Source organism: Urocitellus parryii, chromosome 6, assembly GCF_045843805.1.
Source record: "Urocitellus parryii isolate mUroPar1 chromosome 6, mUroPar1.hap1, whole genome shotgun sequence".
NCBI lineage: Eukaryota > Metazoa > Chordata > Mammalia > Rodentia > Sciuridae > Urocitellus > Urocitellus parryii.
This window is the reverse complement of record NC_135536.1, coordinates 101,899,575-102,187,932: the sequence shown is the minus strand read 5'-3', so window position 1 is coordinate 102,187,932 and position 288,358 is coordinate 101,899,575. Positions and strand designations below refer to the sequence as shown.

Below are 288,358 nucleotides of genomic sequence, written 5' to 3'. Positions count from 1 at the left end.
CTCAGGAAGCTGAGGCAGATGGATCACAAGTTTGAGGCTAGCCTCCGCAATTTAGTGAGACCCTGTCTCAAAATAAAAATTAAGATAGATTGAGGATGTAACAAAATGGTAAAGCAACTGTGTTTTCAAACTCCAGTAACCACCCCCCCCGCCCAACACACACACACAAAAAGAGGTTAAGATGGTAGCATTCTGCGGCTGGGGCTGGGGCTCAGTGGTAAAGTGCTAACCTAGCACATGTAGGGCACTGGGTTCGATCCTCAGCACCACATAACAATAAAATAAAGGTATTGTATCCAACTACAACTAAAACAAAATATTAAAAAAAGATAGTAACATTCTATGTTGCATATATTTACTACAATTAAATTTTTTTAAATTAAATATTATGAAAGGAAAGTAAGACCCAGACCCAAAATGATAAAACTCTTTCCAAGTAGCTTAACTAGATCCTAAAACAAGATCCTTGAACAATTTAAATTTTTATAATATTTTTTTAAAAATTCATGTGGACTGTATCTCCTAATGAGCTTTACAGTGACTTCCTTTCAAAGAGTACAGTATGCAAAGAGGGAAGGGCAGACAGTAACTTTACAGCCGAAAGAGCTGACTGCAGACAACTTTTACCGGCTGATCAAGGTTAGTTGACATCAGCAACATTGAGTCATATTGATAGTATATGCCCTGGAAACAATATCACAAAAATGTCACTCTATCTCCATGGTCTTGCTCTCTAAAACACTCAGTCTAATCATGGCAAAAACATTGGATAAATCCCAGTTGAAGGACATTCTATAAAATACCAGACCTGTACTTCTAAAAACTGCCAAAGTCATCAAAAAACAAGGAAGGTCTGAGAAACTATGAGAGCCAAGAAAAATCTTGGAAACATAACAGCTAGATGTCATATGGTCTCCTTGATAAGACCCTGGAATAGAAAAATTACATTATGTAAAAACTAAGAAAATCTGTATAAATGATGGATTTTAGTTAATAATAACATTATTAATTATCAGTGATGACACTGTATTACACCAGTGAAAGAGGTTAATAATGAACTGGGTATACAGTATAGGGAAACCCTTTGTACCATCCCCTCAGTTTTTCAGTAATTCTAAAACTGTTATAAAAATAAAATCTATTCAACTACAGACAAACAAACCATACCCAGGTCCCAGTCTAAGTCAACTTAATCAGAATTTCTTGGAATAGAATTCCTGCCATGGTATATTTTTGAAGCTCCCTATATGATTCTAACGTGCAGCCAGGATTAAGAGCCACTGTGGTAGATCCTTTCATTGATTCTGGAGAAGTACTGGCAATCTGCTGCTTTTGGAAGTTTATTAGGTACAGCTGGAAGTAACATAGACTAATGAAGTGATGAAAAAGCCTCATGAGGAAGTTCTTGCTTCAGAACTATAATTTCCCCTGTAAAGATTTCCTGGTACATTGTAGAGACACCGAAGATGTTTGTGATTGAATAATATCTAAAAGAAAAAGATAATTACCAAAAAGAATTTTGGATATAAACATTTTGTCATGGGAGAAGAGATGCTCTGAAGAAGGGTCCCAGGAATTCCTGGAGAGAAGGGGAACCTTGACTTAAGACTGGCAGGGTTCTTGGCATGTGCAGGAGAAAAGAATTTCAGTACTTACCAGTTAAAGACATAGACAGATTTATTTGGAAAAATAGACACCAATTCAAGAGAGAATGGGGCTTTCTCAAGAGAAAGATGACTTCGAGTAAGGCAAGGAATACCCATTCATGGGAGAATGCAGGCCTTCTCCAGAAGGAGAGAGAGCAACCCTTTGGTGTGGGTTTTAATAGTTGTAAAGGGAATATTGCTAAGGGCTAGACTAGAGGTGGAGCCAGGGTGGAGTAACACAATTTTGTGCCAGTTTTCTCTGAACTTGCTCATCACCCTCATGTTATTTTGCAGATAAGGTCATGAGTCAAAAGCATAGGTCAAGGGCATGAACTGAGTCACTCAGGAGTTGCAACTGTTCGTGAGCACTTTCTGCATTTGAATGGTTCGTGGGTGTTTCCTGAAGTTTAATAGTTCATGGGCACTTCCTTTGAGACTCAGTGTCTCTCCCTTTATTCCCAAATTCCAATCTCAATTTGTCAGGTACAGTTTCCTGTTAAGAATACTTAGATTGGGCTGGGGTTGTGGCTCAGAGGTAGAGCGCTTGTCTACCATGCATGGAGGACTGGGTTTGATCCTCAGTACCACATAAAAATAAAAAATGAAGATAGTGTGTCTACCTATAACTAAAAAGTAAATATATATTTTTTAAAAAGAATACTTAGATTTATTTGGGGTCAGTGAATATATGTATCTTATAAGGTACTCAAGTAGCAATAATAAGAAACTAGGAGGAAAGATTGATTACCAATGGCTGAGGTATACTCAGAGTGTAAATTTTTTTTTTTTTTTAGCTCTTTGGAGAAATGAAACATTTGCCTAAAAGGTGAAGAAAGAAAAAGACTCAGAGGGGAGTAAAGGAGGGAATTGCACCTTTTACATTTTGGGAATCTTAGCTTGAAGAATGGAAGGCTACTTGGAGGACTTCTAAAAGAAACAGTTGGAAATAAGGTTGATGACAAGGCTACAAGAAAATTACATTTTAGGCTTTAGAGAATAGAGGTGGAAAGGGATGATACCTTTCTTTACCTACCATAAAAGTCAAGGCTGACAGCCTCTAGCAAAAGACAGATTAACAAGAGAAAGCATAGCATATTTATAATTAAAATTTCACATAGCACAGGAGACCTCAGAAATGAAGGTCCAAAGACTAAGGAAAAAATGTCTATTTTCATATTTACATTCAACAAAGAATAGACACCTGTGTTAGAAATGTGGTTGAACAGAAGAGGTATGATCTCATGGTAAAACACTGAAAGTGGGGGCAAGGGGAGGGACTCAGGAAAGCGTATCTGTTCAGATTCTTCTTGGCCTCTCTGTGTAGCATTCCTTTTTCCAGATGTGGGGCAGGACCCCTCTGCAGTGAGAGTCTTCTAGAGAAAGAAGAGGGGGAGAGAGTGACCTTTTCTAGGTTTTATGGCTTGCTTTTTGGGGAAGAGGCATTCCAGTTTAAATGATCTGCCTTGAGGAAGAGGAATACTATGACTCAGTTTGGGGAGAAAAAGGGGTGAGAGATGGGAAGCCAGGAGAAGGTCAGGAGACCATGCTTCAGAGGCCTTTCCAGTCTCTGCAGAACTCAGCATGCCAGGGTGCCAGATTTTGGAGCAGTGTGTTCTGTGCTCCAACAACAGCTTAATTTTATTCTGAAATCAGGGGCCAGCCATTAAAAAATAGGAAAGGGACGATTGGTGGGGGGTGTAAACAATGGCATTTTAGAAAGATTTGTCAATATTGTTGTGAAGAACGGACCGGAAGGTGGAGGGACCCATATGGTGGTAAGAGATATTAAAGGACTAGAGCAACTGTATAGTCATAAGTAGGGGCCTTGACTGGTGGGCTATGGTAATACAAAGACATAAAAACAGTTTTAGACACGTGAGACATCTGGGTATGGTGATGGGTGCACACTGGTTAAAAGGAAAATATAACTTATGCCATCCTTAAGGAAAGATCAAAGCAGGGAAATATCTCTATAAACTTTATCCTCTTCCTAAATGCAGCAGTTTTTCATTTTTATAATGTAGCATATTCTTTTTAAAGGCTATTTAAGAGCAGATCTGTTTAAAGCATACTAAATCAGGAAATGATGCTGGTAAAATTGGCTCTCCTTTCCTCCATTTGTGTTCTTTTCCTGGATGATAGTGGGCAAGTCATTAATTTTTGTAAACATCAGGGTTGTATTTTTTTGTTTGTTTGTTTTGTTTTGGTATGGGGATTTATCCCAGGGGCACTTAACCACAGAGCCACATTCCCAGCCCTTTTAATTTTTTATTTTGAGACAGGGTCTTGCTGAATTTCTCAGGGCCTTGCTAAGTTGCTAAGGCTGGCTTTGAACTTGTGATCCTTCTGCCTTAGCCACCCCAGCCACTGGATTATAGGCATGCACTACCTCACCCAGCTAAGCTTCAGTTTCTTGATGAATAAAATGAGGACAAGAATACCAGTTCTTCTTGCCTTGTGGGGATATTATGAGAATCCATGTATTCTAGTTTAATACTTTTAAAATATTATTAATCATCTATGGTATGAAAACTCTATGCCTAGAACAATATTAAATATAAAGATGAATGAGAAAGTCCTCTGAAATTATAGAACAAGATGATCAAACAAAAATAAAAAACAGAATAAGCATATTAGAGACGAAGTCCTTAAGGGTTCAAGTGAATGAACTCAAGAATAGCTGCATGAAAGAGTGAACATTTGAGGTAAGGCATCAAAAATTAGAGAAAGGAGATAAGAGAAGAGTAATTCATCTATCCATCCACTCATCTACCTATTCATCTTTTTAACATTCTAGAGAGACCCTCCTCTGTGACAGATCATGGAAGTAAATACTTTGTCCTTGTGTAGCACATAGTCTAGGTAGGAATTTAGTTCAGAACTCAAGGAGGTTGAATGGAAAATGATTTAGTACTGAACAAATTAAGGCAATGAGTATAAACTACACAAATCTAAAGTGGAAGAATCCTAAAATGATTACAAGAGCAAAGTACAGAGTGTTAAAATGTAGGGGTTGCCTGTATAACTAAAAGGTTTCTTTCTATTCAGAGGGTAGGAGGACCTTGGTTACATTTGAGCAGCAGAAACCAGGTCTGAGAAAGAGAAAATATTTAAATAAACAACCTGAACTAAAGGATAACTTCTTACACATATATTCTATTTACTTTGGTTCCTTCCTTTTGGTCATGCTTCATACATCCTTTGCAGGGTTCTGAGCACCACTGGAAATCCAGCTAAGGCTGAAGACTCTAATTGCACAGTTCAGCATTTCTGGTTTTTATGGTTTTACTCTTTTTGGGGGTAGATCTTGAAAGCCCTTCTTTCTCTCCTTCCTCTCATGTCCTTGATGGCTAATATTCCTTAGAGTTTATGAGGAAAACTGTGGGGCCAACACATATTTGAGAGCATGCTTTAAGGGATAGGGAGAAAGGAGAAAGGTAAAAGGGAGAGGTGGGCTGGTGGAATTGGTTGACTGGCTCTCAGGTATAAGAAAGCTGTGTAATCTGAAGTGAGAACTATTGCTGTTTCTGTCCATAAAATGGAATAAACACATGATTTTTGTAGAAAGTGGATATTTGGGATACGAACATGAAAATTAAGCATGTTAAAACTTAAATTTAAGTCAGGAAGGATGTGTTTTTCACTTCTATGATCAAGGAATTAAGGAAAAAATAAAAGACCTCTTCCTTACTGATTCTCAGTCCTACTTAAGCTTTCTCTTCTCTACTCTTCTCCAAAATAGAAATCTACAGAAGTGATTACCAGTTGTACCTCATAATTAGACCAATTACATATGTTCTCTTAGATCCAAAGGGGAATATTCTCCCATCCCAAATACCATCATGTACCTGGAGGAAGTAGTCATTTGCTTCTCTCACAGCCCTCCCACCGCATCCCTTTTCCCAATTGTTCTCTCTTCTTTGAGTGACTCTACATGATATCCATGACAAGAATCTGAAAGCCTTAAAACCTTGAATTCTAACATGCCTGCACCCTGCTGGTTCATTTCCCTTAATAATTCCCTTCTAAACTACAGCCCAAGCTGTGTGTACCATAAAAATGCGTGCAGCAGCCAGGTGCAGTGGTACATGCCTGTAATCCTAGTGACTCAGAAGGCTGAGGCAGGAGTATAGCAAGTGAGAGGACAGCCTCTGCAATTTAGTGATATCTATCAAAAAGTGAAAAAGGGCTAAAAGGGCTAGGGATGTGGCTCAGTAGAAGAGCATCTGTGGGTTCAAGTCACAGAGGATGGGGGGAAGCCCGCAGCACAGTTGTGAAGATGTTGGAATTCTTCTATTCCCTCCTATTCTTAGCCTTAAACTTTTTTCCCCAGACAGAGTCTCACTAAGTTGCTGAAGCTGGCCTCAAACTCATGATCTTCCTGTCTCAGCCTCCAGAGCAGCTGGGATTATAGGCATGTGCCACTGACCTGGGTTTAGACCTTCTTATTCTGGTCTGGTATATTTTATCATTAGCCTTATTGTAGATGATTTATACTGAATTTTGTATTTGTCCACTAATATCTTCAGAATGATAAATCAGTTGGACCATATGGATTTCTATTTCATTTTTGCTTGAGGCTATGTCTAATGAATAACCCTGAACTCTAGAGTATGAGCTTCAATTTTCCCCCACACTGACACCCAACTCTAGTGTAACCATCCTTTGTGTATCCCTTTTATATCCTTCATCCAAACTCTTCCCTTTTCTTAGGGTAAACAGGATGGAGTAGCAAAAGGAATAATGGACTTGGAATTGGAAGAAATAGATTCATATGCTGCATAATGACATTTCAGTCAATGACAAATTGCATTTATGATGGTGGTCCAGTGAGATTATACTATAGCCAGCTGTACAGTAGGCTATACCTTCTAGATTTGTGTAAGTACTCTCTGGTGTTTGCACAACAATCAAATTGCCTAATTTTATTGAATTTCTCAGAAATGTGTCCTTGCCTTTATGCAACACATGACTGTAGTTTCCACTCTTCGCTCAGCTGTTTTCTAATCATGTAAACCCTGAAATTCACTCTTTGAACATGAGTTTTCTCATCTGTGATGCAGATGATGCTAATGCTTACTAATTAATAAGGTAGACGTGAGGATCAAGTGAAATAATGTGTGTTAAAGAAAATTTATCCTAGAAGGTGTTGTTTTCATTTTGAAGAGCTAGAGGGACTATGGGGGAGGGACAGAGAAGATGCTGGAAACTGGCCTACTTCTCTCGATGTGCACTCTATTTCATTCCGTTTTGTCTCTTCAAGCACGTTGTTCCTGGAATTATGGTCTGTGTCTCCTGCATCGGTAGTTTCTCCTTCTTTATCAGATAAATCTGATCAATATACAAATACGAATGCAACTACCAATATACAACATACAACTAGCCACGGACCTAGATATCATATTGCCCCATGTTTGTTCCTCTTTATAATATGTATCTCCTCTTATTCTTAATCTACTCTGTATTAGTTTGGATACTCTGAAAATCAGGCACAAAGATGAAATTAGATGAGTAAGAGATTTATTGGGGGGAAATGCCTGTGGAAGATAAAGGGAGGGAACAGGGATAGTTGGGGAAAGCCTGCACTTTGCAGGTCTGATGACTGTGAGAGGTGGGGGAGCAGGAAAGAGGACTGGGGAGAGAGGGTCTGAGACTGCAGCAGAGTACTAAAAAAATTTGGTGAGGTTGATAGTGAGTCCTGTGGGAGGGCTCCTGTGCTAACTGTAGCCAGGTTCAATCTATCCTGGTGTAAACTTGGTCTAGTGGTGGATCTACAGGAGCTTCAGCTGGGGCTGTCATTCAGCTGTGCTCCCTGCAGCAGATCTGAATGACACATTTCCCTAGCTGCCACACTCTTGGATGAGGCAGCACAACTTCACTACAACTTCTTTTATGGAGAGCACTATTTCCACTTTGCCAAATTCATTGGCAGTCCAATTTAGCCTTCCTATTGTTTAATTACTCAGTGGCATTTGAGATTGTTGATACTTTGTTCTTCCCCAAATACGTTCTCCACTTAACTTCAAGGAAGCCATGCGCTCTTGGTTTTCCTCCATTTTCACAGTCAGACACCTTTGCTGACTCCTTCCTTGTTGAAATCTCTAAATGTTGAAATGTCCCGTGACTCAGTTCTCAGTCTACACTCACTCCTTTGGTTATCTCTGTTAAATGCCATCTATATGGCAGTATTTCCTAAATTTATATTTCCAGTTGAAACCACTCCTTGAGCTCCAGAATTAAAGTCTATGTACTAGACAACTATTTGAAATCCTCAATTGTCTAACACATCTTACACTTAAAATGTTCAAAACAACACTTTTGATTTTTTTTGTGAGGAAATTATGGATAGTGGATGAAAATAGAACTATGGAGCTTAGATAGAAGGCTATTGCTGAAATCCAGGTAAGACAGAGGTAAGAGATGATGCTAATTTGGATGAGTGCTATAGCAATTTTGCAGAGGTGATTAGTTTACACACCTTGAGATGGGGAGTTTTCCTCAGTTATCAAGGTGGGTCCAATCTAATCACACGAGTCCTGGAAATTAAATAGCTTCATTCAAGTTGTGGCAACATACAGAGCTGTGACAATGGAAGAAGGATCAGAGAGATGTGATGGTCTGGGCTTTGAAGATGGAGGACGGATTTCTAAACCAAGGACTAAAGGCTCCCTATATCAGATACAAAAGTCAAGGAAACAGTCTTCTGTTGCATTTCTGACCTAAATAATTGTGAGATAATAAATTTGTATTGTTTTAAGAAGTGAAGTTGTGGTGATTTGTTGCAGCAGTAATAAGAGACTAATACAACTTGTGTAGTGCAGTCCCAGTATCAAAAGCAGATGTGGACAATAACATGAAGTATGGAATTGTGGTTATTTATGAAATTTGTGTTCTGATTTCTGAACTGAGACTGGATTTATGGTAAAATGACACAGGTCTTTCTAGTACCTTGGAGTCACCAGAAAGGTGATTAGGCTTTCCTAGGTGTGCATCCAGGTATGAGAGGAACACCACTTACTCCATCTCACCTTCACTAAGTACAATTTTAAGGACAATAGTTACATTTTCTATAAACAAAATGTAGACGTGTATATGGAGGGACAAAGGTACTAAATCAAGGTGGACAACAGTATGACTCGAAGAACAGATCACTTAGAGAATATATGCAGACTTAAAATAATTTAATCACAAAACTTTAGATGGCTACAACCAAGTGAAAAAGAGGGAGTTTAATTCTGTCACACAGAGAACAACATAGATTCTATTACTTATCTACAGTGTTTAAGCTTTTATAAAATTAAAAATTTAAATTTACCAGTTATATTTGACCTGCAAGTTACTCTTTTAGCCAGAAGCTGAGAGGGAAAAGTGCCAAACAGCAAAGCAGAGACATGGAATACACAACGCAGAACTTGCCACACAGAGGTAAGAATCCACTTAACAAAGCCCCAAGTGACATTTCAGAGAAAGGATATAGGAGGGTGTTAGGAAGGAATTACTGTGAAAATCCCCAAGTGGAGCCTGAAATTCCTCTGGCTGCAGTCATGGAAAGAAGGATACTGTATTCACATTATAACCATTGTTTTTAAGCATGGTAGGCCAAAGTTCATGGAGCAATATCTGCATGTTTGCATGAAGAAAAGATGAATAATATATGTAAATTCCATGCTTAAAGTTCCCTTATTTAGAAATTTGGCTTACTTGATTTATGTCTCCCGAATCTACTTAGGTAGAGACCTTTTCCTGTGTTTTAATATCAAACAGGCCTTAACTTTGTCAGGTCTAAGGGGACCTTGCCATTGGTGGAAGCTTCATAAGGCATCAGGAGATTATAGGTAAATTTCATTAAGAAGCTATAAACCTCTACCTCAGGAAAAAGTGTGTGTGTGTGTGTGTGTGTGTGTGTGTGTGTGTGTGTGTGTGTTTAAAAGTAGGAAGCCAGATACCCCTGCAATTTGCTAGAGCAATATCCTAGAAACACCCTGTAGGATTACCTATAGATCTCTGATATCCCCTCAACTGCCCATGTCCAGTCATGAGCAAGCCACATAAACTCAGGACCCAGGACTACCTGGACAATTTAAGTTTTTCCACTTTGAAACAAACAGTTGAAAAGAGTATGGTTAAGTATAATTATTTTTTGGACATTGACTTTGATTGACTTTGTTAGAATATGCAAGGGTACTGTAATCATCTCTTGCCCAGTCTCCTCTCTCTCTCCCTTCTCTCTCTCTCTCTCTCTCTCTCTCTCTCTCTCTCTCTCTCTCTCTCTCGTCCTGAATTTCCATCTTATTATTAAAAAATAATTAAAATATGTTTTATCCCAGAGAAGGGAAATATTCCTAATATGGCAGATCCTAAAACAAATAGAAGCAAATTTTCTTAAGTTCAATGCAATTAAAAATCAGGGTCAGTGCATTGGAGCATCTCTGTAATTCCAGTGACATAGGAAGAGAAAACAACATAACAACAACAACAATAGGAAAAACAGATAAAGTTAGAGCTTTATTAAGACTTCTGTTTCAAGGAAGAAGTTTTGAGTCTTTGCATGTGAATACATACAATAATTACATGAAATTAGTCTTAAAAGCCTTGTGGCAAGGAAGCATCATTCTTATGCAGGATATCATAGTAATATGAAAGGATAAGACTCAGAAGATGGTGGTAGATGTCCCAGAACTTGTTGGCTAAAAGAAGCAGTAGCCAGGACAGGGACATTGCCATTAGCCCTTCTTAGCTAAGAGGATTCACAGATTCTCCACAAGAGAGATCACTCTACCAGTGAACTCTACCTCCAAGCTCCTTTATCTGTTATTTTAAAGATACTTTCATGTCTGGAGGTCTGCCACCTCATGTCTCATTCCTTTCATGGCTCTCCATCTTTCTGAGTCTTGTATCTCTGCTTTGTGGTCTTGTTTGATTGTGGGAAGCCATCTATGAGCTGTGTGTGAACTGATCGATGTTGGAGCCATTATGCAGGGAAGCCTGGTCTTGGGAACCCCCAGGTGGAATCCACTGGTTCGAGAATGCCCAATTCACATTGGTGCCCTGTTCTAGCTCACAGCTCAGGTTCAAACACAGCTCTGGAGAGGAGTAGCCTGCTAGAGCCAGCCTCCTGGAGAAGGGTGTAGCTTTCCAAACTCCAATCAACCTGTTAATCGCAAGACCCCTGCCACACTGAGAAGCAAGCACCAAAACAACACTCCTCCCACTGAAACCTTATTCCTTCCTCTGAGATGCACTCCCCCTTAAATAAAGAATTGGGGCTTTTTTTCAGTTATTCAGTTCCAGTTCCCATTAGGATTGGAAGACCCATCAAGTGCCCGCTTTTTAAATTTAATCTTTGGCTTTGTATTATTTTTTACTGATTATTTCAGACTTGTTATTTTGCCATGTGGTTCACATCTCCTGAGCAAAACCTGCTCTGTCAGGGTGCTGGTCACCCCATCATTTGACTTTTTAAAAATTATGGTAAAGTATATGTAACACAATACTATTTACTATTTTAATCATTTTAAGCCTACAATTTTGTGGCACTTAGATTGTTGTCCAGTCATCACCTCTATCCACCTCCAGAACTTTTAATCTTCCCCAGTTGAAACTCTGTACCCATTAAATAGATAACTTGCATTCTCCCCTCCCTCCATGGCACCTTGCAATCAGCATTCTACTTTCTATTTCTATGAATTTGACTATTCTAGGTATTTATTAAGTGGAATCATACAGTATTTATCTTTTTATGACTAGCTTATTTCATTCAGCATAGTGTCTTCAAGGTTTATTCATGTAGTCTCATGTGTCAGAAGTCCTTCCCTTTTAAGGATAAATAATATTTTCTATATGTATATGTATATATATATATATATATATATATATATATATATATATATATATAGTCTTATTTAATGGATAGGTTGCTTTATGTTTCCATGGCAAAACAGAAATACTTCTTTGATCAGTGCTCACCTGCATTTGTTTTCCTGTTCCTTTTCTTCTTTGTCCTTATAACAATTCATAGACGTGTGCATGTGTATACAAATGTGGGCGCGTGTGTGTGCGCGCGTGCGCACACACACACACACACACACACATTGGTTTATTTTATTTTAAATATTTTTTAGTTATAGATGGACATGATACCTTTATTTTATTTATTTATTTTTATGTCGTGCTGAGGATTGAACCCAGTGCCTCACACATGCTAGGCAAGTGCTCTATCACTGAGCTACCCCACCAGCCCCACCTGGGTTTATTTTTGATTCTTGTTTTGCACTGTGGGCTTTTCTTGACCAGTTATTTGCAACTGGTTCATATATTGGAGATGCTAGAGCTGTGTCCAAGGCTAGCAGCAGGCTTCTTAGTGCCTTCACTTAAGTGTGAAAGTCCATTGATCTGTTACCTCTCCCCAACTGCCAGAGGTAAGCAGATATCAGACTGTCATCAGGCACACTCTATTTTTAATCCTCTGTCTCACCAACAGACTATTTCTTAAAATACTATTTGTCAAGGGAGTCCTTCTTTAATCTGCTACCTCTGCTTTTCAGAATCAAACTAGTACATGGTTTCTTCTGTCACTACCTCCCATGCCCTCTCCTTGTAAGGACACTGAGGATGACAGCTCTGATTCTTGGGTGTGTTCCTCATTTGGAGGAGGTGCCAACTCTCTCAGGGATTTGCATTCACAAGCATCTCCTACTCTTCCTCCCACATCCTGTTTGTTCTTTGCTGCTTTTGGCAGTCCTTCTACCTATTTGTGGCTGGAAGTTTAATATGTATCTTAGCTTGCATTTCTGTTTCTTGCATTTCTTCTTTTGGGTGATCTCCTAGAGGAGAAGGAGGAAATGCCAATTGTACTCTGCTACTTTCAAAAGGGAAATCTGTATCTAATTCTTCTTCAATAGTTTAGGTTATGTCATTCTCAAACTAATGTTTTATTTGTTTTTAAACCTCCAATATAGAGAATGCTTCGGGTAATATGGATGTTTGAACCAAGAAGATCCAGCTGACAACTGCAATCAAGGGCATTGTAAGAGGGCAGAGCAGGAAACAGCACCTCTCACAAACTGTGGTCTGAAATGGTTTATTCCTAGTTGTGGATGTAACATCTTCTTGTCTTTTGATTCTGTGATCAGAATCATCAAGTCTTTACTGTCACCCAAGTGACAGTTTCAGACTTGAAGGAAACAGCTATTCTTGGCCAACTTTGGGATTGTGATCTAACAACTCCCCTTCCTTCAGTTAAGAATACCTAATCTGTAGTTCTGCCAGGCAAGTGTTTATATATATGGGTTATAGCAAAGCTTGCTCACTGCAGAAAAGATAGTGTGGATTCAGGTGAAATACATCACTGATCTACGTGCAAAGTGAAATTCCATCATTAATAATTTACTACTTTGTGTTACTATGTCCTCTTTCAAAATACCTACATTTCTTTGATAATAAGCAAGTTTTCATTAACATATTTGTGTAAATAACTTTAATAATGTTTCTAGAAGAAAGAACATCAAGAAAGGAAACAGAGGAAATGGATATGAAGGAATCCCAAGATAAACACTGCGCATCTAACAATTTGATCTAACTAGACTTATGTAAAAATAATCCTAGTTAAGTTGCTACTCACATTATTTTACTAATAGTTAAAATTATAAAGATATATCTTCAGGCAAAACAAACCTTAAGTTTGATATTTGAGTCCTTCCTGGTAAGAAGGCAAAAACTTAAAATGCCCATAACTAAGTTTCTGATTTCTTTCACTATTTTATGGAATTTTTAAGCCTTTCATTCCACATTAAGTCTAGTTGACTTTACTGTTCTTTCTAGAGCATACTCTGCTCTATGGAAGCTTAGCTACTGTTCTGTTTATACTCTGTAAAGCAATACTGGCTGTACAGTTAGTTTAAGGGAAATTAAAAGGAGATCCACCTTGGGATTTTGCAATAACAACAGCACTTATTTTGTATGAAGAGTGATGTTAGGATTAGATTTAAGCTTTCCTGTACCAGGCTGGCATGAATACTTGTTGCTCAAAGTTAGAATTATCCAGTCTTTTCATTTTTAGAAATAGATTTTTAAAAATAAACTGACAGGGAAATATGGACATTGAATAGGATCTAAACCCAGCAAGGATTTTAATGTAAAATATAAGTTTTCTGAATTGGAAAGTATCTCCTGACAGAAATGTTGTTTTGATTGACAGTCTCATAAGGACATAATATAATCATCCATACATCATGTGTAAATTTACCATTATTTCCAAAGCCAAGCAGAACACATTGTTACTCCTTCTCAAAAGTACTCTTAATCCCTTGGCTTATACAACTGGGGTGATACTGCCAAGACAGTCATTTCAATTTCTTATCCCATAAACAGAAGCACTTAGGCACAAATACTTGGAATAAGAAGATATTTTGAAAGGCATTTTATTAATAGTTATAGCTTTGGAAATGATTAGTTAATAGGAATTGTGCCTATAATGAATATTATGTTCTGAATATTCATTTATTTAGTGATCATTCACCTAATTGAGACCTTTTCAAAGTTCAATACTTTTTTCTTCTTTCCTACCTTTTAGTCATCTCACATTTTAATACTAAGGCCAAGAAAAATGATAATAGCCCAAAGTGGCAATATTCTAAATGTCCATCGAGTGCTAGAATGAATAAATAAAATGATATGTCCATACAGTGGAATATTATTTGTCAATAAAAAGAAATAAGATACTGATATATGCTACAACATGGATAAACCTTGAAAACATTATGCCAAGTAAAAGAAGCCAGTAACAAAAGACACACATAGTATGCTCTCATTTACATAAAATATTGCAATAGCAAATCTATAGAGATAGAAAGTAGATTAGTGGTTACCTAGGACTAGGCAGAGGGGAGCAGGGTCAGAGTGATTACTAAGACATGAAGTGTCTTTTCAGGGCAACAAAAATATTCTAAAATTGTTATAATGGCTGCAAACTGTGAATACACTAAAAATCATTGATTTATATACTTAAATAGGTGACTTCTATAGTGTATTACCTATATCTAAATTAAGCCATTAAAATGAAAAGGGATTGAGATTTTTACATCGGTCAAATTTTCTGAGATAACTGTCGTTATAGGAAAATATCTGGTAGCAGTTTGTATAGAGTATCAATGAATAATTAATGATACCACAGAAATTGTTACATGTTCTAAAAATTTTTTTATCTGAAAAAATGTTTTTACTACTTCAATGCTTAATTTAGTGCTTCCTCACTGGATTATTAGCCAAGAGTGCTTTATTTAAGCAACTGGCTCACTGGCTCATAGGATGGTTGGGGCTGGTAAGTTCTGAAATCTGCAAAGCCAGCCACTAGACTGGAAACTCAAGGAAGGAATGATATTGCAGCTTGAGTTTGAAGACAGTCTGAAAGCAGAATTCCCTCTTCCTCAGGAACCTTTTCTCTAAAAGCCTTCCTGAAAGGATGAGGTCCACCCACATTATAAAGAGTAATGTGCTTTACTCAAAGTCTTTTGATTTGTTAATCTCATCATAAAATATCTTTGGAGTGACATGTTGATCAAATCTTTGGAGAATGTGTCCAAGCCAGGATGACATAAAATTAATCACTCTACGCACTTACGTGAGAAAATAACTAATTTTAATCCCATTTTGGCTATGAGCAGAAAGAGCAGGCCAACTCTCTAACAAAGAGAATCCAGTAATCATACAAGCACCACGTCTGGCTTTTGGAACTTAATTTCTTTGCATGGATGGTGGAAGGAGACCCTCATTGTTATACAAAATATATGAAGATGTGAGAAAAAAAAAGAATAGCGTTACCCTAGATTAGGTAGATAGAAGTGATTCGAGGGGACAGGTGGGACTGGGGATATAGGGAGGATAGTAGAATGAAACAGACATTATTATTACTGTGTGTATATATATGAATGCATGACCAATGTGATTCTGCAACCTGTATACTCAGAAAAATGAGATATTGTATCCCATGTGATTCAAATGTATGATATGTCAAGGTCATTGTACTGTCATGTGTAACGAGTTAAAACAAATTAAAAAAAAGAAATTGGGATTTTACTAGAAAAAAAAAGAAAAATTAATGCATACTTATGAGAAATTTTTTAAATGTCAAAAAATATAATAAAAAAATCAATCTTTCCCCATAAATTTTAGTTATCATTTTCAGTTAGGCTTTAGTCTAGAATGACTTCATAAATTGGGAATTAAGGTTTTTATATACATATATTTTTAATTTTTATTTTTTAGTTGTAGGTGGACACAATACCTTTATTTTATTTTTATGTGGTGCTGAGGATCGAACCCAGTACCTCATGCATGCTAGGCAAGCACTCTACCACTGAGCCACAACCCCCAGCCCAGGTTTTTATATAAAAAATTTTATATGAGTTTTATGTACAACTGATTTAAAAATCAGTTATAAAGTTTATTAAGAAAACTTATTTTATTATGAAGTAAATAAATATTATGAGTTATCCACAGTACATAGTAGATCATTGCTGCTTTTTTATACAGTGAAGTAAATCAGGAGACTTAAACAATGGTGTTCGTGAGTGAGGAGCTTTTTATGAGGCCATGGCCCTTACATTTACAACTGGCAGTTTTGCATTTAACACAAATAACAAAGTTTTGCCTTTCATCTCAAAACATTTGCACCCTACTTCATTACCCATAAATATTTTCTCCTCAAATTCAAACAAGTTGGCAATGAGTTTCTGTGATGAGAACATTTTTATCTTAATGGTTAAGCATTTGATCTGGTGACCACATGTGAAGATTATATTTATTCACTGAGAGTACACTAAGTCACAGATAGTTACTCTACTCTACAATGTTACCCGCCTGAGAGAAGAAGAAGGGAATAAACATGAATGCATACTACATCTCATGTCCTAAGGCCTATAACATGATTTTATCTTCCCAACAATCCTGTGAGGTAGATAACGTGTTCCCAGTTACTCATGGAGTGGCAGATTAAAGCTCAAAGAAGTTAACAACATTGTCCTAGACGATGCAGTTAAGAAGCTGGGAAGGCTTTCTCCTTCTAGAGATTATTTTTATCCTCAGTAGTCTCAAATAAGAAGAAAGTTGACATTTTCTGAGCCTTAGCCATTGTCCCTGGCAATTACTTTCCACTTCTTTTAGGATCTCCCAAGCATACTTGAGCTCCTGTGTTTCACCCTTCTTAAATATGTTCTGGTTTCCCAACAGATGTGAAAAACCTTGGTACTTATATTCCCTATATACTCTGAAATTGTCTTGGCAATGGTCCAGGGACCAATCTATCTAGTGAGAATACAGAATTTGTTTTAAGAGAGAGAGAGAGAGAGAGAGAGAGAGAGAGAGAGAGAGAGAGAGAGAATTTTAATATTTATTTTTAATTATTGGTGGACACAACATCTTTGTTTGTATGTAATGCTGAGTATTGAACCTGGGCCGCACGCATGCCAGGCGAGCGTGCTACCGCTTGAGCCACATCCCCAGCCCCAGAATTTGTTTTTTCTCTTAAACTACAGTCTTTATAACATTTGCTGGAATTTCTGAAATTGGCAGTAATGTCTGAATTTGATTGTATTTTCAGAGTGAGGTCTTTGTTCAGGGATGATGAGATGTACATGGATTCTTATATTTCCCAAGAAGTCCTCATGTGTCATAAATTCTGGGATGAAACCTTATAAAGGACTAGATTAAGAATCCAGTGAACAGAGGATGGTCCTTAGGTTTTTGTCTTTGGCTATTAGGTAAATCATGATGCAATTTTCTGACACTGGGAAGACTGGAAGCATTTTAGCAGGGAAGTTGCAAAGAAATATGCTATTTTGAACTTCAAGATTTTCCCTCATTTTTCATATTCAATCCATAATGGTGTATAGGTTAAAAACCACATGAAATGGATAGATTGTGTGATGTATGAATTATATCTCAGTAAGGATATTACCAAAAAGAGGACCAGAAATAAATATAATTGTCTACTCTTGGCCCTTGAAATATTTTTAGATGACTTATACCCAAACTATTAAAGGTTGCATTAGTAAACTTTTTGTTGCTGTGACAAAACACCTGAAAAATCAACTGAAAGGAGGAAAGGTTTATTTTGGCTCACAGGTTCAGAGGTTTCAGTCCATGGTCACTTGGCCCTGTCACTTTGGGCCTTTGATGAGGCAGAAATCTTGGCAGGCAGTGCATGGTGGAGTGGAGGTACTCTCCTCATGATGACCAGGAAGTGGAGAGAGAGAGAGAGAGAGAGAGAGAGAGAGAGAGAGAGAGAGAGAGAGAGAGGGAGGAAGGCGCCCTGGACAAAATATACCCTTCCAAGGCACAACCCCAGGTACTTCTTCCAACTGGGCCTCACCTGCTAAAGTTTCCACCATCAGCTGAGGACCATGTCTTCAACATATTCCTGAACTATAACATAGGTACATGTTGAATTTCAGGTTAAAGGGTTGACAGATAGGAATATATAGTCTCCAAAGGTCTTATATAATTGAGGTTTTTTCTTTTATTCTTCTCTTTCTTTCTTCCTTCCTTTCTTTCTTTTTTTGTATTTCTTTTCCAGTCATTTCTCAATGCTGGCTAGGAGATAAATTTAACTTTGATATTAATTATATAATTTATCAATACATCCAGAGTGTATTTCCTTTTCTGTGACAAGTGCCAGGCACTGTTTTTAATACTGAAGATGCAGAAGTGAACAGGACAAATTGCTGTCAGCTTACATTCTACTGAGGGAAACAGGGTTAAGTTGGCACGGGGGAAGGGCCTCTCTGAGGAAGTGATATTTGCACAGGGACCCGGATTACAGAAAGGAAGGAAGAAAGAAAGAGAAGAATAAAAGAAAAAACCTCAATTATATAAGACCTTTGGAGACTGTATATTCCTATCTGTCAACCCTTTAACCTGAAATTCAACATGTACCTATGTTATAGTTCAGGAATATGTTGAAGACATGGTCCTCAGCTGATGGTGGAAACTTTAGCAGGTGAGGCCCAGTTGGAAGAAGTACCTGGGGTTGTGCCTTGGAAGGGTATATTTTGTCCAGGGCGCCTTCCTCCCTCCTCTCTCTCTCTCTCTCTCTCTCTCTCTCTCTCTCTCTCTCTCTCTCTCTCTCTCTCCACTTCCTGGTCATCATGAGGAGAGTACCTCCACTCCACCATGCACTGCCTGCCAAGATTTCTGCCTCATCAAAGGCCCAAAGTGACAGGGCCAAGTGACCATGGACTGAAACCTCTGAACCTGTGAGCCAAAATAAACCTTTCCTCCTTTCAGTTGATTTTTCAGGTGTTTTGTCACAGCAACAAAAAGTTTACCATCTAAAAATATTTCAAGGATCAAGAGTAGACAATTATATTTATTTCTGGTCCTCTTTTTGGTAATGTCCTCACTTAGATATGATTCATATACCACACAATCTAACCATTTAATGTGATTTTGGTATATTCACCATTATGAATCTATCAACATAACCAATTTTAAAATATTTTCATCCTCTCCAAAAGAAATCCTGTCTTTTAGCAGTTAACCCTCTCCTATTCTCTCTATTCTCCCAACCCGTGGCAAATGCTAATCTATTTTCTGTCTCTCTGGGCTTGCCCACTCTAGACATTTCATATAAATGGAATAATAAGACATACGGTGTTCTGTGACTTGCTCCTTTCAATTAGTATAATATTTTCAAGGCTAATCCATACTGCAGCGTGAGTCAGTACTTCATTTCTTACAAACAATATTCTATTGTAAGAACACAGCACATTTTATCTGTTCATCAGCTGATAGTCATCTGGGTATTACTGCATTGCACCATAAAGAATAATACTGCTATGGACATTATATTTTCATTTCTCTTGAATATATACCCAGTGGTAGAATTGATTGATCACACGGTAACTCTGTATTTAAACTTTGAGGAATAACCATATTGCTTTCTAAAGAAGCTGCATCATTTTGCATTTCCAAAAGCAGTATACGGATGTTCCAATGTATCCACATCCTTGCCAATATTTGTTATTTTCTGTGTTTTTTATTAGAGCCATTCTAGTTGTATTGAGATGTTATTCCTCATTATGCTTTTTATTTGAACTTCTTTGATGACTAATGACATCAAATACTTTTTTGTGTGCCTATTGGCCATTTGCATATCTTCTTCAGAGATATGTTTATTCAGATCCTTCACTCACTTTTAAACTGGGCTATTTGTTTGTTTATTATTGATTTGCAATAATTCTTTGTTAGTTTAGATAGAAGTCCTTATCAGCAATATGATTTCCAAAGTTTTCTCACATTCTGTGAGTTGTCTTTTCACTTTCTGATGATGTATTGTGAAGCAGAGTTTTCAATATTGATGAATTCACTTGTTATTTGTACTTTTTGATGTCACAGCTAAGAAACCATTGTTACATCTAAGATCATTCAAGTTTATGCCTATGTTTTCTTCTAAGAACTTCATAGTTTATCTTTGATTCATTTGTGTTGGTCTTTGATCTTTTTTGAGTTAAATTTTGTAAGGGCATATGGTAGGGGTCTAACTTTATTCTTTTGCATATATAGAAATTCAGTTATGCCAAGACCATTTTTTTAAAACACGATTCTTTCCCCATTAAACTGTTCTGGCACACTTGTTGAAAATCACTTGACTATAATTGTGAGGGCTTACTTCTAGACTCTCAATTGTATTCCATTGATCTATATGTCTATTCTTCTGCCAATGCTTCTGGTCCTTTAATCAACATCTATTTAGTCATATCTTAAGGTCCATTTCATTGCACAAACATATGTCTTATTCTAAAGCAATTTTATCTGCATATTTTTCATTCTAAAAATAACCAAATGCAGTCAGTTTCACCGTCTTAGGGGAGAGGGAGACTGCAAATTATAAAAGGCAATGTCTACTACTTCCAATGAGTGGAAATTCTTCTGAATACCAAAAAAAGAACTAGATGGCTTTAACCAGATGAATAGTAATATTAAAATTAGGATTTCTTCATCTGGCCCCCAGATGTCATAGCTAAGTCTTCCTAAGAAGAGAGAGAGTGAGGGAGGAAGTCATAAGCACAATGAACTAAAATATTTGGAGACGCTTATATGACTTGGCAATGTTAGTGCAAGGCTTTAGTATCTTGAGGAAAAATTAGCTGGTTAGCTCTTCTGACAAAATAAGTGATTCTTTTTGGGAAGTTGTGGTGCCAGCTTTTGCCAATTCCTCTCCACCACTTCTACCTACTATTCTCATATCTGAGGTCCTAGAGTTGCTGCTATATGAACAATTTATGCTGATAAAAACAGTTGCTTTTTCTTTTGTCAAATACGATTGATTTGATCTCTCTGAAAATGAAAATACCAAAAGTCTCATCAGATGTAGCTTTGGACACCATCCTAAAGTAGTTTTATCTCAGCAAAATCAAACACATAATATATGCTATGGTTGGTCAGAAAGAACTTCAACAGAGAGTGCTCTATGATCTCAATGGTGCTTGCCTCATTTTGGGAAGCACTATTTTTTGGATTTTAATTCAACAGTACACAACAGACATTTTTTTCTGAGTACATTTTCAGTTTTTGTAGCCATGTGTTATTTACAGAAAATAGAATTCATGTGTTTTTGATTCATTTACACTTAACTCATTAAAAAATTCCTGTTAAACCACTTGGTATTCAAGGACTTTTCAGTTTTCTAAATAAGTTTCCAAAAGCCTTCTTAAAGATATGAAATGGTGTTAAATAAATATGTACATGAGTTTCCAAACCATGTTCATAATTTTTTCTTTAGAATTTTGTGCCTTTAATTAGTAAAATGTGCTTTTTCTCTTAGCCAGAAAGAGATTAATGTGTGAAAATTTATCATTTGTCAATGCAAGAAACCCTTAAATTTACAAATAAGAAGTTTTAAATATCATCAATCAGCAAATAATTTGATTCACATACAAGCTACAAAATAAATGTCAGATAAAAATTACAAATTTAGGAGGAAGAAAGAGAATTAACAATTACTGAGCATATCTTGAGTAATATGTACTGGGCTTAGCTCTTAGAATTTAATCTTTAGGAGACGGGTATTTTCATAGATGAGAAAATTGAGGCTCAGATAAGCTAAATAATCTTCCCAAAGTCTCATAGATAGTAAGAAAGAGCCAGGATTCATGTGTAATAAGAATTGTAATGCATTCTGTTGTCATATATAAATAAAAAAATAACTAAAAAAAGAGCCAGGATTCAAAGTGTTGTATGATTATTAAATCCCTGTTATTTCTACTACTCATGAATCCCACTGGATTTCCAATAAAAAGACCTAATTTAAAATTACCATACTTTTACCAAATGCTGGGAAGATAAATGTGAATTAGCCTTAGCTTCTTTAAGTATAGAAACAGACAGTAAAGCTCACCTTATGAAATGTGTTAATGTATGCGTGTATGCAGCTAGACTGAATTGAGTTGCTTCTCTTACCTCTAACCTTGTCTTACTTCAATAAGTTTTTATACACAGAAGGTAATACTTTGAAATCTCAAATTTCACTGGCACGGTGGTGCATGCTTATACTCCCAGTCACTTGGGAGGCTGAGGCAGGAGGATTGCAAGTTCGAAGCCAGCCTCAACAATTTAGTGAGCCCCTTAGTGACTTAGCAAAATCCTGTCTCAAAATAAAAAATAAAAAGGGCTGTGCGTGTAGCTCACTCGTAAAGCATACCTGGGTTCAATTCTCAGTACAAAGAAAAGAAATTTCAGATTTCATTTTTTTTACCTTGTAAAATTTCAATGATTCTCCAAGATCTTTACAAATTCCAACTCCTTCTCTCTCTATTCCCCCAATAAAACTTTAATTTCAGTTGGATTAATTTATTACCACACCCATGGATCAACATGCACATTATACTTAAAAAAAAAAAACAAGAACTATGGTACCTGGGGTTATAGCTCAGTGGCAGAGCACTTGCTTAGCACTTGTGAGGTACTGGGTTTGATCCTTAGTACCATACAAAAATAAATAAGCAAATAAATAAAATAATGGTATTGTGCATCTACAACTAAAAAAAAAAGAAAGAAAGACAGAAAGATGTTCCTTAAAAAAAACAACTATGGTAAAATACGCATAACATAAAAGTTTCCATTTTAACTATTTTTAAGTTTATAATTCAGTAGTATCACTTAGTAATACATTCACATTTTTGTGTAACCATCACCACTATTTCACCTTTCTAAGCAGCATTTCACATACCCCACAATGAAACTTTCTCCCCATTTCTATATGTCCAACTCTCTGTCTTCTAGCCAGATCTAATTCAAACTACACGTCCTTACTGAGTTTGTCTTATATATATCACTTATTGAGAGGCAGTTTTGCATAGTGGTTAAGTGTATAGACTCTGGGTCAGATTGAGTTCAATTCTATCAGTTACACCCTGATTGCATGAACTTAGGCAGGTAAATCAAGCTGTTAGTGTTCTACGTATTTACTCAAATGATTTAAAAACTTGTGCCCACACAAAAACATGCACATGAATGTTTATAGTAGCTTTCTTCATAATTGCCTCAAAATGTGAGCAACCAATATGTCCTTTAGTAGGTAAATAAACAAACAAACAAACTGTTGTACATCCACACAATGAAATAGCATTCTGAGATAAAATGAAATGATCTTTCAAGCTATGAAAAGGCATGGAGGAAACTCAAATACGTATTGCTAAATAAACAAGTCAGTCTGAAAAGACTACATATCATATGATTCTAAATATATGACATTCTGAAAAAGGTAAAACTATCCAGACAATAAAAAGATCAGGGTTTCCAGGGGTTCAGTTGGTGGGTAGGAGGGATGAATAAGTGAAACAGGAATTTTTAAGGCAGTGAGTAAAACTATTTTTCATGATGTAATAATGGTAGATACATGACATGCATTTGTCAAAACCCATTGAACTGTAAAACAGAGTGAATTCTAAGATCAACTATGGATGATTGTAACACATGTATTACACTAACACAAGATGCTAACAATAAAGGAAACAAGGGAGGTATGTGGGGACTGTGTACTTTCTGCTCAACTTTTAGTAAACCTAAGACTGCTCCAAAAATGAAGTGAGTTTATTAAAACAAAAGCAAGCAAACAAACAAAAAACAAGCAAAATTAGCAAACAATAACAAAAAAGATATCTGGGAAATCTTTAAATATCAGAAATTAAATATTACATTTCTAAAGAACCTATGTGATAAAGAAGAAATTATAGAAAATTATTTACTGAGTTAAAGTCTTTTTAACAAAGCAAAAGTGACAACACAACAAATATAACCTGTGAGATGTGGCTAAAGTTGAACTTAGAAATTAATAGCATTCAATGTCTGTTAGAACATAAGAAATAACTTCAGCTTTCACTTAAAGAAACTATTAAGAAAGAAGGGAAAAATCAAACCCAAAATAAGCAGAAGAAAGAAAAAAAATGCAGACAAGGGTAGAAATCAATGAAACAGAAAACAGATAAACATTAAAGGAAATAAATTAAAAGCTGGTTTTGGGGGGAGATTTAAAACAAAATTAATAAACTTTAATCCAGAGTGATCAGGAAAAAAATGATAATACATAAATTAACAATATTTGGAGTGAGAGAGGTGATATCAATATAGATTATCCAGATGTTAAAAGGATAAAGAGAAGATATTATTAACAACTTTGTGTCACTAAATATGACAACTTGGATGAAATGAGCAAATTTCTTGAAAGACAAATAGCTAAAGTTCATCCAAGAAGAAATTGAAAACTCAAATATGAGTATTATTAAGAAAATGAATGCATGATTAAAAACTTACCCACAAACCATGTATGTATAATATGTCAAAATATACTCTACTGTCATATATGTCTAAAAAGAATAAAAAATTTTTAAAAACATACCTACAAATGAAAATACAGACTCCTATGTCTTCACTGGTGAGTACTACCAAACATTTAAGGAAGAAAAGAATACCAATTATACATAAACACTTCTTAAAAAATTGAAGAGGAGCAAGGCCAGCATTACTCATATACCCAAACAAAAGACATTAGAAGAAAACTAATATGGACAAATATCCCTCATGGACTTTGATGCAAACGTATTTTAAAATTTTAGGAATTTGAATTCAACAATATACAAAAAGAATCTAGAGAGATTTATCTGAGAAATACAAGCTTGGGCTAACATTTGAAAATCAGTTCATGTAATTCACTATATTGAAAGATTAATGAAGGAAAAAACCAATCATCTCAACAGATGCAGCAAAAGCATTCAGTAAAACTTAGCATCATGACAAAAACTCCCAGCAAATGAGGAATTAAAGGGAATTTACCCACCTTTATAAGAGGCATTTTAAAAATAAACAACCCTCTATTAATGAAACACTAAATGTTTTTTTTTCACCCTGAGATCAGGAGCAATGGAAGGATATACACTGTCACTGCATTCAACATTGTACTGAAGTTTGATCCAGTACATTAATATAAGAAAAGGAAAGAAAGGCTCTAGACTGGAAAGGAAAAAGTATAACTTTATTTGCAGACCACATGATCATGTGTGCAGAATATATGGTGGAATCTATTTTTTAAAAAAAATTCTGGTAGGCCTACATAGATGTGTATCTCTGAAAAATATAAATAACTAGTGGAACTAGGAAGTGACTTTGACAAGGTTACAGGTTATAATTCCTAGGTCTCATCTAATTCCTAAGCTTTTGATTCACTTTGAGTTGACTTTTATGCAGGGTAAGAGATATGGGTCAAATTTCATTCTTCTACATATAGCTTTCCAGTTTTTCCAGCACAGTTTGTTAAAAAGGCTATCTTTTCCAGGTGGGCATGGCAGCACATGCCTGTAATCCCAGCTGCTGAGGCAGGAAGATTGCAAGTTCAAAGTTATCCTTAGCAATGTAGCTAGGCCCTGAGCAATTCAGTGAGACCCTGTTTTTTAAATAAAATATAAAAAGAGCTAAGGATGTGGCTCAGTGGTAAGTGCCCCTAAGTTTAATCCCTGGTACAAAAAAAAAAAAAAAAAGGCTGTCTTTTCTCTAACATATGTTTTTGGCTTCTTTATCTAATATGAGATAACTGAATTTCTATGGATCTGTTTCTCTGTCTTCTATTCTATTCCATTGGTCGTCCTGTCTGTTTTGGTGCCAGTTCCATGCTGGTTTTGTTACTATAGCTCTGTAGTATAATTTGAGGCTCAGTACTATGATGCTTCCAGTACTGCTCTTTTTGCTCAGAATTACTTTGGTTTCTCTGCATCTTATTTTTCCAAATGAATTTTAGAACTGTTTTTTCTAGTTCTGTTAGGGATGTCATTAGTATTTTGATGGGCATTGCATTGAATTTGTATATTGTTTTTGGTAGCATGGCCACTTTGATAATATTAATTCTGCCTATCTAAGAACATGGAAACTGTTTCTATTTTCTAAGGTCTTCTTCAATTTCTTTCTTTAGTAGTCTGTAGTTTTCATCGTATAGGTCTTTCACATCCTTTGTTAGATTAATTCCCCAATTTTTTGAGGTTATTTTGAATGTGATAGTTTTCCTAAACTTCAGATTGATATCCTTGATGAACATAGTTACAAAAATTCTGAATAAAATAATGGCAAATTGCATATAAAACATATTAAAAATATAGTGCACCATAATCAGATGGATTTAATCCTAGGGATGCAAGGTTGGTTCAACATATGCAAATCAATAAATGTAATTCACCACATAGAGTTAAGGACAAGAAACACATGATTATTCCATTACATGCAGAAAAAGCATTTGACAAAGTCCAGTACCCACTCATGTTTAAAACACTAGAGAAACTGGGAATAGAAAGAACTTACCTCAACATTGTAAAGGCAATATATGACAAACCCAAGGCCAATATAACACTGAACAGAGAAAAACTAAAAGCATTTTCTCTAAAAGCAGGAATAAGAAAAGGATGCCCACTTTCACCACTCCTATTCAACGTACATCTTGAAACTCTAGCCAGAGCAATTGGGCAAGATAAGGAAATTAAAGAGATACAAATAGGAAAAGAGCTCTAATTATCTCTGTTTGTTGATGACATGCCCCTATGTTTAAAAGCCAAAAAACTCCACCAGAAGAATTATACAGCTGATAAACAAATTTAGTAAAGTATCAGGATACAAGATTAACATACATAATAAATCAATGGATTTCCTATACACCAATAATGAATCTGTTGAAAAAGAAATTAGTAAAACTATTCCATTCACAATAATATAATAGGTTTTTACTGAATAAATTAACAGTCTGATTCTATAATTCATATAAAAATGTTTAGGACCTAGAATAGTCAAAACAAGTTTACAGGAAGAAAAAAATTGGAAGGCTAACACCATCTGATTTTAAGATTTACTATAAAGCTACTCTAATAAGACAGCATAATGTGGGTATAAATATAGAAAAATAGATCAACCAAACAGAATAGTCTACAGATAGACCTACACATATACGATTGATTAATTTTTGAGAAAGGTGCGAAGACAGTGCAGTGGAGAAATGAACAAGCAAATGATCTTAGATTAATTTGACAGATATAGTCTATAAGTATGAAGGCATATAAATAAGTAAATGTCCTTAATCCATAATTTGTACCATATGTAACCAAAATTCACTCAAAATGGATCATATCCCTAAATCTAAAACTTAAAACTCTAATGCTTCTAGGAAAAAACAGAAGAAAATCTTTGTGACTTTGGGTCAGTCTAAAATACAACACCAAAAGCATAGGCCATAAAAGAGGCTGATGAACTCCTCTATAGTAAAATTAAGATTTTTTGCTCTTTGAAAGACACTGTAATGGGCTGGGAATGTGGCTCAAGTGGTAGCGAGCTCGCCTGGCATGCATGCGGCCCGGGTTTGATCCTCAGCACCACATACAAACAAAGGTGTTGTGTCCGCCAAAAACTAAAAAATAAATATTAAAAAAATTCTCTCTCTCTCTCTCTCTCTCTCTCTCTTCTCTCTTAAAAAAAAAAGACACTGTGATAAGCCACAGACTAGGAAAAACATTTTCAAGTCACATATCAGATAGAGTATTTTTATCCAGAATACATAAATATTTCTCAAAATCTATTTTTAAAAAATGTGCAAAACACATATTTTATCAAGGAGGTTAGATGGGTTACAAAAAAACACTTGAAAAGATGCTATCTTGGGTCAGTATTCAATTTTAAAATCAGGCAGGTTTCAGGAGGGCCATTTCATAATGAGAAAATAACATCTTCATGTTCTATGAATATTTTAATATAAAGATTTTAATGGCAAAGGGTCACAATGGTATTTAAAATATTCCAGACTAAAATTATTGCTGCCTATGTTTTATGGTGTGGAATTCTACAAGATCAGTTACCCATTTGTTTGTAGTTTAGAGGGGACACAAATTACTTTCTCAAGACAATCTCATCCTTATTTCTATACTTAATTTCTTTGGCACCACTCCAAGTACCAGGTGGAATGACTCTCTATTCAGCTGGCTTTTTGCATGTTTTAATATTCACCAGAAAATGTCAATTCTACCCCCCAGCTCTGCTGGTTTATTAAAACATAAGGCTCTGTACTTAATTAGTCACAATGAATCATTGTATTCTAGGTATTTCTCAGGGGGGTTAATCTCAAATTCAGAGATGTTCACTAATTTTTAAAAGCTCAGTTGAATATAGTAACACTAAAGAAAATTTCCTGAAGGATTTATAACATACCCATTCCTCTGGATACACTGAAATCTACCCTGGATAAAGGTAGACCATACATAAAATCTTGCCTAGGATGACTCAAAGAAGTTATTTTGTTGTGTTGTTGCTTTAATTCAAGCATAGTTTTGCTTTCCTAAAGAAATCTATCAGCTTTTTGCATTATAGACAATATAACTGTCCACTTATGAGAAGGGCATGATGGTGCACAACTGTAATCCCAGCAATTGAGGATGAGGCAGGAGGATTGAAAGTTTGAGGCCATCCTCAGCAATTTAGCAAGACTCTTGGCAAGTTAGTGAGACACTGTCTCAAATTTAAAAAATTAAATTAAATTAAAAAATAGCTCAGTGTTAAAGCACCTCTGGGTTCAATCTCCAGTACTAAAACAAAATAAAACAAAGCAAAACTGTTTACTTCTGATCTAGTACTTTATTTCTGCTTTAGGGCTGTAACTTAGGGAAACAAGACATATGCATAACTTTGAATTCTGTCTTCTAACAGGCCACTTTGATGCAGTTGTTATAGACTCATCAAAATGGTCATGGTCATGACAAAACATAAACTCTTGTTGTTTACCTTATTCTTTTATACTCATTTTTATCTCTGAACCTCAACACAACACTGATTTTTCACCCCAGCAGGGGACATTAGTAATTATACGGATCTCAAGAAAGGTTTGAGACAAGTCACTTTGCATATTTTGTCAAAATAAAATAAAAATGTATAAGAGTTTCAATTTTAGTCAGTACTAAAATGTTCCCTTGTTAAAAAAATTGTATCAAAATTTTACACAGAAAATTTAATACTCAGAAAACTCTTAATCTAATAAATGACAAATTTATCTAATAAACTTATTAAGCTTCAGCTGTAAGTTAGGTATTTGGTACATAGGAGTGACAGAGTGATGCTACCAAATAAGCCAAATTTGAAAACAAAAAAATTAATTTAATATTTGAAAGTAATTTTGCAGAATCCACACAGACTAGAGATAATTAAATAATATAAAATAGCAGAAGAATGTATATAAAGCAGTAACTAAGTTTTGAAAAGAAAATGGAAATGAAATTTATTGAGTGTATTTATTATCAGCTGGTTCTCTATTTTCATCTCATTGAGGAGCACCCAAAACTCCAAACAAGATAAATAGGAAGTAATCTCAGGCACAGATTATTGTACAAAACTATAATTTAATCTAGCTCGATCTAATCAATTTTACTATATTTTGACAGGAGAAACATTTTAATCAAGAGATAATATTCTGAAAGGCTTCTCTCATGGTGCAATGAACCAAAAATATATAAATGCTTCCCATTCATTTGTTTATGTGTTTTTTCATTCATCAAACATTCACTGAAGTTTGATAAAGATTTTAAGATAAGCACTGAAAATGTAAAGACCAATAAGAAACAATCTTCACCCTCAACAATCTTATAATCCAGTAGAGAGCAAGAGTTATACCAGTAAGTATAATATAGGTTAACTATTGCTAGATCTATTAATGATAATTCCAAATATATTAGTTATGGATATGATACTCACAATAGTGCATTAACTTAAATAGCAAATGTATTCTCTTGCTTTTAGGTTTGTGGGATGTCTCTGGGCTATGAATTCTAGAATACAGGCCGCATACAGGCTGGGTTCAAGTCAACAACATGTGTCCCTTGTCTTTGGATCTGCAGCTGCCTGGGGTGTGTGGTTGGTTCCATGGGCTTTAACTCTGCAATCAAAACTGAATAATTAGCAACAACTTGGAACTCACTCTTCTCATCATTGCAGCAAGAGGGCTAGCTCAAACACACAAAAATATTTCAAGTCTCTGCTTGAAATATAAATGCTGACATTCTATTGGCCAAAGAAAAACACCTGACCAAGTGCAATGCCCACAGGGCAGGAAACTGTATTTGGAGTACACAGAAGTAAATATTTGCTGAACAATGACCTAAACTCACACATACCAAGTGCAGTAGGAGAGATCATGGAGGAATTATACAAGTCAAAGTCCTTGGTCATAGCAATAGAAACAGATTCTGACTTATTTAAGCAGTAAAGGAATTTATTAAGGAGCATTGATTAGTATATAGTCTCTTGGCAAGTTTAAAAACCAGAGTCTACACAAACACAAATAATTTCCAAAATCATACTGAACTAGGCTAGAGAGAATACCATTGTTACGGCCAGTAACAGAGACACTCTAGCTTGAATTGCCCACACCACTGATATAAGTTGCTCATGAAGCCTCTAAAAACTGGTTTTAGGTTCTTTCTCTGCTGCTATGCAGTGTGAGTTCTGCAAAGAAAACATGCCTTTTTCACATCAATAGCTCCTAACCCCAAATATGGGATAGATGTGTCTAACTCGCAGATCCTAGATCATGTGCAGATACCCTAACCAAGGAAGGTGGGAACACAAGTTGCTAGCACTTTCTATATAGGTGGAAGCCTATGCCCAATGAAAATGGGGACATCTCAAATGTAGGTAGGGAACTCAGACACTCTGGAGAAAAATGAAAAATTTCTATTATAAGCACACAGATGGAGGCAGACATATCAGGGAATGCTTCCCAGAGTAGGTAAGGTTCATTTGAATCTTAAAGAACAAATAGGAGTTGGAGAGTTGAAGAAGGGCAAAATGGCTTTTCAAGCAGAGGGAGTCATGAGAAAACATGGTGCGTTTGAGGATGTGCAAGTAATTCAGCATGGTGCCAGTATAATTTGTGGGGATGGATGTATATAGAGTGGTGATGGAGCACCATATTAGGTTGGTGAGAGAAAAAGGAGATAGATTATGAAAGTCCTTTTACATCATGTTAATTAGTCAGAATGCAGTATAGATAATAGAAAATGTTTTAAGTATTTCAGATAGGAAGTTATTTAATACAAGGAAATATAATTTTGGTGGAAGGTTTGGAGGAATAGATGCCAAGGGGCTGCTAAGATTTATGGCTGAGATTTACGGTTCGGGAAGCTTCTGCCACCACCATTGATGCTGTCTCAGGTGCCTCTCAAATCCATGAGAGACACTATAACTCTAAGCTCAACTCCTGGAGTTACCACTTAAGACATATCTTTATAACTTACCTTGCTAATAGCAACAAAAACAATAAAAATAACAACAATAATAACAATAACAGAGATGGTTTCTACCTGATTTTTGTCTTTCAAATCTAGTGCAAGTGTATCAGTTTGATAAAAACCTACTATATCTAGAACTTTAGTAGCAAAACTGTAGGGGTAATATAGTACCCCCCCCCACACACACTTTCCATCATCTCTGATTAGAAGAGTAAAAGGGATAATGAAGTAGTCAATCCATAGATTCTACCACACAATATAAAGAATATAAGTTTTATATCAAGGACTATGTAAATAACTGATGTGTTTTTTAAACACACATACTTGGATCTGTTTTTTGAAAATGTGCTTTTGTGGCACTGGAAGGAGTTAATTACAGGAGTGTACAATAGAAGATTTTGCAGTAACTCAAGCAAGATATGGTACAGAAACTGAAAAATTAGAGTAGTGCAAGGTTGGAAAGATAAAGTTAGAACCTTTGGAACTTGGTGCAGAGTTGAATGGCTATGGTGGGCACTAGAGAAAGACAAAGTAGGGGTTAGTCTCAGGTTTCAGGTTGGATAACTGGAGGAATGGGGACATGACCTGACAAAATTAAATAGAGAAAAGAAAAAAAGAAAGGAGCACAATATATTCAGCTTTAGAAATGTTTACTGTCTTGGGCCTGTGGAACATTCAAATGGGGTTGTCAAGTATGTGATAACACAAAAATAGATTCTGATGTTTTGGAGAAGGTATACTCTAAAAATAAAAATCCAGCAATCATGAGAATATAGATGAAAGTTAATGTTACAGGAAGATTTTAAAATAATATATTTGAATAACTAACACTACTAAAATAAATTTTCTCAAATTTTTAGTAGTTTAACATAAAAATTATTTCTATTTTACTGGTTCTTTTTAGTTATACACAATGGTAGAATCCATTTTCTACTGTACAAGCATGGAATATATCTTATTCTAATTCAGACTTCAGTACTTCTCTTTCCTTTTCCCTCTCCCCACCCCCTGCTCCCTTCTCTCTACTGATCTTTCACATTTACCCATAGTAATTTACTTTTTAAAAAATTGATTTTTATGGATGTACATGATGGTGAGATTCACTGCAGTATTTTTGTATATGTCCATAGGAAAGTTATGTCAGATTCATTCCATTGTCTTTTAAAGTTTATTTCTTACCTTATACTCTAGTACATCTGTATGTGTTTGGTGGAAGAGGGGTTTCTGTTCCATTAGTGATTCAGAAAACCTGGCTTACTTCTATCTAGTAGTTTCACTTTTTTTTTAGAGCTCAAAATACTCTGGTGGATTTTCTGCAGCTGGCTGAACAAAGAACAAAGAGTTTTAAGAGATTTTGTATCAAGAAGGGGCTGGGATTGTGACTCAGTGGTAGGTCACTTGCCTGGTGCATGTGAGGCTCTTGGTTCGACCCTTAGCACCACATAAAAAATAAACTAGAATTTTTTTCTTAAAAAAAGAGTATCATGAGATTTTGGGGGCTAGAATACTGGTTCTCAAACTATCTGTACTAAAGGGTCACTTAAAAAAATTCCAACTGTTCCAGACTATTACTTTTATAAAAGATGATGAAAATGTTGCAATATGTTGCCAAGTTCTGGGCTTGGGATATATAGCTCAGTAGTAGAGTGCTTGCCTTACTTTTATGAGGCCCCGTGAAAAATTTTAAAAGTACTGAAAAAAATTTTAAAAAGTCAAGTTCCTTTAAACATTCTCACTTTGTATACTTACCTAGTTGCAGACCATAACCAACTCATGGAACAACACTGGTCTGTGAACCACATTTTTAGTGGTGATGGTATAGTCTATCTACATGTGGCCCAAAGTAGTCACATGCTTCAACTTCAATGTAAAAGACCTGTAAAAATTCAAAGGAAGAAATCAAATGACTTGGTGAACACATAATATTTTTGTGTATGTGCTTCAACCTACCCCTTCATTTTTTAAATACCTCCCTCACATTAACTCATCTCTAAGATATAGATGTCATTGTTTTGGCTTAAGATCTCAGGTGGTTCACAGGCTTTCCCAGCAGGTCTAGATGTGACATCTCCTTGTGTGGTAACCATGATCCCAGAAGACAAACAAACCCCCACCCCAGCCCAGCCCAGCACTACTAAAAAAAATAAACAGTGGTAGATGTGAAGAAGGATAATTACACACACATACAAAAAAAAAAAAAAGGAAAAGAGAAAAGTCTTGTTAGAAAAGGAGAATAAAAGACAGTAGTCACTGCTCCTTAGAAATGCTGAAATCCTGTTTATAAGACTTTTTTTTTTTTTGGAGGTAGGGGGTACCAGGGATTGAACTCAGGGGCACTCAAACCACTGAGCCACATCCCCAGCCCTATTTTATATTTTATTTAGAGACAAGGTCTCACTGAATTGCTTAGTGCCTCACATTTTCTGAGGCTGGCTTTGAACTCATAATCCTCCTGACTCAGCCTCCCAAGCCATTGGGATTACAGGCGTTCTGTTTATAATACTTTTTTTGTAGACTTCCCATACCAGGAATGAAGAAATTTCCTTGATGAGATGATTAGGTCCTAACTCTTCTTTTGAGAGAGAATCTCTTTTCTTTTGATTTCCATGTTTTCTGGCTCTGCCCTCTGGGAGGTTTTCCTTGTCCATGATCTCCTATAGACACATCTGAGTGGGAGTTTGCTCTTTTTGGGGACTGGAAGGGGCTGGGGATCAACCAAAGATGGTTTGTAGTTTGAATAAATAAAACTGATTTTAAATTGGGTGTACAATTTCTTTGGCAAATACAATTTCCTCAAAAATGTAGTTGACTTCTAATACATTTGTTCCCAGTCAGTTCAATATAATTAACAACATCTAAAGTTCTTTTTGAGATTGTCTTTCTGATATTGTGGTGGGAAAAGTAGAGCAAGGAAGAAGAGGAAGGATCCAATTAGGAGAGAGAGAAAACACACCAGTTTCTTTAACAGAAAATTTAAAATAAAGAATTGTTAAAGTAAAAAATAAAACACTAAATATTAGGAAGGTAGCAATTTCAGGATGTAGCTACCACACCTAGGGACAAGGGAATGAAGAGAACAGTTTAAAATCACTAACACTTAGAAGCTTGGGGAAGTGACTCCGTGGAGTTGAAACTCAGACCTCTAAGAAGGTGGCATTGCTCAGTTCAGTCCTTGTATCTCTGATTTTCAAACAGTGACCCATAGTGCTGGGATCTAGACCACAAAGAAGGGAGGTGATGGTGGCTAAGGTGGTCATCTTTGTAGGGAGTATAATAAACTAGTTCTGCAAGTGCTGGGAAAACTATAAATTTGATTAGGCTCTGTTACAAGAAATGAATGGTCACTGCTGGAGTGATGAAAAGTTGCTGGATTCATGATGATAGGAACACAGAGTAAATAGAAGCAAACAGGAAGTGGAAAGTCCCTCTTCCTCCTTCAGCTTTGCAGTGTTTTTTTTCTAGCGCCCTCTATTGGCAGAGCCTAAAGGGGAACAGCAGACAGTGCCCAAAGGTTGGTTGTAGTTTCCAAGTCCTTAGTTTCACAAGCCTAGTGAAGAAGGGTGAAGATAATAGTTGAATTTGTGCTCAAGCAAGGATACAATTTTAGGAAGAACCTTAGGGAGTGTGGTTTCAGCCTGGTTTCACTGGGAAATTTTGGATTGTAAATTATGTTTCAAAGTTGATCCCACAGAAACCTGGAAGATAAAGCTTTCATACTCCTACATTTTTCACTGGTCTAGAGCTACCTCTGAAGGAATATAAATTCATAGATACTTTCAGTCTTTGTAGAGGCAGGCAAAGGGGCTTCAATAGTGAAGGGTATTGAAATCAGCAGATGCTCAAGACCCTTATATAAAATGGAGCAGTATTTGCCTATAATTTGTACACATCCTCCTTATATATTCATTCACTCCATCTTTACTTAAAATATCTAATATAATGTAGATATCGCACTGTTGTTATACTGTATTGTTTAGGGAATAATGACAAGAAAAATGTGTGTATATAATTATACATGTATAATTAATTTTTTTTCCTGTGAAGTATTTGTTCAGTTCCTTAGCCCATTGGTTGATTTGGGATATTTGTTTTTTGGGTGTTAAGTTTTTTGAGTTCTTTATATATCTCAGAGATTAATACTCTATCTGAGGTACATGTGGTAAAGATTTTTTCCATCCTGTAGGATATCTCTTCATTGTTATTGATTGTTTCCAGTGCGGTGAAGAAGCTTTTTAGTTTGATTTCATCCCATTTATTGATCCTTCATTTTACATCTTGCACTTTAGGAATCTTGTTAACAAAGTCAATTCCTAAGCCAACATGGTAAAGATTTGGGCCTACTTTTTCTTCTATAGTACAGGGTCTTTGCTTCAAAGCCTTGGTTCTAGATCCACTTTGAGTTGCATTTTGTGCAGGATGAGAGATATGGGTTCAATTTCATTTTGCTGCATATGGATTTCCAGTTTCCCCAACACCATCTGTTGAAGAGACTATCTTTTCTCTAGTGTATGTTTTAGGTGCCTTTGTCTAGTATGAGATAAATGTATTTATGTGAGTTGTCTCTGAGTTTTCTATTCCATATCATTGGTTTATGTGTCTGGTGCCAATACCAGGCCGTTTTTGTTACTATGGCTCTGTAGTATAATTTAAGGTCTGGTATTGTGCCTCCTGCTACACTTTTCTTGCTGAGGATTGCTTTTGGCTATTATAGGTCCTTTATTTTTCCAAATGAATTTCATGATTACTTTTTCTATTTCTTTTTTTTTTAATATTTTTATTTTTTAGTTCTCGGCGGACACAACATCTTTGTCTGTATGTGGTGCTGAGGATCGAACCCGGGCCGCACGCATGCCAGGCGAGCGCACTACCGCTTGAGCCACCTCCCCAGCCCCGTACTTTTTCTATTTCTATGAAGAATGTTATTGGGATTTTAACAGGAATTGCATGGGCTAAGGAGCTGAACAAACCCTTCACAGAAGAAGAAATACTATCCATCAACAAAGTACCTTGGATTATACAGAGGGGAGGGGAGAGAATATGGGGGTAGGAAGGACAGTAGAATGAATCAGGCATTATTACCCTATGTGTGTATATGATTACATGACTGGTGTAATGCTCCATCATGTACAACCAGAAGAATGAGAAGTTGTACTCTATTTATGTATAATGTGTCAAAATACATTCAACTCTCATGTATAACTAATAAGAATAAATTAAAAAATAATTTTCTTTGATATGCACAAGTAGAACCCACAGATGTGGAAGGCCAACTATAAATATCAAAGGTTATGTGCAATAAACATAGGACACAGATGTCTTTGACATGCTGATTCACTTTGGATATATACCCAGTAGTCAGATAGTCAGGTATTTCTACTTTTAGTTTAGTTTTATTTATTTATTTATTTTGTACTGGGTATTGAAGCTAGAGGTGCTTGACCACTGAGTTATATCCCTAATTCTTTTTATTTTTTTCAGGGTCTTGCTAAGTTGCCCAAGTTGTCCTCAGACTTGAGATCCACCCTCCCAAGGTACTAGGATTACAGGCGGGCACCACTGTACTAGACTCTACTTTTAGTTTCTTGAGGGACTTTTACAATGTTTCCTATAGTGACTGTACTAATTTACATCCCATCAATAGTGTATAAGAATTCCCCTTTCTCTGTGTCTTCACCAGCATTTTTTGATCATAGCCACTCTAACTGGAGTGAGATAATATCTTCTTGTTGTTGTTTTGATTTATATTTCCCTGATTAATGATGTTGAGTATTTTTTTCCATAAACTTGGCTACCTGTATATCTTCTTTTGAGAAATGTATATTCAGTTTATTTGTCCATTTATTTAATCAAATTATCCTGTTGTTTAATTCCTTGTATATTCTGAATATTAAAATCCTTTGACAGATTAATAGTTTCCAAATATATTCCCCCATTTTCCAGAGTGTCTCTTCAATTTGTTGATTATTTCCTTGTTTGTGCAGAAGTTTCTTAGTGTGATACAATTTCATTTATCTATTTTTGCTTTTGTTACCTGTACTTTGCAAGGGGGCGGGGTTCTTATCCAAGAAGTCATCAAAAATATCAATACCTTAAAGTATTCCTCCTAAGCTTTCTTCTGGTAGTTTCATAGTTTGGGGTCTGACATTTATGTCTTTGGCCCATTGTCAGTTGATTTTTTTTAATGTATGTTTTCAGTGCCTTTGTCAAAGATCAGTTGGTAGCATGTATGGATTTATTTTTGTATTCTTATTGTGTTCCCTTGGTTACGTATCATCAATACCCTAAACGTTACGATTACTGTACTTTTAGAGTATGTATCATGATTACTATACTTTTAGAGGTCAAGTATCATGATGCCTCCAGGTTTGTTGTTTTTGCCCAAGATTGCTTTGGCTATTCATGGTGTTTTACACTTTCATATGAATTCAAGGATTGATTTTTTTAATTCTGTGAAGAATGCCTTTTTTTTTTTTTTTGGTACTGAGAATTGAACTCAGAGGCACTTTACTACTAAGCTACACCCCAAGCAATTTTAATCTTTATTTTGATACAGGGTCTCCTTTAGTTGCTGAGGCTGGCCTGCAAATTGTGATCCTCCTGCCTCAGCCTCCAGTTGCTGAGATTATAGGCATGCATCATTGGTATTTTATTGGAGATTGCACTGAATCTACATTTGATTTGAGTACTATGTGCTAAGGCACTATTCCCAAATTTCGAAATAATTCTCTGGGTTCCTTGAAAGTAAAGACAAAAGCTTTATTTCTGGCTGGGGCCATAAATGCAGAGAACCAAGCAGTTCTATAACACTCAACTCAGACCGGGGCAGGAACATGCTGATAAGGCCTAAAGTCCACAAATCAGGGAGCAGGAGAAGCAATCTTAATCACAAGATACATTTGATAAAAATGGAAAGTTACAAAAGAAGAATCAGATAGTCATATTTCAGAAGTTACATTTTCAGAAAACCAATCTTGCATTAGTCCCAGAGAGCAAGGATATTGTGGTCAGGGTACAAGGTGGGGGTGGAGGCATTAGCTTCTATGTGAGTGGGCTTATGAGGAAGAGGGGCCAGTTTCACACAGGGTGAGATATCTGAACAAAATGGGGTAAGTCTGGGCTAATTTTCTAATCAGTTCATAACATTCCTCCCCTTTCTTGAAACAATCAAATCCTTGATTTCAACTCTTAAAAGGGCCACCAGGGGAAAGTTAAGGCAATTTTCTGTCCAAACTGAAAGCCAAGTTGTATCGTTAGGTCCACCTCTATCTTGACACAAGACCATGAGGGACAATAAAAATTAAAGAGATTCCTATATTTATGTGAGGAGGAGTCATCAGGATACACACACACATATATGTATATCATGGCACCTCAGGGTATAAGGATTGCCATTAAATTGGGGAATAGCATCATCTAAATGTACAGTTAACAAAGGTTTATCTAGGTCTGTGTGACCTGGTCTAGGAATCCATCCATCTACTTGAGGTAGAATTCCATAGGAAGAAGACTTGGTAAAATTGTACCTGGAGAGTTCAGCACCCTGGGCCTTAAGACATAGTCCAAGAAAAAACAAACCAACCAACAGTAATTAGCATTTTTTTTTCAGTTTTATATTTAGAGGATAGAAGGTGTCTTCGTGGGAGGTTCATTCCTTTGCAGGAAATGTCTTGGAGAGCTTCACTCGGGTATGATGAGTCCATGTAGTGAGCCCATCACCCTTGTGGCTGGGGGAATAGTAAAATGATGGAGTAAGGTCCTCTTCATCTGGGTGTCAGTTCTTCCTTTTGGAACCATTTGATGTAGCTGTTGTCTCCTGGCTGGAACAGGTATTGGAAACTAGTTGTCTCTTGGGCTTGGTTCTCAAGAAGGTCTCTAGAAGCCTTTTCTTACTTTAAGTATCTGCTGGAGAGACTTAAAGTAGTTAAAAAAGAGACTGGGAGCTGACTTCAGCCAAATGAATATCAGATACCAGGGGGAGCAAAAGAGGATGGTCTCCTCTACATGATCTTGTAGGGAGAAAGATTTCCTTTGTAAGGGGTGCATCAGGCCTGCAAAAGAGCAACAGGCAAAAGCACTGGCCACCTAGCACTGGTTTCTAATGAAAATTTACTGAGGGTACTCTTTAGGGTCTGGTTCATGTGTTCAACTTGCCCAGAACTTAGAGGTCCATAAGTGCAATGAAGCTTCCAGTTTATATTTAAAGACTTTGATATTCCTTGTCCTATGGCTGCAGTGAGTGCTGGCCTGTTATCTGATCTTATGGTGTCAGGCAGTCCATAGCATGGTTTGACTTCATTAAGAAGAAATTTTGTTACAATCTAGACAGTCTCATATTTGGTAGGATATGCTTCTGTGCCGCAGTCTGGCTGGGCACAATTCAGGAGCCACTTGTCAAAAGAAACTAACTTTATTTTTAGAACTATAAACGCCAAGCAAAACAGCTCCTCAGGAAAAAAAAAAAAAACCCTCAGAGCCCAACTGCCACCACCGGCTTCCACAACCCTCTCACCCACACCAACCTCACCACCTCCCACAATCCTCCTGCTCTTGAGGCCGATTGGCTGGGTCGCGTGGGCGGAGCCAAAGAAGTCCCCCAATGAGCAGCTCCGTGGTCTGAAAGGGCAGGGAAACAGCCCAATGAGCAGCTCCGTGGAGGAGCTAATCAGCTAGATGTTGCTGGGGCCGCTGTGAGCCAATCATCAGCTGGCAGTCTGAAGGGCAGGGAAACAGCCCAATGAACATCACCGCAGAGGAGCCAATCAGCTAGATGTTGCTGGGGCCGCTGTGAGCCAATCATCAGCTGGCAGCTGGAAGTTTGCTGGGGCCCTTTTGGCTGTGGCTCTCAACACTTCTGGCCAACTTGAGAAGTATCCACAAAAACAAGGAGATGTTAATAACCACTGGAAGGAGGTCTTAACTCAGTGAAGTCAACCTCCCAGTGGTCTCTAGGCAGCTCACCTGGTTTGTGGACCTCAGGGGGGTCTGCCTTCCTTGTTTGGCATTTACCTGTTGGCAGGCTAGACATCACTCAGAGATGTCCTGGGGTATTTACTTTAGTCCTGGGATGTAGTATGTTCTAGATCGAAAGTCAGTTAACTTGTTCTTTCCTAGTGGCAGTTGCATGTAAACCCAGTATTATTTTTCTTCCCAAGGCTTGGGGAATCCGTCTAGAGTCAGGCAGAGTCCACCAGCCTTCTGACTTTGTTCCCTGCTTTTCTTTATAGCCTTCTATTCTTATTATGGTAGATAGTGTGGGAGGCAAAGTAAGCTGGTTTTGGGATATAAAGACAGAGGAATCATGGTGAATGGTTCTGGTTTGGAGTCCAGGGCCATTTGTTGAGCTCATTGGCAAAATTATTGCCTCTGACGACCGAAGAGTCTCCTTTTTGGTGACCCCAGCAGTGTATGACAGTCACTTGCTTAGGTAACCAAATTGCCTCAAGTAGGGATAATATTTCCTCTTTATTTTTTATGGACTTTTCCTCAGTGGTTAGTAATCCCCACTCCCTGTAAATGGCTCCTGCTGTCTGTATAATTTTTTTCTTTTTTACCTTTGGCCCACCTTAAAGCCTGTATAAGGACAAGCAGTTCTGCTTGCTGTGCTGAAGTCCTCCTTGGGAGTGCTTGAGCCCGAATGACTTCTGTTTCTGTTGTGATTGAAGCTCTGGCCTTCTGAGTCCCATCTATGACTTGGCTGCTGCTCTCTGTGAACAGGACAGCTTCAGCCCCAGTCAAAGGAACATTGGTCAAGTCAGGCCTTCCTGAGCTCACCTGATCAAGCATATCCTCACAGTTGTGGAGGCACTCATGTGGATCATCTTATGGCATCAGTGAGGTGGGGTTAAAGGACCTTGCAGGGGCAAAGGTGTGTTGAGAGTGGTCAAGCAACAGACTCTGATGTTGAATAATATGACTATTAGTCCTCCATCTATCTAGTGCATTTAGGAGGTCTCTACAAAATGTGGGGTTGTCACTGTGAGGGATTGTCCCAAAGTTAACTTATTGGCCTCCTTGACAATAAGAGCAGTGGCCATTATGATATGTAAGCAAGGAGGCCACCTGGATGCTATCAGGTTCAATCTCTTAGGTAGACAAGCTATTGACCTCTTTTGGATCCAAGATCCTGGGTGAGGACTCCTTTGGCAACCCTTTGACTTTCTGCTACAAACAGGTTGAAGGGCTTAGTAGAATGGGGCAGAGCCAGAGCAGGGGCTTTGATCAGGGATGCCTTGATGGCTTTAAAGCCCTGTTGTTCCTTCTTAGTCCATTTTAAAGGGCCAGTTGCTGCAGCGGCTTCAAACAAAGGCCTTGCTAATTCTGCAAAGGAGTCAATCCAAAGCCTGCAGTAACCTGCCATTCCCAGAAATTCAGACTTGTCTCTTTGTGGTGGGGCTGGGTATCTGAATGATGGCTTGTTTATGAGCCTGTGATAATTGTCCTGAAAGGATCTTTCAAGAAACAAGTTTGGAGCCTCCTTGGGGCCCTGGAGTACCTCAGTATCTTTAGACACATTAATGGGCTTCTTAGCAGCCCCTTTTAGTCCTACAAATAAATTCCAGTGATAGGCATCCAAATGAGCCTGGCCTGCCCCAGGGTTAGGGTCCCAATCAGGACAGATGTCAGGAAGGGCCTCCTCAAACAACTGTCGACCTTCGGCTTCAGTGTGACCGGCCACTGTAAGAATAGCCCTCCTGTCCTCTGTCTTGATGTGATCCTGCTCATCAGAAGTAAAAAGTGCCAATAAAAGCTAATGGCAATCATCCCAAGTGGGCCAGTGTGTGTGAAAAACAGACTCAAGGAGAGAAATGAGGGCCTGTGGGCACTCAGAGAAAGGAGGATTTCGACTCTTCCAATTATATATATATATATATATATATATATATATATATATATATATATATGAAGTTGTAAAAGGGACATCAAAAAAGGGAGCGGTTCCATCCCTTCCTGAGGGAACTACTCGAGAGGCAACATGGGAACAATTGGGGCTGGGGGAGGAGTTGTACCTGGGAAGGTATCAGCAAGGGAGCGACCAAAGGGATATTCATGGGACCTAAAGAGGGAAGAGAAGTGGGGTGGGGACATCATCACTTCCATCAGGGGTTTATCTCTCTCTCTGTGGATGAGGCAGGCAGAAGGTAAATCCCTTTGGTGATGAAAGAACAGTCTCAGAGGATCTTGGGGAGGACACAGATAAACAAGGAGGGGTTTGGGGTTCACAAGAATTATAGGGAGGTGGGAAAACTTTATCCTCATCTGAAAAGGGTAGAACAGGGGAAGAAGGATGCCAAGATGAGTTTTTAATATCCCATCTGTTGCGACTCTGGGAACCTCTGATATCCTGAAGAGCCAGAACTTTGGCCAATTTAGTTATGCTCTTGAGACATTTTTTTATTCATTTTGGAGGATTTAGAACCAAATGTAGCCATTGGTCTATATATGGGAACTGGTCAGGATGGCCAGGCCTGCCAGTTACCATATTTCAGAGCTTCTAGACAGTAAGGGGATCCAGAGATCCCTCAGATGGCCATCCCACATGGAATGTGGGCCATTCCACCTCACACAGGATTCAGAAGTGTCCCGGTGTCCCAGGTACCCTATAATCAACTTGGAACCCAGATGAGAAGTTGTTAATATACAGTACAGAGGGATCAGATGATGATACTGTTAGATCCCATAGTAAGGCTAAGGGTTAGAACAACAGGCAGAAATAGAAGGAAACTGAGAGACAAAAATCTAATGAGATAATGAGTTTGTGGATCCAGGGGCAATGAGCCGTGAGATGCTGATGGGTCTGAGCTGGCAGGGAGAGAAGGTTTTCTTGTTGGGGCATCAATGAAAGAGTAACTTTAGAGACCACTAGACAAGCACACATGATCAACAAAAGACAATTGTCCATAAAAAAACAGACACTCCCTCCTCCCTTCCCAGTCTCCAGACCATCGTTACAGCCTATTTATCAAAGGGTGTGAGCCAAGCCTGGTGCCTCATCAGACACCTTGCTAATTGAAATACCTACAAGTTATTACAATCAAACTAGTTGAAATATCTCTAAGGATTTCCAATCAACCTAATTGACACACCTCTGGGATTTACATTCATTCTAGATGAAACACCGCAGGGGATTACCGTCAATCTAGTCTATATTCCTTAAGGCTTTATAATCAATCTAGTTGATATACCTTTAGGCTTTACATTTAAAACATACAGAAAGAACAAATAAGGTAACTTTAAGCACATGTATCTCCTTTTGTCCTCCCTCATGGCTGGGCTTGAATTGGTTACCATGTAGGATCCAATCCCTGGCAAAACAGAGAGCTCCCCCAGCCAGAGGGGAGCTCTGTGTTTGTGGGGTGGGAGTCCTGGGTGGCTGAGAGTCACAGCCTGGACTCCAGAAGGTATCTCACTGGGTCCTCCAAAATGTTGAGGTGCTATTCCCAAATTTCTGAATAATTCTGTCTCAAGAGCCATCCATGGGCTGTGTGTGGACTACATCAACATCACGGCCTAGTGAATAGAAACAGCTGGTGTGTGGGAACTTCCATGGCAGTCCCATAGGGTAAGATCGCCCAAATACATGTGAATTTCTATTTCACTCTGCCTGGTCTCACACAGCCCCGGAGGTGAGGTGACCTGCTGTAGCAACACAGCCTCTCTGAGATGGGTGTGACCTGCCAAAATGCCAATCAACATGCTGATTGCAAGACACCATGAAGCAGGACTCCACCCCTGAAACCTTATCCCTGCCCTTGATATACCTCCTTAAATAAACCACGGGAGCCATTTTCTAATTGTCCAGCTCCAGCTCTCATGTGGGCTGAACCTATGAATACTCCATCCTAATTTAAAACTAATTTCGACTCTGTCTTTTGTTCTTCACTAGTTAACTTCTGACTTTAAATTCTTAGGAGGCTTATCCCTCTGAGCAGGCAAGAGTTCCCTGGCAAGATGCTGGCCCCCAGCGATATCTTCTGGTCCTTTGAAGGTAAAGACAAAAGCTTTATTTCTGCCTGGGGCCAAGAATGCAGAGAACCAAGCAGTTTTGCAAGACCCAGATTTGGGGCAGGAACATGCTTATAAGGCCTAAAACCACAGGGGAAAGGCAGGAGGAGCAATCATAATTATAAGCTACATTTTTTACAAATAGAAAATTACAAAACAAGAGTCTTATAGACATATTTCATAAGTTACATTTTCAGAAAAACAATCTTGCATTAGTCCCATAGAGCAAGGATATTGTGGTCAGGGTGCAAGTGGCGGGTGGGGTGGAGGTGTTAACTTCTATGCAAGAGGGCTCACAAGGTAGGGGGATATGGAGAGGTGACCAGCACCCTAACAGGGCAGATTCCTGCTCAGGAGGTGTGAGCCCCCTGGGAAATAAAAAGTCTGAAATAATCAGTAAGAAATAAAGACAGAGCCAGAAATTAGATTCATAGAGGAGTGTCTGATGGGTCTTCCAGTCCTGATGGGAGCTGAAATTGAACAACTGAAAAAAAGCCTCCAATTCTTTATTTAAGGGGGAGTACATCAAAGGCAGGGATAAGCTTTCAGCAGGAGGAGTCTTGTTTGCTTCTCCCTGTGGCAGGGTCTTGCAATAAACAGGTTGATTGGCATTTTGGCAAACCACACCCATCTCTGGGAGGCTGTGTGGCTCCAGCAGGTCATTCCCATCTCTGTAACTATGCTAGAACTTGAGCAGGAGCTAAGCAGGACACCATTTGAACTAGGAATTCTCAAAACTAGTGAGGTTCCTGCTGGGAGTTCCTGATACCAGGCTTTCCTGCCTAATGGTTTCAACATCGCTTTAGTACATGCACAGTTCACGGATGGCTCCCAGCAGGAGAGCCAATTTCACACAATGTGGATATCTGAATAAAATGGGGGTAAGTCTGGGCTAATTTTCAAATCAGCCTATAACATGGACATTTCAACAATATTAATTCTTCCAAAAATATGAAATGCTTCAAGAATTTATGTGTTATCTTTGCACAGGGGCCATGCTAATCTGTGTATCATTCTGATTTTAATATATGTTTTGCTGAAGCAATCACCACTGTCTACTATTGTTTACAGAACTCTTCCCTTACAGCTATTATGTAGATAGTGATCTGACTTCTGAGATACTGTAAGCAACAGTATAGTCACTGCCTAAAATGAATCTTTAGTTGTTCAGTCTGCTATATCTGTTTCCTCATTTCCCACATAACTGCTGTGCCAAGCTAATGTCACATTTTGATGTTGTCTGGTTTTTATTATGGTAGGCTACCACTTCCATTATTAATCGGGGTTTGTAATTGTAGCTACTGTAACAAACTTAAATTCTCAGTGTCATAACCGAAAAAGGTTTATTTTTTTGTCCTAATCAGTCAAATGAAGATCAGTATGGTGATGTACTCCATGCAGTCATTAAGAGACTACAGATCCTTCCTTTGATGTGGCTGCCATTCCTTAGAATTTTAGAGTTCTTGATCTAGCTGACGTGTGAAAGACAAACAGGAGCTATACATCACTAGTGGTGTTAAGAGTCACCATTATGTTTGGCATTCAGAGCTTCTGTCTACATTGCACTGGTCAGAAACAGTAATACAGCTTACTTGGAGGTAAGAAAGTCAGAAAATAGGGGTTTGCTAGATGAAAAGATGGTAAATATGTATCATTGTCTCTCTCAATAGTGAGGATACTTTTCAGTTACAGGTAACAGGAAACTCAACTCAAATTGACTTTATGGGCTCAATGATTGAGTGCCTATGTAATAAACAGAAAAGACAGCAGATTCTGATGTTTGTGAGTTCACAAAGAAATGTGACTGCAGGGGGTGGTTAGGTTTGGGGCCTTATATATTCCCATGAAAGTGTGGGAGAGAAGAGCACTCATAAGAAAACAAATGAAATTTTAGAAGGTGGGTGTTGGAAGAAGAAGCAGAAATTCATTTATAGGAAAACAAATAATATTTAGAAAAGACAAAATGGCCCTTCAGAGAATACATGGGCAATATGATAGTTTTTTGACAATGTCTATTTAAGGGTGGTAACAATTCTCATAGTCACTGATGTTAAGAGTCAAGCTTCTATGATTGCTCCCTGGAGGGGATTTCTAACAATTGAGTTTTCTTTTTCTTTTTTTCTCCTTCTTTTGGAAAGCTCTGTTATTAGATACATAAATGCATTCAGCTCAGAATAGTTGTCAGGGCATCATAGCTTCTCAGCCTAAATACCAAAGGGATTTATTCATTTATTTTAGAGAAGTCTAGAAGTAGCATGGGGTTCAGGCTGAATTTGATTTGGAAGGTTATGATGCTGTCAGGAATTGGCTTCCTTTTCCTGCCACAGATTGTCCCAACTCTCCCTGCCCCATGTGTTAGCTTTATTCTCAGTTGGTTTTCCTTAATAGCAAAGAAAAAAAAAGATGATTGTAGCGCTTCTGGTATTCACATTCCAACACCACACTATACAGAGGAAGAGTTTCTCTTTTCCCTGTAATATAACAGCAATGATAGCTTCACTCTGATTGGCCTCTGAAACAAAAATTGGTTCAGGGTAACTCTGATTGAGGGTAATTCCGAGAGTTATAGGTCATTTGGACCATTTGTGGACCTGTTGTGGGAGATAGGAATTAATTCCATCCAAATCACATAAATAAACAATGAAGGAATTGTGGGACGGAAGCTGGAAAAATATCCTGTATCACTTACATCAGTCAGGGAAGAGTATGGAGTGAGTACTGAGGACACCCAGAGTAAATGGACAACATGTAAAAGGGTCTGACAATACTATTCATTAGAGGAAGAGAAGCCCTTGAAAAACAGTGGGAATGTGGACAGTAAATAAGAGAACCAAAAAAGGGGTGTTCTAGAAGCCAATGGAAGAGTTTTAAGGATGGTATAGTTAAAATCATCTAAATGACTTTCTATGTACTGATCCAATTTTCATCAGATATCCTTTGTAATTCAGCTTCTCATGTAAATACTCCTTTTGAATAGAAATATTTTAAAAAGAAAAAATTAGAATCTTGGTTTCTATCAGTCTCTAGTTAAAATTTAGTTGGCATGAATCACTCCCTCAAATTTAACTCAGTTTGGGGGAAGGATGCTGGTAACATTTAAGTTTTTGTTTCTACAAACCGAGGACCCCTCTCTAGAATACAGAGTGAAATCTTTGTTATTGTTGTTGTTCTGGGGATTGAACCCATGACCTTGTGCATGCAAGGCAAGCACTCTACCAACCGAAATATATCCTCATCCCCAGAATGGAATCTTAACTTCATTTTCATACAGTAAAATGCTTTGCTAACCTGTATGAACTACATTTGAAAAAATTATGAGCTAAAAATACTTAAAGATTTGGGGAAACCAAATGCCAAATATTTTCTCTGATATGTAGATGCTAACACACAATAAGGGGGTGGTGGTGGGTGAGAATAGAAGTTCAGTGGATTAGACAAAGGGGACTGAAAGGAAGGGAGGGGAGATGGGAATAGAAAAGATGGTAGAAGGAACAGTACCTAACTTTCCTGTATTCATATATGATGTACCTCCAGTAAAATGCCACATTATGTACAACCACAAGAATTGGATCCTAATTAGAATAAGTTATACTCCATGTATGTATGTTGGAATACACTCTACTCTCATGTATCTAAAATGAACAAATTAAAATAAATAAAGATTTGGGAATTTTACTTTCCATGTTTATTTTTTTGATTATGTTTTGGTCTCTCCCTGGAAGGCTTATTTTCAGGACCAGCAGGAAAGGGAAAGCTGGGAAGAGTATGTGGGGCCAAGAGTAGGTCACAGCTACCTATGGGGGGGGGGCGGCCCAGAAGGTGTCAATCCAAAATATGCCCCTTTGACATATATTTGAGCTAAAGGTAATTAACAAGCAGCAGATAGAAGAAGACCTTTTTCTATCCTTCTCTTTTCCTACCTAAAGATGGGATATAAATTCTCCTTTACAGGGGACAGCTCTGAATGAATTAGAGGAATCTACAAATAAAATTTAATCCATTAGTCTCACCTATATATTTACCTTCCCAGTTCCCACATTTGGAAACTTGAAACTGTTACCCACTGTCCTGTCATTTTCCTATAAATTTTTGTCCTTTGTTAAAGATGTTATAAGAGCTAGAGTTCTAAGCCATTGCCTTGAATTAACTTTCATCAAGGTTTCTCCTACGGGAGGTGCACTGCAGGCATTAATAAACTTGTTTTTCTGCTGTTAATCTGTCTTGTTACAGGGGTCTATCACAACAACAAACTTGATGAAAGTTGAGGAGAAATTATTTTTCTCTTGGACATCTGCATCTATGCCAGGTCCCTAAGAATGATCCATGTGGCCTTTGGGAAAGATTAATCTGGAAAGGTAATCAATATGGAGGCTATAGGAAAGATAAACACCTGAGTAAAGCTGGACCATTTGGATGAGAAATAAGAAACCATTCATACAGGAGGCCAGAATTAGAAAGGCCTATGTGTTAAAGATTTGGGATGTTTTGGCAAAATCCTGTAATCCTTGCTATTCAGGAAGCTGAGACAGGAAGATCACCAAGTTCTTGTCTCAGTGGGACCCTGTCTCAAAATAAAAAGGACTTGGGATGTAGCTCTGTGTTAAAATGGCCCTGGGTTCAAGCCCCAGTTTAAAAAAAAATTCTTAGAGGCTGAAAGAAAAGTGAGGAACCAGGAGACGAGCGCACGAGAAATGAAAAGAAGGAGACCAGGCAGAAATACACACAGGAATTTATTTTTCAGGACTAACAACTAAAGGTGATCTATCCATAGATGGAGAGAAGCAATACAGGATTGTGTTCCATGACTTTTATGGGGCAGCCTCAGGGAATAGAGCCAGGCAGGTCCTACTTTGGGTAGTGAAGATTTGGGTTGGTATGAGGGAGTGGTAAGCCTTTCTCAGAAAGGCCCTTGAGTGGGAAAGCGAAATTTTTCTTAAAATGGTGGCTGTCACTTAAGATGGCTGTCCATATGCCAAGCAAGGACCTTACATTCCACCCCACCACCTTTTTTTGTTTGTTTGTTTTTGGGCCCCTTAAGGGCCAGGGGCATAGATCAATCTTCTGTAGCTTCTTCCTGCTGGGAAGAGGCAGTGTCTGGACCCTTGTTAGGGATGTGATGTGTCATTGAGGCAATGGTGATGGTCAGGAGGTGCTAGGCAATGCTGACTCCAGACGACCCACTTTGGTGAGGGGTTGGAAGTCCTGTAACAGAAGCTGGTTCATGATTTGGTTAGAGACCCTTTGAATCTGGTCTTGAATAAATCTAATGATGCAGGGGGCAAGCATTAGCAAAAGACCTATGACAAGGACAGAGGTCAGGAAAGGAAGTGCCCACTGGTGAGGGTGTTACTTAGCTGCCATCTTTCAGTTCCAATGGCAGTGGGAAACTTTGAGGCTTGAAAGAGATCGGAGATAGAGAGGGCATTAGTAATTGAAGTTCCCTTGGTGGTAAGGAATCCACGCTCCTTCCTGTTGGGAAAACATATAACAGCAGCAGCACCCCAGAGAAAAACCCCAACATGGCGCCTAATGACCCTCTTTCTCCTCTTTTTTTCTTTCACTGGTGTGAAACGTTCCCTCCGGTGCCAATGTTCAAATCCTGCGGGGTGGGAAGCCTCAGTCCCAATAAGAATTAACTTCTTGGGCTCTGGAACTGACATATGGAAGAGCTTGCCAATAAACAGGTGACCCGTTATCTACCTCAGCTCTGCTACCTCTCCTTAGATCTATATAAACACACAGCCTTTTGTAATAAAGTGGAACCTCTCTGGTGATCTGTGTCATGTGGTGTCTCCCATTCGTAGTGCAGCGCGGCATCTTACAGTGGTGCCAAAAACGCAGGAGACAGTGTGCTTGACAAACCGAGCCCCGTCTCCGCCACCGCCGTCACCAAGGACACATTTCGCCCTTGTCTGTTTTTTGGGCGCTGGCTCCCTGCACTCACCACTGATCAGGTTTAGGTAAGTTCGCCCTCCCCAGCTCGCCAACTCCCTTTGGGCTGCCAGCAGAGGACGCGACCATGATCATCTGGCACGCTCCTGACGCCCAGTATGGAGGAGGGAATGCACCCCACTAAGACCTTCACTGGTCGCAATGGACCCTCTGGCGACCCGCTTCCCTTTGGGGCGTGAGGCTTCTGGGTTTACACGAGAGAGTCTCCCTGGTTTCTTCCTCCTCCGTGGAAGCTGCATCCCACCAGAGCTGTGTCCTGCGGGAGCTGCGCCCTGCCAGAGCTGTGTTCAGCCCGGAGCTGAACTTCCTGTCCGGAGCTGCGTTCTGCTGGGGTTCTGTCCCTTCCTTCCTTGACTCGCTCTCATTCTGGTGGAAAAATTTTCCTGACCTCAGGTTGCCCACGGCCTCGACCTTACAGGGTCACACAGACTGCACTTGGTCGGTGACGACCACGCTGTGCCCTCTGTGCCTGCTCACAGTGGACTGGTCACTCTATGCTTCCAGGAAGCCCCTACGGCCGGGTTAATTCTTTTTCTCCCTTTGCTGTCCCTTCCTCCACTCTTTAACTATGGGTGCCTCCTCGTCTATACCCGAAACCTCACCGACTCAAGTGTCTCCTTAAGAATTTGGCTACTCTCTCTCTTTCCTCGGATCTCAAGCCCAAAATTCTTATCAGATTCTGTACCCAAGATTGGCCCGCATATCCGTTAGATAATGACAATCATTGGCCTCCAGAAGGCTCATTAGATCCAAACCTTCTTCGGGATCTTCTTAACTACTGCCTGCACCTAAAAATTGGAGAGAGGTCCCATTACTTTGAAGGTTTTAGCCTTCTCGCCCAATACCCCACCCTCTGTACTTCCTGCTCTCCCTCTCAGGTCCTCCTTGCTTGTAAAACCCTACCTTCCCCTACTTCTTCCCCTGACTCCGCAGATTCTCCTCATTTGACCCAGCAGATGAACCTCCACCTTATCCCCCAGCCTCATCTGCCCCTTCTCTCCTGCTACACCCTCCGCTTCTTCCTCCTGATTCCACCGATCCTCAGCCTTCCATTTCATCCCCTTTCCCCCACCCCTCTTCCGCGGGTCCCACCTCCTCCTCCTCCGCTGAGACATCCCCTTCCCCTCCCTCTCCTTCCTGTCCGCTGCCGACTGCCTCTTTCAGTCCTCCTGTCACCAGGTCTAAGGGATCCCCTCCTACTCCCATGACGACTGCAACCCTTCGTGAGGTAGCTGGTCCTGAGGGTGTTATTAGAGTACTTGTGCCTTTCTCCATGTTGGACATTACTCAGAGAGGAAGTTAGACTCATTCACCACTGGTCCCACCACTTACATTCGGGAGTTCCAGTGGGTCCTGAAGGCATACAGCCTTACCCATCACGACATCTACATGCTCCTGGCCAATACACTTCTGCCTGAGGAAAGGTGACAGGTCTGGGAACTAGCCCAAGCCCATGCTGATGAAAATCATAGGACCAATCCCAACCACCCCACGGGCCCTCATGCTGTCCCAGAGCAGGATCCTCTATGGGATTACAATACCCCTGGAGGCTTACAGTCTCATGACCTTTTTGCATCCTGCCTCTTGGCAGGCCTAAAAAAGGCCACCCACAAGGCAGTTAATTTTCAAAAGGTGCAGGAGGTCATTCAAAAGAAGGAAGAAACACCTTCAGAATTCCTGGATAGACTAACCAAGGCCCTCCAGCAGCACACAAACCTTGACCCAGAAAGCCCTGATGGCTGTCATGTCTTAATGACATATTTCCTGGCCCAAAGCTACCCTGACATTAAGAAGCTTGAACAGGCCCCTGCTACTCCTCAGACCGAAATCCTTGCAGTCAAGGTGTTCCATAGTAGAGAGGATGAAAGAGAACGTCGTAGGCAGAGGGCTAAAAATGCCAAATCCCAAATATTGGCCCAGGTCATTCAGAGAAGGTCATCACCACGCTGTCCCAATAAGACACCCCCTGGAGCTTGCTTCAAATGTGGTAAGGAGGGACATTGGGCCAGGGATTGTCCTTCGCCGAGGATACCCTCCACCCCCTGCCCAAAATGCCACCAAAGGGGACACTGGGGGGTAGACTGCCCAACAACCCGGAGGGGAGGTTGGTCAGCCACCCCACAACTCCAGCCTCTCCTGGGCTTGGCAGAGGAGGATCGACAGAGCCCTGGGCCTTCCCTCCTGACTATTACCATCAAGAAGCAAGAGTCTAGGGTCACATTTCTAGTGGATGGACATTTCATTACCTTCCTCTTAGACACTGGTGCCACATTTTCGGTCTTGAGGGAGTATTAGGGTCCTACCACACCCTCAAAAACTCCTATTGTCGGGGAAGGAGGTAAACAGATTTTCCCTCAAAAAACACCCCCCTTATCATGTTATATGTAGGGATCCCTTTTGTCCTTCACACACTCCTTTCTCGTTATGAGCCATTGCCCCATTCCCCTTCTGGGAACAGACATACTCTCATTATTGAAGGTCACCATTCACATATCACCCCCCCACCTCCCCCGCCTCTCATTTCCTCATGATGGTCCTAGAGACAGATACACCTCCATCATGCACTCTCCCACGACTATCTAAACCAGTTAATCCTGAGGTTGGGACACAACTACACCCTCTATGGCTAAATGCAGTCCTATTCATATTGTCTTACGGGACCCTTCAAGATATATTAGTCAACCATAATATCCACTCACAACCACAGCCCTCCTCGGATTAGAACCCATCACCCAGGATTTATTATGGAAGGGGTATCTTAGGCCTATACACTCTCCTTTCAACCCCCCGATTCTGGCAGTTAAGAAACCTAACGGGTCCTACAGGCTGGTTCAAGACCTTCGCCTTGTCAACTCCTCTGTGGTCCCCATCCACCCGCTAGTGCCCAACCCCTACACCCTCCTCTCTCAAATCCCCGCTACTACCACCTACTTCTCAGTCCTAGATTTAAAAGATGCCTTCTTTTATATTCCCTTGTCCTCAGAATCTCAGGATATCTTTGCTTTTATGTGGACTGATCCTCACACCCGCCATTCTTGTCAGCTTACCTGGACCGTCCTCCCGCAGGGATTCAGGGACAGTACCCATCTCTTTGGCCAGGTTCTTGCCCAGGATCTCACATCCTTTCACCCCACCTGCCCTGACTCTACTCTCCTTCAATATGTCGATGACCTTCTTCTATGTAGTCCCTCTTGGGAACACTCTCAATCCCACACCGCCCAGCTTCTCAATTTCCTAGTGGATAAGGGATATAGGGTGTCTCCCCACAAAGCCCAGGTTTCCCAGTCTTCTGTCACCTACCTTGGTTTTCGCCTTGCACTGGGAAAAAAGGAAATAAAACTGGATAGGAGGCAACTCCTCTCTAATCTTCCGGTGCCTCATACGAAAGCCAAAATACTATCATTCCTAGGACTAGCAGGTTATTTTAGGGTCTGGATCCCAAATTACTCTCTTCTAGCCAAACCCCTGTATGACCTAGCAAAGGGACCCCCTAGTGAATCTCTTGCCTCCTCCCCCCGCTACCACTTTTGCAGACTTCAGCAGCTCCTCTTAAAGGCACCTGCCCTTCACCTTCCCGATCTTTCAAGACCGTTTCATTTATATGTCCATGAAAAAGGGGGGCAAGCACTTGGGGTCTTGGGTCAAAATTATGGGCCTACATTTGTACCTGTGGCGTATTTGTCCAAACAATTAGACCCTACCATCCGTGGGTGGGCCCCTTGCTTAAGATCTCTGGCTGCTGGACAAATTTTACACAAAGAAGCCTCTAAGCTGACTTTCAGGGCCCCTTTACCTATCCACTTCCCACATCACTTGAAGGATCTTTTAGCTTATAAGGGCCTTCAAACCCTTCCTCCATCCAGAATCCTGTCGCTCCTCACTTCCTTTCTGGAAAACCCTAATATTACATTCTTCCCCTGCTCTGCACTGAACCCTGCCTCACTGCTCCCAACGACCCCCACATCTGACACACCAGCTCATAATTGCTTGGAAACCTTGGATGATTTCCTCCCCTGTCATTCTTCCATTTCTGAGAGACCACTCACCAAGTCTGACCTTATCTGGTTCACTGACGACAGTTCCTTTAGGCAGAACCGCACTCATTACTCTGGATACGCCGTAGTTTCGGCCACTGAGATCATAGAGGCCAAAGCTCTGCCTTCAGGAAAAACCAACCAGCAGGCCGAACTTGTAGCAGCCACTCCTGCCTGCCTTCTTGCACAGGGCAAATCCCTCACCCTTTATACTGACTCAAAATATGTCTTCCATATTCTATTATCCCATGCTGCAATATGGAAGGAGCGAGGCCTACTTACCACTAAAGGTAATGCGATCACTAATTTGGCTCTTATAACCAATTTGATAGAGGCCTCCCACTTACCCACCCAGTTGGGAGTTGTCCATTGTAGGTCCCATCAGAAGGACGGCTCTCTTATCACTGAGGGCAATGCCAAAGCTGACCAGGTGGCACGAATGGCTGCTACCACTTCCAATTATGACCCCCCTGGGGGACATATAATGGCCACTTTAGACTGTCCATCTGAAGCCCCTACTTCTTCCAGTAAGAACAAGGATCTTTTTGAGTTCCTCCATACTCTATTCCATTTCAATTCTCAGTCTTTGACCTTCTTTTTACAGAGCTTCTTCTCCCTCACCCCCTCTGACAAAGCCATGCTACAGAATATAGCCTCTAATTGTCAGATCTGTCAGTGGACCAACACTCATACTCCTTTAAGGCCTAAACCTTTCCCCTCCCACCAAGCTCGGGGACACACTCCTGTTGCTGACTCGCAGGTAGACTTCACCAACATGCCTGCAGTACGGCGCACTAAATACCTCCTTGTCTTTGTGGACACTTTCTCTGGTTGGGTTGAGGCATTTCCCACTTCCAATAAAAAGGCTTCCACTGTAGCTTCAATCTTACTGACAGACATCATCCCCAGGTTTGGTATGCCCACTTCCTTACAATCTGACAATGGCCCTGAGTTTATTTCTAGGATCACACAAAAGGTCTTTCAAGCCCTCTCTTCAAGTGGCATTTCCACTGTCCATATAGCCCCCAGGCTTCAGGGAAAGTGGAAAGGGTAAATCGGACTCTAAAAGAAGTCCTTACCTAATTGACAATGGAATTAAACTTAGACTGGGTCAAACTCCTTCCCTTGGCTTTGCTTCGAATCAGAGCTCTCCCTAAGAAACCATCTTTACTGTCTCCCTTTGAGATAATGTATGGAAGATCTCTTATACCCCCGGGGTTGGTCATTTCACAAGGACCTCTCACATGAGATTTGTCTTTACCTCTCTTGTTTCATCTCCGCTCGGAACTCTGGAAATATCAAGACTGGCTTCTTCCAGACCCAGACTCTTCTCTAAACACTCCTCCCTTAACACCTGGGCATTTAGCCTATTATAACACCCCAGAGGAGAAAGGGCCTCTTGCCCCCAAATAGGAAGGCCCCTATCCTGTCATTCTCTGTACCCCCACCGCTGCCAAACTTTCCTTACCAGGCAACCATCTCACCCCCTGGATTCACATTTCTAGGTTGAAGCCATATTACCAGGAGGCCCCATCTGCTGATGACAAGACTACCACAGAGGAGCCTCAAGAGTCACCTCCTAGATCTCCCATTTACTCCTGCTCTCCGCATCCTATCTATCCTCTAAAGCTTCGCCTGTCTTGCGTAACCGCCCATACTCCACCATGACTCCCACTCTTCTAAGTGGTATTTTCACAGTCATCACCCTTCTCCTGGGGACATCATCGTCCTCCTCTTATACTTGGAGATTCAAAGTCAGAGAGACATATGTCCAAGGCAGCACTCGTTACACTCGCCTAGTTTCTTCGGTTGATTGCGCCCCTACGGGATGTAATGCATCTATCTTCCTTCCCCTCTCCCCCCAGAATTCTGAACTTTTAAGAACAGCCACTAGGCCTTACCTTTGCTTCTTATATGATCAGACAGAGGATTACTGCAAATGGTGGCCCGAAACCTATGGGGGGTGCCCCTACTGGTCATGCAAAGTTCATAACCCATGTGCATGCATCAGGGATTCCTGCGTTGGAAATTTCAGATTGATCTCGGGGGGCTATCAATTGGCTATCACTGACCCTAACCATCCATGATGTACCTCTAGGGTAAATGCTTCCTTCTACTATGACATATCCTCTCCCACCCCCTGTGGCTCCATCTCCATCTCCTGAGAGCTTCAACCCTCCCAGCCCTCAGTAGCTATAATCTCTACTGACATAAAGCATTCCGAACAGCAGTTGTTAGACTCCATAAAGGATCCATATGAGCCTAATGTCGGGAGTTCACCACAGTATTCATGGCTATGACTACTTACTGAAACTGTAACCTTCTTAAATCTAACCCTCCCCGCCATCACACCAACTGATTGCTACTTATGCGCCTCTCTGACTTGACGTTTGCTTGCAGCGGTTCCCTTGAACTTCTCGGCTTCTGACCTCTCAAATTTCTCCACTCCATCTGCCCGCCGTTCTCTCCGAACCCTTTCACCTGACGCTCTATTATGGGAGCCTGAGGAGTCTAAGCATACTGTGATTCCCTGGCACTGCCTCCTGGGCTTGGGTGTCTCCCAGTCAAAGTTTTGCCACTCTAACATCACCTTTAACTTCATCCTCTATGCACCACCTGGCTCATTCTTCTGGTGTAATGGTTCTCTCATCACTATCTTATTCACCAACACCTCTACCCCTTGTATACTGGTGATGCTTGTCCCGCAATTGACTCTCTATACCCCAGCTGAAGTGTAGGCCCTCTTGTCTCCCCCAATGCGGAATAAGCAGGCTGCTTTCCTTCCAATACTGGTGGGTCTCTCACTGGCTGCATCTGCGGTGGGAGAAGGAATTTCTGGTGGAGCTCTAGGACACTCCTTATGGGCTTTATAGGACTTAAGTTCTAAACTTGAACAAGCACTCACTTCTACGGCAGAATCTCTAGTATCTTTACAAAGGCAGGTCACATCCTTGGCTCAAGTTACTCTTCAAAATTGACGAGCTATAGACTTACTCACAGCCGAAAAAAGGTGGAACCTGTCTTTTCTTGAGGGACGAATGCTGTTACTACATCAGTGAATTAGGCCTTGTGGAAACTAATGTAGTCAAGCTCACTGACTTGGCTACCTCTTTGAAAAATTCACCAAACCAAAATGCATTTGCCACCTTCTTTTTAGCCCACTTTTAATCGTGGCTGTTGCCTCTTTTAGGGCCCATATGTCTCCTTTTCCTGATGTGTATGTTCCTGCCCTGTCTGCTTCGCTTCCTACAGAGCCAATTATGGAAGATCTCTAACCAAACTTTCAACCAGCTTCTGCTTAGGTACTACCAGCTTCTGATGACCGATGAACCCCCAACATCTTCAAGAGAATAGCTCACTCATTGCTGAAGCTCACTACCAGGCGTGATGGAATGCAAAGGACATCGGACAGTGGGAGACAACGAGCCCAGAGAACCTCTTAATCTGCCATCCTGGATTCTTGAGCCTTTATGTCGTTTTAAGCCTCCTCATGGCCCTTGGCCTCTTCTCTGTCAGTCACCCGACATGGAACTTCTGCCAAAAACTGACATTTGCTTTAATTTTTATCTTCATCCTGTTTTTGTTCACTCTGATCTTCTTCAGGTGCTGGTGACGCCATGTCAAGGCAATGCTTCCAATATTTCCTAGAGTCTCTGCTACAGGATCAGTGGCTGATACCAACTATCTCCTCCATCCAGGATTGGTTCGATGCCATCAATGACTTGTGGTTTCAGGGAACTTTCATAGACTTCACCCCTATGGAAGTAGCTGTCTATAGCCACTGGGTTTTATTTCTGGTTGGTATGATATCCCCAGACCTGCTCCCCTGAACATTCCTCCACATCCCCTTCTAGACCTACGCCACCCCCGCACAGCTGGAAGCAGCCAGATCTGACCAACGATGCCCCAATTCCTAAGAAAACAAAAAGGGAGGAATGTTGGGAAAACATATAATGGCAGCAGCACCCCAGAGAAAAACTCCAACATGGTGCCTAACCACCCTCTTTCTCCTCTTTTTCTTTCACTGGCGTGAAACATTCCCACTGGCACCAATGTTCAAAAACTGCGGGTGGGAAGCCTTAGCCCCAATAAGAATTAACTTCTTGGGCTCCGGAACTGACATATGGAAGAGCTTGCCAATAAATGGGTGACCCGTTATCTACCTCAGCTCTGCTACCTCTCCTTAGATCTATATAAACACACAGCCTTTTGTAATAAAGTGGAACCTCTCCAGTGACCTGTGTTGTGTGGTGTCTTCCATTCATAGTGCGGTGCAGCGTCTTACACTTCCAAATAGCAGAATGGGAGAGAAGTATGTGGAAACTATAGTTACAATCAGTGTAGACATTGAGGGAGGCTCTCTTTGCCAAAGTGAAGGTTCTGACAAGGGGCAACAAGTTCAGCCTGCTGACTGGATGTATTATTGGGGAGGGAAGCAGCTTCCATAACCGATGTTAGAGAGACTATAGCATACCCTGCTTGAGGAACTCCCTCCTGAAGGAAGGAGGAGCCATCTGAGAACCAAGTGTATGTTTCCTGGAGCAAGAGGCTTTCCTGTAAGTGAAAGGGAGGTTTAAGAAACTCCTCCAGAGTTTCAAAGCATGAATGGGTAAGAGGAGAAGAGGTGGAAGAGTCTTGATGAATGGGGAGGAGAGTAGCAGGCTTTAAAGGTGAGCATGTGTGGAAAGTAAGACTGGGATCTTCCACAAGGGAAACCTGTACAGATAAAAGGTGAGGGGTTTCTTTAACTAATGGGGAGGAGTTTAAGTAGGTGAGGAGTTTCTTTAAGTAATGGGGAACCAGGATGGTGAGTTGGGCCCAAAGGTGAGTTTCTTTGACTCGTTAATGAGTAGAGAGGCTACGGCCAATGTTGTAGGCAAGGAACCCATCCCTGAAAAGTAGGGTCAAGACTCTTTGATGGATAAGCCACAGGGGCAAAGGTTGGCCCCAGCATGTGTTTGAGGACCGCTAGAGCAAATCCCTGCTTTTCAGGCACATTAAAGGTGAAATGTGCATGGGAGATAAAGTTTTGAAGTCATTCTTCTGTGTTGTAGCCAAGGGAAAAATTAAATTGACACTTTTTTCTTTTTCTTTTTTTTTCTTTAGGCCTCTTATCAAACTTGCTGAGTCTGTCCTTTTTCTTTCTTTCTTTCTTTTTTGAGAGAGAGAGAGAGAGGGAATTTTTTAATATTTACTTTTTAGTTTCTGGTGGACACAACATCTTTTTTTTAAATATATATATATTTAGTTTTAGGTGGACACAATATGTTTATTTTATTTTATGTGGTGTTGAGGATCCGACCCAGAGCCCCACACATGCCAGGAGAGTGTGCTACTGCTTGAGCTACATCCCCAGCCCTGTCCTTTGTATTTCAATGTTAGCTTCAGTGTGGCCTTGGCCAGGGAGATTGCTGCCTAGGGCTTTACAATGTAGGAGAGTTCTGGGTCCCTTGTTTGTCTAGAAGCCCACCTCAGAAGGCAGTAATGGGAAGGCACCTGCAGACAGAACAGGGGATGGTCCTAATGTAAGGGTGAGGATCGGGAAGTAGCAGGTGATTCTGGATGGAAGCATATATGAAAGGAGAAGGAAAGCATAGCTCCCCAACTTTGCAAGGATGTTCATTCCCATAAGGGGAACAGGGCACTGTGGAATGACCAAAAAGGAGTGGGGGAAAACTAGAGAGCCAAAGGTGCAAACAAAGCTAGATGTTTGCAAGGGCTGGTAAGGTTTGCCCTCCACTCCGACAATAGAGGTCATAGAACAAGTGGTAGGCCCCCAGAACTCCTTGAGGACCGAATATGTAGCTCCGGTGTCTAGGGGGAAGGAGACAGATCTACCTGAAATCCACAGTTACCTTGTGCTAGGAGCCACAGCAAAGTATTATGATGCATGGCACATTTGGTTAAGGTGACTGCCAGCTAGCCATTGAGATGATATGATTATGTTAAGATTTACATTCATATGGAAATTGGACTCCTGCTGTTCACCTTGGCCTGCTACGGAATGGGACCCCTGGAGAGTTCCCATTGGTTGGGGAAGGGTAGTAGGAGGGTTTTCCGGGGAAGGTCCTGGGCCCTGGTCCGGGAGACGCAACCTGCTTGAGTGGCTCAAGCCTGCTTGAGTGGCTCGTGATTCTGTGCCCAGCAGGGTTGTGGCACCTTGGGTTCCCATGGAGTGATGGGAGTGATCAGGTGATGGGGACCTGTGCCTAGTGAGTCTTCTGCAGCCAGTCCTAAGAGTTGGAAAGGGGAACCAGAAGGGCTGGATGCCTGGGAGCTGCTATGGGCTCAGGGACAGTCAACAGCCCAGTTTCCCTCCTGATGGCATTTAGGACAAGGGCCCAGAGGCTTGTGAGGGCTTAGGATATGTATGAGCCCAGTGACTGGTCTGACCACATTTAATACAGGGTCGGGACAGTCCTGAAGGACCCTTCCATGGGCCAATGGAACCAGGGACAGATGCTGAGGCCGGATGGATGGCTTGAGCGAGCATCTGATATTTCTGCTTCCAGGCCTTCTTGTCTCTCCTGTTATACACCCAGAACCTTAGCTCGGAGAGTTATGTTGGGGCACCTTAGTTTGGCCTTAATATCAGGGAAACTCTGGGAGAAAAAGTTGGTCATTAGTAGTTGTCTCCCCATCTGGAGTCTCAAGGTCCAGATTAGTATATTGTAATAAAGCCTTGATCAGGTGGTCAAAAAATGCTGAAGGGTTTTCATTTTTATCTTGGATGACTTGCAGCTTTTCATAACTGATAGCCTTATGGGCTGTCTTTCTTTCTACTAATTATTCCTCTGGGCAAATTATAATCCCAGTTGGGGTTCTGATCAGGGATTACTTCAATGCCAATCGGATAGGCAGGGGAGGTCTGATGTACCTCATCAGCATAATTTCTAGCTTGCTCCCAAACTCGCCTGCGCTCCTCAGGCAGGAGGGTCTTAGACAAGATCATATGGACATCATGGAAGGTCAAATCATGATTGGAACAGATATTAAAACTCTATGATATATGTGGTGGGGCTTGAAGTATAGGACCCAATCTGCTTTTCTACCTGTGAAAGATCTGACAAAGAGAAAAGCACGTGAACCCAGCTACCTCGAATAGAGGACAGAGTTGCTGGTTGGGCAGTGGCAGCCTGTGAGTGTCTAGCAGGAGGAGAAAAGGGTGGAGGGACAGTTGCTGGAGCAGCTTCATCAGAAAGAGAATTATGGTTTGGCAGGGGCTCATCTGCTGGGTCAAAGGAGGAGGAGTCCTGGGTAGGATCTTCTGTCCCTTTGGAAACAGGCTTAGGGGAGGTAAGAGCTAAGAGAACTTGTACAGAAGAGCAAGATTTGCAGACAGAGGGCTTAGAACATGGAGAGGAGAAAGCTTGAATGTATGATTTCTCTTTCCATTTTCCTAAATGCTCACATGATTGCCTCAGATATTGAAACTCTTTGATATATGTGGTGGGGCTTTAAGTATAGGACCCAATCTGCTTTTCTATCTATGAAAGATCTGACAAAGAGAAAGGCACATGAACCTGGATTACACCATCTACCCCAGCCACCTCGCATAGAGGATCCAGAGGTGCGGGTTGGGCAGCTACAGCCCAACCTGATAATATTGGGATCTAGAGTGCCATTAAGCAGCCATTTAGACTCCAAAGGATTTTGAGGCCAGATCTGATTGCACAAATGGTTTTAGGTCCATGGTTAGAGAGAGCCAGGAGGCAGAATGGATTAGGATTTGCCCATGGTGACATGTAGGAGGTGAGTTTAGAGGTAGGGTGTCCCCCAGTCTCTAGTATCACTCAGTGAAGAGGACAGTTACGCTCAGGGAGTCATCACCACCTCTAGATAAGCATTGGGGGCAGGGCCTGTAGAGGCACGTGGGTGCCTGGCCAAGACTACATAATAAAGACAGAAGCCATAGAGACTAACCAAAGGCCAGGAGGTCTCACCAAGAACAACTCCCAATCACCCCTGGAGGTTCTTCTCAAAACCCAGGACCCAAATAAAAGACCACCTATAGACCCAGTCAATAGTAAGGATCAGCTGTATCTGTGAAAGCTGTGGCTGTGGGTGCCCCTGACTACACAGTAACCCTGGGAGTGTTGGACTATTGATGGTCACTTCTCAAGAACCATAGATTGTTTAGATCAACTGCAGACAAGGGTCTTACCTGAAATGTCTGGTGGTGGGTGCAGAGAGGGTGTTGGGCAGAATGGAGGACCTGGTCCCATGATGAGGGACTAGGGCCCAGGGACACTCAGTGACCCTTGAAGAGGGAGCAGGCACACTGGGGAACCTGATCCTGGGTTTCCGCACCAATGAAAGGAAAGTGAGGAACTGGGAGACAGGCGAATGAGACATGAAAGAAGGAGACTAGGCACAGGAGCTTATTTGTCAGGGCTGACAAATACAGGCCATCTTTCCACAGATGGAGAGAGATAATACAGGCTTGGGTTGCATAACTTTTATGGGGCAGGCTCAGGGATTAGAGTAAGGTGAGTCCTAATTTGGGCGGTTAAGGGTTGGCTTGGTATGAGGGAGTGGCAAGCCTTTCTCAGAAAGGCCTTTGGGAGAGAAAGAGAAATTTTTCTTAAAATGGCGGCTGTCGCTTAAGATGGCCATCCAGATACTAAGCAAGGACCTTACAGAGGCAAGATTTCAAGTTCTGGTCTGTCTTGAGAGCTGGACCCCTACTGCAATTGACCTTGTGAGGACTATGGGTAGAGAAAGCTTTTCTTACAGATCAGACTACAGTATTTACCAAGCGTTAATGAGAGCATGATTTTGCTTTCGTATATTTATACATGCATTGCCCTAACTTTTTTCTTTTGAAGTTAATACGTGTTAATATGCATATGGCAGGTAGAATTAAAGGATATTCAAGCAAAACCATATGTATTTTTGTAAATTTGGTAAAGTCAGCCAGTAAAAGAACCTGACTTCATTCCTGTTTCTCAACTGGTGTTCCTCTTCGTCCCTCTTGCGTGGCCTTTTTACTTTTCAAGTCTGCGGAGAGGTACCTGGTGCACCTAGCAGGACCCAGAAGGCATGGTTGCAAGCTTGCAAATTCAGCGCAGCCGGTAGTGGGGATAGCTGCCCGGGCTGGCCCCAGCGCACGCCAGCACCCACTGCAGTGCCAGGCCCTGCCCTCGCTCGCGGCCGGCGCGTGGCGAGTCCCCGTGGCCCGAGGGCCTGCGATGTGGCGCACATGCCGGCGCCCGCCTCCCGCGTTGGCGAGAAGACAAGGATCCCGGACGCACGGAGGCTGACCCGGAGCCTACCCATAAGGCAGCGCGTCGGCTGCTCGCGAACACCCCCCTTCCCACGGCTCGGCAGCCTGCTCCGCAATGGGAGCCGCGGCCGCTGCCGTGTAGTTTTTCGTGCTCCTCCTTTTCCTCCTCCTCTTTCTCCTCCTCCTCAGGGCTCCAGTCAGGCCGATCCGCTCCGCTCTCGGTAAGCGCCCCCCGCCCCCGCCCGCCCTGCACTGCAGCAGGCAGAGGCCCTCCCGCGCGGCCTGCGCCGCCTCACTCCGGGGGCGCAGAGCTGGGGGTCTCCAGGCCGGCGTGGGTCGTCGGGAGCGCCTTGGGCGCGGGGGAGGGGACCGGCTGCGCGGCGGCGGCCCGACCGCCATCTTGCGCCGGCCCCGAGCGGGGAGGGATCCCCGCGCGACGCGGTGGCCGCTCAGGGCTGCGGCTGGTCGGCGCTGCGCAGGCCGTCGCCTCGCCTCTGCGTTCGCGGGCTCGCCGCCCAGGCCTGTGCGCCTGCCGGTCCCCAGCCAGGCTTTGGGTTTTCTCTCTGAAGACCATTTCCTTTAGGCCATTGGGACCTTTGTGCGGATGTTTTGCGGAGACCCATGCTCCCACTCCACAGCCTACTCCGAGGCTCTTCAGTCGTAGGAAAGGAAACCGAAGGGCATTCGGAATTTCCAGGCACAGGGCCCCTGTCTTGCCCAGGTGACCAGTCGTTCCTTGGGCACACCCTCATTTCATGTCAAACGGACTTCCCTGCCCTGCTGTAGAGGTCCCGTTATTGTCTACACGAGAAGGGCCCCATTGAGCAGTGAGTTGGATACACGATTTTGTAAATTGAGCTTTGCAGGTTTCACTTTATGAGCCGGAAAGAGTGATCACACTGAGGTTTTAACCTGCTCAGGAGATGGAAGGAATGCCTCCCAACTCATCTCAAGTTTTAACGCTTATAAGAAGAAATACACTAGAAGGGAAAACCCAACAACGTGAACCTGCTACTGCAAGCACGGGAGACCTTCGGCCAAGGGATTCTCTTTGTTTGCGAACATTTGTTCCTTTTTTAGAAATTCTGCCAACTTAAAATTTTGGCTTTATTGTTTTCAGGTTTGTACTGTGCATCTTCAGAATTTGACGTCTTTTAAAGTGCAGTTAAACATAAAATTAGAAGCGAGAAAGAGAGTTTGAAAGTGCAAGTCTCCTTTTAGCATTTGTAAGGTGTCCTGCTTTAGGGGTTTAGTGTGTCAACAACCCACTCTTTCTGGATGCAGAAACTTAATGGGCCTGGGAGGACATTGGTTTTAGGTTTGTGTATTCTCATGGTCTGCCTTCACTACAGATATCATTGTATTTGTATCTTGAATTTCTGTCTGTCATTGATATCCGTTTGTTCCATCTAGTGCGTTTTGAGGTGGTCTGAGTTGATAGAACTGTTTTGAAGGTGAGGAAACTGCCTCACAGAGATGACTAATGAGATCACCTGGCCAGTAAGGCCAGGGCCAATTATAGAACTGAGGCCTTCTGACTCCTTTTCAGTGCACAACTCATAGTATGTCTGTCCCTTCATTTTGAAATGAAGTGGTGGCAATAGACAAGGAGGGTTACCTGAAAAAATGGAAGAAATACTATTCACTTGCCCTTTATCTCACTTAAAAAAAAATAATTCCCTCAACTTTGCAAAGTTTAAGTGCTGTAATTTTTTCAAATATTTTGAAAACTTGCGGAATAAGACATTTGAACACTTATGTTCCATTTAGTTTTTTTTTTTTTAACTCAATACCTTTCTTTTATTCATTTATTTTTTTTATGTGATGCTGAGGATCCAGCCCAGGACCTTGCACATGCCAGGCAAATGCTCTACCACTGAGCCCCAGCCCCAGCCCTTCCGCTTAGTTTTACAATTCTTTTTTTGCCACATTTGTTTTTTCTACCTATCTCACACTCAACATTTCAAAGAAGGTTTCAGATAGGACTGTTCACCCCTAGTTACTGTACATATATCAGCATGTATCTCATAAGAAAAGCCCATTTTTCTGAATACTGTAATAAAATATTGTAATCACACTCTAGAAAGTTGGTAATTCCTAAAAATCAATTATATGTACTTAGTGTATATTTGCAATTCCTCATTAGTCCTCCAAATGTCATTTTTAATCACTTTTTGAATCTAGGACCCAACCCTTTATTATATTTGTCTTAGTCTTTTTAAATTTAGAGTTGTTTCCTCTTTTTCTGTATTTTTTAAATTTTTAAAAATGACATTGATCTTTTGAAAAGAACAAGTCTTGTAGAAAAGCCAATGTTCTGTGTTCTGAGTAGTTCCTCATGATATTTAAATTCTTCCTTCTATACCTTTGTAAACCTCAAGTTAAGGTTGAAGGCTTGAGTAGATACAGGCTTAATGTTTTTGACAAGAATATTTTATGAGTTATGCAGTATATTTATATAACATAAGAAGACTCTTTAAGTAGGTTTGTCCTATTAATAATCCTAAATTTGATCTTTTATGTAAGATGTTGACAAACTTGTCTTTTCATTGAAGCATTTCCTTTTGCAATTAGCAAGTGATGTGTGGGGTGCTATTTTGGCCTTACTACTTGGTATGAAATTACTGCAGAAGGAATGGATATTTAAGTAAGAAGGAGAGGGCCAATTTTTGGAGGATAGAACTAATCTATTTAGTCTAGGGAACATGAAATTACTGCTACCTGTTGGCATCAAAGCCTAGACAGGCTGGGAGTGGTGGCCTACTCTTGTAATCCCAGTGGTTCAGGAAGCTGAGGCAGGAGGATTTCGAGTTCAAAGCCAGCCTCAGCAACTTAACAAGGCACTAACCAACTCACTTCAACCCTGTCTATAAATAAAATACAAAAAAGGGTTGGTGATATGGGTCAGTGGTTAAGTGCCCTGAGTTCAATCCCTGGTACCAAAAAAAAAAAAAAAAAAAAAAAGCCTCCACAGGTGAGAGAGGAGGCAGAAAGTCACAAAGATTTTTGCCTTTGAAAGCTTGTTGAGGTGGTAAATTGGGAAGTTCTGAGTTAGTTCCTTGTTGGAAGACCATAAATCTCAGCATCATAACACTTCAGTCCACTCTTTCCAGTTTGGATTAATGTTCCATGTTTTAACACTCAACATTAGCTTTTTGTAGTAGGGGAGAAGAGGGCAAAGAAAAGAATTAAATAATTTTGTATTGTCTCACAAATTGTTTATTTATTAAAGAGAAAATTTAGAACTATATCAAGAGTTTATTTTCTATATAAATTTTTTTCTATACAAATTGGAATCGTTTTTTTGTAAATAAAAATTTGATAGTAATTTTAGGTGATAGGATATTGGGAATTTATATTGACTTTTTTTGTTATTTCAGAAATAACATTTTAAAGGTGAGAAATGCAAAATATTTGGCATATTTACTAATTAAATATATAATCCTAGATAGCTTTTTTCTTTTTATTGTGTTTTTTTTTGAGAAGAAGGATTAAAAAATATTTGATTTTTTTCCATCAAATTGTTTTAAATGATGGTATAAACACAAAATTACATAGTAACTTGTATCAAAACATTGTGTATTTAGAATTTTGGTTCATTTCTGCAAAGCAATTTTCTTCTAAGGATTTTATTAGCCCTCAATATACCAGGAGAAATAGTTATCACTATTTACCATCTAGATCAAAAAGGATCTTTTAAACATTTTAAGTTATTTTATATAATTAACAGAAGACTAAAAGCATAATGTCAAATATAAGAATTAAGACACAATGTAAGAAAACTTATTGGAGTTTTGGCAAGGATTTAAACACAGCAAACCTCTTTGTATATGCTGGGAACAATGACAAACAAATTTGTTTCATGTGTTTAATTATATACCACTCCTACAATGAATATGCATGAATACTTAGAGAAGCATTCTTATTAAAATTGTAGCACACTTTTTTTTCTTTCAGTTTTTATATCTGTACAAAGAATATCTTCCTTTCTTCTTCCTACATCTGTTGGAAAGAATGTTATGTTTAGAGGGTAAGAAAAAATTATCTTTCTGGTTTTGGAAAGTTTTTTTCGTATTACATAAGGAATTTCTTGGTAAAATTTATTTAGTTTTTGGTTTGAACCAAGGGGTGCATTACTACTAAGTCACATCCCCAGCCCTATTTATTTATTTATTTATTTATTTATTTATTTATTTATTTATGGTATCTGGAATTGGTAGTTAGTTAATTAACCACTGAGCCACATCCCTGCCTTTTAAAAAAATATATTTAGAGACAGGGTCTTGCTAAGTTGCTTAGGGCCTCACTAAACTGCTGAGGCTGACTTTGAACTCTCTGTCCTCCTGCTTCAGCCTCAAAAGCTGTTGGGATTATATGTGTGTGCCACTGCACCCATTCCCTAGCCCTTTTCTATTTTTTATTTTGAGACAAGGTCTCCCTAAGTTGCTAAGGATGACCTTGTTTTATAATCCTCCTGCGTTAGCCATCTGAGTTGCTGGGTTTATAGGCTAGACAATGCTTTGACCCTCTTTCTGAGTATATCTATTCATCCTGTAATTTTTTTTTCTCTTTCTTGTGGTACTAAGGATAGAACCCTGAGGTACTCTACCACTGAGGTCTATCTTCTGCCTGTTTTTTCTTTTCATTTTGAAACAGGGCCTCCAAAAGTTGCTGAGGCTAGCCTCTGAGTTGGAATTCTCCTGCCTTAGTGTCCCTAGTAGCTGGGATTACAGGCTTGTGCCACCACACTGGGCTCTGTGACTTTTTTAATAATACAGACGACTTAGGTTAATTTTTTGTAGGTTTTCTTTTTTGTTGTTTAATTCATTGATGTTTTAGAATGTATTGAGCTAGGAAAACTCCAGTTTTCTTAGGATGTTAAGAACCTTGGGCTTGTTTGGAACCCAAATTGTATGTGATTAACTTCCCTTGCTTTTCTCTTTGTACAAATTCACAGAAGTTCAACCCTACTTTGCCCAAAGAGCCATCTAAGTTTTTTTTTTTTTTGCTAGAAATACTCAGCCAGATGAGAGCCATTGTAGCAGTAGTAAGGTGTGATAAATAGAAAAGTTCTGAGATAGTTTGATGTTGGACAAATGTAAATCTCATCATGTGCATCTCAACCCATTCTCTCCACTGATGCCTTACAGTATCCCAGTCCTTCTCCAATGTTTTTGCAAATGTTTTGTAAAAATTTGTTAAGTTTATATTTCTGACAAAAGTTTGATTTTGATTTTTTTTTTTTTTTTTTGGCTATTTTGCAGTATTGGGGATTGCAATCTAGGCCTTATACAAGCTAGACAAGTGCTTTACCATGGTGCTAAACTGCCAGCTCTTTTTGATTTTATTTTGAGACAGTATCTTGCTAAGTTGCCCGGGTGGTCTCAGACTTGAGACCTGCCTGCCTCAGCCTCCCAAGTAGTTGGGATGACAGATGTTCCCCATTTTACCCAGCTTGAAATTAATTTGAAATTATTCTTTTGATTCTTGTAATACTTCTACTTGGTTATGTTCCTATCTCTTTTTTTTTTCTTTTTCTTTTTTTTTTTTTAAAGAGAGAATGAGAGAGGAGAGAGAGAGAGAGAGAGAGAGAGAGAATTTTTAATATTTATTTTTTAGTTCTCGGCAGACACAACATCTTTGTTGGTATGTGGTGCTGAGGATCGAACCCGGGCTGCACACATGCCAGGCGAGCGCGCTACCGCTGAGCCACATCTCCAGCCCTGTTCCTATCTCTCTTCTGAATTTCTCTATAGATCTATATTTTTTAAGCTTATGATGTTTCACTGTCAAAAGTTGCTCAGATTTTTATTTCATATCTTCCAGATTTTAAAAGTAGGCAACATTGTCTGAATGCAACTAACTACAGATTAAATATCATGTATTACCCTGGATCAGTTCATCTTGTTAATACTGACTTGAGGTTTCAAATGCTTCTGTCCTCCTTCTGAGTCTTTTTTTTTTTTTTTTTGCATATGCAACAACAAAATTCAGTACTTGAAGAATTTTTGAAACTCTTGATGATCCATAGTTATCTTTTGTGCTCTACAGTTGTAATTTTTTATTTCATATTTATAGTTAGCCAATTAGAATGATAATCCAGTGGATTTTAAAAATTTCTATATCTTCTGTTTCCTTCCATTCACTTGCACTTATGAATTATATCAAGTAAAATTTCAGCACTCAGATGTAAGGGATGAAAGAATACTGTCATGTGTCCTTTTTAGCAAAACATCAGTGGCCCGCATTTTTATCACAACATACTGCATTTTTTGTTTTTTTTTTATTTCAAGGCAGGATCTTGCTAAGTTGCTGAAGATGGCCCTGAACTTGTGATCCTCCTACCTCAGCCTCCCCAGTAGGTGGGATTACAGGTGTGTGCCACAGTGCCCAGTTGGTGTAAGAATATTTTGAGTTGAAGGAAATTGAAACCTGCCTGATAGATGCAGGAAGAATTTTCTGTTCTCCCTTTATTTGCCTAAAAGCAGGCAAATAAATTTCCTTTTATGAGGTTGTTTTAGTCAGTGTTTTTGCTGCTGTGACTAAAAGGGCTTGTGTAGCCTAAGTAGCCTAAGTAGCCTCTTTGTTGGCTTGTCTCTTTAATTCATGCAGCTTTCTTAGGATGACATTACACATTACTGGCATTTCTTAATTGGGCACGGGGGTGGGGGGATGTATCTCCACTGTAGCTTCGGCTTCCTCCTCAGATCTCCACACCTTGCCTTCTCTGGGAGTACCCACAAGGACTCTGACCTTGCTGCACTTTTTCTGGCCTCCAAGGCCTTCCTTTGAAATCTTGATGGAAGCCTCCATGACCCTCTAACTCTAGTATCCTGCCTTCCTACAGAACCAGCACCATGGAGTTGATGCCAAAGTCTGCTGCCATCTTGAGCAGTAGCCGAGAGACTCTGGCTACGTCAGCTTCTGAATACCTGGGTGACTGAGCACATTGAAAAAAACTTCCTAGACCCCCTTGTGGAAGAAGGATTTCCCACTGCTCTCAGCTCAAGAGAATTTTCACTTTTACTCCCTTGAGCCTGAGGTGGTTGTGGTCTTGCCAGATCCTGAGATCCCTTCAAGTCATCTTTCTTATTGTCTCTTGCAAAGTCTTTAATATTTCTTTAATGGTGATAATGTCTTCAACAACTGCAACTTTTGTTAGTCCTGGTTTTACTCTGGCCTTTCAAGTCCAAGTTTTTCAAATATTTTTGCTCTGCTTTCTGCTCCTGAATATCACAATGAACTTGGCTAAAAGCCTAGACATTTCCTCCATCAGTTAAAAGAAGTCCCTCACTTTTAAAATAGGCCTCACAGAAAGTCTCAAGACATGGGCAAAATGCAGATAACTTCTCAGCCAGAATATAACACAAATTGCCTCTACTCCAAATTCCAGAAGCATTCTCCTTCTCTGAATCCTCTTGAGCCCTGTCTTCTTTGTTCATGGCCCTGTTGGCATTCTGGTCTTCTGACCAGAATTGGCCATTAAGCTCCACTTACAAAAATCTAAAGCATTCCAGCTTGCATTGGTAAGCATTTCAAAATTCCTCCCACCAATTCCAAAATGCTCCAAAGACTTATGAACCACATGGTCAGATTACTCACAACAGTAGCCACACTCCTGGTAGCAATTTCTGTTTTAGTCAGCTTTTTTGCTGCTTTGACTAAAAGATCTGACCAGAACAATTTTAGGGAGGAAAAGTTTATTTGAGGGCTCACAGTTTCAGAGATCTTAGTCCATAGAAGGCTGGCTGTATTCCTCGGGGCTCGAGGTGAGGCAGAACATCATGGCAGAAGAGTGTGGCAGAGGGAGGCAGCCAACCTGGTAGTCAGAAAGCAGAGAGAGAGGTCTCTACTTGCCCAATACAAAGATATACCCCAAAGCCACACCCTAATTACCACCTTCTTCAGCCACACCTACCACTTCAGTTACCACTCACTTAATCACTATCAGGGGATTAATTCATAGGTAATGATTGGGTTAAGACTCTTAACAACCTAATCATTTCCCCTCTGAACCTTTCTTTGTCTTACACATGAGCTTTTGTGGGATACCTCATATCCAAACCATAACAGAGGTTTCCCCCTTATATATCAGGAGGGGAAGAATACTTTTTTTCCTTTGAGATGGATTATCAATCCAGAGATGATGAATAAACATATTTTGTAACATAACCCTACTTCCATTAAGCTATTTCTTACATTTCCTAGTTCCTTCCCCATGATATATTATTATTCAAACCTAATCTCTCTTTTTCTTTGTTAAAATGCTATATAAACCTCTAATTCTAGTAATTTCTTTGGATTTAATTTCTTTTTTTTGTGTGTGAACTGTAGTGCATGTAAATGTTAATGAAGATTTTATGTCTTTTCTCCTGCCATCCTTTCTTAATTCACAAGTCCCTAGGTACTGAACATAGGTGGGTAGAGGGAAAGTTTTTCTTCACTGACATAGGTAATGAAGATTATGTTTCAGTCTTCTGTATCTTTTTGAAAGTTGATGAAGTTTTTGTGCAAACCAATCTGAAAACTGAAAAACGTGATGAAGAATAATGCATTTGTCACATGGGTTTGTGTTGTATCATCTTTCTAGGCAACTGAATCATTCTTCTATCCCCCCCCCCTTTTTTAGCATTGTTTGGATTAATTATTGTGCTTCGATAAACTAATTATGAAAATACTTCAAGATGCAGAAAAAAGTAAGATCCCATAATATATCTTAGATGTATAAAAGGACACTTAGTGATTATAAAATAGAATGAGATTTATTCTATTTAAAAGTAATAAGTACCTGTTACCTTCTTGTTTGAAGACCTCTAAAAATTGATATAAGGCACACAGTGTCAGTCTTTACCAATAGAACTGACCCCCCCCCCCCAATCTCCCTCCAAGATAGTGCAGCCACTCTCTCTCTCCAGTCTCCATCATGATAATCTTCCAGGACCTCATCAGCCACAGTGATCTTCCATATCTGGAAGATTGTGGACAGGCTGTGCCTGGAGGTAGAGGGCAGGATGGTCTCTAGGACAGAGGGTTACATTGATGACAGGCTCATGGATACCTCTGCAGAAAGACCCAAGGGCAAAGATGCCAAAAGCACAGTGATCACTGGTATTGATATTATCATGAGCCATCCCTTGCAGGAAACCAGTTTTACAAAAGAAGCATACAAAAAGTATATAAAAAAATATATAAAATCAAAGGCAAACTTGAAGAACAGAGACCAGAGGGAATAAAATCTTTTATGACAGAGGCTGCAAAACAAATCAAGCACATCTTTGCTAATTTCAAAAACTACCAGTTCTTTTTGGTTAAAACATAAATCCAGATGGCATGGTTGTACTCTTGGACTACCATGGGGATGATATGACCCCATATATGATTTTCTTTAAGGATGGCTTAGAAATGAAAAAAAATGTTAAAACAAAATATTGGCAGTTACTTTGGATCTAATATCTGTCATCATAGCCAACTGCTCCTTGTCATCCACACAACATGGAACTGATGTCGTCTCAAACACATTTATTTGGACCGTGGTTTATTTGTACTGGAGGCATTGTGTTTTTTTTGTGAGAAAACATGTCATGTAGGTTGTCTAAAAATAAAGTGTATTTAAATTCACTTGAGAGAAGTCCTTAGTTTAATATGTGTTTAAATTAAATCCAATCTGCAGTATTCCTGGAGAAACTAGAGCCTGGTCGTAGACCACCATTAAAAAGCTATCTTCAGATAACTCTCACAGTGAAAACTACTTCTGTAACTGGAATATAAAAAACAAGAACCAAAGTTTTTATTCTGACTTGAATGAAGCGAAAGACCATTTTCATGGCAGTGCCAACATTTGAAGTATGGAGCCTTATACATTTCATCACCTACAAACAGAAGTACTTAACCCTGGAAGAGATTACCAAAGGAATAAAAGGAAAACTGACTAAGCTGGAAAAAACAAAAGCAACAACAAAGATAATTACTCAAGAAAGACATTTTTAAAAACTAAAATGGCTTTCTTTGGATTCTGATAGCATACCAAAGGTTAATAGTTAATTTGGACAGTTTGAGCCCTACCCCTCTCTAACACACATATTAAACCTACCTGCCTCTCCTTATCCTGCAATGATTTTTTTTTTTTAATCTATCGTATTACATCTCTAATGAATGTAGGAAGTAAATAGAAAGTTGTCCCTTGAGATATCTGTTCTAAAATATTCTTGTTACCAGTTTTTCCTTCTGGGCTTTACAAACTTCAGAGATCCTATAGCAAAAAATAAATAAATAAATAAAATAAAATAAAAAGAAGTAAATGTAAACCTGGAGGATTTATGGGTTGTATTTAGGCTTTTTGGTTAACTGGATTAAACCAAAATATTTTTTATTTCAGTCACTTTTATTGTAAATGTTCCTGTTTTTCTGGTTTAGTATGCCAGATGAACACAAAATGATTTGGGGATGATACGTTTTCTCCTTTGTGTTTTTAAACACAATGCTGTATACATGGTTAATGCTTAAAAAGTCTTAGTGTTGTACTATTCACTTGAATATTCATGTTTAATTGAGAATCACTTGAGTTTACCTATTCTAATATTTTAACAGTTTAAAATTGTTGCTTTACTCCTTGAATTTTTGACCATCAATATAGTAATTTAATTATCTTATTTAAACAAAGGCTCTGACCTATGTTTATTCAGCACAGCAATTTTCCAAGCATTCTGGGGCTTGAGTCATTTTGAAGGTTCTGTGTCTTCCCTTTAGTAGATCTGCCTTGTAAGGTTGGATTTTCTGCACTTTAGCAGGACAGTGTGGTGCAACATATTGAAATGCAGAAGCTGATAAGAGAATATAAGCTGTCTTTTTTTTTTAAAAAATGTATATTTTTGGTTGTAGGTGGACATAATGCCTTTATTTTTATTTATTATTTTTATGTGGTGCTGAGGATCAAACCCAGTGCCTCACCTGCCTTCAGTGAGCACTCTACCACGGAGCCACAATCCCAGCCCCAAGAATATAAGCTGTCTTTAAAAATATGTATTAGTGAGATTTGCAGCAGTGTTGAAAGTTATTTTCCATAAGAACATATTAACATATAATATTTTATTATTGTCTTTTTGATTTGTTTTGTTTTGTTACAAGGGATTGAAGTTAGTGGCGTTCAACCAATGAACCACATCCCTAGCCCTTTTTAATTTTTTTAATTGGAGATAGGATTTTACTAAGTTGCTGAGACTGGCTTTGAAATTCCTATCCTCCACTGGAATTACTGGGGCGTGCCACTGCACCTGGCATTATTATTGTCATTTTAATTAATTCATATTTTAAAAAATTGCTCAGGTTTGGAATTGTGCTCTCCAGGTGAAGTTTTCCTCCTCAGATGTTACTCAACACCACACACCTTATTTGCCCCACCACAAAGTTGTATTACTTTGGGCAAGGTACTCACCCTCCTGAATAGCTCACTAAAATTTTAACAGCTACAAACAACCCTCATAGGGTTGTTTGAAGAGTAGATTAAATAATTATGCATTTAATGTTAGCAAAGGTAATAATAATTGTTATATGATAATTATAATTGCTTTATAACTATATAGTGATAACATAGTAATGAATGAATTAGTTGTGTTGAAGCTCCATATTAGGTATGAAATGCTGTAGTTTTTTCAAAACAAGTAAAAGATGATTATCACTTGAGCCATAAAGAACAAGTACCCTCATTCCTTCTTTTTCATGACAGACTTTAAAATACAGTTATGTGTCTCTTGAATATGGGAGCACATATTCTGAGAAATGTATCATTAGGTAATTTTGTCATTGGGTGCGTCACTTACTTCAAGTGGGCCTGTTGATGCAGTCAAGAGACTCAAAATTCAAGATGCCTGAGGCACAACGTAGTATATGGTTTTGTGGTAAAGTTTTTTTTTTTTTTTTAAATAATTAGAAGGAGTATGCTTTAAACACAGATAAAAAAGTATGGTATAGTGAATATGTAAACCAGTAACATGGTTGTTTATTATCATTATCAAGTATTATATGATGTATATAATTACAGGTATATTGTATTATTTCAGGACTGATTCCAACCTTTCCCCTTTTCTATTTGCCATTAACATTCTCAAGTATATAACCATTTTTGAAATAATGTTTAATATATCTGGTTTATTTAAAAAATAAAAACAATTTATATTCCTCTTTTCCCATATAAAGAGTTTATTCTTTTCTTGAAGTGCTCATAATCATGAGGCAGTTTTTTGTTTGTTTTCATTTTTGGTATTGGGGATTGAACCCAGAGGCACTTTATTTTATTTTTTATTTGTTCTTTTAAAATATTCATGATAGTAGATTGTGTTTTGACATACATTATATGGATATAACTTCCCATTCTTGTGATTGTACATGATGTGGAGTTACACTGGTCATGTATTCATATATGAACATAAAGTTATATTTGATTCGTTCTACTGTCTTTCCTTTTCTCTTTTCCCTCCTTTCCCTTCATTCCCCTTTATCTAATCCAATGAACATTTATTCTCCACCACACTTATTGTGTGTGAGCATCCACATATCAGGATATGTGGCTGATACAGAAATGCATAAAGAAAAGATATACACACACAATGGAATATTACTCATTCATAAAGAAGAATGAAATTATGGCATTTGTTTTGAACAAACTACAACATTTCATACCTAATATGGAGCTTCAACACAACTAATTCATTCATTACTATGTTATCACTATATAGTTATAAAGCAATTATAATTATCATATAACAATTATTATTACCTTTGCTAACATTAAATACATAATTATTTCATCTAATAATTATTTATTTTTACTTGTATTCTTGATAATTGCTATTTAGATTGGAGTGAGCTGGAATCTCAATGTAGTTTTGATTTGCATTTCTCTAATTATAGTTTTTGGGGATTGGCTTATTTCACTTAGCATAATAGTCTTCAGTTACATCCATTTATCAACAAATGCCATAATTTCATTCTTCTTTATGAATGAGTACTATTCCATTGTGTGTGTGGGTGTATATAGCTTTTTCTTTATCCATTCATTTGTTAAAGGACACCTAGGTTGGTTCCATAGTTTAGCTATTGTGAATAGAACTGCTATAAACAGTGATGTGACTGTGTCACTGTTGTATGTGGATTTTAAATCCTTTGGGTATAAACTGAGGAGTGGGATAACTGGGTCAAATGGTAGTTCCATTCCCGGTTTTTTGAGGAATCTCCATACTGCTTTCCAGAGTGATTGCAACAATTTGCAGTCTCACCAGCAATATTTGAGCGTACCATTTTCCCCATATCCTCGCCAACATTTATTTTTACTTGTATTCTTGATAACTGCTATTTAGATTGGAGTGAGCTGGAATCTCAGTGTAGTTTTGATTTGCATTTCTCTAATTATTAAAGATGATGAACATTTTTTCATATATTGATGAATTGTATTTTTTCTGTGAAGTGTGTGGTCAGTTCTTTTGCCCATTTATTGGTTTAGGGTTTTTTTTTTCTTTTTTCTTTTTTTTTTTTTTTTGGTATTAAGTTTTTTGGGTTCTTTATATATCCTGGTGATTAATGCTCTATCTCAGGTGCAGGTGGCAAAGATTTTCTCTTATCTGTAGGCTCTTTCTTTATGTTCTTGATTGTTTCCTTTGCTGTGAAGTTTTTTAGTTTGATACCAGCTGATTTATTGATTCTTGATTTTGCTTCTTGCACTTTAGGAGTCTTGTTGAGGAATTTGGTTCCTAAGTTGACATGATGGAGATTTGGGCCTACATTTTCATCTAGTAGGTGTAGGGTTTCTGTTCTAATGTCAAGGTCCTTGATCCACTTTGAGTTTTGTGCAGGGCGAGAGAGAGAGTTTTGATTTCATTTTGCTGCAAATGGATTTCCAGTTTGCCTAGCACCATGTGTTGAAGAGGCTATGTTTTCTCCAAAGTATGTTTATGGTGTCTTTGTCTAGTAGGAGGTAATTCTATTTATGTGGGTTTGTATATGTGTCTTCTATTCTGTACCATTGGTCTTTGTGTCTGTTTTGAAGCCAATACTATGCTGTTTTTGTTGCTATAACTCTGTAGTATAATTTAAGGTCTGATATTGTGATGCTTCCTGCTTAACTTTTCTCGCTAAGGACTGTTTTGTTCTGATTTTTTTAAAATTTTATTTTCCAAATGATTTTCATGACTGCTTTTTCTATTTCTATGAAGTATGTCATTGGAATTTTTATAGGAATACATTAAATCTGTATAGTGCTTTTGGTATTACAGCTATTTTGACAATATTAATTCTGCCTATCCATTAACATGGAAGTTCATTTTATCTTCAATTTCTTTAGTGTCCTGTAGTTTTCATTGTAGTGAAATAAGTTCTCTTTGTGTCTCTGGTTCTCTTTCTATGTGTGTATACCTATATCTGTGTCCTTTCTATCAATTTTTTTCTTTAGCTAGCTAAAGCATGGCACAAGAGATTAGCTAACTTGTCCAAGGTGATAGGGCTAGTAAATGGTTGACCCAGGATTTAAATCTGGCATTTATTCTTCACATTTCATTGTTTGTGGTCAAGAACAGTTTAAAGTGTACATCCTTAGATTTTTAGAAGTGAATTAAATCAGGGTCCTTCAGTTGATAAGTCTAAAATGGAAGGTGACTTGGCTGAAATAGGAAAACTAGCAATTGTAATGCAGTGTTACAAGCCTTAAGGATATTAAAGTTCCAGAAAATGGCTACAAAAAATTATAATGTTAGGAAGCATTTTCCTATGACATCGTTAATTTTTAAAACTTCACACCAGGTGCAGTGGCATACTCCTGTAATCCCTGCAGCGCAGGGGGCCTGTAATTCCAGAGTTTCTGGAGGCTGAGGCAGGAGGATCTCGAGTTCAAAGCCAGCCTTACCAATTTAGAGAGGATTTAAGCAACCATCAAGACTCTGTCTCTAATTAAAATACAAAAATGGGCTGGGGATGTGGCTCAGTAGTTAAGCACCCCTGGGTTCTCCCCAGTAACAAAACAAAACTTTACTATAAATGATGCTAAGAAGTAGTGAAACTTCTAAATGTTAATAAGAAATTACATATTTAAAAAAACTTGGACCAGAATTTTCATTGATTCCTAAAAATTTTGTAGAAAAAAATATTCTTTAAGTATAGTTTAATTTTAGATACATAAAAGCTGAAAAATTAATAAAATAAGAATTAAAATTATTTATATGGGCAGTCTCCAAAAAAGAGCAGATTATATTCTAAAGGATCTTTTATAATCAGTTACTTGGAATTAATTCCCTCTCCTGTATATTAAACATGGGCATGAAATCTGTTACCTGACTCAGTAGCCGAAGCAGAGAGTTGTTATTTTATTTTTTGTAGCTGTAAATGGATAGAATGCCTTTATTTGTTTATTTTTATGTGGTGCTGAGGATTGAGCCTAGTGCCTTGCACATGCTAGGCAAGCACTCTGCCCCTGAGCTTCAGCCCTAACCCTGAAGCAGAGAGTTCTTTTGTTCTTTTTTTTTCTGTTTTAGAGCCAACTCTGAGCTGCAAAAGCGAGAGATCTTTTAGAGCTGCAAAATCCCCACTTCATATTTTTGCTGGATATTCCATTTCTCAAGCAGTTGATAGAATTCATAGAATTGTGTGCCTTACCACCAAAATTCTAAAGCATTTGCCATAGATAATCATATGATTGCTTAATAGAAATATACAAGAGTCTCATAGGCTGTGTAATTCTGATTCTTACCATTTTTTCTTTAAACTTGGTACTGATAGTCCTTAATACTGAACCAGAATTATCATGTACTTACACTTGACACAAGCATTACACTGATTGTAGTTTAGAGACAAGCTACAAATATTACCGATGAGTTCGGGATAGAATAATGAAAAAGTAAAACAATATAATCTGCACAAGGCTTTACTGGGGCTTATGCTTGAACACAAAGGAGTCAGTACATAGAACAGAATTCTTAGACTGGTTCTCTGAGAACTGAGAAGAGTGAAGGATTTTTAGGCAAGGAATAGGCTCCTGCAGAGTCAACTGCTGACCCAGAATTTCTGCACTATCATGCTGGTTCTTTGTGCTCTGCACTGGGGTTTGTGTGTGACATGGTAATCCACACAGGCTCATTGGGTTCATTTGCACTTGGCTCTTGCTGAGATGATGGAGGTGCTCACTCACACAACCCTAGAAAGCTGCAGAAAAGTTCCTTGGCAGGCTTCAAGGGCCATTGCCCACCAGGTCCTGGCAGTAGTGGTTGGTGGTGGTGATGGTTGTTGCATAGTGGCAGGGAAAGAGTGGCATCTGCTGCCACCTTCTAAACTGTCCTGGTGGCACGTTAGCACTGGTTTTTATCTCCACATCATCTCCACCCAGGCTGAGTGCTATTGCCCCCTGCATCCTGTTCCAACAAACCCCAAGAGGTTCTGGTCAGCTACAGAGACAACCTGTATTTAACAAAAACACAGAAAAGTACAGAAGACAAAAACAAAAAACCTATCTTTTGGGTAAGATTAGGCTTCTCCTGTTCTGTCTCACCACTCTTTAAATAATTGCGTTAAAGAGGTTTAAATAGCCAGACCTCAGAACTAGGAGAATTTAAAGACAAAACTCATGAAGAGCCTTCTGTAATAGTAATTAAAATATTTGTAGTAATTTATAGTAATAACTCCTGAAGTACTTTTAAATAATTCTTTTTTCTTTTAGAAAAAAAATATGCAGTCCAAATAATTTAGAAATGGGAAAACTTGCTGTGTTCTCCGGTTGAGAGTAAAGAGGAATATGAAGGTTGAATTAGTTATGTATTCAAATATTTTAGGTTTCCAGTGTCTTAATTTTTTACTCTTTTTACTTTATAACTAAATGGATTTTTAAAAAGCTTATTATATAAAATTTATGTTGTTCTGTATACATGAAAATACAGATAACAAATTCTTTTTTGTGTGTGTTAGGATATTTAACCCAGAGCATTGTACTTGTTTGGCAAACACTGCCACTGAACTCTATCTCCAGCCCCCCACAGATAACAAATTCTTGGTTCAAATAAAGCAGTTTAATTGTGGTTTTTATGATAATGTTTTTTTTTTTTTTTTGTAACAGAATTTTTTAAGTCCAATGAATAACAGACATTCAGTCATAAACTTCTGGTCAGAAGGGGTGGTCCTGCACCAGAGGCTAGGCTATGGCGAGTGTCTGCCCCACTGGGAAAGGCTGTGCGCCTGGGCCCTGCGCAGCAGAGGCCGGTGTGGGTGGATCTCAGTAGTTATATTTTGAATGTATCAGTCTATGATGAAATATATCCAAACAAGTTTTTGTTCCTTTTCAGTTTCTAATAAAATAGAATAATAAACTAGAATTTATTTTAACTTTTGTTTTCTTACAGAAATTATTACATTTCTGAAACGTGAAAAGTAGGTAATAAAGATGAATGCCAATTGGCATTTGAAAAGTCAGATTTACTAAAACAGTACATCATGAGGTGATTAATTACTAGTTTTTATGAGAGAATATTGTTTAAAAATTGTTTTTATTTAGTAATTCATTGTATTTGTTCAATTATTAAGTGCTACAACCACCATTTTATTTATTTAATTGGGTTTATTTAGGGATGAATCAGTTATATGAGTTATGTATATATCAAACATATCCAACTTAAAAATTGAGCTTTTTATAGGAAAAAAGAGTTTATTGTAGTTTAATTACCCTACCCTAATGATAAGATATCTTTATTTTACAGGAAGGAAAACAGATATAACTTGCTGCCTTGTTTGGAGTCACATGGTGAGTTTTAAGATCAAAATTCTGCCCAATAATTTCTTAATCCCAAGTTCCATGTTTTAATATTTAGTCTTCCTTAAAGTGATTCATAAAATTGACTGATCTCATGTATCAGTACTTAGGTGACAATTTACAGAAAATCAGCTCTGCAACTTGATGGGCGACAACCCTTTTCAACCAAAAGGTAAGTGTTGTGGCCAGAACAGATGACAGTGTGTATGGCTTTTGTTTAACTGCTTCAAGAGAAGGTGGAGGACTTTTTCTTAAAAACTTAAAATTGTTGGAGTAGCAAATGTTCATATAAAAAAGTAAAGTAGAAGTGAACTTTAGTTATCTCTGTTAACAAAATGAGTATATTCATGTGTTTCTTCTATGCATAGACAAAAAATATTTCTAGAAAACATTAAAAAGGTGCTATGTGACCTTAACGTTTCTCTCTGCAGTGTATTCTGGATATTTTAACAATGGCAGAGTCCTGTGAGAAAGAACAAGGAAGATCTTTGCATACTCTTATCAGTTCTCTAGGGCTGCCATAACAAAGTACCACAGAGTAGGTGGTTTATAGGATGGAAGTTTGTTTTCTCATAATTTTTGAGGCTAAAAAGCCAAGATTAATTTGTTGGTAGGGTTGGTTTCTTCAGAGGGCCACAAGGGGAGGGCCAGGCTTCTCTCTTGGGCTTGTAGATAGCCATGTGCTCATTAGGTTTTCACATGGTCCTCTCTGTGCATGTGCCTGCATCCCAATTTTCACTTCTGTTAAAAGACACCAGTTATATGGATTTTATTGCCACCCAAGTGACCTTTTTAAAAAATATTATTTATTTATTTATTTATTTATTTATTTATTTATTTATTTATTTATATGTGGTGCTCAGAATCAAACCTAGTGCCTCATGCATGCAAGGCATGTGCTTTACCACTGAGCTATCACCCAGCCCCTAGTGACCTTATTTTAACATAATTATTTCTAAATGTCTATCTATAAATATAGCTATAGTCTGAGGTAGTAAGGGTTAGGAATTTAGCATATGGATTTTGAGAAAACACAATTTAACCGATTACATATATCAGCTGGAAATAAATAGTACTTTTATTATCAGTACACAGTGGATCTTCCTAATTTTTCAAAATTAGGTACTATCTTACTTCACCTTGTCTATACGTTATCTCATGCTGTGGGTATGCTGATTATCTAATGTTCTGGGGGAAATGTATTCCCAGTGAATTAAATTTGGCTGTGGCTATGTAAAATTAAGACATGTGAAGAAAGAGAGTAGTTTGAGATCATGTATTTTAACATTTGAATTGAATGATATTGACTGTCAATGTAGTTCAAAATTCAAAGGAAAATAAAAATACAATGGTTTATTGAGGAAGTTTTAATTGAACCAAGGATTAGTGCAAACAGGCAATTAATTGGTTGAGTATCTAGTTGAAAATGGATGTTTTACATGGTGTTTTCCATTTTCTTCAATGTATATAAAACTTAGGTAGATATCATAAATAGCTTCAAGTAATTTCTTCAGTCATACAATTACAAGGCAGTGAAGATTTGAACCATTCAATTTGATTTCAAGTCCATGTCCTTTTTATGTTGTAGACTGGAATGATATAGACTCTAAAGGTAAGGTACTCTGTGCAGAAGTGATATAGATTTTAGTAGTTTTAATGATCTGAGTTAAAAAACTCTTATCTAACTAGTAAAATAGTACAATTATAAAAGAAAGAGGTCAGTTTGTGATGTTGATGACATTTGAAAAAATAGGAAGGCCTTTGATAGGTAGATTACTAAACATTTAAATATTAGACCAGGGAATGGTTTGTGATATACTTTTCTATATATTTATAAAAGAATGGCATCTAATTTGTTGAAATATTTGTTTTGTATGTCGTCTCCAGAGCATAATTTCAGTTGGTATCTTTCAGTTTTATGGTAGAATATTGCTTGAATTTTGAGTTAAAAGTAGAAATGATATTACTTTAGTATAATAAAAAATTATCTTTTAAAAATGATATATTAAAGATATTGCCAGAACCCTGGAAATTTTTATTTCTTTTGTGGATAGGAGGTTTTCCTAAAATCCTGGTGCTATTGGTGTTCCATCTATATCTAAGTGCTTCTTAGGAGCTCAGTGTACTTGGTCATAATTTCTGAGAAGTGGTATTTACTGTATGTATTGCTTTGATGGGTTTCTTCAGGTGAGAAAATGTAATATAATCTGGCTGGTATAAGCCTCCCTCATTTCCTGTATTTTAATTTAGCACCTATCCCTACTTTGCTCTGTGCCTAACATTCCTGAATTTGGTAGTAATTCTAGTTTGTTTCCTCCTGTTATTTCTTAGTTTTAGTCTACCCGTGGTTAATATCTCTTTAGAAAGATAATGATTAGATAGAATATGTTTATCTAGGTGTACTACTGAAGCTCACTTTGGATTTTATTATTTCTAAGTTTTCTATCTATGGTAAATAACTAATATCTTTCATTTTCTGTCTTCCTATCTACCTCTTAATCTATCTTAATTGTACTAGTTTTTATCCTAGTGAGGTCTGAATTTCTTACTGTTATTACAGGGTGCTGACTACGAATATCAATTCAGAAATTGCTATTAGAATTGTTAAAGTAGATCTTCAATATTAGGTATTACAAAAATGTTTTTACTGCCATGCACTGTGGTGCGTGCCTGTAATCCCTGCAATCTCAGCAGCTTGGGAGGCCGAGACAGGAGGATCACAAGTTCAAAGCCAATCTCAGCAAAAGCGAGGTGTTAAGCAACTCAGTGAGACCCTGTCTCTAAATAAAATACAAAATAAGGTTGGGGTATGGCTCAGTGGTCTAGTGCCCGCTAGTTCAATCCCTGGTACCCACCCCGCAAAATGTTTTAATTTTTCTTTTTGAAAATAAGGTTACTTCTCTCCTTTTGAAAATTAGATAATTTAAAAATGGCAGAACTCTTTATGGAATGTGAAGAAGAAGAACTGGAACCATGGCAGAAGAAAGTAAAAGAAGTTGAGGATGATGATGATGATGAGCCCATCTTTGTTGGAGAGATATCGAGTTCAAAACCAGCAATTTCCAGTAAGCATTTACTTTTACTAAAGCCAAATTTTATAAGATATTATTTTTAATGGAAAACTTGTGAATGTCTTATGGGACTCAGTGTACTTATTCTACTGTAAGGAGTTAGGGATGAGAGATTAGGGGGAGGCCAGTAAGAACTTGAGAATCAAAATGGGATGTGATTGGAGACTAGAGGGAAGCCAAAGTTTAAATATCAGATGTGTGAGAGAGAAGTAGGCTTAGATTGGCTTGTCGCATTGGAGGTCTTCTGAGATTGGAAATAATTTCTAGTGAAACTGTTTATCCGAGTGAACTGTTTATCTGTTTATTTCTGTCTTTTCTCATTTAGCAGTTACATAAGGAAGGATTTGGAATGCTTAGATTAAAATTTTGGAATATACTAAGTGTATATTAGTCTCAGATGGAAGTTCTCACATCTAGGCCTCATTGCATTGTCATTCATACATGGCTAAAACTGTATATAGGCAGTGAATGATTCAGAGTCTCTGGCTTAAGTCCTCAATGGGTTGTAGATTCTGACCATATCCATTTTTCAGCAACTTATATTCATGAAAAAGAGGGACATCACCTATAGCCACTGTACTTTGATGATGTAGCAGTTAGTACACTTAAATCCTTTTAACTTTTTGGCAGAATAGCCTCTGTGGATTACTAGCTTTCATATACAGTAATTGGGCTGGACATTGTTATATTGTTAGAGTAAAGATACCAATACTTGTTAAGATATCCACTCTGAGATGTCTGAAGTATAGAGAAATAACATAGATTTCAAGTAGAAGGAGAAAATAGATCCTTTCTGATTTTATTTATACATTTGTTTTAAACCAGGAGAATTTATCAAAGAATGTAATGTGCCCTGCATATTACTGTTTTCTTAACTTACTATGGCAATGCTTAAAAGTGTGAATGAGTCTCAAGTTTCTGTACAATCTTGTCACCATTCAAAGAAAGATGTAGATTGTATATAAATACATTTTAGAACACTTCAAATATGTAGACTCTTTTTTGTGTGTTGGACTGCTGTTGAATGTGTGTACTATTTCTTTGTCTTGCAGAAAGTTTTGATTTGTGTATAATCAGATTTGTCATCCTTTTTCTTCTGGCTTTTGGATCTTGAGTTTTAATGAGAACAGTTGTGCTTACTCTTTAAAATAGTTAAGGCTAATAATCTTGTTTCTTTGGAAGCTAAAGATGTATGTGTTTAAAATTAACTGTGTTCTTAAATTAGTGATAATTTATGTATTCTTTCTAGTAACCTGTTTGTTTTCAATTTATGATTTCTATTTTCTTAGTACATATTTTAAAATTAATATAATTTTTTATAGATATTTTGAACAGAGTTAACCCCAGCTCATATTCAAGGGGAATAAAGAATGGCATACTCAGTCGAGGTACAGTATTATTATACTATTTTAATTTTAAAATAAAGTATTTTGACAAAATTAATAGAAACATATTCAATATATTGTGTAATTTTAAAATACAGGTATTACTGCTGCATTCAAGCCTACAAGTCAACATTATACGAACCCAACATCAAATCCAGTGGCTGCCTCGCCAGTAAATTTTCATCCTGAATCTAGATCTTCAGATAGCTCTGTTATTGTTCAGCCTTTTTCTAAACCTGTAAGTGTTTTTGAAACTACATAGTCAGCCCAGGGATACGTTTGATATTATTTATCAGTATCAGCAGTACTCAGTTAAAATTCTGGACTGTCACAGGTAGTTATCCAGTAGGAGCAAAATCATAAGAAAATGTCACCATTTTTATAATAGCTTAAATAGTACCCAAAGTAATAATTGCAGGCACTAAGTCCCCAGCCTATTAATAAGTCAGGTAATATGCTTAAGTTGAATAGATATAATGTTGAAAACTATGTATCAAAATATGAGTTAAAATATTAATAATTAATATTGCATAATGGCAAAATATTTAAGATCACAAACTGGGTCAGGTGTTCTTAATAGGGAAAATTATTGAGAGACCATTATAGCTTTTTATTCTAAAAACATACCTTCTTGGTTTAGTTTTAAAACCTTAATAAAAAGTAATAGTTAATATTAATAATTATCATTTATTGAGCTATTAATATACATAAGGATTTATGCTAAGTGCTATGCATAAATTAATCTTATTTAATTCTTAAACATCCCTAGGAAGTATGTGCTGTTATTATCCCCATTTTATAGTTGAGGAAACTTAGGCTTATAGAGGTTAAATGATTCACTCAAGATCACACAGCTGGCGAGGATCTGAGATTTCATTGTAGGCTAAACCATTCTTTATGTGTGGGTACACACACATAACTATACATTTGTATATGAATGTATACTTTCTAAAAATTGGAAGCATTGCCTAGTTCTAACAATTCTCAATGGATAGTCTGTGAAGTCTTCTGGGGTTCCCTAAAACTCTCTCTGGGTTTGGAAATCAATGATATTGTCATCATAGTTGAAGATACTAATTTTGCCTTTTCTACTATGTTGACATTTGCATTGATGATGTTGAAGCAATGGTGTGAGTAAGCTGTTGGTGCCTTAAGTGGGAATCAAAGCAGTGGACCAAACTGTACCAGTAGTATTCATATTAGTCACCTACCATATATTCACAATGAAAAATATTCCAGTTATACTCATTTCCTTGATGAAACTATTAAGATCTATTAACACCAGTTTAATGTTATTAATTTTTAAACTCTACCCATTAATATTTGTCTTTTAAAATATTTTGCGTGATGAAATAGTATACATAAAGTACTTCTGTGTCTGAAGTTTGGAGCTTGTGTGATTGAATTATGAGCTACACTATCTGTTTTTTAAAAATAGAACACTGTATCTAAATAGACATTTCCCAAATTTATTCTTGAACTAAATATTTAATAATAGCTTTATAATGGAAGTGATCCCTATGTAGGGCATATAGGTTTTTTTCTTGTCTCATTAAACCTGAAAAAGGTGACCGTTATGAGCCTCCCCTGTGTTTTCCCATAAGGCGGAGACTATGTGTAAGACATCTGCTTAATCCATCATACTGGAATGCTTTTTCCCTAGATATTACTAATCCCAAATTATATATAATCCTTTTGTTAAAAGACTGTAGATTCTTACAGAAGAATTAGCTCTTTTCTAAGCCTAACAATTCGAGCGGTGTGCCAAGTCCTTTTCAGAGCACTTCATTGAAAGTTTCATGAAATCGGTAGATGGCACCAGATGGTCTAAGGGGTAGGGATCCAGGTGAGTTTCCAGGTCATGACCTTTTGGATTTAGAAACTAACAGTTATTTTTCTGCTTCATTTTAATTACCTTTCAATATTGGTCATGCCTTACCTAGACTATAAATGGAATTGGGATATGAAAATTTGAAAGTTTGAGTTTGTTTTACTTATATCTTAGGAAATTCTCATTCCTTAAGCCCAGAATCAAAAGAGTTATCTTTTTCTTATTTTCTTATATTCTTTTTAGTTTAAATTTTCTTTCCTTGTTTATGGCATGGTATATGAAACCCTTACCTGGTAATTTAATGCTACAGGCATAGAGTTTTACTGGATAACACATGGATAGAAGAAGGCTGTTTTTTTTTGGTTTTTGGTTGTCTTCCCTGTGTACCAGGAAGTTTCTTTGACATTTCACTCTATTTCCTGTGTATCCAGTTTTATGCATAATAGATGGTATTGTGCTCCTATGTATCTGTTGATCTTGCTGGTCCCTTACCATATCTTTACCCAAGTCCTCCATTTCAAGTGATATGGAGATAGAGCATCCTATACTTATGAATAGTACTCCAGAAATGCAGAAAGGGAATCATTACACCAAACATAGATAATCAGACCCTTTCTGTGTATAGATACACAAACCTGGGCTCAAATTTTTCCTACAATATGCCTAATCAAGTTTAAGTGGTTCCTACCCTATCCTCAAGCAGCTGTTGATGGTTTTACTGGTAAAGGATAACTTTTGGTAGAGGAAACTATAGGTCCTTTGCACGAGATTCCAGTCCTCTGTTCAGGGACTGTAATCTTGTACTTATATAACTAAGTATTGTATCTTTCACACTTCAGAAATTCTCCCCATCTGATCTTTTCTTTCCTTTTGACCAGGACTACATTTTTCAGGTAATCCCTAAGAACTAATAAATAATTCTTTATAAGAAATATAGTAATGGATTTAATTTGAAAAATATATGCGCATTTGTGTACATTGTATGACTCGAGACTTCCTTATTGTGCTGTTTTTATTTTTTATTTTTATTTTTTGGTAATTGTTAAGGAATAAAATCCTAAGATTAATTACAACATTTTTACTTGAAACAATGACTGACAAACCATGGTGTATTATTTATTTATTTTTTTGTATCAACATTATCACACATGTATGTGACTTAAAACAACACATGCATTATTATCTCACAGTCTTATGTAATATTACTGTGGGTCAGATCATGGTTTAGCTGGCTCCTCTGCTTTAGAGTCTCACAAGGCCGCTTTCAATATGTGGTTCCTGAAGTTGCAGTCTTATCTGAAGCTCTGTGGGGGAAGTATCTGCTTCCAAGTTCACATGGTTGTTGGTAGCATTCATTTCCTTACAGGTTATCAAACTGAGTCTCAGTATCTGACTGTTTTTTGGTTCACTCTTTGCCAGATGGGTCTTCCCAGGTTGGCTGCTTGCTTTCTCAAAGGTATTAAGGGAGAATCCTTAGCAAAATATCATTAGAGTCTGAAGTAATGTAATCACGAATAGAAAATCATGTTTATCCTATTACTTTTGCTGTATTCCACTGGTTAGAAGCAAGTCAGAGGTCCTACACAAAGGGAAGGAATCACACAGGATATGATTAACAGGAGGTGGGATTTGTGGCGGCCACTTTAGTATATATCTGCAGGCATGGTTCTTCAATTTTGGTTAGTTGGCAATCACTTCCTCAAAATTGAACACAGTGTACCTGCCATCTCAAGGAAAATGACTGATAGTAGTATTTCTTGATTATGGTAAAATTTGAGCTTTCAAGCAAAGATTAGAATTTTGGAAAACTTAACATCTGCCACTCTGATCTTGACAGCATCCTACTATTTCTTCAAGTGAGGTGGAAGGCTATCCAGAATATAAATTATTTGCTGTTAGTTAGAATCAAATTAACTTAATGGTGTTCTCATGATTGTTATAAGCTGTTTGGCATTTAGGGGGAAAAGGAGAAAGCGAAAACTCAATTATTTAACGAAGTTTATAAATAAAAATATTTCAAACATAACTTGGGGGGGAAAAATAACAAAGCCAGGTGGTATCTTTGATGTTACAAACTTAAAAACTAGAGACTTTTTTGACTTGAAATGTTGTTTTTGTAGGCCTAGTTTTAAAATCAAAGTACTTCAATTGGTGGATCCCAATCCTTGGGTTCTTTAAAAAAACAAAACAAAACAAAACAAAACAAAACAAAAACAGTTTTGCCAGTTGGTCTGGGTGGGGCCTGGAAATAATAGATTTTTTTTTTTTTTTTAAAGTTATAAAAAATTTTTTTATTTTTTTATTTTTTTTTCTTGTTGGTCATTCAAAACATTACATAGTTTTTAATACATCATATTTCACAATTTGATTCAAGTGGGTTATGAACTCCCAATTATACCCCATATACAGATTGCTGAATCACATCAGTTACCCTTCCATTGATTGACAAATTGCCTTTCTAGTGTCTGATGTATTCTGCTGTCTGTCCTATTCTCTACTATCCCCCCTCCCCTCCCCTCCCCTCTTCTCTCTCTACCCCTTCTACTGTAAATCATTTCTTCGATTTGTATTATCTTGTCTTACCCCTCCTTTCCTCTTATATGTCATTTTGTATAACCCTGAGGATCGCCTTCCATTTCCATGCGATTTCCCTTCTCACTCCCTTTCCCTCCCACCTCTCATCCCTGTTTAATGTACATCTTCTTCTCAAGCTCTTCGTCCCTACCCTGTCCTTGTTTACTCCCCTTATATCAAAGGGGTCATTTGGTATTTGTTTTTTAAAGATTGACTAGCTTCACTTAGCATAATCTGCTCTAATGCCATCCATTTCCCTCCAAATTCTATGATTTTGTCATTTTTTAATGCAGAGTAATACTCCATTGTGTATAAATGCCACATTTTTTTTATCCATTCATCTATTGAAGGGCATCTAGGCTGATTCCACAATCTTGCTATCGTGAATTGTGCTGCTATGAACATCGATGTAGCAGTGTCCCTGTAGCATGCTCTTATTAGGTCTTTAGGGAATAGACCGAGAAGGGGAATAGCTGGGTCAAATGGTGGTTCCATTCCCAGCTTTCCAAGAAATCTCCATACTGCTTTCCAAATTGGCTGCACCAATTTGCAGTCCCACCAGCAATGAACAAGAGTGCCCTTTTCCCCGCATCCTCTCCAGCACTTATTGTTGTTTGACTTCCTAATGGCTGCCAATCTTACTGGAGTGAGATGGTATCTTAGGGTAGTTTTGATTTGCATTTCTCTGACTGCTAGAGATGGTGAGCATTTTTTCATGTACTTATTGATTGATTGCATGTCCTCCTCTGAGAAGTGTCTGTTCAGGTCCTTGGCCCATTTATTGATTGGGTTATTTGTAATCTTATTGTCTAATTTTTTGAGTTCTTTGTATATTCTGGTTATTAGGGCTCTATATGAAGTGTGTGGAGTAAAGATTTGTTCCCAGGATGTAGGCTCCCTGTTTATCTCTCTTATTGTTTCTTTTGCTGAGAAAAAACTTTTTAGTTTGAGTAAGTCCCATTTGTTGATTCTAGTTGTTAACTCTTGTGCTATGGGTGTCCTATTGAGGAATTTGGGGCCCGATCCCACAGTATGTAGATCATAACCAACTTTTTTTTCTATCAGATGCCGTGTCTCTGATTTAATATCAAGCTCCTTGATCCATTTTGAGTTAACTTTTGTGCATGGCGAGAGATAGGGATTCAGCTTCTTTTTGATGCAAATGGATTTCCAGTTTTCCCAGCACCATTTGTTGAAGATGCTATCCTTCCTCCATTGCATGCTTTTAGCCCCTTTATCAAATATAAGATAGTTGTAGTTTTGTGGATTGGTTACTGTGTCCTCTATTCTTTACCATTGGTCCACCCGCCTGTTTTGGTACCAGTACCATGCTGTTTTTGTAACTATTGCTCTGTAGTATAGTTTGAAGTCTGGTATCGCTATACCGCCTGATTCACACTTCCTGCTTAGCATTGTTTTTGCTATTCTGGGTCTTTTATTATTCCACATGAATTTCATGATTCTTTTATCTATTTCTACAAGAAATGCTGTTGGGATTTTGATTGGCATTGCATTGAACTTATAGAGAACTTTTGGTAATATCGCCATTTTGATGATGTTGGTTCTGCCTATCCATGAGCAGGGTATATTTTTCCATCTTCTAAGGTCTTCTTCTATATCTTTCTTTAGTGTTCTGTAATTTTCATTGTATAAATCTTTCACCTCTTTTGTTAGGTTGATTCCCAAGTATTTTATTTTTTGGGGGGATATTGTGAACGGAGTAGTTTTCCTCATTTCCGTTTCAGAGGATTTGTCGCTGATATACAGGAATGCCTTTGATTTATGCGTGTTGATCTTATATCCTGCCACTTTGCTGAATTCATTTATTAGCTCTAATAGCTTCTTTGTAGACCCTTTTGGGTCTGCTAGGTATAGAATCATATCATCTGCAAATAGTGATAATTTAAGTTCTTCTTTTCCTATTTTTATGCCTTTAATTTCTTTTGTCTGTCTAATTGCTCTGGCCAGTGTTTCGAGGACTATGTTGAACAGAAGTGGTGAGAGAGGGCATCCCTGTCTTGTACCAGATCTTAGAGGGAATGCCTTCAATTTTTCTCCATTCAGAATGATGCTGGCCTGTGGCTTATCATAGATTGCTTTTACAATGTTGAGGTATGATCCTGTTATCCCTAATTTTTCTAGAGTTTTGAACATAAAGGGATGCTGTACTTTGTCGAATGCTTTTTCTGCATCTATTGAGATGATCATATGGTTTTTATTTTTAAGTCTATTGATGTGGTGAATAACATTTATTGATTTCCGTACATTGAACCAGCCTTGCATCCCAGGGATGAATCCTACTTGATCATGGTGTATAATTTTTTTGATATGTATTTGAATCCGATTCGCCAGAATTTTGTTGAGGATCTTTGCGTCAAGGTTCATTAGAGATATTGGTCTGTAGTTTTCTTTCTTTGAAGTGTCTTTGTCTGGTTTCGGAATCAGGGTGATGTTGGCCTCTTAGAATGAATTTGGAAGTTCTCCCTCTTTTTCTATTTCCTGAAATAGCTTGAAAAGTATTGGTGTTAGTTCCTCTTTAAAGGTTTTGTAAAACTCTGCTGTATACCCATCCGGTCCTGGGCTTTTCTTAGTTGGTAGTCTTTTGATGGTTTCTTCTATTTCCTCTATTGTTATTGGTCTGTTTAGGTTGTCAATATCCTCCTGACTCAATCTGCGCAGATCATAAGACTTAAGGAATTTATCTATGCCTTCACTATCTTCTATTTTATTGGAGTATAAGGATTCAAAATAATTTCTGATTATCTTCTGTATTTCTGAAGTGTCTGTTGTGATATTGCCTTTTTCATCCCGTATGCTAGTAATTTGGGTTCTCTCTCTTCTTCTCTTCGTTAGCATGGCTAAGGGTCTGTCAATTTTATTTATTTTTTCAAAGAACCAGCTTTTAGTTTTGTCAATTTTTTCAATTGTTTCTTTTGTTTCAATTTCATTAATTTCAGCTCTGATTTTAATTATTTCTTGCCTTCTACTTCTTTTGCTGTTGTTTTGCTCTTCTTTTTCTAGGATTTTGAGATGAAGTATGAGATCATTTATTTGTTGTTTTTTTCTTTTTTTGAGGAATGAACTCCAAGCAATGAATTTTCCTCTTAGAACTGCTTTCAATGTGTCCCATAGATTCCGATATGTTGTGTCTGTGTTTTCATTAAACTCCAGGAAGTTTTTAATTTCCTCCTTAATGTCTTCTAAAACCCATTGATCACTCAGCAACCTATTGTTCATTCTCCAAGTGATGCTTGATTTTTCCTTCCTTCTTTTATCATTGATTTTCAGTTTCATTCCATTATGATCAGATAAGATGCATGGTATTATCTCTACTCCTTTGTATTGTCTAAGAGTTGCCCTGTGACATAATATATGGTCTATTTTTGAGAAGGTTCCATGTGCTGCTGAGAAAAAAGTGTAACTACTTGATGTTGGGTGGTATAGTCTATATATGTCAATTAAGTCTAGGTTGTTAATTGTGTTATTGAGTTCTATAGTTTCCTTATTTAACTTTTGTTTGGAAGATCTGTCCAGTGGTGAGAGAGGTGTGTTGAAGTCTCCCATGATTATTGTATGGTGGTCTATTAGACTCTTGAACTTGAGAAGAGTTTGCTTGATGAACACAGCTGCACCATTATTTGGGGCATATATATTTATGATTGTTATGTCTTGTTGGTGTATGGTTCCCTTGAGCAGTATGAAGTGTCCTTCTTTGTCCCTTTTGATTAACTTTGGCTTGAAATCTATTTTATTAGATATGAGTATGGACACTCCTGCTTGTTTCCGCAGTCCATATGAGTGGTATGATTTTTCCCAGCCTTTCACCTTCAGTCTATGAATATCTTTTCCTATCAGATGCGTCTCCTGTAGACAGCATATTGTTGGGTCTTGTTTTGTGATCCATTCTGCTAGCCTGTGTCTCTTAATTGGTGAGTTTAAGCCATTAACATTTAGGGTTATTATTGAGATATGGTTTGTTCTTCTATCCATATTTGTTTATTGATGTTACTAACCCTGATTTGTTATCCTCTTTGACTGCTTTCCCCCCTTTACTGTCCTATCTCCCATTGTTGGTTTTCAATGTTATTTTCCATTTCCTCTTCCTGTAATGTTTTGCCAAGGATTTTTTGAAGAGATGGTTTTCTAGCTGCGAATTCTTTTAACTTTTGTTTATCGTGGAAGTTTTAATTTCGTCTTCTAATCTGAAGCTTAATTTCGCCGGATACACGATTCTTGGTTGGAACCCATTTTCTTTCAGTGTTTGAAATATGTTATTCCAGGATCTTCTAGCTTTCAGAGTCTGTGTTGAGAGATCAGCTGTTATCCTGATTGGTTTACCCCTAAATGTAATCTGCTTTCTTTCTCTTGCAGCTTTTAAAATTCTCTCCTTATTCTGTATGTTAGACATTTTCATTATAATGTGTCTAGGTGTGGATCTCTTATGATTTTGCACATTCGGCGTCCTGTAGGCTTCTAGGATTTGGGAATCTGTCTCATTCTTCAAGTCTGGGAAGTTTTCTCGTATTATTTCACTGAATAGACTTTTTATTCCTTTGGTTTGGAGCTCTGTGCCTTCCTGTATCCCAATGACTCTTAAATTTGGTCTTTTGATATTATCCCATAATTCTTGGATGTTCTGCTCATGGTTTCTTAGCAGACTTGCTGAGCTGTCTATGTTCTTTTCCAGTTGAAATACTTTGTCTTCATTGTCTGATGTTCTCTCTTCTAAGTGATCTACTCTGCTGGTAGTATTCTCAATTGAGTTTTTAAGTTGGTTTATTGTTTCCTGCATTTCTAGAATTTCTAATTGTTTGTTTTTTATTACCTCTATCTCCCTGTGAAATTGATCTTTTACTTCCTGGATTTGTTTGTCAATGTGATCTTTCATTGTCTGATTTTACTGTCTCATGTCTTGAGACTCCAGATCATCTGAAGCATATAAATCCTGATCTCTTTATCTGACATTCCATCTGTTGCAGCTATTACCTCTTCTAAAGTTGAGTTGACCTGCATTGCTTGTGGTCCTTTCTTTCCTTGTCTTTTCATACTGCTCGCGTTTCTTTCTGCTTGGTGCAACTGTTGTGTTTTTGAAATTTACCCCCTATTTATTTATGTTGCTCTTGTATAGTTGGGAAGTCTGCCTTGCAGGGCGGGTATTGGCTGTGCTCCTCCTCTAATTATGGTGGTCTGTCTACCCTGCTGATCCGGTCGCAGGTCTGCCCCCGCTGCGGGCACGGGTGGTGGCTTTGCTCTGCCCCCACTCCAATTGTGGTAACGTAACTACCACGCCCTGGGGTCGTTGGTCCTGATCTGGATGTGGGTGGCGGCTCTGCTGGGCCCCCACTCCAATTGGTGTGACGAGTCTACCGCGCTGGCAGACCTCTAGGCTGGTGGGTCGCAGTTCTGCACAGCCCCCACTCCCAATGGGGGTACCTGACTACCTCTCCAACGGGTCGCTGAGCCCCCTCCGGACCCGGGCGGCGACCCTGCTCCACCCCCACTCCAACCAGTGTGACGCGACTGCCTCGGTGTTACGTGTCCACCACGCTGGCAAGCTACCTGGCCTGTCTTGCCAGTTGGCGGCAGGTCTGCCTGCCCTGCTTGCTCGGATGTCAGCTCTGCACAGCCTCTACTCCAAATGAGGTTACTTGGCTACCGCGCCGCGGAATCGCTGGTCCTATTCTAGGCGTGGGCGGCTGCTCTCTTCAGCCCCAGCTGCGTTTGGGGTGTCATGGTACCACGCTGGCGGGTCACTTGGCCTGCTCTGGGCGCAGGTGAAAGCTCCACTCTGCCCCTACAGTACCCCGCCGGACCCTGATTGAGAAGCAGTCACCGCCGGTTCCCTAGCCTTGGGCCAAAGCAGCTTAGGTAGCCGGAACCCCGCCTCTCCGATCCCGATACACTCTCCGCTGCGAGCTGGCTCCAGGGAGCGACCCCCACGGGTTCCCCAGCCCCAGGCCAAAACTGTTCTGGGAGTCAGAACCCAGTCGCCCCAAGCTCAGCGCACGCTCCACTTGGAGCTGGCCTCCACCGGCAGTCTCGCAGTTTCCTCAGACCTGGGCCAGGTTAGCCCCGGGAACCAGAATCCAGCTGCTCAGTGCCCGGCGCATGCCTTGTCCAGCACATGCCTCTAGGAGTATTCTCCACAAGAACCCCCGCCCCGAGCCTGAGCAAGAAATCTGTCTGCTAGACGCAGGCAAATACCAGCCTGATATCACCTGTTCCGTAGTTGAATGGGCTGAGATCAGTAGAACACGGGGATGATTACATCATCTCTCCGAAATGGCGGCTGCTGTCTTCCACTGTGGTCCGACCGGTGTCTGGAACCAAACTGGGCCGCTTCTCTCCTCTGTTTCAAAGCTGGAACTCAGCACTAAGGGCTCCGATGTACCACTGGCGGGAGCCCCCCCGGATCCGTATCGCTGTTCCCCCGCTCCGGCACCCTGCCGCTCCCCGGCACGCGCCACAGACTCCAGCCTCCGGGCGATCGCCTGTCAGGCTATGCGACCCTCCGTGCGGGGAAATGGAGCTCTCAGAGCCGAACTTCTCACGATGGAAATCTGTCCACTAGATTCTGGAGCACCTCAATTTCACTGGAACTTCCCAAAGATATCCTTCAGCCGTTTTGCATCGTCTTTCTCCCACTTAGTGACGCGGCGCCCTGGGGTGATGCACTCCCTTCGCCGCCATCTTCCTATTCTCCTTGAGTTATCTGTGCTCCACAGGAAGGAGGATCACTTTGATTTTTTCTGCTTGCCCCTCCCCCAGCGCTGGCTAGCCAGGTTTCGTTTTGGCTGCTACTGGGAGGAGGGGTTGGAGGTCAGGTGTCTCTAGTTTCCCCCTAGTCTTTATGGAGGCTCAGCTTGATACTCCCTCTCCCGGCAAGCCTAGGAGAGATTTTATGCGCATTCCCGATGTCTGGGGGGTGAGCTGATTGACACAAACCTGTTTTGATGCTGCACTCTGTGGGAGAGTGGCGGTGTATCCTTCAGCTTTACCGGATGGTGGCCGCTGACTGCACTGGAAATAATAGATTTTTAAGAACTCCCAGAGATCTCCGTAAAGTTAAGAATGATATAGGTGTATTCTAGAATGAATTGAGAATCCTATTTAAGGAACTTTCTCCCTGTATTTTGGAAGCCATTGGTTTTAATAAATTGATTAATAGTTTCCCATTTTATGTCATGTTTTCTATGTGTGTATGTTTACTTTTTCCATGAACTGTCTTTGTATTTCATCATCTCTTTCAGGTAGGCAGGGATGGAATATATTATTACTTATAAAGTTAGTATGATACAGCTTAAGGGTCAGACCAGGATTCTAATTTCGGCTCCATCCAAAACAAATGGTGCTGTATTGGGAACCTTCCTCAACCAGGAAGGGCTTTATTAGTCCTTTTGTGATGACTACTTGATATATTTACTATGATGAGCAATTACATATAAACATAATTGTGGCCATTATTTGTCGGAAGATGAATAACTTGAAGTTCAGAAGTGAATTGCCCAAGGTTACATAGTTAAATAAAAATGAATAGCTTCTGAATGCCAGTAAAGTGCTTGTTCTACTCTTATTATTGTATATGACATTTTTCTGGACTGTTTTTATAATATATTAAAAATTCTCAATTGGAGAATTATTTTAATTGGTTATTTGTTGATTAGTGGATTGCCTGCTCTCTGAAATTGTGATAATTAACCAGAGTTTTCTTCTAGAAAAGTGTTTAACAGCATTAACTTTATTATACTTATGTTAAAAGAACTATTTTAGAAAATGAAATTTTCAATTCTTAATGTGCATATTATTTAGAAAAAATATTTAAATTGAAGTAAAATTTTGCTTAGTTATAGTTCAGTATGGCATTATTGATTTTTTTAAACTACATTTTAAGGCTCAAATATCCATATATCTGCCTTTTTGGCCCTAAATTCTAGATGTTACTTCTGTTACAGTAATAACTTATTTCTATAACTTCTTAACAATCCTGTGTCAATTGGAAAGTTAGTAACAGAGCAAAATTCTTAAACTTGATCAGTCCTCAATTTATAAACAAAATACTTCAAATTTTGTTATGAAATAATATGTATTTTGTGAGGAAAGTTTAGAAAAGAGAGAAGAATATATTAGGACCATGTTGTATATGTCAATATGTATTTCACTTTTTACTGAACATTCTACTTGGATCATATCATTGATTATTTCTCAAAATCTTGATGTTAATAGTTGTGTGATTATCCATCAATTTATTTTACCACTCCTCTATTGTTGGATATATAGGTTTTAATGTTTCTGCTATTATAAATAATTTTCCATTACACTTTCATTTCCTTATCATGAATCCTTGAATGTAGAATAATTTAATCATGTGAACCTTTTAAAGGCTTTGGTGTAACTACTGCTAACATTTTTATGCAGATTATACCAAAATATAACCCCTACTTTGCCAGTAGTGAATGTTTCATCCATCATTTTTTAAAAATTTATTTATTTTTTTAGTTTTTAGGTGGATACGATATCTTTATTTTTTATTTTTATGTGGTGTTGGGGATCGAACCTAGCGCCCCATGCATGCCAGGCGAGTGCGATACTGCTTGAGCCACATCCCCAGTCATCATTTTTAAACTTTAACTTTATTCAAACTATCATTAGTCTTTTTAATTAAATTATTTATTTATTCAATGGCAGAATGCAGTTGATTTCATATTACACATATAGAGCACAATTTTTCAAGTCACTGATTGTGCACAAAGTATTTTCATACCATTCATGTCTTCATACATATACTTAGGGTAATGATGTCTAACTCATTCCACATCATTCCTGCTCCCTTACTCCCTTCCTTCCCCTCCCTCCCACTGCTTAGGGAACCATATATCAATAACAGTTCTACCATTAGTCTTACAAGAAAAAAATAATTCAAACAGTTCCTATATTTCTCTTACCCATTTTCCCCCAATGTTAACTTTTTATCACAGGCAATTAACATGAACTAAATCTCAGACCTTATTAGAATTTCACCAGTTTTTCCATTAATGTTTCTTTTCTTTCCCAGGATCCTATTCATGATCTCACCTTGTAGTTTATTCTTAGTCTTATGTTTTCTGCAGTTATTAATTCTTTTTTTGATCTTGATACTCTTAAGAGTAGCCGCTAATTATATATTTTGCAGTATTGAAGAATGCCAATTCAGTAAACACTATTATTTGTATTTCTTTGACTAGTATGTTGGAAAAAAGGTATTTTGAATACATTGGCCATTGCATTTTAGTTTGAATTATCTCAGTTTATGTCCTTTGCCCATTTTTTTTTTCCTAAAAGTAACTGTCTTTTTTTCCAGTTTGATTTTTAAGCATTATTAATCTAAAAACTTGCTTGCTATATATTACAACATGTAGAGTGGTCCGGCTTACTCTCAACAATGATTGTCTTTTATGAAAATGGCATTGGAGCATAATATTGTGGTGTGTGTTTTGTGTATGTGTCAGTATTCTTAATATACAATGCTATTTGAATATTATATCCCTAAATTTATTGACCACAATTTTCATAATTATTTATAATAAATATATGTGTATGTTTTCATATAAATGTATATATTACTGTATATTTGACCACAGCATGGTTCATCTCATACTTTTCACTTCTATTTTCTTGAGATCTTCCTGCTAGTTTGACCCACCCTTTCTCCTCATGGAAGGGCTGAAATTTCCTTTGAGGCTCTGGTCTCTAGGAGCAGGGCTGCTGACCCAGATCACTTCTGTAAATAACTTCTATTCTATTCCCTGTCTGCTTGGCATTCTTATTTATTCAGCCTACTGGCCAGGTTGCTTTTATATTTGCCTTATAAAATGGGAGATTGGCCTACCACAGCTTTCTGTGGCATGAGAGGAAAAGTGAGGGGACTAGTCTTTTCTGACCTATAACATTCTCCAAGAAAGATGGTTCTAAAATTCATATTGTGTGATATATTCATCCTTAATGTTTCTGTTTGTTTGTATTGATATTTTGAAAGCAGGATTTAAAAAAAAATATTTTTTAGTTGTACATGGATGCAGTATCTTTATTTTGTTTATTTACTTTTATGTGGTGCTGAGGATCGAACCCAGTGCCTTACGTGTGGGGGGCAAGTGCTTTACCGCTGAGCCACACCCCAGACACCAGGATGCAGAATTTTTTAGAGGCACAAGAGCTTTTAATTTTTATAACCATGTTAATATGTTTTATACTTGTCTCCTTGTTTAGCCCAAGATTTTTCCCAGTTCTATTATTTGCTTTTTGATGGTGATACAGCATTTTTAGAATCCCTCTCAGAGTGTATCACTATTAATGTAAAATGGATTTACTTTTATCTTGAAAATGTTGGACTATAATTTTTCCTTCAAATTAATTGGCTAGTCAGGAATAGACCAGCTCTATTAGCTTGCTTTCAAAGTTTTAGTAAATTATAATTTTGGCAAATTAGAAATCATCTTTGTGTTTTTAAGCTTATTAATAATTGAGGCATCAAAGGTTATTCTTAGAATATTGGCATATAATTAATTTGCATTTATAAATTTTATGATAAATAATTGTAACTCTAATGAATAAATGTAATATCCTTTCTCTGAAATATTTTAACAGGGTTACATAATGAGCTCATCTCCAGTTGTATCTAATAATTCTTCAGAGTTACTATTTGACTTGACCCAGGAGACAGGATTATCACATTACCAAGGGGGACCAACACTTTCTATAGCAGGTTGGTATTAGTACTTTTTCCAAAAAGTTATGATGAATTTGCTTATGAAATTAACTTTCTATTTTGAAGCTCATACCCTCTTGTGAAGTCTTTCATATATTGTAACATGGAGTTGTGCTAATAGTTTTTGAATGCCTTTTTGGGTGACTTTATATAAAATCTTGGCTAAACTTCTTTGAACTCATTCTCACTTGGAGCCAAACTTAACACCTTAAAGTAATTTATATGAATTAGAGAGGTCCCCATATGCCCTAAATATTCTATTTTAAAAATTAGTTTCTACGACCACTTAGGGGAAAAAGTGTTTGTTAATATTGATTTCTTCATTAGGTTAGTGTCACTCTAGTTCAATAAATGGTCTCAATATGATAGTAAAACATGATTTTAAAGTGTTAGTGTAAAGTAACCACATTAAAGAAATGATTTGTACATAGTAAATACTCAGTAAATGCTATTTGAAGAAGTAATGAAATTTACCTATTGAAGAAGATTTAAAGTTCATTGAGGGTATAACAAAATTCTTCATTAATCCAAAATACATTTGTATAGTATGAATTTTGTCTTATTGAAAATTTTCTGTAATCAAAGTAGTTAATCTTTATATACTGGCAATTTATATGTGTTTCAAATATTTGATGAAGTAGAGATGTATATGATTTTTTGGAGTTTTTAGGTTAGGTTGTTTACTAAACAGATCAGTGTGAAGAATCTACCAAACTCAACTTCTGTCCATTCTTTTTCCATAGTAATAATGCTTAATGTTTTTTCTTTTTTGTTTGTGTGGTATAGAGGATTTGAATCTAGGGCCTTACATGTGCTAAGCAAGCATTCTACCACTGAGCTACTATATCCCCAGAGCTTTATAAAAAATATTTTTACTTGAGACCAGCTGTTGTTGAGTTGCCCTCAAACTTTCAATCCTCTTACCTCAACCTCATGAGTCATTGCGATTTTAGATGTACACCACTGTTTTTCTTTTCAGCAATATTTGATACTCACTTCTCTTGGTGTCACTACATACCTAGTAAACTTCTAGTTAATAAAATAGGTAAGACCCAAAGAGAAACGGGGATATATTTGTGCTAAATCTGGTTTTACAAAACACATGACTTTTATTCATAGAAAAGATCTGAATCCTTGAAACTTCTTAAAAGTAAGGAAAATGACACCTATTCTCCAGCCAGGTTTTCTGATATAGAGAATGAAACTTTAGTCTGAGCAGTAAATAAAGTAATTTGAAAGAAGTAGGTTTGAACCTCTAATCTGGAGAATTTTTAGTCAGTTAACCTCTTTCCACTTTTGTTTTCTGATATTATTTAAAGTAGAAGTACTCATTTTTCTTATATTGTGCATTCATTCACCATACCTGAATCAGCCATTTGGAGATTTCACTTAAATTCTTTTTTAAAAAAATATTTATTTTTTTAGTTTTAGGTGGACACACAATATCTATTTCATTTTTATGTGGTGCTGAGGATTGAACCCAATGCCTCATGCATGCTAGGTGAGCAGTCTACCACTGAGCCACAACCCCAGCCCTTTATTTTAATTTTTAATATAGTTTATTCCAGGCTTTTTTTTCTTTTTAATTTTTAAATTTGTTTTAATTAGTTATACATGACAGGAGAATGCATTTATGCACTTTGATATACATAGTGGGATATAATTTCTCATTTTTCTTAGTGTACATGTTGTAGAAACATATTGCTCATGCCATCACATATACATAAAGTAATAATGTCTGTTTCATTTTATGATCCTTCCAATCCCCACATCACCTTCCCTCCTCTCCCCTCCCTTCACCTCCCTCTACCTAATTTAAGGTAATGCTATTCTTCTCTAGTGCCTCCCACCTTATTGTGAATTAGCATCCAGGTATTGGAGAAAGCATTTGGCCTTTGATTTTTCAGGGTTGGCTTATTTCTCTTAGCATGATATTCTCCAACTCCATCCATTTACTGGCAAATGCCATAATTTCATTCTTCTTTAAAGCTGAGTAATAATCCATTAAATATATATACCACATTTTCTTTAGCCATTCATCTATTGAAGAATACCTAGATTAGTTCCATAGGTTAGCTATTGTGAATTGAGCTTCTATAAACATTGTCATGGCTATATTACTCTAATATGCAGATTTTAAGTCCTTTGGGTATAAACTGAGGAGTGGGATAACTGAGTCAAATGGTGGTTCCCTTCCAAGTTTTCTGAAGAATCTCCATACTGCTTTCCATAGTGGTTGTACCAATTTTCAGTCCCACCAACAATATATGAGTGTACCTTTTTCCCCATATCCTCGCTAACATTTATTGTTGCCTGTATTCTGAATATATGATTGCCATTCTATTCAGGGCTTTTCTGATGGCCAAATAAGATAAGTAAATTTAAAAATGCATTTATAAGGTTTAAATGACATGACAGCAGTTATGTAAGATAAATATGAATAATTATATGTACTATGATGTTCAGTAACACACTGTGTAGAAATTATGAGGGTTCAGAGAAGATTGAATTTGAGTTTGATCTTGAATGAGTATAGGATTTATACTGGCAGAGATAGAATTTCTTGAAAGTAGGGAATAGCACAGCCTAAAAGAACAGAGATAAGTTAAAGAATCAGAAGTTCAATCAAATGCAAGTGACTTTTTTTTAACATTGAGATTTCTTCTGTTAAATTCTTCCATTAAAACAATCTATTTCTACTATTTAGCCTGTTGTAAAATCAATTGATTCATTCGAAATGCTAGCACTTAGTGGTTTTTCGGGTAACCTAAACATCTCACAAGAATGCTAAAGGGACCTCATGGAATCTTTCTTATGGACCTGCAGTCTGTAATAGAGTGCTTCATTAGTAGGAGATCATTTTTATGTTATCTCAAAGGATGGAACAGAGAAGCTAACTAGTATAATACTCTTTATTTTTATGGCATATTTGCTCTTACTATTTTATCTGTTGGAATAATTTTTTTCCCCTCTAAAATAAAGATGGAAAATATTTAGTTAGTAATGATAGTAGCTTTCACTTTCTACTGAGTGCTTTTTATGTACCAAATATTTTCTTGGGGTATTTTAAGTATATTATCTTTTTCTTAAATAACTCTGTAAAATAAGGCATTATAACTTATTTTACAAAAAAAGGAAGCTGAAACTCAAAGAAATTAATTAAATAAGCTTAAGAGTGCATAGCTAGAGAGTGACATAGTCTGGATTTGAACTTATCTTGTCTGACTTAAAAGCCTAGAATGTTTCTAGTTTATTCACTGCTTCTACTTTTAGTGTATAGTTGGCATTATTAAAATATGATGTACAGTTTTAGAATCCATTTTTACAAAGCCCATTGTGTATTATTTTCTAAAAGGACTTTGCCTGGCTTGGTTATAGTCTAAATATCCCCATTTCTCTTAGTAATGCTCTAAATAGGTCTAAATCCTTTATCCTTAAGGTAATGGTTTTTAAATGGAAGAGTTTTTTTTTTTTAATTGAAATCCCTGTACAAACAAAATTTTATGTGAATATCTAATAAATAAAATGGAAAAGTGTTTTTTTTTTTTTTTTTGGCAGACATGACCCAATATATTCCCTAAAATGAACCCATTAAATTCTGGGGAACATAGTATGAAAATCCTTATACTGACTCCCTGCATTATGTGCCCTTTCATATGAATGAGTAAAATATTATTCAAACTTAGTTGTTTCCACTTTGTACATGGCAATAAGTGGTTAAAATCACCTAAAGCTGTCAGTAGACCACTCTTCAGTTTGTTAGGTGAGGAAAGAGCTAACAATGCAGTAGACATTTTAAGTTGCTAAATAAAAAAGCATATGAGGGTATCAGTTTTTGGAACAAATAAAAGTTATTGTCAGATTTTCTTTTTTATTTTTAAACAAATTCTAACACATTTAAGTATCCAAAAGTAATTTATTTCTAGGAACTTGGTTCAGTGTTTTCTGCTTTAAAATTTTTGGTCTGGCTTCTTTTATAGTAGCAGTTTATATATTTCTGTTTGAAGCCACATTTAGAATTTCTTGCATAGAAAGGTTATTTTACAAATTATCTTAATTCTTGGAGTTTATAATAAATGTTTATACTATTTCTGTATATGCCCTGAGTTTGGATCACTTAATTTTTGTTGTTATTTGTGTGATATGGTAATTAATTATATTATCTGTAAATTAACTCCAAAGTATTTGTACTTAGTTATGAGTAGTATTCTAGGTGTTCTAAAATATTTTTTCTACTATTTAAATCATTGTAGGTGTGAATGAAAGTTCATTTTTATCAAAACGTCCTTCTGCTTCTGAAGTAAACAGTGTTAATCCAAAAAAGCCTAAGCCCTGTGAGGGTGTTTCTGGAACAAATTCTCCAGCTGAATTCTCTTCAGATAAATCTCCTTCACTGACATCTTCCCAGGCTGTGCCATCAAAAGGTGAATATGAAGTCTGACATATAAATAAAAATTACTATAGTATTTATACATAAATTGTAGAAATTATATATTTTGAAACTATCAGTGATTATTTAATGTTAAAAAGTGATGAGTTTTGAATCATAAATGTTCTGAATTTATTTTAGGTGCAAACACGTCATCAAATCAATCTAAAAATGGAACACCTTTTCCAAGAGCTTGTCCAAAGTGCAATATTCATTTCAATCTTTTGGATCCTTTGAAAAATCACATGAAGGTAAAGCTTTCAGAATTTAATTTTTATAAAGGTTGAAGCCAGGCATGGTGGCACACGATTATATTTGCAACTACTTGGGAAGATGAGGATAGAGGATTACAAATTCAAGGCCAGTTGAGCAACATAGTGAGACTCCCCCTCTCAAAAAGGAGTTTTTTGAGATTTACAGTCAATATGGTCTATCTCAATATTTAGATCAGAAATCTTCTCATAATGGAATTTCTATTTAGCTTAGATAAAAATTTGCTTTCATAGTAACTATGTAAGACTGGCATTCCTTAATCATCAGATTTAAGAAATTAAGTTCATATATTTATAATGGATGCTTATTCTTGTTTTATTTTTAAAAAATCAATTTTATTGGTCACATTGTTTTTCAAATTTAGAAAACATTTATTGTTTAATTTTTTAATAACTTAGATATTTTGTTACCTTATATTTGCATAATCACTAACATGTACATGTCACATTACTTTTGAAAATCTGAGTTTTTACATTTTAATTTTTAGTACTCAGACATAAACTTCAAATGGTGAAGTGTTTCATATAAAATAATTGTTTTAACACAGTCCAGAGCATAGTATATATAATTCTCTTGAACTAGTTTGAGCTTTTTATTGTTGTAGGAGTCTCTGAAATTCAGATTTTAAGGAATTTTTAAAGTACTAATGAAGCATGATTTTTTAAAGTACTAATGAAGTACTAAAGGTAGCACTCTGCTTAAAACATTTTAGTAGACATTACAATATTCTGCTGTGCTTAGGTAAAGTTAGTCTGTACTCTATTTGAATCCTGATTTAAAGGCAAGCAAGGAGGAAGGAGACAGGGAAAAAGTTAATATAGATTATATAAGAAAAAGAAGGGTTCTGTGGCAAAGAAGTAAGGAAAAGTTCTTGCTCACTATTTCAATGATACACAACTTTTTTGTAGCATTTTACAAAGAAAGAAAGAAAAAAGTAAGGGGATCCTTTTAAATTTTCAAATACAGGCTCTTTATTAATGTACAGACTATATTTGATCTATACCACTTCCAGCTCTAGTAGTAGTGTAGTGTAGCCTCTAATCACTTCAATTTAGTGCTTAGGTTCTATATGAAACTATTCCCCTGTGAGTATTTTCAATTTCCTCCTCTTTGTAATGTTTTGGTGAGACACCTGATGTTTTTTACGTTTTGCATTATAGATGGAGAGGACAAAAAAAAAGGCTACATTCAGTCCTCCCCGCAACTGATCAGACTTTAATCTTGTAGTTATTCTTTTGAAATTTTTTAATTTTTAAATTTATAATATGTCCTTATTAATATGTCCTTATTGTACAAATTAAGAAGTTTCACTGTGATGTTTCAATGCATGTATATATATTGTGCTTTGATCATATCCATCCACTCTCCTGCCCTCTCTTGTCCTTCCTTTCTGACCCCTACCTTTTGTCCCTTTTCTCTTCCCTAAGACTGTCTTTCCTATTTCCTGGTTATCTTTATGTATTTTGGGCAGTACTGGAGACTTGACTGGATCCAGGGCTTTGTGTATGCTAGGCTCTACCACTGTGCTACATCCTAGCTATTTTTTAAGTTTCTACATATGAGAAAAAAATATAATGCTTGTTCTGTCTCTTAATTATTTTGCTTAACATGGTGTCCTCCAATTTCATCTTTTTTTTTTTTCTGCACATGATGTGATTTCATTCATTTTTATGGCTGAATAATATATACCATATTTTCTTTATCCCACTCATGTTGATCAGCAACTGGTCTAATTCCATAGCTTGGCTATTGTGAATAGTACTGTAGTAAAAATGGATATGTAGGTATCTCTTGTATGCTGACTTCATTTCCTTTGGATAATAATAATGTACCCAGAACTGATAAAGTTGAATCATATGATAGTTCCATTTTTAATTTTTTAAAAATTTTTTGAGGAACTTTCATACCCTTTTTCATAGTGTCTATACGTACTAAATTATATTCCCACAAGGGTGTAAGAGTTTTGGTTTTTTTTTCTATGTCTTTGCAAGCATTTTTGGATTTTTTTTTATAATAGCATTCTGACTAAGGTAAGATAGAATCTCAATGTAGTTTTGATTTATAGTTCCCTGATGGATGAAGATATTGAATATTTTTTCATGTATTTATGGCCATTTGTATTTCTTTAGAGAAGTGTCTGTGTAGATAATTTGCTCATTCTAAAATTTAGATTACTTGTTCTTTTGTTAAGTTTTTTGAGTTCTTTATATGTCCTGGATATTAATAATTTGTTAGATGAGTAGTTGGCAAAGTTTTCTCCCATTCTATAGGCTGTCTTTTCATTCTGTTGTTCCCTTGCTCTGCAAAAGCATTTTAGTTTAATATAATCCCATTTGTCAGTTATTGCTTTTGTTCCCTGAGTTATTAAAGTCCTATTCAGGCAATCAATGATTGTTTGAATCAGTATCTTGAAGTGTTTCCCCTATGTTTTCTTCTAGTAGTTTCAGAGTTTCAGGTCTTACATTAAAGTCTTTGATCCATTCATCTTGACTTTATTTTTGTTCAGGATGTAAGATAGGGTCTGGTATTTTCAGTCTTTTACAAGTGAATATCCAGTTTTCTATCCAGCTTGAAAAGGTTTCTTTTTTCTGACATGTTTTTGACACCTTTGTCAAGAATCTGTTGGCTCTAGATTTGTGGCTTTATTCTTGTTTTTCTATTCTATTCATAGCTTTCATGTTTGTTTTTATGTCAGTACATATTTTTGTTACTACAGCTGTGTAGTATATTTTTAAATCAGGTATTGTGATGGCTCCTACATTGTACATTCTGCTGAGGATTGCTTTGACTATTCTAGGTCTTTTATGATTCCATACAAATTTTAGGATTTTTTTCAAGTTCTATGAATAATGTCATTGATATTTTCATAGGGATTGCATGGTATATGTAGATCACTTTTGGTGGTATAGCCATTTAAATTATATTCTCCTAATATGAACATAGGAAGCCTTCCCATGTTCCATTAGTTTTTTTCTTTTTCCCTCAAGTTCTTTCTGTTTATACCTGTTTGGGGTCATTTTTATTATAGAAGTCTTTCACAGTCTTGGTTTTATTTATTCCTAGGTATTTTAGTTTTTGTTTTCTGAGACTACTGTGAATAGGATTGCTTTCTGATTTCTTTCTCAGTGAGTTTGTTATTGGTGTCTAGAAAAGCTACTGATTTTTGTGTGTGCATTTTGTAAAATCTTACAAGTCTGCTGAATTTGTCAATTCTAAGAGTATTTTGGTGGAGTCTAGGATTTTCTGAGTATCGAATTGTGTCTGTAACCAAGGGATACATTGACTTCCTCCTATCCTATTTTTATCCCTTTTATTTCTTTCTGTTGCCTGATTGGCCTGGATAAGGTTTTAAGTACTACTATATTGAATAAGAGTGGTGGAACATGTATGAAGACATGAATTGGTGTCAATATACTTTATATATAACCAGAGGTATGAAAAAGTGTATTCTATATGTGTAATATGAATTGTAATGCATTCCACTGTCATATTTATAAAAAAATCAATTAAAAAAAAGATTGGTGAGAATAGGTATACTTGTCTTATTGCTGAGTTTATTTATTTATTTATTTTAGTGTTTATTTTTTAGTTGTAGCTGAACACAATACCTCTATTTTATTTATTCATTTCTACGTGGTGCTGAGGATCAAACCCAGGGCCCCGCATGCACTAGGCGAGTGTTCTACTGCTGAGCCACAACTCCAGCTCCTTGTTGCTGAGTTTAGAAGGGACACTTTCAATTTTTCTGTATTCAGTATGATGTTGGCTTTGGGTGTGTTATTTATAGCCTTTATTATGTTAAAGTATGATTGTGTTATATATAGTTTATTCAGAGCATTTTATCATGAAGCTTTGCTGAATTTTATCAGGTTTTTTCTCTTATCTATGAAATCATGTTTTTTTATCCTCTATTAATTTTTGTATTAATGTGCTATGTTACATTTATTGGCTTGTGTGTGTTAAACCATCCTTGCATCCCTTTCATGAAGCCAACTTGTGGACAAGCTTTTTAATGTGCCATTGAATTTGATTTGTATTTTATTGAGGATTTTGCATTTATTTGCATTTATGTTTATCAAGGATATTAGTCTATAGTTTTCTCTTTTTGTTGTGTCATTTTCAAGTCTTGGTTGCAGGGTAATTCTAGCTTGGTAAGCTGAGTTTGGAAACATTTTCTTCCTTTTTTTTTTTTTTCTAAATAGCTTAAGAAACATTGCTGTTACTACTTTAAAAGTCTGGTGAAGTTCACAATCGAATCTGTCTAGGCCTGGGCTTTTTCCTTGTTTGGAGACTTTTCTCCTGCTTCAGTCACATTGCTCATTACTGATCTATTTGGATTTTTAAAATATGTATCCAGAATCTCCTCCATTTCTTCTAGATATTCCAGTTTTTTTGGTATGTAGTTTTCCCAGATTTTCCCGAAGGATCTTATGAATGTTGTCTTTTGTAGTATACCTTTTTCATCTCTATTTTTGTTAATTTGGGTCTTCTCTTTCTTTTGGTTAAATTAGATAAAAGTTTTTCAATTTCATTTTTCTTTACAAAGAAACAGCTCTTTGTTTCATTGTTTTTCTTTTCTTTTTTTGGTACCAGGGATTGAACTCATGGGCACTCAACCACTGAGCCGCATCCCTAGCCCTGTTTTGTATTTTCTTTAGAGACAGGGTCTCACTGGGTTGCTCACTGTTGCTGAGGCTGGCTTTGAACTCGTGATGCTCCTGCCTCAGCCTCCCAAGCCACTGGGATTACAGGCGTGAGCCTCTGTGCCTGGCCCCTTAGTTTATTCTTGTTTTTCTAAGACCTTGAGATTTATCTTAGGTTATTATTTGGGATCTGCTCCCTCTGCCTCCCTCAATATAGCCATTCATATCTATAAACTTCCCCCAAAGTATTGTTTTCACTGTATCCCACAGGTTCTACTATGTTATGTTTTCATTTTTATTTGATTCTTGGAATTTTTAAATTTCCTTCCTGATTTTTTTCCATAACCTACTGTTTGTTCACCAGTGTATTTTTAGCCTCAATGTTTTGATATAATTACTGCAGTTTTTCTTGTTACAAATTTCTGGTTTCATTCCATCATGATACAATAAGATACAAGTAATCATTTCAGTTTTTCTGAATTAGTTAACTCTTGCTTTATGGTCAAAAATATGATCTATTGTGTAAAAAGTTTCATGCACTGATGAAAAGAATATATGTTTTGCAGCCTTTAGATGTATATGTCTGTTAAGTTATTTGAACTATGGTATAATTCACCCCTGATGTTTTTTTGGTTGATTTTATTTGGTCTGTATGGTGAAAGTGGGTACTGCAGTTACTCATTATTATATTAGGGCCATCTCTCCCTTTGTGTCCTGTAGTATTATATAAAATTGGTGCTCTTATGTTTGGTGCATATATGTTTGTAATTGTTATGTGTCTTGATGAATTGTTTCCTTTATCAATATGTAATGACCTTTGTTTTTTCTGTTTTTGACCTAAGTCTGTTTTGTCATCTATGAGTATAGCTATTGCTGTTTGCTTTTGGATTTGGTTTGCTTACAGTATCATTTTCCATCCGTTCACTTTCAGTTTGTGTATGTTTTTGCCAGTGAGTTTCTTTTAGGATGTATATTATTGGGTCTTCTTTTTTAATCTAATGAGCTAATCTGCACCTTTTATTTGAAGAATTAAGACCATTTATGTTGAGAATTCTTATTCAAAGGTGTGTGTGCACTTTTTTCTTGTTATTCTGTAATTTTTAAAATTATTTTATTTGTACCAAGGATTGAACTCAGGGGCACTCAACCACTGAGCCACATCCTAAGCCCTGTTTTCTATTATTAGAGACAGAGTCTCACTGAGTTGCTTAGGGCCTTGGTAAGTTGCTGAGCCTGACTTTGAACACACAATCCTCCTGCCTCAAGCTCCCCAGGTGCTGGGATTACAGGCATGTGCCACCATGCCTGGCTGAAGTTTTTTCCTAGTTGTTTTGAATGTTCTATGTTGTGTCTTGCTCTTTTATTCCTCTTAGAGATTTGATGGTTTTATTAATACTATTTGGTTCTTTCCCCCTTTTTTTTTCTTATTAGCTGTTCTAATCTATTCTACTGAAATTTATTTTTTCCTGCATCATTATTTTTGTGTTAGTCTTTCTTCCTCACTTCTGTGTAGAATTCCCTTATGTATATTCTATAATGCTGATTTAGTGGTCAGGAATTCATTTAATGTATGCTTATCATGAAAGTTCTTTATTTTTCCTTTGATTTGGGAAACTTTGCTGGGTATGGTAATTGAGTTTGGCATTTATTTTTTTTAGGCCTTGAATTACATCATTCCTTGCCCTTCTGGCCTTTTTGAATTTCTTCTGAGAAATCCACTGTTACTCTGATGTCTTTGTCTTAAAATATGACTTGACCCTTCTTTTTTGCAGCTCTATAAATATTTTTTGTTAGGTACTTTTGGGAGTTTAAATATAATATGTTGTGGGTAAGCTTTTTTTTTTCCTTTTCTTTTTTCTTTTTGTTATGTCTACTTGGGTTTTTTTTTTTTGTTTTGTTTTGTTTTGTTTTGATACGGGGGATTGAACTCAGGGTCACTCAACCACTGAGCCACACCCCCAGCCCAATTTTGTATTTTATTAGAGATAGGGTCTCACTGAGTTGCTTAGTGCCTTGGCAGTTGCTGAGTCTGGCTTTGAACTCGTGATCCTGCTATCTCAGCCTCCCAAGTTGCTGGGATTATAGGCAAGCACCATGGCGCTTGGCTACTTGGGGCTCTTTATGTCTCTTTTACCTGGATATCCATGTCTTTTCCAGGATTTGGGAAGCTATCTTCTGACATTTCGCTGAATAGACTTTCTGTGCATTCAATCTGTAGCTCTTCTCCCTCATCCTTTCTGATCATACCTGTGTTTGGTTCTTTAATGGTATCCTAGAGATCTTGTATATTATGTTCATTTTTACTGATTTTTTAAAATTAGTTTCTGAATCTGATAACTCTTCAACTTTTTCTTTGAGTCTTGTTATTCTTTCTTTTGGTCTATCTAATGTTTTGGTGGGGCTTTCAAGTGAGTTTTTAAAAATCTGACTTATTGAGCTTTTCATTTCCAAGAATTCTCGTTGGTTCTGTTTCAAAATCCCTGTCTATCAAATTTCTCATTCATATCCTGCATTGGCTTCCTTAATTCATTCAGCTCTTATATCCTCTTGGAATTCACTGAACTGTTTTTTTTTTTAAAAAATATTCTTTTAATTTCTCTGTCAAGTAGTTCATCTACTTTTATATCTTTGGATTAGAGATTTATTAGAGATTTATGAACCTCAGGAGCTATTCTACTGCCTTGTGCTTTCATATTTCTTGTGTTTGTATATTGAGATTTGCTCATCTGCTGGGATGGATATCTTTCACTCTTTTCCACTATTTCTTGGTGAGCCCTGGGTTACTGGGTTTCTATTTAGTATTGAATTTAATTCAATTTGTACTTCCTTGTGTACTTTCCTGTGGCTTCTTTGGCTGTGGTTAAAGGTTTTTACACAATATATAATATGTCAGAGCCTAAGTGACTTATTTTCTTTATAGGACTTACAAGAGGGTAGTCTGTCTGGTATTTCAGGCAATTTTGCTCTAGACAGCAATAGATATAGAGTGTACCCTCTGTGATTACTCCTACAGTGGAAATCGAAGCCCCTATCAGGTATGTGTTGGGGGTTTCCCTGGGCTTTGTTGATTTTGGCTGTTAACTTGGAAGCAGTTCTGCTACTGGCTGTTCCAATTGTGGTGATGTCCTGGAGCCTTTATCTTTTGTTTAGACATTCAGGGCATCGCTAGTTGTTTCATGGGGAGAAACAATGGCCAGTTACAGCTCCCTCCACTGTCACACTCACCTCCAGCCCTATCAGCAGTATGCTGTCTGATAGGGTATGGGAATGACAGATATTGAGGCCCCTCATAAGTATGGTGCCCATAACAGTTATGCTATTTCTTCTGTTCTTGTTATAGTAGTGAGTGTTCCCAAGAGGGACTTCAGATCCATCCCCTTGCCATGCTTGCTTGGGGACAGGGTAGTGTGTGGGCTTTTATTCCTCCTGTTCTCTAAGTTGAAGTATCTGCCAAGATTTAAGTGTGGCCGGAGCAAGGCATAATTCTCCTCAGCTGGGTTGGGAGTGTAGCTCAGTGGTAGAGCACCCAGCTGATGTGTTCAACACAATCAGACTCAATGTCAATCACTGAAAAAAAAGAAGAGGAACAAAGAAGAAAGAAAAAATGAGATAGATAAATAAAGTAAAATCCAACTAAAAACAGTAATACCACAACAAATGAAAAGAAAGAAGAAAAATAATATTAAATAACATAAACAGTTAAATAATAAAAATAAAATTAATCAAGGGAATAAAATATAGTTGGAGAAAAGTAAAATAGAAAAGGGAGAAAGGAAAAGAAGAAAAATATTTCATATTAAAAAGAGGAGAAAAATACAGGCATGGTGGCACATGCCTGTAATACCAGTGACTTAGGAGGCAGAGGTAGGAGGACCAAGAGTTCAAAGCCAGCCTCAGCAATTTAGCAAGGTGCTAAGTAACTCAGTAAGACCTTGTCTGTAAATAAAATACAAACAAGGGCTGGGAATGTGGCTAAGGGGTCAAGTGTCCCCGAGTTCAATCCCCAATACCAAAAAAAAAAAAAAAATAAGAGGAAAAAAGAGAAATAACCACAAAACAGCACATCAAAATAACAACAACAACAAAAAACTTAAGTCAGGTGTGGTGGTGTATGCCTATAATCCCAATTATTCAGGAAGTTGAGGCAGGAGGATAACAGGTTCAAAGCCACTATTGAAGAGAACCTGTCTGAAAAAATGAAAAGGGCTGGGGATGTAGTGCAGTTTTGAAAGTACCCCTGAGTTAAAAAAAATAAAATAAAATAAAACTATGAATAAAAAAAAAAAAAAGAAAATTTTCATTTCCTTCAGGTGCCCAAATGAGCAGGAAGGATAGAAACTCTTTGTCTGTGCTGATCAGAGAATTTCTTTGTCTTTAGGCTGTGTGCTGCTTGGACAGAGAAAAGACTGGGGCTTACTCCTTTCTTTTGTGGTACTAGTCAGTTGACTAATGGTAGTAATTTGTGGCTTGATTCAGTTGGAATACCTCTCAGCTGCTTTGTACACCAGAATGAGCTAGTGTGGAATGCAGAGTTCCCTAGAAACAAATTCTCTCTGGAGCTATTTGGGTTATGCACTTCTAGAGCAGAGCTGATGCTGACATCATGGCATGTCAGAATGTGGAACTCCCCAAATCTTCTCTTCAGAGCTTGGCACTTGGAGGGTAGAGCTAATACTAGCTCTGTGGAGTGTCCCTGTATGCCCCCCAAGGATGGAGAGAGGATATAGAGTCTCAAAGATCTGTGGTGGAAGGGATGGTGGTGAGTTCTGCATAATCCACAGCCCATGGTGCTGGTGTTTCCAATCCTGGCTACATGTGACTGCTCGACTGCTCATTCCCCAGACTCTGAGAGCTAAGTCTGGCAAACTGCCAGGTCTAATGAGACGTACCTTCTGTTACTGTACATGCTGATTGCTAAAGCAGTAAGTAACCTCAGACAATAGGACCTTTTCTAAGATGGCTCCAAATTATAAAACTGAGAATATGCAAAGAAGTACAGGGGTCTTCTACAGAGCCAATTCAACATGCAAATTGTACTGTTGTTTGCTTAGCCTATATTTCTACAGGAGGCTGGATCCTGTGCCAGTCAGGTTTGTTGGGACTCTATTTCTTCTTTACCTTTGCTGAAGGGGCATACTTCCCTGGGATTGGCACTGGTACATTTTGTTTCATTCTGTCTTCCACAATCCATTTTATTTGGGCTTCTCCAAGTCTCTATCCACAGTTGAACCCTGGTATTTTCCCATAGTCATTCATCTCAGTGAGCAACTATGTTACAGTTATTTTAATTTGGTTTCAAGGAGATGCAGGCAAGTGTATAATGCCTCTAATCTACCATTTTGGGAAGATCTCTTGCTACTATGTTCTCTTAGTCACATTTATTTATTTATTTATTTATTTATTTATTTTTACTAGGTAACAAAGTCACATTATTAAAAATTAAAAATAGGAAGGAGTGTACCTGAAGAATCTTTACCTCTGACTCTTATGACCTGGTTGCCAGTTTTATATCCTTCCTGATTTTCTTTCCACATATACAAGTAGACATGAATGTTCTTATTTCCCCTCTATTTTGTATACAGTCTGTATACAAAATAGAATCAATTCAACATGCAAAACACACTTCTGGGCCTGGAGAGATTGGCAACCTTCTTCCAAGTGTGACTTTTACATGTTATAGCATTATTTGTGATTACTTATACTGGAAATAACCAAAATATTAAAAAATTTATGTAATGGAACACTGTAACATTTTATGAAAGGAGGGTATCTCTATGATAGATAAAATGGGACAATGTGTAAGAAATACTATTTAACTAAATTGAATGCAATTGAATAATATGTGTTTATAATAATGAAGTCTCAAAGCATAGTCACAAATCTAGGAAGGAAATGTTTAAAACTGGAGAGTTTTTCAGGCACAGAAAGACAAATACTACATGATCTCACTCAGTGGGCAGTTTTAAAAAGTTGATCTCATAGAAATCAAATAGACTAGAGGTCATCAGAGATGGGGACGAGTAGAGGGGTAAGGGAATAGATGGTCACCAGGTACAGTGTTACAGTTTTATAGGCACAGTAAATTCTTATGTTCTATGGCATAATAGGGTGAGTGTAATTAACAGCAAAAATGTATAAATATTATGTGTTGATCATAAAAATTAAAAAATAGAAAACTGGGGACTTTTTTTTACTTTTTAGCTTTTATATTTTTATATTTCAGTTAAAATTTAATATAATTTCCATAAAATAATGTAATTTTTAGATCAATAATTTAAAAAACTTAAATTGAAGTTTTTGATAAATCAAAGTTCATCATATCACAGTTTTTTCCCAATGGAAAAATATTAAAATGTCCTATAATAATTTATTTGATTCCATGTGTCAAACATAAAACTAAGCTTTAAATAAATACATTATTTCATTTATTCTTTAGGAATTTCTTAAAGTTAGAAATTTTTCTCATTGTATCATTAGTTAATTGGTATTCTAACCATACCTCTTATGGTAAAGCCCAAGTGTTGACGAATACTTTTTTTTTCTTTAGCAAAAATGTCTGTAGGTTGTTTTCTTTACTATTAGGTAGAAATTTGAAAATACGTGTATGATATAGTAAGATATACTATAGATAGTGAGGTACACTAAAAATAATAAGTAAATTATTTGCTTGTCATATAAACTTTTCCAGAGTATTCATTATAATTTTAGTTTTTATTTACATTAATTTTGACTGGTACATAAAGCATAAAATTTTACGTATTAATGGGGTATGATGTTTTGATATGTGTCCATTGTTTAATGTTTTACTCTGCAAACATTTATCAGTTCTTTATGGTGAAAACTTTAAATTTTCTGGCTTTTTAAAAAAATTTTTTTAGTTGTAGGTAGACACAATGCCTTTATTTTTATTCATTTATTTTTACGTGGTGCTAAGGATTGAACCCAGTGCCTCACCCGCACCAGGTGAGCGCTCTACCACTGAGCCATAATCCCCACCCCTTTTTTCTGGCTTTTTAAAGTTTACAGTGCATTATTGTTATCTATAGACACCCTACTATGTAATAATAGCATACCAGAACTTGTGTTCCTATCTAACTGTAGTTTAGTATCCACTGATAAAACTTTTTACATATCCTATCTTCACTTATTCAACTTCTTCTGTCCTAGATATGTAATCACATCTCAATCCATATCTTTCATTACTTAGCTGATATTTGTGATACAGAAGAATCTAGCTTTCATAACTGTATCATGAATGTATCCTTAACATTTTAAAATGTTCAAAAAAAGTGTTTTATTTATTTATTTATTTATTTTTTATTCTAGTGTTTAGTGTTTGTGGTTGTTGTTTGTTTTTTGTTACTTTGTGTTTTGGTACTGGGAATTGATCTCAGGGGCTCTTTACCACTGAACTACATTCCAGTCCTTTTTTTTTTTTTTTCAACAAGGCCTCACTAAATTGCAGAGGGTCTCACCTAGAAAGTAATAAGCTTCTTTTTCTTTTCTTTCTTTTTTTTTTTTTTTGATACTGGGGATTTAGGGGTACTTACCTCTGAGCTACATCCCAATCCATATATATATATAATTTTTTTAGACTAATATTTTTTAAGATTAATAATTTTATAGTGACATAACTTACTATGGAAAGTTTGAGTCAGTCTTCTCTGGTGTACAGTGTATTCTTTTGCCTTATATTTGTGTCTTCCTTTGTTTTAGCACAGTTTTCCTGAATTATATTTTAAAATATTTATTCCATACAGTTGTGTGTCCAAAATGAATTTTCCTTTACATGCTATATCTGTCATTTTCTCTCTAATTCTAATCTCTCTTTTTTTAAACCTTGCTTTTCTCATTACTGGCCTCTCTTTCCCTTCTTTTATTTTGCAGTATCTGTTTACTACTATTCTTGTCTCTAATTTATCTTACCTCTCTGTTATTCATTTTTCCCTCTCCTTTTTCCCTTGATGTGCCACTTCTTAATCTCTCTCTGGGGGTGAGGTGGGATTCTAAAGCAAGTTTATTTCTGTAGAAAGGGCATGTTTTGTGTTTGTGCACAGGGAAGAGGAAGAGGAAACCTAAGTGTTCGGCCTCTTTTTTTCCCCTTCTCAGAACCCAATCTCTAAGTTTTCAGCAACATCATGCAGTGCTTTAGCATTCTTACTGGGAACCAGAGATGTTAGGATCATGAAGTGTCAGACTGGTCAACAAAAGTCATCCAGGCTTCATGGTGGAGGTGACAGATTTCCAGGTTCAGGAGATGACCTGTTGTTGGTGAGGGGTCCTGATTGAAGTTGAGCAAGAGACCAGTCTTGTGCTGAGGCAGCCACAGAAAGACCTGGTACAGTGTCATATTCTTTGTTAATTATGTGGCTGCTTTACCCCACACCTGGGTCTGGAGCTCCAAACGTTGCCCCAACAGGCTTTCCTTGGTCACTGAATGGCAGAAAACTTCTTGGTTGTGTGAGACTGTTCAGAGGTCACTTACATCAATGGCCTCAGGGGGTGGGATGGAGAAGAAGATACCCTCAAACAGTGGGTAGTTTCTTGTGGGCTCCATGGGCCTGGGACTAGGGTATAGGCTCTAGAGAGAAACCCACATGGGGACACATCTCCTCAGCTTTGCTGTCTCTTCTTACATCTGCTCCAGGATAACATTTTCCTGATGTTTTGCTAGAATTGTTTATATTCCTGTTATTAGCCTCCTTTTATCTGAAAGTATTTTTGTTTAGATGAGAGCCTAGATTTCTAGTATAGTCTCACAGCCTGCTAGTTGGGTTTATATAATTCTTTGCTTGGCAGAAGACTTCCTGCAAATGCAGTGTGTGTGTCTGCTTCTTTCTATAGCACTGCCTTTTCAGCTTTCCTTTCCTTTTCCAAAGTAGGTCTGGGTTACTTCTTCTGCCATGCTCTTGACCAGCTTCTATATCCGTGTTTGCCTGCCTGCCTGTCTGTCTGTCTGTCTGTCTATCTATCTATCTATCTATCCTTGCACTTCAGGATATGCCTATCATGTCACCTCTTTCAGGATATATATTTAAATTGTTATATTTCTGTTTTTCTTTTTTGTTGTTGTTGTTGCTGGTGGTGGTGGTTTTGTGTTTTTTTTTTTTTTTCTTTTATGATGCTATGGATCAAACTTAGGTCTTTGCACATGCTAGGCAAGTGCAGTACCACTGAGCTATATTCCCAACTCCCTTTACTGACACTTTGTCTTTGATCTCCTTCTGACTACATGCTTTCTTTCTTGGATGCTTTGGGTAGTGCTTTTGTATATTGTGGTCTCTGGATTTTCTCTGGATCTAAGTTTCAGTGAAAATCGGGTTTGTGGAATTTGGTTGTTGGTGGCTTTTGGATGAATTCCATTAAGTGGGGAAATGTTGACTTATGTAGGATGTTTGTATGAGAAGTCCTATTTTACTATTTAAAAATTGCATTCCATATCCTTTGCTCTGAAAATTCTACCTAAATTTTTAGGGCACTAACAAAGCTATGAAAGATGACCTATGTATTGGGAAATGTAAAGATGAGAATAGCATTAAAGGCATTTAATATTTGTAGACTAGCCAGCCCAGGAAAATAAGGCTGTGTGAAGGGTTGTAGTAAAGGGTGAGAACTAAAAGGGTTCTGGAGCTGAACAAAAGATAACCAGTTGATTTTGGACAATAGTTCACTGTCGTTAGTGCTCGTTTCTTAAGTTTCTTTCTTGCCTGTCTTTTTTTTCCCCTCCTGTAGGCTATTTTGCTCCTTCCCTTCTCCCTCATTCACTATAGCCATTGTCCATGTTTGGTTGTCAGCAGTTTATTATTCAGCTGTTTTTCATAGGGATCTTAAATATTGCTTTAAAAAAGTTACTGTGAGGGCTGGGGTTGTGGCTCAGTGTAGAGCACTCACCTAGCACGTGTGAAGCGCTGGGTTCGATCCTCAGCACCACATAAAAATAAATAAAATATAAAAATAAATAAAATAAAGGTATAGTTTCCAACTACAATTTTAAAAAAAATTTTAAAGTTACTGTGAACAAGATTTGTATGTTAATTTTTAAAAATCTGATCCTATCTTTTCTGTAAAAGAAAAAAAAGAACAGCAAGTAATTGATTATATGTTATATATATTGTAATTTATTACTCTAGGTCAACTTTAATTTCAAATTCGACATTTCTGGAGAATATAAACCTTGCAACATACTCTATCATAAACTATTTTGTAGATTTCAGAAAATATTCAGGTGCTAAATATGACTCAGAATAACTTCTACTAAAAGCCAGATCTTGTGTTTGGGACACAAGATAATCTGCATTTCTTATTAGGAAGACTTTTCTCTATTATTTATTTTTGTGCATTATAACTTCTCATTATTGTTTGAGATCTTCCTCCAAGGAAGCCTGCAAATAAGTGAGGAGTTTTGTTTGTCAAAATGGTGCCAGTGATACATATTAGTAGTAGTAAGAAGATACACATTTTGAGTAATTTTTCTAATAATGCTAGTTGTTTTATTCCCTACCATGTTTTTCTTCATTTATCCTTAAAATAAAAAGTAGCATTTTTTTAAAAGAAGGATCTTAGTCTTGTAAAACTCCTTAGAAATAGTCTGAATTTCCTAAATTTGAGCTCTCAGATATTATGTGATATCGCAAGAAGAATCTAGGAACATAAATAGCAAAACCTTTCTTACCTCCCTCTTTACGTTGTATTTCTATTTCAATTATAATTTATTCTGAATGGAAGACTACAGAGATTCATGTTGTATTAGAGAATTAATCTATTTGTCCTAATTTTGCATATGGGAGAAACCTCAACTCCTTAACATAGGTTAGTTATACCACTTATTTGTGGCCCATTTTACTTAGTATTTTTTTCTTTGTATCTATTTTAGATTTTGTGTGTGTGTGTGTGTGTGTGTGTGTGTTTTCCTTTTCAGATTTATAAATTGATAAGTAAAACAAAATAAGTAAAATGCAACCTTGAAAGAAATGTTATAGGTCTGTCTTGGACCAGAAAGGCCCACTGTCCCTTGTAATACAGAATGTTCCACCAGTTGTCTAACATTTCACATGTGGTAGAAGTGGATGTTGTTATCTTAGAAATGAAATAGGTGTATTGAGAGTTTAAAATTTTCTTATGTTGATGCCAGTTTAACACATATAGAAAACATTTAAGTTGTAAAAGAATTACCGCTTGTTAAAAAATATGACTTCTAGGGCTGGGGCTCTAGCTCAGTGGCAGATCTCTTGCATAGCATGTATGAGGCACTTGGTTCAATCCTTAGCACCACACAAAAATAAACGTAAAATAAAGGCATGCTGTCCATCTACAACTACCCAAAATAAATAAATAAATAAATAAATAAATAAATAAAATATTAATTTCTAGGCCCTATCTCTGGACATTGTAGCTTAGTTGTTCTGAAGTGAGGCCCAGGAATTAGCATTTTAACAAATATTATAATACACATCTTCCTGAGCTTGCCCTTTAAGTAAAAACTATACAACTGAATGTTATGTGCAATAAATGAATTAGTTCTATCTTGTTGAAAAAGAAAAGCTCACATATGAACAAATTCCATATTAAAATCAGTTTATGTGACATTGTGATTTTACTCATGAAGAGGTAAGTTTCCTCTTCAGATATTTAGCATTCTGGATTTTAAGATGTAAAAACACTTTTCTTTTATGCTTAATGTAAAAAAGTGGATTTTTTTCTTTTCTTTTCTTCTTCTTTTTTTTTTTTAAGAAGGTAGTTTTATATATCTTTGCGTTCCATACCTTTTCTAGTACCTTGAGTCTAAGAAATGGCAGGTTAGTTGTGTCAAAGTCTAGTTCCATTCAGGTTTTACAAAATTTTTTGTGTTACTTGATAATTAAAAATATACATCAAGGCATATGAAATATTTCTTTCTGTACTCTCGAAATAGATGTGAAATGAATAATTTTGGACCAAGCAACAAATTATTATTAAATAGTTACACCTGAACAGATAAATTGCATGGTTATTAAGGAATGGTTATTAAATCTATAGCCAAGTCCTGTTTAAGGGTTTTCATTTCTTTTTGAAAAAAATTTTTTTGTTTATTAAGGCAATAAGTGTTTGTCATTTGAGTTTTTTAGAATATGTATGTGCACCACAAATTTTTGGTGACTATTTTTCCAGATGTATTACCAAGCAGAGTTTTACGTAGCCTGGCCTTACTTGTAACCACAGAATAATTTTTTTGCTTTTTTTTTTTTTTTTAAATAAGGCTTCTAATTTTTTTCTCTTTCAGTATTGTTGTCCAGACATGATAAATAACTTTTTGGGACTGGCTAAAACAGAATTTTCAAATACAGCAAATACAAATAAGACTATTGATTCAGAGAAAGGAAAATTGATCATGTTAGTTAATGACTTTTATTATGGAAAACATGAAGGAGATGCCCAGGAAGAACAGAAGACTCACACAACCTTTAAATGCTTCAGTTGCTTGAAAATTCTAAAAAATAATATTAGGTATGTAAATACTTATTTTTATTTCTATTTGAAAATTGAAATGCTACAAATATAAATGTTGTATCTTTAGGTTACATTTTCCTATGCTATTCTAGATAAACAATTTTAATACTTTCTACTATAGACAAAGGCAAACTTTTTGTTTGTGGTTGAAAAGCTTTTGTCATTTCTTGTATTTTAGAATTTGATACCAGGATCTACTTATTTGTATTTCTTTCACATTTCTTAAGATGTGCAAAGTTTATTTTAACTTAAAAGAAAAAAATTAAGTTCATTTTGTTTTAGCAGTGAATCTTTTAGGTAGTTTACATTTTATTTTTCTTCAGTTATAGGAGGAAGCATTTCAAAAGTGTCCAGTTTTGAACTTCTCTATGCTTATCTTAATGCTCAAAGCTTTCAATTCATATTAAGAACATTTACCTAGTGGGAAAAGTGATCTATTTTGGGGGATGGGGTTACTGGGGATTGAATTCAGGGACACTCAACCACTGAGCCACATCCTCAGCCCTATTTTGTATTTTATTTAGAGATAGTGTCTCACTGAGTTGCTTAACACCTCGCTTTTGCTGAGACTAGCTCTGAACTCGAGATCCTCCTGCCTCAGCCTCCCAAGCCCCTGGGATTATAGGCATGTGCCACCAAGCCCCGCCAAAAGCGATGTGTTTTAAAGATATACCATTTCTAGGAGATGTGTCTGCTTTAATTTTAAAATTTGACACCTTTAACAATTAGAGATTTCATTCACAATGAAATTTTGAAGAGGTGTACACAAATGTTTTAAATTTTAGAAACTTACTTTGGAATTTTTGCATTACATGACATACTATAAAGATATCTTATGTGAGTAACAAGAACAAAATAACAAGATATATTGAATGATATTTTTCATTAATTATATGGCATGATATTTATAGTATATAAGGTTATTTTGTACCATTTCATTATACAAATTTTCAAATACTCATCAAAAATTTAAGTCTTAATTTCAAAGTAAGTTGCAGATATCAGTGTACTTAGACAAGATATGTGTGTGTTTGTGTGTACAAACATACATATATATGTGTATATTCCATTTACTCTTTATAACTATCACCTATAGCATTTTTAAGCACGTACTTTCACGTCTAGGCCCAGCATTTATTTGTTTTCTTGTCTTCTATGATATGCTCCTTTAATAATCATTAATGGTTGCTTTATGGTAGTACCTCCTAGTTTTTCCAAGTTCTTTCCCGTAACTTCTATCATATGAATTTTCTCATTGCTTTACCTCCTTTGTGACACTGTTAACTGCCATCAAGAGCTAGTGGTCCCCATTCTTTAACAAAGGGGAAGTTGTGCTTTGACATATAACACTGAAACAGTACTGTAATAGAACTCTACCACCTATTTACATATTTTTACCATTTTAATAGTAAAATATGTCAGAAATCATGTTAATAGATGCAATGAGGGCTGGGGTTGTGGGTCAGCGGTAGAGCGCTTGCCTAGCTCTGGGTTCTGTCCTCAGCACCACATAAAAATAAATAAATAAATAAAATGTATTGTGTCCAACTACAACTAAAAAATAAATATTTAAAAAAATAGATGCAGTGATACGCATGGAAGTGTGATTCACTGATTTAAGCTCCTTCTTCAAATTAAATATGACACATGAAAATGGGAAATTCCTTTTTTCAGGAATTATTTCAGGAGACATAGGTCTATATTATCAGAATATTTAGAAATTTTCAGCATACTCCGTTTGATAACATCCAGTGATTAAGCATTTGAAATATATTGGTTATCTGATAAATGTAACCTTAAAGTAAAGTACCTCATGACCAAAATTAAGTGTATTATGTAACATTGTTTTGAATTTTTCCAGTAAAGCTGGGAAGGCAAATTATTTTTCAAGGATGGTAAGAAACATACAGCTCAAGATTTCTACTCTGTTCTGTTATTATCATACTGTGATATTAGTATTTTACCCCTTACTTATTGTTAGAGTCTGTAAACAAGTCAGGATGGCGCCTGGCATTTTGCCAGAGGGAGTGGTTTGTGAAGTAACGCCAGCTAGCCATTAAGTGTGGAGATTCCTTATTGGTTGACTTCTGTATCTAGTTTATGTTAATTAAGATAAGCTGTGTGGAATGTACATATACCCCTCCTGTCCTATAATAAACAGCTCCCACTCCTGCTGTATCAATCAACACAAGCTGCTCGTCACCCCCCGGTTATTTTGCTGCAGCCGGACTGTGGCAGCTTATCAATGAAAACAGGTATATTTCATAACCAACTTGAATCTAATGTATGAAACATATGTCAAGAGCTTTGTAATGTTTTGAACAACCAATAAAAAAATAAAATAAAATAAAATAAAAAAAAAAGAAAACAGGTATATTTCATTCTGTGAACATGATTCCAAGAAGTTTGCCCTTTTTGTTTCTCCCATTTCCATCTGTTCATTTGAAAAATATGAACTCCAGATTGGGCTTTTTTAATAGTTGAGAAAAATGACTGATTAAAGGATTCTTTATATAAATATACTTAAGTGCTTATGATTTTGAGCTAAAAGATATTGGCTTTGCATATGTAAATACTTAACCAAGACTAGGATTTTTTTCGTAGGTGTTGTAGAGCTTGTGTTAAAAAAAAGAAGAAAGATATTTTAAGGTGTAGCATAACTTGCTGTAAAGAGTAGTGTGGTAGAGGTGTAAAAAAAGAGATATATGTTATAACCTTCTTGATGATTGTTATCCAGATTGATGACATTATCATCAATGTTAATAGTTGCAAGATTATTTCATTTAGGGCTTCAAAATGAGTAATTGTAAATAGCTGATCAGTCCAAAAATTGTTGTTTTGATTGAATAACTTTTATTTTCAAATTCAGCAAAAAGCTTCAGTAAGCTCTTCTAAATAAGTATTCTCATTTATACTACACTCTCTGCTGTTGAAGGTCATAGTTCCTTTTCATAAGGAGCCTTTTAGGGAAGCTGAAATAGCAGAATGTAAAACTGAAAAATGGACCTTTCTTACAAAGGGCACAGTCTGCAAGTTAAAATGAACAGTATGTGCTAACAGTAAGCCAGTATCATTTTTTTAAAAAAAAAGTTCTTGTAATTGTAGGCATTAAAATTGCTATTACATGCATTTAGAAACCAAGACACAAGTAAAAATACCAGTAATTTGTCTTTTAAGCAGCTGAAATCTATTATATGTCTTCACAGTCTTAAAAGATTTCTCTCATGACTCTAGCTGGTTTTGGTGGTAGGGTTTCCTTTCTTTCAGTGTTTTATTTTAAACTAAAAATAGTATTTAAGGTATAGAAAACAAGCCTGCTCTTTTACCTTAAATTTTTAAAAATAATCTGAAGTAATGATTGAGTTAGAAAATGAGTGATATTACAGTAATGATTTTTTTGAAATAAATTTGAAAAAAATTTACTGAGCCACATAGAAAAGGCAATATTTAAAATATACCCTTTTCTAGAGGACTTTTAAGACATTTTGGATTTTTAGTAATACTTGGTATTTTTTAAGATTAAGACTCAGAGACTTATTGGTGAGATTTTGTTTTTAAATCTGAATTTTTGCACCTGTTGACAATCATTTATAGGTTTATGAACCACATGAAACATCATTTGGAACTTGAGAAGCAGAGCAGTGAAAGCTGGGAAAACCACACCACCTGCCAGCACTGCTACCGTCAGTTTCCCACACCATTTCAGCTACAGTGTCACATTGAAAGTACACATACGCCCCATGAATTTTCTAGTAAGTTACAGTTTCATTTAAATGTTGAATATTATTGAATTTGAAGATAGAAACTCTGAGAAAACCTGAGTAACTCTGTAAGAAAAATAAGAAATAGACCCTGGAATTTGGGGGAAAAATGGAAAAATTAAGTTTTAACTTTTAGAAATTTTGAAATAAAATTTGTTACTAAAATTAAAGTCCCTCTGGCAAGTAATTCATTATAGTAATTGCCTTGGCATAATCTGGGCATTTCATGTTGGGGATTCAGAAGCCTCAAATCATATATATCAAATGTGAAATCAGTGTTCTTCATTTAAACTTTAACTACGGTTGTAGTTAAAATCAGTTTTTGAAGCTAAGTAGCTTGAGTTTAAATACCAGATCCTCCTTTTGTTATAGCTATAAGAATTGAGACATGAACTCTTGAAAAATGAGGATAATAGAAATGCCTTCCTCATATGCTGTTATAGGAATCTGGTGAGTTAATTTAGGTGAAGTGTTTAGGAATGTGCTTGGCAACCAGTTAACAAACTATATGATTGATCACTTCTGCTGCTGCTGCTGCTGCTACTACCACTATTTATATAAATTTGTAAAATAATTTTTTATATCTTAAAATGTAATACCTTTTCCCTTCTCTCACTTTTAGCCATTTGTAAAATCTGTGAATTATCATTTGAAACAGAACATGTTCTTTTACAACATATGAAGGATAATCATAAACCCGGTGAAATGCCATATATCTGCCAGGTACATACACATTTTTATTGTGTTCTTTTAAGTGGTGTGTTTGTTGTAACTACAAGATTTAAGCCCATTAAACCAGAGGTCAATACATTTTTTTCAGGAAGTATTTCAGGTTTTGATGGTTTACTGTCATTGTTGGAAACAAGCAACTCTGCCATAGTACAAGGGCATGTTCCAATAAGATTTTATATATAGACATTGAAATTTGATTCCATAAAACTTTCATGTGTCATAAAATATATCAGTGTTTTATTCTTTAATCATTTAGGTAAATTGGTTACCAAAATTAAAGTCCCTCTTATAAATAATTTATTAGTGGAAGGCATAACTCATTCATTATATGAGGGGTAGGCAGTGAGCTGCATTTGGCCCACAGACTGTTGCTTGCTTACATCTGTGGTAGTCAAAGAAGAGCCCAGCTAGACATACAGATGGACATGTCTTACCATACAGGGAAGAATGTAGGTGTATACAAGGGAAATTTGAAATGCTGTTAGTTATAAAGAACCCTAGCAAATGTTTTGTGACCAGTATTTTTCCAGAATTTGAAGGAATAGGAAGACAAAAAAGTAAAAGATTAGTTGCCACTACCATAGTGTGGAGTCCATTTACAGTCTAAAGAAGAGTGCTGTTTTTGTAGCAGAAAAAGCACTTTATAGGACAGGAGGTGCCAAAACTTGAAAATTTCAGTCAAGGATCTGCTAAAAAGCACACAACCTAGTTATGTTTTGAGAAGACTTCTTTAATTTTGAAAGATAATTTCTGGGTTTTTTTTGGTGCTTCTGTTAGTGGAATTTTTGGGTGTATAGGCATCAGCAAGAGTAGTAGTACACAGTGTTCTTCTAAACAAATGATCCATAATTTGCTTTGTAATTGCACATCAGTTATAAATTTTTGAATCAAACAAAACCTTCTTTCTATTTCTAGGTTTGCAATTATAGATCATCATCATTTTCTGATGTGGAAACTCATTTTAGAACATCCCATGAAAACACTAAGAACTTGCTGTGTCCTTTTTGCCTCAAAGTTATTAAAATTGCAACACCCTATATGCATCATTATATGAAACATCAGGTGAGATTTTCTAATTCCTGTTTGTTCATATTATCTTAGTGAGAAAACAGGTTAAGTCTTGAAACACTGATTAGTTTTATTCTGCAAAGGAAGCAGAGTTGTTCCAAAAAACCCAATTAAATTTATAATTTATGTTGAATTATTTGTGAAATTTCCAGTTCTTTCCTTACCTCCTTTCCAGTGATGGTGTAGACTATAAATAATGAAAGTTGTGAAAGATGACTAGAAATAGGCAACCAAGGATTGAGGGGAAAAGAAAAAAGAGAAGGTGAGTGAAATAAGCAAGTGGCAGATAGTTAGGTCCTAAGAGTAGATCTGGGAATGATTTTGAAGGAGTTTTCAAGAAGCAGGGTGGGGGGGAATATTACTTTGAACTGAGAAAAAAAAGATTGAGGACACATAACCTTGTTTTCCTATTCCTTTTCAAACTTTATTTCCACTTTCTAAAGCTCTGTTATTATAAGAAAATGTGTTGTCATTGACCCAGGTTCATCCTTCACAGCTACAAGGCAAAAGAAGCTGTTGATGGGTTGATGTATGAATTCTGCCAGAGAACTGTGTTTAGATCCTAACTTCTTTCCTGGATTACTTCTGCCAGTTCTGCTATGTAATTTTTGGAACTCAGCATTAGTGCTTAGAATTCTGATGTTATGCTTATTGTTGTTTTTTTTCTGAAGCAATTAAATTATCCCTATTTGTGCTAAAAATGTTGATACAACAGTGTTTTTGTCAAAATCAGAACCTAATGGATTTATTGCACCTGATCATATAATCAGGTTTTTCCAACTCATTAAGCATTTCCGTATTATTGATTAAACTGGCACACTAATTTATTCACCATTGGTACTCACCTTGCTATGAAATGCTTGATAGATAATCATGAAAGGTAGTAATTTTTAATTGAGAAAGATGATAAAAGTAGCATTTCCAAATGAATTTGGGATCGCCGGTGTTGTGACTGGGATACCACCCATCCTTGAGAAGTTCTGGGAAGATCTTTTATTTGATGGTCCCCCAACAGTATTCCAACAGGTGTTAATAGGGGTTCTCCCAGAATTGTCACTGGTAAATAAATTTGGTAAATGCCTGGATTTAAAAAATTAAACAGTTTTGTTTGTCTGTTTTTTAAAACAGGACTTCTCAGAGCTTTTAATATGCTAATGGACATTGTAAATCTCCAAGCAAAAGATATAGTATGTATCATTTCCCAAACTTATTTGACCACTGAACACTTTATTTGAACATACCTATTAACATTCCTTGATAAAGAGTTTGGGAAACATTGTCCTTGGTACTATGTATTTCATCTTTAGCCTTTAATTTTAAAAGGGAGAGTAAGGTATAAACTATTTTATTTTGAGGCTTTTTAATGAAACTTTCCCCAGATGCTTTACTAAACTCTACATTGAGTTATAGACATGAAAATAATGATAAGATGTGTGGAGCCAGTGTGTGGGGTGTACAATGTATTCTATTTATTTTTTTGTGGTGTAGGGCATTGAATGCAGGACTTTGCACATGCTGAGCATGTGCTACTAAGTTGTGTTACCAGCCCTAGGCTATGTTATTTAAAATCAAACCTTCATGCCTGGAGCCATCTTGACTTGCCTTGGGTTCCTAACTTTTAAAATTTTTGTTTGGTTTGTGTGCCTGGGAAGTAGATAGCCAGCAGTAAAGGTAGGACAATCTATTAGTAAGAAAGAAGGATCATCAGGCATCCTCCAGTGTATTTATAATTTGTATAATTTGTATACTTATTTATGAAAGACTGGGAAACTTTTAACAGATGACAGTATAATATCAGGCAATAAAAATTGTTGATTCTGTGTCTCATTATGTTGAAGACCTCACTTGTAATTGTTTCTTTAAAAGAATATATTGTTATGTCTTGAGTAATTCTAGAGCAAACAACCCAGTTTATATGACTTTTATGATATAATTTAAGAATTTCTGATATATTAAGTAAGCTTATTAGATAAAACAATAAGCAGTTAACATATAGTAATCACCATATAGTATCAGGGTACTTAATCCTCACAACCTATATATGTTTTATAAATGAGGAAATGATTTTAGTGAAAGTAACTTGCCTAATGTTGCATTGTCTCATAAAAGGCAAAGACAGAACATGACTTTAGAGCACTAGTTTTTACTGCTGTCACGGAGTTGGATTTTACATTGGCATTAGATCTAAAGGTAGAAATTACATATAGTAAGAATTACCCTTAAATCCCTCAAGACTCTCAAAAAATTCAGTACAGTTATTTTTCTATACTCTGAATAGATCATTATATCTTTGATTGAACATTGTTATTAAAAAATGTGATACTGTATTTTCATCACCCTTAGCACATTAAAATGCATATGTACATAACATGAGAGATGTGTAAGACTTGAGTCCACCTTAGGGAATTATAGATTGATGTTTTCTGTCTCAGCATTTTGGATAAATGGGCATTGAATGAAGTAGCAGTCATTTTGAACCAGTTAAATTATACCTGCCGCTCATATATTTTTCTGCATTAGTCTCCTGCTTTCTTCTTCACTATTTATTCATCCAACAAATATTTATTTAGGATGCCTTACTGTGTGTCAGGAACTGTTTTAGGTATTACATAGCAGTGTGATTTAGGAATTGGTACTGTAATGGAGAAAGATAATAAGTTTGTTGTGAATGTGTGTTTGTATATGCTGGTGATAAGTATTGTGGGTAGGAAATAAATGTGGAAAATAAGGAGTGCCAAGCACTGGGGAGGAGGGTTTGCTCTTTTATATACAGCATGGGCATTAAAGGGCCTCTTCAAAGGAAATTAAGAAGTAAGCCATGTGGGAGAGGTAACATTATGTAGGCAATGAAGTGAGTATAAACCAGAGTTACTAATAAGATTGGCAAGGAGGCCATTGAAGCTGGAGCAGAGTTAACTAACAGAAGGATGAATTGTAGGAGATAAGGTTGTAGCAATAGAACACAGGCCAATTTGTGTGGACCCAGAGTCAGGACTTTGGAAAGCTCCTGGAAGGTTTTAAGTGAGAGACCTGGCATATTTCAAGAATTACCAACAACCATGGAGAGAATAGATCACAGGGCAGAAAAAGACATGAAAGGAAGATAGAAGTTTGTTTGTTTGTTTGTTTTATTTAAACCATAGTCTGGGTGACTTGCCCCAGTATGGTAGCAGTGGTTGGAGGTAATGACAGATAGGAATGTTATCAGTAGTCTTGAAAGTGAAGTTGGCAGGTTTTATTAATGTGTTAAATAGAGAGAGAAAGAGAGAGAGAGAGAGATGGGGCAGGAGGGGACACTGAGTTTTTTGACTTCAGCATTTATAAGAATGGAGTTTTAATATTCTAAGCTATGGAGAAAACTGAGCAAGGAACAGATTTAGGATGGTAGGAGAGGGATATAGGAAACCTAGAGTTTAGTTTTGTCCATGTTGATTTGAGAAGCATATAAGATGTCAAGTAATGTTGCCAAATAAGTATTTGGGTAGGTGGTATTTAAAATCATGAAGCTGGATGAGGTAACCTAGTAAGTGATTCTAGTAAAGAGTTCTGGGAAATGAATTCTAGTGAACTTTTGTTCTGTCCTGTTCTGCTATCTGTTTCTTGGCCAAGTTTTTCTCTTTTTTCCTCCTCTTCTTTGAATACTTTATAAGTGAATTTGTGTTAAGTTGCTTATATCTATGATATAAGATAGTGCACCACACTGCTAGTCTTAAGATACAGCTAAAATTATTCTAACATGTTGTTCTTACATATTGCTTTGGACATTGTAAGAACTATTTTCTGTTTTTTTAAATTTTAATTGACATGTAACAATTGTACATATTTGTTGGAAATAGAGTTATAATTCAATACATGTTTACAATAATGTATAAGTTCAAATTAAGGTAATTAGCATTTCCCTCAAACATTTATCATTTGTGTTGAGAACATTCACATAACTCTCTTCTAGCTCTTCAATAATAATATATAAGTTATTATAAACATAGTCACCCTGCCATGCTGTTGGACACTAGAACTTATTCTTCCTATCAAAGTGTTTTGTTTTCCAGTATCTGATCTCCCTCATCCCTATCCCTGCACCTTTCCTAGCCTCTAGTGACCACTTTATATACTTCTGTGAGATCAACTTTTTTATCTTAAATGTATGAGGGAGAACATCTGATTTTTGCCGGGGGGGGGGGAGGGTACTGGGAATTGAACCCAAGTATACTTCACCACTGAGCTATATCCCCAGCCCTTTTCATTTTTTGAGACAGGCAGGGTCTTGCTAAGTAGCTGAGGCTGGTCTCAAACTTGAAATCCTCTTGCCTTAACCTCCCAAATTCTGGGAATACAGAAAAAGCATTACACCCAGCTGAACATGTGATATTTATATTTCTATGTCTGGCTTTTTTTCTTTTTTAATGAAATGTTTGCTGTGTGCTAGTAACTTTGCTAGATACTTCTCTGTACATTACCTCAGAGAAGTATTACCTTAAATTTTATGAAGAGTTGCTTGTATTTAAAGGGAAATAGTGATGTGTCTGGCAGAGATATAGCTTTGAAGAAGATATTTTGCATGTGTTATTCTAAATTTCTATATACATAAGCATGTGTATATGAAATATATTTTTATATTATTGAGAATATATGTGTAAAGATTTCAGTAGGAAGAACACTGGATCAGGAGTCTAGTATTGTTATTATCTAGCTATGGGAGAGGGACTTAGATTTCTCTTGGGTTCTATTTCCCATCTGTAGAATGTGATAGGACCAGGATATTAGGAGGAACTCGGGGAGTTTTCAACTGGAACATAGGTTGTGATCAATTATATTTTATGCCTCCGTATCTATGTTGTCCAGTGTAGTAGTCACTGGCCACAATTACCTGTGTAAATTAATTAAATAAAATTTAAAAAATTTAGCTCCTCACTTTCATTTGCCACATTTCAAGTGCTCAGTAACCATTATATGGCTAGTAATTACCATGTTGAGCAGCAAAGCTCTAGAGCATTTCGTTATTGCAGAAAGTTTTATTGGACAGCATTGCTTTATATAACCATTTTTGTAACTTAACCTTTGAAATGTCTAGTTAGATTTACTTGAGTTTAGAGAGTGTAATTTACTTTACCAACTTGTCAAATGATTGAAAATAGCAAAATTTTAAAATAATTTTGACATTTTCTAAAATTAAAACATGTTTTAGCTCATTTTCATAGTATCATGTTTTTAAATAATTTAAGTTTATAATTAAAAGCTTTCATACATTTGGTATAACTTCTATTTGATCCTGTTAATAGAACTTTTATGTTTGACTCTATATAGTAACAAATACATTTGATAGTAATATAAGTTTTAAAAAATGAAATTATATTTTGGTACTATTTATGACAAGAAATAGTAATCTTTCATTAAAATTAACTCAGAGTAGTTCCAGGACACAGATTTTTGTGGTTATAAAAGTTATTTTTCCTTTTTTCTGTTTCTTAATAGAAAAAAGGAATACATCGTTGTACAAAATGCAGACTGCAGTTTTTGACATGCAAGGAGAAAATGGATCATAAGACACAGCATCATCGAACATTTATAAAACCTAAACAACTAGAAGGATTGCCTCCTGGAACAAAAGTGAGTTCAAATATGTTATATTTTAACATTTTGTATAATAAAAATTAGCTCTAACCTCGTTTTATCTATTAAATATGACTTTTTAAAAATGACTTCAGATTTTTATTGACTAATTTTAGATTTCATTGTTTTTATGCTTAGAAAGGAAAGCTTTACCCATTGTTTTGAGTTCAGTGGCGGGTACTATGTTGAAATGGCATTCCTTCATTAAAGGTGCACCTAGTTTAACTGTTCCTTGGGTCAGGGGGTTGTTTCAATATTATATAGGCTATTTTTGAACTATTCCATTGGCAATGTATATTTCAGTTTTAGCAGCTAAACTCTAAGAGGCTTGATATCAGGAATCTTATTTTATTTATCTTTGTATCCCCAGTGTCTGGCATAGTGCCTTGAATGCCATAGGTTCTCAGATGTTTGTTGAAATTGTTATCATTTAGTCTACTCTCAGAGAAGCAAGTACTGCTGCTGGACAGCATTGTATTTTAAGTGAGCAAACACATGTCTGACTGCATACTGATGATTGTAATTTGCTTTTCCCTTTTTGCCTTATATACATCTGTTTTCTCTAACTTCTTTACATACAGTCAGCTCTTGAATATTTGCTCCAGTGGAGGGAAACAGAGGCATGGATAATCCAAAGTGAAATAACCCCCAAAACATTTATATTTGGCTTTGGGTACTTACCTTTGAATGTGGGTATGTCTGGTACTTGAATTAAATAAAATAATATAAAGCCATGCTCTGAAGACTTAGAGCAAGAGAAGCTATCCAGCATTCTTCCCTGCAAACCATTCATTTCATGCTGGAACTAGACATGCAGAACACTAATGTAAGCAGTGCAGTCCTCTCTCATTTTTCCCCTTAATAATAATAATAATATTAATGATAATGATACTAAATGTTGTTATGACATCTTAGATTGAGGCTTTCAGTGTACTTTTCATACATTGTATTATTTAATCCATACAATCATTCAGTGAGTAGAAAAGGCAAATAGTGCCCTGTATTTTAGATATGAAGAAGTTTAAAGAGGATATCTTATTTACTCAAGATTACATGGCTTGGAAGGCATAATGCGAGATTCAACCTCAGTTCTTTTGATTCCTGACCTAGTGCTTTTGTATAATACCCAAGCACATGTTTCATAGGACTTCATCATAGTCTGTTTCTCACATGCATGAGGAGAGTATAGTCAAGTGATCAATGAGAATGTTGGTAGGCAATTGACCTTTCCATTGTCAAGTAACAGATATGATTGAATATTTTCTATTTTGAACACTAAATGATAAATTTTGTGTTCTTTCCCTTTAAGAGAAGTCTCAATATTAAATTCTTCACACAGTGCAAAAAGTTGACTTAACTCTTTCTTATAACATTTTATAAGCATAAATCCAGGGTAATGAGCCCCCGCAAAGGAGAGGTCACATTTACTATAGATCTGTTTGTTTTGTAGTTATGAAAGGGTGATATCAGTAGGCCTTTCTAGAGTTATTTTTCAAGCTTTGTGAAACTTAGACCTATATATGAATTTTTAAAAAATTATGTCACAGCATAAAAATAGCTTTGGCATGTGCTCTTTTGATAGTCATATAATTTTTATTAACTCCTAATTACTCATTAATAACTGTGTTTACACATAACTGATTTTACATTAAGTGAATAAATATCAAATTTAACTTTAATTGTTTTGAACATTTGGAGTAAATAAGACTAAATACAATTGTAGTTTATGTGTACTCTTTCAAAATACTTGATGTTTAATGTTTTTTGTACAGTGATATTTTAATAGTAATATAGTGATTTTTTTTTTGAAGTAAATATATTCTGCATTCTTGTAGGTTACTATTCGAGCTTCAGTTGGACCTCTTCAGTCAGGATCTTCACCTACACCTTCCATTAATGCAAGCACTTCTACCCTTCAGCTCTCACCTCCAAGGACTAAAAATATAACTGCTAAAAATCCCACAAAATCGAATACAAGTAAACCTAATACAACCAAATCCAATGCAAGTAAACCTAATGGAAATAAGCCTAATGGAAGTAAATCTAAATACAAATCAAAAATCTCTAATTTGCAAAAGAAACAAAGCACATTGGCTAATAGCAATAAAAAAATCAAAGTTAATACTGCATTGAGGAACTTAAGGTGATGTTTTATTCCTAATATACAATACCAATTTAAATTTAAGTATAAAAACATTATAGTTTAGTTAATTAGAATAGTAATATGACTCTTACTTATTACTTTTGTTTTAAGATATATTTATACCATTTTCTTTGTGTCTCCATAAGGTGTCGTCGGGGCATTCACAAGTGCATTGAGTGCTGTTCTGAAATAAAAGATTTTGCAAACCATTTTCCTACATATGTCCACTGTAGCTTTTGCAGATACAATACTAGCTGTAGTAAAGCCTATGTAAATCATATGATGAGGTAAGAAGAGTTAAACCTGTAAATTGACAACTAAAATTATAGTACAGGAAGTTTTTGTTTTGAAGCAAAGTTATCCCTATTAGAAACTAGTTTTTCTCCTCAAAGAGCCAAAAGGACCTAGCAGTAAGGAACTTCTAAGATACTATCTGATGTTATTTTCCAACATAGTAACTCAAGTAATTACTGGTCTTAAATTGTAAGAACGGTTAATTAAACTAATAAAATTAGGATAGGTTTATTGGGGAAATAATTATTCTGTTTTTTATTTTTCCCTATAGGTATTTAGAAATGGTGATTTTCAAATAAAACTTTAAGTGTTTTAAGCTTATTTAGCATACAAATAAATGTCCTCATTAGGAATATCTTCTTCAAATTAGTCACTTTTTGAGAAGCTGTAGTTTTGTGATGAAATCCAGTGATTACTGCTTCTGCTCATAGAGGAGTATCGGTACCTAAATTTGATAGTTGAAACTATTAACCTTTTATTTCACTAGTAGCTGTAGCTTTTTAATTAATAGCTAACATTATTGGAGGATTTTCAGTGATGTTAGGAACTTCATTGAATCTGGTTTTCTTTCTATGGTCCATTCATCTTGTCAGGCCATCTATACATACATTTGTTCAGTCAAAACGAGAGACTATTCTGGTTATGATGCCACTGTTGGAATTTTTTTTCGTTAATTCATTTAATTTATGTTGTTTGAGTACCTTCATTTACACTATGCTAAGAAACCCCTTCAGAACCCACATTACTTTCATTTGTATTTCTTTAATAGGAGAATATTTTATTCTATCAGGATGGATTTTTATCTTTAAAAATAGTTCTTCCATTATAAATGTGATATACTGCTTATTCTTAGTGAGTTTGTTCCATTTAAATAAACATTAGAATTAATGTATAACTGAGTTTCTTGGAGATCATGACATAACCTCTGTTTTACTTTCTTATCATTATCAGATACTGCTTTTCCAGAATTCTCCTACCTTTCATGGCAACTTTAGCCCTTCTCTCTGTTTTTCTGCCTTGATGATTGGCCTACCTCCTGGTGTCTTGGCTTCTTTAGTGCCAGCACTTCACATCAGCTTTTAAGTTTTGGGTCCTCTTCATTTTTAGTCTCATCCTATATACTCTTCATTCCTTCTGAATTCTTATTACTCCATAATGTTCAGAGTTTTGACTCTTTTTGCCAGTCTAGCAGCATTCATCTAACTTTATAGTCATCGTGGTCCTCTCTTTCGAATCCTGTTCTTTTCTTTGTCCTCTACATTTTTATTCATGCTCACCTCGCATAAAAGCCAGTTTAAGATTTCAGGCTCTTCCCCTTTCCATCTTTTTATATACCCAATTCTAAAATACAAGAGTTTATTTATTCATTCTGACTTTATAATCTTTAACTTTGATTAAGACATATTTCTTTATTTTTCTTTTTAAAGACCTCCTTATTTTTACCTACAGTGTTTGTTTAATCCTTTTTCAGTACCCTAAAGATTTTATTTTCATCTTTTAGTTGTTAACCCAACTTATTAATTGCTCGATTGAAGGTCATCTTTTTCATTTTTCCTAAAAGCTAGCTCTTTTCAACTCCAAATATTTTTCTTCATCCAAATATTAATCTCAGAAATTAAGCTTGTCCCATTTCTCCATAGCCAATTCTATCTCTTATCTCCTTCAATTCATCATAACCTTATTCAGTTAACTTGTATCTTCATCCCTATCTCACTATTGGACTTCTTCTGCTTATAAACACTTTCAGGGTTTTGTTTCTTTAATTTTAGGATGAGGGAGCTATGTCCTTCCTGTGTATTTTCTTTATTTCTTGTCTGCCTTTTTCCATCAACATTTTTCAAAATGTTTGTTGCCAGCTTAATTGTAACTCATTTCTTTACCCTTTTGAGTATCATCCCTACCTATCAACTAACACTGCCCCTTTAAAGATTATTGTGTCATGTACTTATCACCACACTTTTCCTCTTTTTTCATTCTTTACTCCGTAACTTTATTTTTAACGTTGTTGCCACTCACTTTTGAAACGTTTCTCTTTAGTCTCTATTAAGCCGTTAATACCATTTTTCTTCTTTTTAGGTAACACCTCTATTTCATTGCCTGTCTCCAACTGTTTATAGTCCCTTTCTTAGTAATTTTAGCACTTGCACTTTCAGCTTTCAATTTGAAATCTTAGAATTTCAATCTTTTGTTTTTCTGAGATCCAAATCTGTGTTTCTAATTATTTTGTAGATGCTTTTACCCTAGACCTACTGGCATCTCAATAGAACAACAACAACAAAAAAAGCGCCAAATATTATTATCTGTCTCAGATTCACATTACTACCATCCTAACTTTTTAAGTTCCATCTCTTTCAGGGCACCATTTTGTGTGAATGTTCAGCTCCAGCTAGAAATAATTTACTGTCCCAAGTTTCTGAAACTCAAGAAGTTCTTTTGATTCACTGTGCATCATGGCTTCCTGAGACTGCCTCCCAACCACTGCAGTATCTGATACTGCTATTGCTCTAAACCAGGCCCCATCATCTTTTCTCCGTAACTTTATTTTTAACGTTGCCACTCACTTTTGAAACGTTTCTCTTTAGTCTCTATTAAGCCGTTAATACCATTTTTCTTCTTTTTAGGTAACACCTCTATTTCATTGCCTGTGTTCAAAACACAAAGCTACCTAAGGGTGTCTTTTATTTTTCCCTTAATTTCTAAAGGATCAAATTGGAAAGTATTTTGTGTTTCTTAAACTAAGGTTCATTCTGGCCTTCCTTCTCCCATTTATCATAGGTTTCCTTCCTGTCCTGAAGAACTTCCAAATCCATTCTATCTCCAACCATTTGCAATTGGCTCAAGACATTCTTCTTACCCTTTTCCAAACCACCCAAACCTACATTTCATTGTCATCACACATACTCCTTATTCATTGTTAGCTCCTTTCTCCTTTTTTTTTGTTTTGTTTTTCCTTCATTGATACCGTCGTTTCCCTTTGCCTTTTCACTGAGTAGCACACCCTTATTTCTACTTACTGCAGATACTTGATCTAGGCTTGAGGTTTTTATGAAGGGAAGCTTCATTTCTCCAAAAGATGTATACATTCAGTTCTTACCCTGTACCATACCAACTCTGTAGCCTTTCAAGTAGGCTTTTTCTTTCTGATCTCATACCTGCCCAGTCTCTTCTATAAAGAGAGACTCTGATCCTCATAAGTTGGCTAATCTTTTCTAAAGTATTTTTCTTCCCATTCTTATTTTATATAGTAGTTTTTTTCTTATTCTTTATTAGTCCCCATGATACCCTGTCCTTCCCTCCCAGTTCATCTTTCAAGTGTCTGGTCAATTCTTTTGAATTGTGTACCATTCATCTGATCTGCCTTTCATTTTATTTGTGTATGTAGAATCTCCTTCAGAAGTGATCTTTGTATTTATCATATCACTTACCACATTATAAACTATAAATGATAGTCATTATTTATAATTAGAAGAGGCCCCAAACATAATTTCAAAGAAGAGATTATAAAATCTTGAAGCTGTTGGAACATCTTTAAAGTCAGATTCTTTGAAGGAAACAGATCATTAACTTCATAATTGTAAATTATTTTTTAAATAGTATTATTGGGGTCAGTTATTTAAATTATTGTACTTTGCTAATAGCTTGTAAGTGGTAATAGAAATTACCTGAGAAAGTGAAAATTAACTACTATATAATATTACTGTTATTCCTCAAAAAGATATATGAGACAACTTTTTCTTCTACATGTAAGAGAATTAAGTTAATGGACATTACTAATATCTCTTTTTAATAGTATTTATACCTATCTCTCGCCATGCACAAAAGTTAACTCAAAATGGATCAAGGAGCTTGATATTAAATCAGAGACACGGCATCTGATAGAAGAAAAAGTTGGTTATGATCTACATACTGTGGGATCGGGCTCCAAATTCCTCAATAGGACACCCATAGCGCAAGAGTTAACAACTAGAATCAACAAATGGGACTTACTCAAACTAAAAAGTTTTTTCTCAGCAAAAGAAACAATAAGAGAGATAAACAGGGAGCCTACATCCTGGGAACAAATCTTTACTCCACACACTTCATATAGAGCCCTAATAACCAGAATATACAAAGAACTCAAAAAATTAGACAATAAGATAACAAATAACCCAATCAATAAATGGGCCAAGGACCTGAACAGACACTTCTCAGAGGAGGACATACAATCAATCAATAAGTACATGAAAAAATGCTCACCATCTCTAGCAGTCAGAGAAATGCAAATCAAAACTACCCTAAGATACCATCTCACTCCAGTAAGATTGGCAGCCATTAGGAAGTCAAACAACAATAAGTGCTGGCGAGGATGTGGGGAAAAGGGTACACTTGTTCATTGCTGGTGGGACTGCAAATTGGTGCAGCCAATTTGGAAAGCAGTATGGAGATTTCTTGGAAAGCTGGGAATGGAACCACCATTTGACCCAGCTATTCCCCTTCTCGGTCTATTCCCTAAAGACCTAATAAGAGCATGCTACAGGGACACTGCTACATCGATGTTCATAGCAGCACAATTCACAATAGCAAGATTGTGGAATCAGCCTAGATGCCCTTCAATAGATGAATGGATAAAAAAAAATGTGGCATTTATACACAATGGAGTATTACTCTGCATTAAAAAATGACAAAATCATAGAATTTGGAGGGAAATGGATGGCATTAGAGCAGATTATGCTAAGTGAAGCTAGTCAATCTTTAAAAAAACAAATACCAAATGACTCCTTTGATATAAGGGGAGTAAACAAGGACAGGGTAGGGACGAAGAGCCTGAGAAGAAGATTTACATTAAACAGGGATGAGATGGGGGGAGGGAAAGGGAGTGAGAAGGGAAATCGCATGGAAATGGAAGGCGATCCTCAGGGTTATACAAAATGACATATAAGAGGAAAGGAGGGGTAAGACAAGATAATACAAATGGAAGAAATGATTTACAGTAGAAGGGGTAGAGAGAGAAAAGGGGAGGGGAGGGGAGGGGAGGGGGGATAGTAGAGAATAGGACAGACAGCAGAATACATCAGACACTAGAAAGGCAATATGTCAATCAATGGAAGGGTAACTGATGTGATACAGCAATTTGTATACGGGGTAAAATTGGGAGCTCATAACCCACTTGAATCAAACTGTGAAATATGATGTATTAAGAACTATGTAATGTTTTGAACAACCAACAATTAAAAAAAATAGTATTTATACCACCCAGATTCATTTTCACAAATACTGATTATTACATACTAGGAAGGTACAGTTTGTGTTTTAGTCAAAAGACCTGACAAGAACAATTAGAGAAGGAAAAGTTTATTTTGGAGCTCATAGTTTTAGAGGTCTCCGTCTGTAGATGGTTGACTCCATGGGCCTGGGCCTGAGATGAGGCAGAATATCATGGAGGAAGCATATGGTGGAGGAAAGCAACTGGGGACATGGCATCAGGAAGGAGAGGCAGAGCACTTTCATGATCACAAAATATATATCCAAAGACGCACCTCCAGTCACACCCTACCTGCCTACAGTTACCACCCAGTTAATCCCTATCTGGGATCAATGCACTGATTATGTTAAGGCTCTCATAACCTAATTGAGTCATCTCTAAACTTTCTTGCATTGTCTCACACACGAGCTTTGGGAGGCTTATGAAACTGTAACAGTTTTCTAGAAAGTGTGATAGGCAGGTAGTATTGGGGGTCAAGTCCTTACTGTTAATTTTTGCTAATTAGTAGGAGAAATATGTTTACCTAGGTTAATGTGATAAGCAGATAACTATGAGAGCACAGAGAAGGTAAGAATAAATTCTTTAAATAAGAAGTAGAGAAGACTTTCTATAAATGACATTTCTCTTAGGCTTTGAAGGATGATTTTAAATGTTTCCAAGTAAAAAGAAAGCTGTTGTAATGATTTGTTCCTGTACACAGAGTTCTGTGTCACTGTTGATTTTTTATCTTGCATTAATTTATGAATATATATTTATTCCACATTTATTTATTAGCATTTATTCTGTGTCAGACCATCTTCTTCTCTTTCACTCAACCATGAATTCTAGGGCAGGCAACTTACCACTCTAGTTATTATATCATCATTCTACAATTTAGTGTCTTAAATAGTAGGTATACCATCAATATTGTTGGATGTTAAGGAAGTCATTCCTTTTGTGTTTCTCAGAAAGTCAAGTTGTTTCTTACATGGAATCAAGATTATTAAGGAAAATATGGTCAAAAAGGGATTTTGTCCTCAATTTCTTTGAGGTATAATTTATACCTAATAAAATTTACCTATTTATGAAGAACAATTCAATGAGCTTTTGGTAATTATAGTCATGCAGTTGGGTAGCAGATTTTTTAAACCTACATCTTAACACTGTATTTTTACTGTATTGAATAAAAGTCTTAGCCTTTTCTGTTTTCTTAGGTGTATTTCTGTATTGCTATCAACTTTGTGGAAATAGGGAAGAAAGGTAGCTTTTTCCTCCTTTTTATTTGTGAGTTGTGATTCACTTTTCCATTCTTACATTACACAAAATTGTAGTTGTAGAAGTTATGTAGTAAGTACAGATGAGTCAAAGAGGCAGTATAAATGCTTTTTTTTTTTTTCAAAGATAGGGAACTCTAAATTATAACTGGATTCAGACAACTAAAAATTTAATTAGGAGCATTTGTAGATATTTGGTCAAGTTTTAGATAGATGTGGAAGCCATCAAAAAGACCCTAAAATATAATTGTTCTCTCCCCTTACCAAAGAATAAATAAAAACAGTATACTTATTTGAAGAGAAAAAACTTTAAAATGTCATTTAAAAAAATAACTTATTTTGAACTGAGCCTGGTGGTACACACTTGTAATCCCAGTGACTTAGGAGGTTGAGGCTAGAGGATTCCAAGTTGGAGGCCAGCTCATCAATTTAGTGAGACCTAGTCTAAAAATAAAAAGGGCTGGAGGTATATTTCACTGGTAGAGCACGCTGGGGTTCAATCCCCAGTAAACCTGCCTCCCAGTCTTGGACTCATTCCTCTAAGGAAACAATTATTTATATAATTTTTTGCACACAATTTCAGGGCTTCCCAACCCCCTGATCTCTCTAAAAACTTTATTTTTGTGATAATGTCTTAAATTCATAAATCTCCAAATAATAGTTACCCCAGCTTGAAGAAATGATATTTAAAATCTTCTGAGGCTGTTTTCTGGGGATTATATTTAGCCTGAACATTTCTATTCCTTTACATACAGGCTTTACTGATGTGAGTAGCCATTTACCTAGTTTGTTGGCTACTGCTTTTCAAACTTTAACTTGTGTAAGAACCACTGAAAAACTTGTTAAGGCAGTTTCCTGGATCCCACTGCCAGAGATTAATTCAGTAGGTTTGTGAAGAGCCTAAGATTTTGCATTTCTAAATAAACTCTCCGGTGATGGTGATACTGTTGTCTGTGACTTTCAGATATAGTGTGCTAAACTACTACTGGTTTTCTAGTACAGAAAGCTTTCCTTATTGGCTACAATGTTTGGTTAGTGGTTTTTTGTTCTGTGATTAGAGGAAGCATTAAGTTATGAGTTCTGCTTTGTTTCTTAAACCTCTACTAACAATTACAAAGAACTGTCTAGATGTTTGAATTTACAGATGGTAAACAGTAATATTTAGCTCAGATAGTGTGTACTTTCTAGATCAATTGAATTCTGTTCCCCTCCTTCTATACCAAAATGTTAAGATTATTAAAAAGTTATTTTCAAAAAGTTGATTTCTAATGATAATTCAGATTGTAGCAAAATTAGTTTGTTAATAAAAATTTAGAATCATTTTAAATGTATAATAAATGAAAAATTTAGTTTGTTTTTTAACTCTTTGAGCATTTCCTTTTTACATAATGGTGAGGTATTGATCATCTAAGTATATGCTTAGGGAAAAAGTGTGTGTCATTAGGAATTAAAAGCAAAATGGAATATCAGATCAAATGTTGAATTAAACAGGGTTAATGGTTCAGTATTTACACTGTAGTCTTTTAAAAACTAGAAACTTAAGTACAGACTTGAAATATGTTTATAAATTAATATAATTATTATTATGAAATAATAGAACTCTATACTAAAATTATTAAAATGTCTTCTGTCTCTCCAGCTTTCACAGTAGTCGTCCAAGTAAAAGGTTTTGTATATTTAAGGAGCATTCTGAAGATCTCAGGTAACTAGTTGATTTTTTTTTTATTCTTTCTACTAAACAATGGTCATAATTTACATTCTTTCTTGCATAACAAATTTATTGAGATATAATTCACATGCTGTACAATATGCATTTAACAATAAAATTAATAGGTTATGGTATTGTGCTATATTATACTATACAGTATAGTATAGCATCCAAACCTATAGTAAGTTATAGTATTATACTGTACTGATGCTTTATAGCAATGACCACAGTTAATTTTAGTACACATTGGTCATTCCAAAAAGAAACCCTTTCCCCATTCATTAGTGGTTATTCCCATTTCTTTTCAACTCCCCCCATTACTAAGCAATCATGAATCTACTTTGTGCCTATGTAGATTAGTTCATTCTAGATATTTTCTACAAATGGAATGATAGACTGTGTATGTAGTCTTTTCCACCTGCCTATAAAGGTTTATATATATTGTAGCATGCATGTATCAATGCTTTATTTTTCAAAGTGCTGAATGATATTCCATATTATGAATATGTCATAGTTTAGCTATTCAATCAGTTAATTTTCACTTTAGGTTGTTATAATGCTACTGTGAACATTTACATATTAGTTTTTATAAGGACATGTCTTTATTTTTCTTTAGTATATACTTAACATTGAATTTGCTGGATTTTATGGTACATTGATCCTTTTGAGGAACTGCTAAATTGCTTTTCAAAGTAGCCTCATTATTTACATTCCCACCAACAGTGTATGAGGGTTCTAGTTTCTTCACATCTTTTGTAACATTTGGTATTATATCTTTTTTGTTATAGTCATTCTAGTTGCTAGGAAGTGCTGTATCATTGTTGTTTGCACTTTTAAATTAAACTGTCTGGGAGTGCCAGTTTGTGAATCTGAGTGATTCATAATGGATATTACATTGTTCCTTATAAGACCAGAGATATGCCATTGATCCCTTGGTAAATTTATTTCATTGGTGACAAATGGTGTCAAGATGAAATTCTCATGCATTTGCATTGTAAAATGAAAGGAAAAATCAGGCCCACCAACAATATTTGAATATCAAAAAGTTACCTAAGATACCTATTAAAGTGACGCTGTTAGTTTTTGAAGCACATATATGAAACCACTGAAATTCTTGAAATCAGTAGTCTTCATAATTCTTTTTTGTTTGTTTGTTTCTTTTTCAAATAGAAGTATACAGCTTAGCTTCTGTAAAGAAACTATGGATGAATGTTGACAATTAGCATTGGTTATACCACACACTGAATTCAAAATTGACTGAGCACCATTTTTTAAAATTCTGATTTCCTTAGTTTCTTTTTCTTTGTTTATTTTCTGCTTATGTTGCTATTCTCCTTGAAATAACAATATCTTTGTTCCACCAAACTAATTTATTGATAAGTTTAGCCAAAGACTTGTTTGGTGCTTTGGGTTCATGGAAAAGGAGGAAGAGGGAATGGCATTATGTCTTAGGATCTTTGTGTTTATTATCCCCTATGCGTAGTTTACTCTTTCCCAAATATTGTATGGTTAGTCCTTTATCTCCACTCTGACAGTGATCCTTTTCTTAATTACTGCATTTGAAATTGTATCCACTCCCCCATGCTTTACCCTAGCACTTTTACCTCCTTTTAATATTTTTTTTCATAGTGCATTTGCAATACTGTATATTTTACTTTTTGTTTGTCTGTGGTCTGTGTTCTCTTACTACATTCTATGTGGCTTGTGGGGTTTTTTTTGTTGTTGTTGTTCATTTGTTTTTGTTTTGTTTAAGCCTAGCATATAGTAGGCATTCAGTAAATATTTGTTGAATAAATTAATGTATATGGAAAAAATTATGTATTTGGACAAAAGGTCCCATTTATGATGCTGAGCCAGTAGCTCACAGGAAGATAAAAAATAATGGTTCAATATTAAAACTCTTAGTCTCATTAGAGTGTTTATTGTATTCAGAAAAATTGATTGTTACTTGAGGTATTGCCTTAATAAAGACTTTTATAAGAATGAATAGGATTTATTGCATTTTAAAAATCAGATTTTAATTTGATTTTTACCTCATTATTGTCTAGCTCAGTTGTGTGTTAGTTTTTTAAACGAATTATCTGATTTTTTAAAGGTCTGGAGTGTTTTTCTCTCAACTTCCATTATGTCTCACATTGAAATTGGTCAATTTCTGTGAGTGGAACTTAGCATATTTATAAAATTCCATATCCCCCAATCTTTGTAATTACTTATTGAAATGGAATATTTTTTATTGTGTATATTATGTGTATTATGCATTTATCATGTATGTATTGTAGCAGGTCCTATGTAGATGATAGGGATAAAGCAATCTTGGAACTAGCCTTCAGGGAATGTAGTTCATTAGGTGGGAAATAAAGTATGAACAGAAGTAACTATGGATTTTAATAAGTGCAATAAGTTATTTCAAAGAAGTGAGAGATTACTTGGAATGATCTGGATAGGAATTAGGTTTACTTTGTTTTTAAGGATGAGTGGGTTTTTTTTTTTTTTTTTTTTTTTTTTTTACTGGCAGAAGAAGCAGAGGGGTCTTCTAGTTGGAGAAAATAGCACAAAAGTGCAGAAATGAAAAAGAGAAGGCATACAGAAAGAATGGCTAGTAGTAAATGGATGGAACATGATGTTTGTGTGATAGTAATGGATTAAAGTCTGTAGCAACAATTTTGAGCTTACAATCATTTTGGAATGCATTGAAAATTAAACTTAGGAAATTTGGACTTAATTCAGAGGGCACTGGAGAACCATTAGTGTTTTGTGTAGAATCAAGTGATAATGAAGGAGAGTTGAATTCAGGGACATACAAGGTGAGTTGTAGATGCATAAATTATTTAGATTAGGGATCTGAATTAAGGTGGTGAGGTGGTATTACATTGTGTTTATGATGTAATATGGGCTCTGGAATCAAAGTGCATAATTTTACACCTGATTTTGACCTTTACCAGCTCTATGTCCTTGGTAGGTTACTAAGCTAACTCTGTACTGTATAAAAGGGTAATAATTATAACACTTAACTCTTCAGGTTGTTGTAAGATTTAGATGAAATGATATGTTTAAAAGCAGCCTGGCACAGAATAAGTACTCAATAAGTTGTTAATATTATAAAATACTTGACATATTAAATGTTTTAAAAAAGGAGAAAGTCATAGGTAACTATGGTTTGAGCTTTAGTGTCAAGTGAAATGGGACCATAAGAAAGTCAGGAGGAGATGATTTGGGGAGAAAGCAGATGATTTTAGATATGAAGTGCCAGTGAATTCTCTCAGTGAACATATATAGCATGCTGTTAGAATAGAACTTAAGGGGGAGAAATCAGTCTGAAGTATCCTGTTTGTTTGTATCATATACTGGTAAAACATATATTATGTAATGAACATCAAATATATGAACGTTGAATGTATATACTTTGTATTAAACTGATAATAACAGTAATCAGTTAAATGATCAATTTTTTTCACCTAAACAAAATTTAGGTGAAACTTTGATTTATTAGAGAGATTCCAAAGACTCTTATAGACCCCTAAGTAGAGGAGCAACAGCCAGAGCAAATAAGGAAAACAAAAAGTCATCAAGAACTTACCTGTAGTTCTCTCTGCTTTGACCTGCTAAAGCAGCATAATGCTGTCTTTATTTTCTCTGGACTTGGGTTTCATTCTGCTTTCTCTGTACAGACCATCTTTTCTCTACTAATGACCCAACTATAATATTCCTAGACTCACATATTTTCCCAAATCAAGAAATTTGATTATAAATTCCAATTATAAATCCCTGTTTAAAAATAGATTGAGTTAGTCATGCCATCCCTTTTAAAATTATCTATATCTAGTGGAATAGGCAGTAGCCTGTTCTTTACCAGTGAAACTCTTTTTAGTATCTATGAGGGCAGTTTGTTCATAGAAAAAATTGTAGTTAGTTATTTAAGCTAAATATTTTACATTTTAACTTTCTTTAAGCTTTTAAGTCTAACTTAGAAATACTCCATTTAGAATTTGAGTACTTTTTAGTAATCACTTTCTAGAGGAACTTTAATTTAATGTAAGATGAAGTTCATTTAAATTGAATACGGACTGAATTTTTTTTCAACAGTGACATTTAAGTTCAAATTACTTTAAACAATTTAGTGTCATTTATCCGTTAAATATACTTGATTTTCTTTTAAACAGCACTTCAAATGCTTGACCCAACTAGCTCCCATTTGCTTAACTTTTTAATAAATCTAATAAGTTCAATTATATAGTGGCTTTCTAAGTTCTCTGAACCATCTCAAAATTTTTACAGTCTTAATAATATTTAAGATACTTTTCAACTAAAAGTCACGAGATCAAACACATTTTAAATATGAATCTTAAGGTCATTGACACATAACTTTAATATGCCAGTTATGTTTAAATACTTCAGATAGCAAATATTATTCCGTTTAATTCAGTGAGTATAAGAACTACTCTGGACTCAGCAAAAGTTTTTCATGATTTTGGGACTTGTTTCCTAAATTCCTTTGAAAGTCCTTAATCATTACATGTGTTATTTAAGAATCAAGAACATACTGGAGTTCTCCCTGCTTTGACCTGCTAAGGCAGCATGATGCTGTCTTTATTTTCTCTGGACTTGGGTTTCTTTCTCCTTCCTCTGTACAGCACTCACAAGTTTTGTTAAAGAGAATGGGTAGTATAGGCCCCATCAGGTAGGCAGTAGCATTCACAGTGCTGGGATGATGAGGATTCCAAATTTGTGGACTCCAACATTTTTATTAACTACGTCAGTTAATTCCATGTTAAATAATAACCACCCTTTGAAGATCATGCTAAGAACCTTGGCATGTAGTGGCAGGTATCGTACTATACTTCTAAATACTTTATAATTTTCTTCTAATTTTGTCCTCAACTAAATAAAACACTAGATTATAAACTTCATTCAAGTACTGACTGGCTTTTGTTGTTGTTGTTCATAATAACAGTGATACAATTGTATAAAGACAACCTCAGTAAATATATGTTGAGTGAATGAATGCTATTCTCACTTTGCAGATGGGCAGAAGAACAAATAGAATGTGACTTGCCTATATTAATGCAAATTGTTAATGGAACCTAGACTGGTTGTAAGTCTTTTGACTGGTACAAAAGATAAATATTTATAAAACATAAATACTCTATGTAAATAAGTAGTAGCAAAATTTGGACATAGCTGTACCATTTTATAGAGAATCATTTCAGTTACATCAAATTTATATAACAAATAGCAAGTTACATTTATTACACAAAAAGGTAATTCGTGGAAAAATAGTCATTGAACTTGTATATAGATTTAACAACAGATAAAAACTTTTCTTTTATGCTATTTTTTTTTAATAGGGGCATTACTCTAGTGTGCCTTAATTGTGATTTCCTAACTGATGTTTCTGGCTTAGATAATATGGCTGCACACTTAAGTCAACATGAAACCCATACTTGCCAAGTTGTAGTAGAGAAAGGTACGTATATATAACTGTGCTCTTGTGGATTTTGATATTTATTCCATTATTTTTGGTCAACCACAATATGAACTCTTTACTAAATCGTTACTCTCATCATAGTTCATATGCTGTTGTCAATATAAAACTTTTCTTCTAATTTCAGTTTCTGTCTGTATCCCAACTTCTGAACATCTTTCTGAGTAAGTTTAATTTTTTTCAGTGCATTTTACTTTGATGGATTTTAGCACTTACTGCATTTTTAAGTGTATCATTAATAGCAATGAAAAATATTTTTTTAAAAAATGTTTTTTAAACCTGCTTGTTGAAATAGGTTCCTGCTCTGTGGAGCTCGTGACCTGGTGCAAGACAAGTTGGAATTTCCTAAGTTCAAAGTTCTGAGATATTTTCTTACACAAAGCCAGTCAAGCAGCCAAGTTTCTGACACTAGCTTTCATTATTCAGCTCTGTTCAGCTTGTAAATGGGTTCAGATTCCTGTTCTACTTTATCTTTGTGTCAAGTTGACATATCTTAACATACATTTTTTTTTCTCCAGTTGGTTTTCTCTAAAAATAACTTATTGCTATGGTCTTTTCTTACTTTGCTTAAAATAATTTGTTTTTTTCTCTACTGCACTTGCCTTCAGAGTAATACATTCCAAGTGATATGGTTGTTTGTCTTTTCTTCTGTTTTGTCTGCTTCTTAATTTCATGTCTTAAGTTTTTGGACCAGATGATTGTCCTTTTCCTCATTTGTTGTCTGTCATTGCGCTATTTTTTTTTTTTTCAGGTGCAGAAGCAGCCCAGAGATTTCAAAAAATATCCAGGGTACACCTGGACAGTGTCCCCCTTCGATGGACACAACTGATGACTGTTCTCTCTTTCCAAGGAATGTGAATAATTTGACTGTGGGACCTGCTCTAGGTTGTGGCCTAAAGAAATCATATCTTGGGAAAACTCCCTTCCTGCATGACTGGCCTCTTGTAAGGCTGATGTTGATTTGGCCAGAGATGGCCTCAGGGCCCACCAAATTGAGCATGCTTCCCACTGGCAGCTTTGGCTCTCCATCTTAATAAGCTCATGGGCCAATTATAACTAAGAAAAACCTATCAAATCAATGGTTCAACATACAAATTAAAGTTTAGTCATTTTGGCTGCTACCCATAAATCTTCCTCTATCCTGAATGCAATCCAAGAAATATAAAAAAATCTAGTTGTTAGGAAATCATGACTATTTTTCATGTCCTTGGAACATAATTATAATCTCTATAATTATGATTCAAAATCATAGATATTTTTACTGTTATTTAAAATTTATCACCCAGTATTAACTCTTAAATTTTCTCAACAATACCAATTCTGATTTTTTTTATTTTTAAAAAATTTAGTTTAATTTTAATAGCTTGATTTTATGTTCTCTAAATTTAGTGATATCTACTTTATGATATCTATTTTTCTATTCTTTAAAACTTGTTCAGTGTTTATGTTTTTAAGAACACCAGGAGATTCCTTAAGAATTCTCTTCAGATTTCACATAACTACCTGTTGATAGCTTTATAGTATGGCTGTTCTCAGACAGTTATGATATCTTCTGTCTTGTTTCAGGATTATTATTTATATTACCTCAATTTTGGCTTTGAAGGTGTTAAAAATTGGTAAAGCTTGCGGATCTTAAAAACAAGTTTTAAAGTAACATATTTGTATATCTAATCTGTAATTTAATAAAAATTATTTTGTTTAAATGTCTCATTATTTGCTAGTGAACAATTTCTTATAAAAACGATTTTATCCTATTGCTTTAATTGTTATATGGAAGCGTTGTTATGTGGCATGCAAACCTAAGAGCTAGTGCATCTTGCATTTTTCCTCTAGCATAATTAAAAGTTCATTATTTATACTATACTAATTTCTTGAATTTTAAAGATTAGCAAAGTGCCTTTTATGCCTTAATAGCCATAAGGATCATCAGACTCTGAAATTATAACTCAGGTGTGGTTTCTTTTATTCTAAAATCAGAGATAAAGCCAGTTTAGATGACTGCTTATTTTGTAATGTTTACCTTATGAGTATTAATCAAAAAGTTAAATCCTGTTAGCTTTAATTATCTGGACAAATTTATAATGTAAATGAAGGATATTCCAAAATGTCCAAAGGTGACTTGTTTCTTAGTATTAGACATAGTAATATATTATTCTTTCTTTCCTTCTCTGGCTCCCTGAAGTTTTATCATCTTCCTTCTTACTACCCAATTTTTAAAAATTTTGCCCAGAAACAACAGTTTATTTCCATTTTGACATTAATTCTTTATATGTTTATAGAATAGAAAATTTGCTTTTCCTTGGTTGTAATTAAAAAATGTGATATAGCAATATATGAGTACTATTTTATAATTTTTCTGAGACTTAATTTTTTGTAGTATCAAGTTCATTTCCTTGAAGTATAAACTGTATTATCACCCGTAACTTCATTTTTAAAAAATTGGTTTGACTAAAGCAGGACAAAGCTTGCTAATTATTATAGATAGTATCACACAAATTCAACTAATTAACAGGTTTTAGCTTAAGCCTGATCTTTCTTTATCATCAGGTTATTCTAAATAGTTTATTTGCCTCATCAAAAATAGCCATGTTACTTGTTTGTGATTTTTGGTTACTGTTGAATAGGTCTAATTTTTAGTTTGAGTCTATTGTCATTCTTAGAAAATGACTCTTAAGCTATAGAAACTTGGATTCTTGCCTTATTGTCACATTTTGGCAAAACATCTTGCCTATATTTTAGATGATGATCAATACTTTAAAGAAGAATGAAGTAGGGAAGAGAAATACAGGAATATGGGGTAGAAATTAGGAGACCACCATTTTAGATCTGGTATCAGGGAAAACTTCGAAGAGACATGACATTTTGAGTAGAGGTGTGAAGGAGGTGAGCCACTTGGATATCAAAAGAGCATTTCTAGGAGGAAAACACCTCCAACATGGGATGATTCTGAGTTAAGGAACTGTTAGGAGACTAGTTTGGCTGTAGTGGAGGGAAGAAGAAGGAGACTAGTAGGAGATAGGCCTGTGAGATAATGTGGACCATGTGGTATATGAACTTAAAGACCATTGTAAAAACTTTGGGTTTTACTTTTAAATGAGAAGCCATTAGTGAATTTGAATAGAAGATACCTCAATAAAACTCCAAATAAATAAATATCTAAATGTAAGAATACTGTATCACATTATGTGCTTTCTTGAGAATAGTCCTAAGATACCAAGGGCAAAATCAGGGAGATTAGTTAAGGGGTTATTTTAATAACACAAGTGGGAGATGATGGTCGCTTGGGTAGGTGATAAGTGACTCCTTTTTGGATGTGTTTTGAATTTTTTGGTAATTTAGATATGAAGTGTGAGCTAACATGTGAGGATGATTCCATAGTTAATATTCTGAGCAGCTGAAAAGATAGCATTGTTATCAACTGAGATGGAGAAGACTCAAGAGGAATAGGTTTGGGAGTGAAGAAGATTTTAGTTTGAGACATGTTTTAGTTTTGAGATACTTATTTAATAGCTAAGTGGAGATGTCATAATCCTTTATGAATTTAAGGGTAAGTTTTAGGCTATAAGTATCATTTAATATTTTTAAATGTCATAAGAATGGATACAAGTGAGACTGGAGGATTCTAAAAAGATCAATGTATTGTTAATCATTGTCAATATCCTGGTTGTGATATTGAACTATAGTTTACAAGATGCTATCATTGGGGGAAACTGAGCAAAGTGTACTTGAGATTGCTCTGTATTGTTTCTTATAACCTTACGACCATGTGTGAATCTACAGTTGTTCCAGCATGAAAAAGTTCAATTTTAAAAAATTCATGGAAGTATATGAGCTCATCAAGGGATAACAGTGGAAATAGAGAAAGGGCAAGGTCCACAGGTGAGCTCTGAGGACTCTGACAATAAAAGGTTAGATGAGAAGGAATATACAAAGGAAACAAAAGAAGGTATGGACAGAGATGGGGGAAGAAAATCATGAGTATGGTGATGCCCTATTTGTAAATGCAGTTACTAAGTTTTAGAGGTCTAGGGATCTGTTTTTCAATACTGATTATGACTAAGTTTCATAATTTATTCTTATGAATTCACATATCTATATCCCCAGTAACAGAAACAGGAATTCTTGATCTTGAGAAAATTTAATATCCATCTTACTCTTAGGCACATTCAACTCTGTATGTGTACTCTTATAAAAATAACCCTCTTGCATTTTTATAAAAGAAGGTAATTGTGTCATTATTTCTCCTGTTTGGAATGTAAAATTAATGCCCATAATTTATACATAGTTTTGGGAAAACTGTTTCTGTGGTCAAAATTCAGGTTAAAACTAAATGTGGGATTTACCATGTTATATTTGGCCTGTGACTATACAAAGAGTATTTATTCAGCCTTTGAATTTTTTTCCCTTCTATCATTACTAATTTCATGACAATCTCCATAGAATGGTCTATAGAATAATGATTAGATTTATCATTCTGATTTTTCTATTGGAAAATGTAAATGTAGTGTTGAATAAGAAGGACTCTAGAAATTTCATTCATGTTCCTGAATCATTTATAAGGTAGAGTGCATAATTGGATGCAAGCAAGTACATTTTCACATATTTAGAAATTTTATCTGGACAAAATGGTTTCCTCATTATTACATTTATAAAGTCTAAGAAATATATAACAGTGCAGATCCTCTTCTGATTACAGCAGCAAGGGATATTTTTGATGAAGAATATGGTTGCCTAACATGGCTTCACTGAGAAGCTTAAGAGTTTCTCATAATTATGTCTAGTTTCTCTCTGTAACTTCTTGTACCTAGCTCTTGTAGAGACTGTTAATATTTCCAGCATTTGTAATATCTATTAAGATTCTTGAAATTTTTTTCTCATTTTGTTAAATTTAATTGCCTTTCTTAATGAGATCAAGAGGTCTTCCTTGGTGATAAGATTTGAACATTTGATACCCAGATTTGATACATTCAGCCCTCTCAGACCTTTAAAGTGACAGGGTGATGTGGTTCGAGTCTAGGCTCTGTAATTGATTGCCCAATTAGGAGTTCCTACCCTGTTGTTTTCTAGATGTAAGTGACTTATGCAAAGGCTACCTAATCTCTGTACCTCAGTTTCTTATTTATAAAACAAAGATTACAAAAGTACCTACTCTGAAAGTCTTGAGGGAATTAAAGGAGTTAGTTTTCATGTAAAGTACTTCAAAAGTGATTAGCTAGTTCTGGTGGCTGAGGCAGGAGGATCACAAGTTCAAAGCCAGCCTCAGCAATTTACCAAGGCCCTGAGCAACTTAGGGAAACCTTGTATAAAATTTAAAAAATGAAAAATAAAAAGCTCAGTGGTTAAGCAACCTTGGGTTCAATCCCCAGTACAAAAAAAAAAAAAAAAAAGATTAGCACATAGGAAACACTATAGAAGTTATCAGTGATTCTATTGTTATATTTCTACACTCCATGATTTTATTTCTGCCTACATTTTATTCAGGTGGAATTGCCCTGATCTTCAGCCTTCAATTTTTCTTTCTAGGCCTCCCAAACCATTTACACAAATTATTTCTGTTAAATTTCTTTAGAGGTAATTGCTGCATCATGTATTAGTTATACCATTCGATTTTTGGTCTCTAAAGCTCATTAAACTTATATTTTTAAGGAATTTCTATGAACACTCCTGGGTTTATTTTAGTCGTAAGTGTCTTTTATAAATCAAATCAGTATTTTCCCCTAAGTTGTAATACCTTAACTTGACTATAGTATGGACATCTTGTACTTATGACATAATTCACTTCTGATTTTGAGATGTTTCTGCAGTCTTACTCTTGTCACCTTGTATTTGACCACATACAAAAGTTTACTATCATCTACCAACTTAGAGGGTCTCCTGTGCATCTCTTTTCTGTATTTTTTATTAAAATAAGAAATCTTACTGTTTTAATTGTCCACACTGAAACTGTCCATACAACTCACTGTGAAGTCTGGTATTGTGAAAGGAATGTAGTCTTGAAATAAGATAGACTGAGGTTTAAATCCTAGTTTTACATCTAACTAGCTCTATAACTTTGAGTAAATTATTAACCTTGTCAAGTCAGATTCCTCATCACTGAAAGATAAGTAATAATTCTTTTTAGGTTGGCTTTAAGAAGTAATGCATGGAAATTAATTAGTTAAATTACCAGTTTAAGTACTTCAGTTAACTGTTGATTCTAAATTACTTGGTACTGACCTGGAAGAAAGCCCACACTCACTTTTGTCACTGCTCCTACTCCAGCTTTCCTGCTCTTAATCCTGTTACTCCTGTGAGTACTGCCACTTCCTGATGGCAGGGGATCCTAGAATCTATAGAATCTTCTCATCACTGAGTTTCAGTGGCAATACATTGGCATTGTGGTTATCTAATTTTGACTCACGCAGTACTTTCCTCCAGACTGCTTGGTGGATGACATCTCATCACAGTGCTTTTATTGAATCTTGTGTACAAATTTTCTAATGTAGAATTGAGAGTAATTCTGGCTTTTTCTGTCTAAAGACTGGGAAACAACACTGCCTTTTTGAAAACTGGTACAGATCCTGTTTAGAAGGAAATCATGCTTTTTTAACTTACAGAATCCTTTTTTTGAAGAAAAATTTATTATTACCAAGTATTTATGTCCATAAATCTTGGTTGTTAATTTTGTAAGAGTGTATAGTTCTTCTAGTTAGCAGTAGTCACATAGCTATTTAGAATTTGAAATGATTTTTCAACAATGCCTCTCTTGAATGTTATTATTGAATTTAGTCATGAAATTGCTCTTTTCTGTTTCCCTAATCTCCATTTTCCCTCTTTTCCAGTGTACCTACCTGTGTAGATCAATTGTAACATAGAATAGAAGTAAAGTTTTGTAAGATACTTTTTCTTGACAAAAAGTGAGAATAAAAGGGTAATTCCCCTCTAGAACATTTTAGAGTGTAAGAGCCTGTGGTAAATGCACAATAACTGAAATTTGGAAAATTAGGCTACTTAATGAGTTATCTTTCTTATTGAATCAGATATCCTAAAAAGCACACTTTGAAGTGGTTTTAAAAATTAGTTCTTCAAGTGACTTCCAAGTTTGTCTAAGCAAAATGCAGTGTATTGACTAAAGGTAAAATGTCAACACTAGCACTGTCTCACCAACTTTGTGGTCAAGTTGCCTCACTTCATCTGTGAAATGAAGTTGATAGTAATCTTTGAAGATTTAAGAAATGCACAGTGTGCTTTAGAGATTAAATTTGTGTATACACTTTGTTAAATTCCCTCTAATTTAAATGTACTAAGAAGAAATAGAAACAGAATTCTGACTTTCCTTAAAGCTAAAGAATCGCAAGAGAAATATTGGGTTTCATCTTTAGCATGTTGCTCTTTTCATAGTATAGTATAGATAAATCTTTTCACAAGTCATTACACTGGACACTGATATCCTGCCTTCAATATGCAAGACTCTGTGTCAGGTGTTGGAAATGACCCCATGAATAAAAGACATGATTGATATCATTCACCATGGCAATTATAGAATAGGAGAATAAAAAATGTAGACATGAAGTTCACAATGAATTCATATCTTCACAGGGCCACATAGCCAGCTGATTTCATAATCATTTAAACCATTATCATTATATATATTGAATAGCTATAATTTTTGTGAAATACTATCCCAGAAGGAATCAGAACCTGTTCTTTAAGTGAAATATCATTTTATTATACCACTCGCAACTAAACTGTTAAGTCATTAATTGTTTTTCATATATGCAAGCAATAAGTAAACTCTTCTAGGGGTAGAATGACAAATGTTTTTCTTTAAGTCTTACATTTGAAACTATATCAAAATTTCTGTTAAGAATATTTACTCATGTTGAGTCTATGAACATCAAAGAATAAGGGCTTACAGCATTGTTTTTCTTAATTTCTGAACTTGGAAGAATCATTGTTTCTAGTCATAACCCAAGTTATAGAATCTTAAGTGTTCAAAATGGTCAAAATATCTTCATATATTTAAGTTAGAAGAAGGAAGAGGAGGAGAAGGAGGTAAATCCAACACCAAACCACTCTGATTTATGAGTTTGGGCATCTTTCTTTAACTTGAAATGTGACTGGGGTTGGAGGTATGAGAGATTATTTTCCCTAGATTCTCTCACAGTCATTAATAAATCAAATTTTTGGGAACTGGAAGATAGTTTTTTCTTTTCAAGGTGGATATAACACATTTGCTCCTCATATGAAGTTGCTAGTCAGTAGATAGGAGCTGTGCATGAAGATATGGTGGTTTCGTGGCCAGGAGTGGTGACATATTTTATGCCTGTAATCCCAGTGCCTGAGAAGGCTGAGACAGGAGTATCATGGCAACTTAGCAAGACCTTGGGGATGTGGCTCATGGTTAAGTGCCACTGGGTTCACTCTCTGATATAAAATAATAATAATAATAATAACAGTGGCTCCTGGCAGTTGGGACTAATGCCTTTGATATCTGATTAGCATGAAAGAATGGGAGAAACAGTGAGATGCAAAGATAAATGAAACTGTTGTGTACTTCATCATTTAGAATAAACCATACCAGCTTTGGCCAGTGATTCTGCAGTTACTGCCATTTAAAAAAATTTTTTTGGTCTCCTGGTCTTAAGGGTAGTTTATAGATTATAAATGAAATGTCTAGGATATGATTCAGTTTTGCCAACAAAACCACATAACACAATAGATTCCTACTCTTTCATTAATTCTGCCTACATCAGTGGTCTTTTTTTTTCCTTTACATTTTCACATGCAGATATTTTGTTTTCTTTGTTTGCTTGTCTGTCTTTATCTAGTTCTGTCTTCTGTCTAGAATGATTTTTCTGCTTTCTTCCCTAACTTTAGATGATAGCTCAAAACCAGGTGTTCAGAAATAGTTAGATCATTTCATACTAGAACAAATAAGGCTGATCCTAGACCAAAAATCAAAAGAAGTATCTAATATATTGTGTTTAAGAGTAGGGTGGAAGCTTGGCAGAAGAATCAAAACAGTGGAGATAATTTAGGGAGTAAAAGTGGCCTGTGTTGTGCACTCTCAAGCAAGTCTTGAGCAGGAAGATTGGAAATAACAATAGGTAACATTTATTGATCACATACAATGTGCCCTATAGTCTTCCAAGTATTTGATATTCGTTTACTCATTTAATTCACGCCGATTTCTGAGATAAATGCTATTATTGGCCTGAGTTTATGGATGAATGAATATTTCCCTCCTTACAGCTCTTCTCCCCATCCTGTGGTATGTTTATAGTGTGAATGAAGCCTCAAAAGAACATAACTACTGTCATTGAATCAGAATATTCTTTTTATATGTAGCCTTATGTTGGTCATGTGACCTGCAGAAAAATACAGGAAACCATTTATTTTATTTAAGACTTTACATAAAAGGGATTATCATTTAAAAACAAATATATTTAAACAGGTTTCTATATAGAAGAAAACTTACATACTTTCAATTTTATTTGCTAATGATGTTGAAATTGATCACCAGTCTTTCTGTTCTCTTTTCATTGAACTCAGATATCCTAAATACTACACTACATTTTTCTATTAAAAAACTACATTTACGGGTGAAAAGTGTAATTACTTAAAGGCAGGTCGTTAGCTCAGAACTTTGAGCTTAGCAAATTTGACTGTCTTCTCTAAAGCAGTTGAATATCTCAAATGATGATTATTTCAGCAAGTATCTTTAATGAATAAGAATTACAGGTATGAAAATTTTTTTCTTTCCTGAAATGTTAATAATATATCAGTAGTTATGTTAGAACTTATTAACCTTAGAGTATGTGTCTCTAGTTATAAAATTTTAGTTATAAATTTATGATGATGAAATTTATAATGTACATTTCGAATTGATATTAGAGTTACTTTTCTAAATACTTTTACTGGTTGTTATAAGCCTGTCCCTTAAGAAGAGAATTATTTTATAGTAAAAGGCACAAAAAAAGATTTGGGATCATAGACATCTTTAAAAAAATATATTTATTTATTTATTTATTTTTAGTTGTAGGTGGACACCTTTATTTTATTTTTATGTAGTGCTGAGGATCAAACCCAGTGCCTCACGCATGCTAGGCGAGCACTCTACCTCTGAGCCTCAACCCCAGCCCATCATAGACATCTTAATATTAATTATTCCAATAACTTAACATGATTTCATCTACCAGTTTCTTAGTAAAATGGAGAATTATAACAATTTACATCACTAACCTCCATTGCAGTGATACTCAGAGGACTCAGTTTCCCCAGTGGAAATGCCAGCAATACCAGTTAAACATGCTTAATGGCTTTTATTTTTAATTGCTGCATAAAACTAACTTATTATAATACCCATATTGAAAATGATTAGCATGGTAATTTTTTTAAGAGTATAAGATCTTTGGTAACATTTTAATAGTAAGCTGAAAAGAAAATAACTGTGTTTTGCTGGGGATCAAACTCAGGGCCTCAAACATGCTAGACAAGCACTCTACCCAGCCCCCAAAATATTTTATATTTTTAGGTGTTTTCTGGCTCATTTGTTTTAGTTTTTTCAAATTGAATTTAAAATGATCAAATGCAAATCAGTTGTAATACATAAATTTATTTCAATGCTTCATTAATATAATATCTAGGTTTAGACTAACAGTGCTTTTTCATTAAACATGTTATTCTTAAAACAATTATTTATCCGTATGCTCCATTAAAACAATGAAGTTATATATACTTTATACAGCTTCATATTTATATTGTTTAGATAATTGAGATAATCACACAATCTTTTGTTCAAGTTTTATTCAGTTCAACTTGTTTAACAAATTAATTTTAACTTATTGTAATGTACTACCAATTATAATAGTATGCAAAAAAAGGCCATAGCCACTTTATCATCATCACCATCATTGTTATTTTAGTGGTGCTGGATATTGAACCCAGTACTTCGTGCATAGTGAGCACATTCTCTACCACTCTTTCCTTTTATAGCCCTAACTTAAAAAAAAAAAAATTTAGTTGTAGATGGACACGATACCTTGATTTCATTTCTACTTTTATGTGGTGTTGACGATCGAACCCAGTGCCTCAGGCTTGCTAAGCAAGTGCTCTACAACTGAGCTACAACCCAGCCCCTATATTCCTAATTTTTAAAATGCATAGGCACTTCATAAAGAGGAAGAGTCTTTGCCATTGACTAGCCATGAGAGAACGTTTTAAGAGATGACATTTTTGTCCTATTAGATATCTTCATTTTTGTCCATGAAATTTAAAAGTCAGTGTAGTTATTGCTTGTATTAAATATACTATTTCTTATAGTTACTGAGCCTTCATCAGATTATGAGTCCATTAACTCTTGATTAATGGCATTTCAGGTCAGGTTGGCTGACCTCCTTATGTGCATTAAAATCGAATTTAGTATATAATATCAATATTTTTTGATGCTTAAATTCTCCAAATAATATTTTTAGTCATCAGTTTATGAAACAAAGGTCGTTTAGAAAAGCTAGCTGTTACATTGTTGATTATTTTACAAGATTTTTCTAGATGGCATATACCTTTGTTAATATTGTTTATAAGTTATAATAAGCATTGTTTAGTAGTCAGGAGGTTTATAAAGTATAGTTAATTGTTAAGCAGTGTTTATGGAGGTTTTTAAGAATATATTCTTCAAAATTCTATATTATTTCTGAGATTTTACTGCTTCTAGAGTAACTTAATTGTAATACATATTGAAGTGACATTATTATGGAATTTCATTATAGAAAAAGGTTCTTCTCACTTTTTAAGTCCTATTAAAATAAATATTAATGTATATTTTATATGTGTGTGTATATGTATACATATATGTATATATATCCTGCTTTTTCTTTTTAAGGAGTAATTCTTTGTCTTTTAAATTGTATTTAGCAAAGAGTACATTCCTTAAATGCTCTTGCTTTTTGATACAGAAATACATGTCTTTATTCATTTTTAACCATTTAATAAATCTTCTAATAGCCTGCATTTTACTTTTACCTTGATATGAGGTCCAATTTACTATTATGTCATAAAATGTACATTGGTTTAGATTTACATTTTAATTATTATAATCATGCAAAATCTTTCATATTTCATCATTGTAATTATAAAATAATGAGTATTTATTTTGTTTTCAAGATTAAAAAATGAAGTACCCATTAAGGAACAAGAATCTGTGTCTAAGGTAAAGTTTGTTTTGTTTTTTTTCTTAATGGTTTAGATTTTTGAAAATATTGTTGATGTGATTTTTTTCAAAAATTAAATTTCAAAATGCATGTCAGTAACAATTATTGGCATGTAATAGGAAAAAAATAGATTTAAAAATTTTCATCTTATAAAAATACCTAATTTTAAGTAAAATGTTAAGGATTTTTCATTTTGACAAACATGTATTTCACTTGCATAATGTTAATTTACTATTGTGTAATAGATATAAATTTATGAAGTAAAAATCCTGAAATAATTAAAACCTCAATCACTTGGCACACTGGAAAATTAGTAGTTTCAGATGATTTCATATTCTGGGACATTCCCAAATCTTTTCATTTCTTGATGTTGCTCTCCATTTCTGTCATATTCTCTTTACTTGCTATATCTTATGTTGCGGATCTACTGGCAGATAATTCTTCCAAGGCTTTTTGTTTAATAAAATCTTTTTCATTTGGAAAGATATTTTATGGTAGGTACAGAATTTCCAATTTTGTTTTTGTTTTTTCTTTCAAACAGTTGGTTTAAATAATGTTATTGTCTTCTAGCTTGCATATTTTCTGATGTGATGTCTTTCTATAATTATCTTTATGTAATATGTGATTTTTTCTTTGCATACTCTCAAGATTAAGTTATCAACCAGTATGAACATGACATGTCTTAAATCTGTTTTGTTTATTTGCTTTTTATATGTTTATCTATTTGTGTCTTTAACTGTTTTTGGCATTTATCCTAATTGGTATTTTCTTTTTTTTTTAAATATTTTTATTAGTTGTTGATGGACCTTTATTTTATTTTCTTTTTTTTATTGGTTGTTCAAAACATTACAAAGCTCTTGACATATCATATTTCATACATTAGATTCAACTGGGTTATGAACTCCCATTTTTACCCCAAATACAGACTGCAGAATCACATCTGTTACACATCCACATTTTTACATAATGCCATATTAGTAACTGTTGTATTCTGCTACCTTTCCTATCCTCTACTATCCTCCCTCCCCTCCCCTCCCATCTTCTCTCTCTACCCCATCTACTGTAATTCATTTCTCTCCTTGTTTATTTTCCCATTCCCCTCACAACCTCTTATATGTAATTTTGTATAACAATGAGGGTCTCCCTCCATTTCCATGCAATTTCCCTTTTCTCTCCCTTTCCCTCCCACCTCATGTCTCTGTTTAATGTTAATCTTTTCTTCCTGCTCTTCCTTCCTGCTCTGTTCTTAGTTGCTCTCATTATATCAAAGAAGACATTTGGTATTGGTTTTTTAGGGATTGACTAGCTTCACTAAGCATAATCTGCTCTAGTGCCATCCATTTCCCTGCAAATTCCATGATTTTGTCAGTTTTTAGTGCGGCGTAATACTCCATGGTGTATAAATGCCACATTTTTTTTATCCATTCATCTACTGAAGGGCATCTGGGTTGGTTCCACAGTCTAGCAATTGTGAACTGTCCTGCTATGAACATCGATGTGGCAGTATCCCTGTAGTACACTCTTTGAAGGTCTTCAGGGAATAGTCCAAGAAGGGCAATAGCTGGGTCAAATGGTGGTTCCATTCCCAGCTTTCCCAGGAATCTCCATACTGCTTTCCAAATTGGCCGCACCAGTTTGCAGTCCCACCAACAATGAACAAGTGTACCCTTTTCCCCGCATCCTCTCCAGCACTTGTTGTTGTTGGACTTCATGATGGCTGCCAATCTTACTGGAGTGAGATGGTATCTTAGGGTGGTTTTGATTTGCATTTCTCTGACTGCTAGAGATGGTGAGCATTTTTTCATGTACTTGTTGATTGATTGTATGTCCTCCTCTGAGAAGTGTCTGTTCAGGTCCTTGGCCCATTTGTTGATTGGGTTGTTTGTTGTCTTATTGTATAATTTTTTTAATTCTTTGTTTACTCTGGATATTAGGGCTCTATCTGAAGTATGAGGAGTAAAAATTTGTTCCCATGATGTAGGCTCCCTATTTACCTCTCTTATTGTTTCTCTTGCTGAGAAAAAACTTTTCAGTTTAAGTAAGTCCCATTTGTTGATTCTAGTTGTTAACTCTTGTGCTATGGGTGTCCTATTAAGGAATTTGGAGCCCGACCCCACAATATGTAGATCGGAGCCAACTTTTTCTTCTATCAGATGCAGAGTCTCTGATTTGATATCTAGCTCCTTGAGCCAGTTTGAGTTAACTTTTGTGCATGGCGAGAGGAGGGGATTCAGTTTCATTTTGTTGCATATGGATTTCCAGTTTTCCCAACACCATTTGTTGAAGATGCTATCCTTCCTCCATTGCATGCTTTTAGCTCCTTTATCAAATATAAGATAGTTGTAGCTTTGTGGATTAGTCTCTGTGTCCTCTATTCTGTACCATTGGTCCACCTGCCTGTTTTGGTACCAGTACCATGCTGTTTTTGTTACTATTGCTCTGTAATATAGTTTGAAATCTGGTATCGCTATACCGCCTGATTCACACTTCCTGCTTAGAATTGCTTTTGCTATTCTGGGTGTTTTATTTTTCCATATGAATTTCATGATTGCTTTATCTATTTCTACAAGAAATGCCGTTGGGGTTTTGATTGGCATTGCATTAAACCTATAGAGAGCTTTTGGTAATATTGCCATTTTGATGATGTTAGTTCTGCCTATCCATGAACAGGGTATATTTTTCCATCTTCTAAGATCTTCTTCTACTTCTCTTTTTAGGGTTCTGTAGTTTTCATTTTATAAATCTTTCACCTCTTTTGTTAGGTTGATTCCCAAGTATTTTTTTTTTTGAGGATATTGTGAATGGAGTGTTTTTCCTCATTTCCATTTCAGAAGTTTTGTCGCTGATATACAGAAATGCCTTTGATTTATGCGTGTTGATTTTATATCCTGCCACTTTGCTGAATTCATTTATTCTAGTAGTTTCTTTGTAGACCCTTTTGAGTCTTCTAGGTATAGAATCATGTCATCCGCAAATAGTGATAATTTAATTTTTATGCCTTTAATTTCTTTTGTCTGTCTAATTGCTCTGGCCAGTGTTTCGAGAAATATATTGAATAGAAGTAGTGATAGAGCGCATCCCTGTCTTGTTCCAGATTTTAGAGGGAATGCCTTCAATTTTTCTCCATTGAGAATGATGCTAGCCTGAGGATTAGCATAGATAGCTTTTACAATGTTGAGGAAAGTTCCTGTTATCCCTAGTTTTTCTAATGTTTTGAACATAAAGAGATGCTGTACTTTGTCGAATGCTTTTTCTGCGTCTATCGAGATGATCATATGGTTCTTATCTTTAAGTCTATTGATGTGGTGAATAACCTTTATTGATTTCCGTATATTGAACCATCCTTGCATCCCAGGGATGAATCCTACTTGATCATGGTGCACAATTTTTTTGATGTGCCTTTGTATCCGATTTCGCCAGAATTTTATTGAGGAGTTTTGCATCTAGGTTCATCAGAGATATTGGTCTGTAGTTTTCTTTCTTTGAGGTGTCTTTGTCTGGTTTCGGAATCAGGGTGTTGTTGGCCTCATAGAATGAATTTGGCAGAGCTCCCTCTTTTTCTGTTTCCTGAAATAACTTGAAAAGTATTGGTATTAATTCTTGTTTAAAGGTTTTGTAAAACTCCGCTGTATACCCATCCGGTCCTGGGCTTTTCTTGGTTGGTAGTCTTTTGATTGCTTCTTCTATTTCATCCATTGATATTGGTCTGTTTAAATTGTGAGTATCCTCCTGACTCAGTCTGGGCAAATCATATGACTTAAGAAATTTATTGATGTCTTCACTATCTTCTATTTTATTGGAATATAGGGTTTCAAAATAAATTCTAATTGTCTTCTGTATTTCTGTAGCATCTGTTGTGATATTGCCTTTTTCATTCCGTATGTTAGTAGTAATTTGAGTTCTCTCTCTTCTTCTCTTCGTTAGCATGGCTAAGGGTCTGTCGATCTTATTTATTTTTTCGAAGAACCAACTTTTAGTTTTGTTAATTTTTTCAATAGTTTCTTTTGTTTCAATTTCATTGATTTCCGCTCTGATTTTAATTATTTCTTGCCTTCTGCTACATTTGCTGTTGTTTTGCTCTTCCTTTTCTAGGGCTTTGAGATGAAGTGTGAGCTCATTTATTTGTTGTTGTTTTTTGGAGGAATGACCTCCAGGTGATGAATTTCCTTCTTAAAACTGCTTTCATCGTGTCCCATAGATTCCGATATGTTGTGTCTGTATTTTCATTTATCTCTAAGAATTTTTTGATTTCCTCCTTTATGTCTTCTGTAACCCATTGATCATTCAGTAACATATTGTTCATTTTCCATGTGATGTAGGATTTTTCCTTCCTTCTTTTATCATTGATTTCCAGTTTCATTCCATTATGATCAGATAAAATGCATGGTATGGTATTATCTCCACCCCTTTATATTTACTGAGGGTTGCCCTATGGCATAATATATGGTCTATTTTTGAGAAGGATCCATGTGCTACTGAGAAAAAAGTATATCCACTTGATGATGGTTGATATATTCTATATATGTCAGCTAAGTCTAGGTTATTGATTGTGATATTGAATTCTATAGTTTCTTTATTCAACTTTTGTTTGGAGGATCTGTCCAATGGTGAGAGAGGTGTGTTGAAGTCACCCATAATTATTGTGTTGTGGCCTATTTGATTCTTGAACTTGAGGATAATTTGTTTTATGAACGTCGCAGCGCCATTATTTGGTGCATAAATATTGATAATTGTTATGTCTTGTTGGTGAATGGTTCCTTTTAACAGTATATAATGTCCTTCCTTATCCCTTTTGATTAACTTAGTCTTGAAGTCGATTTTATTCGATATGAGGATGCTTAAGAGGACTGTGTGCATGGTATATTTTTTCCCAACTTTTCACCTTCAGCCTGTGTATGTCTTTTCCGATCAGATTTGTCTCCTGGAGGCAACATATTGTTGGATTTGTTTTTTTAATCCATGTTACCAGCCTATGTCGCTTTATTGGAGAGTTTAAGCCATTAACGTTTAGAGTTACTATTAATATATGGTTTGTACTGCCCGCCATGTTTGATTATTTATCTTTTTTTTTTTTAATTTAGTTTGTTTCTCCATGATTAGCTTCCCCCCCCCCACCCTCTGTCATTACCGAGGCACTTCCCACTGATGGTTTTGGTTGTTGTTTTTTATTTCTTCCTCTTGTAGTGTTTTGCTCAAGACGCTTTGCAATGCTGGTTTTTTGGCTGCAAATTCTTTTAGCTTTTGTTTATCATGAAAGATTTTTATTTCGTTGTCATACCTGAAGCTTAATTTTGCTGGATATAGAATCATTGGTTGGCAGCCATTGTCTTTCAGTGTTTGAAATACTTTGTTCCAGGATCTTCTCGCTTTCAGCGTCTGTGATGAAAAATCCGTTGTTAACCTTATTGGTTTACCCCTAAATGTAATCTGCCTCCTTTCTCTTGTAGCTTTTAATATTTTCTCTTTGTTCTGTATAATTGGCTATCTTCCTAACAATGTGTCTTGGCGTTGGTCTACTGTGATTTTGTGTGCTCGGTGTCCTGTATGCATCTACAATTTGTATATCCGTTTCCTTTTTTATTTCTAGAAAGTTTTCTGTAATTATTTCATTCAGCAGGTTACTCATTCCCTTGGTTTGAATCTCTGTACCTTCCTCTATCCTGATGACTCGTAAGTTTGGTTTTTTAATGTTATCCCATATCTCTTGGATGTTTTTCTCGTGATTTTTTACCAGCCTTTCTGAGTTGGCTAGACTCTTTTCAAGATGATATATTTTGTCTTCATTATCTGACGTTCTGGCTTCTACTTGCTCCACTCTGTTAGTGATACTCTCAGTTGAGTTTTTAATTTGGTTTATCGTTTCCTTCATTTCTAGAATTATTGTTTGATTTTTTTTATAATCTCTATCTCCTGATAACAATGCTTAACTTCTTCTTTTATCTGTTTATGTAATTCATTTTCAATGTGTTCTTTCACTGTTTGGATTTGCTGTCTCGTATCCTCTTTAAGGTTCCATTCCATCTGTCTAAGGTATTCCTTGAGTTCTTTATATGACCATTTTTCTGATGACTCTAGGTCCTCCTGAATGTTTAGGCTGTCCTTCATTGTTTGTACTCCTTTTCTTCCTTGCTTTTTTATGCTGCTCATGTTACTTCTTGTTCTGTTTGACTGCTGAGTTACTGTTTACTCTTATACATTTATTTGATGCTTGGGAGGAAAGTATTAGAGGGGAAGGGAAGAAGTCATTGTCGCCACTTGTTTCAATGAAGTTATCTCCTATGCCCGTGACTTCATTTCTCTGCCATGGTGGTATCCCATGCAAATGGTGACGGTTCATTCCCAGTGCAACGGGGGTGGGTCCTGACTGTCTCTCCCAAGCCCCGTTTCAATCCTGTGGCCACTGCCTATGATGGTTCAGTTGGCTTTTACCTCTGGGGTTTGACCATTTCCTGCTGTTCTTGGGAAAAGGCAGAGATGTGTGAAAATTGAGCTCACTGTCTTTCTCGTCAACTTATTTTCTGCTTGCTGTTGAAGAGACCATTACAAGAACTGGCCCCGACAAGCACTTCTGCTTCTCCTAATTGATATTTTCTGAACCAACTCTTATCTACTACTTCTGGAGTTCCAGTTTCACATATGTTAAACCATTTGATGTTAGCCCTGTTCTTAAATGCCTGGTTTTGATTTCCACTCTCCAACTGACTCTTTTTTTTTTTTATCTTCAGTTTTACTGATTCATTTTTTATTTGTGCCAGGTATACAGATGAGTCCATCAAAGGCATTTTTAACCTCTATAATGATAAATTTGTTTGTTATTATTTCTAGGACTTGATTTGATTCTTCTTAGAATTTCTGACCCTTTATTGAAAATCCTATCCTGATTATGCATATTGACCCTTCTTCTATTAAAGCATTTAACATATTAACTGTAGTAATTTAAAATTTTATGTCTGATAATTCTAGAATCTGGATCATGTCTACCTTTGTGTTCTTAGAGGTATTTTTCACCTTGCTTTTCTGTGTGTTGTATCATGTTTGGTGGAAAGCCAGACACTATGTGTGAGACCTGGGTAGAGTATGTGTATGTAGAAGTGTGCATACCTTTTCTTATGATAGGCTTTTAGTGTGGAGTTTGCGGCTGTTAGGAAGGTGTTCACCTGAATTTTGGTTTTCTCATTGCTATGATTACCTAAAGACAACTCCGGGTTTAATTCCTGTAGTAATTCCTTATGTTGAGGATAGGGATTTTTTTCTCCGTGTTCTTGCTCCATACTCAGCTTTTGATTTTCGCTTGAGACTGAGCCTCCAGGAATGTCGTTATCTACACTCTTACATATCTTCCAACAGTATTGCTGGTGCTTGTTACTTAGTGTTTGCTAGCCAATATAAGGTGGTAGGGAGTAGGGTAATGTTCTCTTTTATGATTTGTCTCACTCATAAACTGAATCTCATTATATAAATTAAATATATTTAGCTAAATGTGTTAGTTAAAAATAAACATTTTCAATGTATATTAATTTTTTCTCAAACAAATATAGTATCTAAAAAGCCAAGTGGTACAATGTTCAGAAGAAAATGTGTAAAGAAATTGATCAAAACTACAGGGGCAGTAACAGGTCTGTCTAGAAAAACAGTGTTTATCTACTAAAAATGATGAAGTTCTTAACATTAAAACCCTTAGACAAAATTACCATGAAATTCAGAGTTACAATTAAGAATTTTCTTTGAATTTTAAAAAAGAAACAAAATGATATGTTAGAAATTTCAAAAGCTTGAGAACATACTAGTTGCACAAGGAAAAGGAAACCCTGACTGAATGTTGTGGTACACACCTGTAATCCCAGCAACTCAGGAGGCTGAAGCAGGAGGATTACAAATTTGAGGCCAGTCTCAACAACTTAGCAAGACTCTCAAGCAAATTAGTCAGACTCTTTCTCAAACTAAAAAATAAAAAGGGATGGGGATGTAGCTCAGTGGGAAAACACCTGAGGGTTCAATTCCCAGTAGCAAAAAAAAAAGAAAAAAAAGATAATTTTGAAGTAAATTTTAATCCTTCATTGTGACCAAAATAAAAGTGATTTTAATAGAGTGTGGATCTAGCTAAGCTCATGATTTAGATTTTGAAAATCTGTTTAAGATGGGCAAATATTTACAGAAGATTAATCTTTTTAAAGTATTCCATTAGTGAACTCATTATCATGATCTCCTCATGTATACTTAAAACTTCTTGCTTTATTGTGTTTTCATTCATACTTTTTTCCCCCTCCATTGGTCCCAGGAATTCAACCCAGGAGCACTTAACACTGAGCCACATGCCTAGCCCCTTTTTGTATTTTATTGGAGATAGGGTCTCCTTGAGTTGCATAGAGCCTTGCTAAGTTGATGAGGCTGGCTTTGAACTCACAATCCTCTTGCCTCAGCCTCCCAAGTCACTAAATTGAAGATTTTTTAAAAATATATTTAAACTGATAATAGATGATGCCTTATAGAATATGATAAAATGTGTGTGAGTGGTTCTAGATATATATTTTATGCAAAAATAGTTTACCTCTTAGAGTACATAAGAAATTATTGAAAGTCTGATGTAGGACTATTTCTAATTTATTTGAACTTTTATAAGATATATTGCAGTGATAGGCATAATCATAAAAAGGAATCTGTCTTATTTGTCTAATAAAATTCAAAACATTTATAATGCTATTAGAAAATTATATTAAATCTGAAATACTATTGAGAATAAAAGGAAAATACTTTATTCATGTAATCAATCATAAATAAATGTATCTGATTATTAGCTATGTTTACATTAATGTTGATTTGATTGACACAAAAGAAATAAGTAGAAAATTGTATCCCAATAAAACTTAAAAAAATCTAGATATTATCTGGTTTATGAAATTATTAATTAATTAGAAAGAGATGATGTTTGCCAGGCACAGTGGCCCACACCTATAATCCCAGTGGCTTGGGAGGCTGAGGCAGGAGGATCCCAAGTTCAAAGCCAGCCTCAGCAACTTAACAAGGCTAGGGCAATTCAGAGATTCCCTATCTCTAAATAAAATATAAAATAGGGCTGGGGTGTGGCTCAGTGGTTTAGTGCTCCTGAGTTCAACTACTGAGCCCAAGCCCCAGCCCAAAAGCATCTTGATTATAAAATACCATGCAAACTTTCAGTACAGTATGAAATTTGAATCAAATGGAAAAATTTGGAGCTCTATAGTGAAAATACAATAAGTGTACATAAAACTGCACATTTCATGAAAGGCTGTCTCTCTCTGCTTACAACAAATGACAGAAAGCAATTTTGAAAATATATTCAATAAATGCAAAACATTAGCCACAGATGAACATTCTTTCCAACTTTGAAAATAAATGAAAAAGTTAAGAAGTTAAAATACATTAATCACTGCATGAGAATATCGGTAGTTATGAGGAAAGTATTAAATAGAAATTAAGATTACCAACATTTTGAGAACTTGTTTGAAAGATTTTAGCACAGCTGTGTGTATACCCTTGGCCAAACCCGCAGCTTCTGGTAGGACACACGTGGAATGGTAAGGGAGGAAGAGGACAACCATATAGTCACATGCCTGATTTTATATTTGAAATAGACATGAAAAATGAAGTGTTCTTTAGATTTCAGATTTTAATTTTTTTAATATTTGTTTTTTAGCTTTAGGTGGACACAATGTCTTTATTTTATTTTTATGTGATGCTGAGGATCAAACCTAGTGCCTCACACATGCCAGATGAGCACACTACTACTTGAGCCACATCCCCAGCCCCGCCTTCAAATTTTTAAATTAGAGAATAGTTGTTTGCTGTAAATACATACAATTTACATAAAACAACCACTGATTTGTCACTTAAATTTTTTGATAATTTAATCTCTATTGAGGTTTGATCTGAAATAGTTTAAAGCAATATATAATATCAATGATTTGTAATATACAACTGACATTATGTTTTAAAACAACATTGGGCTTAGTGCAGTCTAATACAGATTTTGAAATGGTATTCTGAGATTTTAACAGTTGTATCCATAGTTACATCTTGCAAAAGAAATGTCAGTAAATTAACAATGTTAAAAATTTTCAAAATTGTCCATTGGTCAAGAGAAATTGTCAAACATGGAAGTTTGCTCATTTGCAACAAGAGAAAACTTAGATTTTGAAAATATTTATTGATGTGTTTACTTTCAATAAGGCCAAGAAAGTTAAATGATAATAAATCCTGATTTGGTTAGAATATTTAAACTTAAGCTAATGTTTTGGGTTTCAATTCAGGAACTTTTCAGTTTTTCAGTATTAGTTGACTAATGTTCTGAGAAACAATATTAAATACACAAAAACTTGTATATAGGGATATGCATTTTTTTCTTCCTCTCAGACCAATGTGTGACTTGACACAGCACTGATCCCAGCGCAGTTACATCACAGTTTTTGATACTGTTACATATGCTGGATCAGTAAGTGTACTATGATCCTTTCCTTCCCTATATTTATTATTTTTCTGGTGTTAAAAATATGTATCCTGGCCCCCATCAGTCCAGGCTGGCCCCCAGTGACGTGTGGAAGAGTCCAGGCACAGGCCTAGGACTGCCCCTCAGACCCATGCAAGAGTCCAGGCCCAGGACTTTCCCCGTTGAACCACGCAGGGACCCAGGCCCAGGACCACACTCCCTGACCCAATGACCTGCACAGGAGCCCAGGCCCAGGACCACCCTTGCATGGAGCAGACAACCATCCTGTTGCGCCCCATTTACCAATGCATGGCTCCCTAGGCCCAACTCCATCTTGGGACACTGCAGCCATCACCAAAGCTCTCCCCACATACTAGCCTCCACTTTGGGACAACAGAAAGGGCCCGGCAGCAGCTTCCCACCACAGCACTGCATGCCACAACACTGTATCTCTTACCAGGCAGCCCAAAGTCATTGTAAGTCCCACCCATTCAGCCCACCTCTGAAAGTGGTTGCCTCCATCTTGGGACACCCCCACTGCCATTCTGAGTTACTTCTGTTACTACTGCCACCATCTTTAGTTGTAGTAGCGTCTGTCTTTGGACACCAGCCATTGACTGAAAGCCCAACACCAAGGTACTTACAGGTTTGATGCTACCACGGCCGCCAACTACAGTGTGGTGACTGCCATCTAGGGACAACAGTCAGGACCTGGAAGGCTTATCATCAAGGTCATCAAGCTTGGTTATGCCAGAGGTATCCCTGTTAGGTGTGCTAATAGCCACCATCTTGTTGCAGAGACAGGAGAGAGCCTTGAGCAGGGTTGCCTCTTTCTTTTCTCCTGTTAAAAGCCAACTTCTTTTGATTCATGTTCACTCCTCCTATGATCTAATACTTTTATATTCTCACCTCTTACCTTACACACCCTACACCCCTCCACCCCATTTCTGTCTTTGTCCACCAATAGAAACTGTAGACCCTTTTGCAAACCTGTCTATATTGTAGATATTAATTGAACACATCATTTCTTTTATTGTGATAAAACTATAATCATCTAAACAGAAACTATTTGGTTTAAAGCTATATATCATTTGCATTGGGTGCTGTTAATATCCATCTCCCCATTATAGGCAAGACACCAGAAACTTGCAGGGACACTATAAGATTATAGGATAGAAACTATAACACCTCGGATTTGCACTACTAGAGGAGAAGACACACGGAAAACATGAAAAGACAGGGGAAAAGGGTGCCCCAAACAAACCAAGATGATACAATAATAGAATCCATTTTCAGTAGAGTAGATGAAATGTTAGAATTACGTCAGAATGTGCATAATTAAAATGACCTACATATCAAACAATGAAATAAGAGAGCAAATACAGGTGACAATCTGTCACTCCAACAAAGAGCAAATACAAGTAGCAAAAGATTACTTCAAGAAAGATTTGGGGCAGGGGGAACCTTGAAATGAAGGAAAAAATAAACCAAATAAAATTCAATAGAAAACATCACCAGTAGATTAGATCACTTGGAAGATAGAACCTCAGACAATGAAGAAAAAATATATAATCTTGAAAATAAAGTTGACCGCACAGTGAAGATGGTAAGAAACCATGAATAGAACCTCCAGGAATTAAGAGATAGCATCAAAAGACCAAATCTAAGATTTATTGGGATAGAGGAAGGCGCAGAGATACAAACCAAAGGAATGTACGCTATCAATGAAATAATATCAGAAAATTTTCCAAACATGAAGAATGAATTGAGAAATCAAATACAAAAGGCTTACAGGATACCAAATGTACAGCATTGCAACAGATCCACACCAAGACATATTATAATGAAAATGCCTAGCATACAGAATAAAGATAGAATTTTGAAAGCCACAAGAGTAAAGTTCTAGATTATGTAAAGGGGAAAATCAATTCGTATCTTAGCAGGTTTCTCAACCTAGACCCGCAAAGCTAGGAGATCCTGGAACAACATATACCAAGCTCTGAAAGAAAATGGGTGCCAATCAAGAATATTATATCCAGCAAAATTAATCTCCAGATTTGATGATGAAATAAAACCTTCTGTGATAAACAAAAGTTAAAAGAATTTACAATGAGAAAACCTGCACTACAGGATATTCTCAGCAAAATATTCCATGAGAAGGAAATGAAAATCAGCAAAGGAAGTAACTACACTGAAGGAAAAACCAATCAAAGGAGAAACCAAGTCAAATACAAACCCAAAAACAAACCATAATGACTGGGAATACAAACCATATTTCAATAATAACTCTGAATGTTAGTAGCAAAAACTCATCAACTAAAATACGTGGACTAGTAGATTGGAAAAAAAAAAGACCCAACATACGCTGCCTTCAATAGATTCATTTTATTGAAAAAGACATCCACAGATCAAACGTGAAAGGATGGAAAAAAACATACTACTCTCATGAACTGTGGAAACAGGCAGGGGTAAATATATCCTCATATCAGATAAAGTGGCCTTCAAACCAAAGTTAGTCAGAAGGGATAAAGAAGGAAATTTCATACTGCTTAAAAGAATCATATATCAACAAGACATAACAATCATATTTATGCCCCAAACAATGGAGCATCTACATATATCAAACAAACCCTTCTAAATTTCAAGAATCAAATAGAACCCAGCACAATATTACTGGGTGACTTTTAACACACCTTTCTCATCACTGGATAGATCTTCCAAACAAAAACAAAGAAGCTATAGAACTAAATGAAACTATAGAACTCAATAATACAGTCAATAATTTAGATTTAACAGACATATGTAGAGTATTTCATCAATCAATGAGTGAACATATTTTTTTCTTAGCAGCACATGAATCCTTCTCTAAAATAGACCATATGGTGTGCTACAAAGCAACTCTTAGCAAATACAAAAAAAAAAAAGAAAAGAAAAGAAAAAGAAATACTACCCTGCATTCTACCAGACCATAATGGAATGAAATTAGAAATCAATGATAAAGTGAAATATAGAAACTATTTCAATACCTGGAGACTAAACAATACACTATTGAATGATGCATGGATAGCAGAAGACATCATAAAAAAATTTTAGAGGTAAATGAGAACTCTGATACAATATGCCAAAATCTCTGGGACACTACAAAGAGGAAAGTTCATTGCATTGAGCTCATTCAAAAAACAATTAAAAAATTAACATGCAAAGCTCTAGAAAAAGAAGAACAAATCAACAGCAGAAGTAGAAGATAGGAAATAATTAAAGTCAGAGCTGAAATCAATGAAATTGTCAAAAATGACAACAAAAAGCTGGTTCTTTGAAAAATAATGATAAACCTTAGCCACCCTAACAAAAAAGGAGGAAACTCAAAATTACTAAAATTCTTGATAAAATGGGAAATATCGCAAGATACTTTACTATCTTGAAAATTTATTCTTCAAGAAAATAGAAAATCTTGAAGACATCAACAAATTTCTAGAGACATATGATCTTTCCAAACTAAATCATGAGGACATACACAAATTAAATAGATCAATTTTGAGGAATGAAATAGTAGATGCCATCAAAACCTGCCAACAAAGAAAAGCCCAGAACCAGATGAATTCTTATCTGAGTTTTACAAGACCTACAAAGAAGAATTAATACCAATCCACCTCAAATTATTCCATGAAATAGAAAAGTCCTTCCAAACTCTTTCTATGAGGCTAGTATCACCCTGATACCTAAGGCAAACAAAGACCCATCAAGGAAAGAAAACTTCAGACCAATGTCCCTGATGAACATAGATACAAAAATTATCAATAAAATTCTGGCAAATCGCATACAAAAATATATTAAAAAGATAGTGCACCATAATCAAGTGGGATTCATCCCAGGTATGCAAGCTGGGTTCAACATATGGAACTCAATAAACATAATTTATCACATCAATAGACTTAAAGATAAAAAATCATATGATCATTTCAACAGATGCAGAAAATGCATTTGACAAAATACAACACCCTTTCATGTTTAAAACATTAGAACAATTAGGGGTATTAGGAACATACCTCAATATTGTAAAAGCTACCTCTGATGAGCCCAATGTCAGCATTATTCTAAACAGAAAAATTGGAAGCATTCCCTCTAAGAACTGGAACAAGATAGGGATTCCCTCTTTCACCACTTCTAATCAACAGAGTTCTTGAAACTCAAGCCAGAGCAGTGAGAAGAAATTAAAGGAATAAGAATAGGAAAAAGAAGAGCTCAAACTTATCACTATTTGTTGACATCATGATTCTATATGATTCTATACTTAGAGGATCCAAAAAACTCCACCATAAAACTTCTAGAATTAATAAGTGAATTCAGTAAAATAGAAGGATACAAAAGCAATACCAATAAATCAAATGCATTTTTATATATAAGTGATAAACCCGCTGAGAGAGAAATTAAGTAAACTACCCCATTCACAATAGCCTCAAAAAAAAAAAAACCTTGAGAATCAATTTTACAGAAGAGGTGAAAGATCTATACAATGAAAACAACAGAACACTAAAGAAAGAAATTGAAGAAGACCTTAGATGATGGAAAGATCTCCCATGTTCTTGGATAGGAAGAATTAATATCGTCAAAATGGCCATATTACCAAAAGCATTGTACAGACTTAATGCAATTCCAATTGAAATCCCAGGAACATTCCTCATGGAAATGGAAAATGCAATCATGAAATTCATTTGGAAAAATAAGAGACCCAGAATAGCCAAAGCTAGCCTTAGTAAGAAGAGTGAAACAGGAAGCATTCCAATACCAGACTTTAAACTATACTACAGAGATATTGCAACAAAAATAGCCTGGTATTGGCATCAAAGTAGATAAATTGACCAATGGTACAGAATAAAAGACACAGAGACAAACCACATAAATACATTTATCTCATACTAGACAAAGGTGTTGAAAACACATTGGCAAAAAGATAGCCTCTTCAACAAATGGTGCTTGGGAAACTGGAAATCCATACGCAGTTAAATGAAATTAAACCATTCTCTCTCACCATCTCCAAAAGTCAAAAGTGAATCAACGACCTAGGAATTAGACCAGAGACACTGTGCCTAATAGAAGGAAAGCTAGGCCCAAATCTTCATCATGTACAATTAGGTCCTGACTTCCTTAACTTGACTCCTAAAGCACAAGAAATGAAATCAAGAATTAATAAATGGGATAGATTCAAACTAAGAAGCTTCTTTTCAGCAAAGGAAATAATAACGTGAAGAGAGAGCCCACAGAGTGGGAGAACATGTTTACTACATGCACATCAGTTAGAGCACTAATTTCCAAGACATATAGAGAACTCAAAAAACATAATAATAATAATAACAATTCAATAAATGGGCTAAGGAATGGAACAGACTCTTCTGAAAAGAAGGTATACAATCGATCAACAAATACATGAAAAATGTTCAACATATGTTTTAATTAGAGAAATGCAAATCAAAACCACTCTCAAATTTTATCTCACTTCCAGTCAGAGTGGCAATTATCAAGAATACAAGCAGTAATAAGTGTTGGCTAGGATGTAGGGAAAAAGGTATACTCACACATTGCTGGTGGGACTGCAAATTTGTACAGCCACTATGGAAAGCAGTATAGGATTCCTCAGAAAACTTGGAATGGAACCACCATTTGACCCAGCTGTCCAACTCCTGGTCTATACCCAAAAGTGTTAGAATCAGCATACTATAGTGATGCAGCTACATCAATGTTTATAGCAGTTCAACTCACAATACCTAAACTGTGGAACCAACATAGATGCCCTTCAGTAAATGAGTGGGTAAAGAAATTGTGGTATATATACACAATGGAATATTACTCGACATTCAAAGAGAATAAAGTCATGGCATTTGCAGGTAAATGGGTGGAGTTGGAGAACATCATGCTAAGCATAGTAAGCCAATCCCCCCAAAACACAGGCTGAATGTTCTCTCTGATAAGTGGATGCTGATCCATAATGGGCAGGAGGGCATGGGGAAATGGAAGAAATGTGATTGGACAAAGGGGGGGTGGGGTGAGAGGGGACATGGTGGCAGGAAAGATGGTGGAATGAGGCGGACATCATTACCCTAGGTACATGTGTGGCTGCACATATGGTACAGCGCTACATCGTGTACAACCAGAGAAATGAAAAGTGCTCTATTTGTGCACAGTGAATTAAAGTGCATTCTGCTATCATATATACTTAATTAGAATAAATAAATGATTTTTTTTAAATATCCTTTTTTGCAGGACTGGGGTTGTGGCTCAGCGGTAGAGCGCTTGCCTAGCACATGCGAGGTGCTATGCTCCATCCTCAGCACCACATAAAAATAAATAAAAGAATTGTGTCCAGCTATTTAAAAACTAATTAAAAAAAACTCTTTTTGCTCATTTTAAAAATTTTCTGTTCATATAATGCTTTTTTACAATTACAATTTTTCTAATATTTGAAAATATTTTTTTCAAAGTTTTTACACAGATAGAAATTTTGAAGAGGTCTGGAGTTCTCTCTCCAATCCTTGCTCCAGTTTAAACTAATTGCTCTTTAAGCCTGATGTGTTTTCCTTTGCCACTCTCTGGTGTTGGATGTTCTGTTTCCTAAAGCATAAATTCTTCTTTTCTTGGTTTCCTTGCTGTTTGTTGGATTGTATGTTCTACCAGCTTTCCCAGAAGCAGAGCATCTTCTTTTACAGTCTTTGCACTTCTAAAAATATATTTACTTAAGTCGTATTTTGACTAATGTGGATAGATAACTATTTTTCTATGCAGTTTTAAAGTGGTATTCCACTGTCTTTCACCCAGTATTTTTGATAAGTCTTATAGCAATTTTTGTTCTTATTCTTTGTGTTTAGGTTATTTTGCTCTTTTTAGAAACCATAATGATTATATTTATACCAGTGTTTTGAAATTTCGTGATGTTTACTCATTGCCCTTTTTTCATTCATTATGGTAGGTATATATGACAAACCTGCATTTGAAGACTTCTGTTTTTAGAAAGTTTCCTTTTGTTATTTCTTTGTTACTGTCATGTGCTTGCTCACTCATGAGCTCTGTGTCAGTTTTACTGCATTGGATCACCTGCATCAACTCCTTTCAGTGTATGGTATTTTCTTGCTTGCTTATCTCTTTTCATTGCAATATTTATAATTTTGAAGAGCTCTTTAGTAATTTATTCTCAGTTTGTTCTGTTTTTGGAGGTTTTCTTATTGTTTAATTAGTACAATAACATACCTCTCTGATAATAATAAGTATATAGATACATTTTTTTTTCTTTTGTCCCCAGCAACGTCTCTCATGTATTCAGACCTCTTCCTTTGTTCCTTTTTTGTTTATTTTGGTCTTTCTCATGTTAGCAGATGTCTTGTAGTGTGTTGATTACTGTCCACATATGATTAAAGAGTGAGGCTCAAAAGTCCATTGAAAATGTTGTGTTTAGATGGAGACAGGGATGCCTTGCATAGCCATATAGGTGTGTACTGCAGAACTTCTGAAGGTACTTTTTACATATACCCATTTGTACTATAAAAAATAATCTGTATTTACCATTTTAGAAATTTTAAAAATGGTTATTGATTGATTTAATGTAATAGCAATAAACCCAGTGTATGTTAACAAATAACATTTTTATTTCTGAAAAATAACTATTTCTCCCAAACAAAAGAAATTTAGAAGAATGGTATTGTTTTATACTCATTCATGAATATCTTTTTAATGTCTGTCTTAGTAGAAGAAAACTAGATTCTTCTATTTCTGAATTTGGTAAAATGTGATATGTTGTTTTGGTAGAAATATCTGAAAAATATCCAGCTTCACCCAGTACTTTAAATCTTTTCAGATAATTGTGATTATTTTCCTTTGATACTACACCAGCACTAGACAAGTGAAATCTTTTTGTTTGTTGCAGTGTACAGTCTGACTCTGCATCATTGAATTTCTTTATACTTTGTACATCAAAATCTATTGGTCTGTTTTACACTTTGAATGGATTCTTTTTAACAAAATTACCATGTGTAATTTTGTAACATTATGCATTGGTCTTTTGAAAAATATTGGTTCATTGAATTATTTGGATATCCCAAATGCTGACATGTTATGTTATAGAATATCAAGAAATCACATTCATTAATATTAGTGATATTAACTAACCATTATTAGTGAAGTAATTAACCATCAGTGGTGGGTATGAATTTTTCCAAAGTATTAAGTTTTTACTTTTGTTATTAGCAACAAATACTGTCAGTTATTTCTTTTCCTCCTCCCACCCCCTGTGGATGCATCTTGTTATTAAAATACAGTTTTATTTTACTAGTTTTTTGTTCCACTGTAATTATAGCTGATATTTGAAAGAGACAATAGGTATTGAAATCACTGGATAACTGCTTCTTGAATTTAATCCAGAAATTTTTGATTCACTGAAATCCTTATGGGTTGATATTTTTACAAATTCTCGTTTTGTTATGAGAATTATTGTAACACTTTTTCTAATAATAATAAGTATTCTAATTTCTATTATGAGAATTAGTCTAGTTGAGATTAAAAAATTGTTTTCCTATTTCTTTGTTGTATTCAGAATTTCTTTGTTGGATATTTAAGTTCCTTTTATCCAGAATGTTTAGTGTTATAAAAATACTTTTCTTTAAGTTTAGCCATGAATGTAAAAGTAAAGTATTGTGAATCATTTCAGGAAATTGCAAGACCTAATGTGGCTGAAAAAAAAACAGAATCATCAAATTCTGAAAGGTAAATATAAGGAAAAACTGAATCTCTTTTAATTTAAGCATTAAATTAAGAAAATGGCCTCCTCCTAAATTGTAACCTCCCATGTAAGCATATAAAATAACATGTAAACCACATTATTTCATACTTAACTGACAAAGGGCTCAATAGCCTTTTGTATATATTATTGGTTTCAATAATGACTTTGTTGAAATTTTTATTTCAACAAAAATATTCCAGATTCTTGGTTTTTAAATCTTATTAACATGTACAGTACATTTAATAAGTTGTAAAATCTTTTTAAAAGTACTTAATAATACTTAAATTACTAAGTAACTAAATGTTAATAAATTTTAGTTATTAAATGAAAACAGTTATAAGATCCTACAGGTTATAACACTGGACAGTTACTGCAAATAAGAAATCTTAAAATGTTTTCAAAAAGCTATAAAGCTAAAAATTTGAAAATTCAGAGGTTGAGGTTTTTAAAATTTCAGTGCTTAGGTAGATCTTGATATGAAACACAACATGTTTCGTAGTCCTTTTAAGCATTCTAATTAGAACCTTATTCAGTGTTCTAGATTAAGTATTTTACCCTTTTCTTTATTTATTCTGTGTTTTACAATGGATTAATTGTTAGTCTGTTAAGATTAATTAATTTCTTGACCCCAAAAAAGTAAATCACTGAATAAGGCCTTATGAAAGTATATATTGGACTTTAGTAGTAAAGTTATCTAGCCTTATCTTCATCTATCAATTTTCCTTGAGTTCTGGTGTAGGTAGGTGGTGCATGTGATGTAATTGACCAGTAAAATCTAAGAAAATGAACTAATAATGATTGAAATTAATAAGGTGGTTTAATGTAAAAAAAAAACCAGAATCTTTCTGATAGATCAGTGATTATAAAACATACTGAACAAAAAGCTCATTCACAATAGTAACAAAAATGAGAAATGTGTATAAAACAAGGCAAAAGTTTACTGAGATAACTTGCATGATGGATGATTTGCCAAATTAATTTGTAGATTTAATCAGTATTAAGTTGACTATCTCAGTGAGACTTGGTTTGGAAACTGGCAAACTTAAAATAAGATTTATATTTTTCCATTTATTAATACCATAATGTATTTTATTATTTTTCCATGTTAGATACTAATTTGTGTGTTTACTATTTTAAGCACAATTTTAATGATCATTGTTGTGCAAATAAATGTCCTTTATGTTTTTAAACTATGAAATTTATGAATAGTAACAGAATATAGGTGATTTGCTCTACCTAATAAAGTACATTGTTAATCTGTTGTTAAGACTGTGTGGTATTGGCCCCCAAATAATCTAAAAACAGATCAATGGAACAGCATAAATTTTAGAAAAATAGCTTTATGGATATATTAATTCAATAAATGATAAATGACTATTTGAGAATGTTGCTAGGATATTGGCATAATTCATTGGGAAAAAGTCTGAGTTCCAGGTAGTTTAAATCTGTACACACAAAGATAGGCCTATGTTGTATATATGTATATGTTTTTTCAGGCATTTTTTTTTTAATCGAGCTAGTGAAAAATTAGGGACATGTTTGTCAATGCATATCTGATTTTGCATAGGAAAAGACATTTTAAGCATAAGAGAATACAAAAACCAGTACAGAAAAAGATTTTTTTTCAAATATAATCCTTATGTTAGGTGCTCTGACAAAGTAATAACAACACTTAAATTTTAACTAAAAACAAGCCAGGGTCTTAAACAGGTGAAATAATGACAGCTGAGACTAAAATCAGGTGATAGACTACCTGAGTGTCTTTTTAACATGTCTCCAAAATTTCTCTCAGTCTTGCTTAAGAAAATGGCCTCCTCCTAAATTGTAACCTCCCATCAAAGACAGGGGATCTGCATATAGTTTTCCTTTTCAGTTAGCAAAGATGCCTTGATTTTTTTTCTCTTAGCAAATGTCTTTATTTTGATGGTACTCAAATACATTGTTTTATGAAGAAAAAGATAATAAATGACTTTCTTTTTTTCAGTAAGCAAGATAAAGCTTCTTCACCAGAAGAAAAAAATGGATGTGATACAAATTTATTTGAAGATTCATTAGCAACAAAAAGTGAAGAAAACACAACAGTTTCAGATAAAGAAAATACTAACTGTCTTGCAGACAAGGAAACTGGCTCAAAGAAAATCTTCAGTTATGATTCAAATATTGATGCAGATAAAATGGAAAAAGAAAAACAAAGACAGCACATTTGTCAGGAAATGGAATTGAAAATGGGCCAAAGTTCAGAAAACATAATTTCAAGTGATCAGATTAAAGATCACAACTCCAGTGAAGCTAGGTTTTCTTCGAAGAATATTAAGGATTTGTGGTTACCATCAGGTGATGTTAGCATTGATCAGTTTTTGAGAAAAAGAGATGACTCAGAATCTGTTAGTTCTGATGTTAGTGAGCAAGGCAGTGTTCATTTGGAACCTTTGACACCATCAGAGGTACTTGAGTATGAAAGTACAGAAATTCTTCAGAAAAATGGTGATTCTTCTGCCAACACTGATGAAGTAGTGTCTGATCAAACAAATGACATTCCTGGAGAAGAGAGTCCAAGCACAAGAGAGACAACAGTAGACTTGGCAGATGAAAAAGAACAAAGTTGAAATAATTTAGTCATTAAGTTGTAGCACACCAACAGAAAGAGCATTTGGAACAGTGCAATCAGGTGAGCTCAGTAGTACTGTGGTAGAGTTCAGAAATAGGAAAATGTGAGGGTGGTCATTCATAGGCTTCACATGTATGTTCAATCTAAGTTATTAAACAAATCAGTTCACCAACTACAGCATGCATGGTATGGATTTCCAAGTTTTTAAAAACACAAACAGGATTTTAATGAAAGCTAAGTGTGAGATCAAAAGGCTATGTTTTTGAAGAAATAGGACTTGGTTGTAGATATGAATGGATTTATGAGAATATTAGTTATATTATTAAAATTTTTCAAACTTTCAGTCCTTAGCTTAAAATCCTTATTATCTGTATAACCTTTTAAGTTACTTTTAAAGAAAGAGATTTGGAAATCATGTACTTTTCAGAGTAATAGATTTTAAATAATGGCTGATTGGCATTGTTAATAAAGGCTTTAAGTATAATGCTGGCAAATGGAGCATGCTTAGAGTGCTAAATTGATCTAATGAGAATTTGGATGAACACAAACTTAATTTTGAATTCAGTATAACATTCCAGTCTGTCAGAAGCATGTAAACAGAATTTTTGAATCTGTGTACCTCCATAACAAGTGTTAGCCTGCCAGGCTGTAAGCTACCTTTAATTAAACTTTCAGTGAAAGTGGAATTATAAAATATAAATTTATATTTGTGCTTTTGGTCAGTAAGCTGTGCAAAAATCCCTTGATGTACTAGTTGTATAAAGTAGAAATTCATTGTTGAAACTCCTGTAGCTACTATCCTTTTAATATTGTTTTAATATCTTCCTTAGAAATAGACCCATAAAAATGGTCTAAGAAGCCAAACCAAAGTATGGCATAATGTAGATAATGTAAAGCAGTAAACTGAAAACATGTCCTGACATGTATTCAGTCATGTTTAAGTGACTTTTTCTTAATTGTAAAATAGAAACTTCAAATGGGACCTAAAAGAGTGATATAGAAGACTGGTTTGGGGAAAGTAGCCTAATTTACCCATAAGTTGGCTGCTAAATTGATTTTTCAGTTTTTTATCATCTAGAATATAATAGATATAGAATAATATGAAGAATAATAATTTGCTTTAAGTACTAATAAACTTTATTTAAATGCTACATTTTTACTTCTTAAAATGTGCTTTGAATTCTTAAATTTTGTTTCACTGAATGTTAAATGTTTTAAGCGGCTATTAAAATTCTGTTGTATAGTAGTTTTTGAGTAAATATTTGCAATAAAAATCTGTCCCTAAATCATTTTACTTATAAGATCAATGCTTGATTCACATTACTTTTGGTGTTGTTAGAAATTGCATACTCATTCAAAGAAATTTGTTATTAGAATTCCATTCTGTAGTCTTCACCTGGCATGATTTATTTTAAATCAGAAATTAAAATACAAGGGATAATATTGCCAATATTTACAGAGAATAGTTGCTTTATAAATCCTTTTACTTAAGAGAAATACAATTTAATGTTGTACATTTTTAAATATGCTCAGACTAAATAGGCAAAATATATAATTGTATTATTTTCTTGAATATTTGATGAAGAACTAATATTTCATCTTTCCTGCTCTCAAGAAAAGACAGGGAAACCCATTTTACCTTGTTGAAACAGAAATCTATAGCAGGGAAAATTTGGGGAATAATATAAACGGTAGAGGAGCAGGGAGTAGAAAAATGTCTTTGTAAGGACCACTTTCTCAGTTTTATTTAATTTGTTGCCAAGCCTATCACCTTATGCCACAAAACTCTATAGAAATTTGTGCCAAATTAAGTTTGTAAGTAACACCAAAATCCCTTTTGAGATTTGGGTAATTTCTACCCCCTTCCACCATATACCTTTAGAGTAGTGATATTCAAAGTAGCTGGTCAATGAAATGCTTTTTACCTACAACTGAGAAAAGGAATCTGTATCTGACTGTCTTTTATTGAGAAAGTCTGGCAATGAAAAATAAAGTTGAAATAAGCATTGAACTTGGTAGCATAGTTGGTTTACATTCTTACACAATGTCTTTTTCTAATCCCCAATCAGGAACTAATATCAAATAAACAAACTAAATCTTTGAGTAGTAATCAGTGAGTAGTGGTTAGCAAACTTTTTCTCCTCAAGACCAGATAATAAATAATTGTGGGTCATGTGGTGATAGTTGTACAACTCTGCCATGTAGCATGAAATCAGCCTATGAATAATATGTAAATAATAAGCCTGTTTATATTCCAGTAAAACTTTATTTGTAAAACAGGATGTTGCTGGATTTGGCCCATGGACCATGCTTTGCATGAGTACTTAGACACCTTCAATGTGGTTATGAAGACCAGTGAGATTAGGCACATTAGTGAGTTTGCCTAAGATTATCCAAGATGGCTCATAGTTCTCTGTTACCTAATCATAGAATTATGATTGAACATAAGTGCAATTTCATGATATTAAGACACATTATGTTCATTTTATGGAACTATACATTTAATTTATATTGAAAATCTGAGTACCTTTTTATTTGTATTATTTTTTCTCCTTTGCCTCTCCAATGTTTTAGGGAAGAAATTATAAGGTTTTTTGTTTGTTTGTTTTGTTTTTTACCCCATGAATTTTTAAAGAGCTCTTATAAACATTTGTTAAGAGGACCTGACAAAGAATGAGTTGCTTTGTTTTGGCTCTAAGTAAACAGATAAGGAAACCAAATACCTGGGAAATTATTTGGTTAAGGTTACAAAGCCAAGATTTGCCCAATTTGATCTGATTCTGAAATTATTGTTTTCCCACCACACCTATAATTCCTAGCATTTATCTTGAATATTCTCTTTTAAAATAACTCATTTGGGGGGCTAAGGATGAGCTTAGTGATAGAGCACTTGCCTAATCCTCACCATTAAAAAAAAAACAAACATTTTTTGCAAACAACTCATTGATGACTAATGTACTTTCACATATTATTCCTATAGGTGACTATTTGCATATGAAATAAAAGACTTATCCTAAATAAAAAGGTCTAATCATCCCTTTTATTAATAGAAATCAAAGACTTTAACCTCAACAGGAGGATTAGTAAATCTCTTATTAAAATAAAAGAAAAGCATGTACTTTACTTTATATAGTAATTATTGAAATTTTAACATCATCATATTTTTATATTTTTTTAATTGTTGATAGACCTTTATTATATGTAGTGCTGAGAATTGAACCCAGTGCCTCACTCACACTAGGCAAGTATACTACCATTGAACCACAGCCACAGCCCCAACATCATTACAATTTTGTAGGCTTCTGTTACGTCATTATTTGACTTTATGATTGACATTATTTTTGTTTCAACAAAATTACTCCAAGACTTTTCATTTATATTGACTTTAATGAAATAGGACTTCTTATGTATACAGGGACTAAAAGACCTTTATAAATGTTTAATTTTTACTGGATTATTATAGCACTAAGACCTTTATTCTGCTAAGAAATTAAATAAATTAAATTTTAAAAAGAAGCCGTTATTTTTTAGTATTTTTTATTCAGCGGCATCTGCAGATCAATATAGACATAGATTTTTGAAAGTTGTGAAAATATTCATTTTCAACCCAAAAGCCTTAGACTAAAAGATACTTTTAACACATCATTTTGTGTGGACTTAAACACATCTGTAACAAAACCCATGATATGATTAATGAAGGAAGTATCCTGAGTCAAATTACTTTTATAGTTAATAAAAGCTTATTTTTAATTGCTTGTTAAAAATACTATAAAATTATTTTCATTATTAAATATATATACTAAGCATAGTTTAATCTTTATTGATGATACACTGTCATTATAATGAAGATTATTGGAGAAAGCTATAAATGAAGATCTAGCTGCAGATATTAATGGCCTAAATGATGGCTGATAATACACGTTTCCTCGGATATTGATTTCTGGAAAATATCCCCCGTAATTCTGGAGTCATTTGGCTTTTCCAAAAGCAGAACAGAAATATTGTCTGTAATATTTGTCCACTCCAACCACTTTTTAAAATGATATTTTCCTCCCTAAATATTTTTAAAGTAAAGCGTACCATTTATGGAGAATTTGAGAACTATATATTATAGTGTAATTTTAAAATATCTTGTTTTTCACCACTGCCTTACAGATGTTTTAATTACTGTACTATGGCCTACAGGTGGCCTTTATTTATTTATTTATTTATTTATTTTTATGTGGTGCTGAGGATCGAACCCAATGCCTCACATGTGCAAGGCAAACACTCTACCACTGAGCCACAACCCCAGCTCATGGCCTGTTATTTTTATAAACAAAATTTTATTGGAATTGCCATGCCATTTTGTTTATATATTTCCTTTGGTATTTAGTTTACATAGCGTCTTATATGTTCGACTATATACAGTGCAGTTATATGTGACAGAGACTATATAGCCCACAAGCCTACAGGGTCACAATCTGGTTCTTTAAACAAAAGTTTGCCAATCCCTGCTATATATTTTTGTATAGGCAGATTATACTTTTATAACCATTCTTTTATTTTCACTATTAAAATAACATTGTGAAACTGTTAGTTCATAAATTTTGGTCTACATTTTTTATTAACTGTACTAGATTTCTAAGTGTGTAGTTTATTAGATTGAAGAATATTTTACTTTTAAATTAGAAATCATCCAGACTTGTTTTGTTAAATTAAAATAATCTTTAGAGGAAAGTATGAAAGCACTACATAAGTTTGTAAGATGAAAAGTGAAAATTCTCCTACCACAATACTTCTGGAAAGCTGCTTGTCTCAGCATAGACTCTTAAGAGCTCAGAATTTATTCATCTAGAATTTTTTCCATTCTTCTAAGTCAATTTCCCTTTTTCTTTTTTAAACCTAATGTGATTTTTTAATCCCTGCTATTTATTTATTTATTTATTTATTTATTTATATTTGTACATAACAGCTGAACGCATTACAATTCTTATTACATATATAGAGCCCAATTTTTCATATCTCTGGTTGTATACATAGTATACTCACAGCAATTTGTATCTTCGTACATGTACTTTGGATAATAATGATCATCACATTCGACTATCATTAATTACCCCTGTCCCCTCCTTCCTCCCCCACCCCTCTGCCCTATCTAGAGTTTGTCTATTCCTTCCATGCTCCCTCTCCCTATCCCACTATGAATCAGCCTCCTTATATCAAAGAAAATATTTGGCATTTGGTTTTTTGGGATTGGCTAACTTCACTTAGCATTATCTTCTCTAACTCCATCCATTTACCTGCAAATGCCTCGATTTTATTCTTTTTATTGCTGAGTAATATTCCATTGTGTATAAATGCCACTTTTTTTATCCATTCATCTTTTGAAGGGCATCTAGGTTGGTTCCACAGTTTAGCTATTGTGAATTGTGCTGCTATAAACATTGATGTGGCTGTGTCCCTGTAGTATGCTGTTATTAAGTCCTTTGGATATAGACTGAGGAGAGGGATAGCTGGGTCAAATGGTGGTTCCATTCCCAATTTTCCAAGAAATCTCCATATTGCTTTCCATATTGGCTGCACCAATTTGCAGTCCCACCAGTAGTGTATGAGTGTACCTTTTTCCCCACATCCTCTCCAACACTTATTGTTGTTTTAATCCCTTAGCTCTCACCATGCACAAAACTCGGCCCCCTTTTTTTTAGTATTTATTTTTTAGTTGTAGTTGGACACAACACCTTTATTTCATTTGTTTATTTTTGTATGTGGTGCTGAGGATTGAACCCCCGGTCTCGCACATGCAAGGCGAGCGCTCTACCACTGAGCCACAACCCCAGCCCAAAACTTAACTCAAAATGGATCAAGGACTTAGGAATACAACCAGAGACCCTGCATCTAATAGAAGAAAAAGTAGATCCTAGTCTCTTTCATGTGGGATTAGGCCCCAACTTCCTTGATAAGATTCCTGTGACTCAGGAATTAAAGTCAAAGATCAATAAATGGGATGGAATCAAACTAAAGAGTTTCTTCTCAGCAAAAGAAACAATCTGTGAGGTGAATAGAGAGCCTACATCTTGGGAACACCAGTCTCTAGGGTATATAAAGAATTCAAAAAGCTAAGCACCAAAAAAACAAATAACCCAATCAACAAATGGGCCAAGGACCTGAACAGGCACTTCTCAGAAGAGGATATACAATCAATCAACACATACATGAAAAAATGTTCATCATCTCTAGCAATTAGAGAAATGCAAATCAAAACTACTCTTAAGATTTCATCTCACTCCAGTCAGAATGTTAGCTCTTATGCATACAATCATCCCTGCTATTTCAACAAGTACTTCTTTTGTGTGACCATGTGACCAATTCCTGGCTAGTGAGTTGTGAGTGAAACAGACTTCTGGTTTAGTGCATTTAATTGTTGATATTAGAGGTTTTAGAACTCACTTTTCCCCATGGCAGTGTGACCAGTCATATTCAAAACAGTGATTGCTCCATTGGGCTGAACTTCTGAGGAACTACTCTGAACAGAGCCTTTCTGTGTATTCAGAAGGGAAGGTGAAAGAGAAAAACATTTTTGTTATGATCTACTAGAGTTAAGGAATTTTTGTTCTTGAAGTATAACCTAGCCTATTTTGACCAATATAGGACTTAATCCAGAAAGTGGAGTACTGGCATAAATTGAATCTAAACTATTACTGTGGCTTTGGTGACAGATGGTGGGACTACATGAGGAAATCCACATTCTGTGGTGGTGGAAGATTTGATATACTGTTGCCTCTAATATTTGAAAGATAATGTACTTCATGAACATCTATTTCTGTTGGGATACTTCTTTTTTTAGTTAGAGATATTTATTTTTTATTTTTGCATTACAATTCTTAATACACCTTTATACCATAATTTATCATATCTCTGATTGTATATAAGATATGTTGACACCAAATTCACATCTTCATACATGTATTTTGTATAATGATGAGGGTGTCCTATCACCATCCATGCTATTCCTCTTTTCCCTCCCTTTCCCTTCCACCCCTATTCCCTATCTAGAGGTAATCTTTCTGTTAGGATACTTTTGATAACAACATTAATCGTGTGTTTTGATTACTATATTAACAGCTTTTGGTAAGATAATTTAAGGTAAAGAGACAGATGAGAAATGGTAGGATTGCAAGTGGGAACAAAGAGGATCAAAAGGTTTAGAAATTCAGATACTTACAGAGTTAGAAGAAGCAATAACTTCTTATCCCTAATCAGTAAAAGGAGAAGGCCTTTAAACAAAAGCTTAGTTAAATCAACAATATAGCCATCACACTAGTTGTAAAACTTGTAACTAGGTTAAAAAGAGAACTCGTAGTGTGGGAATTCCGATATTTCTTGGGAAAATTATCTATTTTTCAAATCTCAATCAAGAAATTGTTGAAAGAGGGAACTGTGTTATACTGTACTTTGAGATTAAAGTTTAATAATCAGTTTAGAACCATGACTGTTTGAAGGACAATCCATTTAAGTCAAGCTCAAAACCAAGAGCAAGGAAAGTTGACAAGTGGAGTTTACAGGTAAGGTCAACATTTCCAGGAACCAGAACAAGAGCCCATAAAAAAGAAGTGGTCACAGTCTAATCACTTTCTCACTTAAGTACCATATGTACATGTCTGTGCCTCCTATCTGCTGGTACTGGTGAGTCACCCTTAAAAAGTTATACATAGTGTACTTTATGCAAATCTATCAATGGTATTCTAAGAAATAACACATTGTGGAAGCAAAACAAATCCTTCAGTTGGCAGTTTCAACTTATGATTCATGTAGTGCTGTGAACCTTTCTTAAAATACCCAAATGTTACATTATGCAAATATTACCAAATAAATTTGTTCACTTTCTGGTGTTGATTTGCCAAAGGCTACTATTCTTTGTAGATACTTAAGAAATGCAAAGAAATGATGATGTGAATGTTGTGGAACATGAAAAAAATTAGAAACTTAACTCCAATAGCAACACTAAATCAGAGCAAACAGACAAAATATTTTCATCATTAAAAAAAATCACTGGGCATGGTGGTACATGCCTATAATCTGTTTACGTGGAGGCTGGATCAGGAGGATCACAAGTTTGAGGAAGCCTGTAACTTAGCAAGGCCCTGTCTCAAAAAATAAAAATGACTGGGGATGTAGCTCAGTGGAAGAGCATCATTCCTGGATTCAATCCCCAGTATGGTGATGGGGCATGGTAAACTTTTATGAAGCAATATGTAATCTAACCTAATACTAACTTGAAGATATTTTTGGACACACCTTTAATAACTTATCAATGAAAATCAAATTATTTTTTATATCTGAACTACTTGTTTAAAAAAATAAGGAATATCAGGGCAACTAATATTTTGTGTGCTTTGAAATTACATTTTAAGAATAAGTTTAAATAAATAATATGTGGTACTTTCAATTTTCAAGATGACTTTTACATTTGTGTTACTATTTCCTTTATTTTCTCTTTTCAGATATCTATATTATGTATATCATCTTGTTGCATAATAATAAAAAACATACATTTATCTTTTAAACAAAGTTTATGAAACATTTAGTATAACTATCACAAAAATTATTCAGAGTTTATCTTGGTTACCTAATGACTTAAAAATGTTAAGTATAGTGATATGAAAAAATGATAGCTGGACAGAGTGCCACATGCCTGTAATCCCAGCAGCTCAGGAGGCTGAGTCAAATCACAAGTTTGAGTCCAGTCTGGGTAACTTAGCAAGACCCTGTTGCAAAATGAAACTTTTTAAAGAGCCAGAGGTGTAGCTCAGATGTAGATAGCCCCTGAGTTCTATCCCTAGTACCACCAACAACAAAAATCTAAATATTTATCTCTGTCAGGAATTTGAAAATATCAATACCCAAAGAATCTTTTCAGTTAGCCAAAATCACTTAGGAAACAGAGGGTAAAGTGTCAGTCTTTCACCTACATCTATGGGCTCAGGGTACTCCAGTTAAGCATGAGGAAGAGTTTGGGAAACATACCTTTAAAAATCCTGGATGGCAGCAGGGATCCAATTTGGAGAACTAGAGGTAGGCTGCCTTCCTTGTCACTCTGTGACTCTAGATTCAAACAGAAGAAATACTGTTTCTCCTAGACAGCCCTCACTGCCCACCAATCCTCTACTCTTTGTACCCCATTTGTGTCACTGTGATCACCAGCCCTTTGCCAGTAGATCTGCATGCACCTTTTGCATGCAGATCGCTCACTGACCACCATCGCCAGCTGCTGGTTGCCCATTTGCCTGCCTTTTTGCCTGCCCATCACAGGCAAAAAGGCAGGCATGATATCCACCCACCATGCACCCTCATTTGCCTGCAGACCACCCACAGACTGCCTGCTGCCCCCGCCCATTGCTGGCTAGAAGTCATTGTCAAAAGACTACCCACAGGTTTGGTTACACAAAGCCGCTACCATCTTGGGTTACCAGCCAGGGCCTGGAGATATATTGTCAGGGTACCTATAGGTTTGGTTGCACCTCAGGGTTTTCCTGCTGGGTGAACTAGTGGCCACTATCTGATTGCCCATTTACAGGGATGCTCTTTTGTGTGACCACATCCCTAGTGGTCTCTCTGCAAGTTGGAATGGCATCGAGATCTTGAAACTGCAGCAAGGTAGAGCCTGGGGAAGTTGAAGCCCAGGTCCATCAGATTGCAGCTGGGTCTGCATGGGCCACCCTGGGACTGGCAAGCCTGTGGAAAGCCAGAGACTGGGGGCAGTTCCCCAGAGGGGAGCACAGGTTGGAGAAACTGGAGAAAACTGAGCTCTCTCCAGCTTAGTGAGTCCTGAAGTGCATGGGGCAGAAGGGGCTGGCTACATCTGATGGGAAGACTGAAGAGGGCATGTGGGCACTTTACTATTGGCTAGCCCAGCCAACTAGTCTGCCACTCACCAGACTGGAGCTGCCATCAAACTTCAGACATCCCCACCTATCGGTGGAGAGGGAAGTTGAGAAAATTTTTGAAAGCCAATGGAAGAAATTGGTCAATTTTCCATAGAGACTTTCCTTCCTGCCCCGCCCCCACATCTCTACCATCTTTGAATCCAAATATTTTTCACAGGTCAATTTATTGAGGAGTGGGATGTCTGAATAGTATATTATGGTTTGGTTGTGTAGTCTTATATTTTTACTTTTAAAAAAAATATGCATATATTTTCTCTCAGTTATCTGTCTCCCTGGATTCTCTTACTCCTTTCATGTTAACAACCAACCTCTATTAATTCCTTCTTCACACTTACTATAAATTTTTACATCTATCTTCTCTCCTCCCTCATAATCATCACATCCTACAGTATTTCTGTTCCCTCTGTGTTCATCATTTGAAATGGTAAACCCTTTTAGCAAACTTACTGTTTATATTGTACACAATAATTAAACACATCCTTTATGTTTATTGCAACAAAACTGTGGACACCTTAATAGGAGCTATTTGGATTAAGGTTGTATATTGTTGTTTGCATTGGTTGCTGTTAATATTGTTTTCGCCCTTAAAGGTGAGGTACCAGAAGCCTTCAGGGACACTATAAGACTAAGGGTAGAAACTCTACTGCCTCAGATCTATACCACTAGATGGGAAGACACACAAACAATGTGAAAAGTCAAAGGAACAGAGCACCTCAAACAAACCAAAATGTTCCAACAATAGAATCCTTAGACAATGCAGTAGAAGAAATGTCAGAGAAGGAGTTTAGAAGGTACATAGTTAGACTGATCTTCAAAATAAAAGATGGTATCAGAGAGAAAATGCAGGAAGTGAAAGATCACATCAATAAAGAGGCAGAGATTATAAAAAGAAATCCTCAAAATGAAAGAAACAATAAACAAAATTTAAGATTCAATGGAAAATATCATCAACAGACTAGACCACTTGGAAGACAGAAACTCAGACAATAAAGACAAAATATATACTCTTGAATATAAAGTCGACTGTAAAGAGATGGTAAGAAAACATGGACAGAACATCTGAGAAACATGGAATAACATGAAAAGACCAAATTTAAGATTTATCAGAAGAGATGAAGGTGTGGAGATACAAACCAAAGGAATGCACAATCTTTTCTTCTTTTTTTTTTACATTGGCTAAATGGCTTTTTAAAAATTTTTATTGATTTTTTTTTTAAAAAATGACAGCAGAATGCATTACAAGTCTTATTACATATATACAGCACACTTTTTCATCTCTCTGGTTGTATATAAAGTATGTTGACACCAATTCATGTCTTCATACATATACTTTGGATGATGATGTCTATCACATTCCACTATTCTTGCTAATCCCCTTACCCCTTCTTTTCTCTCCTACCCCTCTGCCCTATCTGGAATTCATCTATTCCTCCCATGCTCCCCCTTCCTGTCCAGCTATGAGCCAGCCTCCTTATATCTGAGAAAACATTCAGCATTTGTTTTTTTGGGATTGGCTAACTTCACTTAGCATTATCTTCTCCAACATCATCCACTTACCTGCAAATTCCATGGTTTTATTCTCTTTTATTGCTGAGTAAAATTCCAGTGTGTATATATGCCACATTTTAAAATCCATTCATACACTGAAGAGCATCTAAATCAAAGAAGACCTTAAAAGATGGAAAGATCTACCTTGCTCTTGGATAGGCAGAATTAATATTATAAAAATGACCATACTACCAAAGCACTATACAGATTTAATGCAATTCCGATCAAAATCCCAATGGCATTCCTCATAGAAATAGAAAAAGCAATCATGAAATTCATCTGGAAAAATAAAAGATGCAGAATAGTTAAAGCAATCTTTAGCAGGAAGAGTGAAGCAAGTGGCATTACTATACCAGACCTTAAACTATATTACAAAGCAATAATAACCAAAACAGAATGATATTGGCAACAAAACAGACTGGTAGACCAATGGTACAGAAAAGAGGACACAGAGACTAACCACAAAATGACAATTATCTTATATTAGACAAAGGTGCCAAAAACATGCATTGGAGAAAAGATAGCCTCTTCAACAAATGGTGCTGGGAAAACTGGAAATCCATAGGTATCAAAATGAAATTAAACCTCTATCTCTCATCATGCACAAAACTCAACTCAAAGTGGATCAAGGACCTAGGAATTAAACCAGAGACTCTGCGTCTAATAGAAAAAAAATTAGGCCCTAATCTTCATCATGTGCGATTGCCCCAACTTCCTTAATAAGACTCCTCTAGTGCAAGAATTAAAACCAAGAATAATAAGTGGGATGGAATCAAACTAAAGAGTTTCTTCTCAGCAAAAGAAACCATCTGTGAGGTGAACAGAGAGCCTACATCTTGGGAGCAAATTTTTACCCCTCACACATCAGATAGAGCATTAATCTCTAGGGTATATAAAGAACTCAAAAAGCTAAGCAACAAAAAAGCAAATAACCCAATCAACAAATGGGCCAAGGACCTGAACAGGCACTTCTCAGAAGAGGATATACAATCAATCAACACATATATGAAAAAATGTTCATCATCTCTAGCAATTAGAGAAATGCAAATCAAAACTATTCTAAGATATCATCTTACTCCTGTCAGAATGGCAGCTATTATGAAGACAAACAACAATAAGTGTTGGCGAGGATGTGGGGAAAAAGGTATACTCATACATTGCTGATTGGACTGGAAATTGGTGCAGCCATTATGGAAAGCAGTAAGGAGATTCCTCAGAAAATGTGGAATGGAACCATCATTTGACCCAGCTATCCCTCTCCTCGATTATACTCAAAAGACTTAAAAACAGCATTCTACAGGGACACAGCCACATCAATGTTTATAGCAGCACAATTCACAACAGCTAAACTGCACAATCTTTACAATGACTTAATATGAGGAAATTCCCCAAATCTAAAGAATGAAATGGAAAATCAACTACAAGAGGCTTACAGGACCCCAAATGTACAAAATTACAGCAGACCCAAACCAAGACACATTAAAATGAGAATGACTAACATACAAAAATAAGGATAGAATTTTAAAAGCTGTGAGAGAAAAAAAATCAAATTAGATATAGGAGAAACCAATTCAGATCTCAGCTGATTTCTCAACCCAGACTTTGAATGCCAGGAGGTCCTGGAATAACATATATAAAGCTCTGAAAGAAAATGGATGCCAACAGAGAATTTTATAACCAGCAAAACTAATCTTCAGATTTGATGAAATAAAAACCTTCCATGATAAACAAAAGTTAAAAGAATTCACAACTAGAAAGCCTGCACTATAGAACATCTCAACCAAATATTTTGTGAAGGGAAATGAAACAAACAAGCAAACAAACAATGAAAACCAACAAAGGGAGGAACTACACTTTAAAGGAAAGGTAAATAAAAGGAGAAATCGAAGTCAAGTTAGAAACCAAAAATTGTGGGCTAGGGTTATGGCTCAGAGTAGAGCACTTGCCTCGTGTGTGGGACACTGGGGTCAATTCTCAACATCACATATAAATAAATGAGTAAAATAAAGGTCCATAAGCAAATAAAAATATTTTTTAAAAAACAACAAAAACAAACCAAAATGACCAGGAATACAAATCATATGTCAGTAAAAATCGTGGGTGCCTCTTTGCTTAGTGCTAACTCAAATAATATAAATAAAAATCAAAATTTCTGACATTGGTACTGTTAAAGGAATCATGGGCCTGGACTTAAAGTTTAATGCTATTTAAGGTTTTAAATGACCGTGGGTCCTCAACTTTCTACACGTGATAGCAGACTGCAGAAACATCTTGGTCCCCAAATGTAACATATTCCTTTGTCTGCTCCAAATGTGGTCAAGAAGAATTTGAAAAAAGAAAAAAAAGGAAAGATCTCCTGGATGATATCACAGCATTTGATGGAAACAAATGGTGGAGCCTCTCCCAAGAAGCAAGTTCTAATCAAGAATTTTTATACTCCTAGAGTAGAGATTTCTTGTAGCAGAGAATTGCTTTGACCAGTGACTGCTGTGTGTCTTCCATCTTTCTCTTTCTGGATATGAGTATTTATGATAGATTTTCTATCCCTGTTTCAACTTGTGTTTGTAGCTGTCAGACTTACTCACAGATCAATAGATAAAAAGGAGATTAGTGTATAACATTCCCCGATAGAAATAGTAGCAAGATACCATGAACTTTCAGTTTGATGCAGTTGATTCCATGGGATTTTTTGAGTTATCTCTGTTCAGAAGAGACAGATTATGTTATTTTTTTAGATGTTAATGGATCTTCATTTTATTCATTTATTTTTATATGCAGCGCTGAGAATTGAACCCAGTACCTCACACATGCTAGGCAAGAGCTCTATCACTGAACCACAACCCCAGCCCCCAGATTATATTTTGCTTATGAGAATAACTATTGAATAGATAGGCGGACTGTGATAGTCATTAGGGCTATTCACCATGTAATAATGATTTACCCCAAAGGATCAGACACACAACAGGATTACAGTTTTCTTATGATTGAGTGGGGTTGGCTGGCTGGTTCTGGGATGTGAATTGAGGACAAATAAGACATGTCACCTCTGAACTGGTGAAAGCCTCTACTGATGTGAGAGGCTTTCTAGATTTTTGTTTCTCTTCTTGTTTTATTAAGAACATTTGAGAAGATGGTTGCTCAGTTATCTGAGTTACTATGATGACCAGAAGAATCACCCTTCCAATTTGCAGTGGACTTAAAATGTTGCTTTTAATCATTTAGATTTGGGGGTCATACAATGTCATTCTAACCTATAGTAACCAGTAGACTTCACATATGAAAATATTTTCATGCCAATGTCTGAGGACCCATTTCATAATTTTCTGTTTTAGATCTGTCTGAACATTTTCTGTTTTTTACTATGCAAACTATTCTGTTGTATAGTAAATTTCTCGTATAGACATAATTTCATTGCATTATTTTAAAAATAGTCTTAGGACTTTGATTTGTGGCTAATTTGGAGTACTCTCCCACATGAAACAAAAGAACAATATGAATATTGATTCCAGACAAAACACTGGGAATGAAAGACAGTGATCCATGAGAGAAAACCAAGAAGTGAACCCCATCAGCTTACTACCTTGAAAATTTTTAAACAGCAGCCCAGGAAATGGAAAATAAGGCAAAAGCTGAGAGAGGCCTTGAGTTGTAAAGAGAGAGATGAAGCCAAAGAGATCCAAAGAGTGAAAGTTCATAGGACCAATTTCCACAGAGGAGAGCGTCAGAGAGAGATTTGCCAAATTCAACAGGTTGTGTGTGGAAAAAACTGTCAGATGCTGGGGAAAACAACAGTCTGACAGGTTTAGAGGGAATAGTGCTACTGATCCTGTTGAACAGGGCCAGAAACAGTGCATATTTCCACAAGCTAGAATGAATAATTTCGGGTGCATTGGGAATATAACTCAAGGAGGTCTCACTATTTATGCAAATAACTTGCCACAGACTGAACACTGCTCTGTATCCCAATTAGCATGTATCAAAAACAAGACCTGCAAGGGTCAAATAATTTCCAAGTAAAGGTATTGTATCCCAGGACAAAAGATATATATATATATATATATATATATATATATATATATATATATACACATACACACACATATACATATATGTATATACATATATGTATATACATATATGTATATACATATATGTATACACACACACACACACACACACACACACAAATGCTGAGTGCCCACAAGGTCAAATTCACAATGTCTTGTTTCAAATGAGAGATTACCAGACATACAAATATGCAGTAAATCATGGTCATAATGAGAAAAATAGCCAATCAAAACTGACACAGATGTCAGAATTTGCACAGAACAGTTAATATAGCTTTATCTTCAAAATCGAAGGCATTGAGGAAACCAAAATTGACCTTTTAGGAACAATAATCATAATATCTGGGATAAAAATTGTGATGGGATAAATAACCCATCAGATATAGAAGAAGAAATGATCAGTTATTTGGAGGCAACAATATAAACTATCCAAAAGGGAACAGGGAAAAAAAGAGAGAACTAAAGAAAAGAGTAAGAACTGCAAGACAACTTTTAGAGGTATGATATTTTCAAACCTTGAAAATTTAAACCTGTAGATCAAAAAAAAAAAATCAACAAATTCCAGAGACAGGACACATGAAGAAAACTACACAAGGGCAACATAATCAAATTGTTCAATACAAGTAATGTTAAAAGCCACCAGATAAGAAAGATGTGTTCCATACTAAGGAACAAAGATGTGGATAGCATCAGATTTCCTTAAAAGTAGTAAAGGGAGGGGTTGCTAATGTAGGATTATATTCCCAGCAAAAAATGCCTTTCAAAAACAAAAGTAGAGGCTGGGTCAAGTGGCCCACCCTTGATAATTTAATAATCCAGCAATTTGGGAGGCTGAGCCAGAATTTCCAGTCCCTCAGCAAATTAGCAAGATTGTCTTTAAAAAGTAAATGGATTAAGGATGTAACTCAGTGGGAAAGCACTTCTGGGTTGAATCATCAGTACAAAAAAAAAAAAAGAAAGAAAGAAAGAAAGAAAAACAAAGGCAGAGACTTTTTCAAGATTTATCATCAAAAACCTATATTATAAGAAATACTAGAAGCCCTGTGGACAGGAGTTATATACTTGATGCTTAAATGTATTGTTCAAATTTTCTATAGCCTCATTGTTCTCTTCTCTTTCCCCTTCATCTATCAGTTACTGACAGATACGTTTTAAAATCCCTCACTGAAGTGGTAGATTTGTCAATTTACAGCTATCACCTTATAAACTTTGTTTTTAACTAGAGATTATATTACATACATGTGGACAGCAGATGAGCCCCTGGTCCTCTGCTGATCCTGCAGTGTTGGCAAAAAGCCAAGTCTGGGAAATATTTCTTGCCAAAGGCAAGGATGTTATACCAGCCTTGACTCTTGGTTCTGTTGCTAGCAGTTATCAGATGTCCCAGGACAATGGGTTTCCTGAGTGCAGCAGAATGTTCCCAGTACTGGAACAGCAGGATAGCTGCAAAAAATGTTTATAGGGCATTAACTTTTTAGTGCACAAAGAAACCTCTGGCAACACACAAGCCTTAAGCAATTTACAATGACGCTATAGTTTAGCTTCCTGATTATGATACCCTATATAATAAACTTGCAGAGATAGTTCTGGGTCACTGTTCCTCTGTCAGAGAACAGTGTCCCACTTGGGCCCAGCTTTACTTGATAATGTCTTTATGTTTTCTTTGTCTCTGTTTTCCTCCATCTCCTGTTGCACCTATTTGAGATTCCCTTATTGATGCTGTGGAGGGTGGTGGCACATACATACATGTTTGGTTGACTTTCCTGGTGCATTGAGTCTTACTAATATATGGTTGACTTCTTTGTCTCTAGTGTTGTCTAAAGTTTATTTTGTTTAGGCAGCCAAACAAACTTTCTTGGTTAGTATTTGCATGATATACATTTCATACTATTATACTTTCAACCTTTTTGTGATTGAAACGTATATAGTTATAGATATGCATCTTAATACAGTAAGAAAAATCTGTCTTCTAATTATAGCATTTAATCTACTATATTTAATGATCACTTTTGTACATTCCATTCATCCTGCCTTTTTCTTTATTTTTATCTTCTTTCTCAGTTTCTTTTGAAGCTTCTTTTCCACATCTTTTTGTTGTTGTTCTATTGGTTTTGGATGTTATACACTCTATATTCTTTTTTTCTTTTCTTTTATTCTTATGGTAGTTTCCCCCTACACATACTCCAGGAATTACACTATGTCCTTAATTTATTAACATCTAAAGTTAATTATATTTACCCTTTTCCCAAACAGGGGCCTAAACACACTTAAATTCTACTTGAGGTCATGCTCACCTTCTAAAAGTGCTACCCAGTTGTAATCAAGGGTGCCATTCAGAAATGTAGGCTCAGGATGGGATATGAAATCTCTTGATTTTTGTGTGTGCTCTAAAAAAATGTGTGGACAAAACAAAAACATGTTGACCTTCCAGTAGTGAAAAGCCTCTGCCAAGCTCAAGAAAGTGTAAATTCCATCATGGCTTCATGCAGTAATTGTTAAAACTATTATCACACAGAAAACCTAACTATAGGCTCTTGCTATGTATGTGGTGCTTTTTGCCTCCTCACATAAGAGAAGTGTAGACTTCTGCTAGACTCTGCTTACCACTCTAGAAATTTTACCATGTATCCTTAACTGGTTAATGTTTAAATAATTTTAAATTATTTTTCAATTATTTTTAAGCTCTTCCCAAATAAGGATCATATATGGAAGATGACTACTCTCAGGTGGCAGCTATGAGACATTTCTAATCCGCCATTGACAACCAGGGATGATTCTCAATGCTTGATATAAAATCTCCTGAACTGGATGGCTAGTTGTTTTTGTCTTGCTTGATACGTTGTTAGCTGAACAAACTATTTGCAAACCAGAAATGACTACCAAATAACCAATCTTTAGCTTCTACTAGGAACTAAAGAAAAGTTTAAATATCCACCTACCCAATCATTCACTTAATAAATGTTTGTTGAGCTCCTGCAATTTTCCTGTGCTTTAAATCCCTTGTTTTGTTTTAACCACTTGATAAATAGTACTGCAAATACTTGACAGACTTAATTCTCTTTAGAGGAATTAATGTCATTCCAGAATAAGAATTTCCCATGAGAAAGATTAACATATCACAGTTAGGTTCCCTCAGATTTACCATCATATTTATCATTTTCCTTTTCTTCATTCTTTCCATCTGGGTTTATTCTCCTGCTTGAAATACATACATCCTTTATAATGCTCTTTAATGGGAGTTTTTAGATTGTAGATTTTCAGCTTTTGCTTGTTTGAAAATGCCTTTATTTTAGTCTTCATTAGGGAAAGAAATTCTCTGAGTGTAGAATTGTAGATTGAACAGTGATTTTCTTTCAGCATATTGAAGTACCATTTACTTTCTTATGTCTTTTATGTTTATTGTCTATCTAGTTGTATTCCTTTCTCTGGGGCTGCTTTTAAGATCTTTTGTCATTATATGCTCTGTAGATTCATAATGATATATTTAGGTATGTGTTTCTGTTTATTTTTCCTGCTTGATTTATTAAGGTGTTTGAATATGTGAAATGGTGACTTTGGGGGACTTTCTCAGCCACTCAGTTCAAATACTACTTACTTCTGCTCCATTCTCTTTAAAAAACTGATTAAGTTCCTGTTATCCTTTCTCCATGATTCTTAACCTTTTTTTCATGCTCATTCTGCATAACTTACTAATTCTTTCAATATGTTATCTTTAGCTCATTATCTAACCTGCTGTTGGGGACATTCATTGAATTTTTAAAATTTCAATTATTGGTGGGCATGATGGTGCATGCCTATAATCCAGGCAGGAGGCTCATGGGTTCAAGGCCAGCCTCAGAAACTTCATGAGACACTATCTTAAAATAAAAAGTAAAAAGGGCTGGAATATGGCCCAGTGATAAAGTTTCTCTGTGTTCAATTCTTAGTATCAAAAAAAAAAAGAAAAGAAGAAGAAGAAGAAGAAGAAGAAGAAGAAGGAGGAGGAGGAGGAGGAGGAGGAGGAGGAGGAGGAGGAGGAGGAGGGGAGGAGGAGGAGGAGGAGGAGGAGGAGGAGTAAGAAGGAAAGAAAAGAAAAATTACAATTTACATATTTATTTGTAGATATTCTCTTTGATTTTTTTCTTCAGTGTTGCTTATAATTTACTTATTACCTATAAGCTCCTCACTTTTCAAAAGATACTAAGCAAAACTATTTTGATTTATGCCTGAATATTCCAATATCTGTTCTGCTGGTTGTCACATAGAGGTTTCATTTCCTTAATGTTTGTTGATTTTTGTTTCCAAGCCAAACTGTATCCAGCTTTATTAAAGATACTTTTCATAAACAATCATGGTATTTCAGGCAGGACATGGGCAGACAATCCTTAACAGTATACAACAACTTTCAAACTCCCTTCTTGGATGGACTACCAAAATCAGAAAGCCAGTATAAAACCCAATGAAGTCTTCATTTGATGCTCTGAATAGGGAAAGTTTAGAGTGAGGGTTGACATTTCACATTTAGCATGTTGTTTAACAACTTTTCACAAGCGACCCTGACTTTCAGGAAATGAAATGAAAATGGCAAAAATTATTAATCTGAAGATCCACAATCTACAAAAGGAACTGCTGCTCTTCTGAGGGACACTATTCTCAGTGACGTCACTGGAAAGTCCAGATTGCCCCACACACTGGTAAAACCAATCGTTGAGAATCAGGTCCCAACAGGTCTGAGTTTAGGGGAGTTAAGTTTATGTCCATGGCAGAGAGGGACAGGAGGACATACAGATGAGTTTGAGTTTTTCCATACCACAAGGCATTTGTGTCAAGGTGGCTATGTGTGCCAAAATCAGGGAATCCCTTCCTCTTGGGAACAAAGAGGAAGTCTCTCAAAACTAGAAGGGAAAGGTGTTTTCCCCCACAGCATTCCAGCTTTGGAGACATTCTACTAGAGACATATGCTCCTTCCTCCCCAAAACAACAATGAAGTGTTCTGTGGGCTAACAACATAGCTTAAAAAAAAGTAAATCAAAATTCTGCATTTTTATAAAACTTGTTTAAAAAAATAGTATTTCAAACTGTACAGTCACCAGAAGTACACAGTTATCAAAAACGCACACACTTCACTTGGCATCTCCAGCACCTTCAGCTTTCTGTGCCTGGTCTGTTTTGACATCTCCATTTTCTGCAGGGTTATTCGTCAGCTTTTCCCTTTTTCCCTTTGGGTACCTTCTCTCCCTTCTTTGAAGGAGCCTTTTTAGGCTTGGGCTCTGGCTTTGGAGGAGCAGGTTTGGCAGACAACCTTGCAGATCTTCACTGTGGTTTGTCGGGAGGCAGGCGCTGGACGCAGGGATGCAGCGGCGTGCGGCTTCGGTTGGTCCAGGGGTCGTTCTCGCCTCTTCTTCACTCTGTTTGTTGATTTTTTTTTTAAGTATTTTTTAGTTGCAGGTGGACAAAATTTCTTTCTTTCTTTTCTTTCTTTCTTTCTTTCTTTCTTTCTTTCTTTCTTTCTTTCTTTCTTTCTTTCTCTCTCTCTCTCTCTCTCTCTCTCTCTCTCTCTCTCTCTCTCTCTCTTCTTTCTTTCTTGTGGTGGTAGGGATCAATGCCTCACATGTGCTAGGCAAGTGCTCTACCACTGAGCCACAACCCCAGCCCCAATGTTTGTTGATTTGTATTGTGATCTAATGTATTAATTTTTCTTACATGGTAATTCTTAGAGACCTGGAATGAAGCAAGTCTCCTCCAAAAAGGGTAAGGTTGTGTCAAGCATCTGAAGGCACTATTAGTTCACTACCACTTTAAATTCAGAATTTGAGGTTTTGTGGACTACAAAAATAATATGAATTTAGGTTGAAAACATGCTTGAAAGTCAGCTTATGAATACAAGTCGCCAGGAGAAATCTTCACTTCCCTGAATACGCTGAAGTTTGACAGATAATTTTTCCTGTAGTCCTAGTAGTTGGAGAATGTGTGAGTATTTCTAATTCATTCTTATACCAAAGAGTAGACCCTTGTGGTCTCAGCTTTGTTCAAAATTCTCCTAATAGGCATAAATCTTATTTTCCATCTTCTGGGATAAGGCACTATGAAAACTGATGTTGAGATTCATCCAGTTCTGCAAAGACATTCAAAACAGAAGTCATCTCTCTGGATTCCTCCTTTCATTACATTTTTCTCGGGAGCTTTGTTTCTCTTTCCAGATTACAGAATTAGGAATATTTAAAAATGTTTCTTGTTATTTTCAGTGAGTTCTATTCTTGGCTCTTTATTAGTGTTTATTTTCATCATATAATTTGAAAATCTGTAAATTTTCATTTATAGATTGATTTTCAGTGGAAACTTTTCCCCTTTCCTTCTTTCTGTGCTCACCCCTCACTTTCTAGTAATTTCACGATTTCTTCCCTTCAGTGGTTCAGGAACCTAATTCCAAACTAGGCCTCAGTAGTTAGAAATTCCTGCCCCAGAGTGACAGCTGGACCAGAACCTGAGACCGTGGGTAGCTTTGCTCAGGTCTCCCTGCAGTTCTCTCTGTGCCTGTGAAGTTACACAGGTTTACATGAACAATAACTTCAGACAGCAGTCACAGCAGTGTTCCCTTGGAGGGCCAGGCTGTCGCGTGGTTCCCTGCCACATACACAGTGCTTTTGGTACATCAATGGAGTAAAATCTTACAGGGGTCTCTAGCTGCTTCCTAAACCTGGAAATCTGCAGGGCTGTGGCTTCAGCCACCCCACTTCTCTGTTGCCTTCTGTTTCTCAGAGAAATGTTTATTTTGTGTTTGAGGATGCATAAAGCTTTTTCTTGTTTTTAATTCAATCTATAATTCACATAATAGAGCAGGAGGAGAGTTCAAAGTATTGAATTTACCCCACTCTTGACCTAACAGGGTTTATTTACATAGTTTTTTTGTCTTCTTTATTCTATTTTCTATATTTTATACTTAGTTTGTTTTGAATCACTCTTGTTGTTTTAAAAATGAGCCTATGGTGATTTTTTTATAGCTCACATTCACTAACCATTTGCTACATGTCAGACACAAGATATAAAGTACTTTACATCAATTACTTGCTGTAATCTTCCCAAAACCCTTATGAGAAAGAAATGATCAATATCTCCATTTATAAATGGGAACATTTAGGCATAGCATGAAAAAGAATTTAGCCAAAGGTAACCATAGGTCACCTGTCTTTCAAAAGCCTGAGCACTTTACATTATATATGTGCTTATTATTTCCAGCTAAATGATACATATATATAAAGAAAGATTAATATATTTCCTTCATGTCATGGTTCCCTATATCTTATCTAATACATCCAAACCACACTTTGGGTATACCCTTCCATTCCTAGTACTCCTATGTATGTGTCAGTGTATACAATGTACACATACACTCCTCCTCCAACCCCTGCCCCCCGCCCACACACAGACATTTGTTTATATGCATAAACAGCTTTGGAGAGTTCAAAATATTGGAAACAAGAATTCCATTAGAAAGGTGAAGTAGATATCTTAGGTCTAGGATGTGATGAAGACTTCTCATTTTATACTTTTATATGTATTTGGTATTTTAAACTGTGAATTATCTATGAAAAAATAAATTTAAGTGAAATATCTATTCTAAGACACTAAATTTGTAAGAATCTGTTGTATAGCACAGAAAACCAAATACAAGTTATAACTTTTTTTTTTTTTAGCTATTATAAGGTACTATGAACATATGCTTTCATTTACCTTTGGTAAATACTTAGGAACAGAATAACTTGGTCACATGGTAAGCATATTTTTATTTCTTAAGGAAACTGCAAAACTATTTTCCAAATGGGGCTATATTGTTATGTATTCTTGTCAGCATTACTTTAGAAATAGAGTTCCTGGAAAGATATCTTAATAAACACTATTCTGGATGATCATCTATGTCAGAAATTGATGAATTATGGCCCACTTTGTGTCCAATACGTCTTACTGCCTGTTTTTGTATAGCATGTAAGTTAAAAATGTTTTTTGCATTTTTTAGGAGTTGGAGAGATGAAAAGAGTATTTCAGCATTCCTGAAAATTATATGAAATTAAAATTTTACTGACCACAAATGAAGTTATATTGGAACGACTACACTCATTTTTTACATATTCTGTATGGCTGCTTTCACATTGCAGTGGAAGAGCTGAATAGTTGCAACAGAGATTGTATGTGGTACTCTCATCATTTCACACAGCTGCATGGTGCACCATAAATTGTAGTGATGCCATTTTAACTGGACAGTATTTCAAGTGTCACGGTACCTCCACACCACATTTTATTTTATTTTATTATTACCAGTGAATAGTCATCATGTCAAAAAAAGAAAGGAAGAGAAAGGTAAACTTCAAATGTCATCTTCTAAAGGCACAAAGGAGAGTGGAATATGTTGTTGATGTGATATATAACACTATAGTTGTACTATAAGAATATAATATATATCTGCTTATCAGATTAAGCACTCATCACAATATTTCCAGCTCTCAGGAAAGCAGTGGTCAGGAAAAAAATTCAAAATTTTAAAACAGGATATTAAATCACAGCATAATTTGTTCACAAAGATAAACAGGGAAGCGTCAACTAAAGTAAATTTCCAAGTGGCTCATTTATTAACCAAGTGAGGAAAGTCATTTACCAGTGGTAGGTTAATAAATTGTGTTTGATTGGAAAGACAAAGAAATGTGTCTACAGAAAATAAATCTCTTTAAAATTACTAGCATTTTGGTGTGCACAATTGCTTAAAAACTGAGAAAACACTAATTCAGAAAAACCTGAAGTGTAATCTATTAAGATATAAACAACTGAGGGTGATAAAAAACATGCAAAGAAGGAAATGGCTAAGGTGGACAAATTTACAAAACCTGGAAAATACAAATTGTTTAAACATATGTTTTTTTTTTCATTATGTTATTCATCCACAGGTACTTGGAGGAAAATATTTGGATCCATCATGTGATATTGAACTAGTAAGATAACTGAACTTCATTTTTTCTTGTGGACTTACCTATTATCACTTCTAAGAATTTTTTTTTGTCAGAAATAGAAATTAAATATTCAGATTTCCCCTACCAAACAGCAGTTCTACAGCTTAGCAGTGGTAAAGTTTTACTGTGGTTTTTGGGTAGCTCAGGGCTGAAAATGCAGTTTTTCTAAATGAAAAGAAACATCTCAACACTATATTAAACACTTAATGGCTTTGAAATTAACTTTTGCTGCAAACTTTATAATGTTGTTTAATAAATTCAACTTAAAATTATAAGGCAAAACAATACTTACATGTGAAATTTATACTGAAATTTTGAAGTCATTTTGACAATTTGAATCACAAAAATTGGTGAGTGACTTTATATATTTTCCACACTGAAAAGTTAACACAAGAAATAAGATCTCCATTACTACACAAATTTGCATTGCCTATATTTTCTAATTTCAAACTACATTTCCAGCAGAGTGTTTGGGACTTTGATGCTAGTACAAAGGAAATTTTTGTATTTCAAAAGCCATCTAACCATGTTGTTAAGGAGCTTTCATCTAACTCTTTTAACTAGAAGTAGTTAACCTCCAGTGTAATGGCATACTAAAGGCAAACACCTTAAAAGAAGAAACTAATAAAATTATATAAACACCTTCCACCTGATGAATATTCTCAATTTAAATCATGGGTGGGCCCTAATGGACTTTGGACTTAATTAGGACCTGTAACTCTTCTTTCCTGTTGCTCCCTTTGGAATGAAAGTGGTTGTTCTAAAAAAACAAAAAATTATATAGGTGGAAGTATATTTTCAATTATGAAATACATAAAATCTGTTTTTAAATCATCATTAGCAGATGAGCATTTACAATTGATTTTTATGAGAGAGAACATTAACTCAATTTAGCAAAATATTATCCCTGTGATTAAAAAGGAATTCCATTCTTATTATTAATGGGCCAGTGTTTTAAAAATTTCACTTAGTTTTTATGATTATATTTTGATTTTCATCAACCAATTTGTAAAAAAAAAAATTTTCTCTTTAGTTATATGAGAACATAAACAGTATCTTCCTTTTGCTTCTTGGCCCACAAAGCCCCAAATACCCACCTTCATCCTTTACAAAGAAAAGTTTGCTGACTCCTTAAACAGAACAACAAAACAGAATTAAAAAGCCCAGAACAAAACCATACATAGATAGACTCTGGATTTATGACAAAGATGGTATTATAGATCAAAGGAAAAAGGAAGTCCATCCAATTAAAAAACACTAGAACTTTACCCTATCTCACATGTACATGAAAATAATTTAAGGTGGATTGTAAATATAAATGTGAAAAACCAAAAAATAAAACTCTGAGAAATAATATAATATCTTCATGACTTTGGGTATATAAAAAAGTTTTTTTAGAATACAAAACCACTAACTCTAATGGAAGATTGATAAACTTGACTGCACTGTAATAAAGATCTTCTGTTCATCAATAAAAATCATAAGAGAAGGAAGCTGAAAGCAACAGAGCGTTAGACTCCACATGGTCAATTTCATGACAGTCAAGAGTTTCACTAAGGCCCTTGTACTTATGTAGTTCCATTTCCAAAAGATAACAGTCACAAAGTTCAAAGTTCAAAGGGCAATCTTATTTGACAATCTTACCTTTCCCCTCCACAGGAACTTATAATAAACGTATAATATTCCTTCTCAGATATGAGTTAATCAAATGAAAAAAGAAATGACATTATTACTATGAAAACAGTAGATGGTAGTAGAAATTGATAAGGGCAAACATTTTACAAATAAATCACTTGTTTTCTATTCATCTTATACCAACCACAACATTGGTAAGGGCTTAGTTCAGTTAGATTCAGAATTAAACCTGACTAAATTGAAATGAAAACACATTACAATGCAATTATCCATGTGGTTGTCATTTAGAGCTCTGGCTTTACTGAAATCATCATTAGAATAGTAAATAAACCTCAACAAAACCAGTACACTATTTTATGTAAGTAAATGCTTTAGCTTTATTGTTGCTGGTGGGCAAGGACAATTTGATGAAACTCCTGGAGTATGACACATTTCACAGTAAAATGTTTTTCCATCTTTTACTTTATCTGATAGAGGAACCATTAGAAATTTAAATGTGGCCAGTTTGGGTCAACAAAAACGATGAATACAAATTTTTAAGTCAGTATTTCAAACTCAGTAATAGAATTTACAGACAAATGTTAATGTGGCTCAATCAAATGGTTCTATGTCTTTCATCTATAACTGCTAAAAAATAATCTTCTTAGGGGTAGAGTATCAGTCATAAAAATTTCCTTTACATAAACTAATCCTTCAGCCTAAAAAGAGCTTTTTAAAGAAGTTCTTCACACAATAAAATTTTGGATACTATTCTACTGTGTTTTCTTTTTCTCATACTATATATTACTATTTTTGAACCTAATTCTTAATTATTTTTGTTATTCAATAAAGAGATTGCTGATTACTTTGGAAGATTCTGAAGAAAAATACCTTTGTCAGATACTATAAAACAGAAGACTCACAATATTCACAATTTATTTACTGTGTGCCAAAAACTATGGTAAGAATTTTATCACAATTCTATTTGGAACAACCACCATTAACATCACTTGGAAATGAGGAAAGTAAGGCTCAGATGAATTGACCAACTCAGAGCAGATGAAGCTGAAGTCCAAGATAAATGTTCATTCCCAGGTGGTAGAGAGCAAAATCTAAACTGAGAAGCATTTAGTGACCTATTAGGGAGACATGTCATGTATATGAAGACATCACTGATAGAGAAACGATGGCTAAAAATATTATACATGGATTGTGCCAAGGAGTCTAAAACCAACTGATTGTCTGAAATTAGTTTAGATTGTTTATCACTGAAATGTAAGGGTAGCCTAAATTACATGTGAGTCCCCTGGAAAGGTCATATTGGAGAAAACTGATGAATTGGAGACAACCTTAGAATTGCTGAAGTCTTTTTTAAAGAAACAATATGCCGAATTCGAATGCAGGTGCTAAAAAATAAGCTAGAGCCAAGGTGACACATTTCAACAGAAAACAGTCAAATTAATTCAATGCTTGTTCCTTAGTATGCTATAGATTCTGTCAAACTGTGCCTTGGTCTCTTTGTAAACAAAACCTAAACTGACAATATGGAAGCATTTAAAATAAAAAATGAAAGCTCTCTCTTTTAGTTTATTTATTTATTATACAGGTTATTTTCTGACTCTCGATTGTTCTAATTGTCTATTTGAATACCTATACCATATTGTTTTGATTAAAGTAGTTTTAAGGTTTAATATTTTAAAGTAATTTTTTGTAGTATTTGGCTATTGTCTATTATCCATGATATTTTGGATATTCTTTAATATGAACTTTTACATATGAACATTTCTGTGATGGTTAATCTGGATTATCAACTTGATTGGATTGAGAGATGCCTTGGATTAAGAGGCTTCTGGGTGTATCAATGAGGGTGATTACAGAGATAACTGACATGAGGGACGACAAACTGAGGAAAGAGACCTTCCTAAATGTCAGTTGCATCGTCCAATAATCTGAGGTCCCTGGTGAAACAAAGGCAGGAGGAGGAAGCATTCAGATATAAACTCAATTCTTTTTGAGCTGGTGCATCTATTGCTGCTCCTGTCACCCAAGGACATCAGACTCGAACTTCTTCATTCTTCCAAAGTAGACTCTCACCAGTGGTTCTCCAGTGGTTCTCCTATTGGTTCTTTTACTCTAAGGGACCCTGATGAATACAATCTCCATATGAATAATTTTATGCTGTTCCATTGATAACTTCTGATTGAGATTAGTTTCCTTTTATACATTAATTTTGGAAGGACTGGATTTTCCATGATATTGATTGTTCCTGCTCATGATAGATACAGTATGCTCTGGTTTGGGTGTCCCCCAGAGGTCCATGTAATTGGAGGCTTTTTCCCAGGGTGGCAGTGTTGAATGGTGGTGGAACTTCTAAGAAGTAGGATCTAGTGGGAGGTCCTTAGGTCACAGGGAACACAAGGTAATTCTTGTGTAACCCTTTTGCAGTTCTTGAGAGATGTTTTTCCAGTTCTTGTGAAAAGGTTGTTGCAAAAGGAGCGAGCCTGCCCTACCCAGCTCTCTGTGCTACTGGTTTGAGATATCTACAATCATTCACTTACTCCTGTACACGCTATTGCCATCGCTGCCCATGCCATGAGGTGATACAGCCTGCGGGTGGCCCTTGCTGAGTCTGCACTATGCCATTTGGACTTTCAGTCTCCAAAACTGTGAGCTAAATAAACCTCTTTTCATTGTAAATAGCAGATATTTCGTTTTAGTGACAGAAATATAATATAGAAAATTAGTTCTGAGGAGTGGGATCATAACTATAACTATACTTAAAGGTATAGAGGAGCCTTTTAAATTGGTAAATGGGAAGAGGTTGGAAGACTTGATTAGACATTTCTCCAAAGACATGTAAATGGCGACAAACATCATGAATCATTAAGGAAATGCAAATCAGAACCACTTGATATCACCCCACATCCATTAGGATGGATGCTATCAAATAAAAAAAACAAGCAAATAAAAAATAACAAGAATTAGTGAGAATGTGGCAAAATTGTTTCTCTCTCTCTCTCTCTCTCTCTCTCTCTCTCTCTCTGTGTGTGTGTGTGTGTGTGTGTGTGTGTGTGTGTGTGTGTGATTAGGGATTGAACCCAAGGCCTTGTACATGATAGACGAGTGTTCAATGACTGAGCTACATCCCCTGCCCAAATGTGGTAAATTGAAACACATGCAAGTTGGTGAGTGTAAAATGTAAAATGGTATAGCCACTATGGAAAATAGCATGGTTCCTTAAAAATTTTTAAATTTTAATTAAATTAGAATTATCATATAATCAAACAATTCAAACACTAAATATATATCCAAAAGAATTGGAAGCATAATATTCAAGTCTTAAAGAGATATTTATACATCCATGTTTGTTACAACATTGTTCATAATAGCTAAATGTAGTAACAATTCAAGGGTCCACTGGTGGGTAAATAGATAAGCAAGATGTGGTATATGCATATTGTTAGGTAGGAGTTCAAAGATGTTAAAACAGTGGAAGCAGGGTACAAGAAAAATGCAGCTGGAGTACAAGATAGGGAACAACAGTTCATTGTCAGCTTCAAGCAGCTATGAGACCTTCAGTCCCCCAACCACCCAAAAAGAATTTTGGGATCATGTTTCTTAGGGAGAAATGTTAGGTAAGAGTTCAGGGATGCCAAGATGACAGAGGCAGGGTGTGAGAAAAATAGTGCTGGAGTATAAGACAGGGAGATGAGTCATCATGTTCCTGTTTATAATAAGTGATATTGCCATGACAACTCCCACCATTGAGGACTTATCACCCATGACAACTACCACTACAAGTTCAGTATTCTAAAGTAATCAATGGGGGTAAAGTGACAGTATTCTAATTAGGTATTCTAAAGTAGACAATGGAGGTAAATTGGGCAATATTAGAATCAGGTATTATAAGGTAGCCATGGGAACAAATGGGGCAAGGTCTTCCATCAGGTTTGTATAGGGAGGAGAATTCTTCATAGCATATAAAACAAGAATTCCCGGACATCTAGGCCTCTCCCCTCTTCTCTCTTTCTCTGCCCATTCCACCCTACCTTACAGAGTGCTACTTTCACCTTGACCTTTAATAAATCTGTGATTAGACTTACTTCTGCTCAATTCTTTGTTCAGGACATCAAGGACCTGGATCCCAATTGGACAATATAATGTAATATTATTCAACCTTAAAAGGAAAAAGGAATTCTAAGAATGCATCAACAAGATGTCAGAATATTAGGTCCTCGTTCTCATCTTTTTTATTAGTCAGTTTTGGGTCACTGTGACCAAAATACCTGATAAGAACAACTTAGAGCAGGGAAATTTTATTGTGGCTCACAATTTCAGAGATTTAGTCTATGGTCAACTGACTCCGTTGCTCTGGGCACATGAAGCAACAAATCATGGTAGAAGGCAGCTGTCCACTCATGGTGGCCAGGAAGCAGAGAGAGCAAAGGCAAGGGACTGCAGGGGAAGATGAACCCTTTCAGGTGACCACCTTCAGTGACCACCTCCTCCAGCCATTCCCCACCTGTCTATAGTTACCACCCAATCAGCCCATTTAAGCTAGAATTTACTGAGAGGGTTATAACTCTCATAATCCAATCATTTTACCACTGAATATTTCTGCATTAACACTGGAGCTTTGGGGGAACACCTCATATCTAAAACATAATATTCTACTCCTAACCCCCCCCAACTCATGCCCATCTTACAATGCAAAATACATTTAATCCACTTTCCAGAGTCCCTATAATCTTAACAGTTCCAACATTGCCCAAAAGTCCAAGTTCAAGGTCTCCTCTAAGACTCAGGCCAAATTATTGACTGTGAGCCCCTGTGAAAATCAAAATCAAGTTACCTACTATGAATACACAATGTCATAGCACAAACATTCCCATTCCAAAATGAAAAATAAGGGCCTGTAAAGAAGGATGGGACAAAAGCAAGACTAAAACCCATCCAGGAAGATATTAAAACCTACAGATCCTCATTCAGCATTTGTAGCATATGGTGGCGAGATGTTCTCTCCAAAGGACTTTGGTCTTGTTGCTTGCAATGCTCATGGCCTCTCTCTTATTCTAGCTCTCTCTGCAGACAGCAACCTTCCTCAGAGGACAGGCCATGTCACTGGGATCTCTTAATATGGGAGGTGGTGGTGGTGGTGGGGTCTATGCAACTTTAGTTTCCTTCTCAAAGCTTCATGAATCACCCTCTCAGAATCCCTGTGGGATTCTGACCCTGCCACACTTTTCCTGGCCTCCAAGGCCTTCCTTTAAAACCTCTGTGGAAGCCTTAATTACCCACTGCCCACCCAAATCTAGCATCCAGCAGAATCAGAACTATGTGGATAATGTCAAGTTCTGCTGCCATCTCTAGAGGGCATCAGGCACCTTGTACAAAGGCTGAAATGGCCTCTGAGTTCTTGGGTGGCTGAACATAGTGAAATAAATCCCGATAAAACAACTTTATGGGAACCCCTGTGCAAGCATTCCCCCAGCCCCATGGTCCCTTAAAGGAGTTCTAACTTCTACACCCTTGAGCCTGCAGTGGGTGTGGTCTTGCAGAATCTTGACATGCCCTCAAGCTATCCTTCTTGTCTGTGCAATGTACTTGGCATCTCTTCAATGGCTATCTTGAATGACCCCACCTCCTTGTCTCCAATTTTACGTGCAATTTTCTGGCCAAACTGCAAGTTTTTAAAATCCTTCAATTCTGCTTTCTGTTCTTGGTTCTTATGGTAAACCTGACTAAAAGCTTCCAGCAAACTCTAGGCCACTGCCTGAGTGCTGTGCTGCCTTAAAATTCTCTCTTCCAAGTTAGTTAGGTCATTACCTTAAATTTTGCTTCACACAAAGTCTCAGGAATGGGCAAAACTTAGATAAGTTCTTTACCAGAATGTAACATGTATGGCCTCCAGTCCAACTCTTAATAGAGTCTCCATTCCCCTCTGAAAACTCATGAACACAGTCTTTACTGTCTGCATTTTTTATCATTGGCATTCTGGTCTACACTCACCCATTAAGCTCTGCTTACAACATGCTAAACCTTCTCCAGTCTGCATTTCTAAACTTTTCCAAACTCCTCCTGCAAACCATTTTCAAAGACTTCTTGACCCAAATGGTCAGGTTAGTTAGAGCAATGACCCGACTTCTCAGGACCAATTTCTGTTGGTCAGCTTTGTGTTGCCATAAGCAGAATACCTAAAAAGAGCAACTTACAGTGTCTCAGACCACAGATGATTGACTCCATTTCTGTGGGTCCAAGATGAGGTAGAACATCATGGGGGAAGGGTCCAGCAGAAGAAAGCTCATCAGCCCATTGTGGAGTCAGGAAGTAGACATAGGGAACAATGGAAGAGACCATAGATGCACTCTTTTAGGTTATGCCCCCAGTGACCCACCTCCTACAGTCATGTCCCACCTGCCTATGCAGTCTGTCCATTCAAAGTAGGATGGACTGATTATGTTACAGTTTTCATAATCTAATCATTTTGCTTCTGAGCATTCCTGTATTAACACAGGATCTTTTGGGGATACCTCATATACAAACCATATGTTTTCTCTCCAGAGAAACACCAACGTGACGGCAATCCACAGACCAAAACACCTTTTGAGAGCTCATGGATATAGGTGATCAGTTAAAGTATCCTTATGAATACAGAAATGAGAAAATAATCATTGAACAGGGTAACAAGAGCAGTTTCACTTTATTCATGTTTCTCCTTCCCCAAGCCTGAGCATGGTTCTGAGAAAAATCCCCTTAGTATTATAAGTTCTTCTGTAAGTAAAAGAGAAAAGGAAATATTCAACCTCCTCAGCTTTTCAAGATGCCCATTTCTGTCACCATGATCCAGAATACTGAGAACACAGGAACAGTTAGATTACCTGGGAGGTAGCTAAAAAGAAAGAAAAGTGTCAGGGGCTTTCAACAATCAGAACATGGATCTGAACAGCTGTTCTGTGGCCACCCCAGTGGCTGTCTTACCCAGTTCCTTTGGCAGAGGCCAACCCATTTATGAACCTCAACGGTGCGTCTGCCTACCTATAGACCATGGAAGTTATCTTATTTGTGGATGCTGCCAACCAGAGTCTCTGATTCCATAGAGATTCCATCCAGAGTCTCTGACGGGACAAAAAGGATTTCTCTGCCAAAACAAGTCTTTAGGGACTGGAGGAAATGACCATTTCTTCAAAAGCAGACATTAGCATGAGGCTGTAAGAATCATGATGAATTAGGAAAACATGGCACCACCAAAGTAATAAGGCTCCAGTAACTGCCCCTTTAGAAATGGAGATATCCTATCTGACAAAAATAAATAAATTTTTTAAAAATAATAATAATAATCTTTTTTCTTTATTTGCAGTGCTAGGGATCAAATCCTATAGCATTGCACATGTTAGGCAAGCACTCTCGTACTTAGCTACATCCACAGCCCCAAAATAATCATCTTAAAGAAGTTCAGTGAGCTACAAGAGAACAGACAATCTATGTTCAATGCATAAGCAAAAACGATAAGTTTATCAAAGAGATGCAAACCATGAAAAAAGAATTGAACAGAAATAATGGAGCTAAAGAATGCAATGACCAAACTGAAAATCCAACAGAGAACCTCAACAGCATATTCAATCAAACAAGAATCAGTGAACTTGAAACAAGTTATTAAAATTTCTAATTCATAGAAGCAAAATGAAGAAAATAATTTAAAGAGAGTAAAAAAAATTATAGAACTTATAAGACACCATCAAAGGAATCAAGAAATCAACATAGGCATTATAGGATTTTCAGAAGAAGAAGAGAAAGAAAATGAGGAGAATAGCTACATAAATAAATAATGGTGAATGTCAGATGCAGTAGTGCATGCCTGTAATCCCAACAGCTCTAGGGCTGAGGAAGGAGGATCGTGAGTTTGAAGCCAGTCTCAGCAAAAGCAAGTCTTAAGCAACTCAGTGAGACTGTGTCTCTAAATAAAATTAAAAATAGCAGTGGGGATGTGGCTCAGTGGTTGAGTGCCCCTGAGTTCAAAAAAGAAAAAAAAATGGTTGAAAATTGTTTCCAAATCTGTGAAAGGAAATGTACACCAAGATTCATTAAGACCATAGGATCCCAATTTTGGTTGAATCTAAAGATATCTACATAGAGCCATATTATACTTAAATTGTCAAAGGTCAAAGACAAATAAATTGTGAGCAGAAAGAGAAAATCAACTTGCCACAAATACAAAGAAACTTCCATAAGGCTATCAGTGGACTTCGCTGTAGAAACTTGCAGGCCATGAAAGAGTGGGAAGATATAAATAAAAAAAGAGTGGGAAGGTTATAAATAAATAAATACCGAAAAAAATCTGCATTCTGAGAATACTGTACCAAGCAAAACTGTCCTTTAAATACAAAAAGATAAAAAGATTCTCAAACAAAAACTGAGGGAGTTTGTTATCACTAGATCTGTGTTATAAGGATTTTTAAATGGAGTTCTTTTTTTCGTCTTATTTTTTTAAATATTTATTTTTTAATTATAGGTAGATTCAATATATTTATTTTATTTTTATGTGGTGCTGGGGATCGAGCCCAGTGCGTCACGCATGATAGGCAAGTGTCTATCTCTGAGCCACAACCCAAGCCCCCTAAATGGAGTTCTTTAGGTTAAAATGAAAAGATGTCAAATTGCAACATGAAAGAATATGAGAGTATAAATCTCACCATTAAAGGTAAATATATAGGCAATACAGAATAATGTAATAATGGCACATAATAACATCTGACCCTAGTTAAAAAAAAAAGTAATGGGAATAACTATAATCAGTTTGTGTATTTGTGCTGCTGAGGAGTCTTAAACATGCTAAGCAAGTAATCTACCACTGAGTTACAACTCTAGCCCACAATATTTGTTAAGGGAACATAATATTCCAAGATAGTAAAAACTGACATTAATAGCATAAAGTTGAGGGGAGAGGAGGAAAAATGTAGATTTTTTAAAATGTAATTGAATTTAAGTTATCAGATTAAAATAGACTATTATATATACATTATTTTATGCAAGCCTCATGATAACCACAAAGAGAAAAACCTATATAGATACACAAATTATAAAGAGAAAAGAATCAGAACATTACTACAAAAACCTCATCAAATCAGGAAGGAAGACAGCACACACAGAAGAGAGGAAACAAAGAAACTAAAAGACAGAAAACAATTATGAACATATGAACAGTAAGTTCTTACCTATCTATAATTCCTTTAAATGCAAATAGGCTAAACTCCACAATTAAAATATATATAATGACTGAAGGGATTCATAAATAAGACTAAACTGAATGCTTACAAGAGATTCATTTTAGTTCTAAGGCTATACACAGGCTGAAAATGAATGGATGGAGAAAGATATGCCATATAAAGAGTAACCAGAGAGCAGGGGCAACTATATATAAGATAAAATAAACTTGACAAAAACTGTCACAGACTTAAAGAGGGCATTATATAATGGCAAAATTGTCACTTCAACATGAAGATATAACAAATATAAATATATATGATCCTAATATCAGGGCACCTACATATGGGCAGATATGAAGGAATCAGACTGCAATACAATGGTAATAGGAAACCTTAATAATACCCTACTTTCAATAGCAGAGCATCCAGACAGAAAATCACAAGATTATTATGTACCCTGATGGAATATCATAATGCACATTTGAGTGTCTAAGTGCTAGTTGACTCACATGATTGTATAAGCTGAAAAGTCCAATACTGACAGACTACAAGCTAGAGACCCATACCCATACGAGGTAATGGTATAGTTCCAGTATAAGCAGCCTAAGTCTGAAGAGATCAGAAAAGCTGGGTGCAATTTCCAATCCAAAGGATTTGACCAAAGGCAGGAGAAAACTGATGGCTCAAGTTGAAGACAGATGGGCAGAGAAAGAGAAATTTCTTATTTAGTTTTTTATTCTTGCCTTCAGTGGATTGAATGAGCCTACAATTTGCTCTATTTGGGCTGCTGTTTCAAATGTTGACCTTGGGCAGGAAGGTAGCTCATTGGTAGAGACTTGCCTAGCATGCATAAGGCCCTAGATTCAATCCCCATTAAAAAACAAACAAACAAACAAACAAAACATGTTGATCTCATCCAGAAACACTCTTAGAGACACACCCAGAAGTAATGTTAAACAAATATATGAGCACCACATGACCCAGAAAAGTTAACATATAAAATTATCATCACAGCTGGTTCTTACCTTCAACAATCATGGGGAACCATTATTATATTATCAAAAGGAATAAAGTTCAAAGCTTGGGGCTATCTTCCAGGAGTCAACAGTCATCTAAATGATCAGGTGCTTCTTGTAATAAGTAGGATTAAAGGATGGCTAAGTAGGTCATCTTGGGGTAAAGAAGTTGGAGGAAGTGATATTTAGCTAAGGTTTTCTTTACATAGATCTAGAAATATATTCACTCTTCATATTCTCATAAAATGGAAGGAGATTTTGAAGAAATAAACAGGGATGTTGATCTTTTCTGAGCAACCAACCACTTCAACATTCTAACGCAGGTTTATTACTCTGAACAAGAAATATGACTTTAATTTTCTGGCATAATTTGAAAACTTGCCATTCAATTACTAAATATTTAAAAACTTCTCAGTATGTTCCCTCTTGTACTCTTATAAACCTTTTATGAGTTGGGGGAAATCAGTGTAGCATTCATGAATAAGTAAGCACAAAGTCTGGATTGATGCAAACTCAATGATCATCATTATTTTGTTTTGTGGTTTGGCAGCGAGAATAAACTTGACATTTAAACATAATCATCACTGAATTCATGATGTTTTATTCTGCAACCCCGAATTTTAAAATACAGACTTTGAATCTGTTTTTCTTCTGTTAGAATTAATGTAGGACCCAGAGCCAAAATGTTGAGAGAGAATCCTGTTTCCTGCTGGTAAACTGTAGAACTGTTCTCTGTATGGAGAAGCATCTTTGCCACAGCAACTGGTAAAAAGCACATGAAGAGTGAGAAGTGCCAGTTATACATTCTTATCTTAAGCAAAGGCTGACTTCTGACTTCACTCTGGTTGCAATCAAGTTTCATCAGCTCAGAGCCAACCACCCCAGCGAGGACGAGACAATGTCCAGACAGAGAGACTAGCTATGTTTGGAAATATTCCCTTATTCTGTATAACTTAACCAACTTTGGTAACTTGATTATCAAAGCTCTCCAAGCCTCTGCTTATTAATTTACAAAACAGAAAATACAGTTGTCACAAATATTAAATGGCATAACCTATTTATAATGAATAGCACAGCTTTACAGATGTGCTCAATGCATGCGAATTCCCTCCATCTCTCTACCAGTTTTCTTTTTGTGTTTTTTAAAATTTTTTTTTTAGTTGTAGATGAACACAATATTTTTATTTATTTATTTTTATGTGGTGCTGAGGATCGAACCCAGTGCCCCACAGGTGCAGGGCAAGCGCTCTACCACTGAGCCACAGCCTTAGCTCCTATCTACCAGTTTTGTACAGCCTATCCTCTTCCACAGGTGACATGTACCTGAGCTTTACTTGTTGTCAGTCTTAACCATAGTTTGGATAATGCTGTATATTAATCAGAGATTAAGGCTGAACTAAATTTGAGGGAAGAAAATAATCAAAGCCAAATGCCAATATTTGATGTAAGTGAAACTGAGTGAGATCCTATAAATTGGAAGATCTTTAGAATCACAGCAATGTGAACATACCAAGATGACTATTCTTCAGAATGGGTTGTTGGTGTACTGTATAGTCCTAGAGGTGCTGGCAGAGATGTGTCTTAGGAGTAGGAGATAAATAACTGTTGATTGCTGCCTAGGCCTGGTGAAGGTGGACCATGATAGGGAGGAAGAGCAGGAGAAAAAGATTAACATTAAACAGAGACATGAGGTGGGAGGGAAAGGGAGAGAAAAGGGAAATTGCATGGAAATGGAGGGAGACCCTCATTGTTATACAAAATTACATATAAGAGGTTGTGAGGGGAATGGGAAAATAAACAAGGAGAGAAATGAATTACAGTAGATGGGGTAGAGAGAGAAGATGGGAGGGGAGGGGAGGAGGGATAGTAGAGGATAGGAAAGGTAGCAGAATACAACAGTTACTAATATGGCATTGTGTAAAAATGTGGATGTGTAACCGATGTGATTCTGCAATCTGTATTTGGGGTAAAAATGGGAGTTCATAACCCACTTGAATCTAATGTATGAAATATGATATGTCAAGAGTTTTGTAATGTTTTAAACAACCAATAAAAATAAATAAAAATAAAATAAAAGAAGTCCTTCTGTAGGGTCCTGTTTTGACATAGCTTTGTACCAAACTGCTCAGCTGCCCTTGTTGCAAGAGTTGTTTGAAGTACCCAGTAGAAAATAATCCCTAAAAATTAAGACACCCCACCCCAAGTGACCCTTAAATAGGAAAGTGCTACAGGGCACCTGGAACTGCCCCTCTCTCATCACCTGCCTTATTTGAAAATCTCAAAGTTAAAACAAACAAACTCTTAAACTTTCACATTGTGATTTTGTTATTGATGTGTTCCCACAATCCTAAGAGTGAAACAGCCCCAGAGGGATGCATTATCATGTTCTCTCTGGACCTCTTGTGATGGCTGGGGACAGTAGCTACCAGCCAAGTTAATAGAGGAACATGAAGAATTTTGTTCAAAATGAAGACTAGGGGTGGGAGGGAGATGGATCCTTGAGTGTGTTCAAATTTGACTATTACAACCATTCCCTATTGACATCTACTATAATCAGGTTCCCTGATTTCAGTCTAATCCTTCACACATTGGTTCTTGGTATTTTCTCCTAAAACAAAACCAAAATATCAAAAAGCAAGGACAAAAATTCTACAAATGTTTGAAATTCATGTTTTGTCACACTTTCTCCCAAAAGCCCATTAAAATTATAGTAAGGGATAAAATGATAATAAATTTGCCCATTCCTAGTCCAAATCCTATTTTACCTTGCCAAAGGCAACTACTGTATTGACATTTAAAAACATAATGTAAAGTTTACCAAATGGACCATCCTTTTTATTATTATTATTATTATTATTATTATTATTATTATTATTTTAGTTGTAGTTGGACATAATACCTTTATTTTATTTATTTTATTTTATGTGGTGCTGAGGATTGAGCCCAGGGCCTCACACATGCTAGGTGAGCGCTCTTCCACTGAGCCACAACCCCAGCCCCCATCTTGACCATTCTTAAGTATACAATTCAGTACTGTTAAGTACATACACATTGCTGCACATTCTTTTCATCTTGCAAAACTGAAGCATTATATCATTAAACAATTATTCATTCACCCCTGCCCCCACCCTGACCACTACTATTTTAATTTCTCTTTTTAAATTTTTATTTATTTACATATTTTTTAGTTGTAGATGGACTCAAAACCTCTAATTTATTTATTTATTTTCATGAGGTGCTGAGGATTGAACCCGGTGCTTCACTTGTGCTAGGCAAGTGCTCTACCACTGAGCTACAATCCCAGCCTCATGTTCTAATTTCTGTCTCTCTGATTTTGATTGCTCTAAGTACCCCATCATCACTCTCCTCCTCCTCCTTCTTCTTCTTTACTGGCTTATTCACTTTGCATAAAGTTATCAATGTTTATTTGTGTTGCAGCATCTGTCAAAGAGTTTTATTCCTCTTTAACTGTGAATAATAGTCCATGGTATGTATATACTACATTTTGTTTACTCACCCATTGATGGATACTTGGGTTGTTTTCACTTTTTAGCTGTTATCAATGATGCTACTGTGAACATAGGTGTACAAATAGCTCAAGATCTTGTTTTCAGTTCTTTTGATTATATTCCCAGAAGTGCAATTGCTAGAATATATCTTAATTCTATTTTTAATTGAGGAATGTTAAATTATTTTCCATCACAGGGTACCACTTAACATTCCTAACAACAGTGCACGAGTGTTCCAATTTCTCCACATCATCACCAACACTTATTTTCTGTTTTTCTTGTTTATGGTTGTCATTCTAATAGCTGTGAACATACCAAGATGACTATTCTCCAGATTGGGTTGTTGGTGTACTGTATAGTCCTAGAGGTACAACACATTAGTGATGTTCGCCATCTTTTCATGTATTTCTTGGCCATTTGTATATCTTCTTTGGAGAAATGCCTATTCAAGTCTTTTGCCCATTTTAATTGGTCATTTTATTTCATTATTGTTGAGTTGTAGGAGTTCTTTATATATATTAATCCTTTATTGGACACATATTTGAAATATTTTCTCCCATTCCATGGGTTGCCTTTTTTCACTTTCAGTTTTGTCCTTTAATTCAAGGAAATTTGATATTTGATGCTTTCATTTGTCTTAAGTTTATCTTAATTGGCTGTTTTAGATATCAAATCAAATGTCATAAAACTTCTATGTGTTCTAAGAATTTCATAGTTTTAGCTCTGATTTTTAAGGTCTTTGATCAGTTTTCAGCTAATTTTTGTATATGGTATAAGGTAGGGTTCTTACTTCATTCTTTTGTATGTGGATATCTGAATTTGCCAACACCATTTGTAGAAAAGACTGTCCCCAATGAATGGTCTTGGCACCCTTGTCAAAAATTGCTTGAACATATGTACAAATGTTTATTTCTAAACTTTCTACTCTACTACATTGTCTCTTTATGTCAGTGCCACAATTTTGGTTACTATGGCTTTGTAATAAGTTTGAAATCAGGATATATGAGACATCCACATTTGTTCTTTATTTTTTTCAGATTATTTTGATTATTCAGGTTCCTCTGAGATTTTGTATGAATTATATGATGGATTTTTCTACATATACACAAATACCATTGGGGTTTTGATAGATATTGCAATGAATCTGTAGATTGTTTTATGTAGTGTTTCCATCTTTAAAAGATTAACTTTTTCATTTATGACCATGAGATGTTTTTCCATGTATTTGTGTTTTCTTTATTTTCTTTCAACAACACTTTGTAATATGTGTATATGAGGGTTTTTAAAAATATTTTGTTTTAGTTGTAGTTGGACTCAATACCTTTATTTTATTTTATTTTATTTTATTTTATTTTATGTGGTGCTGAGGATCAAAACCAGCAACCTACACGTGCTCGGTGAGCGCTTTACCTCTGAGCCCCAACCCCAACCCCTGTATATGAGTTTTTTGTCTTCTTGGCTAAGTTTCTTTCTAAGTATCTTATCCTTTTTATGTAAATGGAATTATTTTCTTAATTTCCTTTAATTTTTTCATTGTTAATGTACAGAAAAACAACTGGTTTTTCTGTGTTAATTTTGCTGAATTGGTTCATTAGTTCTAATAACATTTTTATAGAACTTAGGGTTTACAATATTGACTTTATGGTAATGTTTTATGATTATGTTGTTTTTCATTATTCTAAACTACATGAAATATGTATCTCTAAGCATTATAATTCAGTTTTGCCTGGCTTTAGAACTTCATATGCACTAAATCATAAAAATATGTTATTTTATAGTTGGCTTCTTTTATTCAATATGTTAGCTTGTCTGTTGCATCTGAATTGTAACCTGTATTTTGCATCATTCATTACTATTTTTATTTCATTATAAACTTGTTTTAAATAAAATACTTGAAAATCAATCTAATGAAGTGAATGACCTCTAAAAAGAAAACTACAGAACACTGAAGAAAGAAATTGAAGATCTTAGAAGACAGAAAGATCTCCCATGCTCTTGGATAGTCAGAATCAACATTGACAAATTGGCTGTACTACCAAAGATCTTGTAGAGATTTAATGCAATTCCTATTACAATCCCAATGACATTCTTCATAGAATTAGAAAAAGCGGTCATGAAATTCATTTGGAAAAATAAGAGAATCAGAATAGTCAAATCAATCCTTTGCAAGAAAAATGAAGCAAGAGGCATCACAATGGAAGACCTTAAATTATACTACAGAGCCATAGTAACAATAACAACATGGTATTGACACCCAAACAGATATGTAGACCAATGATACAGAATAGAAGGCACATGTAAATAAACTTATCTCATACTAGACAAAGGTGCCATAAATATACATTGGAGAAGACAGACTCTTCAACAAATGGTGCTGGGAAAACTGGAAAGCCATATGTAGCAAAATAAAATTAAACTCCTCTCTCTACCCCACACAAAACTCAACTCAAAGTGAATCAAAGACTTAGGCACTAGAAAGAGACTCTGCACTGTTCTGGTAGTAGAACCTAATAGTAGAAAAAGTAGGCCAAATCTCCCTTGATGGCTTAGGAATTGACTTCTTTAACGAGAATCCTAAAGCACAAAAAGTAAAATCAAGAATCAATAATGGGATAGAATCAAACTAAAAATCTTCTTCTCAGCAAAGGAAATAATCAAGAACATGAAGAGAATGGAACCCTACAGAATGGAAGAAAATCTTTACCACACATTACCTCAGATAGAGCACTAATCTCCAAGATATATAAAGAACTTAAAAAACTTAACACAAAAAAAACCCAATCAATAAATGGGCCAAGGAACTGAACAGACACTTCACAGAAGAAGAAATACAGTCAACAAATATATGAAAAAGTGTTCAACATCTTTAGCAATTAGAGAAATGCAAATAAAGACTACTCTAAAATTTCATTTCACTCCAGTCAGAATGGCAATTATCAAGAATACAAGTAACAATAAATATTGGCAAGGATGTAGGGGAAAAGGTACACTCATATAGTGCTGGTGGGACTGACAATTGGTGCAACCATTATGGAAAGTAGTATGGAGATTCCTCAGAAAACGTGAAATGGAACTACCATTTGACCCAGGTATCCCACTCCTCAGTTTATACCCAAAGGACTTAAAATCAGCATACTACAGTGATGCAGCCACATCAATGTTTATAGAAGTTCAACTCACAATAGCTAAACTATGGAACCAACCTAGATGCCCTTCAACAGATGAATGGTATATACACAATGTGGTATATACACAATGTGGTATATACACAATGGAAAATTACTCAGCTTTAAAGAAGAATGAAATTATGGCATCAGCTAGCAAATGGATGGAGCTGGAGAATATCAGCAAAATAAGCCAATCCCAAAGAACCAAATCCCAATGTTTTCTCTGATATGCAGATGCTAATTCACAATGAAAGTGGGGGGCTATGGAAGAATAGATGTACTTTGGATTAGGCAGAGGAGAGTGAAGGGAGGGGAGTGAGCATAGGGGTAGGAAGGATAGAAGAATGAATTGAACATTATTACCCTGTGTGTATATATGATTACCTGACCAATGTGATTCTACATTATGTACAATCAGACGAATGAGAAATTATACTCCATTTATGTATAACATGTCAAAATGCATTCTATTGTCATTTATAACTAATTAGAACAAATAAAAATAAAAAATAAACTTGTTTTATGTTCTACAGTTGAGAGAAACAATTTATATGTTTTTGGTGATCTATGTTTGGATGTTTCTAGGTTTTTTGCTACTATAAACAATAGCACTATAAATAGTAGTTCCTATGCTGCCATGAAGATCTTTATAAATTTTCTAAATTTATACTAATATGAACATATATAGCAATGAAATTGCTAGATCATGGACCACAAATATCTTAAATTTAATGGATAATACCAAACTATTTTCTAAAGTGATTTTACCAATTACACTCCTGAAGAAATGTGTATTCCTGTTACTTCACATCCTTGTTAATTCTTGGTTATAATAACCAAAGGTTGGTATTGTTGGTCTTAAATTGTAGCCATGCTGTTGTATGATCAATGCTATCTGATTATAGTTGTAATTTTCCTGAAGATTACTGAGTTAATTTCTCTGTCCATTTTTCTACTACAATACTGTTTTTTTTTCCTTATTGATTAGTAGGTGTTCTCCATGATGGATTGTGTTGCTGCTGTTAAGTGTCTGGACATGCTAGTCATCTCAGATTATTCTATTCCAATCTCAAGATTTTATATTTTTCTGGATCATAGTAGATCCTTAGTTAAGTCTTGAACTCTTAATTTTTCCACACTAGGTCTTTAAAACTACCAAAAGCTTCATTTCACAGAAAACCCAACCCACAGCAGTAATGCCTTTGATCATCTGCAGAAGATGGAGTTCAATGTTTTGAAGGAAGTGCCACTGAGATCAACAGCTGTGAAAGGGAGGGGAAAGAAGCAGAATTGGGCAGATGGAAACTCAAACTGTGATGTAGACCCAACGACTGCTCAATGGAAATGGCTCATTGGCATTCTCTTAAGTAGGAGCAAAATGATTAAGCTTTTATACCTTCATCTCAATCAATTATTGGATGTGGTGTACGCTAGGAATGCTATGATCCTGAGTAGGTGGCTCCCTGGGATAACTGAGACTATCTCTGAAAAGAAAATAACCAAAGGATGTCTGCTGACAGCACTTTCAGCAGCTGGCATAGTGAGTACTTCCTTGGTGCAGGATCTGGGGTTTACATCTCTGTGTTCCTTCATCTACCTTTCCTGGAAGAGCAAATGCTTCTGGGGCAAAAGCAAATCTGTTTTTAATCTTCTACCCTGGATCTTTCCCCAGTTTTCTCTCAATATCTTTTACATTTATTTGGTGGTTTAAATAATATCATTGTTCTATCACTATTTTTTTCATTGTTTTCAATAGAAGTGTTCTTCTAAATTACCTGGTCCACCACTGCTGGAAGGGTAAGTCATAACTGTCTAACAGCCAGGGGTTGGGGTTTTAATGTCTTTATGGGGACTTGGCTAACAACTTTGTGATATAGATTTGAGCCCAAATAAAACTAGAACTGAGCCCCCTGAATAAAGGCACAATCCCTAGGGGTTGATGTTTCTATGAGAAGAACATGAGAGAGATTTCACCCCTGGAGTTTGGGGAAGATGCAGGTCTTCCATCTTCCATCCAGCAGCTGCTCATATGCCTGACTTTGAGAAGTTGGGAGGGTGCGTTGATCCCTCTGGGAGGTTAAAACTCTATGACCACTCAACAATTGCTGTGGGTGATATGGAAGGTCTGAATTTATTCTACCCCATGGTGTGAAATATTCATAAAAAGTGATCCACAACTTGTGAAATAATTTGGGGCAATGAGCAATGGAGAAAGAAACCACAAAATTGCTCCATGGAGAGTTTTCTACACTATAGGATACATTATCACAGAACCCATTAATGTTAAGCTAACAATAAAAATTTACAAACAACACAAGAGGTGATCTAGCATGAGAAAGAGTTACCAGACAAATTTAGAGAATTAGCATTCAAAGAAGTGAGGTAACACAACAATCTCCAAAAGGCAATGATATGAATTTGTTTGAAATGATCAAAGAAAATGATGAAGAAAATAATAGACATTATGATGGTGCATAGGCCACTGTGAAAAAAAAGAAGAGACAAGAGTTGAAAAAGAACAAACAGACTTTTAGAAATCAATATAATCACTGGAATAAAATTCAGAAAGTAGATAATAGGGGAAAGGGGATTGGTTACCTGGAAGATGGATTTCAGACTATTACAGAGAAGACTGTAAAGACACAGAAAACACAGAAGTGTTACAAGGTAAGAAGGGTACATGTCAAACACACATCTCAAAACAGTTGTAGAAGTCACAATAGTTGAAAAGTGAAAAATGACTGCAAATTTTCTATAATGGAAAGAAGGGGATCTCCCATACGGAGGGAGCACTCACTTTCCTATTGGATAAATAAAATTAAATGCAGAATTAATACACTGTTATCAAAGTACAAAATATAAAAGATGAAAATAAAAATTTAGAAGATACCAAAGGGAAAAGACAACATGTTTATAATGAGAAAAAAAATCAATTGGTTGTGTCTTTAGATGACAGAATAATTAGTTTTACATGTTGAAAGAAAATAATTTTCAGCTTATAAATCTATACCCAGGTGAACTGTCTTCAAAGGTAAGGAAGAAAAAAATCTCTTCTAAGCAAATAAGAAATAAATTTATTATATATTGCCCTCAAGTCCCTGTGGACAGATTTATAAAAGGATATAATTTATTAAGAAGTATACAATTTAGGAAATGTGAGCCAGAGTAAGGTGAAGATATAAGTAAAACAAAATGGATAAAGCAAACAAGCAAAAGAAGAAGAAAATGAAGAATCACTACTGTGGAGCTAGTTAAAAATAAGGTGAAGTTAGGAAACAACAACAACAAAAACATGGAAGAGGGAAGGATCCAGGGGCTTGCAGTAAATAAAATGACTAATTTTCGATTTTTAGTCAAGTACATCAGTTGCTTCCAGATCAGTAAAGAGTGGAGAGAGGGAGTAAATAAAACTCAAGCAATTTTTAAAAAGTAGGGGGAGGAACAAATAAAGACCACAGAAAGTAGAAAGCACAGTATCACATTACACGACTGAATCCAAGTATAATATGAGTGATCATGATAAATGAAAACAAGTTAGACCACCAAATTGCATTTCAAAATGTAATCTAGCTGTATGCTCTAGTAAAAGGACTCATCTAAAATATTACGATACAAAAAAACCCATAGGGACTTGAAGTCGATAACTGTAACCAGCTCTACTTGTCCCCTTGCTGGGAGACCATGGGAAATGTAATCTTACAAACATCTAGATCTTTGAACAAGGGATGATTCATGTTTGCTGACCATGTTATTGAAAAACAGAGTGGCTGTCCAATGTCCAATTTAAACATATTCATTTCTAAAATCCAGAAACATTATTTATTCTTTAGTATTTAAAGAAATGAGTCTGGACAAAGGGTGCCTTTTGGGTTTTCATGTGCCTAACTGGAAATGGTGGCAAGGTTCATTTACTACTTGCACCCTTCTGCAGTCTAATTCAAAATATGCAATCTCATTCTAGCCTAGTCCTAATGAACGAGAGCAGCAGCGCAATCAGAAAATCACCATTTGCAGCACTAAACATAATTACCAATCATTCCTTGGAGGAGGCCATAAAACTACAAAAGGATTTTGTTATGTTAGAAGTCTTAAGTAGGGTAACTAAATTTAGTTTCGTAAGTTTATTCACTGATGCTAAAATATTAAACATTTTCCTAGTATCCTGTGTTTTTACATTTTTTCTGTTAGAATTTTTATTACTTGGATTTAATATAAATATAGCACTCAGTGATAGATATTAAATAGGGATAGGCATTTGAAAGGGGGAGGCTTTGCTCTGGATTTATTAAAATAATAAACTGAGAAATTAATTATTTTATTTTATTTTTTTTAGAGAGAGAGAGAGAAAGAGAGAGAGAGAGAGAGAGAGAGAGAGAGAGAGAGAGAGAGAGAGAGAATTTTTAATATTTATTTTTTAGTTCTCAGCGGACACAACATCTTTGTTGGTATGTGGTGCTGAGGATCGAACCCCGGGCCGCACGCATGCCAGGCGAGCGCGCTACCGCTTGAGCCACATCCCCAGCCCAAAATTAATTATTTTTGTTAAAATAAGATGTGAATAAAAGACAAAAATAGAGAGATGTATACTCAGTTCTAATGACAAGACTGTGAATATTTCTAACTCCTGCAAATAATATCACTTTCAAATAAGAAAGGTAATAGAACAGAATTCAATCCATAAATGAAATCCAAAAGATATGGGAACTTTGTATATGACAAATCTTTGGGGGAAAAGCTGAATTCTCTAATAAGTCATGTTCGGACAACTCACATCAAAATAAATTCTGCATGAAGCAAAATCTGATAATAAAAATGGCTTCATTAGTTGGGATTTAGGATGTATTAGAGGCACCTGCCACTTATCTGATTTTCTATAAAATAGAATCAAAAGAACTGGAGAGGCACTGCTTATCAAGGTGAGTTACTAAGGGAGAATGCTGGAGTTCAGTCAAGAACAGAGACTTAGATAAATCCAGAAACTTCGGATGGTGGAACAGAGAGTGAGACAGAGCACCCCAGCACGGATCACGTGGCAGCATGGAAGGCTCAGGGTTGGGAGTGAAAAAGGGACAATACTGGTGAGTACCACTAGCACAGATTTGGTGCCTTGAAGAAATACAGTCTAAACAGACAATAGTCCTGGGATCTGCATAGTGAACTCGCTCAAAAAGTTTCTGCACTTCCCAGAATATTCTTGTGGTACATAGCAGGGAGCAATCCTGAGAAGGTCTTGTCTGAGCTTATTGACCTGGTAATCAAAGACCCTTGCATTTTACTGTCTCTGAGTCCCTGCAGCAGTATCATTGTAGTGACTCAATGGGAGCTGCCTTGAGAGTCAGCTTGTCCCCAGAAAAAGCCTCTGACACACACCCACTGAGAATTCTATGTGGTGGGAAACTGACCTGCAATGTGTACAGGAATGGAGAATGCATCTCTTTTGTTTGAGAAGCCAGATAAAGATTTGGGGAGAACAAGTAGCCATGAGTTTTTTATGCATGGGCTGTCTTAGAACACCAGAGTTGTGGGTGAGGGATTGTGACAAATAGCTGTGATTTCAGAGCCTCTCCCTTTCCTGAGAATGCACAAAAGGCACTAGAGTCCTTGATATGTCACAACACTTGGCATCACCCTGTCCTTGGAGTGTGAGGTGCAAAGGACACCAGAGGGAACTTGTGCTGGACAAGCTCTGTGCTCTTTACTGGCTTGGTGACATGCTGTGACACTGGCATCTGCCCTGCTCTCAAAATGTGTAGACCAAGTGATGAGTACATCTACACGTGGGGAGTCCTGCATCCACCCCAGTTCACTCTGGTGTGCAGTACAGTTGAGAGGTACTCCAACTGGCTCTGGCTACAATCACTCATGCTGGTCATCAGGAAAGTACCACAAAGGAAAGTAGAATGGGGTGGATAATCCCAGGCCTTGCTCTTTCCAAGGGGCATACAGCCAAAGAAGATACTGGAGGAAACTCTGATCAGCAAAGGTGGCAAACTTGCATTCTTGCCTATATAACTGAGCACCTTGGAGTAGGTGAATTTTTAATTTTTCATTAATAACGCTTTTTTGTTATTGCTGGGGTGTTTTATTTGTTTGTTTTTTGTACTTTTCTCTATTCTCCTTTTAACATTTAATTTTTAAATTTTGTCTTTTTCTTTTTCCCCTTTTAGCCTTTCTCCTGCTTTCCCTTTTTTCTTTTTAACTTTTAATTCTTCTCCCTTCCCTCTCCTACTTTTTTCCCTCTCCTACTTTTCTCCTGGCATCTTTTTTCTTTGTTCCTTTTAAAATTAATTTTTAATTATTTTTTAAGTTTCTAAATTTTGTTGCATATTATTTTTATTCTTTCTTTTATGTTTTTGTTGGTATTGTGATTAGAGTTGTTTTATTTGATTTCTTTATCTATTTTGCTCTTATTGGTGTTTGTTTTCTTCTTTCTATGCAGTGCTGAGACTTGAAGCCAGAACTTCAAACATAGAGGGTGGGTGCTCTGCAACAGGCTCTCAGCTGAGAGAATTGCAACTTTTCCCACCCATGTCCAAGTCCCATTTGACCACTGGTAGTTACTTCAACTTAAAGAATAGGGAAGTAGCTGGGCGTGGTGGCCTACGCCTGTAATCCCTGTGGTTTGGGAGGCTGAGACAGGAGGATCATGAGTTCAAAGCCAGTCTCAGCAATGGAGAGGAACTAAGCAACTCAGTGAGACCCTGCCTCTAAATCAAATACAAAATAGGGCTGGGGGTGTGGCTCAAGAGTCAAGTGCCCCTGAGTTCAATCCCAGGTACAAAAAAAAAAAAAAAAGAATAGGGGAGATAAAAGGCCCCAGACATAGACCTTGCCCCAAGAAGGCATGGCTAGAGGGGACCTGAAGTCCTCCTAGAATTCATTACCATAGCATGAGCAGAGAGAAATAACACAATGGTTGTGTATACCACGCCTATGAAGGACCTCAGAATAGGTTGGTCCAATATCCTATCAAACAAACCATTACTGGCAAGATTAGAGAAGTAACCACAGAGGGTACACCACATATATTTTTCTATCTACACACCTGCCTGAACTACCAGAGGGACCCTGATAATGCAAGACCTACAAAGAAAATAGGCCTCTTCAGCTCTGAAATTGTATAGATTGTGTCAAAAGTCACTAATCACAGCCAAAGAAGCCACAAAGAAACAAGAGTTTGAAGTTCAATTGGAGTTAAACTCAACACTACATAACAACCAGGTATTGCAGGTACATCATCAAGAAGAAGGCTACTCACTAAGATGGCCCTCACATCAAAGTGGAAGACATATCCATCCCAACAAATATGCAAAACACAAGAACTATGAAAACATAAGCCACACAATAGTACCTGAAGTTCATAGCTCCCTAGTAACTGATTCCAAAAATACCAAAGTGAATCAAATTCTGTCCAAACAATTCAAAAGGATGACTTTAAAAATGACCAATGAATTCCAAGAGAATACAAACAGATAGCTAAATGAATTAAGGAAGACCATACAGGATATAAATTATTCAGTGAAGAAATGAAGATTTTGAAAAAGAACCAAACCAACCTTGGGAATGAAAAACTCAGACTCAAAGCCTTACCAATAGACTGGATCAAATGGAGTAAAGACTATCTGGGTGTTATGGTTTAAATATGAGGTGTCCCCCCCAAAGCTTCTATGTTAATGCAGGAATGTTCATAGGTGAATGAACTGAACTATAAGACCTATAACATAATCATTCCACCTTAGTTTGAATGGATTAACTGGGTGCTAACTGTAGGCAGGTGGGGCAAGCCTAGAAGAGGTGGGTCAGTGGGGATGTGCCCTGGAAGGGTTGTGCTTCTCTGTGGCCCCTTCTGTCATTTTATTCTCTCTCCCATTGCTTCCTAGCTGCCATGAATGGAGTGACACTCCTTCACTGTGCCCTTCCACCATGATGTGGTGCTGTCTTGAACACTGGGCCTAGAACAATAATGGGCTTGGCTGTCTATGGACTAAGACCTCTGAAACCATTAACCTCAAAATTTACTTCCTCTAAATTGTTCTTGTCAGGTATTTTGGTCACTGTCATGCAAAGGTGATGAACACACTGGTTTTCAAGATGAGGCTGATGAATTATCATGTTCAGGTAGTAATAAAGAAATATACAAGATCAAATATACAAGAACAGAATATGTAAGATCTCTAGGACACCATTAAAAGATCAAATGAAAGTGTAGCGAAAATATCTCTAAGTCTTGGGAAAGACATGGACGTTCAGGTACAGAATGCCTATAGAACCCCAAATAGATATGACCAGAAAAGAACTTCTCCATGACATATTGTAGTTTAACTGCCAAAAGTAAAGAACAAAGGAAGAATATTGAAAGCTATAAAAGAGACATACCAAGTCACATTTAAAGGTAAACCCATCAGAAATAACAGCTGATTTCTTAGCAGAAACTCTAAAGTCTGGGAGAAAAATGGAGCTGCCAGATTGCTATACCCACAAAAGTTTTCCTTCAGAATCAAGGAAGAAATAAAGACCTCCCATGATAAGCATGAACTAAGGGAATTCTTAATCACTGAACTCACATTACAAATGATACTTAAGTGAATCCTACACCCAAAAGAGGAAAATAAACATAATCATAAGAGCATGTGAAAGAATAAATCTCATTAGAAGAGCAGATAAGCAAATGAGAATCAGAAAAGAATCATGCATTATAAATACAGACAACCATCAAACCTCTATGATGAGAAAGATTGGAAGACACAAACATAGAATATTCAAAACAACCAGGAAAAAACAAAAAGATAGGAACAACTATATACCTTTCAATAAGTCCCCTAAATGTTAATGGTCTTAATTATCCAATTAAAAGATGCTGGTTCAATTAAAAAGCAAGGCCCAATGATATGCTGCTATCTGTATGAAAGTAATATCACTGGCAAAAATATACTCAAACTGAAAATGAAAGTGTGGAATACAATATTGTAAGCAAATGAAATCCGAAAGCAAGCAAAAGTAGCTACACTCATCTAACAAAACAGACTTTAAGCCAAAATCAGTTAAAAGACACAAAGAATGTCACTACATATTAGTAAAGGAAAAATTGATCAAGAAGATATAATGATCATAAATTCATACAGACCAAATGTTGGAGCACACAATTTTGTATTTGCTTTATAACAAATACTGCCGAATGCAAAAGGATAGATAAGTACCAACACAATAACCATGGGTGAATTCAGTTCCACCCTTACAAGTTAAATTGTTCTATAGATCAAATGTACTTAACAGACATCTACAGAACAACATACCTTTCATCAGCATATGAACCTTTTCCTAAAATAGATCACATTTTAGGTCACAAATTAAGTTTTTAAAAAGTCAAGGAAATTGAAATATTTTCTTGCGTCTTATCAGATCATGATGGAGTGAAATTAGAAATTAACAACAAAATAAAACAGCAGGAGTCATATATATATATATACATGAAGATTGAATAATATACTTTTGAACAAACAGTGGATCATTGAAGAAACTGGGATAGGGAGTAAAGATCCTGGAATAAAACAAAAATGGAAACATGTCATACCAATTATGAGTCCCCATGTTTAAAAAAACAACAGAGAAATCTCAAATAATCTAATAATATATATCAGGGTCTTAGGAAAACAAAAACAATCTAAGCACAAAATCAGTGAGACAAAGAAATAAAATAATCAGGCAGAAACAAATAGCACCTAAAAGAAGAACACAAAGGATCAATAAAATGAAGAGTTGGTTCTTTGAAAAGACAAAGAAAACTTACAAACCCAAACTGGTGCATGTCTGTAATTCCAGAGACCTGGAAGGCTGGGGCAAGAAGATCAAAAGTTCTAAGCCAGCCTCAAGAACTTAGCAAGAACTTGTCTCAAAATAAAAAGGGCTGGGGATGTAACAATTCCATATTTAGAAAACCCCAAAGACACCATCAAAGGATTCTTGGAACTGATAAATTCATCAAAATATCAGGATTTTACAAAATTAACATGCAAAAACCAATAGCTTTTCAATATCAATAATGAGCTCTCTTAGAAAGAAATCAGAATAGCAAATCCATTCATAGTAGTCCAAACAAATAAATAAGTTACGCAGGAATAAATCTAACCAAAGATGTGAGAGACCTCTCTCTACAATGAAAATTATTAAACACTGTGTAAGGGTCCGGCAGAGCGTCGGAGGAAGAGACCACACAAGAGACTGGCTCCATGCAATTGGCAAAAGGGGATTTATTGATTCAGCATGCTGAGGTTCCAGGCTCACTCAGGAAGATAGAGCAGCCCAGAGCCCAGAGCAGAGGTCAAGCAGAGCTTAAGTACACTTTTTGGAGAGGGCGGGGGGCTTTGCATACATCAGAACAAATCATCATGAGGCGCGGGAAAATTGAACAACAACTCTGAGACAGGATTAGTACATTCATTGGCGGGAACAGTCTGGGCAGGGGTGATTGGTCACTCCTAAGCGGGGTACACATTTAAACTGATTGGTTTTGGGACCTGGATGCTTACGTGCCAAGCTACTTGGAGCCCTTAGCTATTAAACAACCAGGGAACCAGAAGAAATATTTACTGGGCAGTTCAGGTATTATCCTAACAGCTACAGGGATTACAGGTTCCGGGAGTAGCAGAGGAATTTTAACAATACCTGGTCTTTTACTCTTTAGCCCAGGCCTTGCAATTTAGAGACTTTACAATGCCCAGTCTTTTACACTTTAACTCAGGCTTTTGCAGCTTAGAATCAGCTTAGAAATTTTACCTTTACAACTGAAGAAAGGAATTGAAGAAGGCAAAGAAGATGGAAATAATTCCCATATTCATTGAATGAGAGAATTAATATTGCTAAAAGGAACCTATGGCTAAAAACAGCTTGGTGCTGGCACAAAAACAAACATGAAGGCCGTTCATAGAATAGAGGAGCCAGAGATAAACCCACACATCTGTAGCCAAGTGACTCTTGACAAAGTTTCCAAAAACATGTTTGAGAAAAAATGGTCTCTTCAACAAAGACTTCTTGGAAAAATGGATATCTGTAGAAGATATACCTGTAGAAGAGTGACACTAGACCCTCCCTCACACTCCAAACAAAAAGAAAGTTCAGATGGATCAAAGATTTTAGTGTCAGATCTGAAACTGAAATTGAAACTGAAACTACTAGAAGAAAACATAAGGGAAACATTTCATGATACTGACACAGATGATCATTGATACTGACATTGATGATCATTGTATAGGACTTCAGCGGTTCAGGAAACAAAAGCAAGAACTGACAAATGTGATGACATCAAACTAAAATGCTTCTGTACAGCAAAGGAAACAATCAACAGAGTGAAGAGACCCTGAAGAATGGGAGAAACTTTGCCAGTTTTTCATCTGATAGAGAGGATTAATATCCAGGGTACATAAAGAACCCAAAAAACTTAACAACCAAAGAACAAGTAATCTAATTTTTTGAAAAAAAATGGGCAAATATCTGAATAGACACTTCTCTAAAGAACAAATACAAATGGTCAATCAATGTATGAAAAAAATGCTTAATATCTTTAGCTATCAGGAAAATGCAAATCAAAACTCCTTTGAGATTCCCTCCCCATCCCAGAGTGACTATTATCAAAACATCAAAAATTAACAAATATTAGTGAGGATGAGGAGTAAAAGGAACCCTTATACACTATTGATGGGATAAATCAGTAAAGTCCTATTGAAAATAGTGTGGATGTTCCTCAAAAAACTAAAAATAGAACTACCATATGATCTAGCTATACCACTCCTGGGTGCTTAGCAGAAGGAAATGAAGCCAACGTACAAAGAGATACCTACACACCCATGTTTATTGTGGTACTATTAACAGTAAGCTAGCTATGGGTCAGCCCAGGTAACTGTCAACAGGTAAATGCATAAAGAAAATAAGGTGTATATATACACAACGGACTATTACTTATTCAGAAAGAAGAATGAAATCACATCATTTGCAGGAAAAAAAGATGGAACAAGAGGATATCATATTAAGCAAAATAAAGCTGAAACTGAAGAACAAGTACTGCATATTTTCTCTCATATAAGGGGAAAAAACACAGACAACCTATAAGTAGAAGAGAGACTAGTGGGGAAGGGAAGGGAACTTGGGGGAAGGATAGAGGATGATTAGGAGCACAGCCTTAGAAATGTCACATGAAACATTACTTTAACAATTACTTTGTACAATTACATGCATTAATAAGTATAATGAAAAATTTAAAAACATAAAAATTCCATAGGTACCAGGACACAACATCATTATATATAATTTTGGAGTACGAATGATTTTTCTAGGTGTGGTGTAAACCAGGATTATAAAGAAAAAGAACAAACTGTAAAAACTAGAAACATTTCCACGAGAACTATCGAGCAATGTGAAAATCAACATATGAACAAAAATGTTTTAATATTACAAAGTGACATCTTAGGATCTAGATCAAGGAAAAGATGAATGCCACCAATAGAAATATGGGAAATAATATTAAGAGATACTTCATATATAAAAAATACTAAAAGTAAAAAATAAATACTCTTCCAGCCCACATTTAAAAATATGCAGGTAAAGGAACCAGTGTAATCCTATTTTTAACCTACAAGCTTTACAAAGGTTAAAGAAGTTGGTCTGTAGTATAGTTTAAGTTCTGGTATAGCGATGCCACCTGCTTCACTCTTCTTGCTAAGGGTTTCTTTGTCTATTTTAGGTCTCTTATTTTTCCAGATGAATTTCATGACTGCTTTTTCTATTTCTATGAGGAATGTCATTGGAATTTTGATGGGGATTGCATTAAATCTGTATAGTGCTTTGGGTAGTATGGTCATTTTGATAATATTAATTCTGCCTATCCAAGAACACGGCAGATCCTTCCATCTTCTAAAGTGTCGTCTTCAATTTCTTTCTTTAGTGTTCTGTAGTTTTCATTGTAGAGATCTTTCACCTCTTTTGTTAAATTGATTCCCAAGTATTTTTTTTTGAGACTATTGTAAATAGTGTTTCACTTTCAGCAGATTTGTCACTGATGTATAGAAATGCCTTTGATTTATTTGTGTTAATTTTATATTCTGTTACTTGGGTGAATTCATGTATTAGTTCTAGAAGTTTTCTGGCAGAGTTTTTTGGATCCTCTAGGTACAGAATCATGTCACCAGCAAACAGTGATAGTTGAGTTCTTCTTTTCCTATCAGCATCCCTTTAATTTCTGTCTAATTGCACTGGCTAGAGTTTCAAGAACTATGTTAAGTGAAGTGGTGAAAGAGGGCATCCCTGCCTTGTTCCAATTTTTACAGGGAATGCTTTCAATTTCTCTCCATTTAGAATTTCTTCTTATTAGTAGGATATGGAGGTACAGGTACAGGGTGCAAATTTAAACTACTGTAACTATGTCACAAAACTTGGTTACATACATAATTTTTGTCCGACTTGTTGAGATATAATTTGCATTCAATAAAACTTACTGTTTAAAGTATATGACTTGGGCTAGGGATGTGGCTCAAGCTGTAGCGTGCTCGCCTGGCATGCGTGCAGCCCAGGTTCAATCCTCAGCACCACATACAAACAAAGATGTTGTGTCCGCTGAGAACTAAAAAATAAATAAATAAAAAACCCTCTCCTCCCCCCCCCTTTAAAAAAATAAGTATATGACTTGAAGAATTTCAACAAACACATAAATCCATATAAACATTGCTATAATCAGAATTTCTATTTTCATCATCCCAAATTTTCATCCTGTCCCCTTTTTCCTTCATCTCCAGCTCTTGGCAACCATTAATCTGCCTTCTGGCCTTATGTAGTTTCACCTTTTTAAAAATCACATTGTCTTTTATGTCTGGTTTCTTTCATCTATCATGATGATTTTGAATGTTATTTCAAATGTTATTTGTATCAGATGTTCATTCCTTTTTTATTTGTGATAGTATTCCATTGTATGAATGCGCTAACATTTGCTTTTTTATTGGTTCTTTTTAGTTATACATGACAGTAGAATCTAGTTTGATAAACAAGCATGGAATATATCTTATTCTAATTAGGATGACAGTTTCATGGTGAGATTTGTTTAATCATTCACAACTTGGGAGTTTAAACATTATATAGTTTGGGGCTATTATGAATGACATTTATAGGAATATACCTGTGCAATTATTAGTGTGGACACATAGTTTCAACATTCATGGGTCAACATGTAGGAGTGAGGTTATGGGGCAGTATGACAGGTACATGTCTAACTTTATAAGACACTGCCAGTCTGTTTTCCAGAACCACAGTACCATTTTTCATTTCTACCAGATCTTATGAGTGTTCCAATTGCTCCATATCCTCACTAACTCTTTTTTTTTTAAAGAGAGAGTGAGAGAGGAGAGAGAGAGAGAGAATTTTTAATATTTATTTTTTAGTTCTCGGCAGACACAACATCTTTGTTGGTATGTGGTGCTGAGGATCGAACCCGGGCAGCACGCACGCCAGGCGAGCGCGCTACCGCTTGAGCCACATCCCCAGCCCTCTCACTAACTCTTAATATTGTCAATCTTTTATTTTTTTCAATACTGTGGCTTGAATATGGGGCCTCATGCATACATACTAAGACAGTACTCTGCCACTGAGCTACATCCCAGTCCTTTTCATTTAATGTTGAGAAAGAGTCTCACTTAGTTGCCCAGACTGACCTTGAACTTGAGGTCCTCTTGCCCAGCCTCTGAAGTGGTTGGGATTGTGGGAATGTGCTGCCCTGCCCAGATTGTCAGTCTTGTTAATATAACCTTTCTGGTGAATCTGTGGTACTGTTTTATTGTGGTTTTAATTTGCATTTACATAGTGGATAATGACATTTAAGATCTTTTTGTGTGCTTATTTGCCATCCCTATTTTTTCTTTGGTACATGATCTAGTCACATCTTTGTCTTATACTTACCTTAGATTTTTAAAAATCTTTTTATCATTAAATTATAAGAATTCCTTATGAATTTGAGATTTAAGTCCTTTAATAAATGTGACCCAGCCCAAGGCAACAGTTAATTAAGCAATTATTACCTGACATTCTAATCAAACAGATAGTTTTAAAAAAGGAAAAAAGTTAATATCCTTAATGGATATAGATGTAAAAATCCTTAGCTGGGTGCCAGGACACATGCTTGTAATTCTAGTGGCTAGGGAGGCTGAGGCAGGAGGATTGAGAATTTAACGCTAGCCTCAGCAATTTAGCAAGGTCCTATGCAACCCAGTGAGACCCTTTCTCTAAATATAATATATAAAAGGCTGGGGATGTGGTTCTGCAGTTAAGTGCCCTTGGGTTCAATCCCTGGTACTCCCTCCCCAAAATAGAATTCAGCCATATCAAAAATAATTAGACACCATAATTAAGTGGGCTAATTCCAAGGATGCATTGCTAGTTCAATACTCAAAAATCAATCAGTGTAATCCATCATGTTAACAGCTATAGAGTAAAAAGTATATGTCATATATCAATAGATGTAGAAAAAGTATTTCACAAAATTCAACAACTATTCATAACAAAAGCTCACAGAAAAGTAGGAATGGAGCAATTCCTTCAACTTGATAGAGCATCTTCAAAAAAACCTAAAGCTAACATACTTAAAGAAGAAAGATTGAGTGCTTGTTCTCTAAACTTGGCACAAGGCAATGATGTTCTAGCCAGTGCAATAATGCAGGAAAAGGAAATAAAAGGTGTAAGAAGAAAGAAACAGATTAGAAGAGAATAAACAAAACTGTCTATTGTCACTGGAAAAAAAAATCCCACAGAATCTACGAGAATATGTCAAATGCTAATAAGTGAGTTCAGCAGAGCTGCAGAATACAAGATAAACATTAAACAAATTAACTGTATTTCTATATCCCAAGAATGAACATGTGGACAACAAATTTAAAAATTAAATTAAATTTTACAATCAATATAAAGAAGATATGGAAGGAAAAAAGGAAGGAAGGAAGGGGGAAGAAAAGAAAGATTGAGTTAGGTGTAAACTAAACAAAACATGAATAAGACTTAGATGACAAAAATTTAAAAATGCTGATGGAAGAAATCAATGATCTACATAAGTCACACTGTCCAAGAAATAACATAATCAGTTCTCCCCAAATTTACATTTAGGTGCAGTATATAGTTTCTTTCTATCAAAATCTCAGCAAGATATTTCTTAGATATAGACAAGATTTTTCTAAAAGTTTTGTGGGAAGACAAAGAAAGTAGAAGAGCTAAAGCGATAAAGATTTCATGGTATTATTGAAGGATAAACACATGGATTAAAGGAAAAGAAAAGAGAACCCAGAAATAAATCTACACAAATATTTCTGAGTTTTGACCAATGTGCACAGCCACTGCAATGAAGGGAAGCGTAGCCTATAAAACAAATGCTGATGGAGCAAGTGGACATTCATACCTTAAAAAATTAACCTCCTCTGAGTTTTCTATCTTACACAAAAGTTGACTCATAATGGATCCCACACAGAAATATAAAACATAAAATTATATAACTGGGGCTGGGGTTGTGGCTCAGTGGTCAAGTGCTTGCCTAGCATGTGTGCGGCACTGGGTTCAATCTTCAGCACCACATAAAAATAAATAAAATGAATGCTATTGTGTCCACCTACAATGAAAAATATTTTTAAAAAACTATACAATTAAAAAAAATAGGAGAAAATCTTCACCATCTAGGTCTAGGAAGAATTTCTAGATTTGTCACCAAAAGCACAATCCATAAAAAGAAAATTAAATTTCATCAAAATTAAAATCTTGGGCTGTAAGAAACTGTTAAGATGATGAAACAACAAGCCAAGATTGGGAAAAACTACATGCAAACCACATATCCACTAAGGTACTGAGGTCTAAAATAGATAAAGAGTGCTTGAATGTCAACAATTTTATAAAAGAGAATCCAATCAGAAAATGGGAAAAGCACATAAAGAGCCACTTCACTGAAGAGAAAAATATGGATGGCCAAAAAGTATATGAAAAGATGTTCAACATCATTCACCATTGGAGAAATGCAAATTCAAGCCACAAAGAAGTATCAAACATACCTATAAGAACAGCTAAAATAAAACAGTGACAATTCTAATGCTATTCACACCAAGAAACCAGATTCTTCATACATGGCTGGTGAAAAAGCAACATTGTAGCCACTCTGGAAAAGTCTGTCAGCATCTTAATAAACTCAACATGTACCTAAAATAAAACTCAACAATTGTAGTCAACAACATTTATTCCAGAAAAACAAAGAATTATGTTCATACCAATACCTGTAACCTGAATGTTTATAGCAGTTTTTTCAACAATAATAACCACAATGTGTAACCGACGTGATTCTGCAATCTGCATTTGGGGTAAAATTGGGAGTTCATAACCCACTTCAATCTAATGTATGAAATATGATATGTCAAGAGCTTTGTAATGTTGTGAACAACCAATAAAAAAAAACAATAATAACCACAAACTGGAAACAACCCATATTTACTTCAGTAAGTAAAAGGTTAAATAAACTGTGATACATAAATATCATGGAATACTATTTGCCAATGAAAAGGAATAAAATGTGTGTGTGTGTGTGTGTGTGTGTGTGTGTGTGTGTGTGTTTCTGGAGATTAAACCGAAGCTTTCTCAACCAGGAATCAACTAGTGATAACACACAATAGCTTAGATGAATCTCTGGAGAATTATGCTGAATGAATAAAAGTAATCCCAAAAGGTTACATACTGTCTTATTCCATTTATATTACATTCTTCAAATAAATTCTAGTGATGAGTTCCAATTAGTGTTTGGTCAAGGAGGGAAGTGGATGTGGCATTAAAAGGGCAATATGAGAAAGCTTTATGGTGATAGAAACTTTCTGTACCTTGAACCTATTAATGTCAATACCTGGTACTGATACTACACTATACTTTTGCAAGATATTTCTATTCCTGAAAATTGGATAAAGGATGCAAGTTTATCTGTATTACTTCTTCCATCTGCAAGCAATTAATAATTATCTCAAAATAAAAACTTACAAAGGAAATTAAATGTACACCTATCATTTGATTGAGGCTTTTTACTCCTAGGCATTGACCTTCCCATGATGTATCATGCTGTTCTGCAGAGATGGCCCTATTTCAAATGCCTAAAGCTTAGCAGTGTTCCTTTCCCACGTGTCAGTTACAGAAATGTAGTGGGTGCTTGAAAAAATGCAGGTCAATAAGAAAAACAACACCAATAAAAATAAATAAATTTTGCACCTGGCCTTGCAGGGCTGGGAACCATCCTGAATGCTTTTCTGGCTTTAGAAATTGATCAAAAGATAAATAAGGCACTGGTGTACATGATACATTTTAAATAAACTTTAGTGCATCATATGAGACCTAAATGTTTCTAAGTTCTAAAGTGACTGGTAAAATTATTTTATGTAGTCCATTTAAATTAACATCTTAGTTATATTTATATTCTTCATGTACTGCATTTATAATTTATGGTGTGCTCTGATTCTCTATATGAGCAATATATTTAAACATTTTTTGGAAGTTGGAGCATAAGTTTTCTGTTTTCACATATAGTGGAGATCTACAGTCACATATTTCGTCATGTGCCCCTCTACCCAATTACAATATTGTTTCTAAGTGAAATTACTCATGTGAAAATTTCTAGTATCTTGTACAGCGGTGACCCTATCTCTTATTTTCAGCTGACCTCTTACACTCTTTTGATATCATATTACAAAAAAATGGTAGATTTTTAAAAGCAGCAACCTTCCCCTCAGACTTTATAACAAGTAGCAATTTCATTCTGTTCTACTATTGAAGACACTTAATGCCTACAATAATGCCTAAAGACAGGGAAATGACCAAAATTCAATGGTTTTACTTTACTGAGTAACATCTTCCATCTTTCTTCCAACATTAAGTGGAAGACATTTTCTATATTTGAAAAATATAGACCTTATTCTCTGTTCTTGTTCTCATCATTTTATTTGGGATTTTCAGAGCAATTTTGCTATCAGCCTCTTGCCATTTTAAAATAAGACCTTTCAGTGCCTATATTCAGTGTCAAAAGTCTCGGGGTATAACTCCTGTTAATAATTGAGAGTCATGGTGGTTTTCTCTCTCTGCTTGTTAGTATTAAACTTTCAGTAACTTCTCTCTGACAAAGAGAGTTAATAACACATTATACACTTTAAATGAGTTTTGCATATGAAAAGGATTATTAAAATGTTACATGAGATATAAATTCAAAGGTAGGAATAGTCATACATGAAAAGCAAGAATATTGCTAATTACCACTATACTTTATAAATAAACAGGGAAGACACAGCAGAGATTCACTGGCTTGTTGACATTAACAGCGATGAAGTCAGAAGGGCTGGTATCTCAGTAATAATATCCTCAGGGGCCTCCCATGAGCAGGTTTGCAAATAACAACACTTGAGTTACACAGCTATTTGGCCTAACCTGCATGATATCAGTCCATGTGACATTTAATAACAGTGTAATTATGCAGGCTTTTAACCTTTTCAAATGAGGCTTCAATTTGAGATAAGAAAAATGACAAATTTACATATTTTTCTTCTATGAAATTTGCATAAACCTGAATAGCGGTATCTGCCATGAATTAATATTCACAATGACAGAATAAAATGTTTCATTAGGAACAAAACTGAGCACTGCTTTACTGATTCTCCTCTTTCTTTTGTATATCTGTGTAATACCCTATTTTGCCTTTGTAATTTTTTATTTGAAACCACACATCAAATTTTCTCAGAGGTTCTGGGATCAGTTAGTTTTCTCACCTGCAAAATGAAAAGATGGTAACATAGATTATTTGTATTCAAACTGTTTTTTTTAAGCTGAACTCAACATATCAAACATAGTAAACTAGAGCTTTTATGGCTGACATTGAGATAGAGAGGGACTTTTCTCCCAGGGAGAATCCTAGTTCTCCTTTGTTCCATCCAACAAGCCCTCTAGGGAATGTAGTCTAAACAAAACAAAACAAAAAAATACATGACCTAAGAAGGGAGATTAGCAAGGCCACAGGATACAACAACAGTATAAGAATTCTATAGTAAAATTAGGAAAGCATTTCCATTCACAATAGAATTGGAAGAATAAAATATTTAGGAATAAAGCTAGTGAAGGAATAAGATCTATAAATTGAAAATTATAAAACACTGTCAAATAAATCAGAGACTTGAAAAAATGGAAACACACATGTCATGTTTATGAATTGGAAGAGTTAATTTTGTTAAGTTGGCAGTCCTCCCAAAATTAAACAATAAAGCCAACAAAATTCTCAAGAAAATTCCAGGAGGTTATGTATAGAAATTGAAAAATAAATCTTAAAAAATTTAGATGAAAATGAAAAACAACTAAAAGAGCTAACACCCAAAAATACTGCAAATAAGAACAAAATTGAAGGACTTAATGCTGCCTGATTTCAAACTGATTATAAAATTTAAAATTTTCAAAAACCAATACAGTATAGTATTGGAATAAATATAAATGTATAAATCAATATAGAACAGTGTGTGCACATTTATGGCCAGTTGATTTTTCGACAAGGATTTCAAAATATTTCAATGAGGAAAGGACTCTTTTTTTTTTTTTTTTTTGGAGGGGGTACCAGAGATTGAACTTAGGGGCACTTGCCCACTGAGCCACATCCCCAGCCCTATTTTGTATTTTATTTAGAGACAGGGTCTCACTGAGTTGCTTAGTGCCTCGCTGTTGCTAAGGCTGGCTTTGAACTTGGGATCCTCCTGCCTCAGCCTCCCCAGGCACTGGGATTATAGGCATGTGCCTGGCTAATTTTTAATTCCTTTTTTAAAAAATGGAACTAAGCTAGTTATCTATATCTGTATTCATCTATATACCTACTTATCTAAAAGAACATAGGCCCTTACCTTATACCATACAAATTAGCTCAAAATAATTTAAAAAATCTAAGTGTAAAACTAAAACTTTAAACTTCTAGGAAAAAACAGAGGCAAAGATTTTAGTGACCTTGAGTTAAGCTTAAGAATGATCAGATTATGGTATCCAAAGCCCACTTCATTTTTAAAATGATAACTTGAACTGTGGAATGAGACATCATTCCACATGTACCTAGGGTAATGAACATCATTACCCTAGGTACATGTATGATGTTCATTATCCTAGGTACATGTATGACTGCACATATGATGCAATGCTATATCATGTATGATCAGAGAAATGAAAAGTCGTGCTGCAATTGTGTACAATGAATCAAATTGCATTCTGCTATCATATATACCTAAATAAAATTAATTAATAATTTAAAAATAAATAAATAAAATGGTAATTTGGACTTCACCTTAATTAAAAACTTTTCCTATTTACTTATTGGGGCACTGAGGATTGAACCTGGGGCCTCACACATGCTAGGTAAGTACTCTACCACTGAGCTATGCTCTCAGCCCACTTTAAAACACACTATTTTCATTTAAAAAATAAAAAAGCAAATCACAAGCTGGGAAAAATATTTCCAAATAATTCATCTTAAAATGTACATATGTCTAGAATATATAAAGAAAACTTACAACTCAATAAGAAGGCAAACACCATAAAACATGGGCAAAATATTTTAAAATACACTTTAGCAAAGAAGATATGTAAATGGCGAATAAGCCCTTGAGAAAATGCTCAAGATTTCTGGTTTGGTGTCTAACATAAAATATCTTGGAAGTCACTGTTCTCATCCTCACAAGGAAAAAGCTGAAAAACTGAAAATTAAATAGCTCTATTTAATTTATTGTAATTGACACATAAAATTACACATATTTATGGAGTCCCACATGATGTTTCAATACATACATATATATATATATATATATATATATATATATATATATATATATATATTGTGTAACGTTCGAATCAGGGTAAACATATCTATCTCCTAAAACCCTCATTATTCCTTTGCCATGAAACCATTCAAAATCCCTTTTCCTGGAATCCTTTCGGAGTTACAAATAGATTATCATTGCACATCATCATGTTACTGTGCAACAGAACCCCAGAATTCATTTCTTCCATCTAAGACTTAGTACCCATTGACCAACCTACCCCATGCCTCTCTCCTCCCCACTTTTCCCAGCTTGATCTCACAACTCTCAACTTCCGTAAGATCAGTTATTTTAAATTGCACTTGAGTAAAATCATGTGGTATTTGTCTTTCTTTTCCTGGCTTATTGCACTTAACATAATGATCTCTAATTCCATCTGTGTTGTTGCAAGAAAGGATTTCATACTTTCTTCCCCTGACTAGTATTACACTGAACATATGTGCCACATTTTCTTCATCTGTTCATCAGTTAATGGACTCTTCATTTGTTTCCATTTCTTGGCCTGCAATGTACATAGGAGGGAGTTCAGATGTCTCTTTGACATATGGATTTCATCTCCTTTGAATAAATACTCAGTAGTGGAATTGCTGGATCATATGGTGGTTCTATTTTTAATTTTCCAAGGAAACTCCATACTGTTTTCCAAAATGGCTTAACTAACTCATATTCCCACCAACAGTCCGCAAGAGGCCCTTTTCTCCACATCCCTGCTAGCATTTTTTATGTTTTGTCTTTTTGGTAATAGCCATTTTAACTGAGGTGATACTTCATTGATATTTTGATTTGCATTTCCCTGATGATTAGTGATGTTGAACATTTTTTTTTCATATACCTGTTGGCCATTTGTATTTATTCTTTTGAGAAAAATCTCTTTAGTTCTATTGTTCATTTTTGAATCAGATTATTATTGTTGTTTGTTGTTATATTTGCTGTTGAGTTGTTTGAATTCTTTATATACTCTGTATATTAGCCCTTTGTCTGATGTATAATTTGCAGATATTTTCTTCTGTTCTGCTGGTTGTCTCTTCACTACATTGATTCATTTCTTTGCTATATAGAAGCTTTTCTAGCTTCCTGTAAACTCATTGGTCTGTTTTTGCTTTTGTTGCCAGTACTTTGAGGTTCTTATCCAAAAAAATCATACCTATTCCAATGTCCTGAAACATTAACCCTCTTTTCTTCTAAAAGTTTCATAGAATCAGGTCTTATATTTAAGTCTTTAATCTATTTTGAGTAGAATTTTACATAATGTGAGAGATAGGGGTCTAGTTTCCTTCTGTTACATATGGATTTCCAATTTTCTCAGCACCATTTTTTTGAAGAGATTATTTTTTTTCCCAGTGCATATTCTTAGCATCTTTTCTAGATCAGTTGATTCTACTGGTGTGAGTTGACTTCTAGGCCCTCTATTCTAACCTTGGTCTATGTGGTATTTGTTTACTTATTTTTATTTTTATGCCAGTACCATGCTGTTTTGATTACCATAGTTCTTTTTGGGGGGAGAGGTGGGTACCAGGGATTAAACTCAGGGGCACTAAACCACTGAGCCACACCTCCAGCCCTATTTTGTATTTTTATTTAGAGATAGGGTCTCACTGAATTGCTTAGCCCCTCACTTTTGCTGAGGCTGGCTTTGAACTTGTCATCCTCCTGTCTCAGCCTCCCAAGCCTCTGGGATCATAGGTGTGAGCCACCAAGCCCGGCTCTTACCATAGTTTTTAAAGTATATTGAAGTCAGGTAGTGTAATGCTACCTATCTTTGGTTTTTCATTTGTTTGTTTGTTTTGCTTAATTTTTTTGTTCCAGATTTCTGCTTTGGCTATTTGAGGATATTTTAGAAAATTTTAGTATATTTTTCTAGTTCTATGAAGAATGTCACTGGTATTTTGGTAAGAATTTCATTGAATCTGTAGACCACTTTGGGTGGTATGAATTTTTTTTAACAATATTGATTCTTCTAATTCATGAACATAGGATGTCTTTCCTGTGTGTGTGTGTGTGTGTGTCCTTTAATTTTTTCAGTGATGATTTATGGCTTTCATTGCATAAATTGTTGAACTCATTGTTTAAAGTTATGCCTAGTTTTTTTTTTTCATGTAACTATTGTAAATGGGATTTCTTTGTTTCCTAGACAATTCACTGTTGGAATATAGAAACACTACTATTTTTTGTATGTTGATTTTTTTTTATCCTGCAACTTTGCTGAGTTTTCAAAATAATTCTAATATTTTTAGTGGGATATTTGAGGTTATCTTCAAAACCATGTCATCTCCAGTGACTATTTGACTTCTTTTTCAATTTGGCTGCCTTTTATTTTTTTTTCTCTTACTTGACTGTTCCAACTAGTGCTTTCAGTACTATTTTTAATAAAGGTAGTAAAAGTGAGCATCCTTATCTTTTTTAGATATTAGAGAGAAAGCTTTCAGGTTTTCCCCATTCAGTATGGTGTTAACTGTGGACTTGTTTCATATGGCCTTTATTGTGTTGAGGCACATTTCTCTTATACCTAATTTGTCCAGAGTCTTTATCATGAAGATACGTTGAATTCGGTCAAATGCTTTCTGCATATGTAGATGCTCACATGCTTTTTGTTCTTCATTCTGTTGACATAGTATGCCACATTTATTGATTTTGTATGTTGAACCATTCTGGGGTTAATTCCACTTGATGATGGTGAATAAATTCTTTAAAATTATCTTTGATTCAGTTTGCTAATATTTTATTGAGGATTTTTGCAACTATGTTCATCAAGAATAGTGGTCTATTGTTAACTTTTTGGTGGTACCTTTTTTTTGGTTTTGGTATCAGAGTAAAATAGAATTTGTAGAATGAGTTTGGAAGAATGCCCTCCTCTTCAATTTTTTTTTTGGGGGGGGTAATTTTGTGAAGAAATAGTATTACTTCTTCAAATGTTGTGGTAGAATTGAGCAGTGAAATCACCTGGTTCTCAGCTTTTCTTCCATGAGAGACTTTTTATTATCATTCAATCTCTTTATTTATTATGGTATGCTCCAATTTTCTATTTATTTATGATTTTTTCTTGGTAAGGCCTGTGTGTCCAACAGTTCTTTTTAGATCCATCAGACAGTTGAGATTACAGCACAAACTGCTGCCCCCAAAGCCAGAGAGATGAGCAAACTGAGAAAATCAGAGACACTGATAGCAAAGGTGATAGCAAAGGTTAACTGCTACGGACAGAAACTGATGGACACTCAGAGGGAAGTTGACTGATTGCAGGAGACTGAGCCTGGGACCAGCTTGAGAAATAGAAACTACGGAGCCCAGCCTTAGAGGCCCTTCACATTTTCACCTTTAGGAGCCTCACAAAGTTCTCAAGACGAAGATCAGAAAAAAATCTCTTCATGCTTCTGGTAGAGATATGGAGATCGTGAAATACACCTAGAGCATTCTGTTCTTCTGAACTGACTTAGTGTGACTTCAAGAGAAACGATCTTTTTTTTTTTTTCAAATACATTTATTCTTTATTTAAACAAATTTCAAGTTTTTTGATCACTTTCAATATAAAGAGCCGTAGTTGATATGATGCTACTATTATTAGGATATTTTTTATTTTACATAAAGTTGTTTTAAAGCCTTTAGTTCTTTAAATAATATCTTTTTTTTTATTGGTCGTTCATAACATTACATAGTTCTTAATACATCATATTACATGGTTTGATTCAAGTGGATTATGAACTCCCACTTTTACCCCGTATACAAATTGCTGTATCACATCAGTTACCCTTCCATTGATTGACATATTGCCTTTCTAGTGTCTGATGTATTCTGCTGTCTGTCCTATTGTCTACTATCCCCCCTCCCCTCCCCTCCCCTCCCCTCCCCTTTTCTCTCTCTACCCCTTCTACTGTAAATCATGTCTTCCATTTGTATTCTCTTGACTTACCCCTCCTTACCTCTTATATGACATTTTGTATAACCCTGAGGATCGCCTTCCATTTCCATGCAATTTCCCTTCTCACTCCCTTTCCCTCCCACCTCTCATCCCTGTTTACTGTAAATATTCTTCTCAAGCTCTTCGTCCCTACCCTGTCCTTGTTTACACCCCTTATATCAAAGGAGTCATTTGGTATTTGTTTTTTAAAGATTGACTAGCTTCACTTAGCATAATCTGCTCTAATGCCATCCATTTCCCTCCAAATTCTATAATTTTGTCATTTTTTAATGCAGAGTAATACTCCATAGTGTATAAATGCCACATTTTTTTTATCCATTCATCTATTGAAGGGCATCTAGGCTGGTTCCACAGTCTTGCTATCGTGAATTGAGCTGCTATGAACATCGATGTAGCAGTGTCCCTGTAGCATGCTCTTGTAAGGGCTTTAGGGAATAGACCGAGAAGGGGAATAGCTGGGTCAAATGGTGGTTCCATTCCCAGCTTTCCGAGAAATCTCCATACTGCTTTCCAAATTGGCTGCACCAATTTGCAGTCCCACCAGCAATGAACAAGAGTGCCCTTTTCCCCAAGAGAAACGATCTTACCAGAGCCTGGTTTGAATTTTATCAAAGACTAACTTACTGTGGTGAAAGGAAATACCCAATTTCAACAAAAAAATTACAAAATGTGCTAAAGGCAAAACCAAAAAGCACATTCTGAAGATTTAGATCTAGCGTATTTGGGGATTATCAAATAGGGAATTTAAAAGAGAGAGATGGAAACTCTACAAGAGAATCCAAAGGAAATGCTGGAAATTTTTTTAAATGCTGTTACTGAAATGCTACTAGATAGGACACAGTGGAGCATGAAAACATGTCGGTAAAAACTCCCCAAACTAACAAGCAAAGAGAAAAAACAATGAAAAAAAGTAAAAAACGAGAAAAGAGTATCCAAGAACTGTGGAACACCTACATAAGGTACATTGTATTTGTAATAGGGATATCAGAATTGATATTTGATATTTGAATTGAGAATTTTCTACAACTCATGATAGGTACCAAACCACAGACCCATGAAGTTCAAAGAGAACTGAGAAGGATGCAATCTCAAATATCCACACTGTTGTCATTGTCAAACTGCAGGAAATGAAAGAGAAAGAAAAAAAAATTTTTGAAAGAAGCTGGTTGGAAGTAGGGAAGCCACTTGACCTATAAAAGAAAAACAAATAAATAAATAAGAGTAACATTGGACTTATCTTCAGAAGCCACACCAACAAGGAGAGAGTGAGGTGAACTATTTAAAGGACTGAAAGGAAAAAAAAAAACACATCAAAATAGAATGCACCCAGTGAAATTATCCTTCAAAAGTAAAATAAAGAAGGCTGGGGTTGTAGCTCAGTGGTGGAGTGCTTGCCTGGCAAGTGTGAGGCACTGGGTTTGATTCTCAGTACCACATAATAAATAAATGAATAAAATAAAGGTTCACAACATCTAAAAAATTTTTTTAAAAAGTAAAATAAAGACCTTCTCATATAAACAAAAATTGAGGTCCAGTGAGCAGACCTTTGTAAGAAATTTTGAAAGAGGTTATTTGGAAAGAAAGAAAACAATGTAGGTCCAGAAATTTTGATCTGTGTAAAAGAAGGGTGTTAGAAATACTAAGAAGAGGTGAAAATAAATATTTTATTATTCTTATTCTTAACTGATCTCCTAGATAATTTTGTTCAAAATAATAATAGCAGCAGTGTATGAGTATAGCTCATTGATAAATAAAATGAGCAACAGGAATGTCATAGGAATGAAAGGTCCTCTTCTGCCCCATCCCCCCTTACTGCTGCATATGGACATGGTGATCAACTCTCTGGATCATGTGAACATGTAAAAATAAATAAGATAAAGATATTGTGCCCCACCAAAAAACAAATATTTAAAAAGCAAAAGTGTTCCACTCTTCAAATTAAAAAAAGTATGTGTATTTTTCTTAAACATCCTGGTGCTGAGGAAATCAGATATACTCAGCCTCATATACAGTGTACTCTAGTGTCTCAGACACAATGGTCTGAGAGGTTGAGAAAATCAGTCATTATTAAATGTGATTTAGAGACATACCAAGATGGATCTCAGGAGGGAAGCCATTACCATGTCTACATTTTTCTTTTCTATTTTTGTATTGGAACTCAGTAGTTGATAATCAAGAGAGATTGCTTGTTTCCAGGGTGAAGGGGGGGGGGGGGAAGCAACCAATTACACTAAATCAGAAATATTCTGGGGGAAGTAATAACTGATGAGAATGATGAGTGATTTGTTTAAAGTTCCAACAAATAATTTTGAGAATATTTCCTTCAGTGATTTAGTCATTCAGGCAATCATTATTAATTTTTACCTTCCAATGCCAGGCACTGGTAAGTGTCAAAAATGAGCAGGACGTGCCCTTCCCTCAGAGAACTTACAGTGCAGAGAGGTGATGGATACTCATGAGCCAACACCGCTGAAGTGTGCTGGGCTGTGCGCAGGCGAAACGCACGCAGGTCTATGGGAGCCCGAGAGGGAGGCATCTACTGCATCAGGACCTGCATGCCGGGGTGTGTGGAATGATTGCCAACATAGCAGCTGCAGAGCCGCGGTTAGACCATCAGAGTAACAGTCAGAGAGCAAGACGAAGCCAGGACCAGCAGCCTCTGAGTTGTGGTTAACAGGTGTTGAAGCAACTATCAAGGAGATGTAAGATCAACCCACAGCCGGGTTCTGAGAGGTAAGTGCCCCATTAAACACAAAAAGAAATAACAGGAGAAGGTTATGTTGTTACTTCACTGGTTTATGTTTGTCTTCAAATTGTCAGGATCCCATGAGTCTCCCCATGGTTTTGCTAAGGCTTGACTCTTGCCTGGTTACAGCGCTGATTTGGAAAAGGAAACAAATGTTAAAACTGGAGGACTCCAAGAAAGTGGCTGGAGTTTTGATGAATAACTTGTTCAGTACTTTCTCATCTGGTAATTCCTCACATTCCTCTTCCTCCCTTAAAAATTGTCATGCCACATTCACTTATTCATTTGTTAATTAAATATGTATCAAGCATTCACAGCAGGCTAACTATCCAGGATGCCTATATGGTGCTCAAAGGCCATCAGTGCTCTAAAGAAGTTCAGTCTCGATGACAGGGCCTCACTCAATCCCAATACCAGCGTTACATGTGTCGGACATATATGGGAAAAACACAGCAGAGGAACTCATCAATCTGCTCAAGAAAGGTGTCAGAGTAGAGGACACTTTTGAGCTCAGTTCTAAAAGATGGTTTCCAATGGACACCATGACCAACAGCTTTCCAAAGACAGCAGAGCTGAGCAAAGACCCAGAGGGACAGAATTGGGTGGCATGCTCCAGGAAGGAGACCAGCACTAGGTAAGGGTTACAGTGTCAGGGGTGGGCTGGAAGGGCAGGTTTGGACTACCACACGGGAAAGAAGAAACCACTGCTGGCATGGAAGCTGAGCCCCTCCCAGCTGGTGGGTTCAGTGTTAACGGGGTTGCTCCAGCTGACCTTAGCTTGGCTTCCACTTGCTTCCTCCTAGTCCAGTCATTTCTGCAACAAGGTTTTTGAAGTTCAGATGGACTGTCCTTCGAATCCCCTTCTGATTCTCCTCCCTCTAACCCTTTGTCTTCAGTCTCCTTGCGAGCTCCTTTTAGTTTGTGATTTAAAAGAGCCTACTAGCTAGAGAGTCTCTTTCCTCAAGGCTTTGCTCCAGGCTCAAATGAATCAGATAAACACATTATAAAACTTGGCAGCCACCTGTAGTCCAGCAGCTCCAGAGGCTGAGGCAAGAGGATCGCAAGTTTGAGGTCAGCCTTGGCAACTTAGCAAGACCCTGTCTCAAAGTAAAAAATAAAAAGTAAAGGACTTGAGGAGGTAGTTCAATGGCAAAGCACCTCTGGATTCAATCCCCAGTACCAAAAATAAAAATTAAAAAAAAAAGATAAAGCTATGTAACATCACTGTGCTAACTTCTCAACACTTCTGGCTCCTACAGAAGTGTTTAATGTTTTACTCCAATTAATTTTGGATCTAGCAAGAACATATATGTGTGTTTGTGTGTGTGGTTGTGAAGATGTTTTGGGGAGAGGAGAGTATATGTCTCCATGATGTCGGAATCCAGGTGACAGCTTCAGACACCATCGAGAATGAGGAGCTGGCTCACTCTGCTGCTGTCCTGTTGGCTGGTGTGGCCATAGTCACATAGCCTGCAGAAGGATAGTAAACCACTGTGCTTGAATGGTGCTTAGATGCACAAGGTGTGCATGTTTAATATATTTATAATATTCTTCATTAAAGGCATAGTTGATAACTTATACTAAGTAACCAACAACAACAAAAGATTTCATTCAGAAAGTCCCACCATCTCTTGAAGAATCCATCATTTTCTATCTGCAGACTAATTGATTTTTTTAAGATTTCTTTTTTAGTTGTAGATGGACATAATACTTTTATTTTGTTTACTTATTTTTAAAAATATGGTGCTGAGGATCGAATCTAGTGCCTCACACATGCTAGGCAAGCACTCTACCACTGAACCAAAACCCCGGCCCAGACTAATAGATATTTAATGGGATGCTTTGAACAAATTAAAGAGAAGACACAAATAGAAGGGGTTTTAAATTATGTAATGGTTTTGTTGCTTGAACTGATGAGCAACCTTAAAGCAGAAGTACCACTGTCATTGTCTATGAAACTCAGATGCTTCCTGGATTCCACCATTCTTGACTGATTCTAAATAGTACTTCACACACCGCCCTTTACAGAATGTGTACAATTCTAATATATTCTTCATGTCCAAAATGAGGTTCTAGAATATATTAGGATGAAGTGAGTATTTAATATTATTGGTATGGCTAGGGAAATATAATAAGTCTTTTAGCCTAAGCCAAAAGCTGCAGTGTCATTTGCCTTTGGTGTGTAGAGTCTAAACTTTTTATGGTCCCTGGTGGCAGTGTTGGGAGGCAGAAGTAAGAGATGATACTAATAAGCTCTGATCGTGCAGATGCAGAATGCTCAACCAGGAACTGATGATAAAAGCTTTTTCAACTGGGAATCCAGGACCGACACATTAAAATGTGAAAACTTCTGTCTGCCTCTCTTTCTGTTTGGTACAACCCCTTCATTCTCTGCAAAGAAATAGAAGCCCAAGGTACTCTTTTCCTAATTCTACTGAGAGTCTTTAGGTTCATGAGTAGAGGGAGATAGAAGTTTTCTTTTAAACCAACATCTTAACAGGTCAGCTGGGAACACTTCTACACCTCCTGGGGAACTACACACAGTAATGTGCTCCCAGGGCCCTCAAGAGGACAATGTCACAAAGCAGGGAAGGGTGAATTGTGTAGTCCTTCTGATAAATATCACATTCTAGGCTTTGACTATAAAGGAATATTTAAAAGCACTAGTTGCCAAAAGTGATGAGCTACCTCCACACAGTTGTGGCACACAAATGTAGGAGACTGGTGAAGCAGAGTCTTGAGAATTTTGAGCATTTCTCTCTTCTCCTGAGCTGAACTCCTCTCCCCTTATCTGATGGCTGCTATGTACAGAGCAGCCTAAACATTGCCTTGGGTAAATGAAAATCCAAACTGAGGATGCACAGAAGCATTATCCATCTGTGACTTGGGCAGGGCTTTCGCATATTAGTACAAATCTCAATGAGCAGCAAGAGGGTTGTTTGTGCTTGGGTTATGTTTGCTGTGTTCCAAAACGAAGGTGAAATCTGGCCTCAGATCCCTGAGGTCTAACTAATCCAGTAATGAACTGAGACAGCTTGATAGGCATTGTTTCCACCCAATTCCCAGACTGTTCTGTTCTGGGAAGATATTTTCTAAGTTGAAAACAGGGTAAATGTGATAGGCCCCACTCAAACATGACAAACCTCATTGTAAAGTCATTTATAAATGAACTGAGCTGCTGATACCTAAATATATCCCTCTGCTCCTAAAGTTATATTCAAGAGTCTTATTGTCAAAGAAGCATGATAGGTTTATTCAATACCCCACAGAAAACTGTACTTGAAGTGCCTGCTTTATCTTATGCGATTTTTCTGTTTAATCCGAGTTGTATGTATGCTACTGCAGCTTCAAAACATCTGGGTACAGCAATTTTTTTCTCTCCTGCACCTGCAATGGTAAGTACACACATAAACAAAAAAGAAATTAAATCCTCCGCAGAGCTGGGGAAAAAAAGAACCCAACCAGCCATGAAGCTCAAGGGAGCAGTATGACAAGTGCTGAGCTGTAAACAAGCGTGAGAGGGATTTAATTCTTATGACAAGTGCCAGTGGTGGCATCTCACATGGACTCAGCATATGCACACATCTCAGAGAGGAGCCACACAGGATTTAATGCAAATAGAAAAGAGGGGAGAAAAAAAAAAGAAAAAGAAAAAGCTCTCAGTGCCTCAGCGGCTCCTCATCTATAAATAGCCAGGCAAATCGGGATGAGCTAGTGTTGTAATTATCTTGATTTTCACAATTTTTGCCACTCAGAAGAGATTTTTAGAGTTTCCTCCCTGCTCTTTATAATTATAGCTGCTGTTCCAACCTCTGCCAAGGGTTTGTGGTTGCAATGTGATATTCGCCAGGTGGCTGCTCTGCAGCAGAGAAAATTACCAAGTTTCTTTGGTTGGTCCAGTTTTGTCATTGAGGATCCAAATCAAAACTTCAGAGAGCAACCATTCATCATCTTGTGACAGCTACTTCTTTACTTCTGCTTATAACTTCTAGACTCTGGTGCTTTGGGGTCTTTCTGCATTGAATGGATAGCATGATGAAGACACCAGAGGAGCTGTGCTTCACTTTGCACAGAATCACAGACACTTGGGGCAGGAGAAGATTAGAAACCAAGCAGCCCAGAAATGGGACCACTTCCAAATGTAGAATGCCATGTTTGCTGATCAATGTTCTCTTGGTGTAAACACACAACAAGGGTGGGGAAGAGGCGTGGACAGTGATTCTTGAAACCAGATTGGTATGCCAGATGTGGTGGTGCATGCCTGCAATCCCAGCAGCTCCAGAGGCTGAGGCAGGAGAATCACAAGTTTGAGGCCAGCCTGAGCAACTTAGCAAGGCCCCCAAACAACTTAGTGAGACTCTATCTCAAAACAAAAAATAAAAAGGGTTGGGGATGTGGTTCAGTAGTTATGTGTCCTGGGTTGTTCAATCCCTCACACAGACACACACAGACACACACACACACACACACACACACACACACACACACACAAAACAAACAAACAAAGAAACCCTAGATGGGTAGGCTGGGAAATTCTGCTTGTTGCCTCCTATATCAAGAGTGGGCAAAACCACAGTCCACAGGCTAAGTGGTCTGCTGGATGTTTTTATAAAGTTTTATTGGTACATGACCTCCTTGTGTGTTGCCAATGGCCACTTTAGTGCCACAAGGGCAGAATTGAAAAGTTGAAACACTTTATGGCTTGCAAAGCCTAATATTTTTACCATCTGGCCTTTTACAAAGAAAATATGCTGACCCCTGTCCTACATTAACAGAACTCCATTCTGAATGTAGCAACCATATGCTAGTTTTTTTTTTTAATTACTTTTTTGGCAGCTATGGGTAAACACAATATCCAGTTTTACCTAATGAGATGCAAGTGAAAGGGAACTGAGTGGCACATCCAGGAGAATGACCATGTTCCCCATTAAACTAGCATAGGACAGACACCATACTTTTTTTTTTTTCCTGTATGGAATTGCTACACTAAACATTGAAGTGTGGTTGCCACTAACAGGGTATGATAGATGTGGTAGCTCTCTTCATGACTGCAAAGACAAAAATATTTAGGATGTAAGTGGAAATGTGGGTCTTTCGGTGCTTCCTTAAGTAATTGCTTTCATCCTGGACTGGTTGGCCCTGGACAGATTAGCTCACTGGTTGAGCCCCGTCAAGGGGTTTTTATAACTTGCAGACAAAAGACATCCTCATTAAAGACTTGATGGTATGGTAAGAGCAAAGGGATGTCAGAGACATGTAGAAACTGCCCTCTCTGAGCTACTTCTATGAAGCATTCTAGGACTAACATTAAAATCCCCAAAGTCTTATAATAAAATTTCTATCTACTTTCATTATTAAATTGGCACTTGCATCATTTTTAATGAATGACTCAAACTTCTTATAATATACACTGTCTGTACTATAAAGAGAAAGTTCCTTGAATTTCTTACACAAAAGTCATCTACTTTTTGTGATTTAAGCCTCCTTAAATCTCCTCAAACCCTGTGGCCAGTAGAAGCATGGTGTGATGAGGATCACTCCCTTTGATTTAGTAGGTAGATGTGATTGTATTTAGGATGGGAGAAGAGGTAGAACCAGGTGAATATCCTCCAGTTCTGTATTTGAAGACTATTCTTATTCCATTTCTGATAAGGTAAAAACCATTTCTGGATGATTTTCCACGGTTCTTCCCACGGAACTTCTTTTCCTGCTCTCCTCTTTCTGCTGAGCTCCCATCCTCTATACTTCAGGGAATTGGGGTAGTGAGAAAACAGTTGGGTGGGAGAACAGGGAGTTCATAAAATAATCCTTACAATTTTCTTTCCTCACCTCATCATACACAGATCAAACTACATTCGTTGATGGATTTGCTGATAATGTAATCATCACAGTAACAAAAGTGGTCCAACCCAAAACTTGGCAACTTCAACGGGACACTGTCAACTATTTCATAGCCCCTCTGCTTCCTTCCCTGAGCCTCAGTAGCACAGTAAAAGATTCTGGGAAAAGTTCTTAAATGCACATTGAAATGGCTACTATTTTCTCATAAAATTCACTCAAAACTCAAAAATAATGTGCCACGTTTCTAGAGAAAATAGAATACTGATAAATTCCACCATAGAGTCCAAAAAAGTCTGCAATTAAATATTATCTCACCTTGCATGAGATTCAATGTTGATTATTAAAACTCAAAGATGGAAATGTTTTGGAGTTGAATTCCTAAACGGATTTGCTTAGTTGGAATTTTACTTCAATTTTAACTGACAAAATCTTTTAAAAATAGTCTAATGTGGCTATTTGCATGACTGTTTCTACCTCACAGATATCCTTCAGGAAAGCATAGGAAAGAGCTTTGGGGAGGTATTACGTTTAATGGTATCTTGATTTGATTGTTTTATTTGCAAAAGGCCTGAAGTTGTTTTCACTCTATATAGTTTTGCCTACAATTATGCACTTCTGGCTACCATGCTTGTGAAGTTCTGAAGGAAGCCAAGAAAATGTGGTTAAGTATGTTTAAAAAAAGGATCAGAATGTATAAAGCAATTGGTACTTTAAATAATCACATTTCCACAATTTCGAGCAATCATTCTCTTTCTTGTCTTATGAATGACATCAGATCTACTACACATTTTCATCAGAAATGGTCCTAAAATGTGACAGCCCCACCTCCTCAACATGCATCACTGAAACTACACATGGTCTGGCAATATTCCTGAATTTAAAACAAAACTAAAACTAAAACCACAGGGTTCATTCTAGGTCAGGATGACAAATGTAAACAGATTGTTTATTAAAATTTGTAAAAGTCTGAAATATTTGAAGAGCACTTGACTTCACATCACTGGGGTAGGCAAAATTCTAGAATGGTCTATAAGATTTGCATTCCTAGTTGCATATGCCCTGTATAATCCTTCCCCTTGTGAGCAGCCAGGACTTGTAAGTAGGATGGGATATCACATACCAGGTTATAGGCTGAGTAACCCTTATCTGAAAGGCTTAGAGCAGAAGTGTTTCAGATTTGGGAATAGTTTCATACACACACGCACACAAGTTGAGACACAAAATTCAACTTTTATATCCTATACATCTTATCCAGATAGCCTGAAGGTAATTGTATACAATATTTTTAGCACACCTGAATTTTGATTCTGCCCCAACATATAAGGTTCGGTGTGGAGTTTGCCACCTGAGGCATTCCTGCCATCACTCAAAAAGCTTTGGATTTTGAAGCCTTTGAGATTTTGGAGCATTTCAGATTTTGAGTTCTTGAACTAGGGCTGCTTACCCTGAGCAAATTAATTAACTTTTAGTTATTTCAAAGGGAAATCACATGGGTAGACCTGAATGATCAGAAGTGTGAGAGGACCTATGGAGGAGGCTATACATCTCAGACCTGAGGGTATCTTTTAGGAACTGAGAGAAACCCCTGCAGATGGCAAGAAACAGGACCTATATCCCACAACTTCAAGGAGATGAATTCTCCCACAACTTGAATGAGCTTAAAGAAGCCCCTGAGATCCAGGTGAGACCCCAACTCCAGCCAACACATTGACTTCAGTCTAGTGAGACTGAGCAGAGAACCCAGGGAGGCTAACTTATGCTCTGATTCCTAATCTACGGAAACCATGAGAAAATATTTGCGTGATTGTTTTAAGCCACTAAGTTTGTGGTGATTTGTTAGGCAGCAATAGAAAACTAACACAATTGCAAATCTGAAGTATTGTCTTTGACACCACAGCTACAGGAGATTCATGTTCTGCAGTGGGGAAGGGTAGTCTCTTCAGAACTTCCCATCCAGAACTGTCGACTCATTGGCTGGACACTGTACTTGGCCAGAATTCCACATAAGTTCTTATGTGGAACTTGGCCAGCTTGAAAAAAAAATTCTTTTATTCATTTATTCATTCAAAAAATATTTGAGCATTCTCCGTATACCAGGCATACTTCAGGTCTGGTTTTATATGATGATGTTTTGTCTCCACCTTCTGTGTTTGGGGAGACTGAATTTTGTGGTCTACTCTATAGGGATTCAGTGTCCTCAGGATTCAGATAATAGAAATAACTAACAGGAAGATTAAAGTATAGAAGAAAGTGAAGTTATGAAATTTATCTCCCTGGACCTTCCTCCTGTGGGCTGGTTACCTTGTTAGCTGCATTTCTCCACTCTTGTTGGCTCTTCTCCTAAGGGGTGCTCCTTCTCTCTCCCTCCCTTGCCCCAGTCCCTGGACAGTGATAACTCTACACTATTGGTAGTGGAGTTCACACTGTGGGGCTGCACTCTCTCTGGTTGGTCAATGGATGCACCTTTGTAAACAGTTTCTCTAACAAACTCTCTTTGTTCTTTCAAATTTGTTTTTTGCTCTTGAGAACTCGAGGTCTCATAATCCAGCCACCAAAAGTTGGCATTTGGAATGGCTCAGGGGACTGGATTCTAATCTCAGTTCATCTTCTACCAAGCCTTCCAGAGCAGTCTCTCACTGTTTTCTTTCCTGTACAATGAGAGAAAAGTGTCTCTAAGGTTCCCATCAAATCTCACAATCTATAAACTAGTGGGTGTGGGGTACAACTTACGTTATGTGAAGCAAGTGTAATTTCTTTACCTGTGACTGATCTGGGTTTCCTCATGAATCTCAATCCTTTGGTGTTGGAGAAACTATTTTCAGTGATAATGACAGGGCTTTCTAGGTAAAAATGCTCAGTCTCTTGAACTTCTTAGTTCAGTCTTGGGTCCCTTTTCCAGCATTTGGGTGTCTGGAAGTAGGGCACTGGGTTATGATAGGAGACCTCGTGACTGAAGAAAGGAGCCTTTGGCCTTGGACTTGCTTGTGCTCTTCAACCTCTCCCATCTTCTCTCACTCTCTTGTCTGCCTTATTGCTCTCTTCCTGCAAAGCAGAGTAGCCATTAGCAAACTTTTCCATAGAAGGCCAGATTGTAAGGATTTTAGGATTATGTGGTTTTTGTTGTAGGTGCTCAGCTCCACAGCTCAAAAGCAGCCATAGATAATATGTAAAGGAATGGGTGTTTATTTCCAAATATAAGTCACCCAGTTGGATTTGACCCATGAGCCCTAGCTTGCCTATTCCTAATCTAGAGGCTGTGTCCTTACCATACAGGGCTCCAACTGGCCTCACCCAGCTCCCTGGCTCCAAGGGTCTGCGCCAAGCCTCTGTTATGAAGTCACCTCTAGACACTGATGCCAGGGTAAGCCCTCAAGGCCCCTCAGACCCGGGATGTGTGGGAACAAAAGAAGGCTCCAGCTCTTTCTCATTGCTGCTCCCTACAAGGTGTGCTCTGAAGTTTAGTTGGGTGTTTCCACAACCATCTTGTCTTAATGATTTGACCCAAGAAGAGAGACAAAATAAAAATCCTGGAGCCCACTGTTTCTGCATTGATACATATTCTAAATACAACTCCTGCTACAAGTGAAAGGAGAATGAAGTAACAGTGTAAAATACACCAGGAAAAACAGCCTCCTTCTAAACAATACACGTTAGGTTTTATTCAGATCAGGATTGATCACTCACCCTACTCAACAGATGTGACTCCAAATGACTGGCTGTTTATCCACTATACTCTAGAAAGACAAAATTTCCCTCTCCAAAGATGTCAGAAACATGTGCTGGTGCCTCTGCATATGTCTTAGTTCAGGGAGAGAATATGTGGAGCAGAGGAAAGAGCTTATACTTTAGGGTCTTGCAGAAGCACATTCCCATCCATGCTTTGCCCCTCAATTCTTTGCAGTTGTGGTCTAGCTCCTTACTGTTTCTGATTCTCATGTTTCTTATTTTTGAAATGTTTTTTATAATATGTAACATAAATACAATTGCCTAAAATAGGACCTGATATATAGTAGGTACTCAATAAAAAGGCACTGATGGCTACAGTTATTATTATTAGAATTAAAAAAAGCCCTTTAATTTCATCAAAAGTGGATAGTCACAACTTCTGTTTTGTAAGTTCTGTGTTCTTATAAAGGGTTTCTCATGAGCTGGATTGAACTTGCCCTGTATTGAACAGTGCCAGGATAAGCTCCACTACCTTACACTGTGTTTCTTTGCTTCTTAATGGCAACTTCCGGAAGAGGAAAGCAATAATCAGCTTGTTGGTACTGGATATCAAGTGTATTTTGTGGTAAGAATATATGCATAACTGCCTTTTCTATTAACTTTTTTTTTGGTCTTTTCACTTGAAAAATCACAATTCTTGGTTAGCAAAGCATAAATACATTAGTGGAACGTGCCTGACATTCAGACCTTGTAGTTCACGTCAAGGAAGGAGTAGATTTCAGAGTTGTATAAGCAGTTTGAGAGTTTTAATGGAGAGCTCTACTTGTCCTATTTTCAACAGACAAGAAAAACTTGCCCTCTCTCCCTCCCTCCTTTTTGGCTTCATTCTCAATAATACTTAATGGGAAATGCATTGTTAAGTGAGGTCACAGATCCAATAGGCTCAGAACTGTTTAAAAGATAGTACCAATGGTTGCATTTCCCAAAGCAAATCCACACCAGAAAATAATTAGATTTGGCAACAAACTCACTGATGCTAAAGCCTTACTCCATAGAGATTCCTATTCTCTGAGGAGAGGCAGACCTGTTCTTACTGCCTGAAGATTGCTTTATGATTTTTCAGTTTCTTAATTCCCATGAGAGGGTTCAAATGGCCACAGCTGCCAGGCTTATCAAACCGAAGCTGCAGACATCTGTGCTGTTTTTCCTGATGTTTTTGATATTCCCTAGGTTTATTTGAATGTAAAATGACTGACCTATAGCCCAGTCGGTTTAACTTTATACTGGGAGTTTATTGGGGATAGTGGAGATGAGCCTCATGATAAAAAAAAAAAAAAATTTCCTGTGCGGAGTTAAAAAAAAATGTCACTGAGGAAAATGAGGAAGTAGATCAAAGAGAAGAAAAAAGCTGGGCATGGTGGCACACACCTGTAATCCCAGTGACTTGGCAGGCTGAGGCAGGAGGGTCACAAATTCAAAGCCAGCCTCAGCAACTTAGTGAGGCCCTAAGCAATCTAGCAAGACCCTGTCTCAAAATAAAAAATGAAAAGGGGTGGTGATGTGGCTCAGTGGTTGAATGCCCCTAGGTTCAATCCCTGGTACCAAATAAAAATATTTTAAAAAGAAAACAAATAACGAAGAAAAGGTTACAGCCAAAAAGGCTATTCGTGTAAGAATCCTATAATAAGAACTAAAGAACTATAGAAAATAGGAAATGAAGTTGAGAAAGCGATCATGGGCCCTTGGTCCACCCTGCCCTTCATTCTCTCTTTCCTTTTCCCATGGACTATTTATCTAATGCTTTAAGCCCTCCCCTGATGATTTCGCCTGACCCAGGGAGTGTCCCCTAAATCTCCTTGTCTTGTCTGTTGTATCTTACTCTGTACCAGGAGGTACTTCTGGATCCCCGGCCCAGACAATGGAGTTGCTAATGTGATAAACTGATAATGAGTGTACATTTGTCTGCAAGGCACTGTCTTCAAATTCTGCAGTGAGGGGACTTGTCAGACTCTCACGAAGAGAAGATCCACCATAGAAGAGGGCCATTTAGGGAGATCTTTGAGGGAAGAAAACTGCTCTGAAATGCCACTCTCTATGTGAGACTGGGGGAAGATGGAAGGGTGGAAGGACACAAAGGTGACAACAATGGCAGCAACAGCCCTCCAGGGAAAATCAAGAAGTCAGAGATACTAAGAAGATGTATCTTCCCCAAACCTGCCTGCTGCTGTTTATAGAGTGGGGGAAATGGAATACAGGAAGAAGAAGAGGAGGTGGCAAGGTCTTTGAGACAAGTTGGATCTTCTCTATGTCATCAAAAAAAAGGGATCAGATGGTGAACATTTTTTAAAATTTTTTTTAGTTGTAGATGGACACAATATCTTTATTTATTTTAATGTGGTGCTAAGGGTGGAACCCAGTGCCCCACACGTGCAAGGCAGGCGCTCTACCACTGAGCTCCAGCCCCAGCCCAAGACGGCGAACATTTTGAATGTATTGCCAAGAAGCATGGGTTTTACTTTACAGGTGAAGGAGAGGTTGAGGAATTCCTGACATTTTTAACTATGAAGCCATGGAGATTCATTTCAGACACTGTTAGCCCTCCTTTCTATGGGTCAGTTTCCCCTTTAGGCACCAAGAGCCAAGCTTATCTCAATCCTCCTTCATGGCTCCCTGTTTCCATGGCTCTATGCACAGACCCTTTCATTTAATTATATTTTTATCTTATTTTATTTTCCTCCTTCAACCAGGATCCCCGCACCTTTTCCTTTCTCCCTGTAGAGGTATCCACTCTGATGGACTTGACAGATGTCCTCAGATATTGATGTATCATTGTAACTTATGCTGTGCTATTGTGTGTTTAATTCACATGAACAATATTGTGATATTTTTTTTTCGTTCAATCCCATATTTTTTAATCTATCTTGTGGCTCCATGTGTATTTTATTTAATGTTTCCTATCCCTATCCTATAGAATCTATTAACTTTTTTCTAATTCATTCTCTTAAAGTTGATCAAGAGGTTCAGGTCCTCCAGAACAATCCCTACAGTGATCAACACCTGTTTATATGTCTTTTTCTGAGTCTGGGTAAGAATCAAGACTGGGGTTGCAGGAAAGGCCTGTATGAATCTTTGGTTTCACTAATTACTGGCAGGCCGCTCTCTAGAATAGCTATACCAGTTTATGCCCCCATTAATGGCACCTGAGAGCACCATGTCTCTTCATTCTCTCCAACATATTGGATTTTTTGACTTTCCCAAAATTAGGTATATCAAGTGGTGTCTCATTCATATATGTTTCTCTGATTTCTAATATAGTTGAGCATCTCTCCAATGATTTGATAAGTGTTCAGATTTCCCTTTATGTGTATTTGTTATTTATAATCTTCCCTATTTTTCTACTGGGTTTCCTTTCTTTTTCTTATTGATTTGTGGGTAACCATAGCTGTGGTTTTGCTTTCTACAACTTTGGTTACCCACAGTCAACACTAATCTGAATATATTAAATGGAAAACTCCAGAAGTAACCAATGCATGAGTTTTAAATTTCATGGTGTTCTGAGTTGCATTATGAAGTCTCACATTGTTTTGCTCTGTCCTGGCCTTGACATGAATTGTCCCTTCATTCAATGTATCCACACTGTATACTCCACCTGCCCATTATTCACAATGCCTATGTCATTTGCCGAAGTCCGGTCTGCCGCAGTCCAGCTGCAGCAAAATAGGTGGGGGGGGGGGATGACAAACAACTTGTGTACATTGATACAGCAGGAGAGGGAGCCTTTTATTGTAGGACCAGAGGGATATTTATACATTCCACACAGCTCATCTTAATTAGCATAAACTAGATATAGCAGTCATCCAATAAGGAATCTCCACACTTAATGGCTAGCTGGCCTTACTTCACAAACCACTCCCTCTGGCACTTTGCCAGGCGCCATCCAGACTTGTTTACAGACTCTAACATTCCCCTGGCAAAATGCCAGGCACCATCCTGACTTGTTTACAGACTCTAACAGTCATTTAACTCATTTCATCTCAACATATAGGCTTCATCTCATCATCTCCTGTCATCACAAAAAAGAAAGGTGAGTACAGTACAATAAAATATTTCAAGGGAGGGAGACCACATTCACATAACTTTTATTTCAGTATATTGCTGGAATTGTCCTAATTTACTAATGTTAATATTTTGCTATGCCTAATTTTTAAATTAAACTTCATCGTAAGTATGTACGTATAGGAAATAACATGGTTTCAGGCATATACTGGGATTCTTGGAATGTATCTCCCATAAGTAAGGTAAGACTACTATTTTCATTGTGTATTTACTTCTCTTTTTTTAAAGAAGTTAGCTCTTTGAGACTTTATTTATTTATTTATTTATTATGTGGTGCTGAGATCAAATCCAGTGCCTCACACATGCTAGGCAAATGCTCTACCATTGAGCCCCAGACCCAGCCTGTGTATTTATTTCTTAATATCTTGACTTCTTTAATCATTGCAAACATTTCCCCCAGGTATCACCTGTTAATTTTATTCATAGTGTTCTTCATTGCACAGAAACACTCAATTTTGATAAAATCAAATCCATCACTTTTTTTTTTCTTTACCCTACATAGACATCCCCCGCCCCCCAGTAATGATGACTGAGGCAGTTACCAAGGGTCAAACCCAGGGCCTTGCATGTGCTAGCCAAGGATCTGCCACTGAGCTGTGTCTCTAAATTCATGACATAGACTTTTAAAGTCTTGTTTAAGTTCTTTCTTCAAATCTCAAGTAGGTCAAAACTCTCTTTTGCATTTTCTTCTGTTAGCTGTATAGATTTAAACTTTTATGTTTGTAACCCATTATTCATTTTTTGAATGGTGAGGTGGGGACTGAGATTTGCTTTTTCTCTAATTAGTGAGCAAGTTACTCCAACTCTACCTATACAAGAATCCATTTGATACGAAGTGCCATCTTTTTTATTTATCAAGTACTAATACATCCATGGGTCCATTTATTATGGTTCTTATTTTGTTCCATGTCCTGTTTTTCTTTTTCTACAAGTTTACCACAAATGCTTTGTGATAAGCCTTGTTTCTGATAGGATAAATGTCCTCAATCCCCTCCTTCTTTTTCAAAATTGATGATGTTATTTTTTTATTCTCTACATTTTGGAATGTTTGTCAAGTTCCTCAAAAATGATACTGAAATTTAAATCAAAATCTATTTGCATTTGTGGGTTATTTGAGGAAAACTTGACATCTTGAAGTCTTCTGTTAACATGCAAAATCTCTATATTTATTCAGATCTCTTTTTTTAATGTCCTTTAATAGTTTTAAATTTTTCTCCATAGAGGTCTTATACATGTTTTGTTTTTTCACTGTGAGGTATTGAATAGCAATTGTTGTAATTATGAAAGGTGCCTATTTTTAAAGTTATACTTTTCTCTTTAATCATTGTTGGTGCTAATGGAAATACCATTGAATTTTTATAAATTGATGTTGAATTTGTCCAACCTTTATGAGCTGTCTTATTAATTCTAATAGGTTTTTGATACTATAGGGTTTTCCATTCTGTATGGAATCTAGGATAATTGAGGAACTTTCTTTTTCCTCTTTCTGGAACACCTAGCAAATGGTGGGAACTGTATTTTTCCTGACAACTTGGTAGAATTTATTTATACAACAACCTGGGGAGGGAGAATAATTATTTTTAATGGAAGAGTGAATTATTTATTTTTCCAACTTAATTAACAGCTTGAGTCAATTCTCATTTTATATTTTATCTTGCATTAATTCTTTGTATTTGTATTTGGCATTTGTATTGTCTTGGATGTACTTGAAAAAGAAGTATATTATTTTCTCTTAAAAATGATAGATATATAATAGATTATAGTTAAATATAGGTAGTTTGACTAAAATTCTTAATTATGTTATTCAAATTATATGTGTATACACACACACACACACACATATATATATATATATATATATATATAATTTTTTTTCTTTCTTTCTCAACACAAGTTGGCCATTTGTGCTTACAATGTTACAATCCAGAGTTTAGTGTTAATGAAACAATATTGAGCATGTGCTGGGTTATGGGGCAGGAAGTATTTTGATCCTCTTTATCCAATGTGAGTAGACTATGCTGAGAACCTATCAAGGTGTGTGTTTTATTTACAGTTGTTGTGAGAAGAGTGGAAGTGGAAAATGAAGGAAGAAAGTAGATGGGACTTTGCTGGGTGTATCCTCCACATGGTGGCCAGATAATTAAAGAAAGTTGCTCCAATTTAGACCTTGTGGATAGAATATAGCCTGAAGAAAGTGTGTGTGTGTGTGTGTGTGTGTGTGTGTGTGTGTGTGTCCCTTTCATGAATTGGAACACTTGGGCACCAAACTGCTTTTGGACATCTTGAATGTTAGGGAAACATAGAGAGAGGGCACACTTTGCTATCACCTACGAACTCCTGCTACCCAGCAAAATGACAAAGCTTTACACTATGGTTTGCAGGAATGGGTGTTTAAATTGCAACTACTTTTTTAAATTGCAACTACTTGTTTGCAGTTTTGGCTTTGTGTGAACTTATCTCAAATTTATCAGAAATACAGATAAATTACACATTAATGGAATGATAGGGCCTGAGACTAATATTTTCTTATTCACGTGAGTATAAATTTATTTTGGGAACCAGACTTTGTAAAAGACGGGAAATCAAGCAGAAGGGCCCACTTCCATTGTGTTTGGGATATTAAATATTAATATGACTTAGTTTGTATTCATGAGATGGTGACCTAGTGGATTTTATACATGTGTATTATCATATTATATATATTCAGAAAAATATAAATAACATCTATTTAACTTTTTTCATGATAGCATATAGCTGTGTTAACCTACTTTATTCATTCAACAATGTATCATTGATGTCACATAAATAGTCAAAAATTTGTTAATCGTCCACAGCCAGAAAGAATGAACACATTTAAAAATTTGGGGTATTCACCCACTACTAGTCTGTCTGATCAAGCCCAATTTACTTAGCAGGGAAGTATCCGAACATTTAACTATGCAAATGTATAAAGCCAAATGAGACATCATTTAATTTCTTTATTGTCTTACAGTGAAAGAGAGCAAATGAGCAAGTTGATGGCTTTATGCCAATTATTTTTAGTACGATCTCTTTTATGCTAAGGTATAGCTGAAGGCAAACCCTCAAATGCAAGCATGAGCATGCAGTAGCAATAACATGAATATTTTAGGAGCCAGACGATTCTTTTCATGGGTTATGTTTGGAAATAAAATTTTTAAGTTGCAACTGCTTTGGCAAATACATAATAAACTACTGGGACTAAGTAAGAGTGTGTGTGTGTGTGTGTGTGTGTGTGTGTGTGTGTGTGTAGCTTCAGTCCCAGATCTGCTTCTAAAAGACCTAAGTTAAGTGTTGGTTGTCCAAGGCCATCCATAATGTGACCCTTTTTCCTCTTATCTTTTAAGATTAATCTTTTCTTCCTCATCCACTTAATTCAACCCACCCTTCCCTTCCATAACACAAACTTATTTGAGCAGGACACACATTTTCATATTCAAGGCATGTCGCCTACTCCTTCAAATACCAAGGATAGGACACCAGCTCAGAATGACTGGCTGAGCTGAAGGCATGGGGCTCACAGGGCTTAGGTCACAGGTTTGAGGCCCAGCATGGCAGTTGCATTTCTTCTACTCTTTGCTATGAGACTGCACTTTACCTCTTCATCTTACAGAGTAGTTCTCTTGGTCATAATTGGGTTCACCTAAAATCCCTGCATTCAACAAACCTCAAAGCCCTATAATGACAGCTGTTTGGGAACATCCATTTACATTCAAAGGGAGCTGGTCTTTACATGCCTATAATCCCCACTGCTTGGAAGGAGGAGGCAGGAGAATCACTTGAGCTCACAAGTTTGAGACCAGCCTAGGCAACATAGTAAGATCCTTATTTCAAAACAAAACAAACAAAATTAAAAAGAAAACTAATTCAAAGACAGATGTTATTATTCTTGAGTAGAACTAGCCAATCACATATTCAATCTATTTGTTCAAAGATGTTTCCCCCCTTCTAGAGAAAAATAAAACAAAACAAACAAACAAAAACCAGAATTTCTGTGTTTAAGGCACTTTGAGAATTAATGAACCTCATTCTCTTTTTCTTACCGAAGGCACATCACTGCTTAAAACCACACACAAAGTGCTGACCTAGCCAGTGGTTCCAGAACCTGGGGCCTCAGCACAGCATTTTAAAGATTAATCCTCATAATAAATTACGACTTTAATGATAGTCCTGGTAACATATGGTGAGTGGAAAGCACTTTCTGTAGATTAAGCAACACAGTTCCCATTAATGCTTCACTGTACTTGAGACCTTAAAGAGATTTCACTAACTGTTCATTTGGTGCAGTTTCTGCTGAATTATTTAAACACCTCCTTCCTGCTCTAACTTTGAATTTGCATTAGAAAGTACAATGCCAATTAAGACTCCTCCATTGCCTCAAATGCTCTAAAAATAAGTACAAGCTTAATTCTCACCACGGATACATTTCTTTCCCTATGACCTTTTATGTTTTTCTAAGCTTAGGCAAAATAAATAAACCACACACAAAATTTACAGGAAGCAGCCAAAAGGTTAGGAAATTATTTGCCAAGGTAACAGCAACAACAAAAATTAAAGTCGAATGGATGGCTTTTGGAGGTGCTGGAGCCCCGGGGTTCAGAATTCTTTATTTAGGTAGAAAGAAAACTCAGCATTTACATTTGACTAGTACAAGTTGAACCAGCTGCAGAATTACATAATGTAAAATGTAAGTGTAAGTACTTATATAAAAATGTTGGCTCAGTTGGCCAATTTGAATTCTATATCTTTTTTAAAAAATATTTTTTTTAGTTGTAGATGGACACAATACCTTTATTTATTTTTATGTGGTGCTGAGGATCGAACCCAGTGCCTCCCACATTCAAGGTGCATGTTCTACCACTGAGCCACAACCCCAGCCCCTGAATTCTATTTCTTAATAACAATCAAAAGCAAAATTTGGATGAAAGGAATAACTTTGGCCAACCGTGTTCTGTTTGTTTATTTGTATGGAACGGGTGCTTCTCTTGCCCACCCCCACCCCCACCTTTCTTCTCATTATATGAAGCTTGGCTATTGACTTTAAGTCTGTCTCAGATGACTTCTTCAAAGCAGACCCAAATTGTTTCATATTCCTCATACGTACTTTGGCTTCCAAGAAGCCTTTCTAGAGGCTACTTATACCTGGAATGCCTGCTGCTTGCTGCCCCATGTCCCTTCTGTTCCATTCCAGTCTACTTAATGAACCCCTTCCATAAAGGAGTTCTCAAGGAATCCCATCTGGTTCCAGGCATTCTGATGACTCTATTATGACTGTGCGCTGTACCCACGTACATGTCGACTTCCATAAAATAGTTCGCTAATATCAGTTTAAGTTATTTTTGTGTTACTACACATTTTCACTTGGGTACATCTCAGCAGTGTCCTGTTTATTAGTTACCTCTGAACAAACAGACTGCTGGACAAGGAGGGTGGGAAAGCAATTTGAATCAGAGTGCCATCTACTGGTGTAAATGCAACATCACCACCAAGATTACATTCTATTCTACTTATTAGGCATTTGCACATTTACACACACATTAGTTCTCACAGTTGGATTAAAGAACAATATGCTATATCAAGTCAATCCTTTGTTCCCATCTTTAGTAAAACCTATGTTTTCAAACAAGACATGACAATGACATTTTTCAAAAATTCTCTATTAGGATCCTATAAATGAAACTGTCATCTCTGAATGATAGATATAAATTCTGGACCATACCCTCTGGCTGTTTTGTAACCTAGATGTCTTTCTATTTATTAAAAAAATCACATATCAAATGAAAAACTGAAACAATATACAATAAAATATCTGAATGTCATCAAATTCCTATGTAAGTGGCATGGTTCTCTGAAGAAGGCTAGTTTTTGTTGCCTTTTTATTCCAGGAAATTAGCACTTTCATAAGGTGGACTGTCCCTGCAGGACTGACCGCCCTCATCATGGATGGCTGAGTAAGCATGATTTTTCAGCATAAAGTGGAGGGATTGTGTAATGGAACAATATAAAAAAATAATTCCTTCTTGTCAGGATAACATTTTAATCTATTGACTATTTTCTCAACCCCTTTAATAAATCCAACCTTTCTACTTGCTCTAAAGAAAATTGCCTTGTGGGGAGATTTAAATAAAAAGCACAGGGCTGGGGATGTGGCTCAAGCGGTAGCACGCTCGCCTGGCATGCGTGCGGCCCGGGTTCGATCCTCAGCACCACATACCAACAAAGATGTTGTGTCCGCCGAGAACTAAAAAATAAATAAAAAAAAAAAAGCACAGAAGTAGGTCATAAATTAAAAGAAAACTTTTCTTTCACACAGAGTCTGATTTAGATAGCGTGGGATCATTAGTGACCAAACAGATGCCCCATCTATAGCCGAGAGACAGCTCTCAGCTGTACAGAGAACCTTCATTTCCAACAGAGAGGTGAACTTAGAACTTGTCACTGATTTTTTGCACCCTCTTAATCTTCCTGTTTATTCTGTGCTTCATTAAAGTCAATCTCCACTGGGCAGACTGTCATCTGAGCTCGGCCTGTCCTGCTGTCTGCTCTCTCTAGAGAGCATCCTTCATCCTGATAAACGGGCTGTGAGCTGAACACGTGACTGAGCTCCTTAAGGTAAATAGATTACAGACAGTCGCTCCTTCCACGCTGGCTCAACAGAATTTGATAAGCAGGATCGTTGACATGGGCATCTCAGTGCAGACAATGTTCTTCCAAAAGATAGGGTTTCAGATTTGCTGTTATGAAATGAGATAGAGGATATTTATTTTTATCATTGTGTCACACCATACTTTCAAGGCTGTATTAGCTAGTGTCATTCATCTGCCAGGTGTCTCCCTGGGGGTTCAGCATCATTTATAAATCATTTTATACACGCCAGGCTCTGTGCTAGGCACGGGAGGAGTAAAGACACATTGGAGGAGGGAAATGGTGGCCACAGGAGGAAACAAAGTGAAGCTCCTTGGGAAGCCATAGGGCCTGTGTTCTTGCCTTAGCATATTCCTGTTTGTTAGAGCAGACCATGTTGTCCCAGAGCAACTATTCAATCTGGATGAAAAGGCAATGCTGGGGCCCAAGACTGGTTTGTAGGCATGCTGTTCTCACTCTGTTCCCACAGACTGCTGTTCCCATCCATCATGTTGACAGATAGGACAGCAAAAACCCTCTAAGGGTCTGTGACTTTTCTTCCTACCTATTAAGCCAGAGGTATTTGTCTGTTTTCTGTTGCTGTAACAAAATATCTAGGACTGGATACTTTACAAGTAAAAGGTTTATTTAGTTTTACTGTTTTGGAGACTGAAAAGTTCAAGATCTGGTACCCTCAACACTTTGGGAGAGCATTATGGCCAGAATGTGTGTAAGAGGGAGAGATTACATGGCAAGATGGGAAGTTAGAGAGTGGGGAGGATCTAGACTTTGGTCTTTTATAATTTACTCTTGTGGAATCTAACTGGGGTCCCATAAGAACTACATTAATGCCTTCTGAGGGCACACCAAATACCCTAATTACCTTGCACTAATCTTATAGATTCCCTGATCTCACAGCACTGCCACACTGGAGATCAGACTTCTTCCACATGAGCTCTTGGGGGACACACTCAAACTGTATTGAAACTGAACACCACACGCAGACCAGACTCTGGAGAACGAAGGCCAGAGCTCTCAAGTAGAGGCCTTTGGCAGCACCTTGGGATCCCTGAGTACAGTGAAGTTCCTCTGACCACCAGCTGAGTTGTGGAATCACTTCCCCAGTAGTGAAGGATGGGAACAATGAAGAAGACACTGTGAGTGCCAGGACAAGGACAAAAAGACACAGTAAAAACCTAGGCAGCTCCAAAAGAAGTTAGAAGTTTCTATCCTGGATGATCAGGACAAGGTCTATGTTTGACACGTCGACAACATTACATCGAAGCCTGTTCCTACTCAACTAAGAAAGAGGAAGTCAAGGAAGACTCCCAGCCTGGTTTTCTCAAGGTCTGAGCAGGAGGAATCTAAGAAAGGTCCTGATGGTTGGCCTTTCTGGGTAACTACTGCAACCTCTGCCTGGGAGGCTAAAGAAAAAATAGGATGGTCCAAGGAAAAGTGTCCTGATCTACCAGGGACCACTCTGGGTCCCTGACTCATCTTCAGTTTTTTCAGTGATAACACCATTGGTGAAGTCCTGCATTGGCCTGATGTCAAGGGCAAGGGCTGCAACATCTGCAGGGCTATAACATGTATAAATGCTACCCATCCTCAATGCTTAGTTCAACTAACTACTTTTCTTTTAGCTTTCCATTTCTTTCCTGGACCACATTCCTTTCTCCCACTTCTAAGCTCCTCTTAACAATGTGCAATTTAGCATTTTATTCTATTCAGTCTCAAAACCTAAGTGTTCCTTTTTATGTTGTGTTTCCACAATAAAATCACAATTGTCTTTCACATCTTTGAAATCAAGAGACAACGTGATCAGTTGTATGTGGCAGATGTTCAATATTTAATCTAAATTAGGAATTAGAAACAAGAGTTTGAGGGAATATTTATGTAGCTTTCTTCTTTAACGGAAAAGGAAACAGAATTGCTTGCTTCATAAGTCTCTAGTGACATTTTCAAGTTGCACTGCTGTGAGGGAAACAGAAGCATCCAAGAGATGGACCCATGCCTCGTGGACCTTTAGGAGAGGGATAAAAAGAGGGTGTGTGCGCCAACTACCCAAAGTGTAAGCCCACAGGGAAGGAAGAAATAAAGCCTGGGGGTCTCAGGTGAGAGAGGCAATGGGTCGACTGAGGGACTCAGGATGGTTTTATGGTGATTTATGGGCAACCTGAGCCCAATTTTGAAGGATTTGTTCAATGGGGATGAGGGAAGAGGGTACAAGCGTGAATGCATTTAGGTCTTTAAGTCCAACTCGAAACCAGACCAGAGTCCTTTGTGACAACTGTGATTGTGGCCACCATCTGCATTGAGCGCTTAGTTTGATGACCCCAAAGCTCACATGTTGGGAAATTGGTCCTTAATGCTGCAGGGAAGTGGGCTTAAGAGGAAGTGTTCCGGTCCTGAGGGTGCTGCCAGATGAAGGCTGTGATGGAGGGAGTGCGGTTTAGCCCCCTCTCACCCTGTCTTTGCCCTTCCATCATTTGATGCCTTCTGCTATAGATAACGCAAGTATTGCCTGGACTGATTTGATTTTAGACTCTTCAGCCTCTAAAACTGAGAAATACATTGGTGTTCTTAATTAATTAGCCAGTCTCAGGTGCTCTGTTAATAGTAATACAAAATGGACTCGAGACACAGATCCTCCTGAGGAGTTGCTGACAAAGGATGTTTCCATCTGCCAGAATCGAAGCTCCTCTTGATGTGGCCGTCCTCAGCTCCCCCCCACACACACACACAGAACTCCCTCCTTTCATTTCTCGGTTTCTCTTGTTCCCTCTTCTTCTCATCTCCTATGTGCAGGGCATCTTCTCATCTAACTTGCCTCTGGCAGAGGCAGGTGGAGATGGCGCAGTGACCCCACTTGGACCTGCCTCCATGGTAGGCCAAGGCACACCTGTGGGCCCAGCACCTCACTGCTCACCCGTGGTGGGCATTAATACTCCCTGCAGCAGGCCTGGCTCTGGAGTTCATGAAGTGGGAGTGCTGCCCACTTCTCTGTGTCAGCCTAGTGAGAACAACTGAGCAGCCCAGACAGCAAAATCAAGGAGCTATGGCCCCTCTGCTGCTGCGCCTCTTGCCCAACCCCTCTGCCTTCAGGTTGGTCTCCACAGCCCTCCTGCCAGCACAGGAAGCTCCTTGGCCCAACATGGGAGGCTCCTGGTTGCTCTTCCTGACCCTGCCTGGACCTCCACTCCGCTTGGTAGTGACTCCTGCCTTGTTCTCGCTTCTGCTCACCAGGCTCCCGGTACCAGGCATCTAGAGGCCAGAGTGATTCTTCCCTCTCTGCTTGCTATTGTCTCTTTCCTTATTCTCTTTGGATTATGGGAGGAGGGAGGCCTCAGGACACCTGGACAGCAGCATGGGGCTGTGGGAGGTTGGCAAAGAGGGATACTGGGTGATGCTCCTCTCTTCTTACCTCACCTTAGAAGCCTGTCTCTACAATTTTCTCTCCATTTTCCTTCCAGCACTGGGTCTTCAGTCTCCTGTCCTTGACTTACCCAGAAGCAGGGTGACAGCTTCATGTGAGCAGTTCTGGATTAACAGGGAGCCTGTTGGGTGTTCCCTTCACCCCTCACATCTCTGCAGTGGTTGGTGAGGCCTTTGTGCCTCTGATTCCTTAGTCATCAATCGGGAAGCCCCAGGAGTAAGTAGCCCAGGTACCATGCCAGGGTATCCTGGAGGGCCCCTCTTAGTCCTGAGGGTTCTTTTCCCTTAGGCCATGGTAAGCTTCAGATCTCTGTTGATGTAGTGTCACAGGATCCTTTTTATTTCTGAATTTCTTGCATCTCAAAATTTAGGACAAATCAACATTTTTATACAGCAAAAAAACATGATTCTGTCTTTCAGTGGACGTATAAATTTTGCATAGCTTGATGTCACACTGCTTGAGGTAGGGTAGTGAATCAGATTTACCCAATTTATTTTCTCACTCCAACTCAACCTCTCCTCACTCTTACCATCTGCTGTGGAGAGAGCCTCAGCCCTAGGCCTGGGATGTCCTTCGAGACCCCGAACCAGGCCTCCTGGTGCTATTGGCCAGACTGACCTCACACTGCGACCCAGAATATCTAGGAAAATTAAACACTACTAGCTTAGGACTCCTGTGGGTGGGACTGATTGAAAAGACTAAAAGGGTGACCCCTGTGTCATGATCAGTCCCAGAGGTTTGGTATTGGGAAGCATAAGAAGAACCACTGGGCACCAGGCCTAATAGGGTGAGGACCAGGGCTCTGAGAGTGGGGATCCTGGGGTAGGTCAGCTCTGGGCTAGTCCAAGTGGGCAGGACGTGCATGGATCAGGGTCCCTTGTGATCCTTGTGTACTTGTGATCCTGGCAGGGTGGTTGTTAAATGTCTTAGATTAACTCACAGTTAGGGCTCAGGAAACAGTGACTGGCAAAACAATACAAAATAGAGACATTAGGTGCTGAGTATTTCTTAATATAAATCAACTGAAAATAGACCACACAGTTTGAATTTTAGAAGCTGTTTCTCTAGAAGCATCTGAATGTGTAATAAAGATTAACCTGCTCAATTTACTAAGCAAATGTTTTAGAGGTGGTGAACCCAAGGCTGATTAAGCCAGGAAGCGTTCTCTCCACATTGCAAGCCTTGGCTCCCTCTAGTGTCCCTGGCTCAGCCTTAAGATGCTCAGGACTTCCAAACTCTTCAATAGGAACTCAAATCCCAGTTCAGCTAAGAACTCTTCCCTTTCAATAGTCCAGCCTGCCTCCTAACCATATGCATCTCCTCCATCTAGAAGCAACTTTGTTGTTTTCTGTTGCTTACAACTAACACCTTATTATATTTTATGTATAAGCTAATTGTTTCTGGTTTATTATCCCCCTCCCCCATAACAAAAATCACAATTATCTTTTGAAATGGAAAACACACAATATCAGGTAGGTATCAGGCATTGGTAGGGGTCAGTATTTGGTACATACCAATAGATATCTAATGTTTTAAATTTAGGAATCAGAATATACATCTAATGGGAACATTAATAGAGCTTCCTTTCTTTTCAAAATAGAGGCCAGATTCAGAAAAATGCTGCTCTGTGTATTCCACAAGACTCTAATAAAACTTTCAAGTCCTGATGCTGAGCAGCAGGCAGGAGATAGAGGCATCCAAGAGATGGGCCCAGGTTTCACAGACCTTCCTGGGTCAGGTGCACTGATCATCAAAAGTGGAAACCCATAAAGGGAAAAAATAAAGCCTACAGATCTCAGGTGAGGGAGGTAATGGCTCAGCTGGGGGGACTGGGGTGGTTTTACTGAGAGGTGGGACTTAAACCTGACCTGGATGGATGTGTAGGATTGGATTGTGTGGGAACTGGGTGAAGAGTGGCACTGTGAAAACACATTCAGGAAAAGCAGTGTGAAGACAGAATCCCAAAAGCTAATTCTGAAATGCCTTAACCGGAAAGGCCTTGAATACCCGCAGAGTGTCTTGTGCTCTCACTGGTAAGCAGGAAGGACTTACATACACAAATTTCTAGCTTTTTAAACTTATACTGGGCTCCTTTCGTAAAACTTCATTGTGTGTCTTTGGAAGTTTTTAAGGTAAATGTGATTTTATTCAGCTTTCCACTTACCATTTAATACCACTTAAAGGGCATTCATGCATGGACTAGATAACGACTAGTTATTTCTAGAAGGTTACTTCTAATGGATTATGTAGTTCGGATGTTTGAACCAGAAATTGACCTTACATTACGATAAGACCTTGGGGTTTTTTTTGATGTTGTTGTTGTTTTATGTGTGTGTGTGTGTGTGTACTTAGTAGGTTGTTCAGTGAATGCTTCCTTACTTAACAAATGGCATGAACAGTGTTGTGTTTCAAGAAGAGGAATCTGGCAAGCAAGATGGAAAAATCTGGAAAAGCAAGATGGGAGAGATTGGACAGATGGAATGGTTAAGGCATTATTAGTCACTTTTAAGACCTAAACTAGGTTAGTAGAAATGAGCACGGAAGACAGACTGATACTGATGCAGAATCAAGATAACTATTGTGTTGTAATTATTTATGACCCTCTTCCTCAGTAAATTGAAAATTTCATAAGAACAGAAAGTATTTTATTTGGCTTTCCATCTCCACTACCTAACAATAACTAGCACATACAAGTGCTAAATATGTATTAAATAAGTTGTGGAATACCTGTTGCCAAGGTAGTGTTATTTGAAGGGCACTGGGTATCCAAGCCTCCGGACAAGAGGAAGCCAGAAATATTTGAATTGAGTCCTGAATTTGGGTGGTCCTGGCCCAAGTCCCATCCTTGGGACATAAGAGACAGCAGCTATATCCATTTCTTCACTATCCACTCTGAAGATCTATACTTCTAGCCCTCACTTCTCTGACTATAGATTTGTACATGCAACTGCCAGCTCAAGATCTCTGAGATGTAGACAATTCAGATTTTACAGATCCAAACTCCTGGCTTTTCCTGGTTGCCTGCAGTAGCCACTCTGGCTGATTAGAAAAATAAAATCCAACTCTTACTAATGCTGCAGCCTCATCTACATTCATGTCCCCTGAGTTTTCTTTAAAATAAACAAAATAAAACCCTCAGCCTTGATGATGTTGGAAGAACTAATTATTCGGGCTTTCTATTATAGTTTTGCCTATGTAAGAACTGCAGATTGGGCCCTGAGTAAGCATAACTGAGAATTAATGTGTTCTGTAGCTCAGAGGTGGGAAATAAGATGGAGGCAGCCCACATGAGGAAAAAATGGATTCTTGTGTCAGTGAAGCAATAAGAACAAATGACTGAAGGCTTTATTACTCAGGCCTGGCTAGTGGATGCAAACAGTACAGCCTCTTTTACCTCGATTTTTTCACCCTGGCAAGTTTAGTCTCTGAAATAAGACTAAATTATACTTTATCTTATTCTATCTTTCTGCAAAAAAAAAAAAACATGTACATGAAAGAGTAAGGAACTTATAGTAAATTCTGCATATGTCTGAACAAGCATTTGGAAAATCAGATTCTTATTATGTTCTACTTGTCTGAAATTCTAATGCTGTAGTTGGGCTAGGAATTGGTACCAGCCACTTCTTAGGCCCAGCTCCTCTCTGCGCTACTCCCAGCATCTGGAGGTGCTGAGAGAAGTTCATCTGCTTATGTACAGCTTATTGCTATTCACTTTTTGTTTGGATAGCACTGTGGTCCAGTGGCGTGGCACAGGGACTAGCAAATCCTAGCTTTATCACTTCACAGTTGAATTAACTTAGATATCCTAAGATAACTAATCTGGGTCTTCATTTTTGTCTTTATCAAATAATAATCATAGTGCCTACCCACAGAGTTATTTAGAAGGTTGAGTTAGTGCATGTGAAATGCTAATAGCAATAGTAAAATGAGTAAATGTTGGGTACTATTTGTTAGGATTAAGTTTACAGGCATGAAATGAGGTGAAGAATCATTTGGATGATTTCTGGCACAACCAGCCCTGGTGAAATTGAAAATACTTTGAATTTATACCAAAAAAGTCAATAAAGTAGCAATAAAGAATAGTTCCCAAGTAGAGTTGATAATTACCAATGAGACCCTTTCCTCTTTATAATTAGACATAATGGCAGGATTGAATTGGGCATCCATTCTGCAGCCCAGGGATGAAGTTATTTTGACTCTCTTATGATTTAAGAAATATATTTTGCATTGCTTCTCAGCCTTTTGGCTAAGATAAAGTGAAGAAATACATTTCATAATGCTGTAGCTTCCTACAAGTGAATTCACTGATGGATCTGGGCAAAGTAAATGGAAAACTTGGAAAGATCAACCATTCTAGATGCCATTAAGAACATGCATGGTTCATGGAAATAGGTCAACATATGAACTCTAACAGGAGTTTAGAAGAAGTTGATTCCCTCATGGATGAGTTTGAAGGATTCAAGGTTTCAGTGGAGGAAGTGACTGCAGATAAGGTGGAAAGAGCAAGGGAACTGGAATTAGAAATGGAGCCTGAAATGAAATGGAAGTGCCGCCATCTTACGATAAAACTTTAGTAGATTTGGAATCGATTCTTATGAACAGATGAAGAAAGTGGTTCCTTGAGATGGAGTCTACTCCTTGTGAAGATGCTATGAACGTTATTGAAATGACAACAAAAGGTTTTAGAGTATTATGTAATCTTATAAGTAATGGCCGTGAATTTGATCTAATATGGAAAGTTCTACTGTGGGTAAAATGCTGTCAAACAGCATCGCATGCTACAGAGAAATCTTTCATGAAAGGAAGAGTCAGTCAAGGAGGCAGACTTCACTGTCTCATTTTAACAAATTGCTTGAGCCACCCTAGACTTCAGCCACCACCACCCTGATCAGTCAGCAGCCATCAGTGTATAGGCAATATACTCCACGCAAAAAAAAAAATGATGACTTTCTGGAGGCTCACATGATTGTATTTCTTAGCAACAAAGTATTTTAAAATTAAGACATATGCATTATTTTTTAAGCATAATGCTATCATATATATAGTGGACTACTTATTGTACACTAAGGAGTATAATATATTGGGGCTGGAGATGTGGCTCAGCGGTAGCGCGCTCGCCTGGCATGCGTGCGGCCCGGGTTCGATCCTCAGCACCACATACCAACAAAGATGTTGTGTCCGCCGAGAACTAAAAAAATAAATATTAAAAAAAAATTCTCTCTCTCTCTCTCTCCCCCCTCTCTCACTCTCTCTTTAAAAAAAAAAAAGGAGTATAATATAAATTAACTTTGATATTCACTGGGAAACCAAAACAACTCATGACTCACACTATTGTGATACTCTTTTCATTGTAGTGGTCTGGAATCAAAACCACAACATCTCCAAGACATGTCTATAAGAAACTTGAATGGCTACCTCACATTTGACAAAATATACATATAAATCCTAGATGAATTAAAAGTGTGTCACTTAACACTTTATGATATCATATTTTAAAGGATTAAGACAAAAGCATAAGACATAGGAAAATGATTAACTTTGATATTAAATTTAATTTTTCTGTTTATTCAAAGGCATCTAAAAGAAAGTAAAAATATAAACCACAGCTCAGTGAAAACACAGTAGATGTGCATGTAACATCATAGACTAATCTCACAGATGATATAAAATCAAAAATAGTTTAAAGAAGTATGTCTCAATCTTATTAGAGCATGCAAAATAGCATCACAATTTTTTAGAGGTACTGTAAGCATAAAGACATGCAAGGAGATGACATCTATTAAATACAGAATGGTATTACCTCTTGGGAGAAAGCGTGCACAAAAATGGCTTCTATAGTTATCATGTCGAGTTATAGGTACACGGGTACTCTTGTATTCTCCATATCTTTCTGTATGTCAGAATTATCAATGCAAGGGAACATGAGACAGAGGTAGAAACTGGATGTCGGAAAGCTATAAAAGTTCAATAAACTAAAGTTGTAGGATTAAGGTTTTAATCTTAAGTAGGTTGTTGGGCATGGTGGCACATGCCTATAATCCCAGTGGCTCAGGAGACTGAGGCAGGAGGATTGCAAGTTCAAATCCAACCTCAGCAATTCATTGAGGCTTTGTCTCAAAAAGAGATGAAGATGTAGCTCAGTGGAAGCACCTCTAGGTTCAATCTTCTTTACCTAAATCAATCTTAAGTAGGTTTACACTATAATATTCAAGAGGAAAGTGAGAAAATATCATCACTGTTTAAATATAAAGGTTAAAAGGAGGATAAAATAAAATAGTTCCTTATAACTGGAAATCAAAACTGATTTTGTGGTTTGCTAAAAAATTTTCTGGAAAGTTAACCACATTTTCTACAAACAGCTCAAAGTTGACCCAAGTATAGTAAAGACAAAATAAGAGGAATGCAGAAACTCAATAAGAAAACACAATGGGATTAAAGTCTCTGATCAAATATCCTTGAGCATTTTAGAAATTGACAAAGAACTTCACAAAACCAGAGTCTATCGTTCTATAAAACTCTGGTGGAGTACCTGCTGAGCTTCTATGTCTTTTTTTTTGTTTTATTGGTGCATTATAATTATACATAACAGTAGAATTCATTGTTACATATTCGTACTTGCACATGATATAATCATATAATCCCGCTGAGGTTCTGAGTAGTAAAAGAATGAAGAGAAAAAAACGTCAGCACAATGACAACTTTTTTTAAATGGGAAGGAATGACCTTAGTATATTGCAGTTTGTCTATCAGGTCAAACTCCTTGCTCAGAAAGCTATTGAACCTTTTGTGAGAGCATCAATTTGCAAATCTTAAAAAATAACGTTGGACTTAAAATCAACATGAGTTTGTGAAGATTAAATCTGTCAGTTGAAGCTAATTTTCTTCTGTGATGGGTCTGTTAAAGGGCAGCAACAGTGTAATTAATTGCTCGAGGCTCAGAAACCCAATTAATCTCTAAGTTGACTTTTATTTCACAGAACGTTAGTACTAGAAGAGGCCTCAAGGATCATCTAGCTCGACCTCTTCATTTTATAGAGGAACAAACAGATGTCAGGGAGGTTAAATGACTTGTTCAAGGTCAAAGATACTATTTATCCTTGCCACTGTACTCTACAAATTGATTCCGTATTGCGTCTTTAAAGATCCTATGAGTATGTGTTTGAAATATTATTTGAACACTTTGTTCTTTCTTCATAGCCTTTCATAAAGTACCTGAAGAGTTATCTCATGAATGTTTCCTTATGAGGTTGTCCAAGTCTCCGTTTTTAAAATTTAAGTATTTTCAGTACTGTTTATGCAGCAAGGGTTGCAAAAGGAGAGTGGGAGGGACTGTGTCTTAATTTGCATACCTCACAGGGGAACTCTGGGAACAGAGGAGAATTCGGGTAGGACTCCTGGAAAAACCAGGGTGTTGGGTTGACAGCATGAGTGATGCCTGGTCCTAGTTGTATGTTACTGGCTCTGCTGTCCCTCAAGGATTCTATATCCCTGATTACAAAATGTGAGCAGAACAGACTAGCATGGAGAGTGTTTTTAGAAAAGAGTGAAGGAGAACAGCAGAGACAAAGATGACACATGAGGAGATCAGAGGAAATGACTTCCACCATAAATATGGGAAGCACGGAAGCACCCCATGTGTCAGTGTGCACCCCATGTGGCAGGTGCGGAGGTGCCCTGCTCAGGTGTGTCCTTAGGGAAAGTCTCTGGCCAAAAACCTCCAGAAGCTGCATGTTCACCGAGAGGAGTCTCTTCCTGAGGGTTCTCAGTCAATACCTGAGCACAGCCAGGGTATGAGAGCTTTGGGCCCAACATGGGACATCTCTAATGGGAAGTCTTCACTCAGGACTTTCCAATCGTCTGCCTTAGAGTTGTACTACAGTTTGAGGCACCTCCTTATTCTTTTCCTCTCTCCTTTTACAGGTGTCAGACCCAGATTATGTCTGAAGGCCCTCAGTGCTTTCCCCTGCTCCCCACTCCCTGTATTCTTCATGGGCTGTACTCCAAAGAAATCTCTCGACTGTTCAATTCTGTCCGGGTATTTATCTCAGAAAACCCCTAGCCGATGCATAGTGTAGGATTACCCTGGTTGATGCTAAGGAGGAAAAATAAAAAAAGATAACTATAAAAGAATTAGGAACCTGCTCTTCTGGCGAGGGCTTGACAGCACTGCTTTCTGTTTGGTTGTTGTAGTTGCCATTATCACAGTTCCTTATTTGGACTCTTTCATGGTAGCATGACATTCCGATATGTGTGTGGGAATAACATTAACTTCTAGGGGAAAAAAATCCATGTCTCAGATTCTAAGATACACATTAAAAAAATAACCTTTCTGCTATTGGGATGGGTGTTAAAATAGATGATTCATGATGGCTTGGTTAGCAGGGGTTTTTCTTCTTATTGATGGAAAAACTAAAGTTAGTTCAGTTCCAGTCACTAGATGCCAGGTTCCTTAATAAATTCTAAAAAATTAAGGGGCTAGATTAGCCTTTGTGGATTATTATTTGACTATTTCCTAGGAATATCTACTGAGAAAGGAAAGTCCTAGAGAACAGAATGTGGTGGAGAGGTACACAGTGGGTGATTGTTGATATGAATACATTAATCTAGAAATAAAGAACCAAGGAAGCACTAAAAAAAAGCACAGGGAGTAGAACATGTGCTCTTGACACTTATGACCCCATTTTTATTTTCTTTAAACTTTCTTCTTTTTTTTTTTTGGCTATTTTAATGACTAATGCTTCTTTATTAGCCATTTTCCCAGCAGCATCTTATAGAACAAGAGACCAAAGATAATAAAAGTTTTCATTCTATGTGACCAGCAGTCACCAAGTAGACAACCAAACAAATTAAGTAAGTTCACCAACTGTCTCAGAGAAATGGGTTTGATGGAAGGATCTGTTGTCTGGATTCCATCACTGC

At 36.4% G+C, this 288,358-nt stretch overlaps 1 protein-coding gene, 1 non-coding gene and 2 pseudogenes across 4 annotated transcripts; 2 read left to right on the top strand and 2 right to left on the bottom strand.

Annotated features, from left to right (window-relative positions):
* Nucleotides 1-45,385: 45,385 nt before the first annotated feature.
* On the bottom strand, nucleotides 45,386-45,487 carry LOC113180093 (U6 spliceosomal RNA). The gene has a single exon (XR_013343801.1). It is a non-coding gene; the product is annotated as a U6 spliceosomal RNA (small nuclear RNA).
* A 17,871-nt stretch (nucleotides 45,488-63,358) lies between these two features.
* Znf280d (zinc finger protein 280D) lies at nucleotides 63,359-185,623 on the top strand. 3 transcript variants are annotated; one of them, XM_026384800.2, is made up of 22 exons: nucleotides 63,831-63,873; nucleotides 81,376-81,419; nucleotides 81,532-81,600; nucleotides 84,347-84,493; nucleotides 85,822-85,887; nucleotides 85,983-86,122; nucleotides 100,910-101,027; nucleotides 105,284-105,454; nucleotides 105,601-105,710; nucleotides 122,635-122,858; nucleotides 126,456-126,613; nucleotides 127,245-127,345; nucleotides 128,270-128,416; nucleotides 133,895-134,029; nucleotides 135,868-136,175; nucleotides 136,322-136,462; nucleotides 144,604-144,666; nucleotides 150,018-150,136; nucleotides 150,282-150,318; nucleotides 162,299-162,344; nucleotides 181,500-181,555; nucleotides 183,556-185,623. In XM_026384800.2, the coding sequence occupies exons 3-22, from the start codon at nucleotides 81,573-81,575 to the stop codon at nucleotides 184,175-184,177; spliced, it is 2,937 nt and encodes a 978-aa protein (XP_026240585.2). In that variant the 5' UTR covers nucleotides 63,831-63,873; nucleotides 81,376-81,419; nucleotides 81,532-81,572; the 3' UTR covers nucleotides 184,178-185,623. The 3 variants fall into 3 exon arrangements, with proteins under 3 accessions (XP_026240586.2, XP_026240587.2, XP_026240585.2); XM_026384801.2 differs by lacking the exon at nucleotides 81,532-81,600 and having other exon boundaries at nucleotides 63,359-63,873; XM_026384802.2 differs by lacking the exons at nucleotides 81,532-81,600; nucleotides 162,299-162,344; nucleotides 181,500-181,555; nucleotides 183,556-185,623 and adding an exon at nucleotides 150,906-151,453 and having other exon boundaries at nucleotides 63,507-63,873.
* On the top strand, nucleotides 72,576-73,006 carry LOC113180011 (translationally-controlled tumor protein-like; annotated as a pseudogene).
* Nucleotides 118,533-118,932, bottom strand: LOC113180010 (ran guanine nucleotide release factor pseudogene; annotated as a pseudogene).
* Nucleotides 185,624-288,358: the final 102,735 nt, after the last annotated feature.

What these genes read in the sequence shown, in the direction of transcription:
- Znf280d (XM_026384801.2), top strand. Translation starts at nt 63,629, where the DNA reads ATGCCGGCGCCCGCCTCCCGCGTTGGCGAGAAGACAAGGATCCCGGAC. An exon ending in CTTTGAAAAATCACATGAAG is followed by an intron (nt 105,711 to 122,634) that starts GTAAAGCTTTCA and finishes TTTCTCTTTCAG; the next exon opens with TATTGTTGTCCAGACATGAT. An exon ending in ATTCTAAAAAATAATATTAG is followed by an intron (nt 122,859 to 126,455) that starts GTATGTAAATAC and finishes AATCATTTATAG; the next exon opens with GTTTATGAACCACATGAAAC.